At 38.9% G+C, this 243,793-nt stretch overlaps 1 protein-coding gene across 1 annotated transcript; it reads right to left on the minus strand.

Moving 5' to 3' along the window:
- Positions 1-111,919: 111,919 nt before the first annotated feature.
- LOC127656869 (protein quaking-A-like) lies at positions 111,920-242,761 on the minus strand. The gene is given in 9 exon segments (XM_052145392.1): positions 111,920-115,608; positions 116,541-116,615; positions 119,343-119,679; positions 119,682-119,761; positions 122,744-122,831; positions 155,162-155,305; positions 170,130-170,246; positions 203,775-203,917; positions 242,332-242,761. Coding segments are annotated over 9 exon segments (1,146 nt in total). The 5' UTR covers positions 242,477-242,761; the 3' UTR covers positions 111,920-115,591.
- Between the last annotated feature and the right edge of the window lie 1,032 nt (positions 242,762-243,793).

The following is a 243,793-nucleotide window of genomic DNA, read 5'->3' on the forward strand; positions in this document are numbered from 1 at the left end:
CCGCAGTGGCAAAGCCCTGGGAATTGATGAGATCCGACCAGAAATGCTGAAATCTTTGGATGTGGAGGGGGTGTCATGGATGACACGTCTCTTCAACATTGCGTGGAAATCTGGGACAGTGCCTAAGGAGTGGCAGAACGGGGTGGTGGTTCCCCTCTTCAAAAAGGGGGATCAGAGAATGTGTGCCAACTACAGGGGTATCACACTTCTCAGCCTCCCTGGTAAAGTTTATTCCAAGGTGCTGGAGAGGAGGGTTCGGCCGATTGTCGAACCTCGGATTGAAGAGGAACAATGCGGTTTACGTCCTTGCCATGGAACGATGGACCAGATCTTTACTCTCGCAAGGAGGGGGCCTGGGAGTATGCCCATCCGGTCTACATGTGTTTTGTGGATCTGGAGAAGGCGTATGACTGGGTCCCCCGGGAGAGACTGTGGGAGGTGCTGCGGGAGTACGGGGTGGGGGGTCCCTTCTTAGGGCGATCCAATCCCTGTACGTCCAAAGCGAGAGCTGTGTCCGAGTCCTCGGCACAAAGTCGAGTGCATTCCATGTGGGGGTTGGTCTCCGCCAAGGCTGCGCTTTGTCACCAATCCTGTGATATTCATGGACAGGATATCGAGGCGTAGTCGGGGTGGGGAAGGTGTGCGGTTCGGTGGCCTTCAGCTCTCACTGGATCGCTTGGCAGTCGAGTGTGAAGCAGCTGGGATGAGGATTAGTACCTCTAAATCTGAAATGGGCTTCCTCAGAAGGGTGGCAGGCTTCTCCCTTAGAGATAGGGTGAGGAGCTCAGTCATCCGTGAGGAGCTCGGAGTAGAGCCGCTGCTCCTTTACGTCGAAAGGAGTCAGTTGAGGTGGTTTGGGCATCTGGTAAGGATGCCCCCTGGCCGCCTCCCTAGGGAGGTGTTTCAGGCACGTCCAGCTGGGAGGAGGCCTTGGGGAAGACCCAGGATTAGGTGGAGAGATTACATCTCCACACTGGCCTGGGAACGCCTCGGGGTCCCCCAGTCAGAGCTGGTTAATGTGGGATAGGGAAGTTTGGGGCCCCATGCTGGAGCAGCTGCCCCCCGCGACCCAACATCGGATAAGCGGTTGAAGATGGATGGATGGATCACAGGATATCTATTTCTTTGTGTATTACAAGAGAAATGATTACTATAATCAAAAATAAATACTATATCACGTTAACTTTCTGTGCAACAATGAACTATCAACTAAGGTGAATTATTAGTATTTTATATGCATATCTACATACATAATATACATGCTATTTATGATTGACTTGATTTACATTTGACATTGCTATTTGATGAAGAAACAACATCAAAGTAAACCTATAGCAAGTACAACACATAAAAAATATGATATGACAATTGTCATTAGGGTGTACTACACTGATCTTATATATATAGATCAGTGGTGTACTACCAAATTAAAGTAAATTGTGCATCTTTTCAGACTCAACAAGTGCCTGTGTTCATACATTATACATGTGTAGATTATGTGTTATGTATAGCTCAATGTGTGTTTGACAGCCATTTGCATCTCATGAAATTTCAGTGTGAAAATAAATAATCCTGTTCTAGATTTGTCCTGATTTGTTACATTTTCTCTTGAATTTAGGAAACATAAAACATCAATATGTATTCTGCCCTACAAATCAAAAAGGCAGTAACTACGCAGAGTGCAGAATGGATGTTACTGTACTCATGCTTTGTTTCACTAGGGCTTTTTGCAGTTACTGTACAAACGACTACCATTTTTCTCCAAAACAACACACATTTGAGATAAGATGTTTCGTCACATAACAAAGGATGCCTTGAATGTCATGAAAATGATAATAACTAATTTTTGACCAAAAATGCAGTTACTGCCTTTTTGTTTTGTAAGGCAGTATTTTGTACATCCTTTTTGATAGGTGGCGAAAGACCGAATATGTAAGAGTGTCTGGGGATATTACCATGCATTTAAGGGTTAAAGCGATAGTTCACCCAAAAATTGTAATTCTCTCATCATTTACTAACCCTCATGCCATCCCAGATGTGTATGACTTTCTTTCCTCTGCTGAACAAAAACAAAGATTTTTAAAAGAATATCTCATCTCTGTTTTAAGTCCTTTTTTACTATAAATACTCCTCCCTGACCAGTAGGTGGGGATATTCATGAATGATGTGAATTTACATAAGAAGAACGTGAAAGTTGAGACTGATAGTAAAAAAAAAGGACCTAAATATTGATCTGCTTCTCACGACACCTATAATATTGGCTCTGAAGATTTATACATTTGAGTATTATGGATCACTTTTACGCTCTCTTTATGTGCTTTTTGGACCTTCAAAATTTTGTTAACCATTTACTTGCATTGTGAGGACCGACAGTGCTGATATATTCTTCTAAAAATGATGTAAATGATGAGTACATTTTCTTTTTTGGATGAACCATTCCATTAATACACCGTATTTACACTAACGTCACACACCATGACATTTCATAAGCAAGAGGGAAGCTCAAGCAGATTTAGCCGACTTTGGAGAATAGCTAGCCCTCGAAATGAACATGGTGGAGACTGAAGCTGTCGTTTGTTCGCTTATTGTGGTCTTTGCTTGGTGGAAAGTGACGCTTTACTCAGCAAAACTCTGCCTTTGACATTGACCCTGCCTCAGTCCCCAGTTGGCCTTCTTTGACCCAAGGGCAATCGACAGGCCAAAGGCACTTGGCCGTTGGCCCTGAGGAAGCCCCAAGGAGGCATGATGAAGCTCCGGAAGTGACAGTGGGAATTCAACTGGCCCTGGCATGCACTAGCACACCATTATATGGCCTGAAAGTGGAAATGCGGCTAATGAGACAGTAACAGTTCCAAGGGAATTTTGGTAATTGTGAAGCATCTGGTCTGGGGTGCTGGATGTGTTGTCATGGGGACTACAGAGGGAAGTGAGAAATGTGTGTATGTGTGTGTGTGTGTGTGTGTGTGTGTGTGTGTGTGTGTGTGTGTGTGTGTGAGAGAGAATTCATGAAACAATTAGAATCCTTCTGCAAATTAATATGGGTCTTCTAGTGTGAATACAGTGGAATATGGGAAAATAATTAGAATGCAGAGTACATGCGTGTCTTCTTGTGTGTTTTGTTAAGTGTGTAAGAAAAATCATGTTTACATAAGTATGCATCCATCATAAAACTCAAATTTCCAGTACATTCAAAAATATGATATAAAGAGTCCCTCTTGCTCTGGAGTGCATTTTCCGCACAATGATGTAACTCACTTCGTTACCACAATAGTACGATGCAAAGTTGTAGAAATTAACTAGCTAGTCACGACTGTTTCCTGAAACCATAGTAACTATGCCGTAAATCAGTCATGTGTGTTAAAGCGCTTTCTCTTTAATCCCTTAAAAGGCTGCACTTGCGTTTATATGACATTTCAGAACAGCACTTTCTGCAAAACCCTTGAATAAATAGTTTACTTGCATGCAGGTTAACGCGGTCAAAGTCTTGACTGAATTAAAGATATACAATATATAGAATTAAATAATGTTTCGTCAGGGTACACGGTTACTTTTCAAAACTTGAACTGACACCGAATGCTCATGCAAGCCTAATTTACACTTAGAAAATTCCTGATGTTACTATAACAATACAAAAAGCACTTACCAGTTTACTTGAAGTGAAAATCAGCCCTCCTTTACGGTTTAATAAATTAAGCAATCACACGATCATGCAGAACATCTCAGATTTTTTAATTCACAAGGATCTCTTTCTTAATGCCGTTAACGTCTAGGTTACGGATGTAACCTCCGTTCCCTGATGGAGGGAACGAGACATTGTGTCGAAGAAGCGACACTAGGGGTCTCTCTTGAGTGCCGAATATACCTCTGATCTATGAAAAAAGGCCAATGAGAAGTTGGCAGACAGAATTTGCATGTCCCGCCCCCGGACATACGGGTATAAAGGCGGGGAAATGCGTCTGTTTCATTCAGGATTTTTCTGAGGAGCCGGAAATGGTCCGGCCACAAGAGTGGCTTGGCTCAGCGACGTGGCCGGGAGGACACAACGTCTCATTCCCTCCATCAGGGAATGAAGGTTACATCCGTAACCTAGACATTCCCCTTCTGTTGCTCACTTCGATGCTGTGTCGAAGAAGCGACACTAGGGGTCCAATTTAAATCACGACATTTTAGGTCACATGTGGGAAGTGGCGCGGTGGTAGATCCCGCCTCTTCGAAGGGAGGAGTTGCTACAGACATGGAGACCGGGGGGCAGTGGGAACTGCCCAAGTGAGACGCGGGTCCGCTCGTAAGGGGACCGTACCGAATTCCTCCGCTGAATTGCAGACCCAGAGGGCTAGGGAGGAGTCATCCAGGGAGCCGAGTGATTGGGATGGCATGGGAGAAAAGGAGCATGGTTTTACCTCAACAGAGGGAAAGGGCGCTAGGTGCAAGCCATCCACCCGGTCAGTCTGTCAGCGTGTTACCGAGTTCTACTGGCTCGGACCTGAGAAAACAAGTGACGAAACTGACTCTACCCTGAGATTGTAAAGGTATTAGATAAAAAAATCACTCTTTTAACAAAACACGCTTTTAAGTTTTGCGCTGTCGAAGCGCCCCGGGGCAAACTGCACTTCCGTGCAGAGAAGGAGAAAGCCACTGAAGTGCAGCGTAGAACCAACAGCAGTATCGCTCAGAGGTAGAGGAACAGGTGTGTTCGGCTCTGACCATCGGCTCCGAAGAAAATTTCTGAATGAAACAGACGCATTTCCCATGCGAAGGCGTGGGGTCCTAATTCGTGGGGCAATGGCTGCGAGTGCAAAAATCTGAATGAGAGTGGGCATTCCAGCTCCTTTTATGCTCGTATATCTGGGGGAGTGGCATGCAAATTCCACTCTCCCATTCTCATTGGCCTTTTCTCAAAGATCTGATGTGTTTTGGGGCTCTCAAGAGCGACCCCTAGTGCCACTACATCGACACATCATCGAGTGAGTGACAGAAGGGGAACTATGTAAATATGATATTTAATGTCTTTTAAGTCTTATGTTACACATAATAATATTGTGATTGTAGAATGTGAAATTAAAGCTGTGTTGTTGTTTGTGTTTTTCAGTTAGCTTAGACTTCAATGAAATGCTATAACAATAACATGATTTTTGCTCAGGCAAATGGCAACAAATGGTTACCCTCATGGGGATTTACTGGGAAGACTCGATTTATCATGACATAGGGACACATCCTAAAGACCACATCCACCAAGAACAAATAAATAAATCTGATTGGCTGTTGAATCTGACAATCTGACTTTAGATTTTCACTTGCACTGTTGAGGAATTCAGAGCAGAGCAGCACGTTAAGACGAACCGTTTTAAAGTGCTCTGATGGATGTACCGTCTACGAATGTTCGTGCCAAACTCCCATGAAAATACAAGTGAGGATTTTTTATAGTTTCACTTTAATTGTTCTTGGCTCATACACACAATGTAAATGACACGCAGAAGGAGATGCTTGCTTGCTCCATTACTCTAGAGATGATAGATAAAGAAACATATTTTCTAATGCACATAGAATTTCAAATGTTTTTCCTCATGCGAAATAAGGGTTTGTAGGTTTTATCAGAGAGCCTTAACATAATGTGAGAGAGTGAAGAATTTAGAACAGAAATACAGTATTTGTTATTACTATTGCATAATATAATTTCATTATTTGGGTTTCATAAATTATATAACATATAAAATATTACTTTTCATGTAATTCTATCCCTGTGCAATATTTTTTTATGAAAGAATCAATAATTTTTAAAGCTTTAAAAATGTCTTCTTAAGCAGCTGTGGTGTGAACAACAAGGTGTATGATACCACATTTATGTGATGAGGACCAAAAAAGAAACTGGGTCCTCTTTTAAGTCCACTTATATTGTGAACACCAAAAGCACTGAGGTAATTTGCGTCTGGTTCCCTTTCTGGTTCACTTTAACAGAACTGAGTCTGGTTCACTTAAACTATAAGTGAAACCACCCTAACAGTACTGAAGGAGTTTCCATGTATGCTGGGCACTTGTTGGCTGCTTTTCCTTTTCCATATGGTCCAACTAATCCATTATAAACAAAAACAATTTTAGCTTTATAAATAAATCAATTTGTAGGCACAATTTATATTTGTCTAACAAATTAATATGTAGGCACAATTGATATATGTCTAACAAAATAATTTCAAGGATTTAATCATAAACCTTTAGATCAGAAGGTTTTTAAGATCATGACAAATATAAATTCAGTGTCCACACTTTTGACTTTCGGTAGTTTACTTCAAGAGTATGTGTGAGCTGGAACAAATACTGAATTCCCACTTTAACACAGACCCAGGTGAAAGGTGAGAGTGTCTGTTAAATGAATGTGAAATTCCATAGTTAGACAGTAGAAACCTTGGTACAAAGACTTAAAAAGACATGCAGCTCTACAAGTTACATAATTCTCTCTTTAAATGCTTCACTCAGCCAACCACACTGATCTTATATCCTCAGCTAAAATAACAGTGCAAACTCAATAAGAGAAACACAGGGCGAGAGCAATCCAGCACACCAAAGGGTGGAACTATCATGTTGATAAAATTACACCTCTGTCTGATGATTTGTAAAAATAAATTAAAAGTAAAACTAACTGTGTATATTGAATGTAAAACCTCTAGTGTCATAGTACAAAAACGGTCAATAATTCAAATCGTGTAAACTTAAAATGTTCAGGTCAGAGACTCAATTGGTTGCTGGTTCTGACCCAATATGGACATATAGGAGCCATCTGCAGTGGTTTGGCTGCAACTGGGTCAATCAATGACATATTCAGTGGCATAATCAATGTGTTAGCACAGACTGGGACTGTCCCATAGAATTCAAATCAGTAGAATAAACACACAGTAGGCTGCATATAGCCTACTGTACATTCTAATGTGAGTTGGTCATTTCTTATATAGCGACTGAAGTGCAAAAATAAATGAGCAATCTTATGTTAAGTAGTTATAACAGAAATACTGTATGAAGGGTACCATGGTAATAAATAAATTCTGTGTCAATTGTTATGTATGTTCATAAATAGTTTTTATGTTTGGTATGATGTAAATTACCATGAAAGCTTTTGCTATGTGTTATGAGAAGCAAATATCATCCAATGTAATGGTGCACTCTGTAATTTTTCCCTCATTAACTCCTAAAGACGAATTGTAATTTTGCAAGTGTAGGAAATCATGACCACTCACATTAAAATGAAGATTCTAGTCATTTCAGTAACCTTATAAAAGCTGTTTTATTCTTCATGAAGAGGGTCCGCACATGGGGTCTGCCATTTTAGAATCACGTGACCAGTCGAATACTACTCGCACATTCTCCGTAACTATTCTGTTATTTGACACTTTCACTCATTGATTAAAGTAATCATGGCTGACTGTGAATACAACATTTTTACAATGGCATCTGAAAATGAAAACAATTGATTTTAAATGATGCTGCATCCTAGCTGCTATGTGTAATACTATAGGTTTTAACAGCATTATCTCTTTTTCAAAATCTAGACACTCGCAATGTACCACAATATTGACACAACCTGAGAGCTATTAATCAAACTGAGTACCTGAGCAGAGAGTTTATTTTCCTCTTTCATCAACTTTACCAACCACAGATCAGATACTCTTTCGCTGCTCCTTCTCTTTCCATCTCTCTCCTTGCAGATGGCAAAGGCACAGTGATTCATTATTCAGATTCGACTCCATCATTTATAATGGATGGTGATTCAAAATGCCTCTCTAAGTTGTGACAAGTGAAACCAGTCGAAAATATGAAGCCCAGCGAGAGGGCTGCAGAAACTCAAGTCAACAGTTTGTTTTTTTTGTTTTTTTAGAAAATAACTGTCACCATCTCTTCTTTGGAGTTTTTGTGTGCCTCTATAAAGAGGGTAGACACTCTGTTGCATGGTGATTTTTTCATTGATCAGAACACTTTGGACACCATATTTAGCACTGACCACTAGATGACAGAATTAAAAGTTTTGGGTAAACTCTATCACTTTAAATAAAAAATGTTGTATGAATTCTCTAACACTCTCTCTAACACAGCTCTCTGGGCTCAGTCTCTATGGAAGTGTATTCAGACCCTGGAAATGCTACTCAGTGGGGTGCTGGACTAAAAAGAGCCAATCAGTGTCATGGCTCTCAGTAAGTAATTCAGCAAAGGATGAGAAACAAGTGACTTAATGTTCATGCACATCCTTCCTGTATGTGTGTGTGTGTGTGTGTGCGCGCGCGCGTGTGTGTGTGTGTGTGTGTGTGAGAGAGAGAGAGAGTGTTGGCATCCCAACAGCAGCAGAGTGCCAACAGGAGGCAGATGCACATTACACAGTGCACGACTAAGCAGAGATCAGAGGCCATGGAGCCAACACAAGTGCATGCATGCAAATAAATGCAACCAACACACACATCAACAAAATTCTGACACACTTTATATTATGTGGCTTTAACTTCAAAATAATTCAAAATAATTACATAAAAAATAAAGTATTTGTTACCATGTTATGATTGTGTACATAGGTTTGATTGCACTGTACTTACATTTAAAGTACTTTGATGTAATTACATATGTTATTACACTGCTGACACTACCTCTACACTTAACACTACCCGTGCACTTTCCTTAGTAAGATTCTCACAGAACAACACATATGAACACAATAAGTACATTGAATGTTTAATTTTTCAAATGCTTATTTTTTAATGTACATAGTAGATACAGATGTAAAGTGGGACACAAAAATATTCAAAGGTATCTGAAGAAAGGATAAAAGAGAGATTGAGAGGGAGATAGCATGTGTGAGAGAGAAAGCTGAAGAGAGAAAAATAGAGAAAAATAGAGGTGACGCATACGCCTCTGAAATAGACTGAAAATGACATTTTGCAAAGCATTTCCCTTTATAAGAGCAATTTTCCCAATGATTTATCCTCAACCAGCATTTATTTTGGTGAACTGTGAGTTTAAAAACAGCTTGCTGCATGACAAAGACACTCTCAAAAGTAGAGAAGATTTACCCATTAAATTAATGGGATTAAATATTATTTTATTTATTTATTTTTAATTTTTTTGCAGAATTGAAAGGATTACATTAGCATATACAGTCCCCACTTTTTAATTATTTTGATTTTAGCCAGGCTTGATGAGATGCTTTCTGCATAATAATTTTCAGTTCTTCATGATCTTTCCCTGGCATTAAATCTCTTTATTATTTTTGTATTCTTTGTTTCAGCATGAAGATGGGCTAGATTGGACTGACAGCAAGTGGCATGATTTCCTACACAGATAAGAGGCTTCACACCAATTTGACCACACTATTCTTTTATTATTTGTTTATATACATCTCAGACTGGACACGACTGTTTAATTCTTAGGGACCTGTTATTCTAAAATGCATTGCTATGTCTTTATAATAATCACAATTCAGAAGAGCTGAAGGCCGCTATTGAAGCATCTTGGTCTTCCATAACACCTCAGCAGTGCCACAGGCTGATAGCATCCATGCCACGCTGCATTGAGGCAGTAATTAATGCAAAAGGGGCCCAAACCAAGTACTGAGTACATATGCATGATTATACTTTTCAGAGGGCCGACATTTCTGTATTTAAAATCCTTTTTTTTTTTATTGATTTCATGTAATATTCTAATTTTCTGAGATTCTGAATTTGGGGTTTTCATAAGCTGTAAGCCATAATCATCAAAATTATATCAAATAAAGGCTTGAAATATCTTACTTTGCTTGTAATGAGTCTATATAATATATTAGTTTCACCTTTTAAGTTGGAATTAATGAACTTTTGCACGATATTCTAATTTTTCGAGTTTCACCTGTAGAGTGGGACCCAAAGTGAGGAACCGGGGTCTGAACCACATATAAAGGGTACGTAGCACACAGCGCGTAACCCTTATCAGCCTTAGGGTACTGGCCCTTGGATGAAATCCCCTGGCTTTGAGCCACAACTGAAACAGTCTCATGTGCAAAAAGGCCCAAGGGGATCACCGAGGATGCAGTTGCCATGAGACCTAGGAGTCATTGATACTGTGCAACCTTTGCCTAGCCAGACTTTTCTCAGGGTGTTCTGAATGGATTCAATATGAGTGGGAGACAATTCCATCTAATTCCATACGATCCGCAGATAGGTAGTTTTCTGAGTGGGAGAGAGGACACTTTTCTTGGCGTTGAGCCTCAACCCCAGAGAAACCAGATGAGCTAAGATGATATCCCTGTGCTGTAATGCCAGTTCTTGTGACTCTGCTAGTATCAGCCAGTTGTCTATGTAATTCAGAATGCGGATTCCCCGGAGTTGCAAAGGAGCCAGTGCTATATCCATGCATTCCGTGAATGTGCAGGGTGATAAGGCATGATGTTTAAACACCCTCTGAGCGATTCAAGCCTCGAAGGTCTAAAATCAGACACAACCCTCCATCCTTCTTGGGGACCAGGAAGTATCACTGTAGTAACCTGACTCTCTCTCTGGAAGGGGAACATGTTCTATGGCCCCTTTGACCAAGAGATTTGCAGTTCTTCCCACAGTAGACATGCTTGTTCCGGTTTCATATTTACATTTACATTTATGCATTTGGCAGATGCTTTTAACCAAAGCGACTTACAGTGCAATTATTACAGGGACAATCCCCCCGGAACAACCTGGAGTTAAGTGCCTTGCTCAAGGGCACAATGGTGGTGGCCGAGGGGTTCGAACCAACGACCTTCTGATTAACAGCCCTGTGCTTTAGCCACTACGCCACCTTATTCTACTGATCTTAGGGCCCTCACATTTTTTAATTGTGACACTTCCTGCTGAGTGTCCCGCTTCCTAGGCTTTTTCTGGAAAACGCTAACTCCCGAAAAGCCAGAGGTGGCGGGAATAGAGCGGTTTCGTGGGGGTGTCGGGAGGGTATAGGTGGATGTTTCATATGACCCATCCCAAGGGGGAGGCTACCCCCATGGCTGGGTGCAAGACCGTCGGGGCTTTTATCTTCATAGAGATGATGGTCCTAAGGTCTTGCTTTGGGGGCTGCTGAGGGCGACGAGCCGGTCCCCAGTCTCTGCGTTGGGGAACGCGATTCGCCACGCTCTGTTTTTGAGCCTTGCTTCTAGAAGAGGCGGGAATGGGTGCCCAGTGGCCTCTACCCCTGTGTGTGGCAAGGGAGGAATTGCTTGAAGGCTTCCTCATGGCTTTTCGCCTCCTGGAACCTGGTGATAACCGTGTTCATGGCGTCACCAAACAGGCCAGAAGGCAAAACCGGGGCATCGAGGAGGAACATTTTGTCCCTGTTTTTGATGCCCAAAAGGTTTAGCCATAAGTGTCTTTCTGTGCTGACCAAAGCAGACATAGACCGGCCAATGGCGCGAGCTGTCTGTTTGGTCGCCCGAAGAGACAGATCTGTGGCACGATGTAGCTTGGCGAAAGCCTCTTCGTCGACCATACTGCCCACACTCAAGTCCTTCAAGAGGTCAGCCTGGTATGCCTGCAACACTGCCGTAGTGTGCAGGGCAGCACCAGCCTGACCTGCTGCCTGATGAGCTTTTCCCACAAGCGTGGAGGTGGTCCTGCACGGCTTTGTGGAGAGAGTGGGTTACATAAGAGATGATGCCGAGCCAGGTGAGAGATAACCCGCAAGTGTCTCTTCTACCGGCAGCATCGTGGAATACCCCGTGTCTCAGCACCCACGACAGATGAATATGCTGACGTCGAGGGCATGAAGACACGGGAAGTATAAGGATTCCTCCATGAATGAGAACGCTCGTTATGGAGGTCTTCGAAGAAAGGAAGGGACTGATATAGCGTTCCCTTCCTTTGGCCACCAGACTGAAATCTGTCTTCTAATTAAGAGCATTTGGGGGTCTCTTTTTCGCATGGTCAGTCTAACTGTAGCCTGGCCACAGCCCGAGTAACCACCTCGATTAATTCCTCAGCCGCTTAGTTATTGTGCGTGGAATGTTCAGAGGTGGGTAGCTCAAGGTCCACAGACTCAAAAGATTCAGCGCCCCCCTCGTGGACCAGCTGGATCTGGGGAGAGAGCGAGTGATAGGGACGGACGCATCTCTCGCTCCTCAGCCAGATCCATGCGAGAGCCCCACAATGAAAGAGTGGGCGCTGGCTCTTGGAAGTAAGCGAGATGAGTGCAAAGCATTTTGACTGTAAACAGATCGCAATGCTCGCAACCGCCCCGCCCTAACGCAAGAGCAGCATGCACTTCCCCCAAACACACAAAACAAAACTGGTGTGTGTCTGTTTCACCCATAGAGCATAAACATGTTAACACACACTGCTTGCTTTGCTTCACACTCATTATTGGAAAGGAGAAAAGGTTTTCTGCACACTACCTAACAAATTCTAACTCCTAACAGAGGAAAAGAAAGTTCTCACAGCTTGAGAAGCACAACACACACAGAGTGGTCTGAAGACAAAAGACCTGATGATGCACCTGTGACGCATCTATTTATAGCCCTGCTATAGGTAGCTATAAAGACTGTTTATAGAGAAGGATTAAACTCTGACCTTCAAGCAGAATTTGCCTGCAAAGATAATTCTACTAGCCTGACACAATTCATTGCTTATGCATTCAGATTGATATCTTGATGCGTAATTATCACAGGGGAATCTCCTCTCAGTGAAATGATCTGGCATTCCAACCCCCCTCAAGATCTACTGACAAACCTATGTTGTACCAGTTCAACCTGCACCAATAAGGCCAGTTCATCTTCTGACTGTCATCAACGGGTGAGTACAGAGACTATTGTTACCATCAGAGATCTGGTAATACCTGCTACTATTACCCATAACTCTCTTAATTTCTCCATTTCAAATTCAAATTTAATTGACTCCGAATTGGCAGATCAGTTACAATTACCAAGAACTAAGTGCAACCCACCAATACACATCACCGATATCGACAACAAACCCATTGTTAAGGGTGTCATTACACATCAATCTGTCCAACTCAGGCTTCAGATCGGGATACTCCACTCAAAGATAACATTTCTTATTATATCAGTTCTCAAGACTCCTCTAGTACTCATCTACCCCTGATTAGAACTGCATACCCCCCACATCTCTTGGAAAGAAGGAGAGATCTGTCAATTGTCCGTGTTCTGTTTTCAGCACTGTCTCTTGTCAATCCCTTTTTATGATTGTAGAACCACGCACATAGACAATTCCAGTACAGTATAATGATTTTCTGGAAGTGTTCAGTAAGGCCAAAGCAGAAGAACTACCTACCCACTGTTCATGGGATTGTGCACTTGATTTACTTCCAGGTACTTCAACTCCTGAGAGCAAAATTATCCTTTCTCTATCCCTGAAAATCAAGCCATGGAGGATTATATCCAAGAGGCACTATCATTAGGCTATATTCAACCCTCCACCTCTCCCGCAGCGGCAGGATTCTTCTTTGTAGAAAAAAGGATGGAGGTTTAAGGCCTTATATAGACTACAGAGGCTTAAATGTAATCACTGAAACGTACTGTTACATTCCCTCTAGTCCCCGCCACATTGGAGCAATTACGTGAAGCCTGTATGTTCACCAAACTTGATATAAGAAGTGCATACATCCTAATTTGCATCAGGAAGTGGGATGAATGGACAACGGCTTTTGTTACTAATGCTGGCCACCTACATAGATTATATCCTGATTTACTCATGCACCAAAGAAGAACATGTACAACATGTGAGGCAAGTGTTACGTAGATTACTGGAGAATCAGTTATATGTGAAAACTGAGAAATGTAAATTCCATGTGCCAAATATTTCCTTTCTAGGCTACATTATCAGTGACTGAGGTGTATCTATCAATTGTTCCAAAGTGGAGGCGGTGCTTGGCTGGCCCAAACCAAGTACTGACAAGGAACTACAGAGATTCTTGGGATTTGCTAACTTTTATCTGCATTTCATTAGAGGTTTCATTTCCATTGCTGCCCCAAGAAACTTGCCTGGACTGACGCTGCCAACCAAGCCTTTCAGAAGCATAATGAAATGTTCACCTAAGCTCCCATTCTGAAAAATCAAGATCCCACACAACCCTTTGTAGTAGAGGTGGATGCTTCAGATACTGGCGAAGGGAAAGAGTTATCTCAGTGTATCCCAGCCAAGTTATTTCCTTGTGCCTTCCTTTCATGAAAATTCACTCCAGCAGAAAGTCACTATGATGTGCAGAAACAAAGAACTCCTCTCAATTAATCTTGCATAAGAATAATGGCAACATTGGCTTGAGGGAGCTAAATACCCCTTCCAGGTATTAACAGATCACAAGAACTTAGAATACATTAGAACTACCAAATGACTTAACCACAGACATGCCCTTTGGTCATTATTCTTTACCCGCTTTGATTTTAGCATTACCTACCGACAAAGCACCAAGAATACAAAAGGCAGATGCTTTATCATGTATGTTTCATCTTAAGCATGAGCAGCCAGATCCCATCCTTCCCCATCCCTGATTGTGGCCCCTATCAGATGGGAGATTTTGGAGGAGATTCAGAGAGCACAATAACCTGATCCTATACCTCCTAACTGACCGCCTCATAAGACCTATGTAACAGATTGCTTGAGAACAGTGTAATCCACTGGGTGCATACTTCACTGAACTCAAAAATCCAGGTAGTCACAGAACTATTCACCTAGTTAGGAATAGATTTTGGTGGTCTGCTTTGAACCATGACATCATAAACAATGTTAATCGCTGTTCAGCATGTGCACAATCACATACACCTTGACAACATCCAGTTGGGTTACTAGAACCGCTACCCGTTCCCCGACGGCCATGGTCACATATCAGTATATATTAAATTACTGACCTTCCCCTTTCAAATGGATTTACCATAGTCCTGGTGATTATGGATAGATTTTCCAAGGCCTGCAAACTAAAACCCATGAAATGTCTACCTACGGCCATGGAAACTGCTGAAGAATTGTTCCATCAGGTGTTCAGGCAATACAGTCTGAGAACATCGTATTTAGATAGAGGGACACAATTTACATCACAGGTGTGGAAGGCTTTTTGTCAACACCTCAACATCAGATTCAGTTTGACATCTGGGTATTACCTGCAATCTAATGGTCAAGTAGAAAGACTTAATCAAGAGATCAGATGATTCCTAAGATCCTATTGCAGTCAAGAACAGGATCAATGGGGTCATTTTCTTCCCTGGGCCATATATGCACAGAATTCCCTCACTAACTCATGCTCTGATTTAATCCCTTTTCAGTGCATTCTAGGCTATCCTCACCTGAATTTTAGAACTGTGTCTCATGTTTTACATCACTTACTGTTACCATCACCCTTTATATAGAAAACATTGTGCTTGAGTTAGTTTGCAAAGTATTGTGAGTGTATTACTACTATACTGAGCTCTTTCATTTCTTTGTTATGGTTCGCTGTTTTCTTGTCTTTTGCGACAATTTTGACTTTGTATTTTTCCTGTTGTATTGGATTTTGTCTGCTTAAATCTGTCTTTTTGGATTTTGACCCAAGCTCTGTACTCTGACTTCTCTCTTTGTATGGTGTATTGGTATGTTTTGGGTTTTTTCATACAAATTTTGCACGTGGATCCTCAATTTGGTTCTCAGTGTGATTCGTTACACCTCCTGAGAGAAAGAGAGCTAAAAAGCCACATATATGATACTGGGATGTTTTGTTTGAAAACACATTAATTTCATGGTTACACTTCTCATCCATTTAGATTAACATTTATGCATTAGGCAGACGCTTTTATCCAAAGGGACTTACAGTGCACTTATTACAGGGACATTCTCCCTGGAGCAACCTGCCTTGCGTAAGGACACAATGGTGGCTGTGGGGATCAAACCAGCGACCTTCTGATTAACAGTTATGTACTTTAGCCCACTACGCCACCACCACTACACCGACTAGACATACTAGAACAACATTTTCTGAAAATTCTGACATTAGGAAACTGAAAACAAATTAGTGTGGATGTAGGACAACGGAGGCTATGTTCGGAATAGCATACTATCATGTTAATACTATTTCTATAGAATGCTAATTTTCTGTATGACCTACTACATTTGCAAAAATGTGAAGTATACAATAGAGCACACAAAAGCCTCTTTTCCACCATCGGGTCAGTGCAAGCTAGGGCTATCAACTGGTCAGCTGGGGCCAATAGTCCTGACCTCGAGCCACGAAACCAAAATCGATCTGCTTTCCCACTATCGGGGCAATAGCCCTGCAGCTCTGCCCTAAAACCCACCCTTAATGTTCCGCCCTGGTGCCAACGTCACACCCCCTGCCCATTTCACAAACAAGAGGACAGCTCAAGCTGGAGACTGGAGATTAGCGAGCCCTCGAAATGAACACAGATTTGTAATGAGTCTGCAATTTTTTTTTTTCCTGAACCTGTACCATTGTAAGCACTAGATACACAACTTGGCAAGTTCGGTGGCAATATATTTAATCATGTCTTTGTATCGGCAGATGCCAGCGATCTGACGTTGCACATTTTCATCAGCCCAAATAAGAGCCCTGATTTCGTCTACTTACCAGTACTGACGATTATCCATTGATCTGTTGAGGTAAGCTGGCAAATATGTATCTTGGTGTTGACCCACTGACCTGACTCAGCTAAACTCTGACATGGACCCTGCCTCAATCCCCAGTTGGCCTTCTTTGGCCAAGGGTAATCAGTGGGCCAGGGCGCTTGGTCATTTTCCCCCGAGGAAGCCCTGAGGAGGCACGATGAAGCCTCTGAATTCACAGTGGTAATGCAACTGGTCCTGACATGCACTAGTATGCCCTCATTTGGCCCGATAGTGGAAACACAACTATTGACATATACTGTACCCTACAATGTAAAGCACTCTTCGTGACCTTTCATTTCCATTTGACAAATTAATCGGGGGTAATATCAGCCATAATCTTTTTCCTGATTCAAAATTTGATCTTACAAATTTTGAATCAATTTTTAAAGTTCTTACAACCAAGAGGTCATAAGGCATTTAGCACAAAATTAGATGAAAACAATGAAATATAATTTTTTTTTCTAAGATTATATCTGGACTCCATTCACAGAAATAAACGTACACAATGCCATGTAACAAACATAATAAGGTAATGTAACAACAATGAGTGCATTTACATGAATGATCTCACTGTGATTATGCAGGGTAAGGTTATTGTCACGATTCCCTGTTGTCTGCCCCGTGTTTTCCGTGTCACCGTCACCATGTTTCTCTGTCACAATTCCCTGGTAGTCTGTCCCATGTTTTCCATGTCACCGTCACCATGGTTCCCGGTCTCCAACATTGTGTTATTGTTCGCACCTGTTTATCGTTTGTAATCATCCTGTCCTTGAGTATTTAAACCCTGTTTGTTCCTCCATTCCCTTGTCCCTTGTTTCATTGCATGTGAATGTTGATGAATGTCTTTCTCGTGGTCAATGTTTCTACCCTTCCAGCTGTGTTCATCCTGCCGTGTTTCCCTAGTTCCGTGTTCCTCCAATGTGTTCGTGTTTTTGTTTCAGTTTTCCCCCATTGGATGTTTCTTTTGTTCATGTCTGTTTGTTTGCAATTTGATTCAAAATAAAGAACCTGCACGCAGATCCCACTCCTTGTCTGACCTCGTCTGCATTTCTAACAGTTATAAATGATTTAAGAAAAAAACAGAATTTTTGCCCATTAACCAGATTTTGCGATGCATGGAAACACCTTCACCAGTTGTCTTAGGTAACTTCTGGCTTTGTCATTTTTTAGTGTGTGTGTATGATACAAATGTCAGGTGACTAGGGCAAAAGCTTTTAAAACTAAGAAATTCATCACAAACAAATCAAACCCATCGTGTTTCCTTTGCAGTTCTTTGTCTCTATACTATCATGGAAGAACAAATAAAATAAAGAAAAGGTAAAGAGGTATAGAGTTGACCAATTGAATCCTACTGAAGAAAGAAATAAAGGATTGTAGAAGATGACATTCCTATCGATTGCAACACAAATTCTCCCTGCGGTTGTGACTGCTAATCTCAGGGGCTGTGATATTGCCTCTTAGTGAACAGCGCTGTGTGTGAGTGTGTGTGCCTGTCAGACATGTCCAGACACCATATAAGCTCATGATAATGTTATTGTTTTGTCATGTTATGTTATTGTTCTTAGACATGGATTTTCAATCTCACTCTCACACCTTCAGTGACACAAATGTTGGCACACACACCCATACACAAGATAAGAATATATTTTCCTCTTTTTTGGCCATATTCAAAGTATACTCTTTTGTGATTGACAACCGTGCTAACTGACAGGTGTGACTTTTGAATTATCCAGCTCATACAACTGCTTACATTTGTGGCTTGAACACTGTCTGTTTAAATGAATAACAAAGGAAAGCCCCTTTTTTATTCTTGTGCTAACCAACAATAATGCCTGTACACATAGCACTAAAGTAAATATCAAAGACGGTGACTTCCATAACACCAGAAAGTCTTATCATGATTAATATTCAAGAGTTATTTAATAGAGGAGTCCAATCGGAGAGCAAGTTCATCCATCAAATCTTAATTAACCACCAGCAGCTTTGAAAGCTTCGCACTTTAAGATGTTACAGACAACTGGTCTTCCAGTGCAGTTCCATTCAGAGAGCACAGGTTTTTACCACTAAACAATGGCAGTTCTCATGTAAACATGCACATCAAAGTGCAATGGACTCAAGATTTTCATTGTAAAATAACCTACATTTCAAGTTATTTCTCAACAAAAACTATTGAATTCCTTCCTTCAGAAGACTTGAAATATGATGTACAAGCCTATGATAGAAAACCCAATTAAGGTCAAATTAAGTGAAAATAAGCTTGGTGTAAATTAGAATCTTCTGTATTGAAGATAAAATAATCCAGAGCAGAAGGAAATCGCAAAAGAAACATGACTAAGACTCACCACACGCAACTCAATATAATGCACAATGCAAGACAAAAGACAAGGAGTACACGAGAGCTATAAACAGAACTAAATGAAACAAACTAGAAACACCTGTAAACAATTAGGTAGGGAAAAGGAATTAAGACATGGCAATAACAGGGATTTCAAATTCAAATTTCGACCCCTACGGGCCGCTAGGGGAATTTATGTGTGACACTTGGCTCTTTAAGAAAAGCACATTCCAGTGACAAAGAAAGACAGATGGAAAGATGGTTGGAAAATGCGCACAGGATGTGATGGATGAACTCCCCCTGATTGGACAGTCTGGCCGCATCTCAGGATCCCTTCCTGTTCCTGTTTGCTAGCCAAAGAGAGAGTCAGTGCTGCCAAAGACATGCTGAGCAACACTGACTCATTGCAGCCAGCACAACTCTCGCACCAGGGAAAAGGGAGCGGAGGGGACAGGAGAGGAAAATACAGGATGAATGTAGAGAGCAAGGGAGGGAAGGAGATTAGAGGACAGGATGGCATAAACCCTCCCATAGTTTACATATGTGAGAGGAGTATAATCTGCAACAGGAGAGTGGAGGAATGCAGAGAGGAGAAGTCTAGGTGTGAAAGGAGAGAGGGAGAGATGAAAGGATTTTAGGAATGGGCAGAAGGGATTGTGGAAAAGACAGAAGAGATGAGAGGTAGCGTGCGGTGAGAGACACATGGCGTATAGTGTGTGTTCTGTTCTGTTTCAGTAGCACACAGAGAACTCCAGCAGGGTCATCTGCCCATCACCAGCACCATTGTGATAGTGTGTGTAAATAGGATTTATGTCTTGAACTAATGCAATATGTGAATGGTATGCACCAGAGTGTGGAAATGATGATTTGCAGGCTGCCTCTTTTTATCTAATACACTTTCTTGGATGTGGCTAAGTAAAAACTATTTATTCTCCATTTTTATGATTTTTAAGGTCTTGTATGAGAACAGTAAAGGCTCTTTCACATGTCAGGGCTTCAATGCACTGATCAAGACAAATGTCAAGCAGCAATTTGTTCACACGAGAAGTGTTGCAGATAGTGTCAGAGCTATTTTACAAGGTTGCTAAGTAGGAAGAACATTTCTTGCATGGTAAATTTTGACATATTACGTCAAATGTTTGTTTGTGTTTTATTTATTTATATATTTTAATTTAAAAAAGTGAAATGAAAATAATTTGAAATACAAATGTTGACAGTTAGACATCAAACAAAGGATGAGAATGAATCTCAATGAATATAGCACAAAGAAATATGTTGGCTTATAACAAACAAGGTTGTCCAAAATAATACAAATAAGAAACATTTTTAAATCTAATTTAAAACTCATGCATCATGTTCGAAATGTTAGATTTGTGTCCATGTAAGTTTCATACATTTAAAATAATATCTACTCTAATTTCTACAAATATATATATATATATATATATATATAGTGAGGGCCATGACATCTATTTTGGTACCCTGTCCTTTGATTCTATTAAATTTGCTAAAATAATGTTTGGGAGGATAAAATGTATTTCCTATATACACACTAAAGTAGTAGATATAAATAACCATCTTTAGACAAATGTTTTTTGTGGCTAAGACTTTTGCACAGTATATATATATATATATATATATATATATATATATATATATATATATATATATATATATATATATATATATATATATATATTTGTATTTTATTTTTATATATTTATATATATATATATTATATATATATATATATATATATATATAGGCATGAATAAACATGAGACAAGTGCCCTTTGCAGCTGAAATTTGGCATGAGCAGCTGAAACACATGAGGGTGAAAACGTCAACACACTTGGAACAAAACAAACAGAACATGGAGCATGAGTTTCCAGATCCTGACACAGACCAAAACCGAACCAGACAGGAAGTCAGGATCCAGACAGCATGCACCGGACACAAAACACAAGACAGACAGGGGACGCTGATGCCACGGACCTCATCAGACAAAAATCCAGTCTGATAAGGTGACAGGACCATGACAGATGTTCTTTCATTGTTAAGATGCCAAATAAAAATAAATTAATAAATGTGCCTTTTCACAGACATCTGATTTAAAAATAAAATAAAATCAATCACAGTCATTAGGGGCCTGAAGGGGTCTTCTCTGTTTTATAGTTTACTTGTCATATGACATCCACATGTTTGACCCAAGTGCGTTAATAATTGGCAGCACTTTGAAAGGTTAGCAGCAGAGACAAAGTTAAAGGATTATAGTGAAATTCCTGTTATAGAGCAGCACCAAGGTACATCTGTAGCACATGCTTTGCTCCATAAAATTCAGTTCATTAAGAAACTGTGACACAAGTCATAAAAAAGTGCCTTAATCAAATCATCCAGTTCTGAGGGGTGTGACTCTTCTGTCGTGACCAAATTTCCTATGATGACCTTCAATCTAATGACCTCTCGATAAACCACATCTTGTCCTGTTTTAGCTTTGTGGTTTAGTGAGTGGTGGTTTATGGGCAATTCTGAATAAAAGCATCTCGCTCCATTTCAAATGTCTGGTTTTCTCATCATATGAGTCCAGACAGAGTGTGCAGTTCATGGCACTCTCTTCTCTGGAGAGCCTGATCTCACAGAACCACCCAGCAAAATGCTGGCCAAAGCATGCTATGAAAAGATCCACATGCATAAGAACTAACAGCTGCCTTTAAAACTTGAAATTGCAACAATGGTATATTATGAACAGTAGTTGAGAAACACAAATTCTGTGTTTTTAGAAAAAACAATTATTACAATAACAAGGCTTTGTGCAATCCATTTTTATATGTTTACATTTCAAGTTGTCTGGAGGATTGCTACGGTGACCGCGTCCACCCCACTGTTCACAGATCATAAATTCTAAATTCTACTGTAAAGCAGTCAATGGAAAGGAGGAGGCGAGAACCGGCTTGACAATATAAATAATAATTTTAATGATAAACGTAACAGACAAACACATGACGGACATGTCCGTAAACTATCTCTCTCCCCAAGCACCACCATCTGCAATCAGCCTTTATCCCTCTCAGAGTCTTAATTAGCCCGATAAGGGACCGGGTGTGTATAATCGTGACCCGGCCCTGCCCTCCGCCCGTCCACATCTACTATTTCCATGTTTTGTTAGTTTGTGTGTTCAGCACATTATTTAGGCTAGGGAGCTTTTAGCAAAATCTCAAAGCACCCAAAAGAAAGAGACCTTTGAAACTGTAATCCTGTAAATTTCAAATGCTTAATTCTATAATGCTATTTTGTAGTAGAAAGGTTTAGTGAGAATATGGAAAAAAATCCATATATTTAAAAAGAAACACAATATCAGAAATGCGAATTCCTTTGTGGTTTATAGATTGAAACATAAAGTTCACCTAAAAATGAAAATTCTGTAATCATTTACTCACTCTCATGTTGCTCCAAACCAGTGTAATTAAATTTTTTTCAGCAGAACAAAAAGATGTTTTGAATAAATTTTATGCACTTTTTCATGCAATGAAAACATATAGTGACCAAGAGATGTCAAGTGCCAAAGCAACAAAAAAGCACAATTAAAACTGTCCATATGCCTCCTATATTACAAGTGTTCTGAAGCCATACGATAGCTTTGTGAAGGACAGACTGAATTTTAGATCGTTATTCAGTGAAAATTTCAATTTCGACCATAGCTCTCAAATATTATTTGTGTTTGCGTATGTTCAAACTTGGTGTATGAAGACATGTCACGCCATGTTTGATGTCACTGATGGCAAACACCATCAGTTCTTGTGTAACCAATTGCAATTTGGCAAGTTTGGATATGTGGCAGAACAATCTACATTTGAGTTCAATGACGAAGGGGAAGATTTTCAGTGAATAATGACTTGGTGTGTTCCTTACACAAAACTATCTTATATTTCCAAAAGACTTGGAATATAGTGTACATTTATGGGTTACTTTTATGCTACTTTAATTTTGCTTTTTCACCCATTCGCATGTTTACATTGTGTCCTGTCTGCACCTGATAAAAGAGGTTTCATGGCCTTTGTGTATGTTTCCTGTAGGCAAAAATTGCATTAAGTGACTTCTGACATCACAATCAATATCATAGAAACCTTCATACAATAGACAATGGAGAAGGTGGAAGGGAAAATGATAGAGAAAGAATCCATAATAAATGGTTGTCTACAGGGGTTTTATGTGTAATATTCGGTGAGCGATATTGATTGATTTTGCCCCAGTGAGAGGAACACAATACCAAAAGCGTCAGCTGCACTCTGCTCTGACAACAGCCCAGACCTGCAGTTACAGCTCTGACAGAGGAAATATAGATTAATAAAAATAAAGTGTGTCTTGCACCTCCTCCCATATCGCCTGTTTGGGGCTGTTAATAAAGACGGTCTCCAGCATTTCACATGAAGTAGAAAGAAGTGTGCATGTTTGTATTCATGTGTTTGATAAGGAAAGAGAACTGCATGCAGATGTTTACAACATAAAGGTGATTAATCTTCTAACTGTGGGTTGGCTTCACAGGTGCATCTGCTGTGCAGTGGATGCAGTAGACTTATTTGGGATGGAAGGTTGCCAGTAAACCATGGATTAGTCTGCAGGTTAATTTCACTGTTTCTCATCATTAAGTTCTAACAAAAAAGAAATGGGATAGTAACATAGTACAGTGATGATATTAGATTAGATTAGATTATATAGTGAGGAAAGATTTATCCAAAACTGAAAATTGTGTCATCATTTACTCACCCTCACATGATACACAAATTGAGAAATGTTGAAGAATGTACTGGCTACTCTTTTCCATATAATGAAAGTGAATGAGGACAGTCAAGCTCTAAAATGACAAAAAAGCACTACAAAAACATCACAAAAGTAGCCAAAGCTACTCATTTTATGTCTTCAATAGCCATATGAGAGCTCTGACTATGTAACAGACCCTGTGGTGGACAGTAACGAAGTAAATGTAATTCGTTACTGTACTTAAGTAGCTTTTTTGCGTATCTGTACTTTACTGAAGTATTTAAATTTGGGGAGACTTTTACTTTAACTCCACTACATTTCAAAGTCAAATATCTTACTTTTTACTCTACTACATTTTCAAAATCAGTCGTTCCTTTTTATTTATGAGTGGATAAAAACGTAACTGGCCAAACGAGCCACCAATCACAGTACAGCGCGCGCACTTTGTTTTGAACTTGCCTTGGCGGCATCTACTAAGCGCGAACATGGGGTGCGTTTCCCAAAAGCATCGTTAGCCAACTATGGTCGCAAGTTCCGTCGTTATCATCATAGTTCAACGAGTTGGTGTTTCCCGAAACCATCGTTCCAACGAACATTACCAAACAGCATCGCAGAGTTGTGTGGTTGGAACGACAGCTCTCGACCTGTGGTTAGAAGCAGAGTTTCTTGTTATTATAACATGTGGGCTTAATAAATTATTATCTTGAGCCAAATAAGCAAGATGACATTCTGTACAATCAGTATCTTTTATTTAGAAGACATACAAATGTCATTAAGTGTCTTTTAGTTTGTCAATAGATTTAAAGCACCGTTTTTGAAGAGTGCGCATGTGTGAACGTGCTCTATTGCGTAAGAACAGCCTATGATTGAATCTGGAAATAAAGCAAATAACTTAGAAAAATATGAGATAGTCCTCAGATGACATATAATTTATAGCAAAACATCTAGCATTAATTCGATCGCAAACAGATTCATTAAAAGTAGTTTTTACTCCACCACATGTGTGACATCATTAACCAGCGTGGTTGAACAACCAATTTGCGACAATACGGTTTCGGGAAACAGTCGTGACTAGCAAGTTGATTTCTTCCACAGTGCATCGTACTATGGTAGTGCAGCAGCAAGTTACGTCGTTGTACGGGAAACGCACCCCAGAGCCGTTAAATATGAGAGTTGCGAACATAGACGGTTGCGACAGTGATCTCGCCGCCGCGCGGTCACGTGATTCGTGTAGCTCTCAATAGTTCCAAACAAATTGTGTTGCCAATGATTTTAAGCGGGGTAGAGAGCAGCAGCCATTATTGGCAAATATTGACGCATAATGTACATTGCTTATTATGTTGACACTAAAATGACTTGCTTATAATAGCATTTTATTAATAGATTGGTGTGCCAAGAGTGACATTAGTCTTCATGTAGACTGAGTTAAGCAAGAGTCTTGTGACAAATTATAATAGAACATTATGGCCATAAAAAATCATAGTATTGGATACTTAAGTACATTTGAACGCAAATACTTTTGTACTTTTACTCAAGTGAATGTATAAAGGCAGCACTTCTACTTTTACTTGAGTAATATTTTACCTTGAGTATCTTTACTTTAACTCAAGTACATGGTATGTGTACTTCGTCCACCACTGAACAGACCAAAATGTTTAAGTCATTATTCACTGAAAAATCTATTTAAACATGCTTTTACACACAATATACATTAATGTCATGAAATCAATGACATCAATCCTGCTGTAACAAATTTTACAGCACTATTTGTTTTGAGAGCAGCAAGGAAAGTTTTCAGTAATAATGACCAGAGGTGTATAAAGTACTCAAAATTGTTACTCAAGTGGAAGTACTGAGGGAAAATTTTACTCAATTAAAAGTAAAAGTATCTGGCCAGAATCATACTTGAGTAAAAGTAAAAAAGTACCACATTAAAATTGTACTTGAGTATTAAAGAAGTAAAAGTAACAGCAAGAATGAAAACTAGAGATTCCCGTTTAAGCTTTTAATCTCTTAAAACAAAGTGAATGAACCACATACAAGGTTTTATCCTGCTTCAGAACTGTATTTAGTTATCAAACTTTAAGACTACTATCTAGTGCCAGTACGCAACATGCTACTCAAAGTTGTAAAACCTCGCATTTAACTTAAGCAGAAGCTGATTCTCAAAATTGTAAGGGTGAAGCCTAGCTCTTTTCGGGCTGAAAAGCAATCCTGCAGTGCTGAAAAGCCTCTCACAGGCAGCCGATGCAGGAAGAGGTGCATTAGTCTTGATAGAGAGCCTGCAAATAGCAGGGAACGTGAGCAGAGACTCCCTGGTGTCTGAAACACTGGCCAGATATCCATCAAACTCTTTGCTGGCTTCATGTGTTGTCGGTTTCAAAGAAGCGAAAAAATCTTCATCTTCAGACGAACTGTTGGCCAATTCCTTATTGTGGTGGTCCAAAGGCTCGAGATGCAGTCTGATGTAGTCCATGCCTACAAGCGGAGTGAGCAGACACAGAGAAAGGTTTGGTTGAGAGGCTTCTGGGAACAAATTTTATGGGTTTTGTCATTAACTACATTTACGTGCAGTCATCTACATCTAAATGTCTAAAATCATGCAAATCCCTTATTTTAGCATAAATTCTAGCAGCATTTCCAAGCCACATATGATATGAGAGTTTTCTTTCAAGAAACACTGAGGGATAACTACAACCTCCTGCATGAATACTATACATCAGTATTCATATTGGGATTACAGCCAAAGAACGGCTCATAATATTCCTAAAAAGTGCAAAAAAATTAATATTAGTATGGCTCAAATGTTTCCCAGATTAGAATTTGTCAAGTGTATGTTCCTTGCATTAATTTACCTCATTTTATGATGGTTTCATCCTTTGTCCAAGAGGTCCGAAATTTAGGGAGAAGGATGGCAGCTGCAATGATCTCAGGATCTTCAAACATATGCTTGAATCGTGTTTGGATTCCTTGTTGTAGGGCATCCACAAGGTGGCCACAGTACCTGAGAGAATGGTGGATTCGCTGAAGTTTCAAGCTTAACTGATGGACACTAGGCAGCAACAACCCCAGCTGTGTATTCGTTTCCGCTTGCAAGATGTTGAGTACTTTTGCAACTGGACGCATTGTGTTGGCCCACTCTGTCAAGAACAGCATTTCTGCTGGATTATGAGAGCTACAGGAGACATCAGCATAATCAAAGAGTATACAACAACCCAAATTTGTTTACATCAATAGAGGGGAAAAACACTTACATTGGAACCTCAAGAGAGGTGCATACATTCCTAAGTGCGCCTTGTCCTGCCTCTTTGCAAATTTGAATAATTCTGTCAACAGATATGGAAGTTGAATTTCACCGCGTTTGGTTTGGCCTTAAAAGCTGAAGCCTGCTTTCTGCTTCAACAGCTTCAGCTGCTAGAGCCGATCGGCTGCTTTTATTCCATAAAGCTTGGCACTTGCCAAAGACAGATCTGTAGAGTTTCTTGTAGTGTTCATTTGAGAGAGCTTTTTGGGCATCAACACTTGAGACTAGGTTAAGTATGTGGCAGGCACACTTTTGATGTTTTGGTAGCTGGAATCCGAAGCCATCGTCATGGTCCAGGACTCGAGAGGCATCTTGGAATTCCACACCATTACTTCCCTCACCACAGCCTTCAGAATCAGTGTCATCACTTTCACACCTTCTTGCCTCAGTCTCAATATCATTGTTTTCCACGCCAAATACTCTGAAAGCCTTCAGGAAGTTGGAACCACTGTCTGTGGTTGTGCAAACAACCTTGTCACGCATTTCATACTCTGAGTGGATATCATTCAGAGCACCGGCCAGTACCTCAAAAGTATGAGAGCCCTTTAATCTTTTGCAGGCAAGTGCAGCTGAATGTCTTTCAAGACTTTCAGGGTTGATCCAGTGAGCGGTTACACCAATGAATGACTTTCTATGTGCAGTCCAACAATCCACTGTGGTTGCAATCCATTCAACTTCACTCATGGCAGCAGTCGCTTTCTGTTTCATGATCAGAGCAGCTTCAGCTATCTTGGAGCGTAAAGTAGGCCTTGTAATGACAGAACTGCCAGGCTGCAGTGTACTAATCAGCTCTTTAAATGATGGCAGATCAACAGTGCTGAAAGGATGAAGTCCTTGAATGATGTACCTTAATATAGCTTTGTTCACAGTGACTGGAGACACATGGATGACTGGGAAAACTGAGTCAACTTTCAGTTGCTTGCTGCTGGAAGCATGGGTGGAGGTCCCGATCTTTCTCTTCTGTGCTGTCAATTTAGAGTAGTTTGAGAGGTAATTTGGGTGCATTCTCTGTAAAAACAACAAATAAATATTTAAAAAGAAGTCTTTATATTGTATACAATATAAATGTAACAATTACACTTATGCACTCTCTGATTACAGCATTAATAAAATAAAACTGCCATTTGCAGCCAATTGCACACTTTATAATGTTAAATACTTGTTGATTTTAGAAATACAGTAGCATTCATTGATTATCAAACATGAATTTTTGGTTTGTAAACACAGGACTGTAAGGCTGACATGTAACAGGGTTAATTTATTTCATTACATTAGTTTTGACAATACAACATGATTTTTAGTAATCCAGGTCTTGTAGCAGAAACACATTTTCTCGCTTGGTCGATCAGTTCACGGATATCTTTTCTTGTGTTGTGTATGAATTCAAACACAATGAGTGTGAGGAACGATACCATAGCAAATCATTTACAGACAATTACAAATGCATTCCTAACATTTTATTACGTGAGCCTTATGTCGTCAATCAATCGCATGCATTAGTGAAAATAGGCCTACATATAAAAGGCGCGCCGTCATGGTCAAAACATGCAAAAAAAAAAAAAAAAACGTATCAGTCTCACAAAACACTTAAAGTTCTTACCTCAATATGCTTCCTCAGGTTTGATGGCGAACTTTTGAAGGCTTTTCGATATTTCCTTATTTATGCGAAGACAAAGGACACATTTCATCTTGAATGATGAATCCTTACTAACACTACTAAAAGAAAAGAATTCACTTAGGTACGGCCACGGGTGCTCCTGATGTGGCACAGTTTGAACTGTGCTCGCAGTCGCAGCTGAATCACTTTCTTCCTCCATTTTTTTCCACTGATTGACTTATAATTTCTCTAATATCCAGGTCAAGATGCTGTGCATTGTGTTAATAGATGCAACATGACGTCACTTCCAAAGGACCAATGAACATGTCTGAACAATTTCATGGAATTTGAAAACGAATCTCATTGGCAGAATAAATAACATTTAAATTAAACTGGGCATCAGCGCAATTCAATTGGTTTGGTAATAGCAAGGGAAAATAGAATGAAGTGATCTCCAAAAATAAGTACTTTTTGACTGTAAATTAAAATGTAAGGAGTAAAAAGTACTTTTTTTTCTTAAAAAATTTAATTAAGTAAAAGTAAAAGTATTGATTTTTAATTGTACTCAAGTAAAGTAAAAATCCCCCAAAATAATACTTAAGTACAGTAATCAAGTAAAATTACTCAAGTACTTTACACCTCTGATAATGACACACAAAGTGATTGTTGTGTATGGCTTTAGAAGACTTTAAATAAAGTCATATGGACCGCTGTTATAATAAGGCTTGGGATTGATGCCTTTTTCATGCATCGATAATCTGAAGATTTTCCAAATGATAATTGATATATCAGGATTTTTTCACAGACTGTTATACAGAAGGCCAACTGAGTGAATTGAAAGCAAACAAATTAGGCTTCTAATTTAATTGTCAGTTAATTTTAATATATCGATGTCTCAAAAAATATATTGATAACATGCCAATCAATAATCTATATATCATTTTATGACATCCCTAGTTATGACATTTTTGTAGAGTTTTTTGTTTGTTTGTTTGTTTGTTTGTTTGTTTTTTGTCATTTTGGAGTTTGACAGCCCTTTTCTCTTCCTATATACAGATATTAAGGGGCCAGTAGATTCTTCAAAATTACTCTATAGGGTTCCGTGAAAAAAAAAAGAAAGTCATACAGGCTGCTGACTGTTGTACATCTCTTTTAAATCAGCAGTTGACACAGCACACATGTCTTAAATATGAGGTAGCAACTACTGCCAACACACATACACACAAAAAAATCATATGATATGACATGTCCTATAGGATCTCTCTCTCCTCCTACAGATGTAATCGATATCCAAGAATCTCACTGAGGGTCATATGGAAAACTTCCCAGCTAATGTTAGTAATTTCCTGCAGTCTGACAGGCTTGTGATGCTGATGGCTGAACCAAATCGACCAAAGAACAATGCATTATGACACTACGTCTACAGTGAACCCAGCTCCAGTCCTGTACTAAACAGTCATCCTGTTGCCCAGGGTTATGGTCACAAGGACATAGCATTTTAACCCTCCCACTTGTCCATACAATGTCTGCAGACCAGACTACTACTGCTGAGAGAAATTACAAGCACTCTTCACAGCACGGTTTCATGTGTACTGTATATTCTGTTACCCGTCTGTCGCTCACTTAGACGTTGTGTCGAAGAAGCAACACTAGGAGTCTCTCTTGAGCGCCGACTATATCTCTGATCTATGAAAATGAGAAGTTGGCAGACAGAAATTGCATGTCCCGCCTCCAGACATATGGGTATAAAGGCGGGGAAATGCGTCTGTTTCATTCAGAAATTTTCTTCTGAGCCTATGGTCGTGTATGCAGCGAGCTGTGAGTCACACACCTGTTCCTCTACCTCTGAGCGAAACTGCTGTTGGATCTGTGGCGCACTTCAGCGGCTTTCTCCTTCTCTGCATGGCAGTGCAGTTTTCCCCTAGGAGCTTCGACAGCGCAAAACTCTAAAATCATAATTCCCTCTAAAAGAGCAATACACAGCAGCGTTGAACAACCTTTTCAGGACGCGTCTTTATAAAGATGCCTTTCCGCCCCTGTATATTTCCTGGATGAGGTAGAGTGCTCTCCGCTTCAGACGGCCAAGGGCGCTGTCTCGTGTGTCTGGGCTGCGATCACACTGAGGCAGTGTTTGTGGATGGTTCATGTTCTCACTGCAAAGCTCCTGCCCCCCGGCAGGCTCGTTGACGTCCGTCCGGGCTCGAGGCAACAGCGGCTCGCCTCACAGCCAGCCTGCCTACCCTCAGGGCCACGAAGGCCACAGCGCAGTCACTCGGGCAGGCGATGGCCACACTTGTGGTCCAGGAACGTCATGTATGGCTAAACTTGATCGAGATGCGCGAGATGGACAAGACACACTTCCTTGACGCCCCTGTCTTCCAGTTTGGCCTCTTTGCGGACACCATTAAGGACTTCGCCCAGCAGTGCTCCACGGTGAAAAAGGCCATTTCACACGTCCTGCCCCACCGCAATCCTGCCGCCACGGGCCAAGCCCTGTTTGCTCGCTGAGGGCATTCTCCTGTGGCTAGAAAACGTGCAGCTCCGCCTCAACCCGGGCCCAGCTCTCAGCCCCAGCATCGAGCACCCCACAGGAAGCGCACGCACCCCATCTACCGGACCCCCTCGAGGACCAGGAAGGCTCCCAGGCACTCCTGAGACGATCAACCCAGAGACTGAGACGTTCGCTCCGGAGCTGGTAAGCAGACCACTCCGTCCCCTGGTGGAGGGCCGGGAGGAGAATCCTTATTTGAATTTATTTCATTTGCTGCACCCCCTTGGGGCTGCGGTACCCACATTCTCAATAAAAGGGTGATTTCCTTTGTCTCTGGGTCACCTGGCCCGCAAATGCCATTCTCATGGCACTCTGCCACCACACCTCAACAGTCCCGGCATGCTGGACGCGGACCCACCGCCTTCAGCCCCACGACTGTTCCCCGGCCGGCCAGTTCTGACGAGTCTAGAGGACGCCTCCGCCGGACTTTCTCCTCAGTCAATAACCCCCCCTGCCGGGTGTGTGGAGAAAGGTAAGTGCTTTGAGTCTTTTCTCAGCACCAGAGCCTCGGGACGCACCTTTGCGTCCTGACGCTGTACTAGCGTCTTTACGAAGGTCGCAGCCCTTGCCCCGCTCCGAGAAGCCGGCATCCGCATACTCAGCTACCTTGACGACTGGCTCATCCTGGCCCACTCCCGAGAGTTACTATACACCCACAGGGACCAGGTGCTCAGACACCTCAGCCGCTTAGGGCTTCAGGTCAACTGGGAAAAGAGCGAGCTCGCCCCGGTTTAGAGCATCTCTTTTCTCGACATAGAGTTAGACTCAGTCTTACCGTACGTTCACACCAGAAGCGGCGAGAGCATCAAAATTCGCTCTGGCTGCCCTGCCTTCAGTGCTCAAGGACGCTCGTGGACGCTCTGACGTAGTTGAAATAGGCGGCAACGTTTGTTCAGAAGGCTTTGTTTTGTGAACTATATTTAATGGGGCCGTAATTTAAACATCCAGACATATCGACCATTTACTTTTTGCCGACCTATCACAAGTAGCGTATATCCTCATGAACTCTTTAAAATGTAAAAATAATAAATCGATCGATGGCAGAAAGTAATTAAAATTATAGTTGTTTGTTATCAAAATAAAATACATTTGTGATAATAACTGTGGTCTTGGTTGTTTTATATCCCTGTAAGCAAACAGGGACAGATCATATATTACTGGGAAACCCGCCACGGCAATAATTAATTTCTCCTCCATTTTATCTTCGGAACTAATGTTTGGTGGGAACCAAAGTTTACACTGTTGTGTTCTCTAGACTTCGCTAGAGCGGAGCACTTCTATATTCCAATAGATTGTCGCCGAACCGCGTCACAGCTCATTACCATAATGTTGACTGCACTTGAACTTTCATCTGACGCCCACACCACCCAAGACACACCGCGCCACTTCTCACAGCCGAGAGATGCTGGCTGTCATTGAAAATTAATGATTTCCGGTCGATTTGACACTCTCGCCGCCTCTGGTGTGAACGCACACTCATTTCTGCAGGAGGGGTTGGAGGGGAGGCTGTCCCCGTACACCTTGAAGGTGTATGTAGCTGCTATCGCAGCCCACCATGACGCAGTAGACGGCAAGTCTTTGGGTAAGCACAACTTGATTATCAGGTTCCTAAGTGTCTATACAATCTCAGGGTAGAGTCAGTTTTGTCCCGTGTTTTCTCAGATCCAAGCCGGAAGAACTCGGTAACACGCTGACGGACTGACCGGGTGGATCGCTTGCACCTAGCACCCTTTCCCTCGGTTGAGGTAAAACCGTGCGCTTTTTCTCCCAGGAGATCCCACTCACTCGGCTCCCTGGATGACTCCTCCCTAGCCCTCGGGGTTCGCAATTCAGTGGAGGAATTTGCCGACCAAATCCACTGCAGGTACTCAATCTACCCTGTACTGGAATAGGTGCTCCACAGGTCAAGATTCCTACATGGACTTCCCCCCTGTGTGTATTTTCCTCGGTAAGGTGAGGTATTTTCCTCACGAGGGGACCCGTGTCTCCCTTGGTCAGTTCCCACTGCCCCCCGGTTGCCATGTCTGTAGCAACTTCTCCCTCCAAAGAGGCGGGATCTACCACTGCGCCACTTCTCACATGTGACCTAAAAGCACATGTGGTGTATATTGCCACTTTTACCTCCCCCTCTCTGGGCAGGTGTTGTTTCCGCAGGGTCTTTTCCCCCTGAAAGAATAGGAAACTGGGTAATACCCCCTTCCCACGATGAGTGTAAGGGCCCCAGCCGTTTTTCTCTATGCGAGAAACATAGAGAGAAAAGAGGCCCGGATAGGCTCGGCCCATTCCCATGTTGGCAAGCATCGCCTTGTTCCCCTACCTAGGGTAACTATAAGGATTTGGACGACTTTATGGGGCATTGAGGAAGGGTACATGCAGTCTGATACAGCTGGTCGTTTTGGCACTTCAAGTACCTGCCCGCTCCTGTGTCAGCAGTACATGGCTCAGCGCATGGCGTGATATAAATTGGACCCCTAGTGTCGCTTCTTCGACACAACGTCGAAGTGAGCGACAGACAGGGAACGTCTAGGTTATGTATGTAACCTCTGTTCCCTGATGGAGGGATGAGAAGTTGTGTCCTCCCAGCCATGTCGCTGAGCCGGGCCACTGTTGTGGCCGGACCATTTCCGGCTCCTCAGAAAAATCCTGAATGAAACAGACACATTTTCCTGCCTTTATACCCATATGTCCGGGGGCAGGACATGCAAATTCTGTCCGCCAACTTCTCATTGGCCTTTTTTCATAGATCAGAGGTATGTTTGGCACTCAAGAGAGACCCCTAGTGTTGCTTCTTTGACACAACGTCTCGTTCCCTCCATCAGGGAACGGAGGTTACATACGTAGATGTTTATTGCCTTGATTATTAATTATGCAATAAAAATATAATGCATGAATAAATCAGATAAAGTTTTATTCAAGTCATACAGACTAGTGGTTTTCAACTGGTTTTGCTTCAGGATTTTACATTGAACATCGCGTGGCGACCAGACATTGTGGTCAGCACAAACCATGTTTATCCTTTTTTGCAAGTAAACATCTATTAAATGTAGTCTGAGTCTTAATGTTTTACTTGCATGGTTTTATTTGTGGTTTTGGAGGATGAGGGCATGTCATTCAGCCTGCCAAATTTGGCTAGCTTCTACCAAGTGGCTGATTTGGAGGTTCATTGAACCTTTGATGTAAACAACAAAATACACAGGAACAGATATATGCATGATTATATGGTTAGTTACATTTTATTTTATTTGCATTTGGTCTGGCTTTAGAATTTCAGGGTCATGATCCACCAGTTGGAAACAACTGATATAGTGTAGATCTTTAGTTGAGTTCTTCACAAATTAGTGCTGAGGTTTGTTGCAGTGTAAGGCAGGGGCGAACTGGCCATAGGAATAACCGGGACATTTCCCAGTGGGCCGGCAGAGAAACGGGGCCAAACGTCCGAATCAGAAATGAATGTAAAAAAGAAATCATATAGAAATCATAAAACAGCTTAAAGACTTGAAAAAAACGTCAAATAAACTTTTAAAGCATTAAACTTAATCAGGAAATAGTGACATTTCAATCCAATCCCCTCAGCACCTGTGTTTTGTACAAATAAATGCACCAAACATTTCATGTTTAGATTCAAACTAAAAATTATGTTTGCTTCTTTCACAGACACAACTTGGGTAACCACTAACATTAATAGTGGTTACTAGGCAACAACCAATTCCAAAAGCACCAATGGGACAATTCACTGAGGTCAAAAAACATATTTTAGTCATGACCTAGTGACCTAATGGTCATTTTGGATAATAGTTGAGACACAGAAATCAAAACAGCAAAATGTGCACAAAAAGGAATAGTTTGTTTACATATAATTCCTGCGTTTGAAACACAAAACTGTAATGTGAGTATTAACATCACTGAAAATATGGATTTTATAGGGCAAAAGACAAAAGACTGAAGTTTTTTTAAGAGATTGGGGTGCTTCAGGTCTCTAGATTGCAGTGGTTGAATGGAAAAGGGTGAAGGGGAGAGGGAGATCTACGAAAATTAAAATGTAAAAATTCTAGACAAAAAAGTGGATGAAGTGTTTTAGTATGTGTGAGTGTGTGTATGTGTGAGAGAGATGTACTGTAAATGTATAAGGGGGTCAGAGGGACAATGAATAAAATACTAGCAAAGAAAAAAACTGAATTGAGAGAAATGTTCCCAAGGGTATAGACCATAACCCCTCATGTCAGATGACAACCATGAGGCAATCATAATGTAGTCAGGAGCACACATACACAGACAGATGTAAATGCTCTTTCTTTTCCTCAAATTATCCCCCAAGATCTTTGCTAGTACAAAGTTAGCCAAGAAGACAAAAGTCATAACTCATGATAGAGAATTCTATTTTATCTTTAGAGCACATTTCTAGGAAAATTACAACAAGGTTTGTTGAAAATTATGTTTTAAAGAGAATTTACACTTTCTGTTCATGATAGCTATTACTGAAAGAAGTAATTTTATGTTAAGCTGGTTGTTTTGGTAGTCTCTAAGACTTATTCTGACACCTAGCAGCTTAGTTTTCAGCTACCGGTGCCATGGCCAATTAGCCATGATTCATTTATTCTGGGAGAGAAAGTGTCTGATAATAGGGCGGTTACAGAGATAAAATTAGTATTCAGCTGGTCATGTGATCTAAACACGGTAGACCCCATGAGGCAGCCCAGCTTACTGTAAATTAATGTGAGGCTAATATGACTAGATTCTTCTTCTTCTGTGAGTGTACATAATTTAAACATATTTTTAGGGTTTTAAGAAATAGTTCACCCAAAAATGAAAAGTCTGATATTATTTACTTCTCATGTCATTCCAAACCCAAACACTAAAGTAGATGTTTTAAGCTTTTCATATGTACCATCACACGTATGTGTTTCTGCAACAGCCAGTTACGCTACAAGCTGCCAGATTAAAATTGGCTTATGCACCGACACAGGTTACGCTGGTCAAGCATCTGTAGTTTATATTTGCTCAAACAGTTGCTCATACAGTCTTTTAAATCCAACTCGATCTTCCTCAGATGCATGCTGCCATTTGTTTAAATTAGTAGCGGTTGTCATTCGTCAAACAAACAGCTACTCAAAGAGTCTTTTCAAGCAAATAATATGTTTGTTTTATGTAACAAAGAGCCTAATTGTCACCAAAGGTCCACAATAACAGTTCACAGCTTGTATATGCACAGCCATCACATCTAAACATGATCTTTCCATGCATGCATCCTCGTCTACTTATTAGGTGTAGATACGGTTTTCATTCACACAAACAGCAACTCAAACAGCCTTTTCAGGCACATAATATTTTTTTTCTGAAACAGACTATCACAAAATATGTTTTCTCACAGTGAAAACATGCTGATCGAGTGTGATAATCCGATGCACACAGCCAAGCCTGTTTACATTAGCATTTGTCACACACACACACACACACTTGTTGTGTTTCCATGTTTTATGGGGACTTTCCATAGACATAATGGTTTTTATACTGTACAAACTTTATATTCTATCCCCTAAACCTAACCCTACCCCTAAACCTAACCCTCACAGAAAACTTTCTGCATTTTTACATTTTCAAAAAACATAATTTAGTATGATTTATAAGCTGTTTTCCTCATGGGGACCAACAAAATGTCCCCACAAGGTCAAAAATTTCGGGTTTTACTATCCTTATGGGGACATTTGGTACCCACAAAGTGATAAATACATGCTCACACACACACACACACACACACACACACACACACACACACACACACACACACACACACACACACACACACACACACACACACACACACACACACACACACACACACAGTCTGAGAAGTCAAATCTAAGCAAACCGGACTGCTGATAGTATTTGTTCATTTTACAACTATAAAAACAAAATAAAATATAGCTGCAAGCAGCGATGACGGGCCCAAGCACGATGGGTCCATTTCCACTATTGCTTTTGGAAAACAAAGCACGATGGTCACAGCAACAACTCAACATTAATGTAAACCTGGACCCTAAACGTACAATGTGTAATAGATATATGCCACCATTCCAGTTTGACTTCAACTTCATGTAATTTTATCCACTGCCATGACAACACTATTAAAGTGACAAACTTCCTTCCACCTGTTTGTGGCGCTACAGTTAAGGACGAGCTCACACCCCAGATGGTGTGTAAAGCTGCAAATTTCAGCAACTACAGCCTGAGTAAAAACAGCATGAAAAAGTCAATTTCATGCAACATCATATTGGAGGTTGACCGCACAGCCTGACGCACGCTACATAAGTCAATAATGAATGGACGGCTAAGCTTAAATGGGAGCGGTTTTGGTGCCTGCGAATCAATGTCAGAGTATGAGGGATAAGAAACAGAGTCAGGGAAGTGTTTACGCTTTCTAGTCATATGAGAAATAGAAACAAACAATACATACACATTCATATATACCCAGTTTAGCAAAAATCATAATTGTCGATTATTGCCTTTGATACTGTAATTGCAATTATTAATGTCCATTAAAATATTAAATTACCATGACATCACAAAGCAAGCAATCGTGCGGTTCTTCAGAGTCGCAGATTTCAATGGTGGATATGAGCTGAGCTCCAGTTTCTTTTAAGCATTATATTGTATTTTATATTGAAATAATGTTTGTTATGATATATTTAAAAACAAATTTTAATGGATATCTATGGTATGGAATATATTTTATTATTGCTAAATTTTTGCTTAAATTATTAGTTCACGAACAGTAAATAATATGGCATATTCAATATTCAAACTTATTATCAGCCGATTTAAATCGACCTAGTTACTGTGTTCAGTAAGACCTATCATGGAGAGACAGGGGACCATTCATCCCATTAGATCTTCAATGGTGATCTTGTTCATGTAAGATCATCGTTAGATCATTTTTGGCCTCAGTGGTTGCACTTTGGAAATTAAAAACAGTAATTTGCTTTCGGAGTTTGTGCGATTCATGAAAATGTTAAATCTACCAATACCAGCTGAGTTTCAAATGGGTCTTATTAGAGCAGACGCGATAACAATGACGGTGATTCCTGACATATGCTCTTCTTGTCATATTCTTTATGTTGGATACACTTCCAAAATACACTTAGAACAGTTCAGCCGAATTACTTTATTGCTATTTTGTACAAATCAAATTCACATTGGCCCACTTATTAACATGACAAAACAAAACTGTTATTACATTTTTAATAAATTGCACACAGAAATCGAGCAACGCAACAAACTCTCCCATTGACTGCTGTCACTCACTGCTGTCATTCGCAACACTGTTTGAGATCTGCATTTCGACATGAGCTCGGTAACACAACGCACAATGTTCTGCACTCTCACGAATGCTCTCATGAAAAACAAAGCTGTCTAATCAGCATAATAAATCAATTAATGATTAAAAGGGGAGCGGTTTTTTTTTTGGTGTGTTGCTCATTTTCTTTTCACTCTTCTTCTACAACTTATTTTCGAGTGTCAGGTGATGTTTCTTTAGTATTAATTTTCCTGTGCCACCACGAACAGAGGTGGAACATAAAGCAAGCATCCGGGTATTCAGACAGCTTAAAAAAAAACGGCTTAAAAAAAGGTCTGAACAGTGTCTACTCTCTGCCTCACATTACTTCGGGTGGATTTTTCACAAGCGACAACATTGGCAAACAAAAGTGCTAGCTAATGTTTATTTAGCAAGTTTCACAGAAATTGAAGCAGTAAGTCCAACACTGGAGTAAATCTCCTGGGATATCCCCTCTGTCTATTCCCAGGCAAATGAGGGTGACGATGATAACGATACATTTTATTATTCACGCCCAGTAACCCCTTAACCAATCACATGTGCCTTTAGCTTATATTGGCATGAGTATTTGGCAGTTTTCAGAAATAAAATCGGTAATTGGACGGTGAAGATACTGAGACAGGAACCATGGGAATAATTGTTCCCAAATTTGACATTTCTGGCTAGAAAATGTTAAAAGTTTTAATCCGTCCATATAAAACTATATGTTTTAATTAACAAAGATTGCATCTGCACCTCAGTTGCTGTATATATTGAGTGGGGATACATTGTTTGCATTTTTTTATGGGATTCGACTGCAAAAGACCTCAATTAACTCATGAACTCAGTCCCCGCCCATTCTGGACTCGGACTCAGAACAGTAGGGAATCATTCAACACTGGAGCTTGGTTGCCCTTTATTGGACATTTCTTGTAATTGCCAGTCAGAGAATTAACAGACAGTGGATTAGACATGGGTTTTCTTGTATTTTCACATTTCAGTTGATATTGTTACTATATTTTATTTATAAAAAATGTATAAATATGTTTATTAACATTAAACTTTAAAATTCAACTATGCCACATACCTCAAAACGTGAATATGCACAAAAAGGAATCATGACATTTAATGCATTGCCATGCCAACAGTATTTAAGATATCAGGAAACCCTTCAGAATTTAAAATGAGCAATGCCTTGACATTAGTCTGTATTTTTTTTAAGCAATTCAGGCTAACATAATTGGGTTTTTTCAATGTCTGTTAAAAGTGACACACTTCCTTCCACCGGTTGGTGGCGCTACGACCGTGACCCACAATAGTCGCATCAATGTGATCAGCCTGCAAGGACAAACATTTGGCTCAATTTTGATGTTTAAAATTTTCTGCACACAGAAGATATGAGTCATTTCCTTATTCACTGTTTTTTATGTTATTTTGTTGCTTCGCCATGGCAACACCGTTCAATATAAAGAAAATCCCTTCTCAATTTAGCATCGTCAATGTCTTGGCATGATGTCACCACATTTGTTACCTGTAGCTTTAAATCCCTGGGAGGAGTATCTCAAATTCCTCAGCATGCCTTTTTCAAACAATCCAAAATACCGAACTTCCTTTTGGGCAGAGCCTATGACTGTCAGCGCGAAAGTGATGGTGACTATACCTCACAAGGGATGTGTTAGATAGCCCCCCGAACATGCCCATGTTCTAGGTGGTGCCGAAGAGCCCCTTCTGTACCCCCCCACCTGTAACTCTGCCACGCCCTAATGGCCAGCGACTCTGATGTGTGTGCAAACTTTAAGAGTTTTCACGCATGTTATGCACCCCAAAAGTAACCTTGAAAAGAACAATTCATCCTTAGAAGAACAATAGGGCTTTGCACTTACAGTACAAATACAGTACAGCAGATATAACCCATTGTTTCATTGTTTATTATATTATATACTGTATTTTGTTTTATTTTTATGACAAGAAATCAAAAAGTTTAATAAAATAAAAATTATTCTCATCTACACTATACCTCTCTCTTCCGGTTGTGCAGTCACGTGTAAAAATAATTCACTCCACAGCAGGGGAAATTAGACCCTACACATGAAAAGGTTAAATGAAGTCTTTGTGTCGTTTTTACAATACAATGGCAGTGAAAGGTGCTTCATTTTAAAGCTTAAAAAAGGACCCAAAATATTTTAAAAGTAGTCCATGCAACTTTTGTGTCATATTCCAAGTCCTCTGTAGTCATACGATAGGATTTGGAGCAAGCTGAATTTTTACGTATATTACTCAAATTTAGGTCTGTTTTGGAAGAGTGCATGAGATAAGCTTGTTCACAATGGCACACATGTTCATGCAAGTACTTGAGTTGTTCTGAGTTCTAAAAAACACAAGAACTTGCTTAAGAACATTAAAGTCACAAGGGTTTGGAACGACATGAGGGTAAGTTATGACAGAATTTTCATTTTTGGGGAACTATCCTTTAATGAAGAAAAAATTACTGAGTGCACCTTTAAGCAAAGCAAGCATGCTAATAGAAGAAAGCATTTGACATTTTGCTATCGATTCTCACACTAACATCTAATCCAATGACTCAGGTGAATTGTTTGAGGAATCAAGTCAGGTTCACAGTAGTGCTTCAGAGGTGGCTATGGTGTGTTCAGTAAATCTGGCCAATGCAGTTGAGTCTGTCTTTAGTCCTGAGATTAGAGTGCAGTGCCACTCCTGATTTTACAAACTGCAGACCAGCCTTCCACAGCCTCAGGAGTTCGGTAATTAAAGCAGGATAGAACGCTATCAAGAAAAGCAGCTTATCTTCAATACAGCCAAGCATTCAGGCAGGCATAGCTTTACACACACACACACACACACACACACGATCCTGCATCTATTATCCCACCAAATACATTAGAAACCATGGAAAGAATAAGGGTAGTATTTTGAGATTTGTCAAATGAAAAAAAAAAATAATAAATATTCTACTCTGTATGTGTTTGAGACTTAACTATTCCAGTGGGTGCATATAGCTGTCACTGTGACACAGATCCAAGCATCTGTTTGGAGATGAATGGATTTACTCTACATATGCAGCACATTTACACAAACAACATATTCCCCACTTAAAGGGATAGCTTGTCATCGTGCATTCACTTTCATTGTATGGAAATAAACGATGCCGTATAAGTGACTGAATTAAAGAAACGAAAGTGAAGGAAGTCATACTGGGATGGAACAACATGAGGGAGAGTTAATGATGACAAAATGATCAATTTTGGTGATCCATCCCTTTAATGTGCTATTAAATTATTTTCTCAACCCACCAAGCAAAAGCAGAAATGTTCTCCAAAAGAAAGCACAAACCGTTTCAAGTACGTCATGCATCACAGGCCCAGTTTGGTTGCTTTAATGAGCTGTAATCTCTAAGCTTTCAATTCATGCTTGAACCTGAAATAACTCTAATTCTGCTCAGAGGGGAATGTTGTCCTTTAAAATGTGACACTGCTAACATTGTCTGCAGCCTTGGCATGCCAGATTTATGCTCTGATTAATGAGAATGTCTTTAAATGGGGTTAGATCAGGTTCTTTTTGCAACGTTGTCTAACAAATCTTGAACATTCTTTCTCCATCTCATGCTCTCCATTGGAGGCATTACATTTCCCCAAGTCGAGACTTAAAGGCCCCAGGGATCAATGCAAACTGCCTGTCCAATTTATAAAAGTGAATGGAGATTAATTATGATCTCCTAATGAGCTGGCCACCATGTTAGGAATGCGTTAAAATGGTGAATTATGAGGCGATTTTCTAGCTTTGTGTCTGCACACACGCTGGTGCCCTTTTTAAGAGAGCTCCTGTGTTCAGGCAGGTGAGATTGCAGAGGAGGGAGGCAGCATGCACAGACATCTCATGCTGCAGAGATATAACACCATTCTCATGGCCACCTATAAAAAAAAAAGATCACAAGAGGAAGGAAAGTCTGCTGTCCTCTAAAAAAGGATTCTCAACTGGTGAGTCAAACCCCCAAAATGGGTTACAGGTCTATTCTGATAGGGTTACACACAACAGGAAACAATCCTAAATGCAATAAATAAAATGTAACTAACTATGCATAGTTTAGAATAGCTAAATAAATTGGCTTTGAAAATATGTAGCCTATTTTCTTTCTATGTTTTGTTTCATCAAAAGCAGTTTGTCTAATCAAACTGATATTTTGGCGCACACACCTTGAACACCTTACCTCAAAAGCTCAGTTTACCCAGTTGTATTAGTTTCTCTCCATGCAATCCATTGTTTAAGCTTCCCTGAAGTGTCAGGGGTGTCATGCCTCAAAATGTCACCTGACTTCAGAACAACACTGTCTTCATCACTTTTGATACCTTTTCTGACACATAACACTAACAGTCACAAATTGACCGTCACTACCTTCAAATACTTCACAAATACAGTACACAAATTAGTCTTCTGTGCACAATCGCAATTAACGCATTTACCGTTAATACAGCATAAACAGTTTTGGGAGGACACTTGTTAGTGATGAGTTCATCTAGAGTCATTACACTGATGCACACTTCACAACACACACATCAGTGCTTCCCTGTCAGTAAAATGATGGAGAAAGGACCCTTTTTTTTAAAAAAAAAAGAGCAGTTGGGACTTATAGAAATCAAGTAATTTTTTTTGCCTCGGTAAGGTGCATTTTAATTATCACAGAAGCTCACAAAGTCTTAACTATCACCACAACGCAGAATTAGACATTTTGTCTGCAAGCGCTTTTCATGTGGAGTTCAAAGCAGCGCTGACGCTTAGGTTGATGCTCTGACGTGAATCATGAACACGACTTTTCAATTGCTGTTACAAATCAGATAGCCACAGTATACTGGTAGATTAAATCTCTTAAACTCTCATCATCCACAAAATTAATGCGCATTGCAATGACTATGCAACCTATGGGGAGATTAGTTCAGTAGTAATCAAACTCAAACTTAGACTGGGAAACGTTGAATGTTTCTTGAATTGGTGCTATTTTAGTGCATTTCTATCTTTATACTGTGGAAAGCTTTGTTTAGAAAATGTAATATATAAACCATATTGTTACATATTTTATTTTTCTTTCCTAAGATGGAAGTAAATGCATTTTAACAGGAAAATAAGTATATATGGTGTCAATTTCAGAATTTTCTAAATCTGTGAATAATCGCAATTAACTACAAAAGAAATTATGTGATTAATCACGATTACAATTTTAATCAACTGACAGCACTATTATAAACAAAATAAACCACACTGATATAAATTTTTTCAGAGCTCTTGATTCTTTTAAAATGTATGCTCTCACTAAGAGAAATAGTATTTTTTTTTGTCATGTTTTCCAGTAAATACATCAAAACCTCCGTAAAAGTTTTAGTTCTATCGGGAAGACACGCAGGCTTGAGCGAAGTTTAAGATACCATTTATTTGCTAAATATAAAACAGAAAGCAATGTCTCTCTCTTTGGCGTAGGCCCCATCCGGCGGTCCGAGGGAGTTGTGCCCGGAACCGTCATGTCCTGCCGGAGATAGGAGGCAGGGGCGATGAGCCTACCCCCGTGCGGGACAGGGCTGAACTAGTGGTGGTGGGGTGGTGGAGGTTGCCTGTGTTTAGCACACTGAAACAGCAATGTGATAGATTGTGAGCAGACTTATAAAGCAATGGCTTACATGCGATTGACTAGGAATTACCCAGCTAATTATGTGATGATGTACAGCTGCTAGTCTTCCTGCTAGAACTACGCTGCGCTTCCATTTCTATCGGGAAGACACGCAGGCTTCAGTGAAGTTTAAGATGCCATTTATTTGATAAATGTAAAACAGAAAGCAATGTCTCTCTCTTTGGCGTAGGCCCCGTCCGGCGGTCCGAGGGAGTTGTGCCCGGAACAGTCATGTCCTGGCGGAGATAGGAGGCAGGGGCGAGGAGCCTACCCCCAAAAAGAGAGAAAGTAGTATACTACATGGAATGAGCTAGTGTGAGGAGGTGGGAAACGAAGGAGTGGCCTTGAGGAATGATAAGCATGGCAAAATTGAGGTGGGCTGATGGGGCTGGAGATTGCGTTAGGAGACCCAAACTGACCAGAGAACGACGTGCAAATAGACCTGATCCTGTCATGTTTCTTTAGGGGGGAAACTTGCATGGTTAGAGAATAGTGTGTGATGTCTAGAAATACTAGAGACATGCTCGTTGTGTTTTTATTTTTTATATTTTTCTCTCTCTCTCTCTCTCTCTCTCTCTCTCTCTCTCTCTCATTCCTCGAGCTGGAGCAAATACGGTGAGAAGAATAATGTCTCAGCTTCATGAGAGTTTTGTTGTTGGCTGTAAAAGGAACATAAGAGTCTTCATGTACTCCCGGCATAGAGCGCTGAAGATGAAGTGGACAGTTTCGTTTTAGAAGGAAGTGTGCCCCAAAACATACAAACATTTTTGTATGTTTGTGCAAATCATTTTGCACAAGACTGCTTTGTGAATGTGTGTTAATATGAATTGGAATCTTCAGAATGTGATTCTCAAGCATGGATTAATTCCAACTGTTCATGTTCCACCTTTACGACCTGAAGATGCAGTATCGCAGTTTATATTTTGTGAATATTTGCAAATCTCCTTCCTAATGTGCTTGATAGCTGATTCGACGGCTGATGTGCTAAGTTACCATTGTCTCTGGCAGTATTCCGGAGATCAGATACAGATCAGATTGGTTCTGATTAGTTGTTGCTGTAGTGGTCTGACCACGATGAGTGAATGATTTGTGAAGACATGCCAACAAATTTCTGCACTTTGATGATGCCTGAATGATAATAAAATGTATTAAGTAAATAATACAATACTTTTTAAATAAATGTAAAAAGTACGTCTGGAGTAAGAAAATGCTGCGTTTTATGGATCGCATAAATGCGCCCTTGGAGGCGCTCTGGGAACCTCATTCGAAATGTTGTACCGAACGAAATAAATTCTTTCACAAGGCTTTGGTGAAGGCTATATTAACCCGTTGATACATATTGGTTCGCACTCGGGAGTGACGTCACTCTGCTTACGTTTAATATAATTGCATTCTGATATATACATGCATGTATATGTAATTAATGTTAACAGATTATACGTCTTTTCGAAGGTCTAAGTGTTCGACATTGGTATCCGATCTCTGTTGCATGATAGCAATCCTCCAGAAACGGCAATTTGTTTATTTGTGCCGGAAGTGCAAATGAAAACATGCAATATCAAAACGGGACTTCATACCTTATTATGAAATCGCGATCGCCAGATGAATCCAGTTCAGCCTGCTTGGGTCAATCATCCGTGACAGAGTTCATTCTATGACGTCCAGTATCACTTTTGTACATAATTATAAATCTTGATATGTTCTCCATTGTTTACATGAGATCTCGCCTGGAAGAATTACACTTCATCGTCGTTCTTCAACAGACTATGCAATCTGAGCAGCATTCATGTTGTAAAACTGTATATTATCTTATATATTGAAGTCTTCTAAACAGAATGAGCCCATCTCAAAGTCTAAATTATTTATTTTTTAAATGGAGTGTAGTTTTATAGCTTTAAAAATGACAACATATATTAATTCTGAAACTTGGGAAATAAAGCCCAAAGTGTCTTTCAAAAGATACTACAACTGTGTCAATACTCCATGGGGGCCAGTGATTACAGCCATTTAAGTTGGGTATGTCATTTGCATGGTTTGTGCTCAAAAAAAGGGGGGGGGGGGGGCACCCATCAACGGGTTAAACTGTGATGTCATGCTCCCTCGGAATGCTCACGTCATGGACTCGGTCTTCCTAGTGAGTAGGGCATAGGGATGACGAATTGAAAAGCACCCATTACGTGATTTGGGCGAAGGCGACCGGCAAAACGGGGGTATCTTTCTGAATGAAGTAATGAGAGCCCGTACGATAAGCATTGACTGTACATGATGATATGCCTGAATAATTATCTTAATTCCCCAATGGGGAATGCTCGGGCATGCAGACAGTAAATGACAAGTGAATGAACCTTGACCGAGCTGCCCTCATGAGATTACGCGATTGCCTGCCATTACAATGAGAGTGAACTGTTGACGTGAAATACGGGCTTTTGATATTGATGCGGATGCGTTATGATGAACAGGCAGCGTAGCAACGTTGTAATGAATAGGTAGCATGGCAACGGAAGGCCTAGATCCATGACTAAATCTGAGTTCATTTGATGGATATGATAATGACTTAGCTTATTTCTGATGGAAGCCGGCTGCTGCCGTGCAATCCGATTGAGAGAGATCTCCCAAATTAATGAGATATGGGTGAAGATCCGGGTTTGCTGGTTGTTTACTTCCCATGGGTTTGATGTTGGCAGAAGTTGAGATGAAGTGACGACGTCGTTGGAAAGGCAAGGCGGGCTTCCAGAGATATTCTTTGCACTGATTCTCTTGTGGCCTGGAGAGGTTGAAATGTGTCTATTTGCCTGTGTTTAGCACACTGAAACAGCAATGTGATTTATAAAGCAATGGCTTATATGCGATTGGGTAGGAATTAACCAGCTAATGATGTGGTGATGTACAGCTGCTAGTCTTCCCGCTAGAACTACGCTGTGCGTCCATTTATATAAGCAACATAACAAGATATTAAAGGGATAATTCACAGGCTGAAATCACAGTAAAATTGGAAACAGTAGGTTGACTTTTCTTTAGCTGAAATGAGTGCTTACTGAAATTCAAAACACTGCCCACAGTGGCCAAAGTGGTAAGTGTTGTTTTTCTCTCATTTTTTAAGAATAAAGCTTGTTAAATTTAGCTATATTTCTCTGACAACAAGACTTGATATCTTATGTAATTTTGCTTATAAAGTAAATGTATCTTGTTTTAAGGATGTGCTTCATTTTAAAACAAGACAAAAATACAAATTGAGAAAAATATTTTTGAATTGTTGATTTCCATGCCCATACAGAACTCAATGGAGAAAAAAGCCCTGCAATTCCATATAATAATATCTATGGTTAATTTTGTGGTTTTATATGTGGCTTATACTTACTAATTTTTAAAAGGTAAACAAAGCCATGATGCTAGGGTGTCGATGGTGGCTGCCAGGGTACTGCTGTGGTATGTGTTTGCTAGGGCTACTCTGGGTGGTAACTAGATGGCTCAGAGTCCACCCTCAAATATTTATGATATTGTGGCCCCTAGATATGGTTTGGGTCTTATCTTCAAATTAAGAGTGTGGAAATATTTTTTGCCCATTTTATCATTCAGCATCTGATAGCTAACTGTATGATTGCTTAGAAAAATATTTCACTGTCTGTAGGTGACATTCATTATGTGTTACACCCTGGAGTTTAATATATAGGATTAGGGGCTTGTTCAAATCCTTAACCCTAACTATGAGCAGCAGTAATATTAATGTATGCCTTAACAATCACCAATGAAAATGTAACTTTACTGATCTACAGCAATGCTCATTTGTGTGTAGGAGAGATGTAAAGCTGAACAGTTTGCCATTTATGTGTGTGCTGCTCTGATGCATTAACATAAAGCTAAAGAGGAATTAAATTGCAGGTCTCTGCAAGGCTGCTGTCTAAATTGGATAAAATTACAGCATAGGTTCTTGTCTGTGCATTTGCTGTCCTGGTAATTACAGAGTGCCTCTTTCATTGCAGGAGGAATAATAAAGTCTGCTCATATGAGGCTGCTGTGATTGCTACCATTTAAAGCATTTGTTCAGATCACTTCAGCATGTGACAAGGCATCCATTTTTCCCCACCTCTCTTTCTCAATTCACAGATAGGGAAAAATGCTTGACTGAGTAAGGTTCCTGTGCTATTTAAAAAACTTTTCTTTGTGGGGCCACAGTGATGGCAATGGTAAGGGTGTTTGAAGGAGGTGGACCTCAGAGGTGCTGACACTCTAGCGAAAGACACTGTAAAAGAGTTCTGATGTGAAACAAACTCCCAACAAAATCATTATGGGTGAGAACGGAGACAAGACAGAAACATCAGCTAGACAGACAATAGAAGCAAGATTACAATCCGATGTGGGTTTGACAGCTGTGAATACGACAGCAGTTCTTTTCATGTTTTGTGTCAGTGTGGACGTTTCTAGGGAAAGGATTAAAGACACCAGCAGATGTAAGCAGTTTCATTCTGCAGAGCTGAAGGTGTTATCACTGTTGTCATATTTGTCAGAGAAGGCAGAAATGAGGAAGAGCAAGAATACGTAGCACTGTTTAGACATCTTGTGTTTGTTTCTGCATATTTACAGATGTTCCTTTGATAAACACAGATCAAGTCATCCTGAGTTCACAAAGACTTATGTTTTGTTGAAACCAGAGAGATTTATACCAAAACTTTTACCTGTGCTGTGTCACCAATGGAATTAACTAATTTTCATAATCTTTAAATATTCATATTGGGCCATTAAAAGTGTTCAAATTGTTTGATCATTTCATGTTTACTTTAAAGAATTATGCCTAATGCCTAAAAAAGCATTTGATTTTGAAATTAACGAGATATTCATTATAAGAAATATTTTTGATGTTGCTTGTTTTCCACCAATATATGATTTCAGTCTGATTAAGCTCAGCATCAGTAATGATACAAATAATCATCTTATGGCCAGGTAGTAAAATCCATGTTGAGGCACCACAAAAATAGGATTCCTCTAATGGAGTAGGCCTATAGCTGGGAGCTACTTTTTTTATCTATCTTACTGTCAGAATCTTTTCCAACAAGACAAGAAGTGTTGTTGTTTGCTCTAGTCATTGACTTGCCTGAGGGTCTACACACACACTGGCCCAAAATTCCTTTATTTCTCTCTTTTTCATAAAAAAAAAAAAAACATCACAAAAAGACGGAGACTCAAATTGTGGAGAATGTCTGCCAGATTCAACCAGGGGCACAGAATGAATGCTTTATTGTATAGCCGTGAATTTAGCATTTTTGTTTGGTCCTCTACTTGTCCAAGCACATTATGTCAGCTCTGATTCAAAACTCACTTCACTTCAATTTCCATTCAAGTGACATTGAAGGAGCTAATTGTAAAGATGAATAGGGATGAAGGATTCTTAAACATGCAAACAAATCTCTTGGGTCATCAGCACGTACACTTACAGACAAGGTCAGAGATTCCTGAAGTCTGAGACTTAGACTTCAGGTACTCTTAAAGGAATGTTTCAGGTCCAATACAAATTCCAGGTTCAAGTAGGCATCAAAAAATCAACAGCATTTGTGGCACACAAAAACAATTTTGACTCGTCCCTCATGTACTTAAAAAAAATGGTTGCAGTAAAGCACTTACAAAAGAAGGGAATAGTCCATAAAAATGTAAATACACAATGTTTCAAAAATATAGACACAAGACGTTAACGTGGCAGTCATAAAAATACAATAAAATAAAATAAATAAGAAACAGTAAAATGGTCTGAAAAAAATACTCCTATTATTATAGGTCACAAAAGATACCGTGTTCAAACAGGTATAAAATAATCCTTATGTGTGTTATTAATAATTGATTGATTATTCCTCTTCAGTGTCATTCAAAGGAGTAATTGATTGATTTTCCTGAGAAGTGTTAACCTGTAGTGGGAGGGGGCGCACTGCTCAGACAATTCATCTTATTCAGCCCCACCACTTTTCAGCACTCCACACTTTCGAGTTTTGTCTCTTAACTTCCGGTTTGCATTAAAGCTGTTGAGAAGAGTCGATCAAAATGGATTATGCGAATGCATTCCATTGAGCTGGAAGGCATCCATTCAGTCAGATTTTTCTTCGGAGCCAAGCGGTTGTGTGTCAGCGAGCTGAATACTACTGCCGGTCCATTTACCTCTCAAGAAGCATATGCAGTTTGATATATGGCACATTCCAGTGGCTTTCTCTCCATCTGCAAGATTAGTGCAGAATATGCCCCTGGGCGCTTCAACAGTGCTAAAAGTGCATATATTCTGAGCAAAAGAGTATATTTTCCTCTATTAGAGCAAACACATTGACATAAAATTCTTTTTAAAGATGCGTCTTTCTAAAGATGCCCTACAGTCTTTGTGTAGTTTCTGGGTGCAGTCGTTACCTCTCCACCTCTGATGGCCACGATTGCTGTCACATGTGTCCGGCTCGATTGACGCTGGAGGCAATTTGGGGGCTCTAATGGGTTTGGTTCCACCGGGTAAACCTACACGGACTGCACATTCCCCAGCACGCTCGTTTGTTCCCGCCCAGTTCTGGGATGAGACTGGCAGCTCACCTCAGTTCCGGCCTAATGACTGCATCAGAAAGCGCCATGGTGATGTCGGATGCCGAGGACTCAATTGGGCTAGCGCCTTTGGGTGTGCCGGCCCAATCTTACCTCATTGTGCCAAAGAAAGGCGGTGTGTTGCGGCCAATGGGCACGCTGCCGCCAGCTCCTGGACGGGACTACGGCTGTGTTGGCACATCAAAGTGCCTCAAGTTGCTGGCAATATTGCTCGCCCTGTGGAGGCTATTGCCGTTGATCCAGAGTAAGCACATGTTGGTCAGGACGGACGACACGGCGACGGTAGCGTACATAAATCGCCAAGGTGGCTTACGTTCTTGTTGCATGTCGCAACTCACCCACCATCTCCTCTTCTGGAGTAAGCAGCAACCAAGGTCGCTGCGGGCCACTCACATCCTGGGCAGCCTCAATGCCACAGCGGACGCGCTGTTGAGACAGGTGACGCTCAATGGAGAAAAAAGCCCTGCAATTCCATATAATAATATCTATGGTTAATTTTGTGGTTTTATATGTGGCTTATACTTACAAATTTTTAAAAGGTAAACAAAGCCGCCTAATAATTTCCTGCTTAGGCCTATAAATATATATAAAAAATTAAGTAATAATTTAAGTTACTAATTTTGTCCAAAGAATTTGTAAAAATGTAAGTTAATGTAGGTATCGGTATTGGTATCGATATCGTTGATACTGGCCTAAAAGTACTTGGTATTGAATTGAAAATTTCATAATTGGTATCGACCATCCCTAATCTGAGAGTCATTTAGGTGCTTTTTTGCTAATTCCAAGCAGGCTTTCATGTGTCTTGCACTGAGTGGAGGCTTCCGTCTGGCCACTCTGCCATAAAGCCCAGATCGGTGGAGTGTTGCAGTGTTGGTTGTCCTTCTGCAAGTTTCTCCCATCTCCACACATAATCTCTAGAGCTCAACCAGAGTGACCATCGGGTTCTTGGTCACCTCTCTTACCAAGGCCCTTCTCCCCAGATTACTAAAAGAGTCCTGCATGTTCAAAACTTCTTCCATTTAAGAATTTTGGAGGCTACTGTGCTCTTGGGAACCTTCAATGCAGATCTGTGCCTCAATACAATCCTGACTCTGAGCTCTGCAGGCAGTTCCTTTGACCTCATGGTTTGTTTTTGCTCTGATATGCATTTTCAGTGGTGAGACCTTATATAAACAGGTGTTTGCCTTTCCAAATAATTTCCAATCAATTGAATTTGCCACAGGTGGACTCAAATTAAAGTGTAGAAACATCAAGATGATCTAGAGAAATGGGATGCATCTGTGCTAATTTTCAAGTGTCCTAGCAAAGGGTCTGAATACTTATGTCAATGTGATTTTTCAGTTTTTTTTTTTTTTTTGCTTTGTCGTTATGTGGTATGGAGTATAGATTGATGTGAAAAATAATAATAATAATATATAGCATTTTAGCATAATGCTGCAACAAAGAAATGTGAAAAAATTAAGGGGTCTGAATACTTTATGAATGCACAGTAGTAGAGTCCTCGCCACTACCATCCACTCAACGGAGCAGCCGCGATCATCTGCCAGGGGACGGAGGATCCCGGCCGCGTGAATGCGGATGAATGGCTGCCGACCACCTGGAGGGGTAAGGGACCTGCAGTGAAAAATCCCTGATTTTATAATAATAAAATAATAATAATACATTTTATTTAAAGACGCCTTTCTCGGCACTCAAGGACACCGTACAGGAATACATAAGACATTTAAAAGCACCAAAATTAAATAAACAACAACATTAAAAACAAAAAGAGGTAGAGCAATTGATATCATGTGAGATAGGCATTTTTGAACAGATGTGTTTTGAGTTGCGATTTGAAGTGGAAAAATGAATCGATGTTTCTAAGTTCGGGTGGTAAGGAGTTCCAGAGACGGGGAGCAGAGCGGCTAAATGCTCTGCTCCCCATAGTGGTGAGACGGGCAGGGGGGACAGACAGGTGTATGAAGGAAGAGGATCTAAGGGAGCGGGTGGATGTTGGACCATGGAGAAGATCAGACAGATATGGGGGGCAAGTTTGTGGATGGCCTTGAATGTTAACAGAAGGATTTTGTATTGAATACTGGAACTGGACCGGAGCCAGTGAAGCTGTTGAAGAACAGGAGTGATGTGGTGAATAGAGGGGGTTCGAGTTATGATGCGGGCAGCTGAATTCTGGACCAGTTGAAGCTTATGAAGGGATTTGTGAGGGAGGCAGAAAAGGAGAGCAGTAGTCCAAACGGGAAGTGACAATACTATGGACAAGAACGGCGGCAGTGTGTGGTGTAAGGGAGGGGCGAAGGCGATTAATGTTTCGTAAATGGAAGTAGGCAGACTGGGTAATGTTATTGATGTGGGACTGAAAAGATAATGTGGTGTCAAGGATGACACCCAAACTCCTAACCTGGGGGAGGGTGAAACGGAGGAATTATCAATAGTGAGTGAAAAACTGTCTGTTTTGGATAAATTAGATTTAGTGCCAATGAGGAGAACCTCAGTTTTATCACTGTTTAATTTGAGAAAATTTTGGGAAAACCAGGTTTTTATTTCTGTAATACAATCAGTGAGGGAGGTGGGCGGGGAAGTGAATGAAGGTTTGGTCGAGAGGTAGAGCTGGGTGTCATCAGCATAACAGTGGAACTGAATGTTAAATTTGCGGAATATATTGCCCAGGGGAAGGAGATAAATGAAAAGTATGGGCCCCAGGACAGAGCCCTGGTGCACACCTGAAGTAACAGTAGAGGGACTGGATTTGAAAGACTTAAGTTGAACAAACTGAGTGCGGCCAGAGAGATAAGATGTGAACCAGTCTAACGGAGTGTGGGTGATGCCAATGGAAGATAATCTGTTGAGAAGGACGGTGTGAGAGATGGTATCAAAGGCTGCACTTAAGTCGAGGAGGATGAGGATGGTAAGGAGTCCAGAATCAGCTGCCATGAGAAGGTCATTGGTGATTTTGATAAGTGCTGTTTCAGTGCTATGAAGTGGACGGAAACCAGACTGGAACTGTTCATACAGGTCATACTAATATCATGTTAACATATAACATTTTATGTCTTGTGGCTATACTTTTGAAACAGTTTTAACGTTTATGGACTGACAACCTTTTTAATTATATGTGCCCTACTGGAAGCATGACATTATATTTTTTTATTTGTTTTATAAATGAGGGAAAAATCAAAGTAAATTTTTGTGGTAATCAACAATACACCACAAATCCTGTAAATTGAGCATAACTTGTATTGAAAATCGAACAAAAAGTCGTAAACAATCAGACTTGTGTACAACAAAATATATGACATTATTTGCTCTTTGGTAAGATTAATGAATTAACCTTTAGTATACTGGAAATTCTTATGAAAAGGGATTTGAGACAACGGACTCACGACGAAAGACTTGAGCTAGACAAAGAGACTTGTGAACATGTCTAGCTCCTTTGTGCTGATGGAAGCATTAAATTCTTCAGAGGAAAGTAAACAAACATATACAAAGCCTTCAGCCTCATCAAGTGAGCAAACAGACAACCGAAATTAGTTAAACACAGTTTGCAAGGTCAGATGCTACATATGCAGTGGAGTTTTCTATTCTTGTTCTCTCCTCTCTCTTTCCCTCTGCTCTAATGAACAATGAAGAAGCGTTTGCCAAAGACATTTCATTATGTCATCAGCTTTACTCCTCATCTGAGTTTTGATGATGGATGTCGGCAACTCATGTGATGAGCAGATTATTAATTGATTATTGATTGAGGACAAACTTTTCCCTCTTGAACGTGAAATCAAAAAGTTCAGAGACTTGCTATCCTCACCAACATAAATCATTTTAAAAAGGACAAGGCCATGATTCATTCTTAACTGCACCAGGATGCTGTCACCAGACCTAGACGAGGAGGACCAGAATATTTCCGTGGGCCCAGTTGGGGTGTGCAGTGAAGCCATTATCTGTATCTCTATCTGTTGCAATGGCAAAAATGATTTGTATCTGTACTCAGGTAGAAACTGATGTGGGTGGGGCTTAAACTGGAGGTGTGTCAAAACTAAACGAAAAGCCCATTTTTAAAATGACTCTATTGTATTTATAGTTTCCATAAAACAAATGTGCCTTGTATAATACATACAATTATTTATAATTATAATAATTATTAATTCTTAGAAGATAAAGCTGATTATGTGTTGTCAACCGTAGATTGTTCTCCCTCATTATCCATATTTTCAAACAAACAACACAAAAGCTAAAAATAGAATAAAAAAAAATCTGTTTGAATCAGAAATAAACAACAACATTTTGACTTCTTAATGGCAAAACAGTATAGCTGGGTGATATTGCCACAAACATTTGGCTAAATCTGTATATTTTTCAGCCTATTCAATATAGATCTCGAAAATGGTGTATTGCTCTATAAAATGAAGGCAAAATCATTTCAACCAAACAAAAAAATCTAGAAAAGTAGATTCAAAAAGTTTAATGCATGTTTTTTTTTTGTTTGTTTCTTTTATTTGATAGGGACAAAGCATGTTGATGAACATTTGTACAGAATACAAGATGTAAACAAGCCAGATTATAGCAGTATTACTAATTTACGTCCGTAGTCCCTAGGCAGGTACACACAAATAACAAATACTCACTATACACAAGACTCACCTAAAAAACACAATACATAAAAACACATCACAAAAATTACTAAGAAAAATGTTTACACACTTGATTTTTCATAAGCCACTTCTTAAGATGTTCTTTAAAAGTGTGATAAGTAGAACATTGTCGTATTGACTGTGGCAAACTATTAAAATATTTGCTCCCTATCACTGATAAAACTTTCTGGCCAAAGGATGTTCGCCTATTTGGTACTTCCCAGTCCCCTCTACTGACAGACCTGGTACCAATACCACAATCTCCCCTCTGTTTAATAAACTCCTTCAATGGAGGTGGAGCAAGGCCATGCCAGACCTTATAAACAAAGCACGCATAATTAAAAAAAATTAAATTTTCCAAACTCAATAGATTATGTTTCTTATTTATATTACAGTGGTGAAATGAAAGTTGTTTTTTTTTTTTTAATCAAACACTTTTATCGCCTTCTTATACAGTATTTCTATTGACTTAAGAATTGAGTTACTCATAAAAGACCAACTACTGAAGCTATACTGCATATGTGAAAAAATAATTGAATATGAATACAACCTTGCAGCACCAACTGTCAAAAAGGACCTAATATACCTAAAATTCTTTAAATTAAATTTTACAATATTAGACAACTTTTTTACATGGCTTTTAAAAGTGAGAGTAGAATCTAAAGTAACTCCAAGATACTTAAACTCTTTCACAACTTCTATTTCCTCTCCTCCCATAAATACATTTGAATGCGTCATCTCTACTAACCGTTTTGAAAACACCATACACACACAGATTTTTTTGTGTTCAATATTAAACCTGTCCTAATAAGCCAATCCTGTACATTAGTCATAGCAGAGGTCAAAGTAATCGATGCTTTTTCAAAATTCTTTGCATGGATATAAATAACTACATCATCTGCATATAACTGAATATTTACATCTTTACATACTTCAGGTAAATCATTAATGTAAAGTGAAAATAAAATTGGTCCTAAAATAGAACCTTGTGGAACCCCCTTGGAGCAAGCAATATAAGAAGATTTCACACCATCAATACATACACATTGTTTCATATTTGAAAGAAAGATTTTACCCAAAGTATTGCTTCCTCTGAGAAATTACAATTTGTTAGTTTAGATAAGAGCACCTGATGGTCAACGGTGTCGAATGCATTCTTTAAATCTAAAAAGACAGCACCCACACATGCATTCTTATCTAATAAGCATTTCACTCTCTCAACAAACAAACAGTTTGCTGAATCTGTTGAGTAATTTCTACGGAAACCAAATTGCACTGGATGTAAAGAATTAAAACCCTTATTTAGATGATTAGTCAAAAGATTTGATACCCATTTTTCTGCTACCTTAGATATAATAGGAAGAATACTAATTGGCCTATAATTTTTCAAATTTAATTTATCTCCAGATTTGTAGATTGGGACAACTGTAGCCATCTTCCAAGCAGATGGAACAACTGCTTGTTTGAATGACAGATTTACCATATGTGTTATTGGGCATACTAAAGAATCTTTATTTGTTTTTAAAAATGTTGTGTCAAGCCCATACGCATCCTTTGCTTTGGAGCTTTTTAATGCATCAATGATACAGGTGAAACTCGAAAAATTAGAATATCGTGCAAAAGTTCATTAATTTCAGTAATTCAACTTAAAAGGTGAAACTAATATATTATATAGACTCACTACAAGCAAAGTAAGATATTTCAAGCCTTTATTTGATATAATTTTGATGATTATGGCTTACAGCTTATGAAAACCCCAAATTCAGAATCTCAGAAAATTAGAATATTGTGAAAAGGTTCAGTATTGTAGGCTCAATGTGTCACACTCTAATCAGCTAAACACCTGCAAAGGGTTCCTGAGCCTTTAAATGGTCTCTCAGTCTGGTTCAGTTGAATTCACAATCATGGGGAAGACTGCTGACCTGACAGTTGTGCAGAAAACCATCATTGACACCCTCCACAAGGAGGGAAAGCCTCAAAAGGTAATTGCAAAAGAAGTTGGATGTTCTCAAAGTGCTGTATCAAAGCACATTCATAGAAAGTTAAGTGGAAGGGAAAAGTGTGGAAGAAAAAGGTGCACAAGCAGCAGGGATGACCGTAGCCTGGAGAGGATTGTCAGGAAAAGGCCATTCAAATGTGTGGGGAGCTTCACAAGGAGTGGACTGAGGCTGGAGTTACTGCATCAAGAGCCACCACACACAGACGGGTCCTGGACATGGGCTTCAAATGTCAAACGTCTTACCTGGGCTAAAGAAAAAAGAACTGGTCTGTTGCTCAGTGGTCCAAAGTCCTCTTTTCTGATGAGAGCAAATTTTGCATCTCATTTGGAAACCAAGGTCCCAGAGTCTGGAGGAAGAATGGAGAGGCACACAATCCAAGATGCTTGAAGCCCAGTGTGAAGTTTCCACAGTCTGTGTTGGTTTGGGGAGCCATGTCATCGGCTGGTGTTGGTCCACTGTGCTTTATTAAGTCCAGAGTCAACGCAGCCGTCTACCGGGACATTTTAGAGCACTTCATGCTTCCTTCAGCAGACAAGCTTTATGGAGATGCTGACTTCATTTTCAAGCAGGACTTGGCACCTGCCCACACTGCCAAAAGTACCAAAACCTGGTTCAATGACCATGGTATTACTGTGCTTGATTGGCCAGCAAACTCGCCTGACCTGAACCCCATAGAGAATCTATGGGGCATTGCCAAGAGAAAGATGAGAGACATGAGACCAAACAATGCAGAAGAGCTGAAGGCTGCTATTGAAGCATCTTGGTCTTCCATAACACCTCAGCAGTGCCACAGGCTGATAGCATCCATGCCACGCCACATTGAGGCAGTAATTAATGCAAAAGGGGCCCAAACCAAGTACTGAGTACATATGCATGATTATACTTTTCAGAGGGCCGACATTTCTGTATTTAAAATCCTTTTTTTTTATTGATTTCATGTAATATTCTAATTTTCTGAGATTCTGAATTTGGGGTTTTCATAAGCTGTTAGCCATAATCATCAAAATTATATAAAATAAAGGCTTGAAATATCTTACTTTGCTTGTAATGAGTCTATATAATATATTAGTTTCACCTTTTAAGTTGAATTACTGAAATTAATGAACTTTTGCACGATATTCAAATTTTTCGAGTTTCACCTGTATTTGCTACTTCTAACTCAGTTATTTCATCTATTTGAAATATCGGTTGATCAATTTGTATAGGTCTATATGAAATGTATTTTACAGTAAAACGCTGGGTTAATTCATCCACTGAATTTCTAAAATGTGAATAAAAATTTGTGGCTATAGATAAAGAGTCTTTTACTAATATAGTGTTAATTTTAAGTTCAATTTTTTTTACAATATTCTTTTGTTTACCAACTAATTTATTAATGGTTTGACACATTTTTTGACCCCTCAATAATGTTCATAAAAAAACTTGCTTTAACCTTTCTTAACGTCTGAATTACCATTATATGGTGTTTCTGAAATACACCATTATTCCTCATAGAGGTGTATTTATATCGATCAGTTAGGAGACCAGAATTCAGTGATTTTTTAAGGAGCTGATCTCTCTCCTTCATCAATTTCCTACATTCATTGTTAACCCAGGGTAATGTATTTTATTTTATTTTTGTTAACCGTCCCCTTCTAGTAAACAATTCAAACACCTCTTTAACCTTTCCCAAAAAATAATCAGAGCCTCTCTCTAAATTTTCACTTTGCAGGACTTCACTCCAATCAATGTCTTTTAAAGCTATTTCAAGATTGCGTTGCTGATTTTTAGGGACTATATCACGATGGGCAGTATTTTTAAATGAATTTAAAAAGCGTTGCTTTGTTAGTTTTCTTGAAAAAAATATTACATTATGGTCAGACAGCCCTGTCAACAAATTATAATGCTTTAAAATTCTTTCAGGTTTATTTGTAAACAATAGATCTATTTTAGCTTTAGAATGAGGGGTTATTCTAGTAGGCTGTTCTATCAGTTGTGTAAAATTAAAATAGTCAAAAATCTGTTTAACATTTTTCTTGTCCTTCCTTTCATTCCAATTTATATTAAAATATCCCATGATAATTATTTCTTTTTTCAAGTCACAGTGATTAAGAAGTTGTTTCAATTGGTTATAAAAATCCATATTTGCTGAAGGTTTACGATACATACAAATTAAAATAAAAGACATTTCTGCAGAAAGTGTGATATCCACACCAACACACTCAAGACTAACATCACTTGGCCATTCAATTTGATTACATTTTAAAGTGCTTTTTATATAAATTAAAACCCCTCCACCCCTCCCCTGCTCCCGATCTTTCCTAAAAACATTATATCCAGGCATATTTACTACTGAATCTGCAGATGAACAATTTAACCAAGTTTCTGATAATCCTAGAAAGTCAATATTGGAATTACAAAGTAAATGTTCAAGTTGTTCGCATTTAGGAGTCATACTCCGGATGTTTAAATGACCGCCAAACAATCCTTTCATTTTGCATCGTGTATCCCAGACTATTTTAGCCTGATTCAGGGTTTGGAAAAAATGTGTTAATCGATGCCTTTTCATTACCGGACTCCTCGGTTTAAAAGATCCGTTTAAATGTAGGCCTACATTCAAACAGGTAGATGCCGTAGGCAACCAAGTCAAACACTCACCACCAACAGGTTCGGCACTTTGCAAGCTAGCGTGCACATCAAACAAATGCGCTGGATCTAGTCCACTCCGCTGAGTCCGCTCACAAACGCCTCCACGGCTAGACACACCAGCAGTAATAATGTTCGAGAATGTAATGCATGCAAGCAAGCAAAAATCTAGTTAATGATAATGAAGGCATGTTTCCCACAGTTTTTCATTTAATTAACAAGTAGTGATAATATTTCATAATTGTCATTTATATGCACAAATATACAACAGTATATTAATTAAATGCATTATTTACCTACTTATATTTTTACTCAATGTTTTCTGTGAATGAATAAGGTGTGCAAAAACTAACTTTAAACATTAACATTAACAAGCTCAGTTTTCTGAGATGCACATGATAAATGATTTATTGTGTGGACACCCTGTGTATTTTCATTCATTAAGTTTACCTCAGTCATACTGGATTCACAGACTCATCATTGTGTTATTTTAAATGTTTAATTAAAATATCGCTCTATCCCTGTGCTCGATAATCAGACTCAGGGGCGCAAAAATGGGGTTTGTAACACATGCAATTCATAGGGGTGCCACATATACTTTTTTAAATCTATAATAATACCTTAATAATACACTGTATTTCATTTCACTTTTATTTTATTTAACTTATAATGTCTTTTACATTTTAGATGGGTTCAAATATGCATTTTTATATTTTATTTCATTTACTATTTTTGTAACTTCATAGCTAGGCCTACTGCTCACCCTCTGTCTACCAACGTTACTCTGTCACATGACAAATATGATCAGAGGGAGTATGTGTTCTGGCCTGGCAGCAGAACAGAAAAAGGATAGAAAATGAAAAACAGTATTCTAAAATAAAGAAAACAATACCCAAGTGGCTGAAGAGAGATTGGTAGGCTTAACTTATCACTTTATCACTGAAAATCTTGAAGAAAGGCTTGAAGTTAACTGATATTTAACATTGCTAAGAGTTAAAAATGGCCAGCTAATATAGATAATTTATAGTATCTTTTCTATCACGGTTATGCAAAAAGTTTCCGTATATTTGAGAATAGGTGCTCAGACGCTTTACAGAAAGAAAAGCTTTTTGAAAAAGTTGTTAACTGAACATTTTCAGCCTATAATTGGGCTCCTCTTATTAACCATATCTATTGATGCTGAGCTTTCCAACCTTTGCCTTTTGTTATCTCACTGTCAAACACGACGTGAGAAACCATTGGTTGTGAGTAAATTACCTCAGGAATTATTAAACATCAACTAGATCAGTGGTTCTCAACCGGTGGGGGGCACGATTAGGCTACGATGGAAGGGACAAAAAACTGGAAAAAAAAAATGTTTGGGCACATTTTTTTTTTAGCACTAAACTACTGTCATAAAAAGTTCTAGTTTTGTATATACATAACTCCTGAATAAAAATTTTAATGTGTTTGGACTGATTTAAAAAAAAAAAAGTTTTGAACAAATTTGATTGGTTTGTCGATAGTGAGCGCAAATGCAGGTGATAAGCATAAGCGGTTTCATTAAGCGAGTCATTGAGTCGTTCATTCAAACGATTCGTTCAAACGGCCGATTCATCAAGAATGAGACAGATGTTTGCGAATGGGTCATTGAATCTTTGACTCAACCGATTCGTTCACAACACTGAATCATTCAAAACACGATTGAGTATTGCTGTGAGATGCGCTATGCTAAATAAATAACAATACATTGTTGTAACAGCAAAATCTCCAAGTTTTGTTTTTCACTGTAAAAATGTCATGATTTGCCAATGCAAAGAGAGTGCCGCCAACTTTTCCCCCCACTTCAAGCACTGATTATAACACAAACAAATCATCCTCCTGGCAGCTTTTTTTTTTTGTCAAAAGCGACAAATCCAGCGACTTTTACTGGTGTTTTTGGAGACTTTTGTGGTGTTTGGAGACTCGAAAGCACGAATCACTCTGCAGTTAGACCTACTGTGCTCAACGAACAGCGGGTGCTGCCGTAAGCCCCTCTCCCGTCCAAAAGCACTCACAGGCGATTCATTTGCGTCCAGGCTGCAAATGAATCGCGCATGCGCATGGCCGCCACCGTTCCCGCCCTGGCTTACAGAGCGGGGTATAAGTGTAAATGTTCACTCACTCTCACACAAAAATAAATCACTGCATTTAAATTGACTCATGACATAGCTTTCCATTCACTCTAGTCTAGTCTCTTGCCAAGTTCGCTTGTGCCAGCTCTCGCTAGTCTTATCAATCTCGATTTACATAGGCCTTTACTACAAAACCCCAACATTCTTTTTAAAGACTAAACCCACAAACATTCTTTTTTAAGATTAGATCAAATCTCAGCCCTAGCCAGTATTTTTTTTAACTGCTAGGCAGTAGGTACACTTAGCTAAAACTACCCACAAGACACACGACACACACACACACACACACTCACACACACACACTGACGAGGACTACAATCGTTAAAATCTGAATTGTCTGCAAAATAATTATTTTGTTCGTTTAATTAAAGATTGTGCCTAAGTCCCGACTGATTAGCCCCTGATACGTCTCTCAACATACACCACACACACAGTTACATATTGCCTAATCTTTATTGAAAACACATCAAAATGGATGTGAGGACCAATAAGCCAACCGACGCACCACCAGCTGCAAAAAAGCTTCGAAGGTACGATGAAGCATACCTGCAATTTGGGTTTACAGTCACGGCTGATCTGAGACCTCAGTGTGTCGTGTGTGCCGAGGTGCTGGCAAACGACAGTATGAAGCCCTGCAAATTAAAAAGCCACCTCGAAACAAAGCATACTGGCATTAAAAATAAACCAGCTGAATATTTTAAAAGAAAGCTTGATGGCCTCCATCAGCAACAGGCAACCATGTCAGTGCACAGCACTGTGTCTAAACAGTGTTTGGAGGCATCGTATGTAGTGGCCAAAAGGATCGGTAAACTGGGTAAACCGCATACAATCGCCGAGACTCTCATTTTGCCGGCAGCGCAAGACATGTGCAGAATAATGATATATTATTGATAATAATGAATAAACTCGGTGCAGTACCACTGTCCAATGACACAGTCGCTAGGAGAATTGTAGACATGTCCAATGATATCAGAGAGCAACTGATAGAGTTCGTAAAAAAGAGTCCTTACTACGCGCTGCAGCTGGACGAATCCACTGATATTGCTGGGCAGGCACAGCTTCTCACCTATGTCAGGTATCTGCGGGACAAGGCGACTGAGGAGGATGTCCTGTTTTGCCGGCCTCTTCAGTCGCACACTACAGGAGAAGCCATTTTCAATGTCCTTGATATTTTTATCCGTGAAAATGGTTTGGCTTGGGACCGATGCGTTGGCCTATGCACGGATGGTGCGCAGGCAATGACGGGGCATGAGCGTGGCCTAGCTGCTCGCGTTCAGCAAGTAGCTCCACTTGTGAAATGGACACATTGCATGGTCCATCGCGAAGCACTAGCTGCTAAAAAAATGCGGTTCTCTTTGACTCCATGCTGAACCAATCCGTGAAAATAATAAATCTCATAAAATCACGGCCGCTAAACTCTCGCTCTGCCAGGAGATGGGGTCAGGGCACGAACAGCTGCTTCTACACACTGAAGTTCGCTGGCTCTCCAGGGGGCGGGTGTTACAGCAGTTGTATGAGCTGCGAGAGGAGGTGAAGTGGTTTTTGACAGAAATCAAATCAGATCTGACGAAGCATCTGGATGACACTATGTGGCTTGCGTCTCTGTCCTATTTGGTCGATATATCTGACCGCTTGAATGGCCTCAACCTGTCTTTGCAAGGCCGCGAAACTCATATTTTGCAGACAAAGTGCACGCCTTCACACAAAAACTAGACCTCTGGCATGGCCGCATCAGTTGAGGGAACTGCGACAAGTTCCCCAGCCTTGCAGACTTTATCACTGATGCAGGCATGTCACACGATTTCTCCTCCCTATTTCAATCAACGTCTGAGCACCTGTCAGCAATGAGAAAACAATTTGCGACGTACTTTAAAGAGGATTATCGCTCTTTTGCGTGGGTTCGAGATCCGTTTGTGTGCACAGCAAACGAGCTATCAATTGATATGCAGGAACAGCTTATTGAGCTGAAGAGTGACAGTAGACTGAAGGAACTCTTTAGCTCCTGCCCTCTTTCGTCATTCTGGGCAGCATTGATGCATGAATACCCTGAACTCTGTGACGTCGCCTTGAAGATTCTCCTTCCTTTCGCGTCAACATATTTGTGTGAGGCAGGATTCTCACAAATGACTGCACTCAAAATGAAATACCGCAATCGTGCACAAATCGAGGATGATTTGAGGTTATGTTTATCAAACATTGAGCCAAGAATTGAGGATTTTTGTAAGGCAAAGCAGGCTCAGGTCTCACATTAACATCACCTACCAGCAAGCTTCTGTAAAAAATGCAGATGATGCCTACTATTAGGCCTAGTAATAATAACAATAATAAAGCATAAATTAATATCAGAGGTCTGGTGCCAATTCCCAATTATAGCAATAGCCTAGTAATGATAATAGGCCTACTGATGATGATAATAATAATAATAATAATAATAATAATAACAACAATAAAGCATGTAACCTCATATAATTATATAGCAATAGCCTAGTAATGATGATAGGCCTACTACTACTCATAATAATAATAATAATGCCTGCAAGCTCACATTAGAAGTCTGGTGCTACTGCCAATTATAATAATAATAATAATAATAATAATAATAATAACAACAATAAAGCATGGGGTGGGGCGGGGCGGGGCGGGGCGGGGGGCACCGGGGCCCCAATTGCAATGAACCAGCTTTGGGGGGGCCCAGCTTGCAAAAGGTTGAGAACCCCTTAACTAGATTAATTATTGTCAAAATCCAAAAAGTTGGGCAAAGAAATGTGTGATGGAGAGGCTTGCTTAAGAATCAATCCTGAACAGTTAAGCCTCTTATTTATTTTATTTTTCTGTTTGGATGGAAATAACGATCCAGATAAAATTAAATTAATAATTTGCATTACATTACTTTTTAATTAAGTTTAATACTTATTTTTTATTGTGTTCTGAATTGGGGGGTCCCCAATGTTTAGTTGCACCCCTGATCAGTCTAACTATTATTCTTTTCTTATTACTCTGTAGAATTTGTTATTAGTTTTAAAGTCATTATTCATAGTTCACTCAGAATGGATGAGAGGTGTACACACACATACACAACATACACACACACTTTGAAATGACCGCATCAGACATTGAGTAAGGTAAGTATTTCCAAACTCCACGGTAATGTCTGACAGACAGGTAATAGGAGATTCACATCTCTGACAGACAAGTAGTGGGAGACAAAATATGTACATATATAGACATGTGCACACACACTCAGAAATGCCACTGCACGCATCAGCACCTACTTGGCTGACAGAGAGTGGCATCAGCAGCGGTCCTCGTGTCAAACTCTGTAAGCAGCAGTCTGACACACACACAGTTCCCTACCTGCCAAGGTGCTGGGGCCAGACTTTCAGCATGCTTGATTTTGTTTGTTTTCTTCTTTCATACCAACAAAGCTTGAAATTAATATGTATTCAAAATGGTAGCTGTGTTCCAGCACTGTCAGGAACCTGTCATGTCCTCCTCCTGAGTCTGACACAAACTCACACTCACACACATGGTCACACCTTTTAAATTTCAGATGAGGAAGTGAGAGAGACTTTCTTAAAATATTTTACAAATACAATCAATTAAAAGGTCAGTGATATAAAGCAAATTTTTTTCCCAGATCTATTAAAATATTAAAAGATACACAAAACGCATGTATTTGAAAACACAACTTCTATTGCTAACATGTTTAGCAATAGAAGTTTAAAGTCATTTTTATATATTTTTTCTTCTGGGGCATAAAGTAAAAAATGTAACCATTCAGAGACAGTAAAAAATAAATAAAAGAATAAGCTGCATTTCTTGAAAAAAATAAATGTTGGCATGAGTAATGCAGAACAATATTTTATTAATATTTAAAATGAGTGAATACATTGTGGTATAATATATCTCTCTATCATCTGTCTGTCTGTCTGTCTGTCTGTCTGTCTATCTATCAGTCAGATCACCACCGATCCTTCACATGGACGTCTAATGGTTAGACTGAGACCTGTAGAGGCCTTCAAGCCACAGTGTCTCGCACCCACTCTGAAATTTGGTGGAGGATTGGTGATGATCTGGGGTGCTTCAGCAAGGCTGGAATCGGGCAGATTCGTCATTGAGAAGAACACATTAATCAAGCCACGTCCAAGGTCATCCTGGAAGAAAACTTGCTTCCTTCTGCTCTGACAATGTTCCACAACTCTGAGGATTGGTTTTTCCAGCAGGAAAATGCTCCATGCCACAAAACCAGGTCAATCAAGGTGTGAATGGAGGACCACCGGATCAAGACCCAGTCATGGTCAGCCCAATCTCAAGACCTGAACACCATTGAAAACCTCTGGAATGTGATCTAGAGAAGATGGATGGCCACAAGCCATCAAACAAAGCCAAGCTGCTTGAATTTTTGTGCCAGGAGTGGCATAAAGTTACCCAATAGCAATTTGAAAGACTGGTAGAGAGCATGCCAAGATGCATGAAAGCTGTGATGGAAAATCAAGGTTCCCCTTCTGTCACTCATACGACGTTGTGTCGAATGTAGTGACACAAGGGGTCTTTCTTGAGAGTCCCGCGTACCTCTGAACTTGAGAAAAGGCCAATGAGATATTGGCAGACAGAATTTGCATTTCCCGCCCCCGAACATACGGGTATAAAGGGAAGCGGGCGTGCGTCTGTCAGTCAGATTTTTTCTTCGTAGTGAGCGGTTGTGAGTTCCACTCACCTCTGTTGGCAAAGCACTGCTGTTGGATATATGGCGCATCACCAGCGGCTTTCTCCTTCTCTGCACGCTGTGCAGTTCATGCCCCTGGGCGCTTCGAAAGTGCTTCTCTCTAAAAGAATGTTTTCCTCCTAAAAGAGTTTATTTTCTCTAAAAGTGTTTACAAAGGAGCAATACACAGCAGGCTTTGAACGTCCTTTTCAGGACGTGTCTTTTTAAAGATGCCTCTCCACCTCTGTATAGTTCCTGGATGCGGTCGATATCTCTACAAAACGGATGGTCATAGACGCTGCCTCATGTGCCTGGGTAGCGATCACACTGAGCCAGCGTTTGTGGATGGCTCATGTACGAACTGCAAGAACACAACCATGGCAGCGTTGCGGTCGTAGCTTTCATTTCTCAAAGTGAATGCCACTTCAGCCGCCCGCCACTTCACTCCTCCTTCCCACGGGATTGAGGACGACGCGGCTGGTGATGGAAGCGATTTGGGGATGGCAGCGGGCTCGGTTTTGCCGTGTAAATCCCCATGAACCACCTGCCCCCGACACGCTCGCTTGCTTCCATCCGTCCGGGCTCGAGGTGAGTGCGGCTCACCTCACGGCCAGCCTGCGTTCTCCCTCGAGCCCCCGGAATTGGATGATGACGTCGCCGCTGCATCAGAGAGCATTTAGGCGTCTGATGCAAAGGACTCTACTGGGCTGCCACATTCAGGTCAGCCCGCCCAGTCTGAGGCCGACGCACAGATGGCCGACATGCTTGCCCGGGCCGCCGTAAGTGTGGGCTTTGACTGGAACCCGCCATCCTCCTAACAGCCTTCACGGCTTGACGATTGGTACCTTGGGTCAAGGCACTGCTCCCAGCCACGCATGACGAGTTGATGAGTTCGTGGAGGATATCTTTTACAGCCCGGAACCGACCCCTTCACTTGTCTGTTCTCACTGCCCTTGATGGTTGGGCGGCCCACGGGTACACAGAGGTCCCCCAGGTGAACAGAGTGGATACGATTCACCTGTGCCCCGAGAACGTCACCACCTAGGTGGATGACGGTACTCCCCTCCAAGGACTGTAGGATGACGTCACTTTACAGGTTGTCTCTGCCCTGCATGCCATGGCTCTCCTGCAGGTCCACTAAGCCAAGGCACTTAAAGAAATGCACCTGGGTAGTCCCGACCCCGATGTGCTGCAGGAACTGCGCTCTGCCACCGACCTCGCTCTCAAAGCCACAAAGGTCACAGCGCGGGCACTCGGGCGGGCAATGGCCACCCTCGTGGTCCAGGAATGCTACCTCTGGCTGAAGACGGTCGAGATGCGCAACGTTGACAAGGCACGCTTTCTCAATGCCCCCGTCTCCCAGCTTGGCCTCTTCTGCGACTCTGTTGATGACTTCGCCCAGCAGTTTTCGGCGGTGAAGTGGCAGATGGAGGCTATTTCCCACATCATGCTGTGGCACCACCCCAGCGCATCCCGCCTGCCTGCTGAGGGCATCCACCTCCGGCCAAACAACAGGCATCTCCGCCTCAACCCGGACCCAGCTCTCAGCCCCAGTGTTGAGCGACTCACAGGCGGCGTATGCCCCCCCCCCCCCCGTCTCCAGGACCCCCTCTTGGATCCGGAAAGCTCCTAAGCGATCATGAGACGGAAGACCCAGGCAGTCAGATGTTCACTCCGGAACTGGTATCAGGACCACTCTGTCCCACGGTGGAGGCCCAGAAGAAAATTCTTATTTTCCTTTGCTGCACCCCCTTTGGGCTGCGGTGCCCACATTCTCAATAAAAGGGAGATTTCCTCACTCCCTGGTCATCCAGCCGGTGCGTGCCATTCTCACGCCACCCCGGCTCCACCTATCATCGTAGTGCACTGACAACAACCGGTGGAGCGTGTCACCAGCTTCAAGTTTCTGGGTTTCCACATCTCTGAGGACCTCTCTTGGACCCTCACACCTCTACCCTGATCAAGAAGGCTCACCAGCGTGAGGAACTGCGCATGGGGGTTAAAGTGTTGGGTAAAGTGCTTTGAATACCGGTCAAATAGGCAAATAAGGTCAAAAGGCACTATATAAGTGCAGACCATTTACCAAATTTGAGATGACAATGTTTAAAATGTATGCTCACTTTTTCCGATTTAATTCATTCAGTCATAATATACAAGGGACATTCCAGAATTGGAGGACAATTTAGGCTTCAATACTCTTCAAAATGTGACTAATTTAGACTTTTGTTATGTATTTAAAGAAAAGAGGTAATAAACCTTCAGTAAACTGCATTGGTCCAGCTTGGGAATCAAAATATAAATTTTAAGAAAATAGACTGGTAATAGGGTTGCACACTCACGCTAATATTTGCTATTTCTCAAGGAAAGATGCTAATTTGGGAATTAAATGTCAATGTCATGATCATTACATTCATATTTATGAAATAAAAAAAGAAGTACTCTTTTATGCTGACAATGTTAGTTACATGGCTGAGTTATTTCGATCAACAAAGGCAACCAATGCTGAAAATTTAAGAATGAAATTTCTTTTTTTATGGCCATGCTGTTAGCAAATTTCTTAAAGATGTAATTGCCTTTTTGCCATGTGACCTATTGTTTTTCCATTTCCTTTATCAGTTTAGATTGGTTTTGGTAACAGGGTTGAGCACAAGGTGTGGGACACAACTTAAATGCTAAGTGTATATTTCTAATATTTAAAATGAATTAATAAATTCAAATGTTTAACACCATTAAAGACTTATATCAACCACATCATACAGAAAAGAAAAAAAAACTCAAATTTTATCTATTGTCTTTGACGTGCAATTTGGTCATTAACAAGTCGGGACATGGAAAATAGCAATTTTAGGGGATATACTTGCATTTTTGTAAAACATTTTGAAATACATTTTTATCTATATTAGTCATTTGCTTTAAGACAGCTTCATTGTACACAGAAAGTATATTTTTCAGTATTTTGAGCATTATGAGCATCTATTTATCACAGTCTGGTCTGACTGTATGGAGATAGAATTGTTGCATATTAACATACAAATGGAAAGAGATTTACAATTAGAAAGTTGGTTCACAAATAAATGTAATGATTTCCACAAACAAATATTAGGAGTTAAAAAAAAAAAAATTAATTCACAAATAAAAATAATGAGATTTACAAATATATGTTAGTAGTTTCACAAAAATAAAGTGAATTCACAAATAAATAAAATGAATAAATGAATAAAAAATATATACAAATATATTTGTAAACTCACAAACATAACTGTCCAGAATTCATTTGTGAATCGCTTCCTTTGCATTTGCAGATCGCTACGTGCATTTGTCGATTTTAAAACAAGTCAAGACATGCACACAAATCTACAAATAGGTGGACTCCACCCATCGTCTACTCAAGCCAATCAGATAACAGCCACATTACTCGGACCAATCGTAGAACATTCTATCTTCAACCAATCATGCAAAGTTTTATTGTCAGGGTGGGACCAGAGTCACAGTGCTCTCATGAGCATGGAATCAAGCACATGCAGATAACCTCCAAGGCCAAAAACTCTAAGAAACAGACACCATCAGAGGAATACTGTGACTAAGGGTATGTTCACACTTGGCAAGTTTGGTGCCACCCAAACCTTGGTGTGCACCAAACAAGCAGACCGAGACTGCCTGAATAGTGTGTCTCGGTCTGCTTCCAAATGAACTCTGGAGTGGTTTGATTGAAATATGAACGCAACATGGACCAAAGTCATCTAAACAGACCAAAAACAGGAAGTTATTTGGCACTTTTTGACCTCAATCATACCTGGTTCTTCTCATCATAGGAGCTATGATGCCCATTACAGTTTGGTACAGGCATCGGAACCGCCGTTAGCCGTCCTTGCAGCATATCTTCGTTTGTGTGTGCAACGGAGGAATTCCTGGCACTGTTTTGACTCCTATACATATTTTATGATCTCTTCGTTTGTTGTCAGCTAGTAAAAATAACACCATATATATATATATATATATATATATATATATATATATATATATATATATATATAAATCTAGCGAATTTCGCCCAGCAGCCAGCATAGTTTTGGATGTTCAGCAAGTTCCGGCGCAAAATATACACCCAATCAGATTGTGATTCTTTCCTGATGCCTTTGTTTTGTATCTTTAGGTTCGGTGTTAAAAATGCCAGTGCGAATGCTAAGCGAACCAGGACTAAATATTTTATTTTATTTTTTGGTCCAGACCAAGTGGACCAAGAGAACCGAACCATAAGTGTAAACACACCCTTAAGGTTTGTATCATTTTCTCTCAGTTGTAAACATGTATACATAGTGTCTTGTTAAATGTTGACAGCTGAAAATTGCCCATTTGTAGAGTGTCCTGATCATCAGCTTTATAGCTAACCTGGCTGACTGTGTGATTCTGCTAGTTTAATTTTAACCAAGTTTCTTGACTGAAATGTGTCATCAAAACCTTTACTCTTAATATTACATGGCAGATCCAAACAGACACACTACTAGACACTACAAAAGTAGTACAAATAGTGTCTTTATAAAATATGAATCATATGAGATGATCTTAGGAGCACAAACTATACATTTATACCCTATATTACACAGTGTACAATATCTGCTACGCCAATAATTTGGTTTCACATTATGTTAATGTATTTAATAAAAGCAATTGTAAGGTAATATTTATCAGAATTTTGCATTTTAGCACTTTTGTATGAATGCTATTGGAGTTTCTAATATGGGGTCCCTTCATAAAATACAGCTTCATGTTCTGACAGTGATAATTGACTCATTAGTTATTGACACCTTTTTCAGATGTTTCCCCTGTGCAACTTTAATCATTTGACTCACCTGTTCCAAAACTCAGTGGTTCCACCTCCAACACCTTTTAAAATGTGTAATATGAGATTCATTTTTCTGTTATGTTAGACTGATTTTAAGTTACAATGTCTTGAAATGAAAGTGCAATACAAAATTTAAATAAACTTTAACATTGTCTTTGGGTTGACTTGAAAATGAAAATTCTGTAATTTACTCATCGTCGTGTTTTTTTTTTTAAACCTGTACTATTTCGTTTTCTCTGTGGAATATGAGAATACATTGTAAAATGTAGATGCTGCTAATGTGGCTGAAATGAACGTGAGGCTGTCAGTCCCTATCATAATTTCTTACATCTACTTTTGAGTTCCTCCCACAGAAGAAAGTCAGTCATTAGGGTTTGTAAAAATATGAATATGAGTATAAATGATGACTCATCATATTTGACAAAATATTTTTTGTCATTTAGTTGACAAATCTTTTATTGAGTTCTATCAAGGCATGTTGAGGTAAATAGGTTTTAAAGAGTGTCTTTTTTAACACTTTAAAGCAAGTCTTGTGGCTAAAAGGTGTTTGTTTGTTTTTTGTTTACAAATTGGTTGTTTGCAGGTTGTCATGCATGTACATAACTACAAAAGACAATACATTTGAGTACATGTATTTACACACAAACACTGGAATTGAACATGGCAACTGGAGTGCTGGCATTTTGCTTGATTTTGTTGTACATGATCATTCTCATTGTCACATCATGATGTTGTATCAGTTATCTGGGATGGATACTCATAGTCAGGGTAAGAGCATTCTGCACAAATGATTGGAAAAAAATAACAGTTTCACATTAAATAAAAGTCCATTACTGTATAAAAAGAACATGTTACACAAGTTTGGGCCATGGAGTTTTGTGACGTCTTACCACCAGTATCACAAAAGTCCCACAACTGTTTCCATCTTTTTGTGATGTGGAGCAGAGAGCACCAGTTCTCCAGTATCCTCACAACTCTTTTATTATACCATCTGATATACTGTTTAAACTTATTATTAGGGCCCAAGCACTGAAAGTGCTCTGTAGCACCACCTAGAAGATGGGCATGTTTGACGGCCTCTGTAGCATATTCCTTTTGAGCTACAGCCCCCAACATTTGTACATATATAGATCTCATAAAGCCAAACAACTTAACATAAGCTCCTGTCAACAGGAAGTCGGATATTTCGGATTGTTTGAAAAATGCATGCTCTGGAATTTGAAATACTCCTAGGGGATTCTTGTTACAAGTACCAAATGTGGACGATATCATACCAAGACACTGATGATGCTAAATTGCAAACAGATTTTTGATATACAAACGGTGTTGCAAGAGTGACACAATAAATTAATGTAAAAAAATGTGAAACATGAATTGTCTCATATCTTCTTTGGCACCCAGAATTACATCAAAATTGAGCCATATGTTTGGCATTGTGGACTTATCACATTCATGTGACTATTGTGGGTCACATTTGTAGTGCCACCAACTGTCAGGAGGAAGTGTGGCACTTTTAACAGACTTTGAAAAATCCCTCTTATGTTTACCTGAATTGCTTAATTTTTTAGAATAATGTCAAGACAGTGCAAATTAAAAATTCTGAAGAGATTCTTGATAACTTAAATAATGTTTTCATGGCAATGCATTAAATCTCATGATTCCTTTTTATGTATATTTAAATGTTTTTGAAGTACTTGGCATGCTTGAATTTTCATGATATTTTGCACATACATCAGAGATGTCGGCCATTAGGGCTTGGAAAAAGGTCATACATGGGTGTGTAGAAGGAGTCTTTAGCGCCACCTAGAAGATGGGCATTTTCGGGGGGGGCTCTATAGCACATCCCTTTTGAGCTATAGTCACCAGACTTTGTACATATATAGATCCGCCCAACAGGAAGTTGGCCATTTTGGATTGTATGAAAAATGCATGCTCTGGAATTTGAAATACTCCTCCTAGGGGTTTCATGTTACAGGTACCAAATGTGGCTGACATCATGTCAAGACATTGACGACGTTAAATTGCAAATGGATTTTTGATATACAAACGGTGTTGCCATGGCAATGCAAAAAAGTAACATCAACAAATGGGAAACAGGATATGTCTCATATATTCTGTGTGCACCGTGTGATTTACATCAAATTTGAGCTGTATGTTTGGCCTTGCGGGCTGATCACATTGATGTGACTATTGTGGGTCACTGTCATGATCAACCGGTGAAAGGAAGTGTGGAACTTTTAACAGACTTTGAAATATCCCTCTTATATTTACCTGAATTGCTTCTAAATTTTCTTAGAATAATATAAAGACAGTGAAGATTTTAAATTGTGAAGGTATTCTTGATTTCTTAAATAGTGATGCCATGGCAACGCATTAAATGTCATCATTCCTTTTTATGTGTATTCACATGTTTTTGAGGTACTTGACATGCTTGAATTTTCATGAAATTTTGCACACACATAAGAGATTTAAGCCATGTTAACACATGGGCGTGGCTGGGAGCTCTGTAGTGCCACCTTTTCACAAAAGCGGTGGGGTCAGTTTCTTCTATGGTTACCAAACTTTCTACACTCTCATCAAGCCAGACAACTTTCAAAATTACAGTCATTAACTCCGCCATTTTGAACTGAATGTTAATGTTTTTGAAAATTGCAGGCTTTGAACTTTTAAATACCCCTCCTAAGGGATTCATGTGATTCTCACCAAATGTGATCAACATGATGCCAAGTCATTGTAGATGCTAAATTGCACACAGATTTTTGATATCTCAAACTGTGTAACCATAGCAATGCAATAAAATTATGGCGAAAAAAGGGAAATAGTGTGTGTATTGATATATTTAGATCAAACATGAGCATGTCGGGTAATCGTATAATTGTTACGATTTTTTGGGTCATTTGGGTCATGGTCATAGGGCCACCAACTGACAACAAGAAGTGTTTACACTCTCACATGCATGCGCAACCATGCTTTGTTTTCCTAGAGCCACCAGGTGGCAATGGCACTGTAGTGCTGGGGCCCATCATCGCTGTTTGCAGATATATTTATTAATATTATTATTATTATTATTATTATTAATCCGAGACAAAATTTCTGACTCAAACTCCTCCTAGAGCTTTTAAGCTATATGCACCAAATTCGCCAAAGACCTTCAGACTAATCCCAAATAGTGTGCTATAACTAACTTATTGGACTTCTGAAAAGTCCAATAAGTTAGTTATTCATTTAACTAACTCATTTCCTTTTATACCAATATGTGCTGGTACCCATAAATATATTACTGTCCCATCATTTGAATTCTGTTCAACATTTGTTGTATTTCTATCAAAATGTCTGGTTTGCTGTTTGAATGACTGTACTCTAAACTGGCTAGTGGTGAGCTTGAGTCTGAACAAATGATTGGTCTCAGTGGTCTTGTATCCTCTATCCACTGTACTGCTAACAATATTGCAAGCATTTCTCCTGTATAAACTGATAAGCTTTCACTGATCATTTTCCCTACTGCGATGTAAAACTCTGGAACAATAAATGCTACTCCTATTTTATTAACTATACTCTTTGATGCATCTGTGTAGGTCTGGAAAAAACTTTGTTAATTATAATATGTGTCTGTATGGTATGTGAATTGAACTCCCTATCTTTGTTGTTCTTTTCTAATATTGTAAAATCTACTGTGGGTCAGGAAGTATCCATGGATGTAATGTTGGTAATGGCACTGTTAGACTAATGTTTAACTAATGTACTTTAATTTCTGTTGCTTTCTGTGTTACTGTCCATCCAAAGCTTTTTGTTTCCCTCCTCTCCTTTTCACAACAATGTTTTAAAGTATCTTGTTTTGGATGATCTTGACTATGACCCTGTAAATTAACCCAGTAATTCAGTGATAGCTGTTTCCTTCTCATTTCTTGTGGCATTTTTCCCATTTCTACCTGTAATGCTGCTGTTGGTGTTGTTTTAAATGCACTGTTACATAAGCTCAAAGCCTGAAATTGTATATTATCTAACTTTTTGAGAGATGTGTCTGCTGCTGATCCATTTACCATACAACCATATATTAATACTGATCTAATTAATCCACTGTATATATGGCCCTCAAAGCAGTCCTGTCTGCCCCCATTTGCTTCCAACTAAACATCTCATTACATTTAGTAATTTTTACATTTGTCCAATATTTTCTGAATATGTACTACCCATGTAATTCTTTCATCAAACCATAATCATTTTTCAGAATCAGACTGATCCGGGATTGTGTCATGGTTGGTGGAAGCTTTCCATTCTTTAATGATTCTGTATAAACTTCTAGAAAAAGTGGAGCCGGTTCTGTAGCATAAGATCTAAAAAATTCAGCGGCAAAGCTGTCTGACCTCTCAACAAGCTCCTCCAAGTTTATCTCAGAATCAAGATAATTTTTTTTCTCAGTCGACAGTTTAGAAAGTGCTAATGGATCCACAAAGTTTCTAATACCTTTATCATTAGACGAAGATGACGTAGACTTAGACAAAGATGTAGAACTATCAAGACAGAATTTTTTTAAAAACATTATACATATCAATGACTGAGGTAAATATTTCACCACCAGCAGAATTAACTGAGGGAATGGTAGAAAGACTCTCTCTGTTTTATATATCTAGCCTAAAGCTTCCCTGCTTTGTCCCCCGACTCAAAGTTTGACTGTCTTGCCCTGAATAGCCAAAACTCCATCTTACGCAACAAAATAGTATTACATCTGAATTTCAATCGAGTCAATTCTCTGAGGCCATTAGACAACATTTGGTGCTTCAGCTCTGCTTCAGCACTTTTAATATTCCCTTCTAATTCCATGAGTTCTTGTGCTTTGGCTTTTTGGTGAATGAGGCATACTGTATGATCCGGCCCCTAAGAACCACCTTAAGTGCCTCCCAAGCCACACCCACAGAGGATACTGGAGACCAGGTGGTCTCCACATAAACATTAATTTCAGCCTTTAACATTTGTTGGAATTCAGGATTTTGCAAAAAGGGATATATAAAAGCACCAACTATATGATTTATTTTTATATATCTGACCTTTGATACCTAATTTACAAAGTGTGATTAATAATCCTTCTTTCCACATCATATTGTATGCCTTCTCTATATCAAAGAAGACAGCCACTATACCTTCTCTGTTTATTTGTGCTTTTCTTATTTCATGTTCTAGACATAAAGCTGGATCCATGGCATTTCTTTCTGGTATTTGGATATATAACCTTTATTTTCTATATAACATGTAAACATTTAATTTATAATTTTCTCCATTATTTTGCAGATGTTGGATGTTAAAGCAATTGGTCTATAATTCCCTGGGATTATGCAACCTTTTCCTGGTTTGCATATTGCAGCAGTTCTCAGTGGTGAAGAAACAAACGTAGGCCATTCAGCACATCTTGCCCCGCCGCAGCTCAGACCTGCGAGTTCTGAACCGGGCCTTACAGAGACTCCCGTTCAAGATGCTGATGCAGAAACATATTCTGACATGTGTCCGGCATCAAGATTAGTTTGCGGCGGTATACCTGAAGGACACATATTTCAATACATACACACATGTCTCAATATTACCCCATCACAGACCCATTCTACGGTTCGCTTTCGACAGCCAGGCGTATCAGTACAAGGTCCTCCCCTTCGGTCTGTATCTGTCCACTGTATCTCGACGATTGGCTAATCCCAGCACACTCTCGACAGTTGCTCTGTGCACACACGGACCTGGTGCTCAGGCAGCCCATTTAGGGCTTCGGGTCAACTGGGAAAAGAGCAAGCTCTCCCCAGTTTAGAGCATGTCTTTTCTCGGCATGGAGTTAGTCTCAATGACAGCGCGTCCCACGTGCCCATGGTTCCTTCAACCTCTTTCAGGGATCAGGTAATGAACCTGCAAGCGCTGCCCCGGGAGGAGGTAGACCCAGCCTTAGCATTGCTGTGCATGATGTGCACACACAGAGCTTTAGACACACTGAGCAGCTTTTTGTCTGCTTTGGTGGACAGTGGAAAGGGAATGCTGTCTCCAAACAGAGGCTTGCCCACTGGATAGTGGCTTCCATTGTGTTACCTAACAGACCCAGGCTGTGCCCACCCCTTTGTGGGTTTGAGCACATTCTACAAGGAGTGTGGCATCCTCGGGGGCACTGGCCAGTGGCCCCTCTCTAGCAGACATCTGCAGAGTGGCGGGCTGGGTAACACCCAATACCTTCGCAGGATTTTACAATCTCCGGGTTGAGCCATTCTTGTACTGTGTTTTATGTGACAGGTCCGAACACATAGAATTCGGTAATACGGAACTGCTGGCTGGGTGTATCGCTTGTGCATAGTGCGAAGACGTATGCTCTACTCCCCCAGTCAAGTCCACAAGTCATGGACACTGGATGTCCTTCCTCCCTAGTCCTCTGGCTCCGATGGAGTTTGTAGACAGACCCACCACAGGCACCGACTTACCTGTACTGGAACAGGTGCTCCATGGGTTCTGATTATTACAATAATCTTCTGTGATATATTTTCTGTGGTATGGTCCCCCTGTCGGCGGACCCATGTCTCCCTTGGGCAGAGTTCCTTCTGCCACCCGGTCGCTGTGTTTGTAGAGCTCCTCCACATCGATGCAGGACGTATCACTGCGCCACTTCCATATGTGGCTGATAAGCCCATGTGACGTACTTTGTCACATGTTAACCTCCCCTGCTGGGCAGGATGTGGTCTCCGTAGGGTCTTTTCCCCCTGAAAGAATATTATAGGAAAAGAATGCCTTTCCCAGCCGCATCTAACACTCTATGGAGAGAAAAAATAGAGAGAGAAAAGGCTGCGGCTGGCGTGCTATGCTCCCATGCTAGTTGCGTCGCTTCCCCCCTCAGGGATGTGGGGAACTATATGATGTCTTTTTGGGGTATTGGGGAAGGTTACTTACTGTCTGATGCACGTGCTATTTTTGCACGCAGCATCTTGTTTGCACCTGCATCAGCAGTCTACGTAACATGGTTCAGTACTGTGGCATTTTTATATAGGGACCCCTAGTGTCACTACATCGACACAACATCGAGTGAGTGACAGAAGGGAATGTCTTGGTTACTGTCGTAACCTCTGTTCCCTGATGGAGGGAACGAGACGTTGTGTCCCTCTTGCCACAACTCTGTACTAGCCGCTGAAATGGCCAGGAACTTACTCTCGGCTCCTAAGCTCAAAACCTGTCTGAACAGATGCATACTTCCCTCCTTTTATACTCGTTTGTCCAGGGGAGGGTCATGCAAATTCTGTTCTCCAATTTATCCAAAGATAAGAGGTAACCGAGGCTCTCAAGAGAGACCCCTAGTGTCTCGTTCCCTCCATCAGGGAACAGAGGTTACGACAGTAACCAAGACATTTTCTTGAGAAAGCTGTTCAATTCTCTCTTTGTAAATGGTAGGTTTAGTAAATCATTGGTATTTTCTTCATGCTGTAGTAACACTTCGTTCTCCACAGTCCTAGTTTCCCTTCCTCTTTTTCTCTTTTCATTAATATAGTCTGGACTGCGAATTTTGACAAAAGTTTTTGCCATCATCTCTCACTGCTGTTGTTTCACCATCATTTAGGACTGGGTACCCATACTCTCCTTTAATCACATTCTTTCTTTTTATCATTCTCCAGATTTTATCAATTCCTGTCTCCCATCCCACTGAGTCACATAATTTCCTCCTGAAGTCCTTCTTTGCATTTTTTATGAATCTCCTTCCATTTGCTTGCATCCTTATATATGGAGTAAAATTCTGAAAACTGTTATTGCTTTTCAACATTTTAAAAGCTTTAATTCGAGACTTAATTGCTTTATAACATTCCTTTGTCCACCATGGTACAATCTACTTTTGTGCTTACCTCCATTTATCCGGACAGATAAAAACTCTTGACCATTTGTTAATAAACTCCTTGCATTCCATTATAGAATATTCAAATTGTCTTATCACTTGTTTTCCCATCTACTTCTTTTCTTTTATTGATATGCTCCCAGGATACATATTTTATAACCAAAAATTCCTCAGCTCTCTTCACATTTATTTAAATTTTCTCTAATTTGTGTTTGACTTGATCAGTACAATTGATTACGTAGGCAATGAACAACATCAGCTTATCCACTGTCAATGCTGTATTCGTTTTCTCTGTTTGGCCTAACTCTGATGTCGGAATGTGATTAACTTCGTCTGTTTAATCTCTTCCCCTTTGTCCTTGTACACTCTTCACTGCCTCTACATAGCTTATGTTATTAATTGCTTTCACTTGCTCAATTTCTACGACCCTCTTCCTGACATCACAACCACCATATGTTAATATGTGAACAAATTTCTTTCATATATGCCAAACGCCAAGCCCAAAGTCCAGAAGCCTTTAAAAGTTTGCGTCCTTGGAACTTATCTGTATGTAATTGATTCCATGCTCATGACAGCACTGTAATTCTGGTACCACCCTGATAGTACAACGAAGCGCGATTTGTTGAAGATAGAACGTGCTATGATTGGTCTGATTAATGTGGCTTGAATTATCTGATTGGCTTGAGTAGAAGTTGGGTGGCAAAATCGACAAACGCGTGTAACTATCTGCAAATGTACAGGAAGCGATTTACAAAGAGTTGTGTTTGTAAAAAAATATATATTTGTAAATACTTTTTTTATTTTATTTATAATTTTATTTATTTGTGAATTCACTTTATTTTTGTGAAACTCCTTAAATTTTTTTGTTGATTTGATTAAATGTATTTGTGAACCAACTTTTTATTTGTAAATCTCTTTCCATTTGTATGTTAATATGAAACAAAAATAACCCCAAATGACTGTGCCTCCCCTGAGTTTCTGTCTCGTATGAATGTCTAGCCTGTGTGTCGATGTTTTCCCTCATGTGTTTCAGGTGCCGCTGGTGGGTGACTAGCGTGGGAACGCTGAGCGCCAGCTCGTCAATAATCTGTGTTTCCGTGGGAACACTGATTGCCTAGCTCATCAGTGGACCTACGACAACTGTCCCTCATTAATTACCTCTCCATATAAGCTCTCGTCTGTTGTCAAATCTTTTGCTATTGTACTGTATTGCATCCAGTTGGTCTTGTCCTATGATTACTTTGGTTGGTTTCTGCTTTTTGAAATTTTTGAGTTTATTATTCGGTTTCTGTTTTTCCCCCTCGCGGGTGTTTTGGTTTGTATTTTTGTTCTTTGTTAATGAAGCCCACATTCTTGCCTCTGTGTTTGGGTCCTGCCTCTCTCCATTAACATGACACTATTCTTTGAACATTTATGGCTGAGACAGAAAATGTCCTCCAGTTCTGTAATGTCCCACAAATCAGATATCTTAAGATTTTAAAGCAAAGTGATTCTCATCTTATGCAGGTCTGTTAGGATAGGGTATGCTAAATGAAAATAAAATGCAACTTACCATACAACCATGCAGAGATAAAGTTAGCTGTTAGGCTTTAATACAGTGAAGAGGAAGCATATTTTATAAACTAACTGTACCCCTAACTATTAGGGGAGTAAAAATGGGAAAATGCAACCTCCGATTCACACTCGTCACTGATTAAGCAAACACAACTATTTTCTGGTTTCAATGCACAATCAAAACTCTGGTCTCCCATGCTGCTGATGCAACATGCCTCAAGGGGGTAAACACATTTGAGCTGATGAAAATTTGTCTGATTGGAGATGCCGCTTGTCAGTGAGTCGGCATAGTGTGGCTGATCCTAGGATAAAACATACAACAGCTTTTCTTATTAATGGTACAGACTTTAGTAGGCCTGATTTAGCCACTATTCTTTCATTTGTTATGTTCAAATGTTATGTTAAGAAGGTTCAATGAGTTAGTTTAGCAGAACGCAGTGACATTTGCAAGACTGGAGGTGCTCTACAAATACATTTTCATGCAGCATCTGAAAATAGCCACAAAAAGGATTTTAATCATTAATATTGGGATAGTTCAGATAAAGATAAATAAAAATGTAACAAATGTCTATGGCAGTGATGCTTTCACCCCAATCCTTTCCACCATCTCTCTCTGTCTTTCACTCATAAGCATAACTTTTATTTCAACTTTTCCCCATTAACAAGTAAAAAAACAGTTTTTGAGATGGTTTATGTCTATTAATATTTTATTGAGCATATTTCAATCTTACCCTTGTCAATCCATAACTCTGTTTAAATATTAAGATGAATCAGACTTAATTTAAGGAAGACTGGTATATTTCCAAAACTAGTCCAAATTAGTCCAAAACTAATTTCCTCACCCACAGAATGAGTGTCGCTGACTCTTTCCTCCAGACTGGTGTCATGACACTGTATTGATCATGTCCCACCCAGTCTGTTTTCTTATTCCCACTTTTCATTCATATATTTTTTTGAAGAAACAATCTGTTTCTTTTCTTCTCACTTCTCCCTCACTTTACCTGTTCCATTGATATTTCTTACCGATACTGTTTTCTTTTTCTTCATTTTCTCTCTTTCTCTGAGCCCGAGAGCACTGGCAGTAATTAGCTGGAATTGTGTTGTTCTGGGTAAAATCTGCCCTCACAGGCAGACAGACTCTCTGAAGATGCTACAAAATGAAAAAAGCCAGAGTGAAAAAACAGACACACAAACACACTACAGTTGCAGGAAAAAGTCTGTGAACCCTTTACGAGACACATTTGTAACCCTTTCCAGTTTTTTGCATCAATATTCTTGAGGAAGGCAGTGGTTCTTGTTAATAGCCAACTCTAAATTTGTGAGTGTTTTATAGGGCTGCCCAGTACCTCCAATCTCATCTCATTGATTAGACTCCAATTAGCTTTTAAGCCATTAGCCTATGGATTCACATACTTTTCCACCCTACACTAGGAATGTTTGTTCAATAAAGACATGAAAACATGTCAAGTTGTGTGTTACTTGTTCAAGCAGACTGTATTTGCCTATTGTTGTGACTTATTGTTGATATCAGACCATTTATGCATTAATCCAGGTATATTCAAGGGTTTCTAAACGTTTCTCTACAACTGTACTTAAATGCACTGTTTATAAGGTTTTACATGTGTATATGTGGCTGCAGTCATCTTAGTGCATGGCTTGGGTGTGCATGATTCAACTCTGTGAAGTACAAAAAAGACAAACTGTGAAAAATGAGATTTCCCTTTGGTGCTGTACTGGCAGGAAACCAGTGTTGAATTCCAATATCACATTAGCAAGCACAGTGTGAACAGCGGACAGCAATATGAACAGTAGCAATCTGTGGATCATATGCTGCTTGTTGAAAAATAAAAAATCTTTATAAAGATGCAAAGATCAATCTTTAGGAAAACTTTATTAATGTAAGTGACTCCTCAGTCTTATTCATGTTTGAATGTTTTATGATACTCTATCTATCATTTGTCAGAAACCTACCCAGCTAACATGCATACATCTCTGTGATGTTTATTTGAGATCTTTTCATCTGAAAATCCAATGCACATCTGCTAAACATCTTAAAAAGATCAGATTTACCCAACACTCTAAATCATAAATGTCTCAAAGATTTCTGCTGAACGTCTTATTGACATTCGAGACATACTTATTTACATACATCTTTTAGACGTATTGCAGATGAGCAAACAATAAAAAAAAATACGTCTTCCAAATTTAAACACACATAAAATAAAGGTCTGGCTGATGTACAGTATGTGTGCTCTCAGGGTATACAATTCAGTTTGGTTCAAATGTACATGTGTAATACAAGTTAAATAACAATTATTCAAAAAGCACATTTAAAAAAACATTAATGTTAACCAAACTGCTGTACAACAAGATCAAGCAGATAAGTCATCTTTAGTAATATTTACCCAGATAGTACCCATACGTCTCCAGGATGTCTGTTTTAGATCTTTTTATCTGGAAAGCATCACATTTTAATTCATCATTCTAAATCAGAAATGTTCAAAGACATCTGTTAAATGTCTTATTGACATCCGAGAGGAAACGTCTTATAGATGTATTGCTGACGAGCAAACTACCCAAACAAATAAGTCTTCTAGATGTAAACACACACATCAAATAGACATCTAGGTGATGTATGTGAGCTATCAGAGAAAAGATATGTCTTACGATGGGTTTTAAAAACATTAGTTTTGGGAGAGGATATAAAACGGTGTGTAAAATAAAACCTTAAACTGAATTTTATATTAAACTGGAAGCCAGGGAATAGAAGCCATTATGGGAGCAATATTGACTTTTTTTTCTGGTCTTCTTGGTTCAAATCAGGAGCCTAACACCTGCATTTTGAAATAAACTCTAAGTGGGTCTAAGATGGCTGAGAATCTCCCATATAAAATGAATTGCATTTACCAAGTTGGGAAGAAATGAAGGCAAACAAAACAGTCTCGAAATCCAAGATAGGTTTTAGGAAAGGAAAAGCCCAGAGCTATAAAAAGACATCTGTAACTACACAGTTGTATCACATTGTAGAACTGAATGTAGATTTGAAGTCAAAGACCCAGGTTTTTGATTATATCTTCAATGAAGTACAAACGGTGGGCCAAAACATCTGTTTTACATTAATTAAGCTGGAGAATGTTGATAGCCATCCAACACTTACTGCCCCTAAGCCAGTCAAACAAACACTTCAGACTGCCACTGGATTTAACTGGATGATAAAGCTGATTGTTGTCTGAAAAACAGTGATGGAAATGTGTTTTTGAAAAATGGAACTTAAAGGGAGCGTATGTAGAATGGAAAAAAGGACTCAAAATAGAGCCTTGAGGTACCACGCAAGAATTAGATACAGAAAAAAATGTTCCCAGACTCGAAAGAAAACATTCTCACCTTAAGGTAGAAAGTGAACCAGTTATGGTCAGAGCCCTGAAATATGTTTAACCTTTTGGTACACATCCCCTTTTTTAGCACAAGCCATGAAAATGACATACCTAAAGTTAAATGGTTGTATTTACTGGACCCTTTGGAGTATGGACACTGTTGTGGTATCTTTTCCAAGTTTCAGAATTAATACATGTTGTTATTTTTTATAGTTAGAGAAGCTGAAGTTTATAGTAATGGAAATATTTTGTGCTGAACATGTTTTTATAATCTAAACAAAAAAAATAATAAAAAGGCCAAGACAACCCTGAAATACAATGTTTTCAAAGCCACAAGTCTAAAGAATTTCTGTTTCAAATTTGAAGATGATATAAAAAAAAGAAATGAGGTTCCTGCAAGGTTTTTTCTCTGTAAAATCGCTGGAAGCGTACAGAGTAATATTAAGGCTCCGACTTTCAAGATGACACAAAATCTGACCACACTGCTTGGCTATTCTGAATAAAACTACGCCGCATTTTTAAAAATAGACTTTGGAGACACGCTCATTTTGTTTATGAGACTCATATATGAGATAATATACAGTTTTACAACATGAATGCTGCTCAGATCGCATAGTTTACTGAAGAACGATGACGAAGGGTAAATCTTTCAGGCGAGATCTCATGTAAACAATGGAGAATATATCAATATTTCTCAGATTTATCACTTTTATGGACAAAAAGTGCTATTGGTTGTTTTTCAATGAACGCTTGACATGGACAATTGACCCAAGTGTGGCGAACTGGATTCATCTGGTGATCTCGTGTTCATAACAAAGGTATGAAGTCCCGTTTTGATATTGCATGTTTTCTCGTGAAATCGTGAAACAGAGATCGGATATCAATGTTGAACCCTTAGACCTTTGAAAAGAGGTATAATTTGTTAACATTCATTACATTTAAAGACGGTAAATTATATATTAAACCTAAGCAGAGTGACGTCACCACTGTGTGCATGGCTAACAAGTTTTGAATATACATTAGGGATGGCCGATACCACTTATTATCTTTTTGATCCGATATCAAGGCCAATTTCTTTTCCCCACTCTTTTGAATCTTGTGATTAGCATTTATTTTCATGGTAAACTACAAAATCACAAGTTTAAAAACCTTTAGAATCGACGTTATGTGAGTATCGATCTCCTTGATACAACATCAGTAATGGAAAGTCAATACTTTAGGATTGATCCCATCCCTAATATGCATTAAATTATTTCCTAATAAATTGTTCTTGATTGTCAAGACTGTATTTAAAAGTCTGTCAGAAACACCAAATGTTCCTTTGTAGCAAACATATTTAAGAGTAGGCTGTTTTTTTGTCTAGATAATTCAGTATATATTCTATGCAGGCTGTCAAGAGACCTGGCTGAACCATTGATTTGGCCAGAGTGAAATATATCTGCTGGCATATCACACTGTGAAATGTGTCATCAGCATGCATTTAAAGACATCAAACTGCAAAGGTTTGATCAGTTAATTCTCTGAGTGATTGCAACATCACTGTCCCTCTGGAAACATTAACAGCATGATGTTTGCTTCCATGAAGATAAATTGTTCTCTCTTCTTAACCCACATCAAATGTTTTGAGCAATTATCCTTTTTTCAACAATTGTGTAATGCATTTTATGCTTATTAGAATATTGTGTCATTAGCTTAGCAACATACAAACTTTAATTCTATTGAAATCCTGTGCAGAGCGCTATTTGTGTGGTGCTGAGTTGCTGTATTAGAAGGTAGCTGGAGGCTCCATGATAGTTGGGATGCTGCTTTAGAAGGCAGCTGCCTATTTAGGAAATAGGCAGTGAGGCAGCTCACTAGGTTTTGGATTTCGATCAAGTTACGATTTCAATGGTGTATTTAGATTTTGTGGAACTGTATGGTCATGTGGCATGAAATAACATGGCATTTCAGCTCGACTTGACTGAATTTTATTAAGAGTCTTTATATCTGGGGCCTTAAGCTGCCCTGATCAGCATAATCCCTGTCCAAACAACAGATAATGAATCTGCCTCTGAAACAGCAGGCAGTTGCATGAAAACCCACTGCTGATCTGCGGGAGATGAGTACAAATTATTGGATTTAGACCAGCAGGAGAATTTCTAATGGGTTTGTGGTAAGACTCCCAATGTTCATCAAAAGTGTCCTCTATTCTGGGACAGTCAGAAAGAAGCTTTACATTTCAATGACACATAAAGATTAGATGCCCTAATGCAAGTCATTTGCATGAATAGGCCAAACACAAGCAATGACTTTACTAGCAATATAGCTTCATGGTCTTATGAGGGGCATAGAAAAGACTCTTCCACATTAAAATGTGTATCCAGGGTTATAAAACAATTGGCTGGCACAACCAAACACAGATTTTACCATCAAATGTGTTAGGTTACATCACTGATGATGTGTCCAAATGTATCGCAAGATGTGTGTCTTGTCTAAGGAACAATTGTATTTCTTTTGCATGTGGATAATAGATGTCTCCTAAAATTTTAAAGGGATAGTTCACGCAAAATTTTTAATTCAGTCATCATTTACTTCCCCCTTATGTTGCTTCAACCCATATGACTTTCTTCTGTGGAACACAAAATTAAATATTAGGCAGAATGTTAGCTTCTGTCACCAATTCACAGATAATAAAAGTGAGCGGTGACTGAGGTGGTTAGTCCCTAAGATTCTGCTTAATATCTCATTTTGGTTCAAGTCAAGTTATTTTTATTTGTATAGTGCTTTTCACAACACACATCATTTCAAAACAGCTTTACAGGAAATCACGCATTAACAAAAACAAAAAAACAAAATCTAATATCTATAATGTCTTTGTAACGCTTCCCACAAGGAGGAGGACAGGGAACAGGTGTTCAGCACAAGGTAAGCTTTTAATTCTCTCTACTTTTACAATACACAATATCATGCAAGCGCACTGAGTTGGCTTGTCGTCTCTCTCTGACTGGAGGCTCGGTGTCTGCTTTTATGCCGCTCTCCTCGTGCTCACTGGAATTAGAGACAGGTGTTAGGCATAATTTAGCTCAGGTGTAAGCGCCCTTACCGCTTTCCTCTCCCGGACGGGCGCTTGACCACGCCCGCTGCCACATACCCCCACCGCCCGACTCAGGCCGGGCACCATCCAGCCTGCCTACCACTCCCCCATTTCTGGAGAGAAAGTCGGCGACAGCCATCTGCACCCCCGGTCTGTGGACCACCTTGAATTTAAAGGGCTGGAGAGCCAGGTACCAACGGGTGATCCGGGCGTTAGTATCTTTCATGCGGTGGAGCCACTGGAGTGGGGCGTGATCCGAGCAGAGGGTCAAGGCCCGCCCCAGCAGGTAATACCGGAGGGTGAGGACCGCCCACTTGATGGCCAAACACTTCTTCTCCACGGTGCTGTACTTAGACTCCCTCAAAGAGAGCTTCCGGCTAATGTACAGCACTGGGCGCTCCTCCCCCTCCACCACCTGCGAGAGTACGGCCCCCAGCCCTCTGTCTGAAGCGTCCGTCTGCAAAATAAAAGGGAGAGAGAAATCAGGTGCATGAAGAAGCGGCCCCCCACAAAGTGCGGCTTTAATCTGCATAAACGCCTGTTGACACTGCTCCGACCATTGAACCGGATCTGGAGCCCCCTTTTTAGTGAGGTCAGTCAGCGGGCTGGTGATGGCCGAATAATTAGGCACAAACCTTCTATAATAGCCAGCCAGCCCCAGGAACTGCCTCACCCCCTTTTTGGTCTTAGGTCTAGGGCAAGTCGCAATCACCGTGGTCTTATCAATTTGGGGACACACTTGGCCATGACCCAAGTGGAACCCCAGATACCGTACCTCCACACGCCCAATCGCGCACTTCTTAGGGTTTGCTGTGAGCCCCGCCCGCCGCAGCGATCTCAGGACGGCCCTCAGATGTTGCATGTGCCGCTGCCAATCATTGCTATAAATGATAATATCATCTAAATAGGCAGCGGCGTATGCGGTGTGAGGTCTGAGGATCCGATCCATGAGTCGCTGAAACGTGGCCGGCGCCCCAAACAAACCGAAAGGAAGAGTCACAAATTGGTGTAATCCAAACGGCGTAGTGAAGGCTGTTTTCTCATGGGACATTGGTGTCAAGGGGATCTGCCAATAACCCTTTGTTAAATCCAAGGTCGAATAAAATCGAGCAGTACCTAACCGATTGAGCAGTTCATCAACACGGGGCATTGGGTACGCGTCAAATTTAGACACCGCGTTGACTTTTCTGTAATCCACACAGAATCGAACAGACCCATCACTCTTGGGAACAAGAACAACCGGGCTGGACCAATCACTGTGGGATTCCTCTATTACGCCCATATCAAGCATCGCATCTAATTCCTCCCGTACTATTTTCTTTTTATGTTCGGGTAGCGATAGAGCGGCAACGCACCACCGCGCCCAGCTCGGTCTCGATGTGGTGCTGTATGATGTTTGTACCGCCCGGTAGAGGGGAAAACACATCCGCAAATTCCTTTTGTAATTCGGAAACCTCTGTGAGTTGCCGCGGTGAGAGTTGGTCTCCACAAGTAACCGGAGTGTTAAGATTGTAGTTTTTGTTTACCTCCGGTCCGAGCTCCGCCCTCTCCGGAACTACCGTGGCCAACGTTACAGAGGCCGCCTCCTCCCTCCATAATTTCAGGAGGTTGAGGTGATAAATTTGACGTGCGCCCCCTCTATCGGTACATTTAACTTCATAATCGAGATCCCCTACTCGTCGTGTGACCTCAAAGGGTCCTTGCCACTTGGCGAGTAATTTAGAGCTCGATGTTGGGAGTAATATGAGTACCTTATCTCCCGGTGCAAATTCCCGTAGCCGAGTACCCCTGTCATACAGCCGACGTTGGCGTTCTTGAGCTTGGAGCAAATTCTCCTGTGTTAGTCGCCCCAGTGTGTGGAGTTTTGCTCTAAGATCGAGAACGAACTGAATTTCATTTTTGCTATTAGAAGGTCCCTCCTCCCACGCCGCGGATGACGTCAAGGACCCGCGGGGCGTCGCCTGTACAGCAGCTCAAACGGGGAGAACCCTGTGGAGGCTTGCGGGACCTCTCGTACTGCAAACAACAGGGGGTCTAGCCACTTATCCCAATTTCTAGCGTCATCGTGTACGAATTTACGAATCATGTTCTTGAGCGTTTTATTAAATCGTTCCACTAGGCCATCAGTCTGCGGATGGTAAACGCTAATGCGAATCGATTTAATGCCCAAAAGCTCGTAAAGTTTGCGAAGTGTTTGTGACATAAAAGTTGTGCCTTGATCGGTGAGGATTTCTTTCGCAATCCCCACCCGGGAGATTATCTTGAAGAGTGCCCCTGCAACACTACGTGCAGAGATGTTGCTCAGAGGCACTGCTTCCGGATATCACGTTGCGTAATCCACTAGGACTAACACGAAGCGATGTCCGCGTGCTGACCGTTCTAATGGCCCGACGAGGTCCATCCCAATTCTTTCGAAGGGGACCTCGATTAATGGTAGAGGGCGCAATGGCACTTTTGGGGTGGCCGGTGGGTTTACCAGCTGACATTCACGGCACGCCGCACACCACCTGCGGACGTCACCGCCAATGCCCGGCCAATAGAAACGGGCTATTAGACGGAGAAGTGTTTTCAATTCCCCTAGGTGACCGGCCATAGGATTATAGTGAGCCGCCTGGAAAACCATTTCCCGGCGGCTCCGTGGAATCAATAATTGTGTTACTTCCTCCTTTGTTTGAGCGTCCTGCGTCACTCTATATAACCGATCTCTAATCATGGCAAAATATGGGTATGCAATGGCGATGCCCGGCCGGAGCTGTTGACCATCAATTACTCTCACTTGGTCAAGAGCATGTTTAAGGGTTTCGTCCCGCGACTGCTCTAGAGGGAAGTCCCCTCAGGGAATTCCCTGAGAGGAGGGCGGCCACCTCGCCCCTTCCCTCGTCATTCCGAGCAGCCGAGGATGGCCCCGGCTCCGCCTCCCCTGCCAAAGCATCGCACACCGCACACCTCTTTATGCAGGACCCATCCGCACAAATAGCCTCTAAAATATCTTTAAAATTCGGCCAATCGGTACCCAAGATTAGCGGATGGGTGAGGCGGGAACTAACCGCTGCCTCCACACTATGGTTTTTTCCCCTGAATTTAATCGCCAAAGTCACCATGGGATACTTGTGAACACCCCATGCACACACCTCACCCCCACCAGTTTAGCTTGGCGGGCGCCCCCACCTGAGGAGGAGAGCGGCTGAAAGACGGGGAATGGGAGGGTACATTCTCCCAAGGCCGGGAAGCTGGTCTCTGGAACCCTCCACGCCTGCGCGGGGCAGGAACGGGCCCTGGGGAGAGAACAGAAGGAGAGAACACAGGGGAGGGGGCGAGGGCAGGGGCAGACACAAGGGAAGGGGAGAGAGAGAGAGACGAAGAGGAGGGCTCGTCCGCCCTCCGGATCGCCGCCAGATGGTCCTCTGCGAGACGAACGGCTTCCTCCAGCGATGCCGGGCGGTGGCACTGGACCCACTCCGCCGTTTTCCGGGGCAGCCGTTGACTAAATTGCTCCAGTACCACCTGATCGATAACACCCTCGGCGTCGCGGTCCCCCGCGATCAGCCACCTCCGACAGGCGTCCCGGAGCCGTTGGGCAAATGCGAACGGCCGATCGGAATTTTCCAACTTCATGCCCCGGAAGAGCTGACGATTCTCTTCCGGGCTCCGACCGACCCGTTGCAAAATGGCTCTTTTTAGGTCTGTATAGGCCAGGAGGTTAGTTGCCGGCAGTTGTTGAGCCGCGAGTTGAGCTTCCCCGGACAGGAGAGGAACTAGGCGGGCTGCCCATTGTTCATGCGGCCAGCCCCAGATTTCTGCCGTTCGCTCAAACAAATCAAGAAAGGCCTCAGGATCGTCTGCTACCCCCATCTTCTGTAACGTGGGCGGGGGCAGCGTGGAGCGGGTGTCCGGGTCGCGGCTGTGGCGGCGCGGCCTCCTGGCTAAGGAGGCTCCGGATGGCGTGCCGGTCCTCTGCCTGAGCCCGCATGATCTCAAAAAACCGGCGATCCTGGTCCTGCCGGAGCTCAAGCAGGGATTGTGGGTGGCTCTGGTGTAGTGTCGCGAGGGACTGGAGGACCTCCGTCAGCTGGGAGGACTCTACGGGGCGACCCATCTCCATACTTGGATGAACAAGTCCCGGGTTTTGGCACCAGTGTAACGCTTCCCACAAGAAGGAGGACAGGGAACAGGTGTTCAGCACAAGGTAAGCTTTTAATTCTCTCTACTTTTACAATACACAATATCATGCAAGCGCACTGAGTTGGCTTGTCGTCTCTCTCTGACTGGAGGCTCGGTGTCTGCTTTTATGCCACTCTCCTCGTGCTCACTGGAATTAGAGACAGGTGTTAGGCATAATTTAGCTCAGGTGTAAGCGCCCTTACCGCTTTCCTCTCCCGGACGGGCGCTTGACCACGCCCCCGCTGCCACAGTCTTACAGTGATCATTGTGTAGTTTGATTAAATATGATTGTAAAATGTGTATAGAAATTAAATAAATAATAATTGTATTTAGAACCCCTGTGAGCAAACTGAAAGTGACCGTTGAAAGGAACACAAAACTTTATAAGATGTTTGTTAATGGAGAAAAATAACCTTGGGAGAAACCAGGATCATAACTTGAATATAATGCCAATATTAGTTATTTGTGTACAGTGCAAGCTATGGTTTTAAATTTGTAAATTTAAAAAAAAAAAGTGTTAACTTTAAGATTAATGACTAATGTCTTTGAATTCCATCCTGGATTAACTGCAGAAGTTTACATAGATGCATTGTCCTTTGTTAGTTGGCTGATGAAGGCTTTTGTTGGCAATTAAATGATAGTCTATTTTTAATCCATTTCAAGAGTGTAGTCCATAAATAGACAAAGGCAATGCAGGCAGAGATAAATGATGAAGTGCATAGCAGATCAACCTGCTGGTCATTTTGGTGAGGTTTGTTGGGGTCCATCCTAGATCCAAGTTACAGAGAGTGGCATATTAAGTAACCAATGTCTTACAGTTGGAGTTGGCATCAGTTCAACATTGGAAATTTGATTTTCAAAGTACAGATTGGTAACAAATATAACACCTAAGTTCTTTGCTGATGAAGACAACGCAACAGTACATCCATCGAGAGTCAAATTATATTTTAGTGGCTTAATTTTAGAGGCTTTTGGTCCAATCATTAGTACCTCTGTTTTGTTGGAATTGAGTAGAAGGAAATGTCTGGCCATCCAATCTTTGATTTCATTCATACACTCTGCTAATTTGGAGAATTGTGAATTTTCGTTGGGTTCTGAAGAAATATAAAGTTGGGTATCATTAGCATACACTGGAAACTTATTCCATGATTCCTGATAATATCTCCCAGCGGAAGCATGTACAAGAAGCAAAGTAGAGGTCCTAAAACTGATTTCTGTGGCACTCCATACTTAACTTTTGTTTGATTTGACAGTTCCTCGTTTATACATACAAAGCAGTAACGGTCTGATAAATAGGACTGTGGCAGGGTCGTGATCCTTCACACCCGCTCCTGTATTAGGCTAATCAAGCCTCTGAGGGATAAAGGGCGACTGCAGAGGATCGTGTGGGGGAGGCGAGAACCGACTTGATGATATAAATAATAGTTTTAATGATAAACTTAAAAGGCAACATAAACACACACATGACGGACATGTCCGTTAACGATCTCTCTCTCCCACACAATCCTCTGCAGTCGACCTTTATCCCTCAGAGGCTTGATTAGCCTAATACGGGACCGGGTGTGTAGGATCATGACCCGGCCCCACCCTCCGCCCTGCCACAAGTATCAACATAAACTCCATATGACAGAATAAAATCTAGCGTATGACTATGGCAATGAGTTGGTTCTGTCACATTTTGTCAGACTCCAAGAGAGTTGAGAATATCAATAAATAATAATCCAAATGTACACGCCTCATTAACATTATCTCTAGTGATCTCCGACTGGCAAAGCCAGACATCATAGTGCCAAAACAAATTCAAAAAAAATTTGAAAATTTAAATTTAGCATTAGCCAGCATTTGTAAATTTGATCTTATGTCTGAGTCCCAAAAATGTATTTAACAATATTGGCAGGAGTTTCTATTTCCACGTTCCTTGCAATATAATCACCAATTATTAGGGTTCTTTCAACATGATTCTCAGTGGGTGCATCACTGAGTGGGGAGAATCGATTGAAACCCTAACAGGAATGTTAGAGTGGTATCACTTTGCTGAGCGATTATGCCACTGAGACATCGCCCAATCTTTCTGCTATGGGGGCTCTAGAGCCAGAACCACAGTGTGTGTGTTGCTTGCTGTTCTACCCGCATCTGAAAAAGTGTCTACCGGTTTCTCTTTCTCACTGACCTCCACTAGTATTCGGATACATGCCTCTAGCTCATTAAACTTCTCTGTTAGCCTGAATAATTCCTTACATTTGTCATGTGTGAATCCCTCACTGCTGATGGAAGAAGCTATAGTAAACATGTGGCATATAATGCAGGAAGCAATAACATGAGCGTATGTCTTGACTTACCGCAGTTGTTTGTTGCTGTTTTTGTTGTTTTTATGATTGTTCTTGAGCAGCTGGGATTTGAGATCGATGTGGTTCCTAATCAGCAGATGTTTGAGATTGATGCAATAATCAGTTTAAAACACAGTGACAAAACCAAATGCACGCAGTCGAGAATAATTTTTCATGCTTCTCATGCTTCTGTGTCGACCATTCTGGCTACTGAGGGAATTCACAGCAGTCATTATCATAGCTGTGTACATCCCGCCACAAGCCGCCACAGACCGGGCACTCAAGGATCTGTATGGGAGTATAAGCAAGCAGGAAACCGCGCACCCTGAGGCTGTATTCATTGTGTCCGGGGACTTTAACAAAGCCAACTTCAAGTCAATAGCACCAAAATACTACCAACACATCAGTTTCAACACATCAGGTTTTGGACCATTGCTACTCTCCCTTCCGGGATGGTTACAAATCTCTCCCCTGCCCACCATTTGGCAAATCAGACCACACTCTTCCATTCTGCTTCTGCCCACTTACAGGCAGAAACTGAAACAGGAAGCACCCGCCCTCAGAATGATCCAGTGCTGGTTGGACCAATCAGTTTCTATGCTACAAGACTGTTTTGATCACGCAGACTGGGAGATGTTCTGGTCCGCCTCTGATGACGATATCGAGGTCTACGCTGATACTGTAATGTCTCTCATCAGAAAGTGCATAGATGAAGTAGTGCCGACCAAAACTATATGGAACAACCCTAACCAGAAACCATGGATTAATAGCGATGTTCGTGCGGCACTTAATGCGCGGACCTCCACTTTTAATTCTGGGAATGCAGAGGAGCATAAACAAGCCAGTTATGCCATGTGAAAAACTATCTGAGCAGACATATGCCAGTACAGGGACAAAATTGAAAGAAAGTTCAACGCCACCAAATAGAGAAGCATGTGGCAGGGAATTAATATCCTCACAGACTTCAAAGGGAATACAAACTCCACCATAAACACTGCTGCCTCTCTCCCGGATGAGCAAAATAGTTTTTATGCTCATTTCGAGGGAAATAACACTGCCCTCGTTGAGAGAGCTCTCGTGACCGAAGCTACAGAGGTTAGTTCACTCTCCGTCTCTGAAGCAGATTTAACCTGTTCCTTCCAAAGGGTGAATATCCGTAAAGCCATGGCTTTACAGATGCCATTCTGGGCCACATCATCAGAGCCTGCGCGAACCAACTGCCTGGTGTTTTTACTGACATTTTCAACCTTTCCTTCTCCTTGTCTGTAGTACCCACATGCTTTAACACATCCACCATTGTGCCTGTACCAAAGCAATCCAAAATCACTTGCTTAAATGACTGTTATCTGTTGCTCTGATCCACATCATCAGCAAATGCTTTGAGTACTAATCAGTGATTACATCTGCTCTGTGCTGCCTGCCTCACTGGACTCACTGTAGTTTGCTTTCCACAACTACATACTGCTCTCTCCCACCTGGAAAAAAGGAACACATATGTGAGAATGCTGTTTTTATACTACAGCTCAGCATTCAACATCATAGTGCCCTCCAAAATTGATGAGAGAATTCGGACTCTAGGCTTAAACAGCTCGCTGTGCAGCTGGATCCTGGTTAGAATGGGCAGCAACATCTCCTCAACACTGATCCTCAACATTGGAGCCCTGCAGTGCTTTGTTCTCAACCCACTCCTGTATTCCCTGTACACACGTGACTGTGTATAGTTTAATGTATAACTTAAACATAGTTTAGCAACACAAAGTTTGCTGATGATACGGCATTGAGGAGGTGCACACTCTGACACGCTGGTGTCAGGAGCACAGCCTCTCCCTCAACGTCAGCAAGGTCAAGGAGCTTGTGGTGGACTTCAGGAGAAAAGGAAAAGAACACAGCCCCATCACCATCATTTTTTTTGTGCATACAGTCTTCTTATTTTGTGTATACTATATATTATTAGGTGTGTATTGTGTTATGTTACATATGAGTAAATTATGTTATGTGTAAATCAGATGTTTATTGTAGTTGTCATCCTGCTGTGTTGCTTGGAACTGCGCTCAAGACATTCACCCACTTTTGCACTTGTGGATATGGTTGAGTGACAATAAAGGGATTTTATTTAATTTTATTTGAGAAGTAGACAAGCAGGAAAAAAGAGAGAAATGGTATAATACACACAGATGAAACAGTAGAAAAGTGGAAAATCCCGAAGCACACTGTAAAATGGCAAAGGATAAAAGGTATAAGAATAAAAATAAGCAATGCTAAGCAGGCTAGCAAGCTACAGACACTCGTGCAACGTGCCGTCAGCAACAGGAACACAAAATAAAGTAACTCATATGGTTTTAGAATGACATGAGTGTGAGTAAATTACTTCAGAATATTCATTTTTGGGTGAACTATACCATTAATTTCCGTTTAATTTCTCTATTATATCTCTATATGAAATACAGTTTGTTTTTCTACTCCATTGTACATTATATCTTCTTTTATGCACTCAGGGAACACTAGTTTCTTTCAGGCTGACATACACAGCTCAAATTCACTGCAGTCTGGTTTGGCCTAAACTGATCCAGTCAAACATGACACGGGCCATTGCAGCAAAAGAGTAGAATGGATGAGGACAGCAGTTCATCTCTCTTTCTGCTAACATGCTCTGGTGGATCTCTTTTGAGTGGGGAAATGAAAGCTTTGTTGATATATATATATATATATAGAGAGAGAGAGAGAGAGAGAGAGAGAGAGAGAGAGAGAGAGAGACCACACCACCGCACCACATTCACACGCTACACACGATAGTCAACCAGCACGTTCATCAAAAAAGCAAAGGCAAAATGTATGCATGCTTTGTTGATTTAAAAAAAGCATTCGATTCCATTTGGCATGATGGTCTATATTATAAAATTCTGCAATCCGGCATTGGGGGTAAAATGTACGACACTATCAAACCTATGTATTTAGACAACAGGTGCACAGTTAAAATTGACAATAAAGAACAGAATTCTTCACTCAAGGGCGAGGAGTGAGACAGGGCAGCAGTTTGAGTCCAACTTCAACATTAATGAGTTAGCAGTGCTACCCGGTCTTACTCTAAATCATTCTGAAGTTAAATTTCTTCTCTATGCAGATGATCTGGTGCTGCTGTCAGCTACTGCACAAGGGCTATAGCAGTACCTGGACCTGCTAGAGAACAACTGTCAGAACTGGGCCCTGACAGTCAATCTGAAAAAAACTAAAATTATGATTTTCCAGAAAAAAAGCCAGATTACAGGACACCAGACACAAATTCACTCTGGGGAACACTGCAATAGAACACACCCGACACAACGACTACCAAGGTCTAAAAATTAGTGCTTCAGGGGGTTTTGGTCTGGCAGTGAATGCACTAAAAGAGAAAGCTAGAAGAGCATTCTATGCTATTAAGGGCATATTTACCAAAGTTGACATTCCTGTAACAATCTGGTGTAAGATCTTTGATAGTATTATAATGCCTATTGCTCTGTATGGATGTGAGGTTTGGGGTCCACTCTGTATGGCAGATTACTCGAGATGGGACAAACACCCCATAGAATCCCTGCATGCACAATTATGTAGAAACATTCTAAGAGTTCAGAGAAGAACACCTACTAAAGCATGCCGGGCCGAACTAGGCAGATACCCCCTTATTATACATACTGAAAACCGATCCCTCAAATTTTGGACACACCTAAATTCAAGTTCCCCTAACACACTGCAACATGAAGTCCTTAAAACCTAAGAGCTGAAGCCTAAAACCAGTCGCCTTTGTCAGCTGAATCTGAAACTCACAAACCCACTAACAACTAACAAACACCAGTTTCTGATCTAAACCAAATCACAATAAACCAAATCATAAAAGAAAGCAAAAACTCATATTTGGACCATTGGGAAAATGAAAGTACAAACCAAAGCAAATTGGAATGTTATCGGGCCCTAAACAGAACATATAATCTGGCAGTATATCTGCACACTGTAGAGATCCAAAACAGAGACGGATCCTCACCAAATACAGACTCAGTGATCACAGTCTGGCCATAGAAAAAGGCAGACAAAGACAAACATGGCTTCCAAAGGAAGAACGAGTCTGTGCTCACTGTGACACGGGTGAGGTCGAGACAGAGACACACTTTCTCCTTCACTGTGAGAAATTTACAGAGGTGAGAGAGAGAGATACCTCCACAAACTCTCAAACCTCATGCCACAGTTTTCCAGTTCAGCAGAAACCGATCAGATGCTGGTGTTACTGGGGGAGGACCATCATGCATCAGTTGCAGCAAAATTCATTTTTGAGATGCACACCCTCAGAAACCAATCACTGCCTTAATGTACTTCATTCACAGTACTTTTATTTTCTTATGTTCATAATGTCCTGTTAAATGCATATTTTATATTGTATAGTGTATATAGTTATTATAGTTTTTATTTTATTTGATTAATTACCTGGCACCTTATTTTAATTTTATCTTTATTGTTATTTGTTACTATTTTATTATTATTATTATTTGTCTTGTCATTTTCTGTTTTGTGTATTAATGCTTTGGCAATATTGTATGTAAACACAATCATGTCAATAAAGTACTTTTAAATTGAAATTGAAATTGAGAGAGAGAGAGAGAGAGAGAGAGAGAGAGAGAGAGAGAGAGAGAGAGCATGTCATCAATGCATATAAAGGCAGACCTGCTGTAACAATACATTATATATTCAGTATAGTATTGTGGCAGGGTGGAGCGCGGGACTGGGTGTGTATGATCACGACCCGGCCCCGCCCTCCACCCTGCCACAAGTATATATAGTTTTCATTTGTGCCAAATTAAATGTTCTGTCAACTCTAACTAAAGTCTAATTTATACTATGGAAGAAGCCAAGCCTTTTTCTCCTGGATGAATTAGAGGCCCTGATATACTTCATATGGAAATAAAAGGAGAAATTAATATGACTTCATTTAGAACAAAATCTGGCCAAAAATACAGTGTTTTTGCGTTTGTTTAGGTGGTTTAGGCCTGAAATGAAATCCTAAAAATCTTAAATTCTGTTTTGATGAAGAAAGAAACTCCAAAACATCTTGGAAGGCCTGAGGGTGAGTAAATTATCAGCAATTTTTCATTTTTGGGTGAACTATTCCTTTAAGGTCCACAAGCATTAAAGGGCACCTATTATGGCATTTAAAATGTTCCTAATATTGTTTTGGGAGTCCCCAACAACAGTTTTACATGCATGCAATGACAAAAAACACTTTTGTTGTCTTATAATATGCATTTATGTTTACCTGATTTGCTCACCGACTCCCAAATGATTCGTTCAACGACTCATTTTTCTAAACCCCTCCTTTGCGTGACGCTAATCTGCGGTGATTGCTCAGATGACCCAGTCAGTTGTGATTGGTATACTCTGTGCAGAGATTGTCGGAAACGGAACGCCCATCACCGCTTTGTAGTAAAAAAATCAAAATCAGAGAAGGAATTTGAGTTGATTTATGTTAGCGATCATAGCCCAAAGTTCGGTGGTAAACACCCAATCAGTTATTGTTTGCGTTAGCCCAACGCATAAACATATTGGTAAAGCACTGCATTACTACAAGTTATTGCTCTATTCTTGATGACAACTCCAATAACATTGACAAACATTTCACATATTTCAAAAAAATCGACATTGGAGACCTAGAAGCTGCGCTGAGCGTAACTTACACAACACACACAAATACTTATTAAGCATGCTAAAAAACACACAAAAGCAACAATTATTAATAATACTTACAGGTTGTGATTCGGAGGAGGAAGCTGATCCAAATAAACTTGGTACTGAACCTTCCTTCAGTATCAACCGCTCATGAATCCACACTTGAAAGCATTCATGTTCGTAAAGCAATCGTCATTAAAATGACGCGAACACAGCACAAGGTTCGGGCTATACTTGTGTGGTATAGTTGTAAATATAAACTCTAGCCACTGATTCTTCACATGCTCGTCCCTGGGCAGTGAAAAAAAGGTCGCTTTTGATATGCACTTCAGAACACAGCGTCTTGTTGTCGACATGATGTTTTCAAGTTTTCCCTGGTGTCTGCGCGCGCAATGAGTGGGCGCGGCCAATTTGATAATTTTTCGTCTTGACGTCACAACGAAAAGGAAAATGACTCATTGGAAAAACAATTCATTACATTGACTCCTACTTTTGAGAGACAATAACTTTTTTTACGGTGAACTTTCATATATAAAACTTTGCAGGATGTTTTTGTTCACTTAAATCTATGTTACACACTACATGAAAGGTAATTTTCAAAATTCCATAATAGGTGCCCTTTAAGTCTTTAAAAGGATAGTAGATAATTTATTTACACACATGTGATTCCAAATCTGTATAGCGTTCATTCTTACGCTGAACACGAGAAGAAAAAGTTCACAAAAAACAAAAGTTGTTTAGCGCTAAAAACAATGCAAGTTTTCACGTGAACATGTATTTTACTGTGAACAAGCTTCTCTAATAGCTCATGACTGCTGTCTGCTAAATGTTCTGCCCAAGAAAGAAAGTTTTACAGGTTTGGAATGATACGTGGGTGAGAAAATTATCACTGAATTTTCATTTTGGGTGAACTATTCCTTTAATGCAACCACTGACATATAAAGACTTGTCTTCTAACTTGTTCATCAAATCCAGATATTACTCCATTATTACTGCCATGCTGTGCTCCTGTCTTAACACCTCATTTGGTTGACTGATATTAGGGAGCAGGCAAGGGCTATTCCGAGCACAGTAAAATGACTATGACCATTTTATCTCTGTGTTTTGGCATTTAAGTGGAGCAGTGAATGTGGAGGACCGCAGAGTGGCAGCTGAAACAGAAAGACAAACACAGTCAGTCTGAGACCTCAGGCTAAAATGACTCAATGTACCCGCTGCTTTCATACAGAGCCATTAAAACCTGCAGGTCTACTGGAGCAAGACTCAAAGGGAGAGGAAAGATGGAAAGAGACAAAGACACAAAGAAAAGAAAAGCGGGGCGGCAGAAGTATAGGGGAAGAAAGAGTGATAGAGAGAGAGAGAGAGAGAGAGAGAGATGGAGAGTCTGACAAGAACCGACATATACAAGCCCCTCAGTGACTCAGTCCTCAACAGGAATAACCCATACCTTCAGCACACGGGCACTGATAGCATTCTCTCTCACTCTCTCTCTCTCTCTCTCTCACACACACACACACACACACACACACGCACACAGACTGTGCCTTGGGTCGGATTGGGTCAGAGGCGGATACATCGTCTCTCCTGTAAATTCTGACTCAGTTTGTTGGAGGTAGACAGAGATTTCTCTGTGTGTTTCAAAAGGTCAAGTGGAAAGGGAAAACAAAGGCACTTGTATTCATGGATGCTGCATTGATGTTATGTAATAATGCAGTCAAATTAAGTCATTCAATGGCAATTCCTTAACCCAAACAAAATTATGACATCACAGACTCTTTTATAAGCCATGGGGAACTAGTGGTTTGTGAGATTGTGGTAGAAATGTCAGTCAAATTAAAATAAATAGATTTGGTAAATTTTGAGTCAGTGGTAATTATTTTTATTTTTTATCTTATAGTAACCTGTTCCTGTTACTATAAAGCCTATTTGTTTCATTCATGTCATGCTTTGGCAAAAATTTTTAAATATACACGTTTACTGTATGTTTGTGTACATCACCTTTAAGTAAATTTTTAGGTCATAGAGTTTCAGCAAAAAGCATCCATTGCCTCAATTCCCTCTGAAGTAGAATGTCAAATGATTTCACAATGCCCTCTAAAATCAATTTTAAATTGTGATGTCACAAAGCCTTCCTGAAATCAAATCAAGTGGGGAAAATTCCTTTATCTGTGTAATTATTTTGCAATCATCCTCACTCACTGTCTTGGTTATTTCTATCATGAGGAGGATGTGAGGCATAAACCTCATGATTAGCTGGATGGCTTTCGTGCTGTTTGCTTTCTGCAGGTCACGGCTCACCTGTGGAGGGTAGCATGTAATCTGTACTGAAGTGCTACAGTGATTCTGGCTGAGAAATAGATGTGCCTGTCACATCAAATTATTCTTTTTAATGAGCTGCTCTGAACCTTGATAAAAAAAGAGGCTTTTAACCACAAGAAAACAGAGAGTGGGTAAAGAAAGATAAAGAGAGAGACAGTGGCATGAAGGACAAATACCCAGATCATCAACAGGCTAAACAACAGATTCAAAAATGTGACCTACGTAGTCTGTCCCATAAATGCTATTAGGACTCTTTTATCAGACTCGACAGCACACTTACTGCGGGGAAAATCCCTTGAGAGTAATTTGGAGATTAAGTGTCTTGCTCAAGGACACAGTGGTGATAAGGGATCTCTGTTACTTTCCAGTTCATAGGTCAATGTCATCTTGGTGTGAAACCACAATCTCTAGGTTGTCAATGTAGTTTCAAGACCACTATTTATAAAACAGAATGTTCTGACTCTAAATTCTGATTGGACGAGCCATCTTTTATATGTTATAGGCCTGTACAAAAGCCTAGTATAAGATAGCCTATGCTAAATGTCAAAAAATATATTTCTTCCACTATAAACAGCAGTACATTCTGGCCACTTATTTTAAGTTTATTAAGTATTTTCCTCTAGTGTTAATTTATCAAAATTCATATTTCAGGCGCTGGACAGTGAGATTACATATTTCTAAGCCTATATTTGTGATAAACTAGCATCACATACTGTAAGCCAGACTCCATATGGGAAAATGCGCCTGTCACAAACACATATACACATGTTGACCTGATATCACGTTGAACATGTAATAATAATTTAATGGACATGTCTTGATTTTGTTTAACATATTTTCATATTTCCTTTATATATGTGCCACCACATGAGTTCTGAGAAAAAAATGTACACATCCTAGAAAATCGTGTACAAGTTTTTTACTGCGGTAAAAGTTATAAGAAGACGTGAGTCGCACAGATGTTCTTAGTTGACGGTAAGTGTGAACGGCCCCTAATCTCCCCAGTTGCTACGTTGCTTGAAAACCACAAACAGCCAATCGGAAAGATAAATTAACTATATTACTTGAAGGAAGAATTTTTTCACTCAGTTCTGACTATTAATAATACACTTAACTGTTTATTGAACATTAATGTCTTATATTGTGTTGACACAATCTTATTAGCCAATGATTTCACCACAGGTAAGGGAGTTTTTGGTGCTAATTATTTGATATTGTGAAATATCAGTAACAATATTACTTATACTTCATCAAAATCGGCAAAGATTTTACATACAAGGACATGTGCATCACAATACGAAGGTGGCCATTTTGGAAATTATGTTAGCATTTGTAATTTGTATTGGTTTTATCATATGTCAACATGACTTAAAAACTAGCAAATGAAAACCCAGTGGAAGCATGTTTCTCATACAATGTTTATGGTAAAAATTCAATTCAACATCTTGCCTTACCCCAAACACATACCACCCGCTCTGTTCCGTTAATCAATTTTGCCTCATTCAATAACAGCTATTCAGCCTTCCAAATGCTGATGGCCACATGTAATATCATCCGAGGATTAGAACATCTATAAAACTTGTTTGCCCTCTGGGAACACTTTTTCTCCCTCGCTCTCTCAGTATCTTTGACAACAGAGATTAATCTAAAATAGAGGAGCATAGAGTTTAATGTTTACACCCACCAAACACAGATTAATTAGAGGAATAGAGGAAGCACACAGCCAGGAACAAAATGCTCATTTATCATGTAGTGAAAAGACGGAGAGTGAAAAAGAGGCACAGATGTTAATGCAGTGTCCGTCTGTTTGCAGAGAGGAAGTCGACGCAGTGTTAATTGTAGCGAATCATTATACAGCTTTCTCGCCCTCTGAAAATGTACACAATTCTGACAGAAAAATAACATCCAGCACATTAGAGTCGGCCTATTTCGGGTATTCATCCTCACACCCTTCAAATTCTGATATCAGCTCACCCATCAGTTTGTTTCAAACTCATCATTTTCCATGGAACACAAAACGTGACATTTAGATGAATGTCCATGATGCTTTTTTCAACAAAAGTTGAGGAACAGACTGAAATTGCAAATGTTGTCATCCAGTAATGGTTTTCTATGAGATAAAGTTTTCTTCCTCAAGGGGACGCTTGGCAGCTTAGAAAGCCAAATCCTTCATTGATCCGCATTTAAATCTCATGAAGGTTTATTTCACATTGAAGGCAAATAATTTGACTGTTAGCACCTGGGATTTATATCAGTGGATGGAAATCTGCCTCTTTAAAACTAATTTTAATAATCCTTATTCAGTAATCATAAATAAAAGACTATGATTGGTCCATCCTGACCAACGCTGAGGTAAGAGGTACCATGTGACCAGGTCATCAACATGTTTCAGCTGAATGAGACTGACACAGCATCCAAAACTGCGTACTGTCACAGTATGTACTGTATTTGATGAGAAACGCAGTAAAACAGTACACTCTTTAGGTATGCGAGAGGCAGTATGAAAAGAATTCCGACATACTAACATCCAGTAACGTACGCATGGTCCCGTGACCAGAACATATAACGTGACAACAACAATCGTAAAAATAATCCACTCAAATTCGATTAAACAAGCGCCATTTAAGCACAATGAGCAACGTTCTTTGTGTATACAGCACTTACTGTTGAAAACAGCCTTCCACCCTGCAAATCTCCACCATTTCTTTTAAATCCAGTGTTTGAACGTGACATCTCCTCAGCTCCCGATGCATTGTGGGATAGGAAATTGTTCAACCGATCCACACTGGAAGTAGTAGGTCATGTGGGCATTTCTTGCTTACTGTTTTATGAATACTATGGATTCAAACATACTACTCCACTGGCATACTGTTTTTAGCATATTATATAGTAGGGAAGTATGAATATTCGGACAGAAACTTTAAAGGTGCACTCAGTAATTTGTTTAATATACATCTTGGACTTACACTGTCAACTAGTGGCTTGGATGCTGCATTATTCAAACTCTAAAGTTTTAAGTTATCGATGCCATTGTAGAAATTCACAATTTACAGCCAGCCAGGATTAATATAATCCCTGAGAGAGAGGTCCTAATAACAGGGTGGTTACTGAGATTGGGTGAATAATATTCGGCTGGTCATGTGATCCTAACATGAAACACCCTGTGAGGGGACCCTCTCTTTGTAGAATAAAACAGCTTTTATAACGTTACTGATGTGACTGCAGTCTTCATCTCATGATTTTATACATGTGTTTCAAAAATACAATTAATTTCTTAAGAAGTCAAACTTTTTAAATGAGGAAAAAATGTGTGCACCTTTAATAAACATTTTGTTGAAAATTCACTGCACTGCTCTGTATTGTGAACTTGTCAGATTTGAACAGACTATTAAACAGACAATAATAATAATAAAAGGAAAAGAAACTCGCCAATCTGTGCAAAATTTTGGCTCAATATTTTAAATGTTTTCACACAAGCCAGTTCTTTTGTCTATCATTTAGTCCTGCTCTTCACTCACAGAAATTATCCTTCAAACATGAAGTAAAAACCCTTGATCTGTTATGTACCAGATTACATCATTCAAAAGATCAGAGGTCTTTTGTTACATCTCACAATGACCCAGACACTTGTTGCAAGAAGAAAACTTTTTTAACAGCTTAGTAGGTAAATATATGTAAGACTAGTGGTAGAGTTTTCATTTGGTATGCAGTTGAGGGGATCTGGGTTCAAATCTTACTATATACATTTTAAATAAACCCACATTGCAACTGAACTTGACCAGTGATCCAAAGATCATGCATATTCTTTGTATGTAAAAGAGCAGCTTTGACATTTTTATAACAACTTTTTTTGTGTTCCATGGGATTAAAGTCATACGAGTTTTGAGCAACATGATGGTCGGTATAAAATGGGAACATTTCAGTTTAAAGTGAAAGATCTGTAAAAGGTGGAACTTGAATGGATAGACCAAATGTGATTGGCGTTTTAGACAAACGCATGTTTTACCTATAATTATCATGCAACTAAATCATCCAAGATTTATTTATTTTTTTAAGATGCATTTAAAATTCGCCCCCCTCGAAAGAGCTTATATTTGGCTCAGCTACAACTAAATGTTTTAAAAATTTACATTATCGCTTAATATGGATCTGCTTTCCTTTTCTCTCATAAATGATGTCATTGTGCCACTTAGCTGACAATGTACATAATTGCATGTTAAACAGTTGATTGTAGAGTAGTCCCTGCATTCCTGTTATTCATGATAGACAGCCAACCTCTTTATTTCAAGGCTGCAAATGCAATTTGTCTGTGCTTATGATCCAATTCTTATCAGATAAGTGATGTTCTACTTCCACACACGCTTGGAGTTAAACAAGGTGAATTAGTGACTGAGTAAACACTGGTTAACGATCTGACATATTTTAACAAAAACTTTGGAGCGGTCCTTGTGATCTCTGCAATAATGAAAATACAATTCAAAACCGTAACAGGATTGAGAAAAAATTATAGCATGTTCTACCTCTCAATAAACAGGATTGTGAATGGTGGAAAGTTCTTACACACCTGCTGGTCATTCAGACCAGAAACACAAGTCTCCATTCATCAATGTCCATGAGATGCCAAAGACCACATACAAGAGAACATCTGTCTCCCTCACACAGAGAAAAACTCTCTCTGTCTCACTCACACCACACACAGCTGTGTCCTGATGAATGCTTCTGATTTATTCTGCAGGAACTGGGATCATTTGTTACTTGTGACACCCCCTCTCTCTTCCTTGCTTTGATAGAGCTTCCAGCTGCTCCAGTTACAAACACTCTTTTGATCTCTCAACTTCTGCTGGCCAAAACTCACTTCCGCCTTCATACAAAACACTAAAACCCAAAACTCTTAGCAGGAGCAAGTGTGTGAGAGAGAAACGGAGTGGCTGATCCATGCCATGGGGCAAAGCATTGAGAGACATACTATACTCTTGAGTAAGAGATGGTTTTAAATCCATACCAAACATGTCTTCTTGATCTAGGCCCCCTTTTTTAAAGCATTCATGTGCTGACTATTACAACTGGACAGATTAGTGCTGCAACTAGATTGTTAAATAGAGATATCTATCTCAAAATAGAGATATGACAGCTCTCAAGTTAAAATTGTATGACTAAAAGTGTGATGTAGACAAAAACGTGAATGGCTGGTGATTGTTTTTTTAATATTTATACAGTACATCATATGGCCAAAATTATTTACACATCCCCGTGTAATTACCATGTTTGGCTATTCCAGCTAAACCCATTACTGACAAGTGTAGAAAATCAAGCCAACGGTGCCTACATTTTCTGTTCCAGCATGGCAAGTATGGAGCCTAGTGTGGAAGAACTTGACTGGCACAAAGCCCCAACCTGACCCCATTTGAAAACCTTTGTGATAAAAAGGGAATGTGACTGCAAGCCATATTCCATCACCGACATCAGTGCCTAACCTCACTTATCTGTATGTCTGAAGAGTGGAAGCTGTTGTAGCAGCAAAGGGAGGACCAAATCCCTAATAATGTCCATGGTTTTGAGATTTGGTGTTCATCAAGCACACATACGTGGGCTGTACAAGCGTCCACATATACTCACTGACCACTTTATTAGGTACACCTACTTATTCATATGATTTTCTAATCAGCCAATCATGTGGCAGCAGTGCAATGCATACATTTATGCAGATACGGGTCAGGACCTTCAGGTAATCACATCACTGATCAGAATGGAGAAAAATGTGATCTCAGTGATTTTGACTGTGGCATGATTTTTGGTGCCAGACAGGCTGGTTTTGAGTATTTCTGTAACTGATGATTTCCTGGGATTTTCACACACAACAGTCTCTAGAGTTTACTAAGGATGGTGCCAAAAACAAAAAACATCCAGTGAGTGAGAGAGAGAGTATAAATGGAGAATGGCCAGACTGGTAGGAATTGTAGTGAGCAGAATAGCATCTCAGAATGCACAACACGTTAAACCTCAAGGCGGATGGGCTACAACAGCAGAAGACCACAAAAGCCTCAGTTTTCTGTTCTAGGCTGACAGGAGTGGAAGCCGACGTGGCCTTCTGCTGTTGTAGCCCATCCGCCTCAAGTTTGTGCATTCTAAGACATTTTCTGCTCACTACAATTGTACAGAGCGGCTATCTGAGTTTCAGTAGCCTTTCTGTCAGCTCGAACCAGTCTGGCCATTCTCTGTTGACCTTTCTCATCAACAAGGCATTTTTGTTTTGGCACCATTCTGAGTAAACTCTAGAGACAGTTGTGTGTGAAAATCCCAGGAGATCAGCAGTCACAGAAATACTCAGATCAGCCCATCTGGCACCAACAATCATACCATGGTTAAAAACACTAAGATCACATTTTTCCCCATTTTGATGGTTGATGTGAACATTAACTGAAGCTCCTGACTCTTATCTGCATAATTGTATGCATTGCTGCCATACAATTTGGCTGATTAGATAATTGCATGAATAAGTATACAGGGGTAGCTAATAAAGTGGTCAGTATTTCTGGCCTTTGTATATTGGCCACTTTAAATATAGTAGCATTTTCAGGGCTTTATTTGTAACAAGGCAAGCATCACCAAGTAGGGTACAATGGGGCTAAAAGCCCCCTTAAAGGAATGTTCTGGGTTCAATACAAGTTAAGCTCAATCAAAATCATTTGTGGCATAATGCAGAGTACCAAAAAAATTTATTTTGACATCCTTGTCTTTAAAAAAATAAATAAAAAAAAGATTGAGGATCCAGTGAGGCACTTACAATGGAAGTGAATGGGGGCCAATTTTTTATATTAAAATACATACTTTTGAAAAGGTATAGCCACAAAACATAAACAATATGTAAACATGATTTTAGTGTGATAAAATCACTTACTAACCTTTTCTGAGTAAAGATAAAAACAAACAAATACAAACTTTTGTTGAACTTTACAGCTCAAATAATACACAAGTTTTAACAGAAGTATGTATGCAAGTGCTTTTATACAATTATAGGCTTCACATTTCTGTGTTTAAACGCCCCATTCTCTTCCATTGTAAGTGACTCACTGTAACCTCGAGCTTTGTCAAAATTAATTTTTGTTGTAATCAACATTATGCCACAAATGCTGTCTGAGCTTAACTTTTTTTTCGTGTAGTGTTCCAAATATTGAAATAAGTAATGTATCTTCATTGAATATTGATGGAGCATCATTATTTATGTGAAAATAAAATACAGAGAGTTGTTTTGATTCAACATTTATTTATTTATTTTTTTTTTGTGGCAGGGGGTTAAAGTGAAAGTGTCAATATAGGGTCAATAATTATAGTGCAAAATGTATAGAATTTTGCAAATACTTTTGAGACTGCCACATGCTTTTTTTGAGTAACAAATGAATACAATACTTATTAAAAATAACCACTTTACAAAAGGTTCTTAAATTCATAATGGTACCTCAACTATTTTTGTAAACAAATGAATCTACATGTTTTACCCCAAATACTCGTTCTTTGCTTATTGGACAGTTATTGAAATACCTTTAATTTAACAACCTTAAACAAAACTCAAAATGACAAATAGCTATTTTATCTAAAAGTTATAATTTCAGCGATCCTCATTAGCTACCTAAATTTGTAACATTTTACATGTAATCAAATGTTCTCAAAATCAACCTTTAGCTATTGCACACGATGACTTCAGTTTTTTCAGTGAATAGTGACAATCAAGCGTGTGGTATTTTTTATCTTGTGTTCTGGGAAAAAATAAAATCAAAAGTGCCTTTTATATCTGGGGACTTTAGCCAAGCTGAAGCTTACTGTAGCATAGTGAAAATAAAAATTACATAAATCAACTTTTGCCCTTCAAAGGCTTCATAGAATCGGCTACATTAGGACACTCAGTCTCACTTCTCCACACAAGTCAAATTTGTGACCTTTAGACTTACTGTAATTTTCCTACTGAGAGCAAGACCACATTTTCAAACTGCAGTTTGGTCCTCGGGAGGATGGACTGAGTAAAATATAAAATCTCATTTTACTGTAATCAGATCTCACCAAATTGAAAATATTGCCCTTTATTTCACACATTACAAGACTCCTTTTTAAAATCTTTTATTTTTGCTATGAATAACAGGTTGTCTTTACATAACTTTTTCCTTGTCTTATATACACAACAGTGTTGTATTATTCAACAAACAAAATTAGTAAATGTAAAGAAAATTGATAAACAAAAAATCCAGTATATATCTCCTGAAGATTTGGTAGTATTTGATCTTCAACCCAGTGAGTGCTACAAATGGCCATGATAAACCAACCTACTCTGACAAAGGAGGAATGTTCTCAGAAGGAAGTGACATCACTAATGATTGGAGACTTATGGTACAAAAAAAAAAAAAAAAAAAAAAAAAAAAAACGGTCCCAGGAATTGCTGTAAGGTACATGAATGCAGTACAACAAAATGTACTGCTGAAGGCACACTGCGGTTCAAGTGTTTGCAAATTGGACTTCAATAAAGTAATGGGACTCCTTTGTGGGACATTGAAGAAAAAGACTTTTAATAACTTTTAGGCTTTTAATAAAAATAAAAAGAAAAGACAACATTTCACTGTATTTTCTTCAGGTTTAACTAAGGTGACAGTATTCAATTGAGAGACATAACCTTAATTGTGCTACACAGTGAAAATTGTGCCAGTAACAACGTAAATTCCAATTATTTCAATCAGTTTGGCTCATAGTACAGGTTTACCAAAAAAAAAAAAAAAAAGTTAAAATAATTGTGTGAGTTAATTAGATGCTAGTAATTCCCTGAGGTCATTTTTGTAGCAGAAGAAAATGAATACAAACCTTTCCTTTATTAATGCAATATTAAGGCTCTATTCATTGATCTTCAAAAAGATGGTGCACCACTTCAGTCAGCAACAAAGCACGTTTTCCCATTCTGAAGCTTCACTCAGTGGGTTAAAAATCATGTAGAACTCCCCACTCCCCTTTTTTCTTTTTTTAAATTGTACAGTTTAATCGGTTGCAATGCATTTCGCATTTGTTAATTTGGGATGAGAAAAAAAACAAAACAAAAACATTAGTACACTTGGCTTGGCTTTACAAAGCAACAACAAAACGGAGAATGAAACTTCTAATGTAAAATACTGTATAAAAAAATCAATTTACTGACCCAAAACATCTCATACAGCGAACACACTTGGTCTCAATGGCAAAAAGACCCAAGCAGTTCCGACAAGACTAGACTATTTAATTAGTACTTTTGTCCATTCCTTAAGCTATAGGAAGGTTTTGCTGGACATAATTGTTTTAGAAAGGAGAGAGACAGACAGAGAGAGAGAAAGAATTGAATTGAGAGAGAGAGAGAGAGAGAACTATGTTCTGAGCCTATTCATGAAAACCCCCAAACAAATATTTCTCCCAGTTATTGTTTAGCTTTCCATACAAAAGTTCTTAATGCATTTAGCCTGTATTCTAGATTTAAATCCCAGTTACTCCCAGTTCTAAAGAATGCAGCAGTTTTGCTCAGAGCAAAATGAGAAAATAAAAAAATATAAAAGGAAACACCAGTTGCACCAGTAGACTGTGTGGACAGTGAAGCAGACAAGGCATGGTAGCACACGCTCGGGAAGCTCTCTACAGAAACACAGGTGAGAGTGCAGGAGCGGAGTGAAGAACGAACAGACTGCATCGTGCACACCATCCTGTTAGACTGTGTGGGAAGATTATTCAGTGTGTGCATTAACTGAAAATGTTTATGGAGGTGCGGATCTTGAAGTGAAACACTTAGTTTGTGTATAGATTAGATATGATTTAGATATGATGGAGCTAAAACCTCCACTGGTAAAAGCAAAAACTGTTTTTTAGTTCTAAACCATATTTGTGTTAGTCCGTGAACCAGACCAAGGTAGTAGATTCATTAAATTGGTTAAAAAAAGAACACAACACAAAATAAAATCAGCAAAGTTAGTAAAATTCTTACTAAGAATGTTTTATTAAAATAAATGCCAAGGAGGTTAATAAGAAAAAATAACAGCATACACCATAAAAACTAAATGCAAGCATGTAAAATACCTATGACAAGAGCAACTAAGTTGCTAATGAGTTAAACAAGCTAAGAATCAGCAAGAAAACAAAACAACTATAGGAAAAGGCAACGCTCCCAATGAGACAGATCTGAGTAAAGGGTGGGCCGAGAGGGAGGGAGAGAGGACATGGAAAAACAAAAGTTGTAGTGGGCTTCATCACAAAAGGAGATCCGAAAAAAAATAATAATAATTGTACATATAAAATGAAGTTAGAAAAATACATTAGAAACCTGTAACAATGGCTGTAATTTACATTATTACACAAGTAGAAGGCAGGCGGAAGAGAATAAGACAGATTTCTCCATTCACCTAAAATACTAAACCAACAAAACATTAACAGCATGTAGTAACATGGCAGAGGGGATTTGTTTAATACTGTCCATTTCCTCTGAAGTCTTCTTTACTCCTTTCTAATATTGCATTTCATTAGTTCAATAAGCTTAAAACAGGTTTCTAATACTGAGAAGAAAAAAAACATTGACCTTTCTTGTGTAACAAAGAAGTGATCTACAGACTACACCAGTGACTGCCAAGGTTACAGTAAAGAAAATATGAACCCTATCTTTTTTTCATCGTTTTAAAAGTGAAGAACACCCCCCAGTTGTTTCAATGATTGAAAACTGTTTGGTGACGATGGCGGGCCACTTGAGAGAGGCCTGATCTTCAGCGTGTGATTTTGATACTGTGGCTCTTTGACCGTACAAGATTTGGCACTGCTCTGACACTAATGCGCCAGCAGATGAATATCCCTGCAACCCTCCTTTCAGTAATACTTTAAATAAAAGAAATATTTTTACACTCCCTGATTTTTATTTCCCCTTCCCAGATCAGTACACTGTAAGGCTGCATCTATATGTTCAGGAAAACCAGGGAGTCCTTTTTAAAGTGAGAAAAATACTGCTTTCCCCTTCTACCCTCCTCTCACTGTCTTTAACATGTACTTTCTCAGGGGAAAAAAGGCAATGATAGAAAGTATGCAGTTTGCAATTCTTGAAACAAGGGGAGGTTTCAGATGTAGTCCAATACTCAATTGAATTCAGTTAAGAAATCTCCCTTCACAAACTTAACACCAGAGACTTCCACATCATGATTGGCAGTTGTTCTTGACAAAAATCACAGTAATTTATTCCATGGATAGCATTGCTGATTTTGTCCTCATAATATATAAGAATATAATGCAATAAAATAAAGAATAAAATAAAACACTTTGTTGAAATGGGAATTAAAAGGGGAAAAATAAACTTAATTTTGGGAAGACAAATCATGGCACATAGTTAGCTGGTCAAATGACTGCTCTTCCTTTGCATAGAATAGTTTTAGTGGCACAACACTGCAACAGCCTGTTGGTTTTACTCATGGGGTGATTTCTCTTCACAAACACCCCCCCCTCCCCTCCCCCTGCACTATCCTAGTTGGTGCTGGATATTATTGAACAGAATGTAACACTTGGAAAAAGAAACGACAATCAGTAAGGCACTTAATTTCCTTAAATATACTCTCAGATTACTTCTCACAGTTCGATTTTTCCAACATTCTCAATATGTTGGCCCGTTTTTTTCCCTCTGACCAACAGTATCCAGTCACAAAACATTTCTTGACCACCTTTTGCTTTCTATTCTATTAACTAATATATATATATATATATATATATATATATATATATATATATATATATATATATATATTAGTATTGTTTCATATTTTGTAACTGCAAGTCAAGTATAAAAGCTATAATTGCCAAAAATATATATTTTCCAGCACCCTGTAAAAGTATCTAATTTTGATCTTTCTGTATTTTTATATGCAAAGACATATCTACATTTATACATTTTTATATATATATCTCATGTATGTATAAAGCAATTTGAACAGGCAGACATGGCTTTCACATCCTATGTTTTCTTGAGGGTGTATAGAAATGAGTGGGCTCAGTAACTGTGGTGTGCAGGACACATTGTGGATGGGCTATTTGATGCAAGTGTTTTGAGGACTAGAAAAACAAATATGAATTTAACAAAAGATGATGGTCTTTAAAGAACACTTGCATTGTTAAGTTCTACTGTAATGTGGGACGGGGAGAAAACTTGGCTTCAGAAAATCGATCTTTAAAAAAATAAAAAAATATAATAATAATAATAATAATAATAATAAAGATAATGCATAACAAAAGAAAACAAAAAAAAGTGTACACCAGTGAGAGGTTAAGCCCTCCCCAGTCTACTTCATTTCTCTTCCTTAGTGTTCATTGCTTTTGCACATCCAAGTAAATTAGCATCTTGTGGGAATTCATAATTTCATTCATGTTTGATTTGCTATAATGACAAACAGGTACAGGCATAACGTAAAACCTTTTCAAACTCTATACTAAAATGACAGAACCCTTGGCGGTTAGATAAGTGTGTATATATATATATAAATTCATTAAATGAAAACCCTTTGGCTAAATGCACACACATAATACTTTTTTTTTCTTTTCTTTTTTTTTTATCTCAGCTCATTCAGAAATATTTATAGAAAGTTCAGGCACTGTATGTGGGGATTGAGTTTTTGTGATGGCATAGTTGAGTAAACGGATTCCGGTTCATATCCCAGCTTTCTAACCCTGAATTATCCTAAACTTAAATTTACTCCAAAAACACTTCACCCTAATCTCTCCCACTAAAAACACATCCCTGTTGCCCTGCCTGACTCTGCTTACTGCCCCCTACTGAGCTGGCACAAATCCTGCAATCAGCAACATGTATAAACCTGCAAGTATTGCCAAACACAATTAATAAGATACATGAAAATATAAGGGAAAAAATAAAAAAATAAAAAAAATCTAGGAGGTTACAAAACAAAGGAAAAACAAGCTTTTTGCAGTCTGTCATTGTAGCCATGCTCTAAGTCAGCTGGACAGGCACACCCAGAATGTGTCAGCACAGTAAAAATATATCAACTGAAAAAACACAGGATTACATCAGAGAAGGACAGAAAATTCACAAGTTGGTGTGAGTGCAGATTTCTTTCCTTCCTTTTCTTTTGTTGATTCATAGTGACTATCAACAGTTTAAATGGGTGGGGTAAAACACTGTTTTTCAGTGGTAGCTGACAGACATTATCTGGATCATGATGCCCCTATTAGCGTTATGATTTATAAATTAAGGGTCATCGAATGTGTGTGTATATATTTATATTTAACTTTTTTTTTAAATGCATTTAAAGGCTAAATTAGCAGAAGACACGTCTTTATTGCTTTTAAACGTCAGTGCAGATTTTTTGGTAAGTAACATTGCTGTTAACATCCACCCAAACGTTTGTAATTTAAAAAAGAAAAAGAAAGAAACAAATTTAAAAAAGGTCATAACTCATTTATAAAATAATAGAGCATCATAGTCATTATCGCTACACGTGTTGGTATGGAGGGTTGTGTTTTATGTTGGTTTGTGTTAGGACCACTGCTCGGACAGGTGCCTCTCTCTCTGTGTCCACCAGGCTAGCAAAAGGCAATTACCAGTTAATCAGATCAGCAGGCAGGCTTGGGCGCTCATCATTGGGTGAAGAGTTCAGAGGTCATTTGTTAGTTGCCGGTGGCGGCTAGGTGGTTAGGAACAAAAATGAAAACAAAAAGAAAAGAAAAAAAAAAAAAAAAGGTAGAAAAGATATTAGTCAGCAAGAAGAGACCGGAATGACATCATTTTAACAGCAAAATGAATGCAATCTCTTTGTTTAACCCCCTAATTACATGGCCAAGAGACAAAACACAGGCTAAACCTGGTTATGATCATGACACACAAGCATCATGATCAGAGTTCTAATCAGAATGTTATAACATGTAATTAAAGCGCTAAAATGCCCCATGTTCCCACAAACAAAAGCAGAGAGGTGTCACATAGGCAAACAAGAAACACATACAAACAAAAACTAGTAATATTTTAGTGTCGAAATGCATGTTACGAACAGTGTAATTAGTTGTGAGAGGAATCGGAGAGCTAGTGCATCATTATGCAAATAAATACTGCTAAATATCGCTTTTGATTTTATCTTTATTTTCTCAGTAAACGTGTACACAGGAAAAAAAAATACATATGCTACAAAAATACTCATAAAATAGTACCTTCATTAAAACTAAAAGAGTTCTTGTTATGAGGACCACAAAAACTTTCACACTTGGAAATGAACAAACAAGATCTGATAAACTTTTGATTTAATAGCTTAAGCAGTTAGCCAATGGCTTTGCTGGCAATGTAATTTAATACAAAAAAAATCTTAGTATAAAGTAAAAAATAAAAACGCAGTTAAGGAATGCACTGTTCAAGATATTGAACAGACGGCATTTACTTCAATTACAGTCAAAAGTGATTTTTTTTATAAACCTGAGTGTTTCTAGAGGCATTTCATTTGTAAACATATTTCCACAGTAAAGATGCGCAGCTTATCTACTTATTTGTATCTCACTGCAATCCCCCATTCAGAGAAACAAAGCAACACAAGATTGAAAAAAGGTAAAAATATCTCGTCTAACTAACCTCTGTCTGCGGTCACTATCCTTTGGTAAGGATGGACCCGTGAATCATGTCTCCGCACTTTAGTAGCCATTGCACCTAGATTACAACAGGTCCATAAGGTTAGACATGGTTCAGGCCAGGGAGACAACAAAAGTATAAAGCCTGGGGAACACAGCCAGACCACAACAATCATAACTTGCCTCATCTATTAAACCAGATAATTTACAACTCCAGAACTAGGGAATTCTAAGGCAAAACTGAAGAACATGATTTTGGCCTTTTATTGATGAGATCTATTTAAAATGACTAGATTTGTGCAGGCTGGCTGTGAAACAGGCTTTACATGAATTCTCATCTATATTAAAATGTATGCATGTAATATTTCTACATTTAATACATACTCACAATACCAACATGATGGATAGCAAATGCACAAAAAAAGAAGAAAAAAAAAAGCTTAGGTTTTAAAAAATGTATATCTTAACTTAAATTACACAGTAATTTAATTGACTCACAGGATTCTAAGATTTTTTGAGACGGGTGGGCAAGGACTCATGATTTTTTCTTTAAAAAATAAAATACAACACCAAAAGGTTTATCAAGGGGTTCAATATTGAAAACCAAAACTGCAAATGCCAAGCATGCCTTGATTTCCATTGCTTTCCTCAGAAGTAACAAGGTATGGACCCAATTCACACCAGTGATGAAATTATACCAACAAAAATACTTACTGACCAATAAGTTGTTTTTGGCTCATGTCTCCAGAAAGGAATTCCATAATAGAATGGCATCGTTATTTTGATTTAAAGTGAAAAATCTGATGTTGTATTTTTGCATTAAAGTGAACGAATAAAATGTTTTTTTAGATGGGTTATATCTTACATTAAAGTGAAAGACCAAACTGCTTTTTCATGTCGCTATTGGCATGAATAGACCTTCAGATGGATTTATTTTAGTCTTAAGAAAACTAAAGACAGTTTCAGGCAATTTCCTGCTGGTCTCACTCCATCGTTTCACTGACATGAAATCCAAAGAATTCAAACAATACAAAAATAGCCATGGCCTATTAATTGGCATACAAAAAAAATTCACATAATTTTTAAATACCCAACATCCTTATGATCAACAGCTAATTATTATTATTATTTTTTAAATTACAGATAGCTGACTGTCAGTCATCAAAAACAAAATACCTGAATGTCTGACGACTGTACAAATGGCAAAACTATTATGACATCATCAAAGAGCTGCGAAGGACAAATATTCTTAACTCTCTTTGGTGTGTGTGTGTGTGTGTACACCCAACAGCAGATGTCAAACAAATCACTTCTGATTGCACAGAAGCCAAGCGAGCGAGAGCGAGAGAGAATGCATGGTCTGGATGTTGAATCGAAACTGTAAGAAAATAAAAGTCTGCTAAGCTTGTGATTGTTGAAGTTTAAAAGTGAAAACCCAGTACTGTCAGAAAAGCAGAAGACCCAAATGTCCAAACTGTATAGACTCAGTGAACTGAACTTGGAAAGCCATCCACCTGATCAGCTCTGAATGATCGCAACTCAAGCTATTCAAGCACAATATTCAGCTGCTTGCACATGTAGCTTCTTTGGTGGCAACCAATCAAAAAAAATTTAACCAAAGGATAGTATGGAAGTATAATTGTTACTTAAGACACCCACCCACCCACACACAAATAAAAACATTAATTTAACAGTGCCCTAATATTTTACGGCTACACTTTAACATGGTTGTATATTTAAGCTGTGAATATTTCAGTTGAAACATTTACAACATCATTTCATCATTACAAATTCAGTATTAAAAATTCACCTTCCAAAAGTTTGGATCCAAAATATTCAGTTCCATGCTACCTTTATTATTTTACAGGTAATACACAGGCTATTATCTTTTGCTTTACAAATTCGCTTCCACAATTTCAGTGGTTTATATTCAGTTGGAAATTTAACCTGGCACATCTGGGATATTGCAGACAAAACAGTAAAGTGCAAGGCCCCCACCAGTAGGTGAAAAAATTAAGCATAATTAAGGTAATGGATTTTGTTTGTATTAGTGCAATTCAACATGCTTTTTGATATCAAAGACTTCATTCATGTTAAACTTTCATAGGACAGAAACTGATGGGTCCAACTGAGCATGCTAATGATCGACGTGTCGATCAAAAATCAGAATTCTAACATTTATGGTCCTCCGCAAGTGTGAAGTTTCTAATGTTAAATCCGGTTTCATAACCATGGTTATTATTTTTCTTCATTGTCAGTGATTGCAGAAGTTCCTCTCCAAACAGGCATGTATGGGTAATTCTCCCTGAATAGGGTGGAGTGCTCAAGCACACAAGGGTAAAAACAAGACAACTGAATACAGTGAGAATAGTGGAAGAATTTAATGAACATCCCCAACGGGACTCAGGACTCTTTCGCTCTCTCTGCCGCTCAGCACAGCACCAAGGCCTGCTACAGCAAGGAAGAGAGAAATGATTTCAAAAGCCAAGAGTAATCCGAGGGGATCCACCAGTAGCCTGCCTGACAAAGCCTACGGCAACAGAGAGAGAAACAGAGAGGAAAAAAAAAAAAAAAAAAAAAACTGTGTGCAAGCTTGTCACTGCTGCCCGTGAGTGTGTGTGTCTTTAGAGAACACTTCTTACGCAGCAGAAAACACACAGTTACACACCTCGTTTTAGACAGAGGTAAGTGGTCCCTGTCCCAGCCCGTCTCAATGGCAGCTGAATGTTACCTATGTAGCTATTTATTTTCTTTAATCACCTGGGTGAGCTAGTCCACTAGCATGAGCTAGTCATCACATATTTACCTTTCAGTGAGTCCTGAACGGGGCGGGGTGACGCACCATCAAACGCACCCCCGTAAAACCCCCTGGCAGTGCCCTCTTGTGGGGCAAAGGGTGAAGTGCCAAGCCCCCACGCCAGCTTACCTAGGACTCCGCTGTGCTCGATGGGATATTCCAGCAGAGACGTGGGTGCCAAGGCATAAGGGTAGTCATAGGGCGTGGTGTAGATAATGCCTGCATCAGGTGAAGGGGGCACCAGGGTTGGGGTGCCATTGGGTAGCATGGTGGCCATCTGAGTGGGTCTGATGAGGTTCATGATAGGGTTCCCTGCCGGATTGGGGGGCCTGAGGGCGGTCGGGGGAGGACCTGACCTGCAGGGGCCGCAATAAGCCGCTGGCCTTGAGCAGCTGCTGCCGCTGCTGCAAGAGAGAACGCAAGGGTGGCTGCCATAAACGAAAGAGTGAAAGACAGAGAGAGAAAGGGATGAAGAGAGGTTAAAGGACATGAAGAGAGGGATAGAGAACAAGGTAGGGTGAGGTAAGAAAGAAGAGGAAAATGGGATAGGCAAGGTGACAAGGAAAGAAAGGTAGGAAGAAAGTAATGGAAGAGTTGTAGAGAAGAGAAAAAAAAAAAGAGAAAAAAAAAAAAGAGCAAGAGAGGGATAGAGGTTGGGCATGTGAATGTGTAAAATGTTCAGAACCAGTGATAGATAGACAGAGAACAAAAAACAGATGTGAGAAAAGCACACGCAGAAATAGAAAAACAGGAGTACACAAAAAGAGGAAAAAAGAGGGTTGGGGAAAAAAATAACAAAGGAAAATTAGTCCATGCGATGGTCAATGAACCACAAAAAAGGTACTCTAAAAGCAAACTAAAACCCCACACCCAAAATCATTACAAATAAAACAAATACAAGGAGAAACTGATGACCGATCATTCCAGGGCAAAGCGATCACCAAAATAGAAGCACCAATGCACAACACACACAGTAACTCAAAGAATAACACATCTGAACTCAATGCCCTGCGGCATGTAGAGGTGACACCACTTATTCTGCTTGAGAATAACCAAACTGTTGCATGTCTAACAGCCTAAATATAAATAATAGGGGTTACAAATCCTTGGACATAAAGGCCAAAATTGGCAGTGCTAGAACTAACTCACTAGACGCTTTCCTGCATGAATCTAAATCTCTACATGCCACCAGGACCTTTCATGCATATGTGGAGGCAACAACTACAACATGGTTGAAAATTAAAATGCTTTTGTTTATATTTTGCATTGAAGCAAAGAGATGTCCACTTCATACATATCCATGCACATATTCATAAATCCATACAAACATCTATTTACACATTACATTCATGCAAATATTACTATACATAGCGTTAAAGACCCACATACTTAATGACAATGTGGAAATGCATAACAGTAACAAATAAGTATGGCATCGGAGGAGTCACATGTGAATATTTTCCAGCAATATGTTTATGACCTCAAGAAAACCTATAAAACACAATCATGCAGCAAAATGATTCTCTGTGCAACACCAAGATTACACAAGCTGTGACTGCATTATAAACAGCTTTGAAAGTAGTGATCGACCGATATGGGCTTTTTAAGTGCAGATGCCGATATCCAGAGAGCAGGGTGGTCGATAGGCAGACACAATGCCGATATATCACAATTTTATATAGTAAATAAAAAATTGCTACGAAATGAATAAACTCTTATTTACCACTATATTAACTAAATTTCACAATAAACTAACTTTCTAAAGAAATAATAATAATATTGTATTTTAAAATGGTAGACAGCAGTTTCTTCAGATTTTTGTTTAGTCATACAATTTTTGTAATTTATTTGCAAATGAAGAAATTGTTAATATATTAGAAAGGAAATAACAGTACACATAGAAGTCCAGCAACCATAGATGGCATGTCCATGTTAGCAAATCACATTTTCTAAAAAAATACAGAATCAAACCAATTGTACAGAGAATAGTGAATAAGACATTTACTCATAGCGCACATGAAGCGCTTTTAATTTGAAGATGCACTCACACGGTCTTGCGGATCCAGCGCGTGCAGCAATCTCCTGACAGTTTTAACTGTCCTGGATCGAATGCTTGGATTGTCACAGAGTGATCGCCATGATTTGTGTAGAGGAAATTCTGATCCTAAAGTTTTTGATTCTGGCTGACAGAATACACGCTTAGAGGAAGATATTAGAGGAGCACTTGATGGGAAGAAAATGCTGGATTTTCGTAAATTTCATCTTTTTAAATGAATCATCTGCATATTTGCAGATGGTATAATAGAGGTTTTACTGATATTTTCCTTTTATCATCAGACAAGGCAGTTAAGTTACAGGAAACTGTTGAGGAGAGACTGTTAGAATCCTTGCTTTAGAGGAAGATATATGAGCATTCCACAGGATGCTGAATCTGCAGAAGTAGTGTGAGGTTGGCTTATTACATTTGTTTAAACGAGACATGTGCATATTAGCAGACGGTATATATAATATAGTTTTATTGATATTTGCCTTTTTATCATTATACAAGACAGTTAAAAGTTACAGGGAACTGTTGAGGAGAGAGCGGGGGAATGAAACAGAAGAGCAGTTTAACATGAGCTCAAACGTGTCTGCCGTGGCTCTGATATGCGGACCGTTTAAATGACTGTCGCACACGTCTATTATTGTAGTAACACGATGGCACGTAACAACAAAAGAAACCGTGACTGGTCGTTTACATGTCTCATTGCTTCACATGCAAGGAGGCAATTCTCAGCGCCCTCAACAAACAAATTGGCCAAAGGGGAAAATTTAAAGAATTCTGAATATTGGGCGATTTATCAGCCTCTGTGATATATCGGTTGACCACTATTTGAAAGGTGGTAGGAGAAGGAAAAATGGAAGAGAGAGCGAGACAGAGGGAGAGAGAGAGAGAAATACTAGACTATGTAGGCAGATGATGAGATGTTTTATGAAGAGTCTGCAAGTGAACAGGTTTAATTTTATAATGAACATGTGCATTCTGAAGTCTAATGTACGATCATACTCAAAACATGAATTGCTCATTTATGGTGAGAATGAGAAAACAGCATAAAATCCTCTTTCCTTTATGCCATTGCATGTGTATGTGAGTGCATTTACATGTGGATTAAGGGTGGATATAACAGACGGCTTATAGTTGTTTTTGAAATTTTGTGAATGCGTAAGCTCTGCCCTTAAATGTGGGTGATTCTGAGTGTGTGAGCACTTAAGCAAATCTCTGTAGTCACTGTGCAACACACAAATTACAGCTAAACTGTTTCATACCTTGGTGTGTTGCTGCTCAAGTATTTAGATTCTAGAGTGTGAGTGTATGCATGTATAAGTTATTATGTGTCTGGCTGTTGGCGTTTAAATGTGTGTCCCCTTACGTGCTTTGATGTTGGTGTCTCTGTATGTTCCGTTTAAAATGGCCAGCTCCATCAGCTGCATCTTCTTCAGATTATCTTCTCCTTCTGCCTAAGAAAAACAAATCAGAGGGGCACTGATTACTCATGCAACCAATCATCGACATAAAATCAAGTATTTGGGTTCAACACCCAATAAACAGCAATGTTTTTGCAGCATGTAAAAATTTAACATTTGACAAAAATCAGTTAAGTGGTAATCAGTTTAGAGTAACAACCAATGTATAACCACAGCAACCATCATTACTTTAAATTAGGATGCAGAAATTATTCATAGAGGGCAACAAACATTTGTGGTTGACAAAAAAAAATGTAGGAGACAAAACTGCCATGTAGCCATTTAACATTTATTTTTACACAATTTTAGAAAATATTTACTCAATTAAAATATTTGAAAACATACTTTAAATTGACACGGCCAGCTATACATTTTAGAAATTAGAAAAATGAGGAGCTCAATGTGCACTATATTAGGGATGGGCATTTTGGCCATTTTATCTATTCAAATACAAGTACTCGAGGGGCAATTACATGTTCATAACTGTCTATATAATAACATGCCTGTCAACCGTCTTTGGTTGCTGCATTGTCTTGTTGTTCCAGTGTATCATCCATTCATTATTATATGCTGTCATAATATGATACAAAATGTACAAAAGATTGCATAAATCAAAACATAACGCATCATATTTTGTCATTGTGTGAAGGATCGCTGCTCAAATCAATGAAAGAATGTGCACAACATGGATCTGTATGTTCTACTTTCAGGTTATTGTAGTAATCTTAGTAAGCGCACACCTTTTTTCTAGTGCCTGTCTGAACTGTCCATTTTCAAATTGTGGTTGGCTTAACAGGAGACGTCATGACCATCGCGTTTTTAATATGCATGTTAAGTTGAAGTTCAGTTTTGAAGACGCAGCATTGTGTTCCATTAAAGTGCACGCTCTCAAGCTGTTTGAAACACTGAAGCACACATTGCGTCTAGTACCACAAGCATGTGTGTGTCCACAAATGTTCGCTCTTAAAGAAAGGAAGCTGCAATGTTCCATATTGTTGTTGCTGTAATGATTCATTAAGTGTTCCATTTAAGTCGGAGAGTCAGAATTTCCACCTTTCAGCTGGGGAAAGTGCAACGGAATGACACTATGTCGGACTTCTAACTTGGAAACTTGTGCAGAATTCTTCAATGAGATGCAGGTTTGCGTTACCTCACGCAGGGTAGGGAGGTTTACAGTCAGTAACAAACATTCACTTTTTCTTCAGTTCTTACATTAAATGAAAATAACACGTTTAGCAAACGTTTCACAGAGACAAGTATTCAAAACACGGTTAATTACACTCTTTGTTTTGATTATCATAACGTAGCATTTCAGCATTGTATATCAGTTTGGTTGCTACGAGACGTCTCCGACAATCCAAGTACCCCTAAAACTCATAACGTAATAATCTCAAAATTAAAAATAAGCTCCATCTTTGACACATTTGTGTTTAGTTGTCAGGTAATTGTAAAGAGAAAAATGCAAACATGAGAGCTCAACTCAGAGCAACTAAAATGCAAAAGGCTCTCATTTCCAACTGCAGAGAGAAAGAAATGACAAACAGGAAGGGGGAGAGAGATTCAGATTTACACATCAAGTAAAAGACACATTTGAGATCTTGGATGCCTTTAACTTTTTATGGTGTTTTGGAATTTCCTTAGGAAAACCCACATCAAAAGGCTAAACTGCTTTGATAGACACCATATTTGAGTGGTATCGTGAGAGTTTTCCTCAAGGGACTTTGACTGCCGAAACAGCATTTCTCTTGAATAGTTCAAATCTACACCACCACATGACTCAAAGCTAAGGACACATGACTCAAAGCTAAGTAATTTCTTCAATCAGGAAAAAGTAAACGAATCAAAATGTGCTAAAACTACTGATGCCCCCGCATGAGTGACTCATCCATTCCTGAGCATTTTAGTAATACAATACAGACACAAAAACATTCTCTTGTAGAAAGCAAAGCTTTTATTCGAACCCTTCACATCTGAAGAGCCCGTGGAGAGTCGATGAAGATCATCTCTCAGCTTGTTACAATAACGCCACTCATGTAGAGACGGAACAAAAGACAATGGCTCCGTCTAATCGAATGCAGCACAGAAAAAAACATTATAATTTTGTCCATTTCACTTGACAGGTAAAACACAGAGAGAGAACAGAAGAGTTTAACATGCTTCTGAAAGTGCTATCCATTATGGGTTTAACCTTAATCATGTGAATTTTGTGTGACCAGCTCAGACCCTTAACCGTGCGCACACGCGCACAGTGTTACAATGACTGAGCAGCATTTCTGTCACACATACTTTCTCCATGTTACAGAATATCTGGGGCCCATTCACTCTTATTCTAGCCAGTTCAACTAGGCTGTGTTGAAGCACAGTTGCTTCAACAGTCTGAACCGACAAAATCAGCACCAGGGTTTTATGCACTGTGAGGGTAAACTTCCACTTTTTATTAGCAAAATCTCAGTTCTTATGGGTTAGAGGTAAAAAATAAAATAAAAAATTAAATCTGAATTTGTATTAATGAAAAATACATAAATGTATTTAACAAACAGATGAGACTATTATAAATGATTTTAAAAGGTTAGAAAAAAAACAAACTCAAAGGTTATATTGCCTCTGAAAATCAAATTCAGAGGGCAAATATTATGGAGGACAAAACATGCAAAAATAATAAATGTAATAAGAAAATAAAGAAAGGAATAAATGTCTTGATAAAACAAATATAATTCGTTTTTAATATAAGTTATTCCTGAATTTATTTTTGAATGACTTTTTTTCATTTATTATTTTCAATTTTTTTTATTTATTATTTTCTCTTTATTTTTATTCTTTAAAACATTTATTCTTTCATTTGTTTGAATGCATAAATAAAATAAAAAAACTAATTTATTTATTCCCACATGTATTTATTTCTATATTTAAATATTCCCACATGTATTTATTTTTGTATTTATTCTTACATTTCTGTCTCTTGTATGATATGATGTGGGCGGGTCCTGCTTACCATTGGCTTATTGTAGATTGAAGCGTGTGCTCGATTACTCTTGACTTGTTTTGATGTGACTTTAGGTCATAGCCATATCGCGTGTAAACTAAAGCTATTTTTGTGGGGCTAAAAACATAAGAGCTTAAGTCAATCCAAGATGTATTGATTATACTACAATCACAAAATAAATGGGGAGCGGTTTCTTCAACAAAACCACAAAATGAGCAATTTCATAAATGATATAATTTAACCTTGTCCTTTTCTTTTTTTCTGTGTATATAACTTCATATTTTGATGTCTGCAAATCCATAATATTGTTTTCTGTTCTCATTGTTCATTGTAAAAGAAACAAACAACCATGCTTCATTTCCCTGATCGTTTATGCATGTATACATCTGCAATAAAAAAATCTATAGCTGACTCTTCACATATATCTAGAGAGTTGTGCGACATGCAAATGAAGTCGATAACCACGCATCAAATAACTGTTTCATTTAGAGTAGTGGTGCTTATTGATATTTTAGGAGAGCTGTATGCTGGTATGAATGTCGTAGCACATCCTGGATTGTTAAACTCACTGCAAAACGTTTCCCTGCATATTCAAAATCTGTGCGAGTCAGAGGGTGCTAAGGTGGGATGTCATCTGCTCCCGATAAGTACTATTGAGCTCTCAACCAACGATGCACTGGAGCTAAGCAAGGACCGCCTCCCTCATTTCCATATTGCACACAAAAAGGTAAAAATAAATACATGTATAAATAAATATATATGGGAATATATAAATATGGAAATAAATATATGTGGGAATAAATATAAAAAATAAATTAACACATAAATAAAAACATATGCAAAATAAATGAATAAATAATTAAAAGCTAAAAAGAATAAAAATAAAAGTGAAAAAATAGAAATAAGTGTCCTGAGATATCTCACTGACATAACTAGACTGTGAAAACAGCAAACAAAAATGTGACCGGGAAGGGGGGCACTTTAAACTAATAAGCATAAATTCCCTTGTGTTCCAAATAATAATGCCAAATATGTTTTTATCGAATTTGTGTTTGTATTGCGTTTTGGTAATGCTTCCAAAAGAAAAGTACTCAATTTTAAGTTCAAGGTGAACGTGTTTTCTATTACTTAATGATTTATTCAATTTAGTCTTTGTTTCTTTAATACAAAAGATATACATTACTGAACCTGCAGAGTTGCATTCACAATACAAGCTAACCGCATGGGCATAAAGTGGACTAATGTCACAGCTCCTCCTCAGATGAGAATTTGCAGCATTCTCATAGACGACAGTATACTTGCAAACAGTTTTCAGATGAATGTAACAGGGGAAAAAAAAAAAAAAAAGTGAAAACAAGACAAGAGACATGTTCCAGCTTGTGCTGCATGCCTCTGAACAAACAGCAAATCAGACACGAGCAGTAGCTATGTTTCCATCCAAGTTGTGAATATAATTTATGCGAAAAATCACAATATCACAAAAATAATGTGCGAATAAAGCAGTGTTTCCATCCCTTGTGTTCAAAAGAAGAAGAAAAATCATCAATTCCAGGGAAATTGTAGTGACTGTTTGACTCTTATTAATAAAATACTTGTGGTTTAGGATGTGCAGACAAAAAACTTTAATAACTCGTTTCATGACTGGAAATGACAGCGTGCCACACAGTTCTGGGAGCACTATGTGTGTGTGTGTGTGTGTATGTGTGCATTCCTCCATCATGACTTTGTGGTCTGGATCTATAAATTATTCTTTAAAAGTATCAATAAACCTGCTCTTTGGGAAAAAGTGCAAGTTTGTGTTTAACTTGTTTGCTCTGCGAACTCTATGCAGGCTGTGGATTTTTAGGACACTGGTATTTCAGAATGACCAGGGCAACAATTCAGTTGCGATTATTGATCTGCTGGTTCATCTAGTTATGAATGAATTATTCAGTCACATAATTTTTTTGAAGTGCATCTTGTATTCCGGTTAAATTCACTAAGAGTTTATTCTGTAAATGGCTCCATTTATAGTTTATGCACATTTATTTTATCGAATAAAACAGGTATCCACCTCAAGCGAGCGTATACATTTTCCATGAGCATTGGAGATTTTATTTGCATCATGGTGTTTCCATCCAGCAGATTTTATGCAATATCCTAAAATGCACATAAAAGCAGCGTTGATGGAAACAGCTATTTCCAGCTATTCTTAAAAATATAATAAAGTGTGTTTCTTCAAGTGCATGTCTTTGTGACTAATGGCATTTCTTGTCATGTGTCATTCCGAGATGTCTTAAAGGTCATCCACCTGTTGCAGGTAGATGAGCAAAATTACCAGTGCATGAAATCCATTTAGACGAGGAGCTGGCGAACTGGATTCAGCTTGTCGCATTTTGTGGGTGTTAGTTTCACACCCTGGCCACTGTTTAATATATTTGGCAACTTCCCAGATCCATGGTTTTGCATTTCAAAATGGAGTGTGGTGTTTTGGAAAAAGGGTACTTGTCTAATTCAATGGCTCAGTCTCGTAAATTGCAGAACGTTTACAACACCTTTAAATTGCAATCTTCATAGGACGATCCCAATATTTTTCCAGATATACCGCTAAGTTTACTTTAGCTTTGGTTGTGTTTGTTATATGCTCTGCTAAGTTAATAGAAATTAAACTGAATAGCTTGGGACCTGTTAATTTTTAGAATTCATATTGTATCACGTTAGAAGGTTCCCTGTATAATTTACAAAATTTGCAGATAAAATTTATATATGCAAGGAAAATTTAGATACTAAATGAATTATAACCAAATGAAAAAGAATCTAATAAAATCTTATCATAATCAAAGCAAATCAGAACTTGTGAATTGTAACAATCCAATTGGGAAATCTTTCTCCCTTCAAAAGAGTTCAAGATATTTTAGAGTTTCTATATCTTTTTTGATATGGTTAACATAACAGAATGAAAAAGACTGAAATACTTTCTTAATGGCAAAAACCATATCATCAGCCAAAAAAAAAATAAAAAATATAAATATATATATATATAAATAAAAGGAAGGGTCTCTTCGTATCTTAGGCAAGTCTGTTGACGGGGCAGCCAAGAGACTTTCTCTCCCCCCCCCCTTTAAGAAGGGTGCGACAGGATAAACTTCCTCTGACACGAAAAGACCCAAAACACCATAAACCATCACACTCTCATTTCTGATGATGTGGCCCTTTCTGTTGTTGGCTAAGCATTAAATCCAAATATCAAAATTTCCAACACTCATCCAACAAACGAGAACTTTGTAAACTGATTAGGGCTGCACAATTAATCAAAATAAAATCGAAACCGCGATTTGACCTTGTGCGATTATTAAATTGCAATGGGCTGCGATTTAAAAATATAAATACATAGTCTGCTCCATTCAAAGTTTATTTGCGCCGCTCAGTCCAGTGTATATTAAGTTAGAGCATTGTTGGTGTTTTCAGAGCAGTTCTGTGCTCCACAACTCCCTCTCATGCTTACAGTAACAGAAGTGCTTCTGAGTTCGGTTCCAGTTTGCTTGCGTGCGCTAAACGCTTTATTTACACTAAACTGGCACGTTATTAAATATTTTAGTTACTATAATATAATGCATTGCTAAATTTTATATAATAAAATAATGAATTAAAACAAATGAAATGTTGACAAACTATCCAAAATTTTCTCTTTATATTTAATTACACCAATGGGTTATCAGTTCAACTTACGTTTGACATTAAGCCTCATTCTTTAGGACTATCTTATATACAGTAAAGAATAGTTTGTATAAGCCTACTAGTTTTTAAGCCCTAGAATAAGGAGTAACATTTATATTTTAAAATGATATGTTGTGTATACTGAATTATTTAATCAACCAACATTATTTTTAACAGCAAAAACTAGGCAACAACTATACTTTACCAACAGGGAAATTCAGTTAACAGTGACACTGAGCAGAAAGCTTACATATAACCAGTTTTGGCAGCTGCTGATAAAGTTAAATGATCCGTATTGATTGATGAAACGAAAACTGGAGATCGGTATCGGATGTTAAAATCCTGATTGGAGCATCCCTAATATTCAAGTTGAATGTTTCAACAACTAATGATGATGATTAGTGGGCTGAGATCCTGTCACAAAATGGACAAAAACAGGTACACGGTGGATGCTAACATTTGTATATGAAGACTTTGTTTGTGTTAAACTTTTTAGAAATAACCAAAATATGACTGTCCAAATCGTCCAGCCCTAAAACTGATTGTTCCGCAGGATATTTAATGAGGTCACAGTGCCACTGGTCACTTGAAGTTACTCCCCACAGGACTAATGTGACACAGGGGTTAGTGAAACAAAGAATTCCATTGAAACATTGTTCCTAAGATTTATTGTAAGAGTGGATATTTCTGTTTGAGGTCATGTTGGATTGTTGTCCTTTTTCTTTATTATAACACCTCTCTCTCTCTCTGTCTCTCTCTGTCTGTCTGTCTGTCTCTGTCTGTCTGTCTCTGTCTGTCTGTCTCTGTCTGTCTGTCTCTGTCTGTCTGTCTCTGTCTGTCTGTCTCTGTCTGTCTGTCTCTGTCTGTCTGTCTCTGTCTGTCTGTCTCTGTCTTTCTGGAGGCATTCTTGGGATGTTTGTAAAATATGTAGAGATTATTCCAGGCAAGCAAGTGAATGAGTCAGAGAGAGATAAAGAGAAAATAAAGGAGATGCAATGTTTCCAGAGAGCTGTGTGTCATCAGACATGGGACAGGCTCAAGGGATACGTCCCTCTGATTTAACCAACAAAAGCTGACACTAGAGAACATTTCCACACACGCTTGGGTGTGTGAGACATCAGGGAAGGCCGCTCAATAATCCTGCTCTATCCACAGGAATCAGATTCAATCAATGGGGTCTATTTGTAAGGGCAGCAGAGTGGAACAGCCCTCATTGGCCATGGGAGAGGACAAGGGATGGTAGAATGTATGTGACAGCAGGGCTTGTGAGATCATAGACTGAGTAACTTGAACTATAGCATTTCCTCACCATAATATATATTATTTAAATACAGCAATATTGCATCCAAGTCTATTTCCTTCTTCAGTGAAAATATGTAAATGTTGAAGACAGACTAATTTCCAGCAGTGATACTCAATGCATTTTTTTTTTTTATCTGAAGATATGGGAGAGATAATTACTCTTCATACAAAGAACCAAGTCAGCTTTGAAAAAGTGTTTGTTTCCAAGCATTTAAAAATCCTTGAGATCATATTTTTACAAAAACAAATACCACCAGATAAAAAAAGTGCCAATAAACTAAGGAGAGACTTAAAAGGGGAAAAAGACGCATTTACATTTACATTTATGCATTTGACAGACGCTTTTATCCAAAGCGACTTACAGTGCAGTTATTACAGGGACAATCACCCCGGAGCAACCTGGAGTTAAGTGCCTTGCTCAAGGACCCAACAGTGGCATCTTGGTGGTGCTGGGGATTGAACCCCCGACCTTCTGGCAAATGCTTAACTTAAGCTAATTTTTATTCACTTAATGTACATCTAAAGTTGCCTTTAACAACACAAGTCCACCCTCATTGCCAAATCTCCAACAATCTTTATGACCCGGTCTCCTGTCCCTCTGCCTCAAATAAAATCAAACCACCCAGCTAGCAACGAGAGATTACGCTACATTATGAGCGCTCATACCACCTTAGATGGTAGAGTTTTATTTTATTTTATTGAGATTTAAATAAACACTTTAAAACAAGCACTGACACTGTGCACCTGATTTGACTACATAATATAGTGGCAGCCTAGCAGTTACATCTCCAGGCTGAAAATGTAAAAGTTTGCAGGTATGATGCATGAGAAAACTGCAGTCTTCCCTCGAGCAAGATACACAATTTGTGTGCTGTGAGTCACTTTGAATAAAATGTGTCTGCTATAAGTAACCATATAATATGTAGGCCAGATTGGAGCGGAGATATTGAAATGCACTGGACACAGCCATCCATACGGGATTACGTCGGATTTCAAGAGCGGGCTGCAAGAACACAGATCTGAGTGAGCAAACAAAAATAAAAAGTTATCAAAAAACAAAAACAGTGATCCTTAATGCCATGCTCTCAAAACAAAAATAAAAAGTTATCAAAAAACAAAAACAGTGATCCTTAATGCCATGCTCTCAAATATTTTTCTCTCTCTCTCTCTCTCTCTCTCTCTCTCTCTCTCTCTGACGATGTTTTGTTCTGCTTCTATGATCCTTTAATGCCACCCAATCGAGCCGAGAATATCTTGAAAGGATTTAGAAAGGCTGATCTGGAGGTTTAAATACTGCCGGATTTGCATCAGATTCCAAGATTTGAGTGTCAAAGCTGATCCACATACTCCCTGTGCCGCCCCGGCTGTCATCTCTGGACTGTGATCCAACCTTGCCCACTCTAAACCCCCTTAACCTTGCGTTCCGCTTTGGGGGCAAAAGGTTGCAAAGAATCCGCTGACAGAGGGGAGAGAAAAGTAAAAAACAAAGAGACCCATAACAAATAAATCTGCAAATCCCAATAAGGGTTGTACTCATATGACTGCCTCTTGAAAGCACTGAATATGCTGTGGGGACTGATAGACCATACAGAGGCAATGCCATAAAACTCATTTGAAAACACTGCTTCCACTGATGGCCTAACAGAGGTTCCCCCATAGTCAAGGTTAGCAGCTGCAAAGCGAATGCACAAAATGAAGAGTGTTGGCAAGCGTAGTCAAGGTCTCTCTACTGATAGCTAAACTGCTTAATGGGTCAGGGCCAAAACATTAGCCAGAAGGCACAGCCTGATACATCATAACATTATGCGTGAAAAGGTGTTTTGCTTGAGCAAAAATTGGAAAATATATTACATGTAAAAATTACTGCGAGTGTACAACCAAGTCAGTACTTGATGCCCAGCTCAGGTTTGCTGACTTAAGGAGTTCCATTTAAAAGCATGAGGCATTGTGCACTGCCAATGATAGATTATAAATAGAGTAAGAGTCATTGTAATTGTGCCAAACAGCAACAAAAACTTCAGAAGGTCAGAATAATCTAATTGTGATAAGTGGAAAAATGAAGACTCTCAGATTGGTCCAACTATTTGGGTATTTCTTGACCATTGACTCCACTAACTGTGGTAATGAACCTAACACAATCCCGTTTTGCCCTCGAAAACAGTGCAGGAAGATGAAAGGAATCCATTCCTGGCTCTCTCCACGAGATTGGTTTGGGAGGATTCTCTATATGAGTTCCCTGTTCCCATCTGACCCTGAATGAGTGGATAATAAGCCCAGCCACAATGTAACAGGGGTGGTGGTAGTGCAAGAAGCCAAATAGGGGGCAAACACATTCCAAGAACAGGGCTACTACGCAAACATTTGCGTTTCAGTCTGCATCTTTTCTCCCATAAGTAAAAGGATTAGTGGTCTGTTCAAAGGAAATGCAGTTGAACTGATGTCTGCAGGGGGTCTTTTTGCGAACCAGAAAAGATTACAGCCAACTGTTTTCAGAAGAGTAAGGGGCTGGACTAACCTCTAGAGGTGGCTGGCAAACTAAGAGGTTTGTGTTATTTATCCAGATAGCTTGTTACAAGAAGAGCTTGAGGATAGACTCTTAACTTTTCAAAGTCATGAGTTAACTTTGTGCCTCTTTCCAGGACAAATGGTGGGTGTTACCATAACCCCTTCATCTTTATCTAAAGGCCTATTAACATCAAGAACAAATGTTTGGCGTGAGTGTTCATTCTGAATGAGCCGGGTCCAACAAATCATCCGCTGACATTCCGACAAATTGCTAAACCTCACTGTTATTTTAATTGCAAGGATAAAATATAGTATTCCTGAAACAATTTGTTCTCACCATGCACAAGAAACTGAATTTAATACAATTAAGCAAAAATTAAAGCAATTACCATGAGGCTTTGTCTTTTATATTATTTTAGATGTAATGTTTATTTCATACTATACCTGTTTTACTTATATGTACATTATTTCACTTTTATTTATGGTACATCACTGTACCTTGCGTTAATGCATTTTTCAGGCATTAAAAAAAGGGAACATGCATAAATATAAAGACAGAACACATGGGACACATGCAACAGCACCCTTTACTCAACTCACTCGCACAAAACACGGATTCTATATTCTTCTAATGGAATCAAAACATGGAAAGAACAATGAAACTATTATGCCAAATTAGATAAATAATAATAAAAAAACTGCCTTAACTGCATTAAATACAGTTGAAGTCAGAAGTTTACATACACCTCAATTCCTGACATACAATAGTAGAAAACATTCCTTGTCTTAGGTCAGCTAGGATAACTACTTTATTTTTAAAATGTGTAATGTCAGAATAGTATTATATATAATTATATATTTCAGCTTTATTTCTTTCATCACATTCCCAGTGGGTCAGAAGTTTACACACACTTTGTTAGTATTTGATAGCGTTGCCTTTAAATTGTTTAACTTGGTTCAAATATTTTGGGTAGCCTTCCACAAGCTTCTCACTTTAACCCTCTAGGGTCTGAGGGTGTTTTGGGCCCAGGAGAAGTTTTGACATGCCTTGACATTTGTGCTTTTTTCAGTTGCTTGAAAACATATTAATGGCTAAAGTCTGATAACACCGTATTCAGCACAAACATGGCTAAAATAATATCTGAGCAACAGGTGTGTACATGTTTGTATTAATGAGAAAATAACGTTTATGCATGGTTTTTGAAAAAACTAAAATTTTAAGTCATTGAAATAAGGCCATGTAACACATACTAAACATAAATCCACAAGACTTTTGAGAACTGGATCTTGTAGCCTAGAGGTTTTGCTGCAAAATGATGTGAAAACCATCCTGATTACTCATTCAAATAAACAACATAGTAATTGAACTTTTGTAAGACAATTTAAGTGTTGAAAGGTAATATGCGAGGTGGTGTGAACCATCACGAATATTTATGTGATTCACACCTGAGGATAAAAAAAAAAGACCACTCCTCTGGGCCCATCAATGAGGAATGTGACAGAGAATGAATGTTAGGAGTAGAGGTCGACCGATATTGGTTTTTTCAGGCCGATGCCGATCTTTTGAAATCCGGGTCGGCCGATGGCTGTTTAATGCTGCCGATTTATTTTGGCCGATATTTGGCCGATATGTACTTGTTTTTAACCTCTTATTTGAAAGATAAAATGTAACACAAATAATTACTTAACATAGACAACATTTCTCAACAAATACATTTATTGAACACTTGACCAATCTGCACTTGTACACTTAAATTAAAAATGTATAATGTAAAAACATATTGTATAAATAATGTATAACAAATATATTAAATAAACAAAGCAGGTGTTACGAACTGCTCCGAGACACGAAGGTTGAGATCCAAATGCAGCTTTAATTAAGGGGCAATCCAGACACGTAATCCAATATTCAGAGCATCCAAGAGAAGCACAGGCATAACTAGGGGTGGGTATCGTTAAGGTTTTAATGGTATCACTATCTTACCGATACTGCTTATCGATCCGGTACTTTAACAGTATTCTTAACGGTTCTTTTGTTATATATATATATATATATATATATATATATATATATATATATATATATATATATATATATATATTAAACAAAGATAAACGTTATATAGGCACAGTGATTTAATTTCAGGAAGGTCTACTAACATTACTGTTCAGGTGTGGTCTAAAAAGAAATCTAATAAAGTAATCAATTGTAAAATAACACTGCATAGTTTATCATAGATAGATTAATGCTTATTAATGCAGAAGTTATTCATTCAAGAGCTGTAAGTGATTTTCTCTTTGCCTTTTGTTGTTTGATTCGCAGTAATGGCTCAATCGTCACATGTTTAATAGACAGCTTCCCCTTTAAGACCGAAGTTCAGATCTAATAGGCTCCTGATGCAGCATATTTTCTCCCCAACTATTTCCATAACTACGTCCATTTAAGACATAAACTGTGTTTAAGTGAATCTCCAAGCCGGTCGTTTTGACATATTTTTGTGTATAGTTGATCGTTTAGACGCATGAAACCCAAAGTAGCCTATAGTTTGCTTGTCTCTTTGCGTGTGTGTTTCGAGCTGCGCCTTTGGGAACGGTATCTCTTGCACTCTTTTTATTATTAAATGCGTCCCGCAATTTAGCAACAGTAGCATTTTATAACAATCACCGATCGTGCTGATTCTGATGTTAAGTTTTAGGGAGAAATGTCAGTGCACCGCTGTGAAGGGAAGGAAGTTGTGCTAGACAGAATGCGGCTTATGTATAAATATTCTTTTTATAATCTTTGGAAGGCGAAATCTAAAATAAAATCAGACTAATAAATCACATATTTAAACCAGGCTATGTCTGAATGTTTACTTCTGTCACTCATTAAGCAGGGCTCGTTTTGTGCTCGCTGTGGCACCGCGTGAGCAAGTTCTCTCTCTCTCTCTCTCTCTCTCTCTCTCTCTCTGCGAATAGCTAAATTGCATCACAGACAAATGGTTTCATATTATTATACATAGAAATGGCTGGCGAGATAAATAACCTTCTCTTTATAGCAATAAAGAATGTATTTTCTTAATTTCTCCAGTACCGACAGCAGAACCAGTAACGTCCGAGCTTACCAAAGCCAGTCCTTCAATAGCCTATAGTGCGTTGGTATCTTTTTTATTACTTATTTCTCTGCATTGAGTGACAACCCTCTCAAATATAAGACACACAAACAGAACAAATAAAAGTCTCAGATTCACTGTCTGTAATTGCAAAATTCTTGTTTACTTATTGTGACATGATAGCAACCCTTCTGCTGTGATGATGCAAATTCAACTACGCTATCAATATCCAAAGTAGCCGAACGTCATGTCGCCTATCGCGTGTCACGTTTTTTCTTGAAGTTGGCAGTAACATATCAAAAGTTTTTAATTAAATCTAAAGAAGTTATACAAATTTAACCCTTACTGTTTTCTCCAAGGAACTTAGCTCCTTCCTTAGGCACTGGATGAGGTCTGCTCACTCTGCTGGAAAATGACTCTAGGGGCAGTGTGCGTCGAACACGTGTTCCACAACAACACTAGGCTGCCCACAGATGCGCCTGCCTAATAATCGGCTTGATATGCGTGGATATTGGCCGATGCCGATTATGTAAAAAATGCAAAAAAATCGGCCGATTAATCGGTCGACCTCTAGTTAGGATACTTTATGATCAAAATCAAGTTAAAAGTAATCGGATTATATATTTTCTTTACATAAAGACTTTACTTAATTTTAGACCTACACTACCGTTATAAGTCTCTTCTGCTCACCAAGACTGCAATTATTTGATCCAAAATACAGTAAAAACAGTGATATTCTGATCTCTTTTTACAATTTAAAAGAGCAGTTTTCTATTTAAATATATTGTAAAATGCAATTTCTGATCAAAGCTGAATTTTCAGCATCATTACACTCAGTGTCACATGATCCTTCAGAAATCATTATAAGATGGTGATTTTCTAATATGGGCATATTTAAAGTGTATTTTACTCATTTAACCTGAACACATATTTGCAAGCACAAGCTTTGTTGATAATGGGGCAGCATAATCATGTTAAAATATAATCTAAACATTAATATTATTTTTATATCATATTACATATCATACAGCATACAATGTAAATGCCTGCTTTAGCTGAAACAGCAGTTAAAATGTAACAAAAACTTGACTATTAGGACATATTTCAAATGTCAATACTTTGAATCCTGCCTGGAAACAGTCCCACTAGTAAAATATGTACGTTTATATAAAATAGCACATCAGCTAATGAAAACTAAATCACTTACTCATCTGAAATTGTATCCTCGGCTGGATCAAGTCTCTCTTCAAAATACAAACGTTCATCTGAGTCCCGCTCTTCTGAGGAAAATGTTAACATCCTTACATCAAGGAGTTTACAAACATGCAGAAAAGTTTAGTTGTGTTTACATCAAATCTCGCAGTCGGGGGCGTGCACCATTTCCCTTGATCGTCTCAGCACATTACCGTATGAATGGCGCGCTCTGCTGGTGGGTGTGATCACATTACCTATAATGAAGCTGAGCCAGGATAACCGTACATCGCTATGTTTCATACAGATTACATTGCAGGAGAATATTTGTTTTAAATTTGAATTGTTTTATTTAAAAAGTAGAAATTAAGCTTTCTTTAGACATGTTTTATGTTTGTGCAATAAGTATTCGCAGAGTTTCAGTTCATTTTTGTGACGTGTTTCTAAAATATGCTCGTGAACACAGAGACAGCTGAAAGCCCACCCTTTTTATTTTCTTTATTTTACAAAAGCACAACATTATGTTGTTATTGTGAGTGTACACAAATAAAAGTAGACCCTTTATAGTCTCTAATGATGGCTTACACTTATCTGTATACCCAAAAATGACTGAGTATTTTAAGTTGTTTCTGCTGTAATGACGAAAATATCCAGCAGGACACGCCGGCGCGCGCACAACTTTGGATGTATGCTTGGAGTCATTGTTCATTTGGAAAACCCATTTGCGACTTGCTGGCTGATGTCTTGAGATGTTGCTTCATAATTTTCCTTCATCATGATGCCATCTATATTGTAAAGTGCACCAGTTCCTTCTGCAGCAAAGCAGAATATTACATAATATTACCACTGGTTCGTTAAGCAGGGTTAGGGCTAAGCCTACACAAAGCAAGACACATTGATCTTATTGTTTTTTTTTTTTTAACTAAAAATTCAAATGAAACTGGAAATAAATTAAGGGCAATTAAAATGTGTGCTCAACTCTTTGAAAGATGGCTTTACAACAGTTGTCAACATCTCTCTGGCAAAGAACCTACTTCATCTGTGCATTCTCTACCAGTTGGGTATTTTGTTGTCTAGGAAAGCACATCGTGTGTGAATAAATTCCTTTTGTTCCCTCATTCACATATCCATATATATATCCAATTACATTGGAAACCCCTGGGCTGAGAGATCTGTGAATATTCTTGCTTTAATGATTTTGCATTGAAAATTTTACATTTATATAAAAAACAACAAACTTAAATCGAATACATTTCTAAATTAAATTTGCACTCCAAACGAAAAGCAAATAAAATAATGTAGTGATATATATATATATATATATATATATATATATATATATATATATATATATATATATATATATATATATATATATATATATATATATATATATATATATATATATATAAATAAAGGAAATGCACCGATTGTGAAATTCTGGGCCGATACCAATGTTTAAAATACTTTGGCCGATGCAGATTTTTAGTTTTTGCTGTTATTTAATCCCCCTTTTGTGCAGGTGAAACAAATAAATATTTCACACCATCTTTGAATGAGCACAAATTCAAATCATACAAAATAATGATATAATGTTTAATATAACCTTTCCAATAACAAACTTTTTCACGAGCCTTTTTAGCCTGCTATACACCTGCTAAACAGCTTAATTTTTCACAAAAAAACAACAAAAAAAACAGACCAGACAGTAAAATACTCCCACACCACCGACATTTTCTTGCACTTATTTGAAAACAAAACACACGTGCGAACGGCATCCTTTGGCCGCTTATGACATGCCAGAGTCGTGTCCAGCCAGTGGCTGTCGGTGGCATTATAGTTCAACCTGTTGCATCTTCTCAGAAACTGCAGCTGGGAAGGCAACTGTTGTCCAAGTCAACCACAAATAAACAAGACATAAACAGATAAACATCGGCCACTGCCAACGGTGAATGACATCGTATTTGCAGATAGGCCGATGTCAGTCAACATGGCGAATATCGGACGATACCAATGTTTGGCCGATACATCAGTGCACCCCTAATACACACACACCTTCCCATTTACCGTCAGGCAAGTATCTGTCTAAACATGCAGGCGGAAATTACTTGAAATGAAGACAAAACATTATAAAAGTAAAAATTATAATAATGATTATCACTGAAATATAAATCAGTTTGAGGTGAACATGCTTTTGTATTATTTTATGTTTTAAACCACAGATGTATAGGCTGCATATTTGTGGTCACAATGAACTGCTCTGTGGAAATAAAGCAAACTGAACTCAAAGAACCTCCTGAACTGAGATGCCTGATGTCATTTGCAGCACTCAGATACAAAAAAACAAAATGTTAGAAGACAGAAACAAAGAAAGAGTGAGAACCTTTTAGACGCGCGTGTTCCACGAGACTGCACGTCTCCATATCAGTGCGTCGTATATGTGCATAGATGGCTGTCATCTGTTCTTAATATAATACGCGCATGTCTGAGTCTACTGGCAAAATATTTGTAATATTAATTTGAAAATAATAATAATAATAATAATAATAGAATACATGGGAAAACGAGCCAAAATTGTCAAAGGCATCAGCTGTTGGCGATCACTGACCATCGTCGCTCCCCGAGATCATAGTCTATCAGCAAAACCCCAATGTTCATTTCTCTCTATAAATTAACACAATGTTCAGACAGTCTCCTTGCTGGTTTTTCCCCAGACACATTCAATATAATTACTGCTTTCGCTGGTGTCGCTGTGACTCGCTTCGTGCGGGCACTTGTAACATTTATATTTTAAAGGCTCATTATTGTTATTATTATTATGGTTAAATACGTCTCTGTAATGTAGAGCAGTGTTAGCAATGCTAATATTCTCAGCCCTGGAACTCAAACCATTTTCTGATGCCCTCCAAAAATATACATTTAAGTAATTAAATTAATATCATAAACGTGCGACTTGTCGACTAATGTCTTAAATTAACACCTGCTAGTTTGACTAGGAAAATCATTGGTCAGGGGCAGCCCTAGCAGTTTGTCTCAAATCTGATACAAATTTGGTGTGAACCAGCCATTAAGTCGGCATCTAAGTAGCCAACTTGAAACAACACGATAGGGCTAAGCGATGTCCCACCAACGTGCTGAGAAGTTTTGGCTTAATTTAACAATTATGTAAATGAAGCTTTTGACAGAAAAATCAGGTAGTGAGCTGCCAGCTTTATGTCTGCTTACCCCACCCCAATTACAACTCACCACACAGCCCTGATACTAACGCAATGAGTCACGTCACATTACAGATCACTCCCAACTGCTCTTCTTTGGTGGACTCCACCAGATTTGCAATAAGGGCTGGAGAAGAGGGGCGAGTGTAAATTAAAACAGCTCCATCTCCATGATGAATCATCCTTGATATCCTGCACACTTGAATAAATAGAATTTCTGCATCAGCTTTCTGTTGGCAGTACTGCACTGCTTCAGTTAGGAGTGGAGACTGCTGCAAAAAAATAATAATAAAAAAAAAATTGTCTGCGTCACCATTCACCAAGGGTGTAGATTAAACAGAAACCTGCAAAGAAATAACATGTCTAAAGGGAGGTGGCATGTCAGAAGTAAGCTCTAGCAAACAGTAGGGCACCTACTCTGGGTCAAGGCCACCTGTTCTAACCCTGCAGTAGTGCTGGTAGAGTACAGCTGATTTGGGCTAGCATAAGTGAGGGCTAGAATAGGAGGGAGCAAAAAAGGGCACCCTAGCCAGCACGGTTAATTGTTTGTTTTAGCTTTGAATCTTCATCAGATGCATAAGTGCAACTGAAGTGGGTGAAAAATTAAAACATTAGCAGAATTCCTATTGCAGCTACATTATGCTGCTGCACACTGCTATGTTACTCTGATCTGAAATTCACAGTTAGCAGATAGCCAGGTGGCCCTTAGGGTCACAGATTAAGCATCATTGTCTGCGAACAGAGGGCAAATTTAATCCCAGAGAAAAAACTATTTGAGGCAGCTTGTTTGCTTGCTGTGATAAGTGGCATTATAGCAAAAGATACAAGAGATACCTATCTTTGTAAATTATACATTAGTATCATACAAAAAGATGTCATAATATTGCCGTCAAAAATGGAGCAGTTAAATAAAATGCTCCCTACAGTATCACTTTATTATTTCCACTTCAGAAAGGCAATTAACAGTAGAGGGAATATTTTTCAACCAAAAAACCGCTAAGCAGCAGATGCAAGTAATCTAATGTGAAATGTTTTTTTTTTTTTTTTTAAGTGAGTAATATATACTGACAAAATCACTTCAAAATAGAAACTTAAATGAAAAATCCCATTGCACTGTGTGAAGTAGTGCACTTCACACAATGCACCTTGAATTTGTGCCTTTAAATGGCAGGTGCTCAGGTGAAAACAGGCACATAGTAAATCAGTCTATTCTGGTCTGCTGTTTCCATACTGTTCATTCAGTTTGAGGAAGTCCAATGGAGCGTTTGAAGCCGCTGCCAGCTAACACCGGATTAGCATGCAGACCCCAAGAGAAGCCTTTTCCTGTTGTGGTTCTGGTGGTCAGTAAGCCTGAAGTGCAAACCATGACTCCAATCAAGAAGACTTCAGTAAGTAAAAGACGACAGCTGCTTCAGGAAAGACGATACAGAAGGAGAACATACCATAAAGCAAGACTGAGGGCGAATACCAGTCAAAAATAAGAATCACTAAGCCCTACTCACTCTGAAGGACAGAGTATTCAGAGTGATCATTGTGATGGGAGCAGGGGATAACGGTCACATTTCTGTGCATTTAGAACACACGACTCAAAGACGTTATTTTCTACAATATTTTTTATAGCCGTTAATATTGTGCAAAATTATTATTTGCTATTTGGGTCAAAAATTGCCTCCAAGTCCAATTTTATCTTGTATGCTATTTTCCATGTAGTATGTAGGTCTATATTTTACTAACATCCTTATGGAAGAGGCCTTTGTGGAGGCATAAAAAAAAGGGACATAAAAAATGACCAAAAGTTTGAAGGGGTAAAGGAAATAACTCTGGAAAAGTGAAGTGGAAAAGTCAATTTTACGTATGTCTACAGTGTCAAGTTGTTTGACCCCATTTTCTGTTCGTATCAACACTTATGCATGATCAGCATTGAGAACTCTCCAGCTATGAGCCACATCTCCAAGCTCGTGCAAGGGACTTTTACAAGCTCACGGTTGTTCCCATTACCCATGATTCCTCACTCTAGACCCCGCAGCTGGGACTTGAGTGTGATTGGATGCGACACATGTACTAAACACAAGGACACAATAGCACTCTCTAATGCGTTGCATTGAATGGCAGGGCAACTTGCACACGTTTTTGGAGGCTGTCGTCACAGGTGGTTGCCTTCAGTGAGTTTTTTTTTTTTTTTCCCATCCTTTTTTTTTTTTTCTCCAATGATCTCAGCCAATGAAACTCAAGCTGTGGTGAAGGCAGTACAATAGAGTTAAATTGCAGCCATGTCAATGAACAGCTTCCTAATAGCAATTATATTTTTCTGGATGCGTTTAATAAAAAATAAAAATAAATAAAAACATTATTCTATAGAAAGAATGGTCATTAATTGGATAGGTATTCTTACAAACACATACAGAAAACAACAGCAGGCAGCCAGATGGCATTTTGCTGTGGTTTTTCACATTGGTCTGAAACGAGGTTAGAGTGATTATACATGTTTAAGACAAGGTGTTTATTGATCATGATGTGCTGGCCACCCAGAACAGGCCTCATTCAGGCAGCGAAACAAGACACATGGCCTGCGAGCAGAAGGTGAGAATTTGGCGGATGAGGACGCTACGCCCCAAAGACCACAATGCCTGTCGAATATTATACACCATCTGTCTCACTCACTCTCCCATTATCACAGAGAGTAAGAGAGGTCTATAACCAGGTGTATGGTTTGAAATCAACTTCTCTTCTAAATTGGGAAAGATTACAAATGCAAAGCATCTATGACAATTCAGAGAGGCTTGACACCTCTCCAGATTGGGGACTCATTGTACTCGGCAGAGCCACTGAGTGTGATGATTATTGAAGTACACTGGATAAAAGACATGCCAAGAGAGACAGTGTGAAAGAGTGGGAGTGTGCATGAGAAGAAAAAAAAAGGGAACAGGGCTCCAGGCTACAGTGCAAACACTGCTAACCCAGTTACCTTGTTGCAGGCAAGGACAAGCCCATTCGCGGAGAGATGTAGCAAGAATTGTGTGAGTACAGTTCCCCAATTTCTCTTCTCTTCCAAATCCCTCCTTTCCTTTGAGGTCTTTCAAGATATTGAAGTATCTTTGAGGACACGGGAAGCAGCAAGTTGGTTTTCTAGTCATTTTCTGCTTACAAGCATAAGCAGAATTGAAACAAAATGTTATTGGAAAAAAAAAAAATAGTAATGAAGGAATAAAGAGCCAGTCTGTTGGGCTTCAGATACTATATACACCCACGTACAGCTCGCTAGCCATTTAACTGTGGATGCAATAATTCTGCTACTGATATGCCACAATCAAGCAGGAAGTTCCTCCTTGAACAACAATAAAATATAAGATAAGATGTTCTATAAAGCCAGGAGCATCAACTAAAGATATTATTACTATTAACATTTAAATAAGGGATTTAAAAGGTCATTGTCCACGGTTATAATTAAAACCTTTGCTCACTCCTGTCAACGGCAACTCTGAGAGCACTGACATTAAAATAACCTGGGAAAATATTTTGACATGCCAGCTTAATTAGCCAATGTAAAGGGAATGGACACATAGTGGCCTAGATTCTTAATGAGGTATCATAGGTGTGAGCTTCTATTTCACATCATTCTCCAGTGCAATCAAACCAACTGGGAGCAGACATGCTGAAGAACACTTTTGTGGAAATAGCTCACCAGTCACGAGTGCTTATCAGAGGGGAAATTTAGGGAGAATAATATTAGGCTAAAATTTTCCCAGCAGGCCTTTCAATGGGCCTCTAAATATATAAAGACAGCAAGATTAACACTGACCTCACATACCAACATAGCTATTGACAATCATTTGTAACAACTCTGCTGCTTTCTGTTAAATGGATTCACTTTGTCTTTCATATATGAGTGTTTCTTTGTACAATTCATGTCCCAGGTGTTGATTTTTTTTTAAAAAAGAACTCAATTGTTTTCTTTTTTTTTTTGAATAGAAAACAATAAAAAAAAAAAAAACAACAATTCAAGTTTTTAAAACAACTGTAAGCCTCATTCCAGACTGATACTTTCAATATTAAACTGAGTAATTTATATTTTTATGTATTTTCTTAATGTTTAAAACTATGATAATCTAAACTAAAAGTAAAATAAACTATTTAACTTTGTGTGAAAATCATTCATACATTTTTCCAGAAATTACAACTGCCCCGCAGTTTTGGAATCACAGACACCCCACCAAACAATTTTGCCCGCAATATTATTTTTTTTTGTTTTGTTTATTTATTTATTTTTCAAAAGTTTAAAAGTGTCAAAAATGTCACACACATACACCTCTAGGAAAACTAAACACAAAATAAAGCTGATGGAAACACAAATTAACTTTTCACAAGTGTTGACATTATATTTTTCTATTTAACTTTAGTGCATAAATCCTGTCAAGCTAAATTTCGTGAAAAACTAGTTTGGAAAAATAATTTGCAGCGAAAAATGGCATTAATGCAAAACATGCCCTGTCACAGGTATGCAACAGTATGAGATTTTCATTGTATGATAACGGTCTCAGAAAATATCACAGTATTACTATTATACCCTTAAAAGGAGTGAAAACAGAAGTTTTTTTTTAATAATAATTGAAACTTGAAAGCATTTTTTTTATTTTTTAAGTATGTGTAAAAAGCCATAAAATACATTTGAATAAATAAGCTAATAGAATTATAATAAACATAATAAAAAAAAAAAATAGCATGTAACTAACATTTTATATAATTAACGCCATGGAAATCTAGGCCCGCGGACGTGCCCTTAAATGTACAAAATAAAAGTATGCGATAAACAAAACAGCTGTGTGTTACATTGGTACACATGCCACATATCTTTGGAAAGCTACATTTCTTGATTTTCTATTGATATAAACCATTTTAAGATACAATCACAACAGCAGGTACAATCTATATCTTTGTCAGACCACCAACATATAAACAACCAATAACAAAATTTAGGCAACTCACCTATGATGCCTCATAGTTGTACACTGAGCCATAACTTCCCGACAAAAACGGTGTTGTTTCATTGTCAAATGTCCAAATGATCAAATCAAGTAAAATGTTTAGTCCAAATCACAGTATTACATCAATAAATATCCACAGACTCTTGTTGCATAATTTCAAAGCACCTGGCAGCTGTGCCTAATCTTTCACATATTACCGTAATAACTTCAGTTCAGATGTAAACATTTCCTATATCCGGTATCAAAATGGAAGCACGCACTCTGACCTTTCGATTGACACCTCATTTGACCCAATAGGAGCTTCCATGTCCTGTCCACAGCCTTCAATACCCAACCACCATCTGTGTCGAGTGTAAGGGCATACCCACTTTCCTTTGTTTACTGATCAAACCAATTACATTGAAGAGTGGAAATGACTGACGCATCGTGATAGCCAATGAAATTCTGAAAACAGTGATATGTGGCTTTAGTGGAACGATTAGAGGACGGCTCTGTTGTGTGTGTGCGCAAAGTTTCCTCGAAGTTTACCCACTGCTGTGCGCCTCAGCGTAAATGCATGCAGAGCTGCTTTGGAACTGTTTACACATTTGGCGATTTAAATATGGTGAAACGGACGCTGAAAAACAGGATTTTCACCCCAGGATGTGATATAAGAAGGCATTCATTGTCAAAATTCTGAGTTTGGAGATGAAATTTCTGAAAACAATACAGATGATTCAGAGGCAGATGGAGAGATGAGACATGGCTCTGGACAAGTAAGTGTTTTCTTGTGTTTATAACATATATTACTGTATATTCCGCATAAATAAGCTTTTAGTTTGAATAATGAATACACATTTTGTAATTACCCTTTGTCGTGTGTTTCCTCAGTGAGTGTTTGAACCGTTTGTGCGTGTTTTTAGTTCATTGTTTGTTTCAGATCTATTGACATGCTATATAGATGTTTTGTATATTTACTGTAAATATATATATATATAGTAAATAAATCAATAAATATAAGTTGAAAATAAGAATATATGTTGTGTTTGAGAGTCTCTTTGTTACAATGCGGGGAGGTGGGGGAGGTGTAGGGCCATCTATTTGTTACAATGCTGAATTCATGGGGGAGGTGTAGGCCCATCTCTTTGTTCCATAGTACATTGGCAAAGTATACAGTATTTACAGTAAATATACATACAATAATACATATTTACACACTTACGAAAAGAAAAATAACTATATATATATATATATATATATATATATATATATATAGAATACAGAAAAGATGGAAAAGTTGTGTCTAGCTTTGTAAATTACATTTATTTATTATCCCCCACTCAGCAAGCGGCCACATAAAGTGGAGCAGCAGGACAGCACCTCATCAAGAGAGGAGGGCTTTCAGAGAGACACTTGCTGAGGAGCTGGCAGAGTTGGGGTCTCACTCCACAGCCAGACCCGTATCTCCTGCTCCACGAAGAGCACATCACAGGCCGTTGCACATCACCAAATCTTGCACCGCTGGTCGTCTGAAGTGCAGGCAGTGTCATGCAAAGACACCAGTGAAGTACTCTCCTGTGTTGTGCCTATGTGCTTTGTACACAAATGTGACTGCTACAATGACTGGCATGTTGCTAGAAACATGTACAATTTTATAATGGTTTGTAAATACTTTATGTAAAAATTAATGTAAATAGTTTGTTGTGTATTTTTTATATAAACAAATTGTCCACCATAGCACTAGTTTTGACTCTTTTATATGCACAACATTTAGTTTCAAGAAGGGAAAAGGCACTCTAATGTGTTTATGCATCAGTTACTCTGTGTCAGCAAAACTAATAGTGGATCTGGATATGGAATATGATAGCTCTAAGTGTCATCTTTCATTAGAGCCCAAAATTATGACTGTACGTTGAAGCGTTCAAAAGTTGCAGCCTTTTTGTCCTAGGTTTCCAAAGTGTCCTTTTGGAGTATCCAAAAGGCACTTTTGTAAAACGCCTGGGTGTACCCTTAGAAAAACATGTGTAAAATATTCATTTTTTATGATATTGTTATAACATTTGAACTTGGACTAGGTAAGGATTCATGCTGTGATCCCATTGTGTTCTCAAGCTAATAGCTACAAGTTATAGTCATCTGCAGGCATCTGTATGCAAAACAAATTTCAGGCGGAAAAAAAAAACTTCTATTTCATTGTGTTCAAACTTCTATTACTCAGAATCAGTAGCACTTACAGTAATTCTGACTGCTGGAGAAAAAACTTCAGAGTGTCCCCTTTCAAATGTGACCAAAACCATGCATGTACTCCAAACGGTTCAAGAACAGCTTTAAATTTACTTTGGGTATGCCTTGATTAGGCGTTTTAGGCTAATTTTACAGGATTGGGAAGAGGTTAAAGCATGTTAGATTACATGTTAGAATTAACTACTAAACTAAAAAGTAATGTCCTATGATTATTAAAAGTTAACATATACTGTAGGTGCACGACAGCGCAGCAAGAATGCTCCTGTCTGTACCTTTAACTCTGTGGTTCTCAACTGGTTTTGCTTCAGGACAGATTTTACATTGGAAATTAAGTGGCGACCCACCATAGTAAAAAGGTAACCTGTATTTAATGTATCCTGGGTCACATTTCATTTTACGTTGCATAGTATTGTTCATGGTTTTTAAGTACAAGGACATGCATCGTGACATTTTTGTTGTTGACGTCAACAACAGTGACAGGAAGTTCTCTTTTAAAAATTGAAGAGCATATTTATTTAAATGAGCCCATTTTTATCCCATTTGTTTCTAATATTAAACTTAATTAGAATAGAACATACATATTACACACGGAGGAAAGGCTCCTCATTACCATGGTTAGGTCAGTGTAGCTAGTCTTATATAATAGTAATAATAATAACAAATTAGAGTATTTATGAAAAAATAAATACTGGCTGAAACATCTTGAAACTTTAACTACAACTGACACTGCTGATATCAAACGAGGTCTAATAGATTCTACATTAAGATTATTTCATATGAAACTAACATTGTCAAAATATAACTGTTCACTCATGTAAAATCGTGAAACAATTCTGTAAAATAATAGAAAGAAAAAAAAAACACATTTGCGCATTACCACAGTGTCACTCTTTTCCTCCTCAGTGATGTTTGGCATGTCAGGGCTGCCTACTGTTTGAGAAGTTCGACTTTACTTCCTACGTAACGCTGTAAACTAAAAAAAAAAGTCTCACTAGAACTGAAATGGGTCACATCAGTTTTGAGGTCTGCGCTCCGCAATATCGAGTGTAGCCGGTTGTTGCACGCGTGGCCAGAGAGCAGAGCAGATCATTAGCGCGAGCTGGTTCGGTTACACTTGTGCGAAAGTGCAGATGAGATGCCTTTAGCTGATTGCAAGATTATCTTTAAATTTGCCTCAGCAGTACTAAATAGGCTATCACTTGGGTGGCCACCGAAATATCTTCAAAGGGATAACCATGGCATTGTTCTTTCCCTGTTGTCCGTGACCCAGGTCAAATAGACCTGCGACCCACTTTTGGGTCGTCACCCACCAGTTGAGAAACACTGCTTTAACTCGCACACAAACTCCCTCATGTCAGACCCCCTCGCTTCTCTGACATTTTCTCCACTGCATGTGTGTGTGTGTGGGGGCAAGTTGATGAGTCTGACAGGCAGTCGAGGAGGACAGGAGATGTGCACGCGCAGGTGAGATTCTCCATCTGGTTGCATGTTTTTCTCAATACCATATTTAAGCAAATGTACATGGTAAGATAAGTCCATTTCATACCGTGGTATACCGTGAAACCGGTATACCGCTGCAACCATAATCACAGAACAGAATTTACATCACATGTGTCCTCACAACAAACAGCATAGTGGAGAGGTACACTTGGACTGATAAGGAGATACGATTTTTGGTCAATTTCTTTTAAAGACAACAACATCACCTTTATTTTTGCGCAACATTTTCCTAGACTTTTAATGGAAAAGATTGCGGTGTCTTTTACCAAAACTGCGATAAAAATAACCTCAGGTTATATTAATCCCGTGCAATTGACAATTAAAAAAAATTTAAAAAAATAAAAAGGTGAATCTACATGATACAGCCTGTAACTGTGTTAACAGGTATTTTTTATGGTGGTTATGGTTCTCAGAGTTCTGAAATGGATGTTGCTTTTTTTATTTATTGAACTGCAATAACAGACATGAGTTTCCATAAAAGAAAACCAAAATAGATATAAAATTCAGCAGAGGGGATTAAACAAAAGTGCCAAAATAATTAATATACAGAAAACAAGAAATAAGTGAAAAGGAATAAAGAGGGAGTAATTAACATAAATGAAGGAAAATAAATCATAACAAGTGTATAGAGGCAGATAAAGTGTAAAAAAAAAAAAAGATTGCTACAAGGGGTCATATTATAGCAAAAGTTATTAAAAGACATATTCCAAGTTTTGAAGAGGTGGACAGATGTCCAACATGTAATGTCCAACATCTCTTTGAAAAAAAGAAAAAAAAGAAAATTAAAATGGACTGCAGATAACGGTGGCGGTTGTGCATGTACAAATGCAGTGTTTAAGCAGTGTTTAAGCATATATGTTCCATTTTATTTTGCCATGTATACCAATCAATTTCTTCTAATAATCCCAGATATAGATGAGCTATTTCTCCATTTCCATGTAATCGTCTTTTATTTCCTACTATTGCAATTGTTAAATTAAAATGACAGTAAAATGGCCAATTTAAATAAATTACCTCAACCTCTCCATTTTACACAAAATGTGGGTTCATCTGGGGTGCGAAAGGTACACAATGTGTACCTTAAAATTCTCTCTGTAAACTGCTCAAGGGCAGATTTATTTTGTGATAAACAATAAAAAAAAATATATATATAATATTTTCTTTTTAAATGACGTCACGCACAATCTGGTAAAAGGCCATTTGAATGGAATCAAGGGAGACAGCAAATTTTACAAACATTTATTTATTTATTTTTTTACGTATTTCGACTTTGTTGATAACAGAACATAGTAAAAAGTGGATAGAAACTTGGTCACCTTGTGGTGCAGAAACTCTCATGTCAAAGTCTACACATTATATTTTTTAAACATCTAAATCCACAACATCCATCACAAGTGTTAGCTGTCTTGGGTTTAGCACCCCTAACGAGAAAACCAATTTGTCAGGTTCTTAACACATTTGGGAGGCTAATTACCACGTAGGAAAGAAAAAGTTCTGGTGTTTTATTCTCTCTGATCATTTTCAAATGAGTCTGTGTATAAAGCAGTACACTGAATTAAAAGGGATCTGATATGTAGACGTGTCCCTGGCCTGCAACTTGTCACTGATTTGCAGGAATCGGACGGAGCTTGTCATTAAATCGTCAGGAGATTAGGTCACCATTGTTTGTGCAGTTGCTATAATCTGTGACATGGTGCAGCATTTGGCTGTAGTTTACTCCGTTATCCAAAACTGGGTCTCATCTTGAACAAGGAAAGCCCAAGTCTTCAAGGATTTAGAGGTAAATGACTCCAGGATACATTGGCATACAGCAAGGAGTGACCTTGCCAAATCTTGTCACATAAAAATGCATAAAATTTACACACGGCTTGGATTTACACAATCAGCACATATTAAAATGGAAATTAGCAAATGCAAATTCAGAGATAAGATTGCAGATTCATTTTTAATCAATGCTGTGCTCTGTCACTGGTGGATTTAACAAAAACAAGGCAGTTCATAACACATAGCAAAAGTATCCTTTTAAAGTAACTAATTTGTTATCTAATGTAATAAAACTCAAACATTAAGTGTGGCTTAAGTGTCCAAATACTTATTTATTACAAGCAGCTCAAAACACAAATTAACCTCAAGAACAATCCACCTCCAACCAATGTTGTACCAATCAAGCCACTGCCAAAACCTAATTGCTGGTATAAAACTCCACGATTGTGTACAGCTACTTTCTTGCAGCAGGGTGATAACAAGATCATGGTCATTAAAAGTTAAGCTTAGGCTAGAGCACGCAATTCATTCTCTAACCCAAACAAACACAATGTCTTTTCTAACCATCTCAGGAAGATATTCATCAGTCATCATATGCCTCCTGCACCCACTAAGTAAACCTAGACTTAGAATTGTACGGATCATCTCGAGAGATGTCAAAATACATTACAAAAATACAGCTGAATCTTCATCTTGGTGACAATGGGCAATGCTGCAAGGCTCTGAATCATAAACTTGTTCTTGACACTAACAAATATATATATTTGTAGATCTTAAGCATGTTCACACCACCAGCGACATTGTGCGAGACAGCGACACCATCCCATTATCTTTCAATGGGAGCACAGCGACTTCCGGCGACATGAGTTGTCGCAACCACTGACGACAGATCGCTCTGGGGATCGACAAGAAAATTTACATTTTATGTAAATGAGCAACATTCGCAAGCGACTACAAATGAGTGTGAAGACAGATGCTTACGTCATCTGTCTCCAGGCAGGGTGAGTGTGAGATTCTGGAGCAGGTTATATAAAAACCGCATTATAAATGCTACTATGGGGCAGTTGTGCAGTCACCAATAACATTGGAGTGGCGGCAGCAGTAGGAACGTCCACCAGTCACACAGATCGCAAAGTCTAGTGGCATGCCGTCTGCGGTGTGAACAGGGCTTAAAGACTAGGGTACACTTGGGGGGGCTTTCACTCAGGACACGTTTGCTGCGGTCCGATTCAGAGTGCGATTGTTCCCGGTGCGCCCTGCAGCGTTGGTCTGGTTTCACACTTGCTTGATTCTATCGAACCATGGTTCATTTGAGTTCATCTTACATCATCGCAAACACATGAACAACGCGACTCACACTTTTATTTTTTTTTTGTGCCATTCTTTTGTGAACGACAACTGCGTATATGTGCGCTTCATGGAGTAACTCTGATGTCCAGGGGAAGGTGGCTTGCTGCTGCTCGCAAACAGCATTTTTGGAGTAGACAGCTGATTGCACGGAATTAATTTGCATCTTTGTTGACGCTGCACGCTTACTCGCGCTCGTGTCCAAGGTGAAGTTATTGCCACCGTCATCAACTATAATACCATATATTTTTAACCTATAATAGTATTTCTAGATAGTTTTTATAAAGTATATAGATAGACAGTATTTCTAGTGTTGATCGTACTTGTATGCCATTGTTGTTTCATTACTTGTTTGGGACTTTCAGGAATGTGTGGATACTCATGTGTTGTCGAAACTAATGTCGTCATTGGCTAAAACGCATTTGCGGGTTACTTAATGAAAGAGTGCGCAGCAGAGTTTTATTTCCAAGTTGCTTTTCACATTCACACTAGTTGCACTACAGTTCCATTGCAACTGAACTCCGAACACTTCCTACAGGTAGTCTCGGGTTCGGTACCATGGTGCGCACTACGATGCACACTGTGACTGCTTTTGCTCTAAATTCAATATGGCCAATTATGGTCTAATTTTTCTCCACTATCAAAAATGGCTCCATTCCTGCCCTAATTCTCTCCCCGTTTCTCACCTGCAACTACATTCATTACCAGATCACCTTAAACTTGAATTTCTCTGTTGGTGTGTCTCCCTTCCTCTGTCTCTCACTGGGAGTTGAAGAGTTCACAGGGACTTTGAGCTGAATCGCTCAATCACCCCCCTCTAAACCCAACCTCTGAGACTGTGCGCGCACTGGCGTTTACACACCGTTTATGGACTCTGTCCAAGTCTGATGATTATTCAAATGCTATGTGTAGAACTGATTCCTTGAGCAAGGCTGAAAATTTTCATTTGGTCTCTGCAAGCAGGAATTGTTCAGCTGTGGCAACTCTTCAGAAACAGAGCCAGGATTACAGATTCACACGGCAATGTGCTAGATGTCTCTCAAGGTAGGTAAAAATCAATAGCGCAGATGTTTATAAAGTAGACAGCCTCTCTCTGAAAGCTCTAGAAAGCTTCAAACAACCCCCCCCCCCCACCACCACCCCATTCAAATAATTTCCACATTGACAAAATGAAGACAGCCGAGGGGGAACAGACTGTGACCACGCCTGTTTGATGATGCATTTAATAAGACAATTTCATGGTGCTAAATGAGGCAAAGATATCCTTCATTTAGAAGGATAGGCTGAGAGATGGACAGTTTGTCATTTAATCCAGTTTAGCTTGGCATGATAAAGGGCATTAGAGTCAATCTGCCACACACAGAACCAGCAGGAAAATGAAGTTTGAGAAGAGCGTTATCTGTATGGCAAAACTCACATTACACAGACTTAAGCCATTCCAAATAATGAAAGGATGAGATATAGATATGTTACATCAGAACTATTCACAAACTCACCCCTGGAAAAGATTTGTTGACTCATTGTTGTGTAACACTAAATGAAAGAAATGAATAGAGTAAATAAAGGCCTCCTGAAAGCCTGAGCAAGGCATGAGTGTGCATTTGTGGGAAAGGATGGATATCCAGCAGAGCTGTGAGGATGACTTTGATCTCATGGGGACATAAGGTAGTAGCAAAAATTAGGAGAGCATGTAGCCATTTACTCATCTCCCACCCACCCACACTGTTCAGAATGACTCACATACTTTCAGCCAGCCATGTGTGTGTGTGTTTGTGTGTATATGTAAGGTTTACGGCCTCCTCGCTCAAACAGAACAAGAGAGACACAAGCATAGAGCAATAATCCCCAAACAAGAGACAAAATGTGGGGTTTACTACATCATTTTGGCCTAGAGGGAGACAGACAAACAAAGAAACAAGAGAAAGCCTGAGAGCAGCCAAAGAATGCCAAGGACTCCATGTCCCGCTCTGAAATAAAGCAAGAGAGGCACATGGCTGGGTGGAGAGGCTGGTTTTAGCCAGGTTTCAGAGGGTCAAAGCCTGTCCACCAGGAACTGATACGGAACAGGTACTTGCAGCTGCCCAGCCATTCTGTTCACTGCAGACAAACAGCCCAGAGTCAGAGACACTGACTTCATCGCCCCAACCCCCTACGGCAACCAACGGATGCCAGTGGGGAGCGAAGAACAGAGGAATGGAGCGGAAATATGTGGGAAGCAGGTTGCAGAGCGCCATTTGTTCTTGGCTGGGAGCTTGAGATAAAAATATCAAACCCAACAGTAGACTGAGGCCACAGGTCAGGGGTGGGATTAAAACCCAGCCCATATGCACAAAGGCACCCCTCTGTGTCACACCCAAAACACGAAGCAGTAGAGAGGATCAACTGTTGCCTCAAATCAAAAGCTCAAGCCACGGGCAGGGTCTGCAGCAAAGCTCTCAAACATTTTTTGAGGTCAAAACATTTGTCACATATCCACTATAACAAGCCCATTTATTAAGTTTAAAAGACACATTTTGTAACTTACTGCAGGCACCAGTAGCTTCTTGACCTCTTCGACAGCTCTTCTCATCTTGATCTCGGCACGTGTTTGTGTATCCTCTACTGTGATCAGTACATGCAGCTCTTCATTCAGGTGCTCCCAGTTTGGCTTGCCTCTGTTTTGCTCCTCCTGAGAAAGAGTGAATGAAAGAGGGAGATTGTGACAGGATTTTATACAGGACAAGTGTGAGAAATTTACATTTTCATTCCGCAGATGACAGTCAGCATTCATATGTAGCCTAACAGCAAGTTAAAGATGGCTGTTCTTTTAACAGCAGCTATTACCCAAGAGATCATTAACACACTCTGGGAATTAAAGAATGTTTATGACAAGATTTACAATTAGACAGCTGTAGTGGTGGACATACATGTTTTTTATAAGACCAATGTGATACCTATAACTAGAGAGCAGTGCAGCCAATATACTTTTATTATAACTTAATGATAGCAAATTTACTGATAGTAAGATCGCAGACTTTAAAAAGGAATGTTCCAGTTTCAACACAAGTTAAGCTCATTTGGCAGCATTTACAACATAATGATGATTACCACAAAAGCGTTTTTCAACTTATCCCTTTATTAAATAAAGCAGAAATCATGGCTACAATGAGACTCTTATAATAGCAATGAAAGGGGCCAGTCCATCTACTTTAAATTATGCAGTGTTTTAAAAGTATAGACCATACAAAACAGTATGTGTCAACATGATTTTTGTGTGATAACATCAGCCATTTATTGGTGTCACAGCATTTACCAGATTATAGGATTTGCCAGCATTGCATTGTCATGACAACAAACTTGTTATATCCTATATAACTTTAACAGATAAGGTTAGTAAGCAATTTCATCACATTTATCATAATGTTTACATCTTTTGGCAATACTTGTTGAAACTGTATGTTTATCCACTGGCCCCAGTCATTTCCACTGTAAGTGCCTTACTGTGTAACCATACCATCTGACTGAGGGATAAGTCAAAATAATTTTTGGTGGAAAAAATTAGGCCACAAATTCTGTTGGTTGAGCTCAAATTGTATTTAAATCAGGAACATTCCTTTTAATAAACATTTTACACAATATAAATAAAAATTCCCTTAAAATATTAGAGAGAGAAAAAAAAAAAATAGAAAATGTGCATCATCCATTAACAAGGCTTTCGGTAAATTTAGGATTTGACACTAGGCAGAATGATTGTAAGGGAGACCAATGACAGTAAAACAACAGATTCTGGTAACTAACCGTCCTGCCACAAGTTTTAGACATGATCAGATCTTTAGCACATCCCACAGATTTGGTTGGGTTCATGGTAACAAAGCCTAAATAAAGACAACCAAAAAGATGTGCGTGACATCCAAATCCCACCTCAAAAATTGACATAACAGTTCAAATGTATATCAAGCTAATTGTTAGGCTACTATTTATTCTCTCAGCCCAAGTCTAATGCATTTTGTCCCCAAAGTAGAGTCCAAAAAACGTACAATTTTCAAACAGAGCAGGTGAGAAAATAAGGTTATTTGAGCAGAATTGTCAAGGTGATCATTTAAAATGGTCTGCAGTTGGAGTGCATGACCATTTCATTGGCCTGGGTCTCAAAAAGTAAGCCATTATGCTACAGTGGAGTCATCTGAACTGTCACAGGTGCTAAATTGAACAAAAAAAAATAATAATAAAAAAGCTTTGCACTTGAGGGTGGGCCATTTTCAAAGCCAACAATTACCCACCAAAGCTTTCAACACCTCTCAGCAGCCTGACAGTCCACCCTGCTCTGCATTCATGAAGCACTATAAAACAGCTGGGATAAGCAAAAAATTATATTTCACCAGCACTCGTGCAAAAAAAGTTAATAGCCAAAAAATGATTGAAGAAATGCATTTGAACCTACTGAAAAAGATAAGATCTTTAGAGGATTTCTGAGGAAAATGCATTCAGAAATTGAGAGCAATCTCTTTTGCAAGAAATACTGACTGACCAATTTACCTTTACATGGTGAACTAGGGTAACTATCCCTTTAAAAAATAGCCAAAAATATAAATCTCATTCAAGTCCCAATGCCTGAAGCTATACAAGTAAAACAAAGACCACATGTTCTGCACCCGGTATTCGACAATAAAAAGCACTACTTGAATAATCAGACAAAATTTCCTTTGAGCATTTGCCTCCTGTGAACAATGCTGAATAATATTTCACTCCATCTGAGTCTCTCCCCAAATATCGCAATTACAACTGAGCACTTTGGGGGCGTTGTGGATTGGTAATCTAGGTGTTGGATGAGAGGAGGATTTAAGATGGTGTCTTTAGTGTGTGTGCTTTTAAAACCATGTGTGGCAATACTTGTAATATTTAGTTTATGATCGAATTCTACACTGTAGGCATGCAGTTCTTGTCAAGAGTCATAGATACCAGCAGACAAGTATCTGCCCTTAATGGTGAAAAGAAAATGTGAAGCAGCACAAGAAACTCTGAAGCTTCTTAGACCAGTATGTTTGTGCTGCAAGTGCGTTAAATATCTGAACATGGGCAGATTGTATTTTATAAAGATAATTTTCACCACTTGTTTTTCTGAATAATAACATGTTAAATTATAAAAAATGCGATGTGCATTAACCTAATGCTGTCAGTATTGGTTCCATGTAAGCTATGGATGAGTGCAAACTTTTTTTTACTGTTTGTTTATTATTATTATTATTATTATTATTATCATCATCATCATCTTAGTTTTCCCCATGTTTATTAATGAATATTGTTCATTACATTTGTTTTAAACCAAAAGTAAAGCATAGTTAAAGTTAACTTATGTTGAAAGTAACAGTTTCTGGTAACGGTTGAGTAAAACAATGTATTGCATGTACATATACTTTATTATCACATACATTTAAATTTTTAGAGTAAATTATTATATTTTTTGTGGGTAAGATTATTTGACTACAAAATTGCCCAACCCTAATTTCAGCACAAGTAGTTTAAGACCACTTGACCTGGCTTTTCTTGTTCTACATAAGGCTATTACGTGTTAATCATTTTACATTATTCAGAAAGTGTTGAGCTGTTTTAGACAACCCCTGTGTTCAGATATTTAATGCACATACCGATCTTATAAACTTCCAAGTTTGTTGTACCACTTCGCTTTTTCCACAATAAGTGCAAATACTTGTCCGTTGGTATGCATGACTTTAACAAGAACCGAATACCAATAGAGCACAATTCAATGAGAATCAAAATATCGCAAGTATTGCCACACCTGGCTTTGCTTGAAAGCACACAAAAGACACCATCATGTCTCCTCTCATCAAAAACCTTGGCGCAACATATCCACAGTGCACCCAGTGGACACAATTGCAACTGAGATTAGGTGATAATTCCAGAGGGAAAGTTCAGGATAATTCAGCATTTGCGCAAAGGAATTACAATTCGCGATATTAGAGTAGTGTTTTAAACAGTTGTCTAGCTGGTGCAGAACAAGTACTCAATTAGTCAATTACTTGTGCACTTCTCTAATGGAAACAGGACAGAAATTGATTGAAAACCAATTTGTATCTGCTCAAGATGCCAATTTGCTTTACCTTTTAAAACTGAAACCCTCTGAAATGGTGTAGTTTGTCTGTTAAGCTGATAATGATTCTAACTAATCATGGCAAAGATTCCATTTACTGATATATGAAACCCGTGCCCAGGCAACATGCATTTGATGAGACAGATGTGATGACAGATCTATAAAGAACTGAGCTTGCAAGAGAACCGAAAAAAGAGCCCATCAGCAAATATAAGTGGGTTTGTGCACCATTGGCATGTGAAGTCTGTCCATGGTCTAAACCATCAAGTAGACCCATTATCTATTTTACACTTAGTAAACTCTTAAGGTTCATTTCAACATACTGAGGTGTTAAGTTAATAAATAAAAAATGTTAATTTTTTACATCATGTAAATGCTTTAGTCTGACTGAAATTGCACCAGTTCAATTTTCAGAACAAGTCTAATAGACCTATAAAATGTGACTAAAATTGGCTTCATCCAGCATGTTAACATGTTAATCAGACTACAATGGGCCTTGGCGTTTATGTTCCAAAAGTCTGTTATGCGCGGCATGCATTTAACACATGCTAAAGCCCAAAGTATACCAAAGATTTCAGCATACCACTAGGTCTCCTACACAGTGCAAAACTGTCACAGTTTTGCTCAGTTTTTACTAGACAGTCCACGTCTGTGCGTCGACTGCAAATATGCCTGGCATTGACTGTAACAGAGCATCACGAAGCAGTCGTAGTGTGTATGCAGCAACTGTGTCCCTATGGGCTAGCAGTCAAAACATTATACCTTTAAAGGCTGATTGCTGGATCATGAGCAAGACGTAAATGGCACACGGAAAGCAAAATATTTGATTATGCATTGTCATGCATACTTGGATAAAGACGATTACTTGAATATTAAAAATCAGCTGTGGCTTGATTTTTGCATGTGTAGTAGTTGCACGTCAAACATTTAGCATGTATGTGCATCAAACGCCTTCAAGTCAAAGCTACTGTCTCTACTACCTGAAGAAAAGCCACTACTTTAATTCAACTGCAGGAGCACTGGCAGTCAGCCTTACTGGAAATAATCCCACCATCCTATAAATACTGTTCATATCAACCAGAGTGGACTGAACCAAGGCTGCAGTCCTTAACAGCTGCCCCGGGTGGAGTAGCTGACAGGCACCTGTTCCAGGAATGGAAAACTTGACTGGAAAAAGACTCCAACCAACCCAGGAGAGCATAACGAGGCATTCAAAATCAAGCTCTACCAAACAGACACAAGGAAAGAAACTATGTATTGCAAATTCACTGACCACTGCAACAAAATTGCTTTCTTGCATGGAGCTCGGAGAAATCTTGAACAAACTAAATTGCCAGCAAAAGCCAGGACAGGCAGCTGATAATACAATACTTGCTAATCCGAAGACAGAATGGGTGAAATTGTAAAGCTTAATATGGCAACTTTACAAAAGGAAGTCCAGCCTTACAATTAAAAGAGCCAATAACCTTTTCGATCGAGACTAGTGTTGTCACAGTACAAAAATTTCAGTAGTCGGTACCAATACCAGTGAAATTTCACGGTACTCAATACCAATTTCGGTACCAAAGCAAAAACAGGTTACTAAACACTCTTTTATTAGTGTTTTTTTTAAGTCTACAAAACATTAGCAGCAGAACTAAGAACAAAAATATGCCATTGAGCAACACTTTAATTTAAATATATTATTTTTTTAATTATAACAAAACTGAACAATGTATGCTTAAAGTATTTCTGAACACTTATATAAGATTTGCTTCAACTTTTGCAACTTTTATTTTAAGTTTTTACCAAGTACTAAAAAAAGCCTAAGTAAACAAGCATACAATAGAATTAATAAAAATAATTTCCAAACTAATGTGCAAAGTGCTCTCTTATTAATAAAGCTGCATATTGCCAACTTTCTTCATGATAAGAAATGCACAGTGACATAAATAGATATTATGATTAAATAAGTCGAGAGCAATCGCGTTCTAATTTAGCTGCATTAAGCATCCGCGCTCGAGGGATGAGCGATCGAGGCAGAGTCCCTCTCAGCCGGGTGCTGTTTCAATCGGGTGCTGCGCAACTCATAGAAGAGGCACCGACTACACAGGGAAATGCCAGTTTCTGAGTTTATAGTTATTAACATGACCTGCTTCTGTATTATTTGAACTTTAATAAAGCAATTTTACTGCATTTAAGATGTTACGCCAGGATGTTTCCTTTAAAAAGCTCCGCCTCAGCTTATTCCACAACGGTACATGCTTCTGAATGCACTTTTTTTTTAGCATTCCCTAATACTTTGGGATCTACATAAAATAAACTGTGAAAGTTTAGTGCATCTGGACTGATCTGTGTAATTCTTCCTCCATCAGGTGTGAATTATTGCTCTCACGTGATATTGTTACAGTTTAATGTGATTTCATGTTACGTTAAATGAGATCAAACGGCTATTCGACAACTAAATTTTTCTCATCAATTTTGTATTTGACGATGTCGATAATGTCGATCGTTTGAGCCCTAATGCAAATGATAATATGCTTTTAAACTCACCTGCTTTATTTGCTTGAATTAATCCGGGTGTCTGTCTTTCATGTGCCTTTAAGTTTGATGCGTTTCCTCTTTTCATCAGAAAATTGTGAAAGCAGTGTTTACTAATAGGATTTTGCTGATCTATGATGTTTCCCTTTTCATCAGCCTCAAATACACAATTTCCAAACTGGCTTTTTCCACTTTTCTTTTCAACATGATTCAGTTGAGACGCTGCAGCAGCAGCTTTGCTTGCTGCAATCTTTTGCTTGTTGTGAAAGTTCCCGACTCTGCATGGGTGGACCCGGTGCTCGGTAACCCAGTACCTTCAGAAATTCTGGTATCGTAAATAATTTGTGTGTGTGTGTGTGTGTGTGTGTGTGTGTGTGTATATATATATATACACAGTGAGGAAAATAAGTATTTGAACACCCTGCTATTTTGCAAGTTCTCCCACTTGAAAATCAGGGAGGGTCTGAAATTGTCATCGTAGGTGCATGTCCACTGTGAGAGACATAATCTAAAAAACAAAATCCAGAAATCACAATGTATGATTTTTTAACTATTTATTTGTATGATACAGCTGCAAATAAGTATTTGAACACCTGTCTATCAGCTAGAATTCTGACCCTCAAAGACCTGTTAGTCTGCCTTTAAAATGTCCACCTCCACTCCATTTATTATCCTAAATTAGATGCACCTTTTGAGGTCGTTAGCTGCATAAAGACACCTGTCCACCCCATACAATCAGTAAGAATCCAACTACTAACATGGCCAAGACCAAAGAGCTGTCCAAAGACACTAGAGACAAAATTGTACACCTCCACAAGGCTGGAAAGGGCTACGGGAAATTGCCAAGCAGCTTGGTGAAAAAAGGTCCACTGTTGGAGCAATCATTAGAAAATGGAAGAAGCTAAACATGACTGTCAATCTCCATCGGACTGGGGCTCCATGCAAGATCTCACCTCGTGGGGTCTCAATGATCCTAAGAAAGGTGAGAAATCAGCCCAGAACTACACGGGAGGAGCTGGTCAATGATCTGAAAAGAGCTGGGACCACCGTTTCCAAGGTTACTGTTGGTAATACACTAAGACGTCATGGTTTGAAATCATGCATGGCACGGAAGTTTCCCCTGCTTAAACCAGCACATGTCAAGGCCCGCTCTTAAGTTTGCCAATGACCATTTGGATGATCCAGAGGAGTCATGGGAGAAAGTCATGTGGTCAGATGAGACCAAAATAGAACTTTTTGGTCATAATTCCACTAACCGTGTTTGGAGGAAGAAGAATGATGAGTACCATCCCAAGAACACCATCCCTACTGTGAAGCATGGGGGTGGTAGCATCATGCTTTGGGGGTGTTTTTCTGCACATGGGACAGGGCTGACTGCACTGTATTAAGGAGAGGATGACTGGGGCCATGTATTGCGAGATTTTGGGGAACAACCTCCTTCCCTCAGTTAGAGCATTGAAGATGGGTCGAGGCTGGGTCTTCCAACATGACAATGACCTGAAGCACACAGCCAGGATAACCAAGGAGTGGCTCTGTAAGAAGCATATCAAGGTTCTGGCGTGACCTAGCCAGTCTCCAGACCTAAACCCAATAGAGAATCTTTGGAGGGAGCTCAAACTCCGTGTTTCTCAGCGACAGCCCAGAAACCTGACTGATCTAGAGAAGATCTGTGTGGAGGAGTGGGCCAAAATCCCTCCTGCAGTGTGTGCAAACCTGGTGAAAAACTACAGGAAACGCTTTGACCTCTGTAAATGCAAACAAAGGCTACTGTACCAAATATTAACATTGATTTTCTCAGGTGTTCAAATACTTATTTGCAGCTGTATCATACAAATAAATAGTTAAAAAATCATACATTGTGATTTCTGGATTTTTTTTTTAGATTATGTCTCTCACAGTGGACATGCACCTATGATGACAATTTCAGACCCTCCATGATTTCTAAGTGGGAGAACTTGCAAAATAGCAGGGTGTTCAAATACTTATTTTCCTCACTGTATAGTATATATATATATATATATATATATATATATACACACACACACACACACACACACACACACACACACACACACGTGACTTAAGCATGATGCATGGAGGCTTGAGAACTGCAGATATGGCCTGGACAATAATTTGCAATGTCCGTACTGTGAGATGCCTAAGACAGTGCTGAAGTGGCAGACCACGTGTAACAACACCTGCAAAGGATCGGTACATCCGAATATCACACCTGCGGGACAGGAACAGGATGGAAACATCTACTGCCCGAGTTACACCAGGAATGCACAGTCCTTCCATTGGTGTTCAGACTGTCTGCAATAGGCTGAGAGTGGCTGGACTGAGGGCATGCAGGCCTGTTGTAAGGTAGGTCCTTACCAGACATCACCGACAACATAGCCTATGGCAGGGTTTTTGCAGGTTTCACAAAGTCAAATTTAAGACTTTTTAAGACCTTTTTAAGACCATTATGAATGAAATTTAAGACCTATGTCACAACATAAAAACGTACAAAGGAAACGCAGAGTCTCAAAATTACTTGCAAAGAAAATGAATATATTCAAACTGAACATAGTACTGAAGACAGCATTTTTGAACTACAGAATAAAAACAGAAACATCTTGACGTGAGTTTGCGGATGCGTGAGTGTGCACTACATTGATCTCAGCTCTTCTCTCTTGGCCAGAATCTCCTCCTCAATATTCTTGAGCTCAGCTGATTTTTCCTTGCTGGCCCTCCTAACATAACTTTATATATTTAGGCTATTTAACTGTAACGTTAGCCTGTTGACTTATGTTTGACTGAATCTTTTAACTTGCTTTATTTCTTGACTTATATAGCTTCTTATACCTTTTAGGCTACTTATACTTTAATAATGGCTATTATTGATCAATAAAACTGAAATTTAACAAAAAGAGACAGGGTTGTGTCATTTTATTTCATATAGCCTATGTAAGACTATTTTAATATATAGCCTATATATAATATATCACCAACACGTCATGTATTTTTTCATGTATGGGAAGAATTTCATATATCAATTTCCATAATAACATAATTAAAATTGCATTTCGAATCGCTGTGAATACGGTAAGACAGTATAAGCTCAGGTAAACCTCAATCACAATTTATCTAAGCCAAAAACGGTTTTAGTATTAATAACATTAACAGAAAGGTTGGTAGCTAAGAGTAAAAAAAAAATATACATTTTTTCATTCAAAGGATTGTGTCATGTTACAGCTATTATAAGCAGCACACGCATTAGCCAAACGAACGGCGTTTGCTCTCCTGATCACAACAGAAGTGACGTAGATAGTGACGTGTGCAAAACTGTCCCAATTCTGCTTTTCACAGCTTCGGGCCCTTGCGCACTTACTCCGCTAAGTGCACTTTCAACAAGTGTCCACTTCGAGGAAGACCTTAGGGCGTAGTGTGGATATTGGGACAGGGCCTTCCTGTTTTCGGTCGAAGTCCACAGTAGTCGATTGTCGAATTCACGCACGCGATCATTGGTAACTAAGCAACTCAAGAGAATGCGCCCCATTTAAGTCAACAGGGTGCAAATTTTAAAAAGAGGATAACACTGTGTAGGCAACACCGATTTTTGTCGTTGATCTCTGTACTGACAGCACTCCAAATTTACAAAAAAATGAGCTCAATGTTAAAATTGACCGGAGTTCTCCTTTAATACAACAGAAAATACCACTCTAATCACCCTTTTGCTAATAAAAAAAAAAAAATATATATATATATATATATATATATATATATATATATATATATATATATATATATATATATATATATATAAACAAAGTCGTAACAGCTAAAATAATTTTAGCTAAAATGTATTTATTTGCAAAAATAAAACATTTACTTTCACATGTTTCATTAAGTCCTCGGCAGTTGCATGACCCATGAACTGGGATCCCAGGTATCTTGACTGCACCTGCCCGCCCTCCCAAAAACGTACGTGCAGGTCCAGCGGTTTTGTTTTGGTGGTGTGATTCAGACTTTCGTCGAACATCAGCACGAACGGTCCCGTGATTTTGGAAATGAGTTCTCTTTATATAAAATCCGCTATTCCAAAGCGCGTAATGTAGGACGTTTTATCTTTCCCGCATCTGAAGGATTTAGCTATATCAGAGTCCGGAAACATTGTTTTAAACAATTCCCCGATTTCCTCATTCGCACTGTAGGACTGGTGTCTTGTCACCGTGTGGAGAACCCAGAGCACCTCAGCTTTTAGTGTTGGCTCTGATCCAAAAGCAACACGGAGGTCGATTGCGGGAGTTGCAGAGCTACTGCGTGGGCCTAGCCTAGGCAGTGTAGAAGTAGTGCTGGAGCCGCCAGATACTTGCAAGAACTGGCTGATGGCTGTGGCTTGCTGGAGACCCTTCACAGCAGTTAGATGTTTTTCACTTTTTGAATGAGACTCCAGCGCCCGTACACCCAACGTTCCCAATTTAATAGCTTTCTTGCATAAGCAGTAGGCTTCAAATGCGTTATTTGCAACTGGCTTTAACCAAGCACAAAATTCAGATTTTTCAAGCCAAGTATCGCTAAACTTGCACTTCCCCATAGCTGAATAAAATCCGTTTTACGTCTTTCTGTGGTATCCGAGAGACTCGCGCCAATAACACGAAAGCTCAAAGCTGATTGGCTGTTGCATGTTGGTCTATTTTGTAGTCGTAATACAACGAATTATATTTGGACTAGCGAAATAAGAAACTACAACACCACGGAATAAAAAAAAAAACATTCCAAAGCTCTGCCGGAGCATTTAAATGAGATTTACATGGACGTAGGAAAATTAAGACCTGTTTAAAATTATTTAAGACCTAGAACACAATACTTCAGCAAATTTTAGACTTAAGGCCTTAAATTGTGATTTTGAAATTTTAGACTTTTTTAGACTTTAAGACCCCGCGGAAACCCTGCTATGGGCACAAACCCACCTTAGTCTCACCAGAGGTAAAGAACAGACTCTAAGGAATACGTGTTACACCGAGGCCTTTACTCTGGAGCGGGATCGATTTGGAGGTGGAGGGTCCGTCATGGTCTGGGGCAGTGTGTCAGAGCATCATCAGGCTGAGCTTGTTGTCACTGAAGGCAATCTCAATGCTGTGCATTACAGGGAAGACATTATCCTCCCTCATGCGGTATCCTTCCTGCAGGCTCATCCTGACATGACTCTCCAGCATAACAATGTCACCAGCCATACTGCTCGTTCGGTGCATGATTTCCTCCAAGACAGGAATGTTAGTATTCTGGCCAGCGGAGAGCCCGGATCTCAATCCCATTGAGCACGTCTGGGACCTGTTGTATCGGAGGGTGACTGCTAGGGCCATTCCCCCTAGAAAATGTCTGGGAACTTGCAAGTGCCTTGGTGGAAGAGTGGGGTAACAGCTCACACCAAGAACTGGCAAATCTGGTGCAGTCCATGAGGAGGAGATGCACTGCAGTACTTAATGCAGCTGGTGGCCAAACCAGATACTGTTACTTTTGAACCCCCCTTTGTTCAGGAAGACATTATTAAATTTTTGTTAGTCACATGTCTGTGAAACTTGTTCAGTTTATGTCTTGCTTATGTCCAATCTTATGTTCATAAAAATATTTACACATGTTAAGTTTGCTGAAAACAAAAGCAGTTGAAAGTGAGGGGATGTTTCTTTTTTTGCTGAGTTTGTGTATATGTATAAATATGTATAAATATATTGTCCTAAGTGTCAAAAGCTGGATCATATATATGATCCAGCTTTTGACACTTAGGACAATTAATGGACTCATACAAAACTACAACACAAGGCGAAAACTTTCACTGATGCTCAAGAAGGCAACACACTACTATATGCATTGTATACTTTATGTAAATATCTGCTTATGTAGATTCTGAAGAGCAGTACTAAATTAAAAAAAATTGTAGATCTTATATTTGTATAAATTATGAAAGTGATGTGAACATTGAGAATGCAAACTTGCATATCTTAACTAGATATACTGTTTATTAAACCTCAGATTAAATGGATTATCAGCGGTCTTCCTTTTCGATCTGGTTTCTGAAAAATCGACATCGACCAATTATATGATTTGGCAACTAAAAACAGCCATTTGGCTCCTTAATGTTTCAGTTAAGGAGCCAAAGGCTCCCAAGTAATTCATTTTAGTCTGGAGCCCTGTATATATATATAAGCTTTTGGAGCTTATTCACGTGCATTTTATGGACACGCATAGCGGAGATATTTTTCTAAATCTCTGTGTTCTGCTGATGAAAGACAGTCATACACATCTGGGATGGCATGAAGGTGAGAAATTATGATAGATTTCTCTTTTTTTTTTTTACTATTCCATTATCATGTTTGGAATTAAATGAGGGTCACAAACAACTACAGAAACAAATCAAACCTAAAAAATATTTTGTTAACACCAGTGCTTTGAAATAAACAACCAAAGCTGTAAAGACCAGAAGTTCTTAACGAAACCTTGACCTGAAATTCCAAATGCTCTAAAAATGTCACACACACTAAAGTGATATTTTCCAATATATGCTGTGTGTGTGTGTGTGTGTGTGTGTGTATATATATACGCAAAGAAAGGGAACTCAATTTGAGCAAGAAACAAGTAGGAAGGGACAGAATAAATCCTTGCTGTGTCACAGTTCTGGAGAGGTTTTGTGATACTCTGGTGAGAGTGGCAGTCTGTTACATTTGATCAGTGCTGTGGTTTCTGAGAGCCCTCAATTTGAACAGTGTTTGATCAGAGGAAGAGGCTACACAGTGGGACAGGTTATTATCCAGAGTTTGTCTGTCCTGTCCTCTCCCATTACATCTACTTGAGCTTGGCTTCACTACGCACACACACAAAGTATGAGGATGTAGTGTCTCTTAAGGGTGTGTGAACTGGTGTGTATGCAATCCCTGAAATGGCTACTGGGGTTAAATCACCTTTGGGGAGCTGTTAAATAAAGTGTCTGTCTGATTTAAGGCTAACAAAGTGTTTTCTCCGGAGACGAGTCTTCTAGTGATCCATGGTTTTACCTAACAGAGCAAGCGCTAAATAACACACTACTAACATAACTTAACAGGCAACCACAAAATAAACCACATAATCACTCCTGCACACTCTAAACCACCATATCCCATCCTCACAAATAACCTTACTAAACCTTGTTTTGATCAAATAGACTCCCATTACATTCTTTCCTGAATAAAATTCCCTCCTTTCACTTTCTCTCCAATTTTTTGTCTCCATCGCTCTTGGTCCCCAGAGACAGTGGCAAACAAAATTATTGAGAGCATAAAAATGGCTCTGCTAATGGATGCTAAATAAACAACCTCCTCAGCCCGGGCACATCACAACTGTCTTCAGTCTCTTTAGAATGGTCAAACTAGGCTCATAACTGTGTGCATGTCTCTCTCTATAACTCCAGTCTCATTTTCAGCTGAAACTTATACCACAACAGACTGCCCACGCCCATCACACACCGCAAATGACTAAACACAGTCGCCCTACACTCTCAAACGTATTTGTATATATCTGAATACTTAGCAATCTGTCAAATACGTTATTTAATCTATAATTATCAACTTTTAATAGTTTTATATTTTTCAATTATGTCATGTGCAGTGCTTCAAGGGATTGTAATTAATTCCCACAAAGCCATTAAAAATGTATACAATCTCTCTTCTCTCCCTCTCTCCGCACGCAGAGATTGCGGTTTCTATAGTTAATGACTCTTGCACACCAGCTACTGTGATGTAAAAATGCGTTTTTATGACCACTCAATTTTAAAAAATTTTTTTATTTTATTTACTTGTTCATTGAACTGTTGAATATAAGCAACATCACATTCACAATTGTGCTATATGGCCCTATATCAGCACTGCTGTGATTCAGCCACAGGCAATGACAGCCGTGCTGATGTAGGGCCATATCGCACACTTGCTCGTGAGATAATGATTAAATATATATTTTGTCCTGACTTTGTTTAAAATATATAAAGTTTGAAAAGACTGTATTCCACTAGATGGCAGCAAGCAGTAGAAAAATACATATGTATTTGTTGTCTTAAAGAAATCATATTTAACTGTGTAATTCTTTTGAACGGTGGTATTAAGGGCAACAAAATAAACTCATATTTTGTTCACACATGTGCCTCCTCCAGAGGGAAGCACAGCTGGGGATCAGGTGCATGTGTGTAGTAATGCGAATGCACAGATATGGGATTTCCAGATAAAGCCGCTCCACTGGGATGGGTACAGAGGAACAAAAGAGACCGAAAAAACTGGACTCAACCAGACAAATGTTGCTGATTCTTTATAAAAAATTCTCCGTGGGTCGTTCAAGACTTCAGAATTAAATCTGCTCAGTTACTTACTACAGAATCAGCCATTTCTTCTGATTTTCAGCTTGTAGCGCTGAGCAGTTACACGTATATAAATGTCATTTTGCCCGACTCTGGAGAAAGTCTCTGCTGGAGCTGACGGGGCAGCACTGTAATGTTCTCTGTGCTACATAAATCCCACCTGGGGCCATAATTTCCCATTATTCAGGTTTTAGTTCTTCCTCTGCTGATCACACAGCAGGCCTCCTCAGAGTATAAAAAAAATATTTGAGTCCTCCTTTCGGAGTCTGTCTACTGTGTCCTTTTGTTTCTCTCTTTGACACCAAAACCACCATATCCAGGCCTGAAATAGAATTAGGTCTCAGCCAGAGCCAAGCGAGTTCAAACCTTGTGTGTGTTAGCAAGTATGAAAAAAAGACACACTTGAAGCAAATGCGTGAATTGGTTCATTAGGTTTAAAAAAACAAAAACTGGACCCAAACACCAAACGCAAGCAGAACAGTGTGTGAAAGAAAAACAGGGGGATAAGGAAGAAAGTCTCACCTTCTTTCTGTCTCTCATGGAGCTCCTCCCTCTCACCATGATCTTGCAGCCGGTCTCTGCCTCCAGCTGCTTCGCCGTGAGTCCACGAGGGCCAAGAATCCTCCCCACAAAATTATACTGGAAAATAGAGGGAGCGGCTGATTAAAATGCATTCAGTAATTTGTTTTAGAAAACACAGTTCTGTTACATTCATGATGAAGAGAGACTCAAATTAAATTGTCATGATTTATTTACTATCACGTCATTCCAAAAAATATTCTGTTATTTTTTCCATGGGATACAAAAGATGTTTTGATAAATTTTTCCATTCAATGTAAGCACAGAGTGATCATTGGCTGTCAAGCCCAAAATAAAAAATAAAAATGCAAAAAAAAAAAACGAATCACCATTAAAAGTATACTAAATACACATCTCAGCCACGACATTAAAACCACCAGCCTAATATTGTGTAGGTCCCTCTTGTGCCGCCAAAACAGCGCCAAAGTGCATCTCAGAATAGCATTCTTAGATGCTATTCTCAGCACAATTGCAAAATTGTAAATTCTAGAGCCTGTTGTGCGTGAAAATCCCAGGAGATCAGCGGTTACAGAAATACTAAAACCAGCCCGTCTGGCACCAACAATTATGTCATTGTCCAAATCACTGAGATCACTTTTTTTCTCCATTTTGGTTCTCCATTGGTTGACGTGAACATAGCTTTCTTGGAGGTCCCAGACTTTGCGAATTCAACAAAAGAGAAACATGATAGATTCAAGTAATGCAAGACACTCTTACATCAACAGATCACTTTAGCACTGATGTTTCCGGCCAAACTGAGAATAGATACCAAGGACGGCCATTGAGAATTTACATGCCCACAAAAAAACGATGTCTTTCATAAAGTCGATGGAATAAGTTATTTTGGTGATTATTATGCTGCTCGAGTGAGCTTGACTTGCTGAACATTCACTTGATTGTCCAATGAAACTGGGTGCCTTCTTTGTTACTTTCTGTGCTGGTTCCACAAAGTTTGTTTTGTGGAATAAAACTCCTTTGGAACAGTTGTGGATGAATCTGCTCAATCTTTGTGCTTGGGCTTCCTATTGGATGGTTTGATTTTTGGAATATTTTTTTGCAAGACATTGGAAGGATTAGGTCATCTGCTGTACTTCTGAACAGCCAGCTCACTGAACATTCGTTTGACTGCCTGAGGAAACTGAAGGTTTATATATTATATTTATTAGGGCTGTCAATCGATTACAATTTGTAATTGAATTACCTGGTGTCCCGATTAATTGCATTTAATCGCACATACAAATAGTTGCTGAGAAAGCCCCTCATATGACAATAATTCAATATATTATGATGAAATAATTATACATGGTTATCTTTAAAAAAAAATCTCTATCTATCTATATCTTTGTGTTTATTCTGAGTTTGTTTTAAAGATTTTTATATGTAATTTTTAGGGATGTCCAGATCAGCTTTTTTGGCCCCTGATCACGATATTTAAATATTAAATATCTACCTAAATATCCGATACTTGTATTTACCTAGATAAGAGCTGCAGACTGTTTTTGTTTGTTTACAAAAATAACTAGGTAAGCAAAGTAACTAAAAGATGTCTTCAGCTTTATGCATTTAACTTTTACTTCAGCATTTTTATAAAACTCAACTTCTACTTAGAATGGTGTAATAGCTTATTGTAACTTTAAATCCACCAAGATCTGTATGGATGAATAGAATTCTTACATACACTTACAAATTGTGTAAACGGCTTGACTTGAATAGTCACAACAAAAAAAATTATTCTATAAAAACTAATTCAATTTCGCAATTCCACTTAAGTGACTTAAACAGTTACACTTGAACAGGTACAAGTTCAACAACAATGAAACAGTTATTAATAGTTCTGTTTTCAATATCAAAATGCCATTGTGACATACTGACAACCAGTAAAAACCATAAAAGCATCACACACCACAGAGATACATTCAAAAATAAGAAAAATATATTCACAACAAGCTCTAAAACTGCTCCAGCAAGAAATCATTAATATCTATGGTCCGTTTACTGTCTTTGAGATTTGCTGTAACACAAATCACTAATTATTAAAAATGCATGAAGACGTGGTGTCGTTATTAAAGGTTATCAGTGATATTGTGACCAACATTAATCTGATTTAAATTGGGATGAGTGACTGGTGAGATGAACCTGAAGAGTGCACGTCTTTGATTGACACGAGCGCTCATGTTAAAGATTTAAGCTAAAAGAGCTCATGATTGCTCAAACAGGATCACTCAACAACATCTGACTGTCACAACTCGCATCATGTATCTGCATGATTATTTGTCGTTTAATTAGTTTTTAAACCTGTTATCAGCCTCTATATCCTCTTCACTTCGAATAACTACTGTAACGACTCTAGAAAAATGGGCATTAATATTCCTACACATGTAATTTACACATTTTTAAAACAAACTGGCATATTAATCTCAATTACATCATGTCTGAAAGTTTAAAATCGTGAATGCTTAGAATTGGCAACAACTCTCCCTCCATAGGCCATTCTGCCATGCTTCAAGGACTGAGAAAGCACTCATTCATTAGAGGAGCAGTGTATGTGTGATTTCCTGCATGCTGCAAAAAAAGTCCCTTAATCTTGTCTCACAAAATTTGTATAGAAGCACCGGACTGGAGCAATCCGATGGCAATGTTGTTACGGGGGCTCTCGTAGGCGTACGTGGGCTGTTTGAGATCTCAAATGTTAATGAGTGGATTGTCTCTCGCTATGTGGAATGTAAGTGGGTTGGGGCACCCCATTAAAAGGAAAATAATTTATTTTCTTAAATCAAAATAAATTTGATAGTGTTTCTTCCCCACAGGAAGATTACAAATTTGGGAAGATATGGGGTGGACATGTTTTCTTTAGTGCTGGCTCAAGTAAGAGCAGGGGTCTCTTCCACCTGAGAGAGAGCACCTCCCTGGTTTTGTATCGAATAGGAAGTTCTTGCCCCTATTTCTCCTTTCTATCAAACAAATCTGAGACGTTACACCCCATTGTCTCACATTTGCACTTGGTGTGGACAAAATTGTCCAGCTTTTAATTCAGACAATCATTTAAATTGTTGCCTCGAGCACATCGCTGAACCCCAAATTATGCATCAACAAGTCTCCTTTTTGCTGGTCAGAGTGTATTGTGAGGGGGGTTACTACACTCCGTGACCTATATGAGAGTGGAGTGTTGAGATCCTTTGAAAATTGTATACAATTTTTTGGGATTCCCAGATCTCAGTTCTATAAGCATTTACAACTGAGCAACCTGCTTTGTTCTGTTTTTGGGAGTAGTTTACACACCCCTAAAGCAGCAGATACTCTGGGAGTGGTGATTACTACTTTTGGAAAGGTCATGAAGCATCAGTGTATTACTTACTCCCTGCTAATTCAGAGTCTGGTGGACAGAACTTCAAATTATTTTAAGAGATTATGGGAGAAAGATCTAAACTTGGTATTAAGGAGGGAGTGTTGGCTAGGATTCTAAATAACAACAAGTATGCATCTAGAGATGCAAGGGTTCGGCTTCTGCAATTCAAGATTTTACAGTGTGAATTGGACCCCCTCTAGATTGCATAGGATTGGTCTTAAAGACAAACCCACCTGCTGGTGATGTCAATCAGAAGATTGAGACAACCCATGTCTTTGGGGGATGTGTTAAGATCAAAGAATTTGTTGAATTTTAGCAATTGTAAGGGTTATGTTTTGATTCTGTTTGTATGCGTTTTGTTTTTCATTGTTTAAGAGTTGAATCAATAAAACAATACGTAAAATCGCAAAAAGCTCCATAATAGCATTCTGAATAGTGTTGTAACGGTACTAAAATTACAGTAGTTGGTACAGATACCAGTGGAATTTTACGGTTCTCTATACCAATTTTGGTACCACATCATAAATATGCTAATATGACAATGTGCTACTGAACACACGTTTAGCCTAAAGTTACATTTCAATGTAAATAATAAAAGAAATGTTTCCTTCAAGTGTTTCTCAATTAAGGATGCATTGCTTAAGTAACCCTGAAATCTGTTTATTCTTTACCAAATAATTTTCCTTTTAGTTATTCATTTTATTATTTTTTTTTTTACATATAAATTACATTCATCAAAATGGTGTTTAATCAATTAATTAAAAATGTTAACAAGTGAAAATATAACTTTCACATGACATTGTATTTTTTTGCCAAACTTTTATTCAACAGCTATCTTGCATGTAATAAATTGCTTCGTTATTATTATTATCATTACACTGAAGATTACATTTTACTATACAATTGTAATATATTTCTAAATCACAATCTCTTCAATTTCAGGGCTTTAGCTTATATTTTTAAATTACGACGTGTAAATGGTCTGCACTTATACACTCACCTAAAGGATTATTAGGAACACCATACTAATACTGTGTTTGACCCCCTTTCGCCTTCAGAACTGCCTTAATTCTACGTGGCATTGATTCAACAAGGTGCTGAAAGCTTTCTTTAGAAATGTTGGCCCATATTGATAGGATAGCATCTTGCAGTTGATGGAGATTTGTGGGATGCACATCCAGGGCACGAAGCTCCCTTCCACCACATCCCAAAGATGCTCTATTGGGTTGAGATCTGGTGACTGTGGGGGCCATTTTAGTACAGTGAACTCATTGTCATGTTCAAGAAACCAATTTGAAATGATTCGAGCTTTGTGACATGGTGCATTATCCTGCTGGAAGTAGCCATCAGAGGATGGGTACATGGTGGCCATAAAGGGATGGACATGGTCAGAAACAATGCTCAGGTAGGCCGTGGCATTTAAACGATGCCCAATTGGCACTAAGGGGCCTAAAGTGTGCTAAGAAAACATCCCCCACACCATTACACCACCACAACCAGCTTGCACAGTGGTAACAAGGCATGATGGATCCATGTTCTCATTCTGTTTACACCAAATTCTGACTCTACCATCTGAATGTCTCAACAGAAATCGAGACTCATCAGACCAGGCAACATTTTTCCAGTCTTCAACTGTCCAATTTTGGTGAGCTCTTGCAAATTGTAGCCTCTTTTTCCTATTTGTAGTGGAGATGAGTGGTACCCGGTGGGGTCTTCTGCTGTTGTAGCCCATCCGCCTCAAGGTTGTGTGTGTTGTGGCTTCACAAATGCTTTGCTGCATACCTCAGTTGTAACGAGTGGTTATTTCAGGCAAAGTTGCTCTTCTATCAGCTTGAATCAGTCGGCCCATTCTCCTCTGACCTCTAGCATCAACAAGGCATTTTCGCCGACAGGACTGCCGCATACTGGATGTTTTTCCCTTTTCACACCATTCTTTGTAAACCCTAGAAATGGTTGTGCGTGAAAATCCCAGTAACTGAGCAGATTGTGAAATACTCAGACCGGCCCGTCTGGCACCAACAACCATGCCACGCTCAAAATTGCTTAAATCACCTTTCTTTCCCATTCTGACATTCAGTTTGGAGTTGAGGAGATTGTCTTGACCAGGACCACACCCCTAAATGCATTGAAGCAACTGCCATGTGATTGGTTGATTAGATAATTGCATTAATGAGAAATTGAACAGGTGTTCCTAATAATCCTTTAGGTGAGTGTATATCGACTTTTTAAACTTAACGATATTCAAAGCGCTTTACACTGTGACATATTTACCCATCCATACACATTCATAAACCAACCAGAGCTGCGATGCAAGGCGCTAGCCTGCCATTGGGAGCAACTTGGGGTTTAGGGTCTTGCCCAAGGACACTTCGGCATGTGGAGTCGTGTGGGCCGGGCTTCGAACCACCAATCCTGCGATTAGTGGACAACCCGCTCTACCAACGGAGTTTAGTTTTATTTTTTGCAGGAAACTTCACTTTCAGGATACACTGTTTGTGAAACTTCTGAAATCTCATCCGTTACACTGTCCTTTGAGTCTGGCAAATTAAATGTAGGACACAGTTTTGGAATGTTTGTATTTTAGATTACTGTTTGTGCATGCGGTAATTTTCAAATGTTATGTATTAAATTTTAAATTTAATGAATAATACAAACTGGTATCATTAAATCTTTTTTATTGTAGTGTCAAATTGGTACCGAAGTACCTGAACTTTTGACAACACTAATTCTGAAGACATGTGAAGCTAATTTCAATATATTTGATTTCAAATCTGAAAATAAATCAAGAACTGACGCAAATACCTCTACCAATCGAGCAACTAATCACTCGTCCTTCTCCAGCAAAAGCTTATGAGAACCGGCTTCTGTGAATCAGAAACAAAAAAAAAAAAAAAAAGCTCTAAAGCAGCGTCAAGCTCATGTTTGCCAAACTGAATGTTAAGCAGCACTGCAAAGCCTCTGTTTTCATGCGCCTTCTCTTGATATTTGTATTTCCTTCATAATTCTTTCTTCCTGTTATCGTGCTCTGTGGCATGGAAGGGGAAACACTTGCTGTAAAGTAAAAAAGAAATTAAACAACAGGACCGAATTAAAGAGGGGGGTGTCTTATCGTGGCCCTTGTCCCCAGTGCTTTGCGGCTTTGTCTGAGAGCATGCTTTATTTACTTCCATAATCCTCCCAGATTAAAAGCGCCACTCTGACAGCACAGCTCCCAAATAAAATAAAACTTATAAAAACACAAAACCACTTTATAGCAATCAGTTTACTTGTCTGACCCATGGTAAAAAGTGTGTGGGTGTTTCAGGGTTTAGATTGGCCATGTGTACATTGCAGCTTAATACAGTAGTGACAACCACATTCTACAACCAAATTCACAAAAAAATTCTGGTAGCAAGCACTAATTTTAAATAGTGTGTACAGAACCAAACGGAACAACTAGTTTTGAATGTAGTGACACCACTCTCTTTTGGACATTAACAGCATGTCTTAGATGTGCATTTCTCAACTTCAGAACCAATGTGAGCAAAATCACAGTGATGGGAGGTATGCGTTTTAGATCATACTAGTCGGTCTCTCGATGTAGTTGCTCAAACCAGCTCTGCGATCCAGTGGCAATCCATATATTAGGTTCCAAACAGATTTAAAGCAGCAATAAATAAAAAGACGCAAAAAATACGTCGACGCAAAATATGCGCGTCGATTCGTCAGACCCAAAACAAAGATGGCGGCGCCGGAGAGTAGTAGCAATACGAGTGGCTCCTCAGAATATCAGAAGTGCAAGGCGACACGCACTCGTTCCTCTAAAGTATGGGAATTCTTTAATTTAAAAGGAAACAATTCTGTGATAAGTCATCTTTACAAAATGGAGATGGTCTTCCATTCTAGCACCACGGCAATGCACCAGCACCTGAAGAGGCGCCACCCGGCACGCACACACAGTATTCTTAAGGTGAAATGAAAGTGTCAGAGTGCAAGTTGTTATTTGCATGTGAATTAAGATGCTTTTTTTTCAGTAAGCAAGGCCTATGTTCAACATAAATGTTGAATTCTGAATGTTTATTTTCATTATTTATTTTTTGTTGGAAAAGCACTTTCTGTATTAGCTTAAAGCCCCCAAGTTTACAATAGATACTGTATTCTCGATGAACAGTAGGGAGATGCCACGATAGTTAGACATTTTGGTTGACTTTGTCCTTGTACAGGTCGATGATGGAAGAGTCCTTGAAATAGCTCTAAGAAAGGGTGGCTGGGTGACCTTTTTATTTTTTTATTGAATGCTAGACATCAGAATGCATTATTTTGCTCTTGTACACTTTTACTTGAATTTTATTTTTGAATTTTGAGTTTAAGAAAAAGGTGAGTGGCAGAGTGTATTACTATGTTGTTATTTTTATGTGAATGAAGAATTAAAAGATGCACTATTTTCAGTAAGCTAGGACTATGTGTTTTCAACATAAATGTTCAATTCTGTTGGTTCAGGAAGGACGCCATGACAGGCTGCTGGCTCCCACTGTCGCTGTTCATTTTTATTTATCTTTGGTTGGAAAAGCACTCTCTGTATTAGCTTAAAGCCCTCACGTTTACATTGGTTACTGTATTCTTCCAATTGCTCTAAAAAAGTATTTTGGGTGACCTTTTTATTTTTTTTATTGAATGCTAGACAAGGTGTTATTTTAATCTGAAAGAAGAATTACAAGATGCACTTTTTTTCAGTAAGCTAGACCTATGTGTTTGCAAGGCTTCAAGGTTTTATTGAATGCTACCTCTGACTAAGAATGCATTACTTTGCACTTGTATAGTCTTTTATTTTGGAATTTTAAGAGCAATAAACGTATATTGCAATTTTAAGGAATTCATGATTTTTCATTCAGATATGTAAATCAACATGTATAAATTGCTATTAGTCAATTAATGGAGATAATCGAACTGAGAAAATTAATCGTTAGATTAATCGATGCATCGAAAAAATAATCGCTAGATTAATCGTTTAACAAAATTATTGTTTATCCCAGCCCTACTCACTATTGTCCTGAACTCTGGCTTTCATACTATCGTGGAATTGTCGCACCATAGAAATTAACTTTGCAGGACACCCATATTTCGCCATGATCTTCCAGAGGCCATCTCTGCCGATGATGTCTAAGGACTTGGTTAGGTCCACATAGATGGAGAAAAGTTTGGTGTTCTGTTCCTGGCATTTTACCTGCAGCTGTCTGGCAGCAAACACCATATCAATAGTACCTCGCTCTTTGCGGAATCCACACTAAATATCTTGGAGCAGTCCAAGTGTTTTGTGATGCGGTTGAGAAGCAGTCTGGCAAGGAACTTGCCTGCGATGAACAGTAGGGAGATGCCACGATAGTTAGACATTTTGGTTGACTTTGTCCTTGTACAGGTCGATGATGGAAGAGTCCTTGAAATCCTGGAGGATCTTAATTTGCTGCCACATGATCTGGAAGAGCTAATGAAGTTTCTCAGTCAGGGTAGTGACGATTTAGAAAGCTGTTGAAATGTTCAACCCATCTCTACAGTATTTTCTCCTCTGTGATCGGTGTTGTTCCATCTGAACTGAGGAGAGGGGATGATCCCGAGGAGGTGGGTCCACAGACCTCTTTCAGTCCTGAGTAGAAGTTCTTCATGTCGAGTCTGTCTGCGTATCCTTGAATCTCATCTGCCTTTGCACACAGCCAAGAGTCCTGCATCTGTCGAAGCATTTGCTGGACTGATCTTCGTATGTTTCTCAAGGCATCCTTCTTGGAGGAGGACGTTGAGTCACTGAGGTGGATGTGATGTTTTTCCTCTGGCAGCTGTTTGATCTCAGTGCAGTTGTCGTCAAACCAGTCCTTGTTGCGTCTGGTGGAGTGCCCCAGGATCTCTGTAGGGCTGCCAAACTAGCTTCCGCGCACTCACAGAGCTAGTCTTCGCCATCCACCCGCATCTCACTCTGGGCTGCGATGTCGATCATGTGCCTAGCAATTTCTGCCGCAATCAGGGCTGTTCTCCTATTTGGCCTGTCACTGTATTTTCCAACTGCCAACTAGCAGAGGGATAGTATTATTCTTTTTCTTAGTTTGATGGTTTCGACCACATTGAAAGTGTCCCCTTCATCCGCGGTGTGCTGACCAGGATTGGGTGGAGCAGGCAATGTTTAAGGCACCTTTTCGAGCCCCTTCCTCAGGCTACAGAGGTGAGCATTGCAGTCCTAAAGAGGACTGCTCAGTTGCTCAGGGGCTGCCGGACTAAGCAGCTGCTCCGATATAATGAGCTGCCTGCGTGCATGTTTGCGGCTATGACTTCTAGTGCACCTCTCTTTGTTGCTTGCATGTTGCCACAGGGCTTGAATGGGATGGATAAGTAATTTGCGTGGTCTTTTTGTTTAAAGCAAAGAAGAGTTGTGTATCATCAACCTCACTCTCTCGTCCGAGTCCATCTGATCCAGTGGCAAGATAATGTCAAGACAGCTGGGGATGGAACCATATGCATTGGATGGCCATCAGCTTTGCTTGTGTCTTCTGAGCCCTTAATTTGCAGCACTCCACAGCACATTGCTGGGTCTGCCTTCATGTCCGTTGAAACCAATCAAGTGGTGACTTCCACACAATCCGCCAGATCCAGTCTTCACATGTTTTGTAGACAAGACCCAATTCACCAAATCACATGTTAATGCAGTGGTTCTCAAACTTTTTCGGTCATTCCCCACTTTGGACAAGGGGGAATTTTCAAGCCCCATCTGCCCCCATCGCCCCAACACAATGCTAATGAAATATGCAACAAGCTTAAAATGTTCCAATTTATTGAACAGTAGTAACAAGTAACAAGTAGTATCAGTAACAAGTTGTATCTAAATCCAAACTAACTATTTACATGAAATAACAGCAAGTTCAAAAATAAAGAAAATAAAAATGCAGCTGTCATAACTTGCATGAAATTCAAAAATAGAGAAAATAAAAGTGCAGCTGTGTCAACATTTGTATCAAGATAAAAAAAAAATAGAAAAGAAATACAAGTGCTACTTTGCAATCTGTTAAAAAAAAAGAAAAAAAGAGAAATCCATTTGGCAAGAAAGTATTTAAAGAATTCATGTTCCCTGCATTAGTGGCTGCAATGAGCTTGTTTTGCATTGCACAGTTTCTCAAAGCAGGGTTGCAGGCTTGATACTGCCACTCTCAAGTCATGCTCAATGTTCAGTTGAGATCTGTACTTAGTTTTCAGTGAAGCAACAGCTGAAAAGCCCATCTCACAGAGATATGATGTGGCAAAAGACTAACATCATTTTGTACTTAAAAACGTGAAAAATATATATTTTTTAAATAGACATAACATACTGTGTTTGAAATTGGATTAAAATTATGGGCAGTATAGCTATAAGATAAACTAATGAGTCATTATTCTAATATTCCTTTGTTCCGATCAGAGCATGTGAGCGGAGCGCGCATTTCTGAATATTCCGCTCTGCTCGCTCATTCCGCTCAGGGTCGCGCGCTCAACCCAGAATGGCCTGCTGGTTCAAAAACATGTGAAATAAGGGCTGCCTCCAACTAAAGTTTTTTTCTAGTCGACTAGTAGTTGTTCATTTAAGCCATTAGTGGACAAATCGCCCTTTATATTGATTTAATAACTTAAGTAGGCTATACAGGATACTGAGCGTTATATAGCCGCACTCAAGCACACGACCGCACGCATAAAGCTTGCCACAAAGAACCGGCAAAAGTAATGATTATGAATGTGAAACAAACATAGCAAGGAGACATTTAATTGTTTATTAATAAACTGGTGTTTTATGTGTCACTGCAAAGATGAAGTTGACGATGCAGACTCGCCATGAACGAATAAAGACAGAAATGCATAAAAAGAAAAATTTCCCCCCGTTTGGCGCGCCCCACCTGTCACGTCTCTATTCCCCACCAGTGGGGCGCGCCCCACACTTTGAGAACCGCTGTGTTAATGGCTTCAGAGAGCTATTGGTGAGATTCTCATGCAACAGGTAGTACTGGATTACCAGTAACAGGGGTGAAACCCTGACCTGTAACCCTAGGATGGGAGGCTCAAGGGTTATTCTCTCTAGCCTAAGGAGAAGACCCTAGCACTACAGAGGGAAGGAGGATGCCACTGTTCCTTTCACAAGCTACCACTACATAAGTGGGTAGTGTGCCATACCAGTTACCTTGTGGTAATACAAATGATCTGTTTAACCAATTTAAAATAAAGCACGCTAATGTATATTATGAAAGCCAAAAGATGCGCTCTGCATTCAGTCATTTTTTTTTATCAATGTATTTGAAATTTATTTTCTGCCAGATGTTATTTTCATTTGTTTAATTTTTTCTCAAATTATGTAATATTTCCTTTTTTTTTATTTGCTTTGAAAAGATCTGGAGTTTCTGAAGGAAAGTTTATAATAATATTGGACATCATGTCAGACTGAAATTTGTTTTTTTATTGGTTATCCAGGAAATAAAAACTATAGTGATATATCTATATATATATATCGTTATCGTGATATAAAATTACTCGTATCGTGATAGAAGATTTTGGTCATATCGCCCACCCCTATTGCATGATCTCCCGCTCCATGCTGATGAGAGAGGATTCTACTGTGTGTGTGTGTGTGTGTGTGTGTGTGTGTGTGTGTTGATGTTGATTGGACATGGCAGAGAGCAGCGGCCTTATGCAGAGGGGGAAATTGCTCACTTTGAATACTGGAACCAGACAGTAATTACAGCCTAGAGGAGATACCACCATTTCACTTCCTGTAGAGGGAGAAATGGAGGCACGAGAGGAATATGGAAAATAACCAGAGAGCATTCCCATCATTTTAACATGACAGCGCAAGAGAATGTTTTCAATGTATGGTGGCAGGCAGGTGGCCCCAATATTTGTGCGAAACATTCATAGTCTGAGAGGGGCAGAGATTAACCACAAAAACACAAAAAATTCCATTCTAGCGCCACAGAAACATCAACCACATAAAGTGTGTGTGAGAGAAAACAGCTCATTAAATGATCTTACCAACAAGTAAAATCCCGTGAAATCTAGACAAAACAATATTTGACACTTTTGTTAATGTTCATATCCATGTATTTCGACACTAAATATGATGTCTTGAATTGCGTGCGCACACACACACACACACACACTTACATTGATTTTTAGAACAGGTGCCAAAACTATATGGTCTAAGAATACTGACATTTCAGCAAGGGTTCCAATTGTTTAGTTAAGCTCACATTAACAAAAGAGCTTCTTTACCACATGTGCTATGTGCGATTAGAATTAAATGTAAATTTTGTTGTTAAAGTTAAGTTCTTGGGTTTTAAGAATCAATTTGTAGGGAAGCTAGGGAGTCACGTGACAACACGCAAGGATTGGATGTGTGAATGACGAGCTCTGCACACTTTGCTAGTTTTAATACTTTTAAAACGGCATAAACCGGTGAGATTCGATACACTGTTCCATAACAATTCTAGGAGGACAATGTCAAAAATTTGAAAGCCTCGGGCTCTGGAGACATTAAAACACTTACGTGCTCAAGCTGATGGAAATGGAGTAGGAAATGCAGCAAGAGATGCAGAAAATGTTGGCAATGCTGACGAAGGTCATTGCTGACGAAGAATTTTGCTGCGATTCGTCGATCAATCACTGCCATGGAGGTGAAGTTCACTGATGTGGTTACAAGAGTGGGGGATGTCGAGAAATGAATTGATTACCTTGAGTCAGAGATGGAATAATCTGCTAGAGACCAAGGTGTATTGAGCATGTCTGGGGGAAGTTGGAGGACATTGAGAACCGTAGCCGGTAGAATAACTTCTGTATCGTTGGAATTCCTGAGGGAGCAGAGGGACAGGATATGTTGAATTTCCTGGATGGGCTCTTTCTGAATCTGCTTGACATAGGCCATAAACCAGAAATCGAGCAAGCTCACAGGGTTCCTGCTAAGCAACCCGTGGAGGGAGACAGGCCCCAATCAATTCTGGCAAATTTTTTTAGATATCCGATAAAGATCTTGTGTTATGTGAGGTGAGGAGTAAAGGAAGGCTTTCTTGGAAGAACAACAGCATTTTCTTGTTCCCAGACTTTACGAATTTGACAAGACACAAACATGATATTCAAGGAATGCAAGAAACTTTTACATCAACGGAAGGTTGCTTTTGCCAAATTGAGAACAGATGCTAAGGATGGCCGAAAAAAGTTCACATGTCCACCGCAAGCGATGTCCTTCATAAAGTCAATGGAGTGAGAAAGTCATCTTGTACTCACGTTGTAGCCGAGTGGGCCGGCTCACTGAACATTCATTTGACTGTTTGATGAACCTGCACACTTTTTTTTGTGCTGGTTCCACCTAGTGGCTGGAGTTTATTTTGTAGAGTAACACACATTCGGGACAAATTTTATGGATTATTCTGCATGATTTTTTTGTGCTGGTTCCACCTATCGGCTGGACTTTATTTTGTGGAGTATGTCTTGCAAAGTCAATGGAGTAAGTCATCTTGTTGTACTCCCATTGCAGCCGAGTGGGCCGGCTCACTGAACATTCACTTGACTGTTTGAGGAATCTGTGTGCTTTGTGTTGGTTCTGCATAGTGGCTAGTGTTTATTTTGTAGAGTAACAAACCTTCAGGACCGCTTCAGAGATGAATCTACAAGCTCTTTGTGCTTATTCCGCCTATTGGCTGGAGTTTGTTTTATAGTTTATATTTTGTTGTGTAAGGAAGTCTAACAAAATTTGTATAGAAACACTTGAGCAATGAAGCACTCATTAATATAGTGAATAAATACATAAAGAATTTGTCGTATAGAATGCTAGGCAACCTGGGTTTGTTTGATTAAAAAAGTGGGGCAGCTATTTGGCCTTTTTGGAAGGCTCTCGGGGAGGGGCATCAGATAGGGATTTGTAGTTTTAAATGTGTGTAATCTTATTGTTTTTTTTTAGTGTATACTCTTGAAAGTATTTTTTTTTTAATGTTTCTAAATATTTATGACCACTGGGGTGCGTGTTTGTGTTGGATGGTGGTGGAGGGGTGCTCGGTGGGGGAAGGGTTTAATTTTATATCATTTCCACAATGTTTCATTTGTTGAATGGAATCATATTATAAATAAATGATTTGCAGATCATTCAAATTAAGTTTGATGAATCGGGGGAGAAAAAAAAAAATTATAATTTTGTTTTTTCCCCGATTCATCAAACTTAATTTGAATGATCTGCAAATCATTATTATATATATATATATATATATATATATATATATATATATATATATATATATTTATTAGGGATGAGTTGCGATCTTCGAATGGTTGAATAGTCGAACTGCGTGCGAAATTCGATCATAAAATAGCTTTTTCGAATATCATTATATTTTCCGCGCCTACCATCACAGATCGCGCAGCAGGGTATTTTCAGGTCAGGGACACAAGGTGTCGCTAACATGAATGAAACCCCCTACTGCGTGATCTAGCTAGGGTACACGTTTTGTACATAGTGTAAACAAAAAACAGAAGAGCATTGCCGTTAACTCTGCGACCAACCATGCAACAACCAAGAAGCTCTGTGTGGAACTCATTTAAAAAAATTAACAATGATAAAGTTGAGTGTAAATTATGCCAAGCAAAGCTGGCATACCACCACTCTACAACAACGATGCATAGCCACCTGAGATCAAAGCACCCGGCAGCAGCTTCATCATCCTCAGGCAGCACGCAGCAGTCAATGGCTAGTTTCTTGGGTAGACGTAAGTTGGATGCTAGGCGCAGTGAGCAGATCACTATGCTAATTAATAAGATGATAGCTAAGGATATGCTCCCTGTCAGCGTTGTTGGAGAAGGTTTCCGGGAGTTAATGAAATTCATTGAGCCTGAATACACCATTCCAACAAGAAAGACAATCACAACCAGAGTAGAAAAAATGCATGGTGAAAGTGCAACTGATCTGCGCTGCCGTTTAGCGAGTGCTCGTACAGTTTCATTGACCAGGGATTCATGGACGGCACTGACAACTGAATCATATGTTACGATCACTTGCCATTACACGCTTAACTGGGAGATGCAGAGTGCCGTTCTGCAGACCAAAGCCATGCCAGAGCGACACACGGCTGAAAATCTGGCACTTGTTCTTTCTAATGCTCGCGACCAGTGGGGGCTAACTGGAAAGGTCACAGCCTGCGTGCATGACAACGCAAAAAACATGGTTTTGGCCAACGCTAACGATGAACTTGAATGGGACTCACAGCCCTGTTTCAGCACACACACTTCAACTTGCAATAAGCGATGGTTTCAAACTACCGAACATAAAACACATAATTGGATCTGCTAATGCGCCTAGTTTTCCATTTCCACCACAGCACAGTTGCAACACAGGCATTAAAGCAAAAGCAACAACTCCAGAATTTACCTGAGCATAAGTTAGTGCAATCCTGTAAGACCAGGTGGAATTCGGTGTATGACATGTTCCAGCGCTTATTGGAGCAGCGATGGGCGTGTGTGCTGCCTTATCAGACAGGAGTGTCACTAAGCTATCAGATGCACACACCCTAGAATTGACAGATGATAGTTGGATTGTAATGGAGGAGGTCTTACCCGTGTTGCACTCGCTAAAATGTGCCACTACTGCCTTGTGTGGGGAATATGAAGTGTCCGTCTCCATAGTGTACCCGGTGACCGTAACTTTACTGTCCAAGCATCTCAAAGAAATCCCAGGGGAGAACGCCAAAGTCAAGGGATTCAAAAGCACAGTGTCTGTATCACTGGAAAGGAGACTCGGTCATGCAGAAGTCAGCAAAGCACGAAAGATTGCATACATCGCATCATTCCTAGACCCAAGGCACAAGCACCTGAGATTTGCAACAGACGATGTTAGAGGCGCTGTGCAGGCCGAAGTCAGAGACCTCCTGTCCAGCATTGATAACGCTGGAGACACTGACGTAGAGGGAGAAAGGTCTACCGAACCACCAGCGGCTAAAAATCCACGAAATGACACCCTCTCTGCTGCCGCGATTGCGGTTTTGTTTGGCGATGATAACATCGAGCAAACAGCAACAGCCACAACCGAACTCTTGCAATACTGTCAAGACATATGCCCACCAATGAACGCTGACCCCATGACATGGTGGAAGGCCAACGAGAAGAAATATCCCCGCCTGGCAATGTTAGCAATCTCCTACTTGAGTGTGCCTGCGACCTCTGTGCCATCCGAGCGGGTCTTCTCCGCGGCTGGACTAATTGTTAATAGGTTGCGCTCGCGTCTGCTCCCAGAACATGTTGACATGCTCATTTTTTGAACAAGAATATGACATATGCCTAAGCATTAGACTATGAATAGTTACACTGATTAAAACTAATTTGTTTAAAAAGTAGGCAGGTTCAGCATAAAATCATTATGACATGTATCCTTCCGCATTTATTTTATTTTTTGATCTAACGAGCATCTGGTTTGGCGATGCAGAAACGGACTGTCTTGCTTAATGTTTTTTTTCCTTTTTTTGTTCTTCCAATTAGCCTACTGTGTAAAAAAAAACACGACAAAAACAAGTTCCTTGTTCAATTAATAAACAGTTTGTTTGATGACAAACCGCAAAAGATTAAATTGGCCTCCCTTTCTGTCATTGTGAGTGTGCGTTTTTTTTCCCTTCCAATTTTCGAACAGTATTCGACTTTTGCTCCTTGATTATCGAATGGCATTTTTGGCAGATATTCACATCCCTAATATATATATATATTTTAGACAGCCCTACACAATTTATATGGAAGGTGATTCAAAATAATTTGAAAAATAAAGAAAGGAATTAGACTGCATTCGGTGCTTTGTTTAGACCGCTTCTGCCATCCACCTTAGATATGCATTGATCTAGTTGAAAACTTGGTGTGATAAGGATATTATTGTGCCCCCTAATGTCAGGTATTCCTGGTTAAAAAGTTCCTATGCCATTCCATCTGAAAGGTTTCAAACACACTGCTCTGAAATCAGCCCTGTGCACTGAACGTTTTGACGACTAAATCGTAGATGAAACAGAAATAATGCCATTTTGCTACATCACACTGGAGTATACGCATGTCTATTTAACTGAAAAATCTATATGCAGTGCACACAAGTGTGTTTCTGTCAGTGTTAAGCTGTAGGGATGTATAACAGAACTGCCTAAATGTGAGAGCAAGCAGAACGTTGAGCAGTTCAGGGATAAAGACAAGAGATCTGACAGAGACAAATGAGCAGCAACGCTAATGTAACATTATACCTTGTGCTCCCATCCCTTCCTGTTCTCTCCTCCAATCACAATCACCCTCATGACCCTTCACTGCTAACATTTAACACATTACCACCACCACCCAAAAGACACACACATCATTCAGATGGGTGGGAGATAATGACGAGGAAGAGTGTAATATTGGATTATCAAAAAAGCTGGGAGGAAGAGGAGTGAAGGAGGGGTCAAACTTCTACTTAAAAATAATAATAAAAAAAATGATAAGATCATTGTTGACTTCCCTCATGTTATTCAAATCTCTATGATTTAGTTTCTTCCATGGAACACAAAAGATGTTAGGAAGAATGACACAAAAGATGTTAGTCACCAATGGTGAGTCTCACCATCCACTTTATTGTATGGAAAAATGATTCTATGAAAGTGAATGGTGACTAAGATTATGATCCTTTTGTGATCCAAAGAGGACCGTTAAACAACTTTGGAAGAATATATGGGTGCGTAAATGATTACAGAATCTTTAATTAACCCTTTAATTTAATGATGTAGTTTCACTGTAACTGATTTTTGTAATTTGAATGGTATTTTACTGTAATACGTACAACAAGATACTGTAAAATGTGTATACAGTACATTACTGTAAATAGCAAAGGATTATGGGAAAATATATGGTCATTACTGTAATTCTACAGTAATTCTTCTGTACTGAAAATAAATTTACAGTAGTGAACCTGCCCACAAAAAACTGACCAATGGCAAGAGAGATTTCTTTTCAAATATTTTTTCCATACAGTTTGGTGAAAGTGAGATAAAGGACAACTGGAAATGACATTTTACAAAGCATTCATCAAAAAGGTTAGTATATTGTTTGTATTATTATATTTAATTAAATAAAACAGAGACATTATCAAATGTATTGATTTGTAATGTTAACAGCATACTAACGTGCCTCATCTGATTAAAGAGTTTTATTAACAGTAACTTTGTCTTTTGGCGCCCGTTTTTTGGCTGTTGGCTAGGAGTTGTCAGTGATTGCCATCATAACGGTGATATTATCAACTTGTGAATATGTTAATATCAATTAAATTAGCTGAAGAAACCCTTAGTTAAACAGAGAAACACAACTTTTGTGTGTTCCTCTACCGCTTTAACGTTAGCTAACCAGGAGGAGGAGTGTTTAACTCAACTCAAATATGTGAAATACTAAAGTGTTAAGGCAACACCGATGTTCAAATGGAGTTTATTATTATTTTATGAGACAGTGTTTTCAAGTGCATCTTTTTTTTTTTTTTTCAAGGTTGTAGTCTGGATCGTGTTCGAGTCCCAGATTGGAGGTGTCTTTTGTCTTTTCTGGTGTTTCTGTTGTAATGGTAAGTTAAGCAGACAAACAAAAGAAAGAAACTGGCGCTTAAACCAATGTATTTGACTTTAATATTAAAACGTTGACATTAAATCAGCAGCCTCCCATAACATTGTTTAGTGGTTGATATTTATCAAGCAACTAGTTAGTGGTTACTGTAAAAATGGCCGTGCGATTTGTATGCAAACAATGTAATTTATCTGTGTGAACGCTTTCCTGATTTTACCACCATATCAAAATATGAACCTGAATAATTCTAGATTTGTCAACTTGACCTTGCCGTTTTCATCTATGATTACCACAATGACGTACTTCAGAGAGGGGGAGGATTCACTCTATCTTTTGGCTTATGTAAGTATTAATGCTAATTTGAACAGCTGTTTCTAGAGAATATTGATTGTAATTAGGATCATAGTTTGACATTTCAAAGACTATTCCTGTTTTGTATACATGTGTCATGCATTTGAGGGTCCATTTTATTTGCATCATTCAAAAATCAAAGCAAGATACAGTAAGCAGGAATACTTGAGCTGGTCAAGGGGTTGTATCACAAGATATAACACATAGTGACATAAGCATAACCTCTATAGAGGAGCCTATTAGAAAGTATTGTAAAGAAAGACACAAGTATGTTCACTATATATTTAATGAATTTCTTACTACTTTTTGTTAATTGCTGCACTTAGGTCACTGCAACTCCAGCAGATGTAGAGAGAAGCTTCACTGTTCCCAGCATCCCAAGGTGACTGCACTTGGTAAGGCTATGAAAATAATTTAATTAATTGATACTATGGCTGAGATTATGATCAGATGGTGGGTCTGTACAACACCAGCTTTAAGATCTTAAGCATAGGCTGAACATAGCCTGTGACAATATTAAAAGCTGCGGTGATGGTGTTTGTTACAGGAGATTCTGTTCTCCAAGCAAAAACATGGATGCTAACTATGGAGGGCAGAGTCATCATCCAGCCGCAGGAGTTAACAGATTGTTCATCAGCATTAGCTGTCCTGTTTGGCTGCTACTATGTATTCAATGTGCAGTACCAGGAAGAGGCGGCCAGTACACTGGAGTTTATTCAGAGGTTCGTACATCATTAAATACTTTCAAAAGCAGCATAACACCAATTGTTAAATGACAGTGTGGCAACAAATTGTGCAGAATTTATATTCCTAATTTGGGTTAGGGTCAATCCACTTTGATATATATTTTATTGATCAAATATAATATAAATCATGTGTAAGCACATTGAGAGCAATGAAAAACTTTGGTCAAATTCCTTGTATGTGTACAAATACCTGGCCATTAAAGTTGATTTGATTCTAATTTTGATATTAACCGTCAATTTGGTAGATGAGAGATGTGAAGTGTATTGGTGGGAAAATGGACAGTGATTTAGTTGTAATGCCAACCTGTCTAGGCTGAAAAAGGGCAGCTCAGTGGTAAGAATTGTTGCCTCGAAGTAAGAACATCCTGGGTATGCATGTGCTGGCCAGCTAGGGCCTTTCTTTGAGTTTCCTCCCATTGCTATACTTTTTCCCACATGTATGTTAGGTTAATTAGTGAGTCTTTGAGATTTGAATGTCATGGATCATCCACTAATTATGCACTTTACCTGTAGGTATTCAGTACATATTGCTTTTATTGGCCCCAAAGTGCATACATTACGGAGTTATGGCAGTTGGAGAAACACTGGTTTGATAAATAATGTATTTTTTCTTGTGCTTGCAGGTTCATTCTGAGAATCAACCCTGATGGCACCAAATAGCAATCAAAGTCACACATCAGCCAAAAATCTGGATAGAGGATGCAAAGAAAAAGCATCAGTCTGAATCTCCCTGTGGCATCTCTCATCAGAGAGATTGTTGACTTTTATTGGCAAAATTACTAAAAAGTAACAACAAACTGATTTTTTTATTACATTTTATTTTGGCTTGCACCACTTTGAAAATGTGTACCTTTTAGCTATGTTACATTACAGATACATGGGGGGTGTTGCTACAATTAGATTCTTACAGGTGTAGGTAAAAATATAAAAGAGCACTGGGACAGAATATCACAAGGTCATTCAGAATAAAACAATCCACTGTTCATTTCTGATTGTTCAGCAGACATTTGCATTGTTGTGAGTTTGAGTGGTTCAGTTATCTCCATTTGCCCAGTTTAACCATTGGCTGTGCCTAGTCTGTGGTCTATGTTTCTAAGTAAGGAAGTGTCTGAAGACAAGCTGCATTCAGACGCTCTTCTCAGCTTCTCTATGGCCAAGCAGAATGCAAAGCACCCAGTCAGCATTCTTGCCCATCAGCATCTACTCAAAACAACCTGTAGATGTTAACAATTAAATTACAAACCAACCACTCAACATACCAGGTTAAAAGGTCAAACAACTCAAATTACAATTTCCTATCTTAAAGAAAGAAAAAGAGAGAAAGAAAAAATGGTAAATGGTCTGCACTTATATAGCGCCTTTTTATAAACCTCAGAGGTTACCAAAGCGCTTTACACTGTGTCCCAATCACCCATCCACACACCAATGGCGGCAAAGCTGCCATGCAAGGCGCTAGCCTGCCATTTGGAGCAACTCGGGGTTCAGTGTCTTGCCCAAGGACACTTCGGCATGTGGAGCCGTGTGGACCGGGATTCGAACCGCCAACCCGGTAGCCAATTGGTAGCCAACCCGCTCTACCATCTGAGCCACAGCCGAGAGAGAAAGAGAAAGAAAAGAAAGAGAAAGAAAAAGAGAGAGAAAGAAAAAGAAAGAGAAAGAAAGAAAAAGGATATTTGGTGCCCTGGCCAATTACTAATTAACCTGTGTTAAGCAAACGTTTGGTGTGGCACAGCTGAAAAACAGTTCAATCGTTGTGGTAGATATGGATCTGAGTAGGGATCTAGAACAGAGAATCTGGAAACTAGTGATTTCAATGCCGTTCGGTTTTAAAATAATCACACCCAAACAAAGACAAAAAAAGTTGCCAAATGAAACCAACAGGCCAAATCTTGAAAAGCAGCTCCAAAATGCACTACTGTTCAGCACTGTTCGGTCTCCCTCACTCTTTCTGTGCATGTATGTGTAATAATTTGTAGGGCAGAAAATCCAATCTGAAACATTATGACACGAGTCCTTAGAGAGCAAAGTAATTACTCTCTCTAAAGAGAATGAGAGATGGATAAATGAGAGAGAAAGAGAAAGAGAGGCAGCCTGTCATTCCTAATATATAAATCATTTCCTTATCTTTTTTCATCTAATTAACTCTTTCTTGTTTAATTCTCTTTCTAAACAACAGGAGCAAAAGCAATCGTTGTAAGCTCCCAACATTCAGTCCTGACTCAATAACAAAATATAAACAAACAAAAGCCACATAAGTGCTGAGTAGTGTGGTAAGCAGGAGGTTTAACAAATGACTTTTGTTAAGGCACACCAAGATTTGTTTAAGGTCCCAAAAGACTTCATACAAAAGGTGTTTTTGCTTTTGTTTCAGTGGTTCGTAATGGCTTACCTGGGTAAACTTTTAGGAAAAATTATTCTTCGCTGATGATAGGCATATCATATTAAAAATGTTAATACATTTTCTGCACAATTCAATTAATCTATACACCATTCACGATAGAACAAAATCTGTCCAAAAAGGTGCTTTGAGCTCTTTTTATGGAGGCTTGTAAAGGCTTGCCTGGGCGAATGTTTAGGAAAAATTCTTACCGGATGCTAAACACCTATTTACTGCCATTGGTCCACGTCATCGTTAGGTGTGACCTAGAGCTCTGCCTACCTTGAGGCTGACAGCTAATTCGGTTCATGTTGCTAAGTCAAATTCAGTCAACATGAATACAAGACTCTCCTCAAATGAATGAAACCGGAAGTCTCTACATTGCATTGGTGCAGATATATGTGCTTTGTTAATTGGTTGCTAAGGTAACCATCTGGTTACTAGGCGGTTCCTAAAGTGATACACAAAAGGCTCCTTGCTACCATGAGTTCAATGAATGAAACCACAATTATCTATGACATTCTGATCCTGAGTAGTTTCTATGATGGTACCTGAAGTCTGATTGATCACCCAAGTAAAACAGTCCAACTGTCATTTCTCTAGTACATTTTAATCCAAAAATATCAGACTCAGCCATTTTGAATGGAAGTCAATGGGGCTGGTTGCTATGGTACTCTAAATGGGTGCTAGGACATGGCTAAGTAGTTTTTCAAGTGCATACATTAAGATTGATTGCTCACCCAAGTGAAACAAGCCAACTGTCATATCTGTAGTCCATTCTGATCCAAAGATATCCCTCTCAGCCATTTTTAATGGAAGTCAATAGGACTGGTTGCTAGGGCGCTCTAAATGGTTGCTAGGGCATGGCTAGCCAGTGACCAGAGAGATTATTTTTGGCTGATTATAAACCTGACTCAAAAGTTCCAATCCCCAAGTGTCTACAAATTTCTGTTCTGAAGATATCCTTCTGAGCCTGACTAGTTAGTTGACTTATATCTTTGTAACGCTTTGACGAAATAAAATTATTTTGATACCTTTTTGTCAGGAGGTTCCATAGATGATGCATACTAAATTTTTGAGTAAGAAAAAGTAAAGTTTCCAGAAAATTCTAAATGGCAGTCCCAGAGCTATGACCATAAACGCAAAGGTGCTTGTTATAGTGCCACCTAGTGTCCAACGGGGGTGCGTGTGGGTGCCTGAGTAGTGGGGGGATTTCTGAAATCCCACCAAGTTTGGCGTCTCTGCGACTTATGGTCTCTGACGCCCAGACACTTTTAAAGCAGGAAATAAAAATGCGAAAATAACACTGTTATTAGACCCCTAATAACAGTGTAACCGGCACATATAATTGTGTATAGCATGTTAGCACATTAGTGTCAAATTCAGAATGACAATATATTTTTCTACTGCTTATTACTGGCACGTCCTGCTGGATCTTTTCGTCATTACAGCGGAAACAACTTAAAATACTCCGTCATTTTTGGGTATACAGATAAGACATCATTAGAGACTATAAAGGGTCTACTTTTGTGTACACTCACAATAACAACAAAACCTTGTGCTTTTGTAAAATAAAGAAAATAAAAAGGGTGAGCTTTCAGCAGTCTCTGTGTTCACGAGCATATTTCTGAAACACGTCACAAAAATGAACTGAAACTCTGCGAATACTTATTGCACAAACATGAAACATGTCTAAAGAAAGCTTAATTTCTACTTTTAAATAAAACAATTCAAATTTAAAACAAATATTCTCCTGCAATGTAATCTGTATGAAACATAGTGATGTACAGTTTTCTTGGCTCAGCTAATGTGATCACACCCACCAGCAGAGCGTGCTATTCATACGCTAATGTGCTGAAGCGATCAAGGCAAATGGTAAACGCCCCCGACAGCGAGGTTTGATGTAATCACAATTCATTCACATTTCTGCGCGTTTGTAACGATACACAGGCGCAGAAACTCCTGGATGGTAAGGAAGAGTTAACATTTTCCTCAGAAGAGCGGGACTCCGATGAACGTTTGTATTTTAAGAGACTTGATCCAGCCGGGGAAACAATTTTGGACAAGTCAGTCATTTAGTTTTCATTAGCTGACATGCTATTTTACATAAACATGTACATATTTTACTAGTGGGACTGTTTCCAGACTTGCCAGCCAGGATTCATAGTATTGAAATATGTCCTATTAAGCAAGTTTTAGTTACATTTAAATGCTGTTTCTGCTAATGCAGGTATTTCAATTGTATGTTGTATGATATAAATATGATATGTAATATGATATAACATTTTATGAATGTTTAGAATATATTTTATCTAGCGTTTATGCTGCCTCATCATCAACGCTTGTACTTGCAAATATCTGTTCAGGTGTAAATGAGTAAAATGCACTTTAAATATGCCAATATTAGAAAATCACCATCTTATGATTTCTGAAGGATCATGTGACACTGAAGACTGCAGTAATGATGCTGAAACTTCAGCTTTGATCACAAATTGCATTTTACATTATATTAAAAAAGAAACCTGTTCTTTTAAACTGTAAAAAGAGTTCAATGTTTTTACTGTATTTTGGATCAAATAAATGCATTCTTGATGAGCAGAAGAGACTTCTAAAACTTTTACACGGCAGTGTAGGTATAAAATTAAGTAAAGTCTTTATGTAAAGAAAACGTATAATCAGATTACTTTTAACTTAAAACTTGATTTTGATCATTAAGTCTTTTTTCTCTTTGTCACATTCCTCATTGATAGGCCCAGGGGAGGGGTCTTTTGTCTCAGGTGTGAATCACCTCAATATTCATGATAGTTCACGCCTCCTCGCAGATTAACTTTTTAACACTAAAATTGTCTAATAAAAATTAATTATATTGTTTTGTATGAATGAGTGATCAGGATTGTCTTCACATCATTTTGTAGCAAAACCTCTAGGCTCCAAGATCCAGTTCTCAAAAGTCTTGTGGACAAATGTTTAGGTGTTACATGGCCTTATTTCAATGACTTACAATTTTAGTTTTTCAAAAACCATGCATGAACGTTATTTTCTCAAAAATACAAACCTGTACATACATGTTGCTTACATATTATTGTACCCCAGTTTGTGCTGAATACAGTGTTATTAGACTTCAGCCATTAATATGTTTAAGCAACTGAAAAGAAGCACAAATATCAAGGCATGTCAAAACTTCTCCACGGTCCAAAACACCCTCATGCCCGTTTCACACATACTCCGTGTGCAGTGGGTATGCGGTGCGCATACGGGACAGGAGCAGCACGTGCTATAGTGCTTTCACATATGCTGCGTTTGCAGTGCGCTACTGATCCGCAGATTCTGTGTGCCACAAAATCAAAAATGTGTAAGTAATTTTGATTTTAAATCCAAAAGTTAACTTTGACATTGTTTAAGACATTGAAACAGTATGAAAATTTATTTTAATCATTATGATTTTGTTTTACATGTAGTTCGAGTTGTTGAAAGCAACAGATATAGCACGATAGCTTTTCTTCTAAGGAGGAGAAGAATGAGACGCATTTGGGTTCACTGTCTTTTTTTAGGGTAAAAAACAAATCATATATGATGGCATTTTGCAACTTTTGGGACTATAATTATACTTTTTTGTTTTTCTTGACTCTGTAATTTAGTAACTGTAGAACACATTAACTGTAATTATGCATATATGATGAAATTATTACAGTTTCTTGTCAATCTAGGTCTATTTTAATGTGAACAGTCCACAACAATTCGGTGCAGCACAGCAAAAATAGACAGCGGAAACGATCGCTGCACTGCTGTATACGCACTGCAACTGGAACGGCTCGACGGACTGCATCCGCATGCAGTTTGAAAGCTCTGCAAAACGGAGTATGTGTGAAACGGGCGTCAGACCCCAGAGGGTTAAATCAGAGTATTTAAAACAACTTAATTTACTGGCCTCATTTGAAATCTACTCATAGAATCAGACAGTCATTGATAAAAAAAATGTAATGTCACATTAGTTAAGGTTTTTACTGAGCGTAGGCATTCAAATGCTTCTCTAAATGCCTCCTATAGCGGTGTGGCTGGTGGCTGAATCTTCATTATTGGCATACCATTGCTCGGCGGTTTAGAACATCTTTTTACACCTGAACAAAGAGGAACTAATCCGGATGTACATTGAGGCCCTTAACTCTGTCCTATGAATTTGCATAGCCAAAAGACATTTGACCAACTAAGGATTCTATAAGTTTTCACCTTTTGGGTCAATTCTAAATACAATCTTAAAAAGTTGCATGGTTTGCAGTGTAATTTTGCATGCTCAAAGCCTAGTGTAACCATGATACCAAATGGATTTAAAATAACATGAGTAAATGATGTTGGGATAAACCATTCCTTTAAATGTTTTATCCAAGATAGCCAAGTTAGGCGGGTATGCAATCTTTAGTTGTCAAGTCTGATTTAATAACAAATATGACTGCTAAAGCCCTGTAGCCATTAAGAAACAGTGTTTTGGGATCTGTTGACCTATACTGAACCTCAGTGTTCTATCCATTCCTAAAAAACGACTAGTACATTTTTTTTAATATGTAGGCCTGGCTTTGCACATCATTACTAGGAAGGCAGCTACAGAGATCCACATGCCGCTGAAATCCAAATTGTGATGTCACCAAAGTTTCTTTTCCAACAATTCTAGAGCATTCAAATCAGTAGCTGAGGAACACTTCTCTGAAGTTGCACATGACAAACTGTTCAGAATGAGCACCAGAGCAATATAATATTTAAATGGCACTTCTAAGAGCGTACACACCAGTGCAAGAAAATATGAAACATCTGCAGGCACAAATGCCAATTAAGATCAGACGTCAGGGAAATTAAAGTGTGCATTCACAGAAAGCTTGTGAAAACCACAAGATGTGATGAAGGGGCCAAGTGTGCAGGCGGGTTCAGAGACCCTGATGAACTGATGAATCAGTGGGCTTTTCAGAAATGGATGTAAGTCATTTGTGAGGCTTAATTGGAGTTCCTTTGGCTTCAAAAAAACTCCAGTAATAACCTGCAAATTAAAACTGAGGGCTTTAGTGTGATCTCCAAGCTACCAAACCTCAATATTGCCTTGAATAATAAACAACACAGATTTCCATCCCCCAACGGACCCACCCCACTCCCATCTGCAGGGTAACGTTATCTGACAGGGCAGAAAATCAAGATGAAAAACCTTCAATAACAATCCCAGCATTAGACAGGACACACATCCACCCTCAGCTCAAGGATGACTATTAATAGCCTGTTGCTTCAGCAAGCTGATTGTAACAGGCATTAAGTGAGCCACAACACAATGGAGTTAATCTCAGACTCGTCCTGTCAGAAACTGATCAGAGAAGACATCAAAAGTTTTTAATTACACACATACAGTCAGAGTGTAGTAGTATTGCACCCAGGAGTGAATAAAGTTGGATAGGAAGCAGCATATCACAGCACAGACAATATCTAGTGATACTGATGTGTCTGTGTGTGAGTGCATGCTCTCGTACAGGTGTTTGTACGGAGCAGGAGTGAAATAACAATCTGTAACAGGCTAAATTAATCGGAATAATTTACAAAGCCCTCAGGCCACAGATGCTAAACTAAAGATATGCATCTTCATAACAGTGTTTAAACAGCCCAGTAACACATATATACACACACATACAGAGCAACAATGCGGTTAAAAGCAGTTTGAAGTTGACGAGTAATGTAATGGGATGTTGTCCAATAGAGAGTTTCAACAGAACACTGAAATTCACTGGCAGAACAAGAGGAAAGAGAGAAAGACAGAGAGAGAGCGAGATTGCGAGAAAGGGAGCAAATCAGTCACTTCCAGACAGACTATGTCTGACAGCCATCTTTATTCCCCCACACCTACCAGTCAGTATATTACATCTGATATCCTCAAAGGAGACTGCAATAGTTACTGTATAGACAGAGGTTTATGAACAGAGTATACTGGAGTGTTCAAAGATGTTTTGAATGTCACAGGTCAACTCAGACTTTTGATCTATGGTTAGATTCTTCTGATTGGCTGAAAAAACTCACTCATAGACAGACACATAAAGCTCTTAGTAAGGCAATCTGAACAGGGTCATGCCGGCAGGACAAGTTATTTTTATGAAATTGCTTTTGTGTGCTGAAGAGAAAGGAACCAAGACAATCTAATTACCTATGATTGTGTGTGTGTGTGTGTGTGTGTGTGTGTGTGTGTGTGTGTGTGTGTGTGTGTGTGTGTGTGTGTGTGTGTGTGTGTGTGTGTGTATTTCACAAAGATGAGGGTGTGAAGAGGAGACAGACTGCAAAGAAACAGTGAGTGCATAGTGAGTTTCCAGCTGAAAATATACTGGAAACAATAACTGATTCTTTCTCTGAATCGGTTTATATTGCTATTCTCAAAGCAGAAAGCAAGAGGACATTTAGTCTGAAACAGAGCTGCACGATTAATCGCTAAAAGATCACGATCTCGATTCAGACACCCACACTAGTGTTGTCAAAAATACCGGTACCAAGTCGGTGCTCAAACAAAAAATTATTTACGTTACCAGAATTTCTGAAGGTACCGTGGTACCCACGCAGAGGCGGGAACTTTCAAACGCTCACAACAAGCAAAAGATGACAACAAGCAAAGCTGCTGTTGCTGCGAAGTCTCAACTGAATCACGTCGAAATGAAAAGTGGGAAAAAGCCAGGTAATTTGAGGCTGATGAAAAGGGAAACATCATAGATCAGCAAAAACCTATTTGTAAACGCTGCTTTCACAATTTTGACGAAAGGAGGAAACACATCAAATTTAATAAAGCACATGAAAGACAAGACACACAGATTTATTCAAGCAAATAAAGCAGGCGAGTTTAAAAGCATATTATCATTTGCATTAGGTCTGAAACGTTTAGTCGACATTATCAACATCGTCGAAAATACAAAATTGATGAGAAAAATGTTCGTTATCGAATAGCCGTTTGTACGGAAGCTCAGAGGCCTTGCGTTATTATTTTTCTGACTCGTTTTCTCGTTATCTCGACATAACGAAGGTTGTTTTCTCGTGATCTCGGCATAACTAAGGTTGTTTTTCCGAGATCTCGACGTCTCTGTCATTGACAACTTCCAGATTAGTGTCAGACACCTTAGAAGACGACTATCACGTCTACAACTTTGTCGTAGAAAATAAAGTGACCCTGAATGTTTGGTCAATTTCATTGCCAGCCAATTTGAGCGAGTCTTACTCTATTGATGAAAAGAAGTTTAAGTGTTTGTGACGTGCTGCCTGGTGTTTATTAATATGTTTGATTTAGCCTATGTGAAATGTGACTGGTTAGAATACTCTTGGATAGTGCAGGTGAATATTTTATAACCAAAGTGTAATGAATTAACATAACTTTACATTAACATATAATAAATTGTACTTTTCTGCCAAGGATCTATCATTGTCCTTCATACCTTGTAATAAACATTTCATTGTAAATCCTGTAGGTCAATTAAAAACTGTATAGAAAATTAAAAGGCAAAAACAACTTTGTTATGTCGAGATCACGACACAGAAAAATAATAATAACGCAAGGCCTTTTTGAGCTTCCGTATAAATGCAATAAAATTGCTTTATTAAAGTTCAAATAATACAGAAGCAGGTCATGTTAATAACTATAAACTCAGAAACTGGCATTTCTCTGTGTGGTCGGTGCCTCTTCTATGAGTTGCGCAAATGTATCGATCTAAGGGGGAGAGATTGAAACTTCACCGGCTGAGAGAGACTCTGCCTCGGGGAACTCCACGCACGCTAAATGCAGCTAAATTAGAACTTACTCGTGACTTATTCAATCATAATACAAGTCACTGTGCATTTCTTATGAAGAAAATATGCAGCTTTATTAATAAGACAGCACTTTGCATATTAGTTTGGAAATTGTTTTTTAATAATTCTAGTTGTATGCTTGTTTACTTAGGATTTTTTTTTTTAAGTACTTGGTAAAAACTTAAAATAAAAGTTGCAAAAGTTGAAGCAAATCTTATATAAGTGTTCAGAAATACTTTATGCATACATTGTTCAGTTTTGTTATAATTAAAAAAATAATATATTTAAATTACCGTGAAATTTCACTGGTATTGGTACCGACTACTGCAATGTATATTAACGTTCCAGTGGCACACAACGGCCAAAGATGTTTGTCCAGCACAGTGCTTTACAAACTGCAGTGTGCAGCCACGATTAGCTAGGAATGTGACCATCTCCGTTCAGTTCAATATTTTAATAGCCACTGATGCTTCAACAATAACAGCATTAGCAAGATCTCACTAGATTCGCTATTCGTTTGATTACAGCCGGCAGCTTTCAAATGCTCCCATGCTTGTCTGCCCATGCACTTGTGTCTTGTGATGAATGTAGCGCTCCTGCACGTGACTCTGCACTGTTTTTAATCAAAATAACCATCTTTAGGCGATATTAATGTAAACAACTGTTAATGAATTACTAGTGTGTTGCGACGGGGGCGTGGTTGAGCATTCATCGAGAAAATGGGAAGGGTGCACGCACCTGAGCCTTATAATGTCCAACACCTGTTTCTAATTGCAGTAAGCATTCAGGAGAGCGATATAAAAGGGATCGAGACGAGAGACCAAGAGAGAAGCGATACCTGTCTGAAAGAGACTGGGTGTTTACCTATGAGTGCTATGCTGAAAAGCCTTCCAAGTTCATTTAATTAAATTATACATTGAGTTGAAGTTGCCTGTATCCTCGTTTCCCTCCCTACGTTGAGTCTTTACACAGAGGTAACAGACGGGATTATACCTGCGCTGTCTTGAGATATTAAAGCAAACACAGAGGTTACTGTATATGCAGACAGGACAAATTCTTAAAACTGTTAGATTTGTACAATGTCTAAATGTATATAAGCTGCATGCTGTCGGTTATTGGCATTCTTACTGCATCATGTAAGTATCAATGTACACTGGTGGCCAACATTTTGGAATAATGTACAGATTTTGCCGTTTCGGAAGGAAATTGGTACTTTAATCCAACAAAGTGGCATTCAACTGATCACAAAGTACTCAAAGAATAGTTCGCATATTTCTAATGTAAAAAACAACACCATCACTATTTGAAATAAGTTATTTTTGATAAAATCTAGACCCATTTACAGCAGCCATCACTCAAACACCTTTTCCTTGAGTAATCATACCAAATTGCTAATTTGGTACAACAAAATCACTTGCCATTAAATCAAACAGAGATGAAAGCTATTTGGTTCGTTAAACGAAGCTTAACATTGTTTTTGTGTTTGAGTTGCCACAGTATGCAATAGACTGGAATGTTTGCCATTTATGACCTAATATTAAGGTCAATATTAGGTCATAAATGGCAAAAAAGAAACCGCTTTCTCTAGAAACTTGTCAATCATTATTTTGAGGAATAAAGGCTATACAATGCTTGAAATTGTCAAAAAAAAAAATGATTTCATACAAAAGGAGTACACTACAGTCTTCAAAGACAAAGGACAACTGGCTCAAACAAGGACAGAAAGAGATGTGGAAGGCCAGATGTACAATTACACACAAGGAGAAGTATATCAGAGTCTCTAGTTTGAGAAATCGACACCTCACGTGTCCTCAGCTGGCAGCTTCATTGAATTCTACCCGCTCAACTCCAGTTTCATGTACAACAGTAAAGAGAAGACTCCGGGTGTGCAGGTCTTATGGGAAGAATTGCAAAGAAAAGCCACTTTTGAAACAGAAAAACTAAAAGAAAAGTTTAGAGTGGGCAAAGAAAGAGACATTGGACAACAGATAATTGGAAAAGAGTGTTATGGATCTTAATCCCATTGAGCTTTTGTAGGATCAGCTAGACTGTAAGGTGCGTGAGAAGTGCCCGACAAGACAAGTGCTACAGGAAGTGTGGTGTGAAATATTACCCAAGTATCTGGACAAACTGACAGCTAAAATGCCAAGGATCTGCAAAGCTGTCATTGCTACATGGAGGATTTTTTGATGAGAACACTTTGTAGTAGTTTAAATGGTTATTTAATAATCATGACATAATTATTATGAAGTTGGAGATATGAGATATGTGCTGGGAGTGCACATTTCCATACAGCAGCATTTTTCATTGTATGTCCTCGCTTCAATTTGCAACCCTTGAATTTTCTAATCAAAATATGCAGTGAAGTGAGGATGAATATAGTCAATGATAAAAGATTTAGATACAGCAATTCCCCACGTGATTGTTTTTATTTCAAGAGGCTGCTGTTATACTTTAGAAGCTGGTCACAGAGAAATAACAAAAAAAAAAAATTATTACATTTTGGCAACTATCAACAGATTTTTGCAGATAACTGATAGTTCCAAAAAGCAACTATCGGCATTGATTAATCTGTAACAATAATATATTTGTCTAACTCCTCAGTAAACAGCCTATATTTAAGCAAATCATCTACATGTTTTGGCCCAAGTCATTGTTTTATCATTATTAATGTATTGAACATATTGCTGTCACCACTCTTTTTGCTTTTACCATACTCTGCATTGCATCATGCAAAATAATACCACTTAATCATGGTAAAATCACCATAATGCACAGGTTAAGGGGTCATACAGTGGTGAATATATTTCTTCAGGAAGCAGTAATTACTAAGGTACATAAAAGTGCAGATTTAAATAAAATGTACCAATAAGCAGAGCACTAGCCTTTATAATAATTCCCTCAGCTTCAATCTCAGAGAAACCTGGGGTAGGTGTGTGCATGGGGAGGTCCATCGGGACAGATGGGGTGGCCTTTATCAGGGCTGTCAAAGGGAAAAATTTATTTCATGCTCTGCTGACCCCCTTCTCTCTCCTCCCCTCCCTCTTGTCAACCCAGCAGAAGAATTGGGCAGCAAAATTACTCCCTGTGACATGGGGTACAACTGTGTTTGTGTCTGAATAAGAGACAAATGTCAAACAGGAGGATCTAAAAGACAAGCTACATCTTCGTGCAATTGTGCATTATCCAAATAAATCACTAAAATTCCTCAAACATCCAAAAGATTCCTACGTATCTACTACCTGAAGACTACTCCTGCACCATTCCTGGCTCAAAGCATGGCATGCCACTGGAAAAATACTATTGCTGGACAAAAATGATGAGGATGGCTTATTTACGTTCATCTCCTGTCACTATAACAACAGCCAATCACTGCGCAAGGGCATACTGTACAAAAGTGTGTGTGTGAGACTCACATCTGGGTACTCCTTTACTGGTACGAAGAGTTTCTCCAGCAGATGTACAATGGGTCCCACTGGCTCTGGTAATTCCAGTGGGTGCTTGTCCACCAGACCATTCACTGTGTCATTGTACATGTCTTTTCTCACTCTGGTTATCTCTGCAGATAAACAAAAAGAACAAACACATTTGAGATGGCGCACAGAGACAGAGAAAGAGAAACACAAAGCATGAAATGCAACAAACCAAAAGCATGTAGAACTGCTTAAACATCACTACAAGCACACACTTCACAATAAAAAAAAATAAAATAATTATTCACCCAAATTCTCGGTTACCAAAGCTCATGCTAATATATATATAGTAACAGGAACTCCACACAGGAATGTGCCCAGAGAGAGCGGCAGAGAGCTCCTGTTGAACAGACTCTTTCATATATGGCAACCCCAGCTGATGGTTAAACTGCTGCTTCCAAAACATGATTAAGCTCAGGATGTCCATTACAGTCACACACACACAGGTTGTTTCAAAATAATGAGCTGCATATCTAAACAGCATTTTTTAGGCATCGTGGGTGTGTCTTTATTCTACTCTAACTTCTATATCACTCCAGAAACTATTAATACTTGGCAGTGTGATACTGCAGATATTGTTGGCTTTTATACAATAAATTGCTCAAGTTCCTCATTTTGTAAGTGATTTTTGTAACAGATCAATGATTAAGTCCCGTTTTACTATAAATTCTCCTCCCTGCCCAGTAGGTGGTGATATGCACGAAGAATGTGAATTGCCAAAAACAAAAGAATGTGAAAGTGGATATTGAATGTAAACAAGGACTTAAATATTGATCCGTTTCTCACCCACAACTATTATATGGCATCTGAAGACATGGATTCAAACACTGCTGCCTTTGTATGTTTTTGGACCTTCAAAGTTTGTTATCCATTCACTTGTATTGTATGGACATAAAGAGCTGAGATATTCTACAAACAATCTTCATTTGTGTTCAGCAGAAGAAAGAGTCATACACATCTGGGATGGCATGAGAGTAGGGCTGCAACTAATGATTATTTTGATAATAGATTAATCTAATGATTATTAGAATGATTATTCGACTATTCAGCAATTATTGCAACAATTAATCATTAGCTCTTAACCAATTATTCGGCTTAAAAGGTTGTATTAAGTGCTTGCTAACAATACAGGACAAAACCATCTTAAAAAAACAAAAAAAACAAAACCAAAAGTAATACTTTTATTACATTTAATTCAGTAAAGAAATGCACTGCAAAAAGTGTTCTTGTCTTGTTTTCCATTTAAAATTATCTAAAAAAAACCTTAAGGAACTTTAGACTTGCTTTAAGAGAATGCATCTTCAATGTATTTTTTCCACTTGGTTATACTTCAGCGAGTGCAGGAAGGACAAAATATTTCTATTCAAGATCTATTCTCTGCTTCTCAGGTGAAGGCATCTTTTAAAAATATTTTTTGATATTTTAAAATATTGTAATTTTTAATATTATATGCAAAATCATTTCTTCTGCAGTATAGCTGCTAAAGAAAATGTACATAGTTTTAAAAGGAGTTTGAGATATTTAAATTGGAAAACAAGCCAAAACAAAAACATTTTGTTGCAGTGTATAAAACAGTGTGTGCATCAGCCGGGTGCAGTTTCAGTCACTCCCCTCAGATCAGGACATTCGTGCAACTCATAGAAGAGGCGCTGACCACAGAGAAATGCCAGTTTCAGAGTTTGTAGTTATTTGCATGATCCGTTTATGTATTATTTGAACTTTAATAAGGCTATAACTCATTAAATATAACTGCATTTAAGATGTAACTAACTTTAGGAGGCCTAGTACACTGACAATGCATGCGTGTTTCCTTGTGTCCCATAGCCCTGAGAGTAGGGGGTAGGGGCGAAACACCCAAATCAGAACTCAGAAGCTCATGGGCCATGCAAAGCTGAAACCATTAACCCAGCATATCTTCTTGCACACATACAAGAGCCCCAAAGGAGGTGGCACAACTGCAGAGAGTATTTCAGTCACATTTACAGAATCCAATCCATCTTCTCTTTTGACCCGAGACCATCCTTGTATTCCTCCACCCTTCTCTCTTTCCATCGGTCCCTCCACCTTGCTTCACACTAGAGCATTACAAATCTCTCTCTCTGGTTCTCTAAAGTGAGCAGCATATTTTTTTTTAAATTGACTGCTAGAGCGCCTTAAAAACAGGAATTAAAACCTTAAAATCCTTGACTGAACAAGAAATGGGTTAAGAACAAGAATGCCATTAATTTAGACTAAATCATCTCACAGGCAAGAACACACACAGTAAACATCCCTGCCCATGTAACCTTTCATTATGCAATAGAATACATCAGTGTAATCAATAAAGATTTCACATACTAGTGCAATATGACTTCATTTGCAACATTTTATTTTTACATGCTTGTCACACACACACACACCTCCTTAAATGCTCTTTTAGTGAGCACATAAAAAAGATCCAATGAAAAATAGAAACTAAAGTGTTTCTGTCCTTTGGTTGAACGAGAGAGGTACAGTGAAATGCCACATTACCATAAAGCAGCTGAGAGAGAGAGAGCAACAGAAAGAGAGTGCAATAGAAAGAGCAAATGTAAGATAGGGCTGAAACGATTAGTCAATGTTAGGGAGGTCAACTGGGCAGATATACCAAGTTCATATTTTGACCTTAAATATTTTCTAAATTCAAATAATTTTCTAATTTTAAAGTCAGCTGATTTTTTTTAAATTGACATTGTTTCCTTAGTCCACAAGAGGGCTCATTAAATACATAAACCATACAGCACCATTAAATTACTGCGAAGAACATTTCGGGCTGTACTAGCATTCCATTTTCAAATAAATTAGTTTTAGCCAGTCCATCTTTTCAAATGTAAGGTCAAAAGAATAATGGGGAGGGCACTTCAATATACAGTTCACATGGTGTTACACTTAATGATGCCAGAGTATCCTACCCAAACTCAAACTTGAAGTGACACCAACTGTAAGGGGCTGTTCACACCGAACGCTTTTACAACCATCCGTTTGTATTTCTATGTAAACGTGAGCAAGACAAACGTCTTTGTTTTGCTTCGTTTTTGTTTATTCAGAATCTTGTGCAGGAGCGCTGTTTTTTTAGATGCCGTGTCTAATTAAAAAGAAATGTAGAAAGCATCTTGACACCCGTTTTATGTTAAATTGTATAAATTTTTGCGCTGCATTTAGTGTGTTGAAGCGCAAGAATGCAATTTATCTTGTGACTTATTGAATCACAATGCATCACACAGTATTTGTTATCGTGAAGACAATTGGCAATTTCTTTTGTGAGTTAAAGACGGACTGAAGTGAACAAATAGGTGAGAGGGTAGTCTTCACACCATTATACAGTCAGGTCCATAAAAAGTGTGAGGCACATATACAAACTGTTGTAATTCCTACACCGTTCACCTGATTTGGATGTAAATACCCTCAAATTAAAGCTGAAAGTCTGCAGTTAAAGCACATCTTTTTCGTTTCATTTCAAATCCATTGTGGTGGTGTATAGAGCCAAAAAGATTAGAATTGTGTCGATGTCCCAATATTTATGGACCTGACTGTATACTGCAACAAAATACTTGATCTGGTTTTGGCTTGATTTCCAATAATAATAATAATAATAATAATAATAATAATAATAATAATAATAATATCTAAAACTCTTAAAACAACGTACTTTTAAGGAATTTTTTTTATCTGAGAATGTTGAATATAATTTATTACAAAATATTCATATTTTGGGGGCCTGGGTAGCTCAGTGAGTAAGGACACCGACTACCACCCCTGGAGTCACGAGTTTGAATGATGGGCATGAGTGCCCTAAGCAAACAAGTTGGCCCGGTTGCTTGGGAGGGGTAGAGTCACATGTGGTAACCTCCTCGTGGTCACTATAATTTGAAGATTCATCCTCCACCATCTGGATTGAAGCAAGTCACTATAAAGATGCATTCACCTGACAAGCAACATAAGACATTTAGACTTGTTTTCAGAGAATAGATCTTGAATAGAAGTACATTCACTTATACTTCTGTATACCGACTTCACTGCACTCGCAGAAGTATAACCAAGTGAAAAAACAGTTGAAGTCAGAAGTTTACATGCACTTAAGTTGAAGTCATTATAACCTATCCACAGATTTTTAATATTAGATAGATTTAATATTAGCAAACTATAGTTTTGGGAAGTCGTTTAGGACATCTGCTTTGTTCATGGCACGAGAAATTTTTCCATCAATTGTTTACAGACATATTGTTTCACTTTTATTTGACTAGAACACAATTCCAGTGGGTCAGAAGTTTAAATATACTAAGTTATCTGTGACTTTAAGCAGCTTGGAAAATTCCAGAAAATCATGTCAAGCCTTCAGACAATTAGCTTCAGATAGGAGGTGTACTGATGTATACGAAAGGGGAAAATCAATCCCAGAACAACCGCAAAAGGACCTTGTGATACTGCTGGAGGAAACAGGTATACAAGTATCTATATCCACATAATCTGAAATGCTGCTCAGCATGGAAGCCACTGCTCAAAACAGTCTTAAAGCCAGACTAAAGTTTGCAAGTGCACATGGAGACAAAGAGCTTACTTTTTGGAGAAATGTCCACTGACCCAATGAAAAAAAATAATGAAATAATGGCCATAATTACCATATTTATGTTTGGAGGAAAAAGGTTGAGGCTTGCAAGCCAAAGAACACCATCCCAACCATTCTCAGTTACACCAGTTATGTCTGGAGGAATGGGCCAAAATGCCAACAATTTACTGTGAGAAGCTTGAAGGCTACTCAGAGTTTAGTTTTAACAATTTAAAGGCAATGCTACCAAATACTAACAAAGAATAAGTAAACTTCGGACCTACTGGGAATGTGATGAAAGAAATAAAAGCAGAAATAAATAATTCTCTACTATTATTCTGACATTAAATATTCTTAAAATTGTGATCGTAACTGACCTAAGTCAGGGAATTTTTTCTATGATTAAATGTCAGGAATTGTGAAAAATTGAATTTAAAATGTATTTGGCTACGTGTTATGTGACTTCAACATTGTATAGACTATACACTTATAAGATAAATTTTCTTAAAGTCTATATATCTTATGTTGCTTATAAATGTATCTTGTTTTAAACAAAAGCACTTGAAAATAGGATTTTTGCAGTGAATTTCTTTACTGAATTAAACTTGGAAAGTATTTTTTTCCATTTAAATTTAGTGAATGTCATATAGAGGTATTTTTAAAAGATTGTCCTCTTTATTGTTAGCAAGCATGTTTAATACAACCTTTTAAGTCGAGGCAGAAGCTGAATAGTTGGCTAAGAGCTAATGATTAATCATTACAATAAATCGACCGAATAATCATTTTAATAATCTTTAGATTAGTCGATTAACAAAATAATCATTAGTTGCAGCCCTAGTGTACAGACCATTAGCAGGCACAAACTCTAAAATGAGTCCTACTTTATAATAAAGTCTATACCGTTGGTTGCTTAATGGTTAAGGATCTTGTTTACCAGCACCAAGGTTACATTTAAACTCAAATAATAAGAACATAGCAAACATTAGTCGCAAAATTGCGATTAATTTTGATCAATAGAATTTACATTAAAATACTTATTTGGGGTGAATCAACTGCATGCCGTATTCTTTATAATGTTACACATCTAAAACAAGCTGAGAACAGTGTTCCTGAATGACTTTGTGGTTTTATACATTAGTAAATCAAGACTAGTTACCTAATCGGTCAACTTTACATTGGCCCTTTCAGAAGCAAAGCTTTTATTCAAATTTTGAATAAATCAAACCAAAAAAAGTGACCAATGGACATGTCTATGAATGGTTATAATGCAAAATTATGAATCATGAACTTCGAAAACAAAACAGGCATTGATTAAAAAGTTTCAGGCATCTCTGATGCAGCATTTGATTTAAACTGAACAAAAGCCACAGAGCAGTTTCTGATACTAGATTATTTTAAGTGCTTATTCTATTTCTATTGGTGGGTAAAAACAGATATACAGTAAGGCTTTAACTGGCAGAATAGCCAAAAAAAAAATTGAAGGCTTAATATGCAAAAGAGAACTGTATTCTTGAGATGGGACCCTTGAAGAGCATGTAAATTTCTCAGTATTATCAAATGACCAAACTTTATGTAAACTCTGCCTCAAATGAAACATTAGTGAATTTCACTGCTGATGACTAGCAAGCAAAACTCCTTTCAGAAATGTTTGCACCATTCAAGATTTTTGTGAACTCAGCACAGCATTTCATGTTTTGCCTGGGAAAATCTTCTCTGGCAGCATTAATACTGTTCTTCCAGAGAAATATCCTGTAAACTTTAAACGAGATGCAACAACTTGTCAAAATCAGGTGATGGGAGCTTGTATACACGTGCATGAGAGAATGTTTCTTAAAATGTCCTTGAAGCAGTCTAGATTTTCGATGTCATTAGTGTGTATTGCTTAATTTTATGTCTAGATACAGCAAAAAAAAAAAAAAAAAAGATATATACACTAGACAAAGATATTTAGATAAAGGCAAATAGCCAATAAACTGATTGTGAAGGCTAATTAATAAACAAAGAAAAAAAACAAGGTGCTGTGCCTGTGTGCATGTCCCTGTCCAAACAAGACAATAACTGTAGAATAGAGAACTGACTTAAATGAAAGAAAATCGTGAATAGTCTCAGGGTAATGACATGATAATTTACAAGCTTATTGCAGCTTGTCTGCTTTACATGACTAGAGACCTAAAGCAGGGCTCAACATTAAGCAATGTTATGTGCTTGTCCTTCGGACAAGTAAATTGATCATTCAGTTGTCTGAGTAAAAAAAATTCTTGTCGACACTATTTGTATTTGTTACATAATAGTATACAAGTAGTAACATGTCTGTTTCTGTTGCATGTTTTCTAAAATTACAACAGATGTCCAACCTAATAGTATTATACCTACGCAATCAACTCAATTCTCTGCCAGAAATGTAAACCGTGCTGGGTAGGGGAGGAGACTATTGTCAAATGGTAGTTAAATTATGTTACGTATGGTAAAAAAGAAATGCCTTCATTTAGAAATGAACAAAGAAATGCTTAATCTAACGATTATTTTTCCGATGCATCGATTAATCTAACGATTAATTTTTTCAGTCCGATTCGATTTCGATTCGATTAATCGACTTGTGACAACACCGGTTTCACCGGGGGTGGGGGTGTATAAAATGTAAAAAAAAACATTTGTCGGGAGTTTGATTGACTGGCGATCTGATCAATCAATCATAATACGGCATTTTTTGTCCGACAAAGTAGTCAGGAGAGAGAAGATTAACGTCGGTGGATTTGAATTTGAATAATGGATTGTAGGCTACCGTACTGACATCTTTCCACGGTTAAAACAACAGTCCTTCTGATGTAGGCTACATTCATGTTTAGCCTATTTGACGCTATAAATTAACCAAGGAATAGATGATCGGTTCACAAGCAGCTTTAACTGAGGCAATCTGTCACGACACATTAAAGAGCCACAAAATAGTAGACCTATTTATGGTTTAATTTTCTTTGAATGACCAAATTTGAAAGTTGAGACTTTATTAAATGTTACCTGCTTGGTCCTGTCTGTCAGCGCGTTGTCAGTGTCCTCCATGTATTTTTCACGACACTCATAGCTATAAGCGCATTATTAATAGCTATAAGCGAAAACATTAGGTGTCGACAACGTATTATAGCCTACTCCAACATCGAGTGCAAAGTGGGGAGTTGAAAAAAAACTTACGGTGCTTTGTCATCTGCAGCTGCAACCGGGTGGCACTTCAGGTGCTGGTACATTGCCATGGTGCTAGAATGGAAGGCCATCTCCATTTTGCAAAGACGACATATCACGGAATTGTTTCCTTTTAAATTAAAGAATTCCCATACTTTAGAGGAACGAGTGCATGCCGCCTTGCACTTCTGATAGTCTGAGGAGCCACTCGTGTTGCTACTAGTCGCCGGCGCCGCCATCTTTGTTTTGGGTCCGACGAATCGACGCGCATATTTTGCGTCAACGTATTTTTTGCGTCGACGTCATCGCGTTGTCCCAGCCCTAAATTCAATGGAATCAGATCACTTTTTCATCATGTTGTTAGAGCAAGATACCATGCACAAAACATACATTGTCACAATACCAAAATTTGAGGTGAGTAACTGTGCCACCATGAGGACCTACCAAGTAGTGGGAACTGGGCATTCCAAATTGGGAGAATAAAAGGATTAGAGGCTTGTTACTCACACCAGTTATGTTGTATTTAGCCAGATATTCAAATTCATTCTTAATTGTTCACAGAAACAGTATATGCTCATGTTTATCTGCATAATCACCACAGTATACATTTTCTAATAGGTCAGTTATGTGTGACAGCAGAATGTAAATGGACAAATCAATCTCTGCGATTACAGACATCACTTAATGCTTGTGATTCGACGGAAAACAATACAGATATCCACAGTAATAATTACTTTATGGACATATGTCTAGAAAACTAATCCTGTCCGAATAGGGCTTTAGAATCTTCATCGCATCTTTATAGTCAGATAGGACAGAGAACCAAAAAAAAATAAAAAAAATTCCAGAGGCAGTAGAGCACCAAAATGGTCCAACAACCAACAGGTCACAAAAGATTATTTATGTAGCCATATCAGACATCCCAGCTGACAAAAACAGGTGTTTGAGCTATATGATATCAGAAAGACTGAAGATTAAAAGATTAGAAAACTGGACATCAGAAATTGAATGAACCTGATCCCTGATCAAACACAACACACACACACACACACACACACACACACACACACACACACTGATCTCTCCATCCCCCTGAGCATTCCCAGATTGTCCTGCTGCAGTCCGGGTTTCCGCAGAGCCATTATGAAGAGCTAAATTTAGCAGGGAGGCTTGTCACACTTGATGATATGGCGCAGGGTTATAGAGCAGAGCTGTTGGGGGTGGGGGGTTTGGGTTATCATTCAGGACAAGAGCACAACACAGTGACTGCGGTGGTTTAATGGCAGACCAGCAGGGCGCAGGCAGGGTCTGAAGATCAAGCTTGTACCCAACCCATTTACTGCACACAGGAATTCAACAATCTGACGGTTTCAAGAAGCATTTGAGAATCTTGAATGTGGTGTTCTGGAGAGAATTGTCACAGCTGGTCAGTTGTGTTTTAAGCTTTCAGGCTCAATGCTGTAATATTTCTTAATATTATATACTCCCGCACGTGCTCAGACAATGAGCTAAACCTGTCTATGCTGTGGCTGCTCCACATTGTGTTTGCTTTCAGGACTGGACAGGTGTGGTTTAGGACACTGAGGAACAAAATAACACTGTTCCATCCAAACACACAAGACTGCACAACAGTTTCCTTCTCACATATGTATCTGTTGCACTGGGCCAGTGCTCACAATCTACTGTGCCTCAGCAAAATAACTATTTTAACCGAGTTGTGTGTTGGCAATAGGGTTGTGCCGATGGACGATATCATCGTGATGCCACGCCCCCCTTTTGCGAGTCTTGCTAGTGTGACTCACTAGTCTCTTCTATAGTTAACCTAAAAACTTTGCAGGGATTGCTCTGTAAATTAAATTGAGAATATAACTAATGCATATATGCTATTTTAAATACTGTAGTATATGCCAGAGACGTGACGTGTTAGTCTGTGAAAATACCATGTCAGGCAGGCTGCAAAAATATTGATCTTGACATTGGTAGCTTCTTGTCTTTTTTTTACATGTCTTACACTGTACATTTAGATTAAAATATTTTATGTTGTAGGCTACAAGAAAATAGCCTTTATTAATTAATTATTAGTAGTTGTAGTGTCTCAGAAAATCTTGCTCATTGTCACATAGCTCTTGTATACACTGAAGCGGCAGTTTAAGATAAACCCAGATCAGCGAACGTCAAATAACTTTTGTCTGGTTAATACTTTTAAAGAAAAATTTCCTTGGCCATAAATCCATAATGTCAAATCAAATGAAAGAAACAAGGTGAAAATGAATAACACACATTTATTAAAACATAGAAGAACAACAAACAAAGAACAAGAAAACGGGTACAACACTCAGACCGAAACTCAGCATTAAAGTTTCATTAGCAGCACAATTAACTTCAGCACAGGCTACAAAATAAATTATGTTATTGAAATATTGTAAAGTGGTCATATGAACTACACAAATGAACGTTTAAAAAATAATATGCAAAATCGAATAGCTCCGCAACGGATGGCGAAAAATGCGTAAAGAAGTCTACTATCTTTCACCATAGACCATGTTTAAATTTCGACGTTTCTGGCCAGAAATACCAACATATTGACTTTATCTGGTTTTAATAAGCTGCGGATTGGAATAACTACACTACCCGCTGTGCTGAAGACCCGCTCTGATGGAGTACTGGTAGCACATATGCACAGATATTTCCGATATATCTTGCCATGAACGGAAACCTTTTGTCGTTCGTTTTCCACCAAGTCAGCGGGTCCTCTTTAGAGGTCGACCGATATTGGTTTTTTCAGGCCGATGCCGATCTTTTGAAATCCGGGTCGGCCGATGGCCTATTAATGCTGCCGATTTATTTTGGCCGATATGTGCTTGTTTTTAACCTCTTATTTGAAAGATAAAATGTAACAAATAATTACTTAAGATAGACAACATTTCTCAACAAATACATTTATTGAACACTTGACCAATCTGCACTTGTACACTTAAATTAAAAATGTATAATGTAAAAACATATTGTATAAATAATGTATAACAAATATATTAAATAAACAAAGCAGGTGTTACGAACTGCTCCGAGACACGAAGGTTGAGATCCAAATGCAGCTTTAATTAAGGGGCAATCCAGACACGTAATCCAATATTCAGAGCATCCAAGAGAAACACAGGCATAACTAGGGGTGGTTATCGTTAAGGTTTTAATGGTATTACTATCTTACCGATACTGCTTATCGATCCGGTACTTTAACGGTATTCTTAACGGTTCTTTTTGTTATATATAAAATTTTATTTCAGGAAGGTCTACTAACATTAATGTTCAGGTGTGGTCTAAAAAGAAATCTAATAAAGTAATCAATTGTAAAATAACACTGCATAGTTTATCATAGATAGATTAATCCTTATTAATGCAGAAGTTATTCATTCAAGAGCTGTAAGTGATTTTCTCTTTGCCTTTTGTTGTTTGATTCGCAGTAATGGCTCAATCGTCAACATGTTCATTAGACTGCTTCCCCTTTAAGACCGAGTTCAGATCTAATAAGCTCCTGATGCAGCATATTTTCTCCAACTATTTCCATAACTACGTCCATTTAAGACATAAACTGTGTTTAAGTGAATCTGCAAGCCGGTCGTTTTGACATATTTTTGTGTATAGTTGATCGTTTAGACGCATGAAACCCAAAGTAGCCTATAGTTTGCTTGTCTCTTTGCGGTGTGTTTCGGAGCGTGCGCCGCCTTGGGAACGGTATCTCTTGCGCTCTTTTTATTATTAAACGCGTCCCGCAATTTAGCAACAGTAGCATTTTATAACAATCACCGATCGTGCTGATTCTGACGTTAAGTTTGAGTTTTAGGGAGAAATGTCAGTGCACCGCTGTGAAGGGAAGGATGTTGTGCTAGACAGAATGCGGCTTATGTATAAATATTCTTTTTATAATCTTTGGAAGGCGAAATCTAAAATAAAATCAGACTAATAATCACAGATCTAAACCAGGCTATGTTTGAATGTTTAGTTCTGTCACTCATTATGCTGGGCTCGTGTTGTGCTCGCTGTGGCACCGCGTGAGCGAGTTTCTCTCTCTCTCTCTCTCTCTCTCTCTCTCTCTCTCTCTCTCTCTCTCTCTCTCTCTCTCTCTGACTGAGAATAGCTAAATTGCATCACAGACAAATGGTTTCATATTATTATACATAGAAATGGCTGGCGATATAAAATAACTTTCTCTTTATAGCAATAAAGAATGTATTTTCTTAATTTCTCCAGTACAGACAGCAGAACCGGTAACGTCCGAGCTTACCAAAGCCAGTCCTTCAATACTGCGTTGGTATATTTGTATTACTTATTTATCTGCATTGAGTGACAACCCTCTCAAACATAAGACACACAAACAGAACAAATAAAAGTCTCAGATTCACTGTCTGTAATTGCAAAATTCTTGCTTGCTTATTGTGACATGATAGCAACCCTTCTGCTGTGATGATGCAAATTCAACTACGCTATCAATATCCAAAGTAGCCAAACATCATGTCAACTATCGCGTTTGTCACTTTTTTCTTGAAGTTGGCAGTAACGTATCAAAAGTTTTTAATTAAATCTAAAGAAGTTATACAAATTTAACCCTTACTGTTTTCTCCAAGGAACTTAGCTCCTTCCTTAGGCACTGGATGAGGTCCGTTCACTCTGCTGGAAAATGACTCTAGGGGCAGTGTGCGTCGAACACGTGTTCCACAACAACACTAGGCTGCCCACAGATGCGCCTGCCTAATAATCTGATTGATATGCGTGGATATTGGCCGATGCCGATTATGTAAAAAATGCAAAAAAAAAAATCGGCCGATTAATCGGTCGACCTCTCGTCCTCTTCCCCATCAATAGCCATTACCTGCAGGTACATGGTCATTTCTGCCTCGACCTTTTGCTCATCAGTGAGTAAAATAACGAAATTAGTTTAAGTGGAAAATAGTATTTATGTAAAGAGATATATTAAAATAAAAAGTGCACAACTCTTCTTAAGTGACAGCTAAAAAAAAAATGCTTCACGTGTCGTGCAACCTACTGATAAAGCGCCGACGAGTCATTAGTTGGGTTAGTAAAATAACGAAATTATAATTTTTCATATAATTTTTGTAAATTATATGAAATTATATAATCCCCCGCCCCACCCCACCGACGATATCATCGTCCATCGCGATGTTTTACTGTCAACATCGTCAACTGCCAATTTAGGGGACATCGCCCAACCCTAGTTGGCAGTCTAAACTGAATGTGATGGGATAAACTGACTAGTTACTGCGAAATAATAACAGAAGACATTAACTGGATGACATTTCTATTTGGCTGTCTTCACTGGCTGTAAAATAAACGTAAAGCATTATTGGTGTAGCCCAATTCTCAAAAGAAAACCTCTTATGAGCAGTTTTATAATCAACTTGAGTGACTTATTTGAATCGGTCTAACAAATGTTACTGATCTGATCCCCTTATTGACTGGATGTTTATGAAAACGTGTAGTTAAAGAATACAAAAATCACAGTTTTTGTAATAAATGGCATTTGTAAAAACTTTACAGCTAAAATACACAAGTTTCAACAGAATAATTAACTGTAAGGTCTTTTATAAATTTATAAGCTCCACATTTCTGCCTTTAAACTTTCCAAAAAAACAGACCCCATTCACTTTTATTGTAAGTGCATCACTATAGCCTCAGTTTTTGCCTTTTAAAAAGTGGGAACAATCCAAATAATTATTTGGAGTAATCGACATTATGCCACAAAAGCAGTCAATTGTGCTCAACTTGTATTGAACCCGGAATATTACTTCAATACACAACACAATGCTCAAGTCTCCCAAAAGCTGCAGGCAAACCCAGATGCATCAGGGACTGAGACATATCTTTCTCTCTCTCACAAACACAGCAGCAGATGTGTCTGGAATTAAACGGGTTATAATAGCAAAGATTAGAGAAACTGATTATAATATCTCAAAATATACAGATAATTGGCTTCATTTGCCAGATTACTTGTAGAATGTAATCCATCCATCCATGCAGGCACACTTAGGCAGGATGTGGAATAGAGGAATAACAGGAAGTTAACAGAGGATGTTGAACTGGTGCAGAAAGGAAAAGCCATCGATGTTTTAACAGGCCATTAACTGTGTGCTAAGATTTCCTGCTTTGCTCTGAGAGAAAGACAAAAGTTTGTGACTGTTAAGACTAGGGCTGCCCCCTAATAGTTGACCAAATGTTAGTTGATAAGAGTCTGGGGTCGACCAAGTTTTGATTGATCGGTTGGTCGAAGAAAAAAATAAACTCCATAGGAAACCGATGAACACTGCTGGTTGGACGCCAAGTGGAACTATGGGACATTTTTGTTAAGCAGGGTTAGGGTACACAAAGCAAGACACCTTGATTTCAAACTTTGAACTTTATTTTTTTTTTAAGTTCAATTAAAATGTTTTGTTCGACTTTTTGAAAGATGGCTTTACAACAGTTTTGAAGGGCAACATCTCTCTGGCAAAGAACCTCCATCATCTGTGCATTCTTTACCAGTCGGGTATTTTGTTGTCTGGGAAAATACATGTGTGAAATTTTTTTTTTCCCTCCTTCCCTATATATAAATGAATTACTGAAATATAGATCATGGTTTGAGGTGAATATGTTTTTTTATTATATGTTCTAATCACAGATGTATAGGCTGCAGAGTTGTGGTCACAATGAACTACTCGATGGAAATAAAGTGAACTGAACTCAAAGCACCCCCTGAGCCGAGATGTCTGAGGTAATCTGCAGCACACATAGATGATAATGTTATTGCAAAAAAAATAAAATAAATACAAATAAATCAGAAGACAGAAACAAAGAAAGAGTGAGAACATTTTACATGCAAGTGTTCCACGAGACTACACAGTCGCGTACAAACAGAGTGTCATATATGTGCATAGACGTCTTGACATGGTCAAAGGCATCAGCTATTGGCGATTACGCAGACCATCATCTGTCGGTACAACCCCAATGTGCATTTCTCTCTATAAATTAACCAAATGTTCAGACAGTCTCTTGCTGGTTTTTCCCCGACACAATCAGAATAATTACCGCTTTTTAGTATTTCTCTGTAATGTAGAAATGTTAGAATTAGAATTCAGTATTAGAAATGTTACTTTCTCAGCCCTGGAAGTCAAACTATTTTCTGATGCCCACCCCCAAATATAGATTTAAATAATTTAATTAATATCATAAACGTGCGACAAGGACTACTAGTCGACTAGGAAAATCTTTGGTTGGGGCAGCCCTAGTTAAGACAAGATGATCCTGTGGGATCAGCACAGAGCACGCACATGGAGGTCAAGCAGGTAGCACAAACTACTCAATGTGGTTTTTATTAAAGAGGAGTTTGCAGATGATGATTTGGTCATTTCATTGTCAAAAAATTGCTAAGAAATCCTCTGACGACACACACACACACACACACACACACACACACACACACACACACACACACACACACACACACACACACACACACACACACACACACACACACACACACACACACACACACACACACACACACACACACACACACACACACAGCTAAACAATTACAGGAAGAACTGAATGCTCAAGCAGGAAGGAACCGGTCAGTAAATGTGCTAAGAGCAGATAGCCAATCTCCTTCCTCCTCGACAGAACACCACTCTATATCATGACAGACAACAAAACATCTCTACTTTAAAACTGTATTCAAAAGCTGTGGCTAATGTGTAAATATGTCAATGTTAAAATACTTTTTCTGCTAGCATCCCAGCTCAATGGACTACTTGCACTGAGCCTCATAACATACTTTAGTTTGAAAAAAGCAGCATAAACCCTGGTCAGAGTAAGAGAATGGCTTAAGTATTTATAAATCAATCAATCAATCGATCAGGGACATTTAACTAAAGTAAAATCATTTGTAATTGTTGTATGGTGAAATTTATTGTTGAAGCTCAACAGGTGTGAAATTTCATCAATGAAAGAAACACTTTAATGAGACTTTTTATATATGTTTGATTTATTATTCAGAAGCTGAGTAGCTACATTTGTAAAGGAAAAAAACAATAGAGACTAATTTCAGCAAATTATACATTTGTGTCACGTTAACACAAAAAATACTATTTGTTTTAATCAATTGACAGCACAATAAAGTACAATTAATCCACCTTCCCCAACAATAAACCTCTGAACGCTGTAACTAGAAACGTGTGAGCCGCACTATTCAGAACACAGAAGCAGTTGTGCAAGTAGTCTATATGCAGAGACATCTGTAAGGCCCCATTTACACCTTGTATTAACATGCGTTACATATAAGCATTGTATCTGGTTATTCTTTAGCTGAATTGCATTTACACATTGAAGTCAAGTTGTCTCTGCTGTGATCGGATAGACAAACCTGTGCAAAATGGAAAACATTCATACATACCCTTTAGCACCTGAGGTAACTGAAAATGATTTGTATTTTAGTGAATTTTAAAAACATTGATGGATAATTCAAATGCTTTCTATCACTGTAACAGTCAGGGTTTTTTAGCGACCGCCAAAGCTAAATTATTATTCCAATGGATTAATTCATGGGATGATGTTCAATGTATGTGTAACAAATCTGCAATACAGCGTAGCGTATCTGTTGCATTCTTCACATTGCGATAGCAGAATTAACAGAAAAAGGCAAAAACACAAAACGGCGCTTTAACAACAGATAACTAACATAACCTCGTGTTTTTGCCTTTTTCTGTTAATTCTGCTAAAATCGCAATGTGAACAACAGATAACTAACATAACCTAATCACATAATTAAGTAGTTGTATCCAGATAACGAAAAAAGCATTTGCATTTAAACCTTTGAATGTGGTCAGAATCCATCCCTGACCACCTCCAAATGTGGATAAGATCCAAATACGCTCTGTTCACAATGCATCTTGGATGCATTTACATCGGTCATTTAATATGGTCAAGGTCTATCCAATAGCTATCAGACTACTGAAAACACATGTTAATGCAGGATGAAAATGGGCACGAATTAATCCATTTGTAGGTTGATTTCACTTAAATGTAACAGCGTAGCTCTGTGGCTCATTCAAAAAAGTTTGTTTGTACAACCACCTGAAATACAGCATGTTTTTTGGAATCTGTTTGAAAACAGCGATTATTTTTGCAATTCTGTTTGGTATTGCAAGTGCTATAGAAATTACACACTTGAGCGGTGTCAAAAAACAGATATTAGTACTAAACCAATAGCAGAGTGAAGGAGAGCAGAACTGATCTCATTCTGTGGTTTAGTAAAGCTCCTCTCGTCTCTGATGTGGTGGTCAAAAGCTAGTGCTGGAGGAAACTACATGGTTCCACTCCTTTTCATCATCCCCTCATTTTTTCCTGTCCTCTATCAGTGAGAGATGAAGTGGCAGGGCTGCATTCCTCCGCTTTTAATTAGCAGGAAATGAGGGCAGCCAATGACAAGGACCATTTGCACGAGAGAGAGAGAGAACAAGTGTGATCTCAAGGTGCTAGTTTCACCAAGTAACTGATCTCATAAGAGATCCTTGGGGACACTGGATGGCAGACAACACAAAGTGCCATCCTTCACCAGAGTAGTAATGAGAGCAAAGCACTCTGGGTAACAGCACCACAACAATGAAGTTCCCAGACATGGCTATATACACCAGACACTCTTGAACACATTTCAAACCTATTTTAGTGACAGGGTATATTACAGAACTAGTTTCTCACTTCCTAAATCAGAAGTTTCATTGTGATGTCTAATGTTTAGTTATTCTATGCTGCCCATGTCACAAAATGTAACGAGTGATAAGGTCATGCAGGGACCTTAAGCCTAGCAGTTCAGGTTAGTTCTAGCTTCCTAAGTGGTAACACATCTGCATTTTCCTGAGAAGGCATCAAGAGTCTGCAAGCATCCGGTAGACACATTTTGCTATGTCTGCTACCAATTTATCAAGACAAGAGTGGAAAAAGTACTCCGTGGAAACATCTGTCAAGATGTGAGCTCTACAAGGCAAATTTCGGCATGCCTGTCGGGGAACAAGATAATCCCTGGCCACCTCATTTAAAAACTCTGGAAGCCAAGATGGACAATTGTTGCTCGAAATGGTTATAAAATGTGTTTATTTTTTAAATTGTAAAAGTTTTTAATTATAAACAATGTTTGGGACGCCTTTGGGACAGCAGGGACCATAAAAGGCACACTACCACAGGTGGGACTGGCCACAGCGTACAAAGTTCTCTGTGGGGACGAACAACATCAAGTGGGAGCCACTGGTGGAGCCCTGGAAAGTGCTGATGCCACCATGGCACATCAAATTGGGCCTTATGAAATAGTTTGTCAGAGCTCTAGATAAGGAGTCGGCAGCCTTCACGTAACTTCAAGAAGTTGTCTGATGCAAAGGTCAAAGCCGGTGTCTTCGGACCACATATAAAGAAGATCCTGGAGTGCAATGTGTTCCACAAGAAGCTCACTAGTAAGGAGAAAACTGTGTGGCGCTGGTTGAGACGCTTGTGAAGAACTTCGGCACAATTGACTGTAGGATGTCCCTCAAAGTCAATATCCTTGATGTTTATCTTGATAAAATCAATTCAAGGGGAACGTACTCTGAAGAGCAAGGCGAACGCTTCCATTAGCAAATACTGGACTTTGAATGCTGCTACTTATTACTTAAGTATAAATACATGTTTATTTGGATTCATATGTTGTTATTTCTGACTTGGTGAACGAAGACACAAATTCACCTGTCTTCTCATTGGAAATAGGTACATTTCAGAATATCACTGTCCTGGTCACAAAAGCAAAGTTTGTGGGGAATAATAGCCATCTCTCATGGTTTTTGTCACAATGACCTTTTGATATTGACAACAGAACGGTTTCAAATATGTTAGCAATTCACAATTAATGTAATTTTGGTAATTTATATAAAAGGTTGTGTTCATTCATTATCATTAGTTAGTGCATTAGGTATCATGAACAAACAATGAACAATATATTTTTACGGCCTTTATTAATTATAATGCAAGTTAATATAAGTACAATTGTTCCTAGTGCATTAACTGATGTTAATAGAACTTTAGTTAAATTTAATAGTATACAGTTGAAGTCAGAGGTTTACATGCACTTAGGTTGAAGTCATTAAAACTCATTTTTTAAACACTTCACAGATTTCATATTAGCAAATTATGGTTTGGGAAAGTCGTTCAGGATATCTTCATGCATGACAAGCAATTTTCCAACAATTGTTTACAGAAAAATTGCTTCACTTTTAATTGACTAGACCACAATTCCAGTGGGTCAGAAGTTTACATACACCATGTTAGCTGTGCCTTTAAGCAGCTTGGAAAATTCCAGAAAATGTCAAGCCTATAGGCAATTAGCTGACTAGCTTCTGATAGGATGTGTACTAAACTGGAGGTGTACATGTGGATGTATTTTAAAGCCTACCTTCAAACTCAGTGCCTCTTTTCTTGACAATGGGAAAATCAAAAGAAATCAGTCAAGACCCCAAATAAAAAAAAAACAATTGTGGACCTCCACAAGTCTGGTTCATCCTTGGAAGAAATTTTCAAACACCTGAAGGTACCACGTTAATCTGTACAAACAATAGTACGCAAGTAAAACAACCATGGGACTATGCAGCCATCGTATCGCTCAGGAAGGAGATGCATTCTGTCTCCTAGAGATGAACGCAGTTTGTTGCGAAAATTGCAAATCGATCCAGAAAAACAGAAAAGGATCTTGTGAAGAAGCTGGAGAAAAAAGGTAAACAAGTATCTATATCCACAGTAAGACGAGCCCTATATCATCATAACCTGAAAGGCTGCTCAGCAAGAAGCCGCAAAAACCACCATAAAAAAGTCAGACTACAGTTTGCAAGTGCACATGTGAACAAAGATTTTACTTTTTGAAGAAATGTCCTCTGGTCTGATGAAAATAGTTTTAACTGTTTGGCCATAATGACCATCGTTATGTTTGGAGGAAAAAGGGAGAGGTTTGCAAGCCGCATCATGTTGTGGGGGTCCTTTGCTGCAGAAGGGACTGGTGCACTTCACAAAATAGATGGCATCATAAGAAAGGAAAATGTGGACATATTGCAATGCCGATCTTAGTGTTAAAAGATCTCCCTCCATATAGGCTGACCTCATTCAGAACACATGCCATTTGTCTTTGCATGTCTCTTTTCTCTTTCCCAACATCCCAATCAGTTCGACCCTAATATCGCTCTGTGCACAAAATCAATCAGTTCAGTGCGGTGTTGAACCCACTAACACACTAACCCTTACCACAAAGCACATCTGAAACATGTTCTTCCTCTCCCATGACGCTCCTTTGTTTTTGACACGTTTAAGATCTAATCGAGCACAAATGCAGCAATGTAATGAAGAGCTCACAGACAAAGACAGACAAACCTTTATGCAGCAGGAGAGGACTGTGGCAGCTTCTCGGTTACACATGACCGCAGAATTGATGGAGCGATATAACATCCATAGCACAACATGGTGAAACCAAAGTAGAAATATTAATAATTTTGCCGAGTTTAATACATTGTGATAGATACATTTGTTCATTGTCACTGATTATATGTTTCTAAAGTATTATTTTCAAAACTACATTAAAGGGTAGTGCATGCTTATCCAGTAAAATAAGATTTGTCATAGTATAAATTCACTGGTTAAATCAAACAATACATTTGGCACTATCAGGACTATCGAAAATCAGGACTCAGCATTACTATTCATTATATTATGTATTATACACTCACCTAAAGGATTATTAGGAACACCTGTTCAATTTCAAATTAATGCAATTATCTAATCAACCAATCACATGGCAGTTGCTTCAATGCATTTAGGGGTGTGGTCCTGGTCAAGACAATCTCCTGAACTCCAAACTGAATGTCAGAATGGGAAAGAAAGGTGATTTAAGCAATTTTGAGCGTGGCATGGTTGTTGGTGCCAGACGGGCCGGTCTGAGTATTTCACAATCTGCTCAGTTACTGGGATTTTCACGCACAAACATTTGGGTTTACAAAAAATGGTGTGAAAAGGGAAAAACATCCAGTATGCGGCAGTCCTGTGGGCGAAAATGCCTTGTTGATGCTAGAGGTCAGAGGAGAATGGGCCGACTGATTCAAGCTGATAGAAGAGCAACTTTGCCTGAAATAACCACTCGTTACAACCGAGGTATGCAGCAAAGCATTTGTGAAGCCACAACACGCACAACCTTGAGGCGGATGGGCTACAACAGCAGAAGACCCCACCGGGTACCACTCATCTCCACTACAAATAGGAAAAAGAGGCTACATTTTGCAAGAGCTCACCAAAATTGGACAGTTGAAGACTGGAAAAATGTTGCCTGGTCTGATGAGTCTCGAGTCTCGACATTCAGATGGTACAGTCAGAATTTGGCGTAAACAGAATGAGAACATGGATCCATCATGCCTTGTTACCACTGTGCAGGCTGGTGGTGGTGGTGTAATGGTGTGGGGGATGTTTTCTTAGCACACTTTAGGCCCCTTAGTGCCAATTGGGCATCGTTTAAATGCCACGGCCTACCTGAGCATTGTTTCTGACCATGTCCATCCCTTTATGGCCACCATGTACCCATCCTCTGATGGCTACTTCCAGCAGGATAATGCACCATGTCACAAAGCTCGAATCATTTCAAATTGGTTTCTTGAACATGACAATGAGTTCACTGTACTAAAATGGCCCCCACAGTCACCAGATCTCAACCCAATAGAGCATCTTTGGGATGTGGTGGACGGGAGCTTCGTGCCCTGGATGTGCATCCCACAAATCTCCATCAACTGCAAGATGCTATCCTATCAATATGGGCCAACATTTCTAAAGAATGCTTTCAGCACCTTGTTGAATCAATGCCACGTAGAATTAAGGCAGTTCTGAAGGCGAAAGGGGGTCAAACACAGTATTAGTATGGTGTTCCTAATAATCCTTTAGGTGAGTGTATACAGTTTAATACAGTACAATCATCTGCAAAAGCAGTGCAAATTCACTCTTGTGCTGAAAAGTCTCAATGGTGCTCATTGTATTATATGCAATTACATGGATAGAAACTACCAGCACACATGACTATGCCATCCATGAAAGCTGCATGATTGATTACATTGAAACTGAAAGAGCGGTATGATGATGCACAAGTTTAATCAAAATGATTGCGCTCCCTTTCTCCATTGTGATCTGTTTGATGTGGATGCGTGCACTCATTTGCTAGGTGAAGTTCAATGGAGTCTTGCATGTGGAAATAAAACAGTTTTGCGAAATACGGAAATACATGCCAAATTCTGCATTCATAACATGTATACATTATAAAACAGAAAACAGCCACTAAATAAAATCTAAGTCATGTACTAGAGAGAAACAAATCTCAAGCGCATCAAACAGAACACGGCCCATTTCAATGCACCTGATGCAACAACACCTGATCTTCTTTGAAGCGTTTATAAAGTGCTTGTGCGCTAGATATCTTCGTTTTTTCCCACTTCAATTTTTCTGTCATTTTGACAGATGTTCCTCCGAATGAGTTCCATCGTGCAACTTACAAGATGGCAAATTAGAGATTCTACTCAGAGATGTTTATGTCCTCGGACCTCATAAGTTATATGTTTCTATGGCAACACTCAAAACCAGCTTTGTTGTTGTTAACAAGAAAATATTTATCAATTCATTAATTCACGTGAAAAAAATTTGCATAATAATTATAATTCTAAATGACAACATAGAAATATTTTCCCTACCTTTAACTGTTGAGGCTAGGGATGTGCTACGATGGTCGACTAATCAACTAGTTGTCCATCAATATTTTTTAGTGGGTGTTTCAATGGGAGACGGCACGCTTGCTTTATCCCCTTTTCTCCCAATTTGGAATGTCCCATTCCCAATAAGCTCCAAGTCCTCATGGTGGCATAGTGACTCGCCTCAATTTGGCATGATGAAGGACGAATCTCTGTTGCCTCCACATTCGAGACACGCATTTATCACGTGGCTAGTTAAGTGTTTTTTTTGCCATTACTTGGGTGTTCCCCATTTCTTTTCTTTGATAGTTTTGTGCATTAAGATGTTACAGTGATTTTGCCTTTTTATTTGTTAGATACCATGTTGAAGTGTTATACATTTAGGGCTGGGATAAACTATTTTTTTAAACGATTAATCTAGCTATTTATTTTTCGATGCATCGATTAATCTAACGATTAATTTTTTCCAGTACGATTCGATTTCGATTCGATTAATCGACACCGGTAATACCGGTTTCATCGGGGGTGGGGGTGTATAAAATAAAAAAATAAAAACATTTGCCGGGAGTTTGATTGACTGGTGATCTGATCAATCAATCATAATACGCCATTTTTGTCCGACAAAGTAGTCAGGAGAGAGAAGATTAACGTCGGTGGATTTGAATTTATATAACGGATTGTAGGCTACTGTACTGACATCTTTCCGCGGTTAAAACAACAGTCCTTCTGATGTAGGCTACATTCATGTTTAGCCTATTTGATGCTATAAATTAACCAAGGAAAAGATGATCGGTTCACGAGCAGCTTTAACTGAGGCAATCTGTCACGACACATTAAAGAGCCACAAAATAGTAGGCCTATTTATGGTTTAATTTTCTTTGAATGACCAAATTTGAAAGTTGAGACTTTATTAAATGTTACCTGCTTGGTCCTGTCTGTCAGCGCGTTGTCAGTGTCCTCCATGTATTTTTCACGACATTCATAGCTATAAGCGCATTATTAATAGCTATAGCTTGAAAACTTTAGGTGTCGACAACGTATTATAGCCTACTCCAACATCGAGTGCAAAGTGGGGAGTTGAAAAAAAACTTACGGTGCTCTGTCATCTGCAGCTGCTCCCGGGTGGCGCCTCTTCAGATGCTGGTGCATTGCCGTGGTGCTATAATGGAAAGCCATCTCCATTTTGCAAAGACGACATATCACGGAATTGTTTCCTTTTAAATTAAAGAATTCCCATACTGTAGAGGAACGAGTGCATGCCGCCTTGCACTTCTGCACTACTCGCCGGCGCCGCCATCTTTGTTTTGGGTCCGACGAATCGACGCGCATATTTTGCATCGACGTCATCGATGACGTCAACGCGTTGTCCCAGCCCTATATACATTATTTTTAGTGTCCAGCCATTTTATCGGTCGGACGATATTAGCCTTATATAGGAGTATCACCTTGTGTTTCCCAAAATGCACAGATATGAAAACGTTCAGAAAATATAATGCAGAAAACAATGCTTGGGGTGATTTAGAATTGGTGTCTTAATGTTGTTTGTCCAGCAGAGCGTGCACTAACTTTGTTTACAGAGCTGAACTGCCAGAGGTTCTGCAGACAGTACAGAGTTAAGAGGTGTCTTCACAGAAAGTCGTTTACTTGTTTCTGAAATACATACTGTAAAGTTAATAAGCAATGACCTCATAATTTTCCCTTTTCAATATAACTAATATAACGTTAACCCTGTCCTTGACAACTATGACACTCAGCAATGACCCCCATAATTTTCCATTTTCAATATAACTAATATAATGTTAACCCTGTCCTTGACAACTATGACACTCATGTTTATCACATCTGTTTGCCATATTAGCCAGCTGTAGTTTGTCAGTGCATTCAGTAACGTAGCTGAATGAAAGGTAAGCAGGGCATCATTGTGCAGCTCAGCAGACAACGGTGCGGTGATGGATTGTGTCTGTTGAGTGTTGATTTCATGCTACATTTGTACCTAGTTGGTGAGACGCAATGCTGGATAGTAAATAAACAATGTCCATCTTTTACTCTCCATGACAATGAGCTTATAGCTAACTAGCAAACCACGTAGCTACCTTGTCAGCTGAGTGGGAAGTTAATGTGTAAACATTTTCACTTCAGGATTAACAGTTTGGTATCCCCTTTAACCTAACAATTCCAGTCATTGCAATTACAAAATGTAATAATTAAAAGTCTGGTTTTCCACTGTTGAAAGTTTCCCCTGAACATGTATAGCAGAATACAGTGTAACACTGCTGTTTATCTCTTGACTCTGCAGGTGTACATGCATCTCGTTTTACAAACTACCAATAATTGACTGGCAGTATTAAAATAGTCAGCATTAGACTTATACTAAACAGTTATTACTGATGCTTATTTAGCTATTTATTTTTATTTAAATGGTCAGCAATTGACCGATACTGAACATACAGTACTGATATTTATTTAGGTACTTATTGTATTTTTATTTATTCTTTATTTTCTAAGTGTTCTTTTCTAGAATTTGTTGACCATGTATAATAATAATAATAATAATAATAATAATAATAATAATAATAATAAGAGATGCACCGATTGCAATTATTCCGATTCTCTAAGAACTATTATTGACCACATATACAAACAAAATCTACCTTTCTTCAAATGCAACATTTTATTCTCATAATAAAATAAATTCAACATTACAATTTTCCCCAAACTGCACTAAGTTACGGGATATTCTCTCACTTAAACAACTCTCAAAATAAAGTGCTCTGTGACTGGAAAGAGGTAGAAATAACAATTAACTGCTAATAAGTTATATCTGCTATATAACTGCTAATATCTGTTATATAACAGATGTCATTTTCCACTATTTTTATAAATGGGCCTTTTTCTCTTTATTACTCGTCTAACAAAACAATTCCAAAGATCTGAAAAACTAAAGTGTCCAATACGCTCAACTTACGTTAGATGTCAAATATCAGTTGTAAAACTGAGCACTGCTTCGGGAATGGCTTCTAACCATACCTGTCAACACTCCCGTTTTTCCCGGGAGTCTCCCGTTTTGTTATTTCAATGCGTTTTCAAACTAAAATGCAATAGCGTAGACATGGACAAATACTGCACGCTTCGGTTGAAACACAAAAACAAAATGACTCTCCACCAGAAAAATGCTCAGAACTGCATAGTATGGAAAACAATGACATTAGCAAACCGAGTTTGACATTTTAATATTCTTGTGCTACAATCTGAGATGGTTTGGATGCAATGTGCTAATTGTCTTTAAACCAAAGTGAATAGGCCTATGATCATGTATGATTGAAATACCACAATCAAAAATAAAATTAAAAAAAGGTCAAACCAAAAAAGTATTAGTGTGGACATTGCCAAAAAGCTCAAGAAAGTGTTCCGGAACACTACCCTGTGTGCGCATACAGAGGAATTACAGGAAGAGACAAGAGAGATAGAGACAACTATTCCATAGAAAAACAAGAACTATGATGAAACAGGAACTAGACATGAGTGAAAACCCCAAACATAATGAAATCAGTCTGACAATTTACTATAGAATAGACGAAGAAAAACAACCAACTTGTATCACAATGACATCTGTGTGCTCCCATGAGGCCCAGCACACGGTACGCTCTGATTGGCCCTCTATTAGGTAATAGTCAAAACAGTCAGGTAAAAAAAAAAATAAAATCAACATGTTTGGTTTGGAGAAACAGATTTCTGCAGTGAAATAAAACCTGCAGTGTTACATATCTGCTGCTGAGAGTGAATTGGAGGTGAATAGTTTAAAATCACAGGATGAGACAGTCAAAAATAACCACCTCCAGCCAAGATCAGTCCACAAAGATCAATTTAAGGACCATTTTAAAGCCCAGAAAAAAAAGAGAGCAATCATAATTACGACTAATTAAAGCATTTAAAGCGATAGAACAAATCCTGGAAGGATTCACAGGCTTAATGTGATCATAGATGAGCGCAGAGGAATTCTGTCTGATTTAGCCAACCAATTGCTCTGATACTCCATTAAAGAATGAAGAAAACAGTAAAGCACAGACAAAGACAAATACAGTGTCTCCAAGATGCTGACTGAAAAAAGAGAAAAACAGAAAAGAAACAGCATGAAAAGGAGTGTAAAGGGGTGTGGAGATATTTCAGGCAGTTGTGGAATGTGAAAGGGCGAGGCCCTTCCCCCAACTTGAGAGAAAGCGAGATGGTAAACACTAACTGCTCCTGGACAGATTCTCCCATCCAAATTAGAACTACAGACACGCATTATAAAAGCATGACTCATGGAAATATTTAGCTTTTTGATTAGACTGTTTTTCACTTCATATGAAAAGGACTACTCTCCCTCCAAAAACACTGAAAAAGCTTTTTACTGTGTGAGAAGGCCATGAAAGCCTTTGTTCACCTCCGGGGAGCATAGGAGTGTAGTGGTTAAGGAGTCATGACTGTGTCTGAATCATTGCATCAGGTTCAGTCTATCACACTCCAAGCTATGGTCGCTCTAAAGAAAATTGTGATCTGACCCAATACATGTGTAGATTAACTGTTGAATTAATAAATGCCAGCCAAAATGAATTCTTCATTAAAAACTTTGGAGGGTGTGTGCTGTGTTTGTGTGGCATCAGGCAGACAACAGTGCTGGCAGGGCAGAGTCAGATAAGAACCCCCTGTGTTTGCGAGAAAGAGACCCCACTGATAATGGGGCACAGCCTGAAGCAAACAGACATGACTTCATCAAGGGCCGAGCCAAGGGCCAGTGCGCGCACACACACACCCCGCAGGACCACTGGGGGAAAGGGAAAATGAGAGACTCCTCCGTTCCCTGTGCTAACCCTGTCAACCTTTTCCTGCCATCCAATTTATCACTACACAGCAGGACACAGAAAAGGAGAGAAACAAAGATAGAGAATAAAATTATCTCCACTCACTCTTGTGCACCTTGGCTCGAGCCGTACCTGAGCTAATGGATCTAGCTAATTAAACTAGATGCTCTAAGGCGCTGGGGGCTCCCACAGGTCTCAGCCTAAAAGAACCACTTCCTGTTGGCACCCAGAGCTACTGCTGCCAGAACTCTAGAACTTTGTGAACTCTACACCTCCTGAGGCATACAGAGAAATGAAACGGGCTAACTGTAGACTTGTAATCATCATGTGATGTAGGGATTGCACAATCAGTTAGCGGTTGCTGTTAAACCTATTTACAGGATATGTACGGTCACTCCAACTGCATGGACATTTGGCTGTACATTATCTCACTTAAAAAATGGACAGTTGAGATTAATTTATGTTACATAGAAAATCGGTTGTCTGGGACAAAGGCTACACTTTGGTGTTCATTATTAAAAGAAAAATGTGTGACTGCAGAATGCAACACTATGGTCCTTGTAAAGTCCCCAACACAGTCTTCTACTTTTATAGCCCATCCACCTTAAGATTTGACGTGGTGTGCATTCTGAGATGCAGTTCTGCTAACTACAGTTGTACAGAGTGGTTAGAGTTACCGTAGCCTTTCACTCAGCTCAAACCAGTCTGGCCATTATCCGAATACCTCTCTCATCAACAAGGTGTTTCAGTCCATAGAATTGCCACTCATTGGATGTTTTTGGCACCATTCTGAGTAAACTCTAGAGACTGCAGTTACAGAAACACTCAAACCAGCCCGTCTAGCACCAACAATCATGCCTATGGCAATAACTACGGAGTTACTATTTAAAATATTTGGAGAGTTTCCAGCTCCATGGTTGTGTTATTTACTGATATTGTTGATCGCCATTTGTCAGTGACTGTTGCAGTCGCATCAGGATATTTGCCAGATCCAATTACATCGTCCTATCTCCCAGCCCTACACAGCATGCTGAAGGTTGGATCCATTGTGCAAGCCCAATGCAGATGAATGAGAAACAAGCACGTAAAAGATAATACATCCATGTTTTGAATCAAAATACATCAAGCATAAAGAATAAAGAACTGTTACTCGAGCTGGTACATCCCAAAAAACTTTTAAAGTGAATCTTATTGGAAAACCTGTATGGAACGGACATACAGCATGATCTATGCTCTCTTCAAACTGCCATGTGAAGGCATAATCAGCGGCAGTTAGAATACAGCCAGACATGCAGAACAGTTGTAGGGGGAGGGTGCATTCTCTTTCTCTAAAGAATTTGATAGGACAAGGTTTCTCAACCTCTGTGTGACGTCATGGATGTTCCTGAGACTTCTTAGCAGGAAAAGAGAGACTGCAGATTTTAAATGCGTATATTTTCTGAAAATAATTTGTCCATGTTTAGATGTACACTAATATATATATATATATATATATATATATATAAACCATAAAGCTAATAAAAAAATAAAAGACTAAAAGCTGCTAAACAACATATCACAAGTAGCGTATAGCCTCATGAAATATATTAATATATTAAAAGATATTATTACATTATTTCGATTTCCGATTTTTTGCAAGAGTGACCTGCCGATACCGATTTTCTTTCTAAGAACTATTATTGACCACATATACAAACAAAATCTACCTTGTTTCAATGCTAAATTTTATTTTCATAATAAAATAAATTCAACATTACAATTTCCCCCAAACTGCACTAAGTTACAGGATCTTCTCTCACTTAAACAACTCTCAAAATAAAGTGCTCTGTGACTGGAAAGAGGTAGAAATAACAATTAACTGCTAATAAGTTATATCTGCTATATAACTGCTAATATCTGTTATATAACAGATGTCATTTTCCACTATTTTTATAAATGGGCCTTTTTCTCTTTATTACTCGTCTAACAAAACAATTCCAAAGATCTGAAAAACTAAAGTGTCCATTACGCTCAACTTACGTTAGATGTCAAATATCAGTTGTAAAACTGAGCACTGCTTCGGGAACAGCTTTCATACCTGTCAACACTCCCGTTTTTCCCGGTAGTCTCCCGTTTTGTTATTTCTCCCAAAGAAACTCCCGTAATTTGTATGGCCCAAACCACGTTATATGAATAATCACATCAATATATTATTCCAAGGTGGTCCAGTTGCCAGATCTTGAATGAAACGCATCCTACTCACATAATCGACACATAATACAAATTACAAATCATTTATGACCACAATCTGGCAACCTACAACCCATTTGCACTGTTGATATCTGCGCAGGCAGTAGATGCGGGATGTTAAATCAAGCATCACTGGTAGATGGGAGAGGAAGACTCAGCTGGTGCTCCGGTGAAAAAAACTAAATATACATGTACATTTAACAACAGCTGGATGGAAGAATTGAATTTCATATCCCGAAGCCATATCGACAATGCCCACGCCTTTTGCAATGTGTGTCGCACTGATTTTAATATCGGACACGGGACAAATTAAGTTACTCAGCACATTAAACCACAACGGCACAATTTCTATAGTATTGAAACTGCCTCTGCCATCCAGCACCCCACTTCCCCTCTCCCGGAATTGTGTACCCAAATGTTGACAGATAACAGGCTGCGTGTGTGACATGACACAAGATTAAATAACTCGGGCAACGCGACATCGGAAAATAACCTCCTACTCTGTATCGAGGAAATTTATCAGATTTCTGAAGCCTCTGTCCTCAACTATGGAGAACAGCTGGTCATCCAGGGCCATGAATTCCATCATTATCCTCGTAATTACTTTGGTCTTTTCGCTGCTCATTCCAAGGAATGATAGGAGAGGCTGCTGACTTGTGGCTGGCTCTAAGCTCTGGCAAGCTTTAGCCGCTTTCACTTTTTAGCTTCTTTTTTAAAATGGGCATTTTCAGCTGGGTGATGGTGTTATAAATGTCTAATTAGGTTTGTTGATCCAAAAGTTATTGTGGTGGTTCCCCCACGGTTTACTTTGGCCTTACAATTATTACACATTTCGAACTTTATGTTTTCTTCACTCACAGTGAAGATCTTCCATGCCACTGACATGTTTACGTGCGGCTGTGACGTTATTGCCTGTGCCGCTGGCAACAAAACGGACCGGCTTGGAATCGGAAAGACGTGAGGCTGACCGGCCGGTTACCGGTCCGGGCATGCGGAAAATCGGCTAATTCCGGTCCTTGGCCGTTCGATCAGTGCATCTCTAATTATATATTATATAAACCATAATATCCAACTCATTAACTCACCTAGCACACCAACAATTTCAGACACCTTTGTCCATGCATTGTTTTTATATATATATATATATATAGCTCTCTCTACATCCCTGTAAGCAAACAGGGACAGGTTGTATATTATGTGAAAATCCGCCCTGGCAATAATCAGTTTCTCCTCCATTTTGTCTTCGGAACTAATGTTTGGTGGGAATCAAAGTTTACACGGTTGTGTTCTCTAGACTGCGCTAGAGTGGAGCACTTCTATATTCCAATAGGTTGCTGCCAAAGCGCGTCAAAGCTCATTACCATAATGTTGCCTGCACTTGAACTTTCCTCTGACGCCCACAACGCCCAAGATGTGCCATGCCGCCTAGAGACGCTGGCTGCCATAGAAAATGAATCAGGTTGATTTGACACTCAACACCTCTGGTCTGAACGCATCATTAGATTTGTGAAACCACAAAAATTACATTTCTATGAACTTGACATGCGTTTTAAACTAGATTATAATAAGATTTCAAATTCTTTTTCCACAGTATGTCAATGACCCAAAAATTATCCCCTGCGACATAAAAATGCCAATAATTGTAGAAACACCCATATTTATCCCAGAAAAAGAGCACACACAAACCATTTCAAGACCAAATAAAATCCTGACAACCTATGTGACCATGTGAAACCAAGATCTTTAACCTTGACTTCTTCCCAAATGCACTTCATTCGCCATGTCTGTTTTTCACCCCGCCTTTTTCACCTAGAGCACTGGACTCAGCTGCCACCAACTTATCAAAGACAGCTCTAAAAACACCCGCAGGGTCACCCCTGAAGATCACAAGCACACTGCAAAACTGTCCTCTCGTCAGACTGACACACACTCAAAAACACAGTGCACAGAGAGCGAGAGGGCAGTTGTCTTGTGCAGGGATCAGAGAGTGCAACGCTAAGGGTGTTTCTTTTCTTTTACCATAACAACAGCTGCAAACACACTCTGGAGTTAGGAGCGTTTTGTGCAGCTGTCATGAGAACTCTTATGAGGAGACAACTGAGAGAGTGTTCCAACATTTCACCTCCAAACCCCCTTTCATGTATCTTTTTCTCTATCAAAATACTTTCCCCTATCCCAGCTTAATATGCAGAGATAGCTATTAGTAAGCCAATCATAAGTTCATTTTCCTCAAACTGTAAACACTGTTTTTTTGGACTGTTTGTTTTGAGCGATCCGCTTCCAACCAAATCTGTGACCTCTGACGGAAGGTCTATTCACAGGAGTCCATGAATTAAACGAAAAAAATTTCACTCCTGTACAGTAGGCTCTCGCTGCTGTTCTGAACATTTCTACCAGTCTCCTGCCCTCACTTTCACCTGTTAGAGATTATTATACCAAATGCTGTAAAAAGCTTATTTTTTTTAATACATAATTTGGCATAACGGTTTCATTATATTCATGCATTTTGAGTATAATACAGGGCTCCAACCTAAAAAATAAGTGGGGGGGGGGGCATTGGCTCCTAAACTGAAAGAGGCAAATGGCTGTTTTTAGTCGCTAATAAGATGAAATCTGATGAAACCTCATATGAACGCACAACCCGACTGTTGCCAATGGCAACTAGATTTTAAATTAGACGCAATATTATTTTTGGTCTCATTTGCAATCATTTGAAATCGCAGTCAATATAACAAAATATAAAACACTGCTCACTAGGGATGCTCCAATTGATCATCCACCAATCGGATAGGCAGATATTCACATCCTATGACTCAATTGGCTATCGGTAATTTGGCCCATCACATAAACTGATCGCTCATGTCGCAAAAGACGCGCGGTTCACTTAAGACTTCATCAGCAATGTCATGGCATCACATGGGAATTCTGACAGTGTTGGAAGACAAACTGGATTCAGCAGTTAAGAATGATGCAGTGGGAGAGGTATGGCGAATATGAAAATGATGTGTACTTTTAATGGGGCGTTTGAAGGCAAATGAAAAACAGTGCAAGCTGTGAAACGGTCCTTATTATCGTTAATGGTGAACAATAATGTAAAGCCTTTAGACCAGTGGTTCTCAAAGTGTGGTACACGTACCACTAGTGGTACACAGACTCACTCTAGTGGTACGCAGAGGAATCACTGAATTTTGATCTCACCAGTGAGTGCATGACTTGACCAACTGATAAATTCAAACTGTGCTTTCGCGCGTTGGCTGGCACCGAGCCAGAGACGTACGCGCTCAGCGGAGTCAAATCGTTCACAACTATTCAGTGCTTTCATCCACATAGTTTATTTTAGGTTTCAGACATTTAAATTTACATAAGTACTAAAAAAATATATATTTAGAGTTTGTAAAATACACACTGATGTCTATGGAAGCGGCAATAATATTCCTATCCATTATAATCAGGTGGCGCCCATCGGTCAGAGCTTAACTAACGTGATAATTATAAAGGTGATGCTATAGTATAGCTAACAAATTTGTGAATATAAAAGGAAATAAATGCAGATCACAGTCATTCAGTGGCTGTGATCACGTGAGAAGCAATGACGCGTCACCATGGAAACAATTAGTATTTTATTATAAATAAAACTGCCTGGTTTTTGAGCTGTGCATAACTGTAGCTGAATAGTTAGGCCTACTACTACTGTATTTTAATGTTGGTCGTTATGGTGGTACTTGGAGAACCAAATATTTTCTGAGGTGGTACTTGGTGTAAAAAGTTTGAGAACCACTGCTTTAGACAATTAGCTTCTGGAGGTGTAACTGTGGATATATTTTAAGGCCTACCTTCAAACTAGGGCTGCACGATTTGGACAAAAATCATTTTGATTATTTTGAAAAATATTGTGATTGCGATTTGAACTGTGATTATGATGGTACTGTTTTCCACTTGTTCTACTGTAAAAAGGCTGCTGGGGTTTTCACACTTGAGCCCTCTTAAAAAGAACCAAACAGACCTTTTTTCAGTTCAACCACAAACAAATAAATGTATAAACAGTGAAACAAAGTCTTCACATTCAAAATTTACCATCCACCATGTACCTGTTTTTGTCCATTTTGTGACAGGATCTCAGCCCACTAATAATCATTGTTAGTTTTTGAAACAGTCAACTTGAATATTAGAGATGTTCCAATCAGGATTTTAACATCCGATACCAATCTCCATCATCTCATCAATCGATGCTGATCATTTAACTTTATCAGCAGCTCTGTCAAAACTGGTTATATGTAAGCGTTCTGCTCAATGTCACTGTCAACTACATTTCCCTGTTGGTAAAACCATAGTTTTTACTGTCAAAAATAATGTTGGTTGATTGAATAATGCAATAATCAAAATATAAATGTTACTCTTTATTCTAGGCCTTATAAGCTAGTAGGCTTATACAAATGATTATTTACTGTATATAAGATAGTCCTAAAGAATGAGGCTTAATGTCAAACGTAAGTTGAACTGTTAACCCATTGGTGTAATTAAATATAAAGTGAAAATTTTGGTTAATTTGTCAACATTTAATTTAATAATTTGTATTCATTGTTTTATTATATATAATTTAATAATGCACTATAGTATAGTAACTAAATATTTAATACAGATTTATTATATGCACATTCCTTCCTTTTCATTTTGTTGGATGTTGGTAATATTAGTTAAGTTTGTACTTGTTTCCACAGGGAGCGTAATAAGGGCGACACGCTCTCTCTCGTGAGGTAAACAAATGACAGGAGGATACGTTTCTGGACTCTACAGGTGTTTCAGTTAATGCTGTTTGCTCCGCAATCATTTAATAAAGATGTTTGAATTATACCCCATCTTGTATTCCACGTTATTTTTTATATATATATATATATATATATATATATATATATATATATATATATGATACCTGTGCCTTGCGGAGACAGATGCTGCTACCGCAGATAATAATAAAAACGCTTCACACAGGATGTGGCAGTTTAGTGTAAATAAAGCGTTTAGAGCACATAAGCAAACGGAACCGAACTCAGAGCACTTCCGTTACTCTAAGCATGAGAGGGAGTTGTTGAGTGCAGAAACGCTCTGAAAACAATTACCTAACTTAATATAGACCAGACAGCAGTGCAAATAAACTTTGAAGCAGAATATTTATTTCTTTAAAATCGCAGCCCTTCCAGTTTAATAATCACACAAGGTCATATCGCGTTTTTGATTTTATTTCAATGAATTGTGCAGCCCTACTTCAAACTCAGTGCCTCTTTGCTTGACAATACGGAAATCGAAAGAAATCAGCCAAGACTTCAGAAATAAAAATTGTGGACCTCCACAAGTCTGGTTCATCCTTGGGAGCAATTTCCAAATGCCTGAAGGTATCAAGTTCACCTATATAAACAATAGTATGCAAGTATAAACACCACTTGACCATGCAACCATCACTCAGGAAAGAGATGCATTCGCCTAGAAAAGTGCAATCAATCCCAGAACGACAGCAAAAGGACCTTGTGAAGATGCTGGAGGAAACAGGTAGACAAGTATCTATATCCACAGTAAAAAGTGTCCTATATTTGACATAACCTATATTGGATAGGGCTGCTAAGCAAGGAAGGAGCCACTGCTCCAAAACCAATATAAAAAGGCATGACTACAGCTTGCAAGTGAACATGGGGACAAAGATCTTACTTTTTGGAGAAATGTCCTTTGGTCTGATGAAACAAAAATTTAACTGTTTGGCCATAATTATCATGTTATGGGGGTGCTTCGCTGCAGGAGGAACTGGTGCACTTCACAAAATAAATGGCACCATGAGGAAAGAAAATGTCGATATATTGAAGCAACATTTCAAGACATCAGCCAGGAAGTTACGGCTCGGTCGCAAATGGAAGCAGTCTCGTTGTGGACAAATCTTGCTTGCAGAGCATCTTTAAAAGAAATATCCTGGCGTTACATCTTAAATGCAGTAATGATTAATGCATTATAGCTTTATTAAAATTCAAATAATACAGAAGCAGATCATGTAAATAACTACAAACTCCAAAACTGGCATTTCTCTGTGTGGTCAGTGCCTCTTCAATGAGTTGCACGAATGTCCCGATCCGAGGAGGAGAGATTGAAACTGCATCTGGCTGAGGCACACACTGTCGCTGGGATACTCATTCCTCAAATGCACACTTGCTGCAGCTAGACTATAATGTGATGGCTCGATGAATTATAATATATGCCACTGTGCATTTCTTATCGTTAAGAGAATTGGCAATAAGGAGCATTATCAATAAGAGTTTGATTTTCGTGAATTAAAGATTGAATTAAACAGAAAGGTGAGAGAGGGTAGACCTCGCCCCATTCTACACTGCAACAAAATATATTTTTGATTTGTTTTTGCTTGTTTTCCAATATAAATATGTAAAACTCCTTTAAAACAACATAGAAAAAATTGTTATCTGGACATTTTGAATATAATATTTCAAACTACAAATATTTTTAAGCATCCTTTAAAAAAAGATGCATTCATACGAGAAGCAGCATATAAAATATATTTAGACTTGCTTTTAGAGAACAGATCTTGAATAAGTATATTTTGTGCACTCGCAGAAGTATAACTGTGAAAAATGTGTCTTATGTCGTTTCTCAAGTAAATGTGTCTTGTTTTAAGGATTCTTTGACTATTTTAAATGGAAAACAAGACAACAACACTTGATAACAATAGGATTTTTGTAGTTAATTTCTTTAATGAATTAAGATAGATAATGAATTAGAGGTATTTTTTAAAGATGGTTTTGTCCTCTTTACTGTTAGTAAGCACTTTTAAGACAACCTTTTAAGTCGGGCACAAGCTGAATAATCGGATACGGTCTAATGATTAATAATGTTGTAATAATCGATGTATAGTTGAATAATCGTTCTAATAATTGTTAGATTAATCGATTATCAAAATATTCATTAGTTGCAACCATAGTCCTCATTCGCCCGAAACCGCACAGAATTTGAAAACGAACCCTGATCTTTGATCTGTATAACACATAGGCACGAACTCTAAAACTGCAGTAGCAGTGAGGGCAATCATTCCCCCAGAACAGCTGATGAGGTTTGGAGAGAAAGCAGACACTGCAAATTTTTCTCCATGAGCATTTAGTCAGAGTATTTACCGTTACAAATACATGACTGGTTCACATCACCCTGAGCTGCTCGGTTGCATAGCCAAATCAGAATGCAAATTTAGTTGAGCTCAGAGATTTTCACCTAGCTCCATCCATGTGTTCAAATAAATGAGTGTCAGAAAAAATGAATTAAGTTGTCCTCAGCTCATCCCATTTTTTTTTTTAAACAGAAAACAAAGTACACCAAAAGTGGAACAAAATGCAGGTAAATGTTGAATCAGTCAAGATAAACAAACATGAGGCATGCAAGCTGTATTACTGCAGGAAGAACTAACATCTCACTGTTTGGTGGTGGAGCAGACAGCTTTATGAGAAATCTCTCATTAAGTCACTAAAAAGTACCATGGAGAAGATTTTTAACAATAGCACACTCTCTCTGTGCCATTCAATCATAAAAAAAGCAGGACTGCAGATGTAAGGACTAGATTCAATGTGCAATGTTTGTCACCACATCTCTTCACGGTCTCTGATTTTGACAAGTCTAGAAACACAGACACTATTTTTATGAAATTTAGTCCAGCTGATCCCATAACGGTCACTAACTTTCAGTTAGTACAAGTCCAGCTTTATGTCTGGACCAAAGCTAAATAACCTCAGTTTAACCACTCAAAATCTAAACTGTGGTTTCTGGGGCTGTGTGTCGGTATGTGGAGAAGTGATCCATCAAACCAAACTAGTTCAACCGGTGACGCACATGGTGATTTTGCAACACGTTGAGAGAAAGAGCGCAAGCGAAGCCAATACTGGATAACATTGCGGCAGTCTTTGCGGCCGCTCGTGTCTCAGTTACAAGACAATCAGAGCCGAGTGTTTGCGTGACAATAGTAGGGGCACTTTTGTGGCTTGTAAAACTGTAATACACACGGATACTCTATGTTCAGAAATTCCAACCATCCGGATCAGAACTGACTCTCTAACAAAGACCCTGCTAATAAACTACTCGCACTTCAGACACAAATATAGGATGCAAATAAAAACACGGTCGAAATATGTTGGTATAAAAGAAACTATATGCAAAAGGGAGAGAAATCTGCTACATCACAGCCAAACCTACGATCACTCTTTCAATCTCTCCCTGAGGCGCATTCACGCTGCATGCCTCGAAAACAAATCTTTCATCTGCAAACAAACAGCTAACTGTTCAGAGTAAATCCTTTGAGGTCACAGTGCTCTCATAAACCTGACCAAATACACATTTAATGACGAGTTTTTCCTTGTGCGTGCAGCTAATAACGTTTTGCTAACGTCACTCAAACCCCCCCAAGTAATAAAAGAACCAAACGTTCAAATTCAAGCGAATGTGTAGTTAAAAAAGCACCCTTTTGCACCCCGCCACAAACAGACTCGATTTAAACTATTGCAGCCGATATTTTGATGGTAAAGTATTAAATGTGGGACAAATATGACGGAGTGTAAAAGTTGTTGGATATTAGCAAAACTGCTAACAGCGCTAGCGACCCACTCTTTCACACTTTTCTGGGGGAAAAACAACTTTTCACAAACTAACGGCTCCAACAGACTTCGGTTTAATCCAAATAATACGAAAAAAACACGTCCGTTTTAAAACTGAATCTCTAATCACTTTTTGAGTCTCTTTGTCTGCATAACAAGTTTGAAAAGTTGTGAAACACACACACGGTTCACAAACACATTCATGGTTCAGGTTCACACACACACACACACACACACACACACACACACACACACACACACACACACACACACACACACACACACACACACCTTCGTCCAGGAGTCTCTCCAGGTGTGTGAAGATTCCGCACAGGTTTGGTAAACTCGTCATGAGCTTCTTCTCGTTCAGTAACTGCATGAGATAGTCAGGACTCGGCCTCGGTCTCTCCTTCACCTCCATCTCCCCGACCATCATCTTTGCACACAAACCCTCACAATCCTTCTCCAGGGGAAAAATAAAAAAACGAAACACAAAAGAAAAAGATAACGGTGCAGATCAAATCCCTTGTTCCCCCTCCACGCTGCGGCGACCCTCTCCGGATATAACAATTGATTTTTTACGGAGAGGAATAAACACGAACCCTTTAGTCTCGCGCTCTGTTTCTTTCTCTCTGCGTTCGATAGACTCGCGCGATGTGGCCTCGTCGGGAACTATTCGGTGTACTGAGCTCGCGCGCTGCAACTCCGTACTGCCACCGTGCCCTTTCGCAGAGGCGCCTCCGAAAGTGTCCGACCCTCCGCACGAGGATTGGCTGCCTGCGCGAAATAGGGCGGGACTTCGCGCAGCGGAGACGCATGTGTTGGCCAATCAGCGCATAGTTATGGAGAGTTAGCGCACACCATATGAATCGGCGCCTGAGATGATGGGCAGAGATTAGAGCCAATGGCGCGTAGTCTTTTGACAGGGGTTTGTACTTGGTGTGTTTTTTATACTTACATCAGGGTTGCCAATTTTGGATTCTAAGCTGGAGTGATATTTTGATGTCATGGCAAATCGCATAAACAGGCAAAACGTCATTCAAGACCAGGGGACCCCATGCCTTCAGCATCTTAATGTGTCCCTAGTCATATAGTGCACGTACTTGATACTAGTAGGCCTTCTATCTTTGATTTCTAACACCAAAACAAGACCTCATCCTACCCTACAATGCCATTTTTATTTATATATTTTATGACGGTATACATACAGTATGAGTGTCACTTTACTGAGCTGGGGGACTGTTTCCAGAAAAATAACTGTGTCCTTTTGAAATATTGTTTTTCATTCATCAGGCTCTTAATAATTTACAGTAAATCATATCAGAGATTATTAGAAGAGATGGGACACTTCTATTAAAAGCTCAACCAAGGAGGTCTGAATGCCTAACGGTCAACGGATGTATAGAGATTGCTAATGTGACGTCATCGTGACGTTTACCAGTGGTGAACGCAAAGCATTTTGGGAATCCGCGGCACAAACAGAAGGTGCCAGACTTGATTGCATGGAGGGAAGAATGCAGTGTTCAAGATGCCGTCTACCTGCTGTGTTATAAACTGCAATAGTCGTTCTCATGATTGAAGTGGCATAAAGCTTAAGAATGGAATATCCTTTTATTCGTTTTCCAGCGTGGAAAAATAATAGTACAAGCCATGTTTCAGAGGTGACAAAAGGCGACGAATGGCATGGATAGCAGCAGTAAATGAAAACCAATGCGATATGATTAAAGGGGTCATGACATGAGAAACCAAATTT

The sequence above is a fragment of the Xyrauchen texanus genome, chromosome 16 (assembly GCF_025860055.1).
Source record: "Xyrauchen texanus isolate HMW12.3.18 chromosome 16, RBS_HiC_50CHRs, whole genome shotgun sequence".
NCBI lineage: Eukaryota > Metazoa > Chordata > Actinopteri > Cypriniformes > Catostomidae > Xyrauchen > Xyrauchen texanus.